Genomic DNA, 288,358 nt, shown 5'->3' with positions numbered 1-288,358 from the left:
TGTCATGGTTCCCATGATCTTCAGCTGTCATTTCAAGTTGTGGAGAGTTCAGGGCTGTCTGGCTTGAGCATCTTCAATGCTGGGTGCTGTGTTTTGTCCTTAGTTGTTTCCAGCAAGTTCTGTGTTTTATCCTTCTTTGAGTCAGTGGCCGTCTCAGATCTCTTCATGGCCTGGATGGTCCCAACACATGATCTTAAGCAAGTGAAGTAGACTTCATTATGCGCAAAAGTAGCATTAACTCCCATGAAGCATCAGTGCTGTGAGTTAGAATAACGTGTGCAGGAGGAGCTGACACACAGTAGGTTCTCAGCTGGAAGGCTACATGCAGCTAAGTTTCATGAGAAGCTGACTTCCTGCTTCACTCATGGGATGCTCTCCCCATCTAAGCAGGGTCATTCGGTGAAGAACCTAACAGTGATGTCCACATGGTACTGAACCCTTCACCTTTGCTGCACAGGCTCTCGGCTCTTACCCTGTACAAAGATCACAGGATGTGGCTGTGTCTGCACGTGCTCAGATGGGTAGACTATCAGCTTCCAGAAAGCCTCCATGAACGCTGACTGTTTCTGAGACCTATCAGCTCGCCAGATCTTCTGAGGTCTCGTTGAAAATGCAAGGTCATGAGACACTGTCTTCCAAGCTTCCTGCTTGCTTCAGGGGACATCAGGGAATGCATCACCGCAGAATCCTAGCTTCTCTGCTCCTTACAAGGCCACATTTTTTATAAACAGGACAAGGTCATTTTACATTGACTTTGCTGAATCTTAACCGAAGTATTTATTCAGCTCCCCTGGGGACGTTCAACCTTCCACTAATCCTTCCTGCTTTGCTGTCCCTTGCTTCTGAGTCATGGCTTTGGATTTGCCCAATCTCACAGTTACTTCTCCAGGTGACTAGTCTTTCTACACATTTTCCTTTTTAAAATACTCTTAAAATTATGTTTTAAATTTATTTTTTGAAAATTTCTTCCATGTATGCAATGTATTGATCTTATCCAGCCTCATCTCCTCAGCCACTGGGACTCACCAACCCATCTCCCTCCTGATTTCATGTCCTCTTTTTTATTAGTTATTATTATTAATAGTTCCTGTAACCAATTTGGGTCAACATGTGGCTTTGGAACCTTTCTCTGGGGGCATGGATAACCTGCCACAGGCCATACCTTCAAAGAAGCGTGACCCTCATTTTTCTCAGCAACTGTCAGTGGCTTCACAGCTAGGACTGGGGCCAAGGCATCCCTTCCTCTGTCCATGCTGGAATTTTGATTGCCTTAATCTTACACTTGTCTTGTACAAATAAACATAGCTGCTGTGGGTTGATTTATCAGCTATTCATCTTTTAAAAGTGCCATTAGTATTAGTATTAGTAGCAGTAGTATGTGTGTGTGCATGATGTGTGTGCATCAGAGAACAATTTTGGGGGGAAGTTGGTTCTCTCTTCTCACCAAGCACTCTGGGGATCAGATTCAGGTCACCAGACTCACTTGGAAAACACTGTCGCCCATGAGCCAACCCACCAGCTTCCTTCTAGACATCTTGAATTCAGGTGAGAGAGGCCCTGTCACCTCAAACACCTAAAGCACACCAAGGACACTTTGTCGAATCTTCAGAGACTAAGGGAAACTGTCACTCACAAAGCAAAGGCCTAAGAGGCAACCGATGGCATTTCTCCTAGGTAGCTATACACAATCCTCTGCGAAGGGTCCACTTGAGCTGCCTTATCCTCAAGCAGCTCCCATGTCACCTGCTGGTCACTAAGCCTGTCACAATCCAGCAGGACCCTGTGGCTCCCACAGGATCAGGGTCCCACGGGACACAGAGACTCATTGGCCCCTCCGTGATGCTCATGAAAGGGCAGGCCTCAGGGATGGTGGGCGAATAGGTAGTTACAGATTTTAGCTGAAAGGCTTGTGTGAAGTTGGCAGAGGAAATGCGAAGAGATGCAAAGGCCCCTTCTTCTCCCTGCAACTCCTCGATTAGGAGGAACCAGCAAACGCTCATTAGTACGAGAGAAAAACCTCCAGACTGGATGTAGGACCACGGATTACACATTTTAAAAACTGCTAAATCTGGACTTCAAATAATAAAAATAATAAGGTGAAGTCTCATTGTGTAGCCCAGATTAACCTCAAATTTGCTGTATAGTCCAGGGTGGCTGCAAACTCATGATTCTTTTGCCCGATCCTCCTATTGCTCTGAGATGATAGGTGTGAGCCAATACACCCAGCTCCTATTCTTTCAGTGAGAATTCTAGCCTTTCTTTAATGTACAGCTGTTCAGGTCTCTCTCCCTCTGCTGTGTCAGACGCTGGTGAACTAGGCAGAAGGCTGGGGAAGGCTGAACTCTAACTGGATGTTCTAGATGCAGCCAGGGCAGATAGGAAAGCAGCACACGGGACGTGTGTCCATCCCCTTCGGGCTGTCATTACTCTTGCTGTTAGTGAGCGGAAGGCAAATGGCATGCACAGACTTGGAGAATGCCGGTAATTACAGCCATCACATGAGCAAGCGGTGAGCAGCCTTTGTTCAGGAAATCAGAAGAGCCCAGTCGCCAGTGAGTGACATTTTTTCCGCAAAATCACAGCCTGCCTACATACAGTGCAAGGTGTACTCTGTCTGAAGGTCCCCAGGTTTTTCTGTTTCTCTTAATCAGTAGAAACAGGTTGTTGGACCCTGTCTCATTTACTAAAGTTGGTGTCTTTTCAGAAGGATAAGCCCACAGGTGTAGTTAAGAATGTATTGTGTGCGGGGGCATTCTGGGAAGGAAAAAAGAAATTTATGGGCTGTCCTGGCTGCCCTAGCCAAAGGAACAAAGGGCTGGAGCTTTCTTAGACCTTACTTTGGACACCGCACTGCCCTGGGAACAATGTGGAGAAGATGCTCCATCAGCTTTCTGCTTTAAACTGGATCCAACAGGGGATGGAGAGAATGTACTTTCTTCAAAGGAGGAAACATGCTTGCGTCGTGGAGGAGCCAGGACCACTGGTGGGGCTTTGGGCTCTGGAACATTGTCTGTCCTGAAAGTCCCTCACCTTTTGCATCCTACCCTTTTCTGTTTCAATGGTGTCAGTGAAACATGGGATTTGGGAGTTGTACACAGGCTGTATGTGGCCCGCAGAGTAGTCTGTTGGTAGAGCACCGAGCAGAAGTCCATTTTCAGAATGAACAAGGATAGCCACTCCTGAAGGGCCAGGTATCAGGCTGTTCCGTCACAGTGAGCCTCCCGATGCAGAAACACTTCCCAGTAGCCCAGGCTTCCCAGAATGGATCTGTGCTGGGCCAAATCACTATGTGAACATTGTGTTATGGTCTCAGAGAGTTTCCAAAATGTCAGGCGTTCCCTCAGGAGCCTGTGGTTTGTGTTCACAGGGAATTCAACCGATGCTAGAGAAGACATTTTTCAAGATGTGGATGTGGGTGCTTTAAGTGTGTATGCATCTGTATCTTTGTCCTCTGTGCATGCCTGGTGCTCACAGGGGTCAGAGAGGGCATTGGATCCTCTGGAACTGGAGTAACAGATGATCACGGGCTGCCGTGTGGGTGCTGGGCCCCAAACCTGAGTCCCCTGGAAAAGCAGCCAGTGCTCTTAACTGCCGACAACAATACTTTATATATTTTTTTTGAAAATGACCTCACTATTTTAATAGTACCATGAATTGTTTAACATAAAACATGCCCCATGATATAGGAGTGGAGGCTTCACTCCAGAGGATCGGATGGAAGAAAATTTTACCGTGATAATCTGTCAGGTGCATATGTTTTGGTATGGTTTCTATGGTGATGTGTGTTCATAGGATGATGTGGAGCAAATGCAAGCTGATGATGTCCTGTCCTTTTTATTTACTAATGAGGAGGAGAGAGGCAGTCATAAGAATGGACATTGTGGTACATCTTTGTGCTCATATTTTTATTTAGTTTCCTGAAACAGTGTTGTGTGGGTAGATGTTAGTAATTGTGATGTGTTTGTTTTCTAAACCTGTTTCTGTGAACGCACTAGGCAAGCTCTCTGCCGCTGGACTACATCCTCATGGATGGATCAAGTCAGGATATCATACTAAATCCAGTGACTGTGGGGTGTACGTGCGTATACGTACATGCATGTTCATGTGTGTTTGTGTACATGTTCATGTGTGTGCTCATACATGTATGTCTATCAAAGGACAGTCTCAGTTACTGCTTTTCAGACACCGTTCGTTGTTTTGAGACACGTCTTTGGTTGGCTAGCACTCACCAGACAGGCTAAGCTAGCAGACCAGTGAGCCCCAGGGATCTGCTTGTCTCCACACGCTGTGCCAGGTTTACATGCACACACCACCACAGCCAGAGGTTTACACACACACACCACCATGACCAGAGGTTTACACACACACCACCACGGCCAGAGGTTTACACACACACCACCACAGCCAGAGGTTTACACACACACACCACCATGGCCAGAGGTTTACACGCACACACCACCACAGCCAGAGGTTTACACACACACACCACCACAGCCAGAGGTTTACACGCACACACCACCACAGCCAGAGGTTTACACACACACACCACCACAGCCAGAGGTTTACACGCACACACCACCACAGCCAGAGGTTTACACACACACACCACCACAGCCAGAGGTTTACACACACACACCACCATGGCCAGAGGTTTACACACACACACCACCATAGCCAGAGGTTTACACACACACACCACCATGGCCAGAGGTTTACACACACACACCACCACAGCCAGAGGTTTACACGCACACACCACCACGGCCAGAGGTTTACACGCACACACCACCACAGCCAGAGGTTTACACACACACACCACCACAGCCAGAGGTTTACACACACACACCACCATAGCTGTAGTAATAGGGGTGGCGGCGGGGCTGCGTCCCCAAACACCCCAGCCGCCTGCCCTGCCCGGCTAGCTTATGCCCCGAAATGATTACACAGACACTGTATTCATTTAAACACTGCTTTGGCCCTTAGCTCTAGCCCTTACTGGCTAATTCTCACATATTAATTTAGCCCATTTCTAATCATCTGTGTAGCGCCCCTAGGTGCGCTTACCGGGAAGATTCTAGCCTAAGTCCATCCTGGGTCGGAGCTTCATAGCGTGCATCTTCCCAAGAGCAGGTAGCATGGCGTCTCTCTTGCGTCTGCTCCGGAGAGGAGAGCTGTCGAGTCTGACCTCACTTCCTCTTCCTCTCGGCATTCTGTTCTGTTTACTCCACCCACCTAAGGGTGGGCCTATCCAATGGGCCTAGCAGTTTCTTTATTGCTTAGCTAATGAAATCAACAGATTGATATATGACACTCCCACATCACTTCCCCTTTTTCTGTTTAAACAAAAAAAGGAAGGCTTTAACCTTAACATAGCAAAATTACATATAACAAAACAGTTATCAAGTAAAAGTTACAATAATCTTTATCATAACTAAGGAAAACTATAACTAACTATTCTTAACTCCATCAAAGACTCCAGAAAGATACAATACTACATATGCAAACAAGAAAAAAGCAACTTTTAAAACTCTAGAAATGACAGAGACATCTCGCTGCCTGGACAGTCACCCAAAGTTCCTCTGTACCGTTGGGGCATCCATCTTCAGCCTTCAGGCCCATGGTATCCAGAGACATTTCCATAAAGCAGGAAAATTCAAAGTCAGTTCAGTCACTATCTGTTGTGTCCTGCAGAATGTCTCGCAGACTCTTTCATGAATCAGGAACCCCGAAAGATCATCTCACCTTTAGGCAAGTTCAGTAGTCCTCTCTCTGCGGGTTCTCCGTGTCCAGTTTATGTAATAGTCCAGGCAAGAACAGTTTCTAGCCCAAATGGCTATTAAACTCCATAAGGAGCCTCTTCGATGCCCATCTTCCTCTTGAAGTAGATTAGTGCTGCCAGGAGCAGAGTGTCTCATTGTCATGAAAAGTCCTAAGTTATTAAAACATTAAATGTCCTATTCTGTAATCTTTGAAAGACATGAAGAATGTCTATCTAAAATATATCTCTATATATCTAGAAAATCTAACTAACATGACTACAAGCTTTACTATTATCAATGCTATCAATAAAGCAAAATCTATACTAATGCAAATTATTCATATCTATATCATATCCCCCTTTAAATGTAAAAGAACATTTATAAACCATATTTGGGAACATGGGCGCAGTTTTTTTTCTCTCCAAACTGCTTCCTGCTGAATGGGGGCGTCGTTAATTAGGTCTTTCATGGTATAACCTGTGTGCTAGTTTCATCTCAGTTGGCAGTTGAGCAAAGCAATTTTCTGAAGATGTTCACAGCAAACCTTCAGGAGGACGTGGTCCATCATACCAAATCAGAATAGAAGAAATGAACAGGGTCTCATCCTCTGTGAAAACAAAATAAGAAACTCCTTTCCAAAGCATCATGTCCTTAGATCCAAATTTCGAAATTGTAATACTTTTATATCCATTCTGGTTCCACTTGGCAGCCCATATAATGAAATGTCTCTCTGTACTTAGCTCCTTCACAGTCAAAAATTTTAAAGAAAACACAATGTACATAATCCAGACTCTCTGTGAATTTTCCATCTTTACGCGGCTTATTTTTATTTATATCTATAACTATCTGTACTCTGTCTCTTTAAAGACTTTACTTTTACTTTTTTCTTTTTAAACCATTAACTTTATTCTCTATATTCTTTTTCTTCTCTCTCCCAAGCCTACGTACATTCATCCAACAGTGTGACTCATTTAGTAGTCTGAATCTGTCCTATTGTGAATCTGCAATCTTTTACTATCCAGGAGCACTTTTGATTTGCGCCTTTAAATCACTAGGCGCTTAAGAATCTAAGCTGTGACATTCCTAGGTTAACTTTTTGCTTTTTGAGCGCATATCTTTGACCTGGAATAACCCTTTAGACCAGGCTGTCTTTGAACTCTCAGAGATCCGCCTGTCTCTGCCTTCCAGGCATTGGGATTAAAGGCGTACACTACTACACCTTGAACTCACAGAGATCTGTTTGTCTCTGCCTTCTAGGCACTGGGATTAAAGGCGTGTGCTACCACACCTTGAAGTCACAGAGGTTTACTTTAAGAATTTTAACTTTTAGTCTGCATATATTTTCAACACACTGTAAACCATTTAAAATTTTTCTTTGTCTTTGACGTTCTCTTTACTGTATCTCTGTTTTTCTGACCACATGAGTCTTTAATGTACCAAGCAATATCAGTAGGACTAAAGGCATGGCTTTGCCGGCTGGATCCTTAGCTTTCCAGCCTCATGGCTGAGGTATTGGCTGTAGCCATGTTTATAGCCACAACTGGCATTTCAAGGTCCCTGCCAGCCAGCAAGCTACAACAGACAACACTCAAGTCCTCTCTCAGTAGCCGGCCCTCCTGCCTCCAACAGTCAGAAGTTTGCCCTGGCAGGATGGCCCAGAAAGCCGGCATTTTTAAATGGCGCAGCTTTTTCCTGCTACGGCTGAAAACCGAAAAGCATGCATTCAGCTTTTCGTGAACACCGTTTAAGTGTTTCGTGGCAGGACCTCTTAATGAGCTGCAGGGATTTGCAGCTGAAGTTGAGTCAGGAAAATTTCAAAATGGAGGACGAACCATTTTGTGCTAGCTCTGGGGCTACCAGGTAGGAGCGGCACTCAGCACTTTAATTCTGAGACTGAGCATGCAGCACAGAAATTCTTTTCATCCAAGTAACATCCAAATCTGACACGCAGAGCACTACGCAGTCTGAAAACACGTCCCTGTATGGCGGCAGGAATCCGCCATGCTCTTCTGCCTGCCTAAGCCTGATTCTGCCTTCTGCCCAGGAGCAGGCGGGGAGCTCTGAGTCATTGTCAAGGTCTCAGAGCACTCTCCTTCCGATCCCAAGCGGGAACACAAACATAAAGCCAGAGTTTGCACTGGCGGCACAGCCCCAGGAAGCCACGCTTTGAAATGAAACAGCGTTTTTTCTGCTGCTGTTGCCGAATCAGGAAATCTCTCTACAGCACGCCACCAACATACAGCAAAAATCTGTGTTAAACTCTCTCTCCATTATTTTTAAGCCTTCTCAAGTTTTTTGTGGACTCAGTTAGCCACACGTCTGGGCGTCATTTGTAGTAATATGGGGCGGCGGGGCTGTGTCCCCGCCACCAGGCCGCCTGGCTCGGCTAGCTTATGCCCCGAAATGATTACACAGACACTGTATTCATTTAAACACTGCTTTGGCCCTTAGCTCTAGCCCTTACTGGCTAATTCTCACATATTAATTTAGCCCATTTCTAATCATCTGTGTAGCGCCCCTAGGTGCGCTTACCGGGAAGATTCTAGCCTAAGTCCATCCTGGGTCGGAGCTTCATAGCGTGCATCTTCCCAAGAGCAGGTAGCATGGCGTCTCTCCTGCGTCTGCTCCGGAGAGGAGAGCTGTCGAGTCTGACCTCACTTCCTCTTCCTCTCGGCATTCTGTTCTGTTTACTCCACCCACCTAAGGGTGGGCCTATCCAATGGGCCTAGCAGTTTCTTTATTGCTTAGCTAATGAAATCAACAGATTGATATATGACACTCCCACATCACATAGCCAGAGGTTTACACACACACACCACCACAGCCAGAGGTTTACACGCACACACCACCACAGCCAGAGGTTTACACGCACACACCACCACAGCCAGAGGTTTACACGCACACACCACCACAGCCAGAGGTTTACACTCACACACCACCACAGCCAGAGGTTTACACGCACACACCACCACAGCCAGAGGTTTACACGCACACACCACCACAGCCAGAGGTTTACACGCACACACCACCACAGCCAGAGGTTTACACGCACACACCACCACAGCCAGAGGTTTACACGCACACACCACCACAGCCAGAGGTTTACACGCACACACCACCACAGCCAGAGGTTTACACGCACACACCACCACAGCCAGAGGTTTACACGCACACACCACCACAGCCAGAGGTTTACACGCACACACCACCACAGCCAGAGGTTTACACGCACACACCACCACAGCCAGAGGTTTACACGCACACACCACCACAGCCAGAGGTTTACACGCACACACCACCACAGCCAGAGGTTTACACGCACACACCACCACAGCCAGAGGTTTACACGCACACACCACCACAGCCAGAGGTTTACACGCACACACCACCACAGCCAGAGGTTTACACGCACACACCACCACAGCCAGAGGTTTACACGCACACACCACCACAGCCAGAGGTTTACACGCACACACCACCACAGCCAGAGGTTTACACGCACACACCACCACAGCCAGAGGTTTACACACACACACCACCATGGCCAGAGGTTTACACGCACACACCACCACAGCCAGAGGTTTACACACACACACCACCATGGCCAGAGGTTTACACGCACACACCACCACAGCCAGAGGTTTACACACACACACCACCATGGCCAGAGGTTTACACACACACACCACCACAGCCAGAGGTTTACACGCACACACCACCACAGCCAGAGGTTTACACACACACTACCACAGCCAGAGGTTTACACGCACACACCACCACAGCCAGAGGTTTACACACACACACCACCACAGCCAGAGGTTTACACGCACACACCACCACAGCCAGAGGTTTACACACACACACCACCACAGCCAGAGGTTTACACACACACACCACCATAGCTGTAGTAATAGGGGTGGCGGCGGGGCTGCGTCCCCAAACACCCCAGCCGCCTGCCCTGCCCGGCTAGCTTATGCCCCGAAATGATTACACAGACACTGTATTCATTTAAACACTGCTTTGGCCCTTAGCTCTAGCCCTTACTGGCTAATTCTCACATATTAATTTAGCCCATTTCTAATCATCTGTGTAGCGCCCCTAGGTGCGCTTACCGGGAAGATTCTAGCCTAAGTCCATCCTGGGTCGGAGCTTCATAGCGTGCATCTTCCCAAGAGCAGGTAGCATGGCGTCTCTCCTGCGTCTGCTCCGGAGAGGAGAGCTGTCGAGTCTGACCTCACTTCCTCTTCCTCTCGGCATTCTGTTCTGTTTACTCCACCCACCTAAGGGTGGGCCTATCCAATGGGCCTAGCAGTTTCTTTATTGCTTAGCTAATGAAATCAACAGATTGATATATGACACTCCCACATCACATAGCCAGAGGTTTACACACACACACCACCACAGCCAGAGGTTTACACGCACACACCACCACAGCCAGAGGTTTACACGCACACACCACCACAGCCAGAGGTTTACACACACACACCACCACAGCCAGAGGTTTACACACACACACCACCACAGCCAGAGGTTTACACGCACACACCACCACAGCCAGAGGTTTACACGCACACACCACCACAGCCAGAGGTTTACACGCACACACCACCACAGCCAGAGGTTTACACACACACACCACCACAGCCAGAGGTTTACACGCACACACCACCACAGCCAGAGGTTTACACGCACACACCACCAAGCCAGAGGTTTACACGCACACACCACCACAGCCAGAGGTTTACACGCACACACCACCACAGCCAGAGGTTTACACGCACACACCACCACAGCCAGAGGTTTACACGCACACACCACCACAGCCAGAGGTTTACACACACACCACCACAGCCAGAGGTTTACACACACACACCACCATAGCCAGAGGTTTACACACACACACCACCACAGCCAGAGGTTTACACACACACACCACCATGGCCAGAGGTTTACACACACACACCACCACAGCCAGAGGTTTACACACACACACCACCATGGCCAGAGGTTTACACACACACACCACCACAGCCAGAGGTTTACACACACACACCACCATAGCCAGAGGTTTACACACACACACCACCACAGCCAGAGGTTTACACACACACCACCACAGCCAGAGGTTTACACACACACACCACCATGGCCAGAGGTTTACACGCACACACCACCATGGCCAGAGGTTTACACACACACACCACCATGGCCAGAGGTTTACACGCACACACCACCATGGCCAGAGGTTTACACACACACACCACCACAGCCAGAGGTTTACACGCACACACCACCACAGCCAGAGGTTTACACGCACACACCACCACAGCCAGAGGTTTACACGCACACACCACCACAGCCAGAGGTTTACACGCACACACCACCACAGCCAGAGGTTTACACGCACACACCACCACAGCCAGAGGTTTACACGCACACACCACCACAGCCAGAGGTTTACACGCACACACCACCACAGCCAGAGGTTTACACGCACACACCACCACAGCCAGAGGTTTACACGCACACACCACCACAGCCAGAGGTTTACACGCACACACCACCACAGCCAGAGGTTTACACGCACACACCACCACAGCCAGAGGTTTACACGCACACACCACCACAGCCAGAGGTTTACACGCACACACCACCACAGCCAGAGGTTTACACGCACACACCACCACAGCCAGAGGTTTACACGCACACACCACCATGGCCAGAGGTTTACACGCACACACCACCACAGCCAGAGGTTTACACACACACACCACCATGGCCAGAGGTTTACACGCACACACCACCACAGCCAGAGGTTTACACACACACACCACCATGGCCAGAGGTTTACACACACACACCACCACAGCCAGAGGTTTACACGCACACACCACCACAGCCAGAGGTTTACACACACACTACCACAGCCAGAGGTTTACACGCACACACCACCACAGCCAGAGGTTTACACACACACACCACCACAGCCAGAGGTTTACACGCACACACCACCACAGCCAGAGGTTTACACACACACACCACCACAGCCAGAGGTTTACACACACACACCACCATAGCTGTAGTAATAGGGGTGGCGGCGGGGCTGCGTCCCCAAACACCCCAGCCGCCTGCCCTGCCCGGCTAGCTTATGCCCCGAAATGATTACACAGACACTGTATTCATTTAAACACTGCTTTGGCCCTTAGCTCTAGCCCTTACTGGCTAATTCTCACATATTAATTTAGCCCATTTCTAATCATCTGTGTAGCGCCCCTAGGTGCGCTTACCGGGAAGATTCTAGCCTAAGTCCATCCTGGGTCGGAGCTTCATAGCGTGCATCTTCCCAAGAGCAGGTAGCATGGCGTCTCTCCTGCGTCTGCTCCGGAGAGGAGAGCTGTCGAGTCTGACCTCACTTCCTCTTCCTCTCGGCATTCTGTTCTGTTTACTCCACCCACCTAAGGGTGGGCCTATCCAATGGGCCTAGCAGTTTCTTTATTGCTTAGCTAATGAAATCAACAGATTGATATATGACACTCCCACATCACATAGCCAGAGGTTTACACACACACACCACCACAGCCAGAGGTTTACACGCACACACCACCACAGCCAGAGGTTTACACGCACACACCACCACAGCCAGAGGTTTACACACACACACCACCACAGCCAGAGGTTTACACACACACACCACCACAGCCAGAGGTTTACACGCACACACCACCACAGCCAGAGGTTTACACGCACACACCACCACAGCCAGAGGTTTACACGCACACACCACCACAGCCAGAGGTTTACACACACACACCACCACAGCCAGAGGTTTACACGCACACACCACCACAGCCAGAGGTTTACACGCACACACCACCAAGCCAGAGGTTTACACGCACACACCACCACAGCCAGAGGTTTACACGCACACACCACCACAGCCAGAGGTTTACACGCACACACCACCACAGCCAGAGGTTTACACGCACACACCACCACAGCCAGAGGTTTACACACACACCACCACAGCCAGAGGTTTACACACACACACCACCATAGCCAGAGGTTTACACACACACACCACCACAGCCAGAGGTTTACACACACACACCACCATGGCCAGAGGTTTACACACACACACCACCACAGCCAGAGGTTTACACACACACACCACCATGGCCAGAGGTTTACACACACACACCACCACAGCCAGAGGTTTACACACACACACCACCATAGCCAGAGGTTTACACACACACACCACCACAGCCAGAGGTTTACACACACACCACCACAGCCAGAGGTTTACACACACACACCACCATGGCCAGAGGTTTACACGCACACACCACCATGGCCAGAGGTTTACACACACACACCACCATGGCCAGAGGTTTACACGCACACACCACCATGGCCAGAGGTTTACACACACACACCACCACAGCCAGAGGTTTACACACACACACCACCATGGCCAGAGGTTTACACGCACACACCACCACAGCCAGAGGTTTACACACACACACCACCACAGCCAGAGGTTTACACGCACACACCACCACGGCCAGAGGTTTACACGCACACACCACCATGGCCAGAGGTTTACACGCACACACCACCATGGCCAGAGGTTTACACGCACACACCACCACAGCCAGAGGTTTACACACACACACCACCACAGCCAGAGGTTTACACGCACACACCACCACAGCCAGAGATTTACACGCACACACCACCACAGCCAGAGGTTTACACACACACACCACCATAGCCAGAGGTTTACACACACACACCACCATGGCCAGAGGTTTACACACACACACCACCATGGCCAGAGGTTTACACGCACACACCACCACAGCCAGAGGTTTACACGCACACACCACCATGGCCAGAGATTTACACGCACACACCACCACAGCCAGAGGTTTACACGCACACACCACCATGGCCAGAGATTTACACGCACACACCACCACAGCCAGAGGTTTACACGCACACACCACCATGGCCAGAGGTTTACACACACACACCACCACAGCCAGAGGTTTACACACACACACACCACCATGGCCAGAGGTTTACACGCACACACCACCACAGCCAGAGGTTTACACGCACACACCACCACAGCCAGAGGTTTACACGCACACACCACCACAGCCAGAGGTTTACACACACACACCACCACAGCCAGAGGTTTACACGCACACACCACCACGGCCAGAGATTTACACGCACACACCACCACAGCCAGAGGTTTACACACACACACCACCATGGCCAGAGGTTTACACGCACACACCACCATGGCCAGAGGTTTACACGCACACACCACCATGGCCAGAGGTTTACACGCACATACCACCACGGCCAGAGATTTACACGCACACACCACCACGGCCAGAGATTTACATGCACACACCACCATGGCCAGAGGTTTTCTTTTAAACATGGACTCTGGTAAACACTTTAGTGATTGAACAATCGCCCAGCCTCAGCGACTGTGTTTGTACCAGGAAGTCGAAGGTCAGGAGACAGACATGTACCACAGCAGGGTAACCAAAGATGGAAGCAGAAACTGGCAGAGATGCTGCTGCAAGCCAAGGGATATAAGAGTGTTGATGGTTGCGGGCTGGAGAGATGGCTCAGTGGTTAAGAGCATTGCCTGCTCTTCCAGAGGTCCTGAGTTCAATTCCCAGCAACCACATGGTGGCTCACAACCATCTGTAATGAGATCTGGTGCCCTCTTCTGGCCTGCAGGCATACACACAGACAGAACATTGTATACATAATAAATAAATAAATATTAAAAAAAAGAGAGTGTTGATGGTCACCATGCCAGCCACGAGAAGACAAAGATTCTGTTCTAGAACCCCAGGAGGGAGCACGGTATCCCTGACACCCTAACCTTCATTCACAGTTAAGAAGAATAAATTTCTGCCGTGTTAAGCCACTTGCTTTGTGATGATCATTTATCACGTCTGATCATTCATTATGTGCCTCACCCAGAGATAAACATATTTCAGTAAAGTTGCTGACATGGTATTTCTTATTTCTTTGTGATTCTTTCAGAGGCATACGCCTTTGCTTCCATATTGAATTTATTTAGTGGTGGCTTGGGAAACTCTCCTTCCCTGGTTCCCTCTTGTGTCTCTGTCAAGTACTGAGTAGTACATAAATAGACCAGTAACCATTGTCAGTAAAGATCTCCGTCAGGAATCCAGCAATTCTTCCTTTGACAAGTTGATCACTCATTCACTTTCACCATTTCTCAGTTACACCAGAAAGCAGGAAGCGCAGTGGAGAGTAGCGAGGCAGTGAGGTTCAGGGGCAAAGGTGGTGGTCACAGTCGCGAGCCACGACCACATCTGGTCATGTTTTGGGAGTGTTACATAGCATGCCTCATTAATGTCTTAAGAGACCACAGGCCAACCTATCAAATAGGATTTTTTTTTAAAGTATATGGATGGTTTCCATCTGTATTTTATTTTGAATAATTTTTAAATTTGATTGCTCAAGTAACCTAACCAGTCATCCCTTAAATCTGTGGTTTTCAAACTGTAGGTCACGACCCTTCAAAGGTCGAAGGACCTTTCCATAGGGGTCACCTGAGACCTTCTGAAAACACAGATATTTGCATTATGATTCAGAACAGTAGCAAAATTACAATTATGAAATAGTAACAAAAATAATTTTATGCTTGGGGGTCACCACAACATGAGGAACTGTATTAAAGGGTCACAGCATTAGGAAGGATGAGAACCACTGCCTTAAATGTTACAATTTTTTATTATTTATTTATTAAAGATTTCTGTCTCTTCCCCGCCACTGCCTCCCATTTCCCTCCCCCTCCCCCAATCAATTCCCCCTCCCTCATCAGCCCAAAGAGCAATCAGGGTTCTCTGCCCTGTGGGAAGTCCAAGGACCACCCACCTCCATCCAGGTCTAGTAAGGTGAGCATCCAAACTGCCTAGGCTCCCACAAAGCCAGTACGTGCAGTAGGATCAAAAACCCATTGCCATTGTTCTTGAGTTCTCAGTAGTCCTCATTGTCCGCTATGTTCAGCGAGTCCGGTTTTATCCCATGCTTTTTCAGACCCAGGCCAGCTGGCCTTGGTGAGTTCCCGATAGAACATCCCCATTGTCTCAGTGTGTGGGTGTACCCCTCGCGGTCCTGAGTTCCTTGCTCGTGCTCTCTCTCCTTCTGCTCCTGATTTGGACCTCGAGATTTCTGTCCAGTGCTCCAATGTGTCAAATAGGATTTTATACAATTCCAATAGACAGAGAAATTGCCCAATCCAGACCATTGCTGGTAGAGATGGGGACAGCATCAATCCCCAGGGCATTGGACTCCAAAGCCTGTGTTCTTGGTGTTGTAACCAATGTTTGCTTCATCTCTCTGCTTTTTTCCTTATCATCTGCAAACTGAATGAGTTGATCTAGAGCAGTGGCTCTCAGCCTTCCTAATGCTGCGACCCTTTAATCCAGTCCCTCATGTTGCGGTTGTTGCTACTTCATAACTGTCCTTTCCCCACTGTTATGAACCGTAGTGTAAATATCTGATATGCAACCCCTGTGAGAAGGTCATTTGACCCCAAATGACCTTCACAGTTTGAGAAAAACGGAAGTAGAGAAACGTTTCTTGAACTACCAACAAAAGTGCTACCAAAAATTTAGAGACGTATTTCTCTCTAGGGAACATGGCTGTCCTTCACACAGTTACCTGAAGCAGGGGGAAGAGTGGAGAGCCTCTGGACAGCCGATTAGCCATGGACATTCTGAAAGTCTGCTGCAAAGGGCCGTAGTGTGTGTCACAGGCTGCACCGTGCATTACGTTCTTTTGCTGTGTTAAATTTCAAGGCCTAACACAACATAAAGATGAAAGAGTTGTTTTGACTTCTGGTCCCAGAGGGATGGAGTCCATCGTGGTGGGAAAGGTATGGCTGGCAGCAGGAACAACAAGGAGCTGGCTCATCACAGCTGTCATCCATACACAGGGAGCGCATGCAGGAGAGAGGGGGAGAGGGGGTGCGGAGAGAGAGGGAGGGAAGGGGAGAGAGCAGGCCAAGGAATGAGTCTAGAGATTCTCAAAGCCTGCCCTAGAGACAAACACACGAGCCCTGGGGGAAGTTTCAAGCCACCACATCAGAAATGAAGAGTTCAGTTTGCCTGGTATTTCCAGCACAGACTCTCTGCTCCGCCGTTGTTTCTAAGCCTTGCTCCTTTCTCCCACACAGTCCTCTCAGCAAGCTCATTGCACAGATCTCCCTTTCAACCCCACCTTCTCTTCTTGGTTTCCTTTCCTGTCTTCCTTTCATCTCTTTTTTGCTTGCAATCTGACATTTAATTATGGAAGCAAATTTAGAGTTTGTAAAACATGGCTATGAAATCACCTGGTGTTTGGGATTTATCCGTTGTTGTGACCTGGCTTACCAAAAGGGAAATAATTAGGGACATCAGAGAAAATGCTAAAAGCAAATACTTTCCATCCGTGTATCGTTCCCGTTACTCATGATGTCTGTACATTAAAACACTCAGGGTAATTGTGAAAGTTGTGTCAGAATGTGTGAGCAAGATATGTGTTACTTTATATATAATGTGATAATTTATCACACAGTGACATTTTAGTTGCTAAGAACATCTTTTCTCCAATATGACATCTTTCCTAGAAAGACTCTGAGGCTGCACGTGATGGCGTTATAACCGTTCTCATACTGACGGTGACTTGATGCTGCATTTTCACACTTCCTAGGCAGTCAAGCCACATGGACTCTCCCACGTTGAAATGTCCTAACCGTGATAATTAGTCTCTGTACAGAGAGACCGATAGGGAACTGAACGGTGCTTTTGCAATACGTTCTTCATGTTGACACAGCGGGCTCAGGTCATCATTTTGACCCTAGGATATGAGTAGAGAAAAATACACTTTCAAGTCAAACAAATAATGCATTATATCGGCTGCCTGAGTTCATCCCAATTAACAGGAACCCTGTGAGATTATTGATTTCTTGTATTGTCTGCATTCACCAACGGAAGCCACGAGAGTGTTGACTGTTCCATGGCAGAACGTGAATATTTAAGATGCTCAAGACTGAAAATGATGGGAAATTCTAATTAGAATTTTTGTTTTACAGGAGCAAATATATCATTCAGAGAAAGCGCCAGGCCTTAACCAGTGCATGGAGTCCCTGGTCACTGGCCATTTCCAATCAGTGGTTAATTTCTCATCAATCCCCTTCAATATTCTGCCTGTTTCAACTGAACTCCCCGCTAAAGTTGCAGAAATATCAAGTAACAAAAAAATCACCCTCAAAATCACCTCCTCTGGAGGGCTCTCTCACTGGCCAAACGCTCAGGGTCCCCTGGTACCCACAGCTGCTCTTCTGTGCCTTTGATAGACAAGTGGAGTAGAAACCCAAGTTGATCCCACCTGTGCTAGGCAGTCCTGTCCTACAGTAAGGCATAGGCCTTCATTTTACAGACAGCTTGGCTTCAATAATGAGCTGCTTTGCCAAACATCACTGGTATGATTCAGGAGCGTTAGGTTTTCCTCTCAAGTCGTGTAAGGTCAGAAGATTGATGAATGTCTTTCATTTCAAAGGGTAAATGCCTTTTTGCCCACATTTGCAAGTGTCTTCAGGAGCACCAGTGTGGCAATCCATAATACACAGGACACCCCAAGACCAATTTCATAACTTTGAAACATGAGTTTTTTGTCATTTGAGGCAACATGGTATTTATAAGTTATTTCAAGATGTCTCCAATTCATTTTACAAACCCTGGAAGCCAGAAAAAAATGAATTTAAAAGAGAAAGTACGAGTTCCTTTTCCAGTGTGAAACAAAGGCCAGATATTGATAGTGCTTCCAACTATGAGGTCAGCACTGTCTCAAATATGCAATGACAAGGACTGGAGGTCTTCCCACTCTGTCCTACCCGGATACCTTACTGGGAAAGCTGTTGCCATTGGCAAACTGAGAGATACGTCAGTCAGTGGAAAGGGATGCTCTTGTGTGAGGGTAATCTAAGGCAGCTGAGGCTATGGGCAAACTGCTAATTACTCAGGCAACACAGAATCTTAGAGATGCAAAGTAGTTAAGGTGAGTCGGAGGCCATCAAAAGCCAGGCTAAAAGTCAGAGCTTCTTGTTTGGTTTTGTGTGAAGAAGTTCCCGACTCCTCCAGCAGGAGGGTAGAAGATAATATTCAAGCCTAGAACTTCACTGGTCTGTTACACCAGTGTAGGAAATTCTGATGCCCTGACACACAGCAGGCAGAGGAAGATGTCCTCAAGATGAGAATAACAAGAAAGGCTCATTGAAGTTTCTGGGCAGGTGGAGAAGGGGAGGTGGGGGAGATCCCACTGATGGATGCAGGCAGGGATACGGTTGGAGGAGAGAATAGCTTCCACCGGTCTGCAGCCCAGTACGTTAGCTGTAGTCGGCAACAAGTGTATGTTTCAAAATAGCAGATATTGTCAATATTCTCATGAAAAGGAAATGACACATATTTGAGGCAGTGCTCATAGCAGGTGCCTAGCCTGATTTTTATGCACTACATGCATAAATTCAAATATTATATTACCCCTTAAAATGAATAGATATTTACTCAATCTCCAAACTTGAGTGTTTATATTTACATTATTTATACTCATTTATATTAGTGGCATCGATTATAAATATGATGCAATCTATTTTAGGGATCATCTCTGAATTCCAGAATAGACTTGCTTGTGTGTGTGTGTGTTTGTGCAAATTCCTTCCCTAGAACTTCAGACTAGTCGCAGATATGAGTTCTGTGTTTTCATTCTCCCGTCTCTAAGGTCCAGCAAGGCCTTTGGTCATCCTTCCTGCCCAACCTAATTAATGCTTGAAAATGACCTGACTGACAGGTGTGATGGCAAACTCCTCCCCAAGCCCCTGGACAATGGTAGCGGGCAAAGCTCCCCTCCTCACAGAGAAACATAAAAATACCCGAGTGTCCTCCAGAGTGACTTGGCCTTGTAACTCCTTTACAGCATACGCCGCATACACCAAGAACCCTGGTTTTCTGTGACAGAAGCAAGCTCCGTGCTGCAGTTCTAACCAATGCTGGCAGAGCTCTCTTAAGACACCGCTGTGTGAGAGCCCTCCATTCCTAGTCAGAGTTAGAAAGGGAGCTTGCTTGTCTACGGCTAGAATTTATAACAGGAAACCATTTTCTCTTTAAGCTGGCAATGCTGCAACGCTCATCTGCTTCCAAGTCGTGAGCCGAGAAGTGAGGAACTGCTAAGCTAAGTCGGCACCTGCCAGGGAGTATGCACACAGACCACTGTGAAGACACGCGTGGAGCGGTGTCAGCTCCACACACGCAGGGCTGCGTCTCCGTTTGTTTGCTCTCAGCGTGTTAGGCTTTACTCCCTAGCTCTTCAGACACAGCTTCCTATTGTCCCAGATCGGGGGCTTTTCACTTGCTCTCCGTACCAGATGGCCGTGCTCAAATCATGTTCAAACTGAATATTTTAGCCCTCAAAAAATAAAACATGAAATGGCGCGTATGGGAGCCAGGCCCACTCCGCTTCTTTCACTATTTTCTGAAACTTATTTTTAGGATGTATCATCAATCTGGACATTTTCACAGATTTTTTTTTATCACTTCAGCCTGTTCTGGACCACTTACCAGTCCAGTTGTGGCCTGGCAATGTTTTAAAAATTCTTTCCTTTCTAACAACAGCGCACTAAAATTTAAGCGTGTGCGCACACCCTTGGGGGCATTCCTGGTGGTGCACACAAAGGTGTTTTAGCTTCTAATTGTCTTGATTCTTCAGTGTCATTACCCTGAGGACAGGGGGCTTACAGCCGAAACCCAACTCTCAGTGCACTGGAGAAACGTTGAGTGGCCCAGCAATGGCAAGGAGCCCTGATCCCCACTCAGAGATGGGAAACTGGGAGGAGATAACACAACAAGAGGAATCATTCGAAGGGATTTACTGTTCATGCTCTGGACGCCTCGGAATCTTCATGACCCCTTCCTCAGCCCAGCACGAGAGCTGCACATATGCACAGTTCCTCCTGGCTCTTGTCTGGGTCCTGGGGATTCACACTCAGGTCCTCACGCTTGCCTGGAAGCACCTGGTCACTGACCGAGCCATCTCTCCAGCCCCACAGACCTGTTTTAGCAGCCCCTTGGCACTTTGAAGCGAACGAAACCGGAGAACCCTGTTTCAGATGTACAGACCTAAGGGCAGCTCCCACTCATGACCCAGCGGATGGGCCCAGCCTTTGCCAGGCAACTGGCACAGTGCTGAATTTTCTCTCAGCAGTTAGATGCTATCTTGATGCTAAAGGTGAGAACCAGAAACTTCTTGATTTAAATTAAAATTTTAATTTAAAGATAAAATAAAATTAAAAATTAAATTAAATTAAAAAGTTTTAATTTAAAAGTTTAATGGAACACCTATGTTGATCCATCAGAGTTCAGTCAGACAAACAGAGAGGCCCCCACGCACTCCCACACACACACACGCGCACACGTAGGTAACATTTAATCTTATATGTCACCTTGTGCACTGTTGCGTGGCCAAGCATCCATCTAGGTCTTGCAGGTAAGGCGTTATTTATATTTGATTCATGCTTAGGCAGGTAAACTCTGAGTGAAGCAAGCTACCATTCTCAACATGGGGGGGCCTTTCCGATCGGTCGTCTGAGGACCTTGAGAGAAAAGCCTGAGGTGTCCTGAGGAGGAAGATGTTGGCCTCACGCAGCTTCCAGAAGTTAGGCTGTAGTGTTCACCGACGTCAGAATTCCCCACTTGCTACCTTCAGACTGATGGCCAGGCCTCTAGCCACTGACTCCTTAAAATACATCTTTCTCTGTGGTGTTTATACAGCACACAAAGACATCACGTGTGTACATGCATAACACACACACACATGTCCTATTTGATGTTTCTCCAGAGAACCCTAGTATACACACGTGTAATCTGTTATTTTGCCAGGCTACCATAGCAAAGCATCCCACACTGGATGGCTGTAGTGGCATTTCATTTGTATTTTAATAAATAAAGCTTGCCTAAAGGTCAGAAAAGCAAAGCAGCCAGCCACTGGCTTTTACCTCGACCTCAGTGCAAAAATGGCGATCCTACCTCCAGGAATCTCTTAGGGAAACTTTATTGATTAAAATACAAATGAAATACTTCTACAGATGATTTAGGCAGACAGATTTGCTTTATCACAGGCCTGGAGACTTGAAGTCTGAGATCAAGGCATCCACCTTCTGACTGTCTCTGTCTTCAGACCCCTTTCTTTTAAGAGCACCTGACATATTAGTACGCACCCCAGCACCTCATCCTTAGCATAAGCTGCCCTTCAAAGGTCCTACCCCCCGAACACAGTCAACTCATTTCCTTTTTGTTATTACAAACCTTAGGACCGAGACATGGGGCCAAGGGGCACAGCACCTCTGCTGGCTCACAGATGCAGGCCAGGCCCAGCAGCTAAAGGCTGGAAGTGTCCCCACCTTGGAACCCTGTCAGCCCAGACATCTTAGATAGCTTTGGAAAGAGCAGGGGGCATGCCAGCTCAAAATGTACGAACTTCCTTCTGCAAGCACGCCTGAAGGTCATGGGATTTGGAGTCAGGAGAAAGAACCCAGGTTCCCAGGAAGGTGTTCATCACGCGCCATCTCTAACTCTGCGCTGGCATCTGTAAAATAAAAACACTGCTGTTGGAGGAGGGCTGGCGGGCTCCCGTGATGTAACACACCGGAGCCCTTTGCTGTTTTTCTCTCGTCTTTAAAACTGAAGACAGCCAAATCAAATCCACCTGGCTTTGCGTAGTTTTCTGCTGATGGCGTGTTGGTGGCAGCCCACAGACACCCGCCATCTTTGGTATGGGTTCCCTTTCCTAAGCTCTTTCTTTCCTCTGTGCTGACCCAGTGACAGAAATAGAAAATCCGTGTGCCACTTTTGGGCAGAGACTGGAAGAGGGAAGCCCCGAATGACGCTTCTCATAAAGTCGAAAGTGGTGCTCAAAGACGGTACCCAAGACTCCTACCACGCCAAAGCAATGGCCGTTTGGATTTTATGGGCTGTCCGGGTTTCACTGCATAGCTCTGTGGGGACAGAAACGCTAGTACCCAGGACTTCCCCTGGAATTATTTATATTGGAGCGAGAATCTGTTTATTTACAGCTGCCTTTGTTACAGTTTCTAAGGTATATATTTCTCTGATATTGGAAGGGAGGAAATTGGATGGGTATGTGTGGAGATGTGTTCTAAACACAATGTATTCATGTACGAAATTATCAAACAGCCACAACAACAATAATAATATTAAGTGCTGGAGAGAAGGTTCAGAGGTTTAGAGCACTTGCTGCTCTTTCAGGGGACCCGAGTTTGTTATTGAGCATCCACACCAGCTAACTTACAACCACCTGAATGTCAGCTCCAAGGACCCAGTGCTCCTTTCTGTCCTCTGTGGGCACCCGTACACATATGGTGTGCATGCCCCCATCCAAATACACACTTACAATCTTATAAAAATATCTAAGAACGTATTTAGTAATGGTTGGCTATCTCAGCAGGTGCCTGGTGTCTTCTCCGTGTTTCTGGCCTTGAGCCCGACAGCAGGTTGCACACTGGACAAGCTGAAGCCAGCAGCTCCTTGACATGGAGTTGCCATTCCAACCATGAGATAGAGGCATGTTTGTTCTCGCAGCCAGAGCTCAGGCACTAGCCGTCGAGGGTGAACTGACTAGTCACCATTTGCCACCTAAGGTTCTGAGCCTCAGTTTCCTCAAGGGCCAAGGAAGAGCAGCAAGTGCTCTTAACCACTGAACCATCTCTCCAGCACCTACTTTTATTATTATTTTTGATAATTTCATACACAAATACATTGTGTTTAGAACACACCCACACCCATACCCATCCAATTCCTCTTCTACCAAAGTAGTCTCTCTATAGACAGAATGGAAATACATACTTTGGAGACTGTAAACAAAGCCAGCTGTAAATAAGTCTGGTACATCCTTATTCCACAGGGCACAGGGCTGCCCGACCCAGTGTTTGCCATGGTGGTGGAAATGCCAGGTTTATCAAGCACCTTCCCTAAGAGACCCCTAATGCTGACCAGACCCACTCTGCTTTACGTTCCGACCTATTTCCCATGATTTGGAGATTCCATCATTTTTTAAAATTCTCTCATTTAGAGCGAACAAAAGGCCTCCCAGTTAAGCTGTGAGCTGCTTCCAGGGCTTTCCTAAGAGGCATACAGGTGGGGTACCTGGTTTTCAGTCTCCTCGTTGCCTCCCGGCTGCCCTTGAGGCTGACGGCAGTCAGGTTGGAAGTTTGTTTATGACCAAACTACCAGAGTCCTCTGCATGTGACCTTGCACCCTCAAGAAGAAGCATGACTCTGAAATCCACCAAATAATTAATGAACACACAGAGTTCAGAGCACAAGGCACAAGACTCCTGGCTTCCCTTGGAGAGTACGTCAAAAGCTTCGTAGGTGTCGGGCAGGGGCCTCTAAATTTTGAGAGAAGTGCTGCCTTTTAGCAGGAAAATGTCCTTGTAGTTCTACTCAATGACTTATATATGAATTAAAATAAATACACAGGGCTGTGTGCTATATTGTCAGAAAACGGAGGTCATAAAATAGATTTAGATGAAGTCTATACCCATAGATACACAGATACACATGCTTATATAATGTTTTGTGATTTTCCTGCATTTGGTTGCTTATGCTATAACTTTAAGTATTGCTTAGGAATTATTCTTTAGAGCAACCATCCCTTTAAACAGAGACCTTCATCCTTGGGGTTCATGGGCTGACGTATGCCACAACTGCACAGGATGGAGTTGACTTCAGGTCTTATTCTAGGATACAAGTGAAGCTCGCTTGTTACCTGAAGGGGCCGGAAGGAGCATGGCCATCCTCCGGGTGCCTGACTTCATTTTCTTCACCTCCGCTTTGTCTTTTTGCTCAGGCTCTTTTCTTCGCTCCCCCACTGCAGGTGACCTTCCCAATGCAAATAACGAGGCTTGATAACTCAGCCAGACTGGGCTCAGGTGTGCTGAGTACACCGAGTCCAGAAGTCAACAGGCAGAGACTCTTGGGTCTACTTCCGTGCTGTGGGGGTGGGGTGGGCAGGGCTGGTCTGTGCCTCTCCCTTCCCCTCCACTTTCCTCTCCCCTCTCCGGGTCCCTTCCGCTCTCCGGTCTCCAGTTCCCTGTACTCCACCCCCTCTCTGCTATTTCTCTCCTCCCTGCTCAGTTATTCTCTTCTTGATAATAACAGTCCCAAACAATACAGCTTTAGGTGGTGTCGCCAACCAGAAACACCCAAGGCTAGCTCAGCAGAGAGTAAAGTGTAATTTTGAATTTAAAATTAGCGATGGGGCCTATTTCAGGAGTCCGTAGCTGTGGGGTGACCAAACGCTCAGGCTGAAGCTGATTTCTTACCATGTCGCAGTCAGAGATGAGTCAGAGATGTGTGCAGCGGCTTAGTGGGTTCAAATAAAAGTGTTCCTGGGCTCATGACTCAAGAGAAAAATGCCATTGTCCCTGAAATAAGCATGTCTGAACACATTTTACACAACCCAAACAATTTCTGCCTAACAATGTGATTTAAATATGATTTAATTTTATTTTAAAATTACTCAGAGAATGTACGTGAGTTTAGTGGCTACTTGGTCAGAAAGAATGAAGTTTGAGAGAGGGCTTTCTTCTCTAGTATTGGAAGAGATGATGTTTACCAGGTAGGCAGCTGGTGCAAGAACTGGAGGGCCTTTGGGTGGGGCCAGGCAATGTGTGAACCTGGGCAAACCTGCCAATCAGTTTTTAGAGACTGCTATGCTTTCCTGTTCTCACGTGACATTTCTCAAAGCTCTTCCAGGGGACAATCACATGCCCGCCTCCTTCCCCAGATCCTTCAGTGGCCACCTCACGCCTTGCTACTCCATGTGGGTGGCTCATGGATGAGCTTAGCAGTGCCGCCCCAGAACTCATCAGAGCAGGCGGTGCTCAGGTCCCAGCCCAGATGCCCTTAGTCAGAATCAGAGACCAAAGTAGACCAGCTTGAGATGCTCTGGGCTGATAGATCAGATCCTAGCTCCTGGCCACAGAGATCTTGCTTGTGACTTGGTTTAATGCCTGCTGTTTTGGGGGGCTTAGGTACAAATGTGACAAATACACACGTCTGTCCTATTTATTCTCTTTGCTTGGGGTCTGGTTCTGCTTCCTGTGTAATGCCTGCTCTTTCCCTAAGGTGGCATGCATGCACCTGCCCACTTACTCTTTTCTCCACTCATGTATGTATGTATATGCATGTATATGTATGTGTGTATATGCATGTATGCATATGTATATGCATGTATGTGTGTGCATGTACACGTACGTATATGTGCATGTATGTATTATATATGTATGTATCATGTATGCATGTATATGTGTGTATTATGTATGTGTGTATGTGTATGTATGTATATGTATGTGTGTATCCATGTGTGTATGTATATGTATGTGTATACATGTATGTATGTATGTATTATGCATGTATATTTGATGGTGCCTAACACGTGTCAAGCGTCATGACTCTCTTAAATAAGTGCCCATTGATACAGGTGGTCACTGCTGCCCTCCTATGTACCAGACATAACTATACCACTGATTTTTAAGGCTCTGTTGATAATGTTATTGATAGTGGCCATAGGAGGCAGGGATCCCGCTGTGGTGGCTCTTCACACCCACCCTATCCCCATCCCCCGCTTTGCACTTGTGCAGATTTCCAGGTCCCCAGGAAATGTCTTGGAGGAATTGTTGCTCTCAGAGGAACTAGTGATTGCGCCAGTGCCCTCATTGGTCATCTCTGAAGTTACTCATGACCCAGTAGAAGGATTATCTCTTCATTGATTGCTGTACCCAACCTCAACCACCATGTGCCCGGATAGAGGGTCTGCTCTCTAATTCATTCAAGGGTCTTACATGGGCCAGTGGTAGTCATGATGTAAGCCCATGCTTACACATACAGTGAACATATTTGGAAGCCCATGTGCCACCAATGACACTCATGGCTGGGTGCACAAAACACGGTCTCCTGTCAAGCCTTCCCCAGATGCAGCTGCGCTACTTTTCATCCGAGCTGTGCGTCTCTTTGTGAGTTTCTGACCAAAGCTGGGTTTCCCGCTGGCTACTCTGCCCCATGGTGAGGGGCACTGTGGATAGTTCCAATAGCAGAGACCGGTTAGTGGATGCCACCCCTGGTGGTGGCAGGAGGTTGTCACAGAGTGGTCATGAAGGGGAGGGCTGGGCAGGAACACGGAAGGAACAGAACACACATGACTAGGAATAAAGTAAGAAATAGGAACGAGTGAAAGAAATTGAGTAACAGGGAGGTCTGGAGAGGCCTATGGGAACGAGGACCATCAAGGCAGTCTGCCCACGTGCAGCCCCAGCCTTGCTCATTAGGAGTTATGCAATCTTCAGAAGTCGCTGCATTTTCCACGCGTCAGTGTTTATTGCAAAGCGGGAATCATAGTAATACCTACTTTACAATGTCCAAACAACCTAGTCATCAGATTCTTAGACCAGTGCCTGACACCTCATAAACGCCATATTGCTTGGCATATAGAAGCTTCTCAGATGTCTAAAAATGAAACCGAAGGCCTCATTCTGCTTTGCGACACTGGGCGTCTTGGTGGTAGCATTGATGGTACGTCTTTAGGCCTTGGAGAAAATCCTTAAAAGCTGGAGCCAAAGAGAAACAGCTGTTTTGCTTTTGAAATGATTTGCGGAGCTCACATGGTTAAACTTAATGACCGGGTGTTCTCAGCTCTGGAGAACGATGTAATTTGTGTCATTACTGCTACAAAGGGTGACTCTCTGGTGAGTGTTCCTCTCGGTTGCTAAAACTCCAGCTTGAACAAAGGCGGTGAATGCAAGCACAAGCCCAGGGATGGAAAGGCTCTAACGAGGGGGTGGGGAAGACAGGTTGGTCTCACCAGGCTTCAGGACAGAGTCAAAACAACATCAACAAGGCCTTTTGCTTAGGCAAGTATTTTAACTTTTTAAGTATTATTTTGTGGGTGGGAGTTTATGGCTCTGGAAAGTAGCCAAGCGGCCAGAGGACAGAAGGGAACCACATCCTGATCTCTTCTGTACTTCCTATGAAACGTCTCTGTCACTCTTCCTCATACCAAGAAAGAGGTAGCTTCCCATTTTACAACAAGACACAGGTTCCAAGAGGTATATCGTAGCGTGACCAAGTTCATCCAGTCAGCACATCCGAGGCTAGAGCTTGTCTGCCTGAACCTAAAACTGTGTCAAAGTCCTGGCTGTTCTCCCACCATGGACCAACATTTTTTAAAAAGTACTTTATTGAGATATAATCATGTAATTCACCCCTTTGCACATGAAATTGAATGATTTTAGTATATTCATCATTGTGGAATCAATACCAAAATCATTTTAGAAGATTTGCATAGCTGTCCTCACTGAGAACTCCTACATCTTTTAGCTCTTATGAATATTTACAGCTTCATATTTTAATTGAAATTTTTTATTTGTCTATATATAGTGTTCTGCTAGCTCTCCCATCCCTCCTTTACCTCCTTCTTCAGGGAACAGACAGTCATGAGGGACAGTTTAGACAACATAGCACTGATATGGATATCCAATAGGCCAGGATGGCTAATGCTAGGCACCTGCGCAGTTCTGATTCAGGACAGAATGGCTGGCCCCTGATGTCGTGACAGCCCAAAAATAAACAATTGATGTAATCTGTTCTATATCTCCTCCTGGAGGAGTGTCAATCTCATGAGGGTTTCATATAACTGACCTTGAGGTCAAAGGAGTGACCTTGAGCCTTTTCAAACAATGCCATCTGTCATAAAAACAAACCTTGTCTTTTAATATTGAAGAACTTCAATTATTATCTTGAAATGATTCTGGGGGCAATGACAAGAAATTGGGTTCATTCACATGAGCTATCTTAAGTCCAAGAAGAAAGACAAATATTCCTAAGCTTTCCCTACGCAGGAAAAAAAAAGGCTGTTGAACAAAGAAGAGAACAGGACTGACGCTGGGTCCTCTCTTGTATTTACAGATCTAGAAACCAGAAAACAGAAATGTCTGCAAATGGTTGAGAAAACGGGAATCATATCATTTAAATGCGAGAACCAAAGAAAGCAACTCTTAAACACACTAGACCCCATCTCGCTGAATGACACACTCTTATAAAAATGGTGATATTCCAAACAAACAAAATTTAAGGGCAGTCTAGACCACAGAATAAGAGAAGAGGAGGAACACATAAAGCAGTAGTAAGCAATGTTCTTGTAAATGTATGATTAAGTCTCAAGGATGGTGTTGATACTATGAAATGCCCTTGGAGGTAATAATTCCCTATCAGAAGAACCAAACCAAGTGTCTCTCAGTGGAACGAGAGCTGGGTTCCCAGGCAGCGAGCATTGGTTTGTAACTACAAATGAGTATCTAGATTAGGAGTCCAGTCATAAGTAAGTCTTTAATCAGTCCAGGCTAGGTCTGGAGATGGTCTGAGTCCCTTTGTGTGTGTGTGTGTCTAAGTGTTTCAAAGTTGATGAAAGGTAGGAATAGGGATCACATCTGCAATCCCAGAGTGCAGGGAGATCAGGAGTTTGAAGCCAACCTCAGCTACATAGTTAGTGTGGGGTAACCTGGGATACATGAGACCATGTCTCAACAAAATAAAACAAAAACAAACAAAACACCCCAAAACAAAAGCAAAACACGAAAAGCCAGTGGGCTTCAAAAATGGAACAAATCTGACAGGAAACCCTTGCTTTGGTTGGGTTGGTGGCCTAGAGTACAGATCAATACAATTATTGATATGAGGAGTATTGAAATTCCTTTGCAAATACACACAGACACACCTATGGGTGGTATTGTGACTTATAAAACCAGAACACTATTAGGTGAGAAACAAATGAAGACAGTGGAGAGACAGGTTGAATAAATTATATCGTTAATTTCTAGAGATATGTTAGATTGTTTTTACAAGCAAATTTTTAAAAAAGCAAATGAAGAAAATAAGTTAGAATGAACAATAAAACAGACTGTAAACATAACAATAATAAATAATAACAACAATAAAACAAAATATACTAATAACAAAGGAAGGGAGGATTCTTTCTTTTATCAAAAACTAGAAACTTGAAATTTCACAAATTCTAGCTATATGTTGTCCAAAAATAAGTTCAACTAATATGAAACAGTCAAAAAGGGTAAAATAATGTAATACAGCAAAATATTTTAAGGAAAATAGAACAAAGAAAGGGAAGATCAGATACAAAAACACAAAACCAAATAAAGAAGAATCTGAGGCCTTGAAGCATGTGAGAAAACAAGAAAAGATAAAATCTACAAAGGGTGATGGTAGAGATACAGTTTCTCTCTCTAAGGTACATGGCAAAGTTACATAAGGCAAGACAAGCAAACTAAAATCCTAGAAGAGGCTCCGGACGTTTTGCCCTAGCTGATTGACACAGCCTAGAGTCACCTGAGAAGAAAATCTCAACTGAGGGAATCCCCAGGTCAGTCTGGCCTGTGGATGGTGCCTGTCTAGGGGGGATTATCTTGAATGTTTACTAATGGTGGAGGGTCTAGCCTAGGGGGGGATTATCTTGACTGTTTACCAATGCTGGAGGGTCTAGCCCACTGTGGGTGGTACTGTCCCTGCGCAGGCAGTCACGGAATGTGTAAGAAAAGATAGCTAAGCCTGGGCTTGTGAGTCAGCAAGTAGCGTTCCTGCCCAGTTCCTGCTTGAACTCTTGCCCTCATGTTCCTTAACGATGGACTCTAAACCAAATAAATCCTCTCCTCCCTTTAGCTGGTTTTTGTCCGAGTGTTTTTTATCACAACTGAAGAAAAAAACTAGAACAATAAATGTATATTTTAAATATCATTGAATTGTAAGTAATAATGTAGATATATCAAATAATTCAGTCTGCAAACCTGTGAAAATGGGTATATAGATATGTCTATATGCTTAAACCAATTCAAATTCTTTTCTACGTATATAAGACAGTCGTGGAAGTAAATCATGCCTTGCCTATTAAAAACCACCAATAAATCCCAAAGGAACACATTCATGGACCAAACTCTCAGATTATAGAACAATACCCTCAAAATCATTCACAGAGCACAAAAATATTAATTACTTATAAATTAAAACCAGATGCTAAAATTCATCACTCTGGGACTAACTCCCAGATGTTTAGAAAAAGTATATACCATGGAAATCCTCTCTAGAGAGGTGAACCATGAAGAGAGGCCTTGTGGGGATGCCCCACAGATAATCCCAATAAAGAGGAGCTGACAACAGGAATCCATAAAGCATGAAAAGTTCTGCTTCTGAGGCATTGATTCCTCAGAGTATGGACCAGGCTAGTGTCTGGCCTGATCCTGCTATCAAAACATGTGACTCACTTGGCACAGCTTGGCTCAGGTCTTCCCCACCACCTTGCAACATTGGAGCAGAACTCTTATGAAACATAAGACTGTTCTAAAAATAGCAAATTGAAAAATTAAAAGGGAGAAAAGAGACTTCATTTTCCACAGCAGAAATCAATAGTCTGTTTATACCCTTTGGAAGGCGTGCTGTATTTGGAAATAATTCGAGATGGCCTTCTGCCTCTGATTCTTTTATGAGAGTACACAGGTTCCTTCCCTCTACAGCTAACTTTGGAACTGGACATGGTAAGAATTCTTCCTTGTTTTGGGTTTGTTTTCCCTCCTGTGATCTCTTGAGGCTCTGATCTTAAGGTATGCACCATCTGCAGGTGTCTTCTCTGACAGGCAATCAGAGCCTCCACTCCTCCCTCCTTCTCCCTCTTCCCTTCCCCCTTCTCCCACCCTCTTCCATTTCCACTCTCTTCCTCTCCCTCCCCCCTCTCTCTCCCCCCCCGCCCCCCCCCCCGCCCCTGTTTCCCCCAGCAGGTGAGCAGCTCTCCTCCACCCTCTCCCTAAGGTGGTTACAGAGATACTTGCCTCATCCAAATTCAAAGTAACAGGGACACGTGTCCATGGACGGAAACTAGAATCTAAACTCTCTGATCTCTGAGTAAAACAGGGCAAGGTGCTCTTGTCCAAGCCACAGTAGAAGAACGGGGTCGATTTCATGTGACATCCTACAGCAAAGGAAGCTGACTTTTCGGGTGACCCAAGTATAAAAACGCAAAGCTTTAATTAAGTCACGGTTGGTACTTAAAATACCACAAAGCCACTGGAAGCTCATTAAAAGTTAATTATGTTTTCACCTGAAAATCCATTGACACCCAATGAGAGAGCTGGACCGTGAGAGAATGCCAGCTCCCACAAAATAAGGATTTAATTTAGGGGACTATCTGTGGAATCCAAGTGAAATTTCTACAAACAGCAAGATAGGAACAAATCCACTGTAAAAAACAAATCAGCCATGTTTTCACTGGAAACAGGATAAGGGAATGGGACAGGTGGGGGAGATGCAAGGAACCAACATGACAGATTTAAGTGCCATGGTCAGAAAGGCGGTCAATATCCCCCCACCCCCAAAGATTCTTGCCTAGCATAGATGCTCAATAAATTCTTTTAAAGGCAAGTAAGACGATGAACTCATTTCTGAGATGCTAGAATTTTCTCCAGCTGCCAAAGGCTGTTAGAGCACGTAGCCAGGGAGATGGCTCAGATGGTACGGTGCCTGTTCCGTAAGCATGGAGACCTGGGTTTAATTGCCAGCACTCACATAAAAATAACACATTGAGCGCAGCAGACATATCTGCAGTCTCAGCTCGGGGGAGATGGTGACGGAGGATCCCTGGGACCCATGGCCAGCTGGTCGAGCCCAGTCAGTGAACTCTGTCTCAGGAAACAAGGTGGTAAGCATGGAGGTAGACATCCATCGCCATCTCAAACCTCCATGTAAGGATGCACACATGCAAAGACACACGTATGCATAAGTAAACGAATGAATAAATAAGCCTAGGAATTAGGAATTTTAAAAAATATGAAATATATGATTCAGGGGAACTTTCTGTTGACATATCACAGTAGGAAAAAGAAAGCTGACATGTTGGTGACATTCGAAACGATGCCTTCACAGTAAGTCTCTGGGGATGGTATTGAGATATTCCTGCTAGTTCTCTTTTGATTAGTATTTGTCTGGTTTATCATTTTCCATCCAGTCCACCTTAATCACTGATCTCTGCCAAAAGCCCATGATTACTCTTTAAAACACACCTCACAGTGCTGTCCTGGAAACCAAGTGCTAAGTCCGTGAACCTTTCTTAATTTATGATTTAGATTCCTGATTTTTCTGCTTATTTTTTGTTTGTTTTGGTTTGTTTTCCACATTCTATACTTCATTTCTTCCCTGTTTACATCTTCTTGTGAAATTATAATAACTCTCCCATTCTCTTTTCCCCTTTTATTTTGGGAGTTAAATACACACTGTCTTCCCAAGAGGGCTGCTATTCATTCTCGTTCCCCAAACTGAGATTCAAGTATTTCTCTCCTCTCATGATCACCACTGATACTGGGAAGTACCTCAGTGGTTCAGAGCATTGGCTGCTCTTTTAGAGGATCTACGTTAGTTCCCAGCACCCACATGGAGACTCACAACCAGCTGTAACCAGTTCTAGGTCCATGACTTCTCTGGCCTCGGTGAGTTCTTGCATACACATAGAATACATACGTTCATTACAACTCACACATATACACAAATATAAATTCAAAACTGATAACAGTATACAGTTATGCATTTGTTAGGATTGCAGGCACATACCACCATGCCCAGCTTCTGTCAATTTTTCAAAAGTTAAAAATGAAACAAAAGCTGCACACCATGACTGTCCCCTGAACATCTTGGTGCAGGGGGCGCTTCCCCCTCTCTTCTGCAAATGCTGCTGCTGCTTTGTGTGATGGCCAAAAGGATAAGGATAAGTTTGTTTCTTTCCTCCGTTTCATAAGTTTCTCTGACTGACCGTGAGGTCTGCCAGCAGCTCCATCAGCATCCTGTTCTGACCTCATGGGAGAGGGATGTGGAAGTCCTCTGGTGATAAGAGCTACTTCCTGCTTAGAATCCGGGCTAGTGCTCATCTATATAAATTATACGTATACATCTTACTCTGAGCGATCTGTGTTGTTTCTTCAACACTGCAGGACCGACACTGTCAAATGCTTTTATGGAAAGGATGGCCTTCTGACACAAGGTCTCCTGGAGTTTGTCCTTGGCCATTTCTGTGATCAACTTCTTATCATTCTATGTCCTCCAATCAAAGAGCATGGCTTGACTTTTCCATAAAGGAAATTCAGGGGGTGTGCATCTCTCTGAAGAGCGTCTTGATTAGTAAACAGTTAGGCCCTTAGTAGTAGAGATGGAGCTTATGGAGAGAACATAAAGGAGGATGAAATCTCTTGAGTGTTTCTTTCTCAACACAGAGAATCTAGATGCAGAAACCGAAATAAACTTGTTTACAAGAGATGACCTATCTTCCTTCCCACATTCCACTCTAGATTAATAGCGTTCGGAAGGAAGTGATACACAGTCTGATTCAACTTCCCCCTGAAGGGGGAAAAAATCACCACATGCTATTGTTCCCCTGGAAGTCACAGCATCAAGAGTAAAGGGGATCAGAGCATGACCGACATGCAGGGGAATTTGTAGATTCAGTCTTCCCCGTTAGGAAGACCTTGCTCCCAATCTATTTTGGCCTGGCAGGAATCCTTTCTAATTAAGCCAGAGATGAGTGCAGATGGCCTGATAGTCACTCTACAGTCAACAATAATTTGCAAAATGACACTTCAATCAGGTTGTGCCTCCCCCCTCACGGATACCAATAACAGCTGAAATGAGACATTACACGCAACTGAAAATCACAGATGCACCTAAGAATTTTTGAGAATGGCTGATTATCTAATATTTTAGTTCATAAACAAGGAAGTGAATAGCAAGAAACAAATATAGGGTCTTCTTATCTGCCTCACTGTCCAGTTAGTTCAATAGATTCTTTAGTTAATATAACTAAATACTCTTACAGAATCGGGATATGTAATTAGAATAAAGGAAGCAAATCAATATATGGAGACTTTCCTTTTAGGACAAAAGAGAGGAAATTATATAACATGGTTTTCAAAGCTCTTTGTGGCTAATGGTGCAGCAACCCCACACATACAATCCAATCTGAGCATTTTGCTTAATCTCACTAACATTTGCCAATAGCCCTCCATGTACAATATATTATGGGATACAATCTATTTGTTCAAGACACATTTATTCATGAACCTACAATAGCCAATGAAGTAGACAAGGTTTGTCTACTCACAGAGCTTATATGTGAATCTGATGACAGAGGCGAACAATAAAAGAGGCCACCAAGATGAAGAAGGCTAAGAATTACAACACATGAAGAGCAAAGTGCTCCAGGGAGTCTTGTAGGCTTTCTGGAGGAAGGGATATTGAGACTAGGACCAAGAGAATAAGAGCCGTGCAGTTAAGTGGAAGTAAGGGGAGAGTGTTTCAGAATTATCACTAAAAGAAGGAAGCGGGAAGGAAGTAAAGCATGCTGGGTTTGATGAATAACATGAATGAATGAACGAATGAATGAATGAATGAATGGACCTTCCTGCATGAAGTGTTTTATGCCCCACTGGCATTTGAAGTGGAACTGAAGTCTTCCAGGAGTCCACGATGGGAGATTTCTGTACAATATAGGTGACCGAGAAGAAGACAAGCCATGTCCTCTTTTTGGGGTTGTAATTTGAGTAGTTTGGACATACACTGAGCACCTTGATGGATGGCAAATACAGATGACCGTATCCATGTTCTGTAGGGGACTCCCATCTGTAGGGTTACCTACTGAAGACTAATCCATGAGCTGTTGTCCCATACGGCGTGTCAAACACAGACATCTTCCTCCTTGAGTTGTCTCACTGCTCCTAGACCTTCAGCAAAGCCTCGTGTAAAGTCGGGGAAACTCACTAGGACAAGGGCACAAGGCTGCCCACGGAAAACTCTCTACTAAGAGAGGTCAGCGATGAAGGCAGGGCAGTTAGGGGAGGAGTCTCTGGGTGAAGGATGAGCTACAGAGATGGAACATTTAGGCTGCAAACCTAACTGACTCTCCCCATTGAATCTTCTGTCACCAGAGTTGGAAAGTGCAAAATAGAGAGAAGAGAAAAATACAAAAAGCCTTTTTAATCAACTTGGTTATAAGTAAATGTGTGTCCAAATTTATCACAAATGCTGTCTGGCTGGCTGGAGACTGTTTCTGTAAGGGCAGAAAACAGTGGAGTGGTTGTCATGGCTAGACTGACTCCCAGAAGAAACAAAGTGTGATATTTTGTTTGTGCTGTAACAAATAAAGCTTGCCTGAGGATCAGAGTGTGGAGCTAAGCCACTAGTTAGTATAGAGTCAGGCAGTGATGGCTCACACTTTAATCCCAGGACTCTGGAGGCAGAAGTGGATGGATCTCTGTAAATTCCACAGAGAAGGCCACCCTGGGCTATACGAGATTGATCCAGTTAAAAACTGAGAACTCAAGAACAATGGCAATGGGTTTTTGATCCTACTACACGTACTGGCTTTGTGGGAGCCTAGGCAGTTTGGATGCTCACCTTACTAGACCTGGATGGAGGTGGGAGGTCCTTGGACTTCCCACAGGGCAGGGAACCCTGATTGCTCTTCGGGCTGATGAGGGAGGGGGACTTGATTGGGGGAGGGGGAAGGAAATGGGAGGCAGTGGCGGGGAGGAGGCAGAAATCTTTAATAAATAAATCAAAAGAAAAGAGAAATAGAGCCAAGAGGTGGTGGCTCACACCTTTAATCCTAGTACTTGGGGGTTACACACCTGTACTGCCAGCACTAGGTAGATGGAGACAGGAAGGGACGTGGCTGGGCGGAGAGAGGAATATAAGGCTGGAGAAGATGGGGACTCATAGGCAAGTCTGAGGACTTGTAGAGACGGGATACCCCATTTGGCCTGACTCAGTAGAGGTAAGAAGCGGCTGCTGGCTACTCTGCTTTCTGGTCTTTCAGCTTTCACCCCCTAATATCTGTCTCTGGGATTTTATCATTAAGACCAAATAGAATTCGTGCAACAAAGAAGTCATTAGACACAGTCAGTAGTGTCTTGGCTGTCCCTTCAGCTGTGTGGCAGGTGATGGCCTCTTAGGATCTGTTCGAATCCCACTAAACCCTACCAGAAAACTGTTTCCACATGCGATCAGTAACATTCTAATTTCTTTTCTAAGAAGACTGTAAAGGGTAATCCTACTGTCGACGTGACTGGGTTTAGAATCACCTAGAAGGTATGCCTTTGTGTGTGCCCTTGGTTCCAGAGAAGAATGGCTGGAGGGGAGAGAGCCACCCCCAGTGTAGATGTCACTGTTACAAGGAGTGGGGTGGAGGAAAGCACCAGAATTCCCAGCTCTGCTTCCTGGCCTGCTGTGATGTGAACTTAGCCCCTCTGCCGTGCTATCTCACCACGATGGGCTGAATTGCACACGTGTGTTCTAGAGCATCTGTGCTGGGCAACTCACAAGCACGTCCCTCCAGAGCCAGGGGATCAACACTCTCTTCTTGTCTTGCAGAGTAGCTGCCCGTAAGTGTGTCCATAAAGATATGCATGTGCGCGCGCACGCACACACACACACACACACACACACACACAAATATAAAGTGAAGAAGAGTGGGGATTGTAAGGTAGACTAGTAAAACTGAAAAAGGGGAGGGTGTGGTGGTTTGAAATAGAAACATCTCCCAGAGACACTTATTTTTTTTTAAATCTTTTTTTTATTGAGAAAATGAGAAAAAAAAACAAGTTTCCACCTCCTCCCAGCCTCCCATTTCCCTCCCCCTCCTCCCACCCTTCTCCCCCTCCTCCCACCCTTCTCCCCCTCCCCCCACTCCTTTCCCCCTCCCTTTCCAGTCCAAAGAGCTGTCAGGGTTCCCTGCCCTGTTTTAAATGTTATTCTCCACTGGTTGGTGTTGTCTCCGAGGGTACAGGACCCTTAGTATGTGGGACTAGGGCCATTCTTTGATGTTTACACCTCCCTCTGCTCTCTGGTCTGCTTCGATGTGAACAACCTCCAAAACATGCACCCACTACCAGCACTGAGCTACCTCAGCCAGGCCCTCCTGTTGTGATGAAAGAAAACCACAAGTCCAAACACCTATTTTCAGACTCAGGAGGGAAGGTGTTAAGAGAGGAGGGGGAAGCCAGAAGGTCAGCTAAGTCTCTTTCTCCTGATTGGGGGACTATGTGAAAATGGCCCCCTCTTTCTTAGCACGACGAAGTCACATGCTACATTTATAGCATCTACCTTTTGTGAATTTCTCTTGAGCATCCTTTGTTTCCAAAACCATAAGCAAAACATCTGCCTACCCCAAATTACTGTTTCTGATTCCGAATGCATCAACTGTGCTTGGCCTTCAAGAGGCCACTGTGTAGGACAACAGTTTTTAGTGGGAACATGTCTGACCTTGAGTGAACCTGTGTGTTCACTTGTTTACACACCTAAACAAAGGAGCCCTGTTAAAGAAAGTCAAGCAGTGAAGGAATGATTAATATTGTGCAAGTCCCTGAGCATTCTGACACACCCAGCCGCACTTCCCAGGAAAGACAGATGGGCATTTTTTCAAACGCTCTCCCTGCTATGCGGACTGGTTCTGTTCTACACAATCCAGGTGTATTTTAGGACACAGATGCGAGTGTTTGCACCCTCTTTTGTAATACAGTTTGGGGTATTATTTTATTGCCACCAATGTAGTGCATTATCAGCAAACAATGTGGAAATTAAACTCCCTTTGTTTTAATGGTTGACACAGTTTTGAGTTTTCCTTTCTTCCTTGATTTTGCGACTGAGAACAAAGCCCAGAGTTGTAGATAATCAAGCTTCACGCAAAGGAAAACAGCACGCTGGTGTGGGTCAGTAATCAGGACCTGGGTGAGCTGATATTCCTCAGAGAGCAAAGGACGAGTCGGGGAGTCTAAGAAAGGAGACCAACAGGAACAAAGGCTCGAAAGCTTGTTGATGTAGCTTGTAACTTGGAGGTTCTTCAATCCCAAGCCTCTGAATGGGCTGTACAGAGGCCACCCTTGGGGCATCACTGACATCCATGGTGTGACCTGCTAGCAAGTTCAGGTCATGGGGAGTTCCCTTAAAGAGTCCCCAGTGTGGGCGGGAGCTCTGCTCCTTCCTGAGCTCTGGAGAAGTGGGGAGGGACAGAGAGCACTCACGGTCTGCCTCCCTGACACCTGAGCTCACCTAGTCTCTGCGGCTAGGCTTGGGTCAGGTGTGGGTAATTCTTGCATGGCAGAAAACGGATATAAGAGAAATTTCATGGAGAGGCTATTAATCTCTGTCAGAGCTCTAAGATGGAGAAGTTCCCAAAGAGAAGAGAGGAGGTTGAAGACGGAAGCACGCCACAAAGTCCTTCTTTCAGTCCGCACAATGATGCTCTCTTTCAGGGACCAAAGCGCTTCTCTTCAGAATTTCGCCTCAGGCTGAGAGCTGCCAGCTCCTCTAGTTGGCCAACTCTTAGGACTTCCTCTGTCCTCTGTTGTTGAAAACAAGTTCATCCCAGCCCAGTGTTACACAAATGGATTCCAGCTGTCTGTGTTCCCAGTTAACTTTTATTTATTTATTTATTTATTTATTTATTTATTTATGTGTTTATTTATGTGTTTATTTATTTGTGTGTGCATGTGTTTGTGTGTGTATGTATGTGTATACTTGTGTGTACATATGTATTTGTGTATGTGTGTGCATGTTTGCATGTGTGTGTAGGTGTGTACGTGTGTGTACCATCACTCACATGTGGAGATCAGAGGACAGCTTGTGGAACCTGGTTATCTCCTCCTACCACGTGAGTTCCAGGGTGAGAGTCAACTGTCAGACTTGGTTGCAAGCCTCCTATTCACTAAACCATATTGCAGGCTAACTCATTTTTATTTCTTTCTGTGATTTAGTTTGGGGCTAGAATTTTTTCTGCAATTGTTATTTAGGGGCGCCTATTAGGAAGTAAATCTGAATTTTGTGAAATTATGAATCATTAGCTAATTTTAACACTTAAAAATAATTTTACATTGTTTAGTGTGATGTGTGTAAATACATTGTTCTCTTAATAAATTAAAACTATATATTTTGAAATTCAAATATTTTGGGGGGAGGCTGCTTGTTCATTCCCGACTGCCCAGACTCTCAAAATAGCCACACAGAAACTGTATTAATTAAATCACTGCTTGGTCTATTAGCTCTAGCTTTCTTATTGGCTAGCTCTTATATCTTTGGTTAACCCATTTCTATTAATCTGTGTATCACCACGAGGCTGTGGCTTACTGGGTAAAATTTTGCCTAGCATCTGGCATCTGTCTCTGGTGGGCCTACATGGCTTATTGCTGACTATGCCTACTCTCTCTCTCTCTCTCTCTCTCTCTCTCTCTCTCTCTCTCTCTATATATATATATATATATATATATATATATATATATATATATATATATATATATGGAGTTAAGCCATTGGCTGAAGGCAGCTTCTTTATTCATTAACCAATAAAAGCAACACATATACAGAAGGACTTGCCATACAAATAATATAATTACATCATTTCCCCTTCCCTTTCCTCTCTCTAAATCTTACCATGGGTCCCCCCTCCACTTGCTCTCTTTCAAATTTATGGATTCTTTTCCTTTAATTTTATATATGTTATATAATGTCTTCTCTTATTCTCTCATACATTACATTCCAACCATAGTTTCCCCCCCCCTCTACTCCTCCCAGTTTCTCTCCCCACCTCTCCTCACCCCAGATCCACTGTTCCTCCATTTCCCTTCAGAAAAGAGCAGGCCTCCCAAGGATATCAACCAAACGTGGCAGAACAAGTTACAACAAGACTAGGCACAGCACACCGCTTCGTATCAAGGCTGGGCATGGTGAGCCAAAAGGAGGAAAAGGGTCCTAAGCGCAGATAAAAGAGTCAGAAACACAAACCACTCCCACTGTTGGGACTTCTATAAGAGCAACAAGCTTCAGAACCACAGCACATATGCTGAGGACCGTGCAGGGTCTGTGATTGTCGGCTGAGTCTCTGTGAGCCACTGTGAGCCCTGCTTAGCTGATTCTGTGGGTTGTGTTCTCCTGGTGTCCTTGACCCCTCTGACTTCTACAGTCCTTCTTCTGAGCTCTGACTGATGATTGGCTGTGGGTCTCTCTATCTGCTCCCATCAGTTGCTAGATGACACCCTCTGATGACAATGACAATTGGGCTAGGCACCAATCTATGAGTGTAGCAAAATATCGATTATCAATTAGAAATCACTTCCTTGATTTTTTTTTTTTTGCCAGTTGTGTCTGGTTCTGTCCTGGGTCCCTAGGCTGTCCAGACTCTGGTTCCTTGCTATCCAGGTAGTGCCTGACATGGGCTCCCTCTTGTGGTGTGGGCCTCAAGTTGGGCCAGGCATTAGTTGGTCACACCCACAAGTCTGTACCACCCTTACTGCAGGGCATCTGCTGGCAGGAAAGTGTATAGATTGAAGATTTTGTCATTGGGTTGATGTCCCAACCCCACTGCTGGGAGCCTTGCCTGGTTATAGAGATGGCTTATATGTGCTCCATATCCCTTATCATGAGGAGACGTCTTATAGATTCCAGGAGTGTTTTTATTCCTGTTGCAGGAACACTGCTAGTGAAGAATGGAGTGGGTAGGCAGAGAGCAAGAGCTGCTGGATATTTGATCCCACGGGTGTCACAATGTCTCTGTTTTACCTCATCTGCCTGAGGCACCTTCTGATTGACTTAATGGAGAGCTGAGTGTCCAATAGCTAGGCAGGAGAGGATAGGTCGGACTCCTGGGGTCTTCAGACTCTGAGAGGCAGGGACTTCACCAGTGAGACACGGAGGAAGTCAACCGTACTGTACTGAAGAGGTACAGAGCCAACCTTGCAGAATGTAGATTAATATAAATGGGTTAATTTAAGTTTTAAGAGCTAGTTGGGAACAAGCATAAGCTAAGGCCAAGTTTCCGTAAGTAATAAGAAGTCTTTGTGCCATTATTTGGGAGCTGGTGGGCCAAAGAAGGAGTGACCACAGAGCTCAGTTATTCACACGGGCTGAGACTGAAGCTAACGCTTTGAAAACATGTCTGTTCCATGCTTGACAGTTGGATAGCAAGATTGAGATCTCTGACCATCTGAGGGTGGCCTTTGAGTTCTATGACCTCCAAGGGGTATTTCTATTACCCAATCACAAGGAAAAACATTTCAGGTAGCTGGTAGAACATTTTCTTCTCAGCAAGCAGGATCTGTGGTTTGACCACACAGCTGTGGTAGTGAGATTTGAAGACAGTTTCTTCCAAGTGTTTGCCTTCCCATGAGAAGTGGAAGGGATTCTAATAAGCTTGACAGAGCTCAGCATTCTTAACTATCCCAGAACTAAATTTTTAACTCATTCTCCTTCTACATGCTCTTACGGTTTCTAGACAAGTGTCTTTAATTGTAATTTTATTATAATTTTATCATAGTGCAGAGTGGTGATTTGATTTTGTTTGCTGCATATATATCTTTCCTCTTTCTTTCCAACTTGACTTGTCGTGCATTTATACCTCCCCATATTTGATGTAGACTATTTGATGTGTCTTTTTGTATGACTTCAAGTGTCCCTCCCCAAAAAAAGGGACAGTTTTTCTAGGTTTGATCTTCCAAAAGCAGCAGTCTTGATGACCTACAATTGAAGACCACAGGGGCTCCTCCCTTTCTTGGTCTACTTCTTCCATCTGGAGGCAATTTAGTTTGTTTTTTGCTACTGACTTCTACTGAGTTTGCTCCACCCGATACTATAACCACTTCTATAGCAATCTTTCTTTTCCCGCTGGACAACAAACTCTCTAATGCAGTCTTCCTCAGACTTCAAAAAGGCTATGGTCTCTAGCATTGTTTGTGGCTATGTATACTTTGGACTGACCAGTTTTAGACATTAGACTGCCCATCCACCAGCAGGGAGTCATGGAAGAAGACAGTCACGTTTAGAACAGTGACAGAAGGTTCTATATATTCACACCACTCACATGAAACTCAGTTTAGATTCAGTCGTACGACACGCTTTGTAGCTTGAGTCCTCCCCACCCCCGAGGCCCATATCGGGGTCCCATGCTGATCTCAAGTGAACAGAGCCAGTCGTGGGAGGAGACACCACCACGTGTAAATCTCTATCCAATTCAGGAAGTTCCGGTCCAGACTGGCCAAGCCAATAGTGGTGGGTCTTTGGCCCCTGATAGAAAAGGGATCTGGATGAGGAACTCTGTCCTGGTTTTCTGTTTTGCAGAAATTCTGTCTCATTTTCAGCTCACCAGAACTTCCCACCACAAGAACTGAAAGCTAAGGACTTCAGCATACAGATGTTTTGCTGGCTGATTCCAATGTGGTAGGATAAATATTAGTTATCTGGTTCTATTTCTTGACTGGTCCAGTTATGTCCCCCAAGTAAATGCTGTAAATGATCCCTGGAGGCCTCAACCTGAAGCATTTTCCTAGGCCTGCCAGCAACTCCTCATTTGTACCTTCGAGTCCCTGCTTCCTCTTGCGAAACATCATGCATCACCGTGACACAGAACCTGATGAATGGTCCCGGCTTTGAGATTTTAGCGGGGCTTGCTCTGCATGGCCAGTCCTTCAGGAGTGCTTAGAACTATTGTCCAGAAAATTACTGAGTTTGATTCCAGGGAAGACTATAAAATACTGGGTCCAACAGGGTTTTCGAGATGTTTCTGATGTGGGAACAGGAGTCTTGAAGGAGAAAATGGCTCAGGCTGACTTAACGCATGAGAAAACTGTCACTAACCAGACCACACAAATGCGAAAGGAAGTGTTCTGCACCACAGTGAGGAGTCAGCGGGATGATGGCTAAAGAGGAAAACATTGGGGGAACAAGCAACAAGGATAGATTTAGGACTGACATTTAACTGCAACGTTTTTCCTGTGGGAAAAACTAAGCAAGTATTTAAAACATTAGGAAGAAACTGCCATGGAGAATGTTAGTCTTCTTCAATGCGGGGGTCTTGGCATAGGTACAAGAAGAGGGCTGCACTTTAACTATTTCCCAAGTCCCATACATCTCAAACCATTTCCTCAGGCAGAGGGGCATATCTAAGCTGTTAACAACGGGGGCAGAGGGGAGGAATAAAGTGATTTTGGTGACAAATAATTTTAAAAACCCGAGGAACAGTTTAGGGTCATTTGTGTGCAAAGCTAAAATAAGTCTGACTGGAAGAAGAAAGAAAACTAAAAGTGTAAAGATTGATTGATTGATTGATTGATTGATTGACTTTTGTTGCCTTTCGCATAGAAAGGGGCAGCAGATCCTTACAAAAACAGCCGGGACCACACACATGTTGGGACAGTCTGACTGTTGTGCAGTGGGACACCGAACTGGAAGACCCCTGAGTGGGAACAAGACAGGAAATTCTGAACTAATTATTGTTGACCTTGGGACTATCCCAGGCCTGGGAAATCCTTGCTCCCATTCTACCCACTAGAGACTTGTTGGCTCTCAGACAAGTGTGAGAGAGATGAGAAAAGGCCAGTCTATTCCAAGGATAAGGCCCTAGGGACCAAATGGTTACCTAGCTGCTGTCGGAGCTGTGAAGCATTCTCCTCAGCCCTGGTGCAGAGGTTCCCCAGCTTTTCCTCAGACACCTCCATCTCCAGTCCTTCACTGGAGTTGTTGGGTTGGAAGGCAGGCCATACAGATGTGTTGTCCTCACTATGCAGATGTTTTGATCTGTGCCCCGTGTTCATAGTGTGTGTAGAGTACTTACCATAAGAAATAACTGACCCCTGAAAATTGTCCCCATCTTCCTCATGTGAACACACATGCACACATACACTCATAATAAATTAAGTTATCATTTCAAAGTTCAGGTAAGAGGAACAAATAGCCTCTACAATAGGATCAGCAACTTTAAACCCTAGCAAAGTTGTGATTTTAGACCATAGCCTTTTCCATATTCCTCCCTCACCTGAGACTCTAACAGCCCAGCACGTCCCCCACTGCAATGGGGGTGTGTGCTCTGACTGTGCTGCATGTAAAAGCAATGTGCTCAGGTAGCTGGTATCAGGAGCCAATAGATGCACAGGATTTCATACCTCATAGACACTTCAGACCCCCTGATGTCAACCTCACATTCTCTGTCACGCCCCCCCTGAATTTTAGATTATTCCCTTATATATAGCTCATCCCATCCCTACACACTGGATGCTTTACCTTTTATTGCCATGGCTGTTGTGACTTTGATTTATTCTCTGGTCCAGGTTAGACTTGAACTTGAGACACTCCCGCTTTAGGCTCCCAAGTGCTGAGACTACAGATGAAGGCCACCAGGCTTGGCTTGCTTACTTTGCATATGTGCATGCATTCACGTATGTGCACACATATGTGTGAAGGTGTGGTGCATGTACCTGTGCACATGTGTGCAGGTGTGGTGCATGTGCCTGTGCACAGGTGTGCAGGTGTGGTGCATGTACCTGTGCACATGTGTGCAGGTGTGGTGCATGTACCTGTGCACAGATGTGGAGGTGTGGTGCATGTACCTGTGCACAGATGTGCAGGTGTGGTGCATGTACCTATGCACAGGTGTGGAGGTGTGGTGCATGCACCTGTGCACAGGTGTGGAGGCCAAAGACCAATGTTGAGAGTCTGTTTCAGTTTCTCTTCACCTAGATTTTCGAGGTAGGGTCTCTCACTGAACCTGGAGCTCACCCATCCAGCTGACGGGCTAGCCAGAAAACACCAGGACTCAATTATTTCCCCGTCCCAACTGCACACTGCAGTTACAGACATGTATCATGGCACTGGGCTTTTTGCATGGATGTTGGAGATCTGAACTTGGATCCTCATGCTTCTATGGAAAGCAGATGAAGTTATCTACGCAATCCTGACTTATTTCTTTCAAATAAACAAACTAACAAACAAAAATGCCCTTCTGCCTCTCTGTCTCCTCTGTCTCTGTCTTTTTTCCCCTCAAGGGGTCCTGTGCACTAGCGTGTGTGCACACATACGCATGTGTGTATACACATTCATGTGTGTGCATACTTGTGCATACACAAACACATCATTGAAGGCATTATTTTTGACTCTTTCATACGTTTGATGTACAATAGGTGCTTAATAAATATTTGCTGAATCAACAAAGGAATGCCCCTTCAGGTGGTGTGTTCTCTCAATGAGACTCTGACCTCCTCTCCCAGCTCTCCCTGCATCTTTGTTCTGTGTAACTGTCAGATGTGTGAGATTGTCCCATGACCCACTAGAAAGGGCTTTATTCCGTGTCCAGATGTTTCCTACATACCTCTTAGGGCAACAGTCAGAGAATAAGGCAGCTCGCTGACTCCTGGCCTTGGGCTGCTTTATTATCTCAATCCTGCAGTTATCATGGACAGAAGGAAGAAGGCCATCCTCCCATGCCATTTATCCTGGTGCCCCATCCGGCCTCGAAGCTCGTTCTCGCCTTCCTAGCTGGAGCAAGCCCTCCATAAGCTTCATGCTATTTATAGTCCAGCTGACTGGTTGCCAGATATTTAGTTTCTCCTTCCAGAGCCTCACTCCCCCATATCCCCTTTGCTTTCTGTTCAGGAAGGCTGGTTTGTGTGGACACTATCAAAGGAATCCCAGCCCCCTTGCTTCCTCTGGGGTCTAGTCAATGAGAATTCCTGGCAGGAAAACTGAAGGGAGGAAGTGGGGATGGGTAATTCCTGTAAGGCTGCTGTGGCCTGGTGGTACCCCTCACTAATGACCCAGCTCTCCCCAGCCTCTACATGCTCTAACACTAGCTACGGGGTTTCCTAGTACAGGTGTGGTGACAGCTCTCTCCTGCCACCGCTTGAGGTTCCCCCTTTGTTTATCCCATAACTTTGTAATTTAGCTACTTTATAAGTAAGCCCTTCCTAGATTCTATTAATTTGCTTGTACCTTCTGTTCCTTTGGGGGACCCTGACCTATGCAATGACTTCAGCTCTTAGCTGTACCATCACCATGACCTCCAATAGAGGGCAGAGAAGTGATAGAGAAATTTCTAGAAACCTCCAATATAGCATCTCTAATTGTCAAGCCACCTGTGTTAGCTTCCTTTGTGTTGCTATGACAAAGTGCCCTGACAGAAGCAACCTTCAGGGAGAACGTGCTTACTTTAGCTTACAGTTCCAGTCCATCATGGTGCGGGTGGTATGGCAGCAGGAGCAGCAGTCGGGAAGCAACGTCAGAACAGGTAGAGCCTGGCTATATACCCTCACAGCCCACTGCCCCTGACACACTTCCTTTCACAAGGGTCTACCTCCCAAAGTTTTCATACCTTTCAAAAAGGTACCAGCAGCTGTGGACCAAATGTCCAGACGCTTGGGCACGTGAAGGATATTTCACCTTCAGACCACCACAGCATGCAAACATTTACTTACCCAGAATGTCATGCTCTCTGATGAGAGAAGTCAAGTATAGTATGTCTTGAAGCTACAGCAGGTGTCTGGAGGGTCTGGCCACAGCAGTCAGATGATAGGGCTGTGGCTATGACTGTGTGCCCAACAGGCCAAATGTCCCCAAATTCATGATGCTGAAAATTCTGCACATCAAGCAACCCTAAAGAGGTGACTTCTCTGGTGGTTAGGAAAAGCTGTGTGCTCTGTTCCCACTTGTGAGAAAAGTAATCTAAGCATTATAGGTCTCTTCCAAAACAGGAAGCTGAATCAAGTCAGTGCGTGTTTGTAAAGTGGTGTCCTTTGTAAAATGTGTGAAGTTCCAAAGCATCTGTTGTGGTGGTTATCATTGGAGGACGCCCTCTGCCATTGCTTGCATCCAATTGGCTTGATTATACCTGAAAGAACCTCCTGCCCTGGCCACACTCTCACAGTCAGTATTGATTGACGCTAGACAGAATCCAGAATCGCCTAGACATTACATCTCTGGATACATCCACGAGAGAGTTTCTAGACTAGACTAATGGAGTCGTGAGACCTACTGGCAGCCTGGATACATCCACGAGAGGGTTTCTAGACTAGACTAATGGAGTAGTGAGACCTACTGGCAGCCTGGATACATCCACGAGAGGGTTTCTAGACTAGACTAATGGAGTAGTGAGACCTACTGGCAGTTTGCACTATTCCATGGGCTGCAGTCCTTGTCTGGATGAAAGATAGACAGTAAGTCAGACGTCAGCCCCCATCTCTCTCTGCTTACTGCTCCATTGCTGTGACGAGACACCATTACCACAGCAACTTATAAATGAAAGCATTTAATTGGAAGCTTGGTTGCAGTTTCAGAGTGAGTACATGACCATTGTGGTGGGGAGTATGGTGGCAGGCACGCAGGCAGGCAGGCACAGCACTGGAGTGCGGAGAGCTTGTTTCTATTTACAGGCAGGAAGCAGAGAGAGAGACAGAGACAGAGACAGAGACTGGACCTGACATGGGCTTTTGAAAAGTCAAAGCCCCACCCCTACCCTCAGTAACACTCCTCCTTCAGCAAGACCACACTTCCTAATCCTTTCCAAACAGTTCTACCAACTGAGGACCAAATATTCAAACAAATGAGCCTATGGGGGATATTCCCATTTAAAACACACATAGATGCTGTATGAAGAGCTGTCCCGAGCTCCTGTCTCCGACCTTCCTCCCTGTGATGATTACACACCCTCAAACTGAAGCAATGAGAAAAGTAACTAAGACAGCCTCCTCCTCTCCTCCTCCTCTTCCTCCCCTTCTTCTCTGCTTTTTTGCTTTGTTTTGTTTTAACAGAAGGACCTAATATAAGGCACAGTAACTAGGTATTCTTTGCAGAGAATTTTGTATAGGGCCATAATTTTCAAATCAGGTTGAGCTCATAGGCGGCAAGTGTAAAGTCTATCCATGAATCGTATGTCCAGCATCATGTGGTCACCACCATGTGGTCATGCATCATGTGGCCAGCATCATGTGGTCAAGCATCATGTGGCCAGCGTCATATGATCACACATTATGTGCCCAGCATCATGTGGCCAGCACCATATGGTCATGCATCATGTGACCAGCATCATGTGTCCAGCATCATGCCGAGTGCAGAGCATGCAGCGGTCCACAAGAAAGACACAGCCTCAGTTTCTGCCAGTTCTCCATGGAGGCCCAGCTTGGGCTGTCAGTCAGTCAGATGTCTGTCCCAGCACATTTAATTTAACACCAAGCCACTTGAGAGAGCTCAGCCGCAAGTGTGAACTCACACTGCTGGACGTTCCCTGATACAGGACAAGAACTGCTGTCAGGCTGTGACATACTCACATTTTCCCCACTCAAGATCTTCGAGTACTTTCTGTTGTTTCCTTTGACAGGAGGGTAAATGTAGTATCTCAGGCCCTTGGTGCATCTAGTCAAGAACATTCTGGTAGGACAAATGGATTTAAAATGAAGATTACTTGAAATAAGAAAACCCTCTTACTAATTTTTCTGCAGTGAGTATGTATTGTTTTGTAGTGAAAATTGTGATTATTTTTTTACATCCAAAGGCTCATTCTTGCAACACTGCTTCCCTTCACTAAAGTCTTCTAAGCACACTGAAGATAGGCACAGCAAGTTAAAGTTACCAGGTTTGGCAATCTAGACAACTAAACAGGTGATCACTGTTTAAACCTGGTAACCTGAGTTCCCTTCCTGAGAAAGCAGAGAACGGACTCCAGAAAGCTGTCCTTTGACCCCCACAAGTGCACCCTCCCACACGGCAAGCACCACCTTTCACGTCATGTTGTGGGGTATCCATGTATGAAGACCACTCACACATGGGTTCAAGCAAACAGCTACCACTACACTGGGTGATCAGGACCTGATTGCAGCCCTGAGTCTTTCTCAGGGTAAGCTTTTAAACATAAAAAACCGCATCTTGGGTTTACACACCTCAGTGAGCAAGAACAGTTAGCCAGAAGCAGAACTACAGAAGGCAAGGTTAGTGCAGTTAGGGACTTTCCTAGCGCTATGGACTTTGGTGGATTATGTCTTTATTCTCATTTTGGCAGGTGGTGTTGCCTTTGTGCTGGATCCCAAGACTGGAATGTTACTTCCATCATGGCATCAGTTGTGTTAAGGTCTGGGGGCCTGTGACAATCCTCACTGGTTCTACCAGTATGAGTCAAATTAGGGATTCCTCTGGAGCAGGGGTTATATTATATTGTCTCCTTGGTAATTTAGTAGAATTTATTCTGTTTTACGTAACTATATGGTCATGAGTAGTTAACCAGGGGACCAGAAGAGCAAAGATTGGTACCCATTGTCAGATTCTCAAATCTCCTTTCTCATTTTTGAAGGTTATTTTTGGACCATGGTGTTGGGAGCAGTAAGACCCCAGATCCCGAATTTCTTGTAATCCCCTGATCTGAGTGCCTACAGCTGCTCTGAGCACGAGACCTTCAGGAGTTCCTGATGGCAGGAGAGTGGTTTCTGGTGGGTTTGGCTGGGGCGTGGCTATCTCTATATAATCTGCCCCAGAACACAATAAAGGGGGCATTCTTGGGGAATTCAAGGATGACCCGTGTCGCTGTCTCTTTGTCTGTGTGTGTTTGTGTATTTTAACCTCCAGCCCCTTGCCCGAAGCTCGAGAACTGGATGCCAGCGCACAGAGCGCCGACCCGGGGGCGCGGTGCACGGCACCATGGCTTTCTCAATTATCCTTGACTGATTGGCAGAAGCAACAAGTTCCTCTCAATGTCAGCACAAACCCTTGTCCCATGAAGAGGAGACCCAGTCATCTTTGATTCTGTGCCGTAGTTGACAGAACAAAGGATAGTCCATGTTGACCCACGTACTCTTTCTCAACGCATCATTCCCCTCCTCCTTTGCTTCCCAGCGGGAGAGACAACTGTTCCTTCTTCCACCAAATGGGCCAATGGTATGTCATGCCCATCTTCCTGGGACCTTGTGGGCCACTCTTCAATTTGGCCACGTTTCCTGAGTCACCTCCATGTTGTAGCAGGTCAATTCCCTGACCACTGACCATCCTCAGACAGTTACGGTGACCCCAGGATATCTGTCCCACAGGCACAGCGATGAAATAAGCAGACAGCAGAGAGGCCTATGGTGGGGGTGATGAGGTGCTTAACAGCACCTTGCAAAAGGGAGAGTCACTGGCCCCTAAGAGATCCTAGTCACCACTTGCTCCTGTCCCCACCCCACATCCGAGATAGAAGATTGACGTGGGGTCATGGAGCACATTTTGGTTGGAGTTTTCGTGAGTCTGTCATCCGTGCTTAGGGCTTTCCGGGGGTGTGGCTGTTGGAGGGAGCCAGTCACGCCCCTCTAGGCTGCCTCTCACCCCTGCTCCCGTTAGTAACCACAATGAGCGCATCAGTTCGCCAAGCTGGTCTCGGTGGAACCCTTTATTTATCTGTACGCACCTTAGGCAGGGTGGGTAGGTATTTCCTTACGCATCTCAAAGACAAGCAACTCAATGCTACCTCAGTGGGAACAGAGGTAATCATGGAGATAAAAACCAGATAGAAATGCCAGAGGCTTGAGGTGAACCACGTAGGAGTTTACTTCCAGGCACGAACCCTTGAAGAACAAACTAACAAGCCTGCTGACATCACAGAAGCTGCTTGGCACACCCACCAAGTGTCCATGCTTCTTGTGTCCTTTGTGCGCTCTCTCTCTCTCTCTCTCTCTCTCTCTCTCTCTCTCTCTCTCTCTCTCTCTCCCTCCCTCCCTCCCTCCCTCTCTCTCTCTCTCTCTTCTCTCTCTCTCTCTCTCTCTCTCTCTCTCTCTCTCTCCTCTCTCTCTCTCTCTCTCTTTCTCTCTCTCTCTCTCTCTCTCTCTCTCTCTCTCTCTCCTCTCTCTCTCTCTCTCTCTCTCTCTCTCTCTCCTCTCTCTCTCTCTCTGGATTTTTCGTTCCTAGTGTGCTGCCTCAGAGTTGTGAAGGGGCTGCTGTAGCTCCAGAACATTCTTCTGTGTCACAGGTAAACATGTGGAGGAAAGGCGCTCCAGACAAGCGTGGCCTGTTTCTGCAGGGGCCATGATCCAGGCAAGCGTGGCCTGTTTCTGCAGGGGCCATGATCCTCATCCAAAGGACTTTAAGCTCCATCCATTTGGCCCCAGTTCTCTAACATGGTGACCCCTTGGTGCAGAGGAAGGTGGAACACAGGGAGTTATGGTCACTGTTGAGTCAGTGAGAAGATCATGTTGTGATCACAGAACTCCACGTGCGGTTTTCTGAGGATTGATTCTAATCGGCACACCTCACTCTTTTGAGTCTATGAAAGAATAATTTTCTTCTATCAAAAATTGAGTTAAGGAGTGAGTTTGAGGCCAGCCTGGTCTACAAGAGCTAGTTCCAGGACAGGAACCAAAAGCTACGGAGAAACCCTGTCTCGAAAAAAAACAAAAAAAAATTGAGTTAAGGAACATCTGTGGACCTTCGCTGTTCCCCCAAATCTAAGCCCTGAATTTCCCATTGGGTTCTGCACGCTCCCCCTGGTCTCTATGAGCAGACATTTGTGCACCCTGGCTCCTGGAATTCCCTCTGCCTGGAATTCTTTCTTCTCGTTTCATCTGCTGATGACTGCTCATCCAAACGGTCTCACTTTAGACCTCCCGTGAAGTCCTTTGGGTTTAGAACACCCCAGGCTTCACTCACTGTGTGTGGAGCTTGTAATGGTGTGGCTGTCAGCTCCTGTCTGTCTTGTGCTATGTCAAAAGTTCTGAAGGTGAGGGTATTACAGAGTCCAGCCCCACATCTGATGACAGAAGCAGCAGCAGGAGAGGTCCAGGATCTTGGCAGAACTGGGGAACGGCCACCAAGGAGAAGACACGCAGTGTAAGAGCTCGTTCCGTGATGTCCTTGCTTATCTTGGAGAATAAGTGGTGGTGTGGCCACTTCAGTCCCACTTCCTGTGTGTGGATGCGTGGGCTGGGGCACATATACATGTATGGGTGTGGAGTTAACGCATATGAAGTTCTTAGACATCAGGAGGAAGGTCTTTTTAACAGCAAAGATGTCGGGTGAGGGGACTCTCCTTTCTTGGGACTCTTAATTCTTCCTGTCTTTTTAGCTTGCCTCAAACTGATAATTCAAGAAAGTGTAGGTATTAGAATATAGATCGAAGACCCTCGCACAACTGGGCAATTAGCTTGGTTTCAGTGAGTTTGTAAAGGTAACAGGAGAGTGTAGGAAAGAAGAGCCCAGGAACCGGTTTACATCCGGATGTCGCCAGTCATTCATTCTGTTTTTGCTGCTTAAGCACCAGTAACATGTTCCATGCTGACTGTAAAAAATTTAGCAGGACCCGTTTCCTGTCTTGTCTTACTAACAGAAGCAATGACGGTCACAATGGAGATAAGGGACGAACCTGTAAGAAGACTCAGGAAAGTGCTGTCCTTCCCCTGGTGGCTTCACTGGGGAAAAAAAATCTTTCTCTCAGGTCTTGGAGGATGTGAAAAAGTTACCATAGAAACAAGAGAATAGTACTTTCAGTCTGCATGTGAGGGGGATGAACGGACACAGGCGGATACATAGAGATAAAAGAAAGTCTGCTGTTGGAGATAGATGAGCAGTGTGAAGGAGCAGAGCAGATTACAGGGGGTGGGAGGTGGGGAGCTGAACACAGACAGGAGCAGAATGAGCGCCTTGCTCCAGCTTGTTCTGTAGAATATGTGTAAATCAGTGGGATTTCAGGCTCTGCCTTGCCCAAGGAGACCCTGGTTTTTAAAATGCATTCATTCATTCATTCTCTGTGTGCATGTGTAGACACCAAGGTGTGCGCTCTATGGTGCATCTGTGGAAATCGGAAGACAGCCTTGGGTCTTTGTCTTTCGTGTTTTGTTTTGGTTTGGTTTTTTGTGTTGTTGTTGTTTATTTTGAGACACTGTTGACAGAGGTTTCTGTCCCACCAGGTCCCACATCCGATTAGTCCCAAAGAAACACACAGAGGTCTACATTAATTATAAACTGGTTAGCCTATTAGCTCAGGCTTCTTATTAACTGTTATAATTTATATTAGCCCATAATTCTTGTCTGTGTTAGCCATGTGGCTTGGTGCCTTTTTCAGTGAGACATCCTCATCTTTCTTTCTCTGTGTCTGGATGATGACCTGGGGCTGCCTGCTGGGATTGCTAGCAGTCCACTGCGTATGTGCCGGTCTGGATCTGCATCCATCCACCTCCCCACTCCTTCCTCAAGACCTGGTCCTGTCCCTCTTCCTCTGCAGCTGGACTCAGCTGTACAGTTTCCCTGGCAAACCTGTGCCCACATCACCTGGCTCAGGGCAGCAGCAGTCTCTCCATCCTGGTTAGGTTTGTTATCTTGTCAGTAAGGGCATGCATACATCCCTTTTGGTTTTGGTGATTTGGTCTCCAAGGCCTCTTGAGAACTCCTTATCTCTTTAACCCTTTGTAGTTAACCTATGCTCATGCACACACATACTCACACATGCAGAGACAGAACTATGTGATGTCTAACGTGTAATCTAAGAATCAATATTGGTAATGAAGATCGGAATGAAGAGAACTGGTGCTCCCCCTGTCCAAATGGGAGCATGCTGCAAATTGCTGCCATTGGAACCCACTTGCTTTGTAAATTTATTATTGTTTAATAAATTCGAACACCGTGGAAGGTTGTAGACTTGTTTGTGATGGCATGCTTACGGCATGAAAAGAGTGCCTAGTGCTAGGAAGTAAATCTTAGAGCCGCGCTGGAGATCATTGGGGCATCTTCCTTGCATTTTACAAAAGCCAGTGGTGAGAAAATAGGGTACAAGGAGCCATAAAGTGTGGGTGGAAGCAAGGCAGATGTGGTGACCCCGACTCTCCGGAAGGGCACTCTGGCTTGGAGTGATGGTAAGAATGTTAGTTAATGATGGTCTTACTGCAGGCATTGTGTTTGGTTGTATTTGAGTCAGCCCCACAGCCCAGCCTGGTCTCACACCCACTAGGCAGCCAAGAGAGGATTTTCTTGAACTTCTGAGCCTCTTGCTTCTATCTCCTGCATGCTGAGATTACAGACAGAAACTCCTATATCTGCTTTGTGAAGTGTTGGGAGTCAGCTGAGCTATACCCCAACCCTGCAGTATTGTTTTATAGTCAGATAAGCTAAGTTGTTGGTGGGCAAGGTGATTTAACCTTATGATTGACAGCTGTCAGTCCCCTCCCTTGTATGTGGTTGCCTGGAGAGGGAGCTGTCAATACAATGCTCCCTCGTTTGACAACTAGCTTACCCATCATATGTCAGCCCACTGCTTTTCTACTTAATAAATGCCTGAGGAAACTATGCTCCCACTTAATGGGGTACTGTGTCAATGGAAGAAACAACTCTCTCCTCAAAGGAAGAAAGGAGATAGTTTATTACAAAGCAAAAGATGAGTGACCAGGGCCTAGAAACACAGGTTCAGTTTGCTCTAAACACTGTATTCTATAAGGTATCAGTTTTATGAACTTTTATAGAAACGGAACAAAGCCATAAATTGACATACTTTTCAAATAAATCAAATAGAAAGGTTCAGCAAATGGGTAAAGAGTCTGCTATAGGCCCTGAACTATCTGAGAACATTCTTGGTTCTTTGATTAGTGGACCTGAGGGGTCTGTTTGAACACTCCAAAGGATTCATCTAATGGCCACCTAAATGTTAGGACATGCACAAAGCAGGAAGCTATGGCTGCTAAGGGCCCTAAAGGTCGCCCAAGATGACTTGGTCCTGCACCTAACATCCCAACTGTTCAACATCGCTGAAGTTCTAATTAGTCAGTCAGCCTTTGCGTTCACAGCTTTTCCCCCAGGAGTTCTTGTTCACAACTGCAGCCCTATACAGCCACAAGGCTTTGGGTATCAAGGATTAACACTATGCAGACAACTGGACTAGGAAGCCCAGCCTGTGGGCACCTGGAGCTCAAGAGCACCCACATGAAGGGAACCATTTCTTATCTATCTGTAATTTCTATATGCACAGAGCAAATTGCCCCCCTGGCCACCTGTTTGTAGAAGAGGTACTGAGAATGTCACAGAGCGGAACAGGGTTGATCTTGTCATTGAAAGCAGTGTCATGAGCATCCTGCAGTAGAATCATAAACGTGTTTTTATCGTCCCGTGATGTCAGAGTTTAGTGAATAAAAGTAAATTTACAGGACGCCATCATGGGTGTTGACATTTGCCAGAACAAGGACTGAAGATTCAGCACAAGAAGCCCAAGAGCCAGGACATCTACCTGTACCTGTAGTTAAGAGGCACCAATCAGGTTCTGAATGTTATTCACGAGTCATGCTCACCAGCCACCTCCATCCCTGTCCCCGATGATCTGAAAGATGAAGCTTCCTGGCCGAGAGGACAAAGGAAGAAGGTCACAGATGATGTGCAGACTCTGGAAGAGCCCAAGCTGAAGTGCACTGCACTGCGCGGCGTCAAGGCTGGGGTAAGATCCAGCTGACCCTGGAGTCTCCCAAGGCATGGCACCGTGCCCCTGTCTGGTTCTCAGAATTTGGCAGGGCCCCAGGAACCGCACGGAGCCATACCAAGCCCTGCATCCGCTCCAAGGCTTGGAAGATGTGGTGTGCCTGAGGACGAAGGGCCAGCTGTGGTTACAGAAACTAACCCTGGATCTTACTGTTATTTTAAAAAAAAGCTTTGAATATTGGGGGGGCGGGGAATAAGGTCACAAGGTGTGGTGGTTTCCCAGACACTCCCACTTTTCTTGACGCCCCCCCCCCCAGGAAGTCCAAACACCGATTCCTTCCAACTTATTTACTGATATTAATTTCACATCACACATAACGTATCTCATAGTGTATGTGTATATATAGGTTACAAATGACCTCAAAGGAAGAGTTAAAGAAACAAGGAGGGCAGGAGGCCCACCTGGGGACCTGTTAGGAACCAGTGTCTGCAGGGGGAGCTAATAAGGCAGTGGGCGGTCTCCGGAGAATGTCTGTGCTGCGGCTGCTACTGTCGGACTTGACTGGAGGGTCAGGAGCTGCAGAGCTGAGTCTGCTGCAGAGGCAAAAGCACAAGACTGATTTTAGATGAAGAAATAAGGTAGATGAATGGATGCAGGTCTAGGGAAGGGATCAGGAGGGTAGGCAGAGTGCCGTTCCAATGAGCAGTAGCAACAGCACGGACCGAACTAAAGCCCTGGGACCCCTGGCGTCCCTATAGTGTTGGTCTCTGGATGCCTGTACCAGGTGGTCAGGCGACAAGCCAGTGGGGTCCTTGGTCATCATGGTGCTAGCTGTCCGTGTTTGAGGGACAGGTAAGGGAGCTACAGCTTTCTTGGGCCTGGTGAGTCTGAGAGTTCTTGGTTGAAGCTTTCAAGGTAAGGTTCTAATAAGCCCGTGTGCAGATTCCCAGTTTACCCAGGAAAGTTACAGAGCGACAGCCTTTCTGCTCCCAGCCGTAAGTCGTTTATCAGTCTATGCTGGGAAGCTAGTGGTAGGCGCATGGGGCCGTTTGCCTGTCTCCATCCTCAAGGCGCGACCGGAAACCCACTGTTTTCTCTGTCTGGCGTAACTTAGGGTAGGTGTGCTCTGCATGTAAGAGATCACAGGGGAGCTCACTGACTTAAGAAGCTTGAGGTAAGTCAAATCTCACTCATCCAGTTCATGAACCTGTCCCCGTGGCGGCCGTCTGTAAGCCAGGTGTCTTTCTGTGACACCATTCTCCTGGGGCCCTCTTAGGTCCTCAGAGTTTAGTCACACAGGAAACCACACCTGTGGTGTCAAAGGTCAAATGTAGCTGGGAGGAAGCAGTCCAGTTTCTCTGCGGTTTACTTAATCATACAGAACGTATTTGAGGCTGAGGTCCTGGGATTGGGACTTAAAACTTGTTCAGCAAAGGGACCTTTGCTTTTGCCCTCATTGGGAGGCTGGAGAATGAGAAACTCAGAGCCACAAGCGCAGAGACTAAGGATGACAGAGCTCCGTTGTGACTGTGACTGGGTACACAGGTAATCAAAAAAAATGAATATCCTCTATGAGACCTGCTAGTCACAGAGCTGGAAACAACCCAGGCCCTAGGTAACAGAAGTAGGAGACTCTGCCTGATCTCCTCCTCCAGATATTTTATGAATGTGGCTATTTGGTCAAGTACTCACCTGGAGATGTAGCTTCTTGATCCAATATGGCAGTTCTGGTGGCATCTGCTTCTGGGTGTTAGCCAGGGTCCCAGCTCCTTGTAGAACTTCTGAAAATGCCTGAGAGGCTGATAGCTGGGCTGTCCTAACTATCTATCTGTGTGACAGTGTGCGGAGGGTTAGGAGAGGAGAGAGGGAGAGAGAGACTGAGTTCATGCCTCGCCCATGCTAGGAAAGCATCAATAATGAGATGCGCCTTGGGCCTCGTACGGTTTGAGTCCCTCATAGGCTCATGGATTGGAACACTCAATCACCAGTTGGGTTATATATAGGTATAGAACCTATGGGAGGAGGTGTGGCCTTGCTGAAGGAAGTATGCCACTGGGGGGGGGGTGTCTTTGAATGTTTACAATCTTGCCATATTTCCAGGTTTCCCAGCTTCCTGTGCATAGACAATATGTGATTTGCAGGTCCTCTGCTCCCCGGCCCTGACACTGTTGGGCTATGCTTTTCCAGCGTTAACAGTATCTAATTCTCAGAAACCATAATATGAATCCTTTTTAAAAGCTAACTTGGGTGTTTTATTACAGCAACAGAAAAATAACTAATCCAAGCCCGAAAGCAATATTTTTAAGTGTTCATTTAGAAGAGAAATACAGACAAAAGAATCTAAATTTTACCAAAAAGCTTGGTTTGGATTTGATATTTTTGTTTGACTTGTTACTATATGTGCTATCAAAATACATTTTAATTACTAGTAGTACATTTTCCCCCAAAAATATTTCTTTGGCAACTGTAAAATTAGATGGAATAGTAGAGAAAGTTGTGAATTAAAGATTTTGGAGATTAATCTTCAAGTCAGTGGGAAATGCAGAGAATTTTTAAAGTAAAAAAAAATAGCAACCCCACTGATAAGAACAAAGAAAATCCAAAATTTAAACACTACCTAAATTCAGACCAGCTTCTGTGCTGAGTAGAACTAGAAAACCTGGGGACCTGTAATTCTTCCTGAGGGTAACAGTGGGGTTCAACCCAGAGAATACCATTTGATTCCCTTGCCTTGGGATGTTTGCTGGGATGGAGGCACTGCCGAGGGTTGGGCCAGTGTGTCTGTAGATTGAAGGCTGCAATCCAGAGTCTGGTAAGATCAGAACCTCAAGGAGCCCTTTACTTTGAGTTATAGCCTAGAGAAAAGAGCAAACCAGAAGCCAATCATGTTCTCTGTGGGCTGGGATCTAGTTTCAGGTCATCCGGCTAATGCAGAAAAGCCGAAGAAACTGTCTAGTAGAAGGTGGGCGCTCGCACATCATCTGCCTGGCTGCACAGTGTCCTCAAATCGTTTACACAAAGACATTTTCAAATGCATTGTCTGGAACCTCATCAAAGGCACGCAGTGACAGGAACGCAACAGAAAACCTGGGATGAAGGTAAACAGAAAGAACAAGCTACAGAAGCAGGTACGCAGGAGTCCTGCCCTGGGAACAATCAGACAGATGGATGAGGAGGCTAAGGGTCTGACTGGAGGGTCAGCAGAGAACTTAAGATCATCAAATAACATTTAAGAGATAGACATTACAAAGGAGCCAAACAGAAGTTTTCAACTGAAATGTACGATGACTGAATAATTCAGCTCACAGGATGAAGGAGAGCTTTAGCTGAAGAACACGGATCTGCGGATTCATGAGATGGCTCAGTGGGTAAGGAGGTTTGCTGCCAAGCTCAACAACACAAGTTCCATTCTGAGACTCACACGGTGAGAGAACTGACTCCTACAAGCTGTCCTCTGACTTCCACAAACAGGCCATGGCACATCTGGGACATCCTGCATTAAATAATTGTGAAGTTTTTAAAATAGGGTTATTAGCCCCACAGTTGCCGAAGAGGGAACACTCCCAACAATCCTGAAACAACCAAAAAGGAAAGAAAGGGAAAAAATAGATAAAAATAGTATTATAATATAATGTGTGTTACTTCCCATTTTTTGAAAAAGGAGAGAAATGTTACTCTAGAATTCTATGTCCAGAGAAAATACAGAATAAATACAAATTTTTTATTGGTTTTATTAAGCTATACATTTTTCTCTGCTCCACTCCATTCCTCTCCCCATCCCCTTCAACCCTCTCCCAAGGTCCCCAATTTACTCAGGCGATCTTGTCCTTTTCTACTTCCCATGTAGATTAGATCCATGTATGTCTCTCTTAGGGTCCTCATTGTTGTCTAGGTTCTCTGGGATTGTGATTTTTAAGCTGGTTTTTCTTTGCTTTATGTCTAAAAGCCACTTATGAGTGAGCACATATGATATTTGTCTTTCTGAGTCTGGGTCACCTCACTCAATATGATGTTTTCTAGCTCCATCCATTTGTCTGCAAATTTCAAGATGCCATTTTTTTTCCTGTGGTGTAGGACTCCATTGTGTAAATATACCACATTTTCCTTATCCATTCTTTGGTCGAGGAGCATTTAGATTGTTTCCAGGTTCTGGCTATGACAAACAATGTTGCTATAAACATAGTTGAGCACATCTTTGTGGCACAGTTGAGTATCCTTTGGGTATATACCCAAAAGTTGTATTGCTGGGTCTTGATGAAGGCTGTTTCCTAATTTCCTGAGAAATCGCCACACTGACATCCAAAGGGGTTGTACCAGTTTTCACCCCCACCAGCAGTGGAAGAGTGTTCTCTTTACCCCACAACCTCTCCAGCATAAGTTGTCATCAATGATTTTGATCTTGGCCATTCTTACAGGTGTAAGATGGAATCTTAGAGTTGTTTTGATTTGCATTTCTTTGATGACTAAGAATGTTGAACATTTCCTTAAGTGTCTTTCAGCCATTTTAGATTCCTCTATTGAGAGTTCTCTGTTTAGGTCTGTACCCATTTTTTATCGGATTATTTGTCCTTTTGATGACCAATTTCTTGAGTTCTTTGTACATTTTAGAGATCAGCCCTCTGTCCGATGTGGGGTTGGTGAAGATCTTTTCCCATTCTGTAGGCTGACGTTTTGTCTTGTTGACCATGTCCTTTGCTTTTTCAGAAGATTCTCAGTTTCAGGAGGTCAAATTTATTAATTGTTTCTCTCAGTGTCTACGATACTGGGGCTATATTTAGGAAGTGGTCTCCTGTGCCAATGTGTTCAAGTGTACTTCCCACTTTCTCTTCTATGAGGTTTAGTGTGTTTGGATTTATGTTGAGGTCTTTGATCCATTTGGACGTGAGTTTTGTGCATGGTGATAGACACGGATCTATTTTCATTCTTCTACATGTTGATATCCAGTTATGCCAGCACCATTTATTAAATATGCTTTCTTTTTTCCATTTGATATTTTTGCTCCTTTGTCAAAAATCAGGTGTTCATGGGTGTGTGGATTAATATCTGGATCTCTGATTTGGTTTCATTGGTCCTCCTGTCTGTTTTTATGCCAATACCAGGCTGTTTTCAGTTCTGTAGCTCTGTAGTAGAGTTTGAAGTCAAAATTCTATGTCTAGTGAAAATATAGAATAAACACATTAAAAAATAGTTTAAAAAAACCCTCTAGAGTTGTTCAACTGTAGTCTAAATAGACTCGCCAAAGAAGAGGAAAACTAGTCTCGGGGTCTTGAAGATCAGACGTTTGGGGAGGATCTCAGGAGTAACAGAAATATGAAGTACCAGAGTGTGTAAATGTGATTAGTAGCAAGTATAATGTTTTGAGGCTCAGGAGGTTAGGGAGGATAAGCGGGAAGGAATTAAATAGCGTCAAAGTCATCTTCAGCTGATACATTGACGAGGAAGTATATGCATCAGCTTCCTGTAGAAACAATACTGAAGAAACCTGGGTGCTTCAGAGATCTCAGTGCCAAACAGCTGTTACTCAAAAGGTGGGCACTGTTTTCAAGCTGAAAGATTTTAAAATTAAATTGGCAAAAAATAACCACCCTTAAATAGCTTTTCTCCCCCCCCCCTCACTCTTTTCTCTCCTCTCCTCTCCTCTTCTCTCCTCTCCTCTTCTCTTCTCTTTTCTCCTCTCCTCTCCTCTCCTCTCCTCTCCCCCCCCCTCCTTTCACAGACGAAAAATAAAAAGTAGCAAGGGAACAACTTGGTAGGTAAAATGTTTAAATTATTAGGAGTCCCATCAGGGAAAAACGAGTCCCAGATTTTTCTTACTGCAAAGGTGAAATAACAAGGAACAAGCTGATTCTCACATCTTAAGCAATCCAAAAATGTGGTAAAGACATGAGATGATTTGTAAACACTTTAAACCAGGCAACAAAGAGCAGTGGTCTGTGAGAGACACCATGATCGCAAATATCTACAACACTCTATCACGCCACAGGGAGAAAGCAGGTGTGGGCAGAGAACTCAGCTCTTCCCTGAGGCAAGGGGCGGATAGGAGAGGGTAAAGGAGCTAGGGTGAAGGTCTGTCAGAACAGACGCCTGGAGAGGAAAGTTGCAGAAGAGATCCAGGAAATCTTCAGAGTCAACTTGGTTGGATCTTTGAGTGTGAGGTCAGCCTGGTTTATGTAGTGAGTTCCAGGCCAGCTGGGACTTCACAGTGAGACTTGGACTCATTAAGATTTGCTGCCCTCGCGAAGGACCTGGGCTCAGGTTCCAGCACTCACACAGAGGGATTCAACAAATACCTGTAACTCTAGTTCCAGGGATCTGACACAATCTCTGGCCTCTGAGGGCATGCAGGCACTTACACACAGACATAAAATAAAAATAAATAAATCTTTTTTAAAAATGTGAGACTGCTCAGTTCAGCCAGAAGGCAGCAGGTATTCGGGAATTCATGTTTTGGTGTCCTGATACGTTTCTCTATTTTTTAAAAGTGATATGTAACATTTCGATGAAAGTGAATTCAACTTGACTTATCTTTGGCAAATAATTCTTGACATACTTGTCTAGCATGTTTCAAAATCTCAGGCCGAAAGTTCTTCATTTTTAATCCCTATGATTGTAACATTTCTGAGACGTCCTGAGACTAGAGCATGTCACAAGCACAGGTTAGCTAATCTGCCTCCACCCAGGGAGGAGGACAAGGAGAGTGGTTCCTCGGATCTCTTTAGCTCCCGGGCTCTTTGCCTCTTAGCTTTCCCTCCGTTCACGGAACCAAGCGTTTCACTATCTGGGCTTACTAGTTTCCAAACCTTTCAACTCCTGTCTGCCCACTCCTGTCTCCACTCCTTGGTGCGGAAGTCAACACAACATTGAATGGAAATAACCCCCACGTGCCAGCAGCCAGTGTGTGAACTGCTTTTCTATGGAGACAGTCCCCGGGGTTCAGGGCTAACAGGTCAGAGATCTCAGTGCCAAACAACACTGCACATTCTATGTTGATTCTCTTTCTCACAATTACTCTTCTTGCAGACTTCTGAATATTTTATGTATATCACTTGTTTTGCTGCTAGTTCTTACCCCAGCTGCTTTTACTCTCCTTGAGTAGCTTAAGGACAATGGATGTGGACATTCACACATTCCCGATTCTCCCAGGCCGTGCAGAGCTCCCATCTTCTGCTGTATGTGTGCATTTTAACAAAGACTCACAAGCCAACATGCTTCTATACTTGATATTTGTTTTTAAATAGAATTTTAAATATCAACTATAATATTCTAAACAAAATAATTTTAAATGTTTGTCTATTAAAAATTCAGAAATAAGTAACTGTTTTATGACACATATGGATATCTATAGGACTTAATTTGCAAATCATCATTCTTTTAAAATACATTTATATTGTGGGTGCGTGAATGTTGGGGAATCTCTGTGTGTGTGTATGTATGTATGTATGTATGTATGTACATGTGTCAAACTGCACATGTGGAGGTCCTAAGATTATTTGTGAGAGTCAGTTCTTTTCTTCCCTCGTGTTACTTCCACAGGTTGAACTCAGGGGTCAGCCTTGTTGGCAGGAGCCTGCATGAGTTGCTCCATCTTGCAGAAACACCACTTATAGCCCTTTATTTGCAAAAGCAGCTATAGTCTAATGTGTTCTCCTGTGGCTACATTGTGTTTTCCTTAATAGACTCTCAATTCAACATCTGAGTCATTATGTGTGATATACCAACTAATGCATTTATTCCTATCTTCTTGAGTTACAGTCCTAGAAATGAGATTACCCCCATTAAAGGCTGGCGACACACCTGAAGCCCCTGATGGGTGCTGTCAATCGCTCTTCAGTCCCTTTCTACGTTTTGCATCTTCAGGACCATTAGGATGCAGCACTCTCAGAAGCGGGTGTCTCCTGGGACTCTGTAACAACCAACATCTTTGGCCTCATAGGTCATAGAGGTCAGCGGGTCTTGATACTGGGTGATATCTGATTCCTTCAGCCATGTTTCTTTTTTGTTCATGGACCTCTAAGAAACAGTAAATGCAAACTTGATAGTGTATCAGAATATTCCTTTAGGGCCTCAGATATTCTCTTACCTAAAGTAATAATTTGATAAAAGCAGACCTTTTAAGTACTTCCAGTGCGAATACAAAACCAGTCAGCAGATACTGAGTCCTAAAATATAGGCATTTTCCTTGAGATACTGACATTATGCTTACAGTGCCTCTGTTATGTTCATTCAAATCGTTCCTATACTCTAAAACAATGAAGCTTCTCAACCGGCGGAATGCGCTGGGAGTCTGAAGCGCACATAACCAGAGGCGGCCTTTAAGCTGGCAGGGAATGAATGGACGCCCTATCAGCACAGCTGAGGCCATAGACAATCGGCAGCGTCTGTCCACGCTCACAGGGCCTCACATACAAGCTGGCCTTCCAGCCCCACAGAACCGCAGCCTCCAGCTTCAGGCACCTTCGGACGACCTGACCTGAAAACAAAGTCTGCCTTAGGCCTTTGTGGGTGGACTCTGAAGACCTCCAGTGGTGCTGGCAGGACCACAAAGGCCTGCCAGTTAATGCGAATTCCCCAGAATCCACCAGGCTTCAAGTTGACCAGCTATCATTAAAATAAAGAAGAGAAAATACTTAGAAGGTATTTATGCTGATTTCAAATCTTCAAGTTATTTTAAAGGCCACAGAAATGATTACCATCCCTTCTTACGGAATGAACCCTTGATTAGTTTGGTTCGAGGGGTTCTGGATGAAGAGCGTTTGGTCTCATATGAGGCAGTGTTCCGCTTTTGTATATAACAAATACATCTCCCAAGTAGAAGCAACCAACAAGTCAGAGTTTCATTAAATAAATTTATTTGTTAAAATAATTTAACTCCAAATACAACTGTTGAGTTTGCATTGAGTTATAACTACAATTCATGTTTCAATTGAAATGTCGGGGCTTACACGACATTGTTACAAAACAATAAACTGTTGTTCAATTTTAAATGGTCAGCTGTATTAGAGTTCAACAATTAACTGTGAACTGTATCTCTGGGAACCCCCAAATAGATAATGGTAAGTCTGTTTTCAAAATCTACTGCAGCCATTCTAGAAACCCTGATCGAGCTTTGACAGATGCACAATGACAAGTTAAACAGAAAGGACCCCCACAGTCTTTAACATCTGATTGGCTGAGGAGACAATTAAAGCTTAACCAGTGCTAAGCGGGACTGGGGACAGGGGCGGGGCTACTGATGGAGAACTGAGAAACTAAACTACCCCAAGAGCATCAGACAAAGAGGCTTCACAGTCACTGGCCACACTCATGCTGGGACGCAAACAGCAGGCGTCCTGGGCCACACAGGAAAGCAAGGATCAGTAGTTTTAGCCCAGAGAGTGGTGGCAGCTGTAGTGACCGGGCCACACCCCAACTCGACAAAGCAAAGGGTGGGCGCATCAGAGAGCCTTTCAGTGGCGAAGGAAAGACCCAGAAGGCTTCCCAGAACGTGCTGGCTCATCTCGTGGAAGCCTAACAGTGGAAAGGCATCGGCTACCATCACAACCACAGCTTAAAAGAACTTGAAAGTTCCACCTTCAAAGAAGTAAACCTAAAAAATAAAAACCTGCCTTTTGATAAACGTAAAAAACAAAGCAAAGCAAACTTGATAATAGCTAAAGAAAAAGTGGGTCTTTGGGTCAAACCATGACATCATTAAGGCATGTTAGAAAAAAACTTTCATTTCTCTAGTTGCTAGTTGAATCCGGGCTTTTAGGAACTAGCAAGCGAAGTCACCCGCTCTGCTCTGCGGCCGCTATCTCATGTGCCCGTAAGTGTCACTTTCCTGTCCTCGGGTGTTTTATTCCCATCTTGGCAACTTCACACACAACAGTCAGATTCACACTGGAGGGAGAGCGAGCAGGTGGCACAGTTTGTGCTGGGGAAGTGAAGTCTGCACTCTAGGAAGGACGGTGCAAACTCTGGGTCCCAGGAACAAACACCTCCACCTCACACCTTGCCAGGCTTCTCACAGGTTACCCTTTGCATGCCTGCACAGGCATGCATGATGGGAAAGTGTGGAATCTGCACAGCTGCTCTCAATATATGGAGTATCATAAACTGCTACTCACGATGGGACTTTAAACATCAGATTCATCTCACAAGTTAGAGGCCTCAGAAGTCAGTGCACTAACATCTGTTTCAGTAAGTAAAACAGACTTGTTGAATCTGATTTCTCAATATGTCTGAGTCGAATCAGCTTTTACATAATAAACTTTGTTCCAAGAAAATTGTTTAGGACTTTTTGTCCTATAATGCAGTGCTTCCTAGCTGGAGAAAACGACACTGAAGACCAAACAGACTCGGACTCTCTAACACCCAGGACCTGGTTTTTACCCACATTATTTATTTATTTATTTATCTCACACATGACAAACACCACTGACCTTTTTTCTCCTATCTTCTAAGCTTAAAGCCAGTTACTAAAACACTCGAGGGGATTTCAATGGCTTATAAGAGACTAATAATTAAAAAATGTTTTCTCATACATTATGTTCTGCAGTATAGATTCTCAGTAGAGGCAATGATCTCTGAATTGTGCCAAATTCTTAGGAATAAACACACATGCACACACAAACACACTCTTCTCTCAGTTACACACGTAAGACTAAGCGGTTACTTGCACAAGACTGTGGAACCAGGGAGATGTGGGCACCAAGTGCGTCCAGGCCCAGCGGCACAGAGTGCTGAAGACCTGGCTGATCTGCAGAGGCGGCTCAAGGCATTGGCCAGCACTTATCTGCGGAGTGAGGTGAGAACTCGGCCACACTTCATCATGAAACTCCTGAACAGATTCTTTTCCTGTGCCATCGCTCATGCAAATGATAAACACTTCACGGCTAGGGAAACCAAACGGTGAGCTGAAGCACCCTTTCAGAACAAAAGACCCAGTCTAGCGGTGTGTGCCACTTCAGTAACCTTCCACGACCCTCCGGGAGGGGGGAGAGGTTTGTGCCCCTTCCTGGCGCTCTATCATAATGTATATCCTACTTTCCAGCCCAGATTACTTCACAGGCCATCCCATCTGTGTTTGTTTTGTGCCTACAATAAAGCTGTTACAGCAACCCGGATTGCCCAAGCAGGTGAGCCAAGGGTCGTATCAACCATAGCCCTTAAAGGCCGCTTTCATGAACACACACAGAATGTCAAATATCTGTCCTGTCCTGTGAGGTGTCTGCAAATGGGAACGTGTGAATGTCACATGGCTTCATTTTCCTTCCACGATGGTACCGGTTAGTTGACTGCAGTGCTCGTTAGTAAGGCGCGGCAACCTCTCCATCTCAGCAGCTTCCTTCCTGCTCAGTAACTGAAGATCGTCCCTGCTCTGTGAAGAGAGGGTGGGTGTACACTTTCAGTTCTCATGAACCCATGAGAGGCAAAGCAGGAGACTCAACAAATTCTGCAGCCGGATTGGCTTTTCATAGGACCTTTTCTGACTTTTACTGTCGAGGATTGATAGGTGAGTGGATTTCATGTCACAAACTAGGAAAACACCTGCAATTAAGCATCAATTTGAAAAACAGAAATTTGTCAGCTGAGTGCGCAGACTCCCTGCCATGCTGTTGGTGGGCCAGCTGTTTCACTGGTGGGATATGCTGGCCAGACAGTCCATCAATTCCTGACTTCAGTACTCTTGTAGGAAAATATTTCTCCTTTACTTTTTTTTAAAGACGACAAAATATTTTAATTGTTAGTGGTCATAGGAATTCTTCTGGTTTTTCTCTCATGATTATTTTTAATTTACACAGCAGTGGCTTCTGTTAACTCAGTGGCAATACCATGGTCACTTCAAATGAAATCACCCTGTAGCTCCACGGGGTGCCTGCAGGCTGCAGATGCATGGGAGGCTGAGGACAATGGTGGAGACTGAGTCACTGGACCCACGAGTACTCAGAGGCGACAACTGACATCCAGCCCGAGAGCTGCGGTGCACTGTGGATTCCCGCCAGCCATCCTACAAACTGCAACGGAGTAGACAAGGCTACTGTTGCCCACAAGCCTAGATGCGTCCTGTCCAGGACAGCCATGGTGGGTGCTATTGGATGTTGCAGGCAGAGCAGCAGGGGTCGTCTTTGTCAGGCTGAGCTGCGTAGTTCATCTGCCTCACGATCTCGGCAAAGAGTTCGTCCACCATTGTTTTACTCTTAGCAGACGTCTCCATGAAGGGGCAACCCCACTCTTCGGCCAAGGCGCGGCCTTCATTGGAGGACACCTCCCTCTCACTCTCCAGGTCCACTTTGTTTCCAACCAGGATGACTGGCACCTTCTCATACCTGGAAGAACACACACGTATGTAGCGGTTAGCAGGCAGGGCAAACACATCTCCTCTCTTCTATAGGGCACTATAAATGATCTCTTTAGCCACATGAAACCTGCACAGCTGGCTCAGCCTCACCGAGAGCATTCTGAAACCACTCCCAGAGGGGATCGTAAATGGGCTTTTCAAACGATGTTTTCAATTAATCAATTATGTATCCTTTAAAGTCAATTATGTATCCTTTCCAGATATACTTGGGGAATTATTCTCAGAATCTTGGACTGACTCCTCTTAATTTAAATGCTATCTGTTCCACGAGACGCTCGCTCAGAACGTCAGCCAGTCATGCAATCATGAGCTTTACTGCGAACATAATTGTATTTTACTGTATTCTATAAGAACGCAAACAAATCATTTCTAAATAGCTCCTGGACAAAAAAATGAAAGCAAAGAGTGTAATAGAATTTATCAAGAAGGAAAGCATTAGAGGCACACCCTGTCTCATATGGCATCAGCCAGCAGAAAAAGTCCATTTTTTTACTGTTTAAGGATTAAAAATTTTAGTTATTAGCTTCATGAGATGTTGCCTCTCTTTTTCTTCTAACCTGAACTCTGAGACCAACAAATGATAAGAAAAGAGTAAAGAACCAGAGGTCCCAAGCCACCGGCACAGCAGGTGCTCCACACGGAACAGGACATGACACCTGTCGGGACGAGAACACCCAGTGCTGCTCACAGCTTATGTCCCAGGTTTCACCCTGTGGTTTGAGAAAGGGCCTCACCATGTAGCAGGCCTGGACTCTATGTAGACCACACTGCCTTTGAACTCATAAGCGATCTGCCTGCCACGGCCTCCCAAGTGCTGAGATTAGAGGCATGTGACACCACTCCCAACCCTTCACTTTAAAAGCTATTTCAAAGCATTTGTTGTTTCTCTGATTTTAGTGAAAATTGGTGAGCGTATATGTTTGGCAAGACTGTATGTAGGTCTTAGCCGATCTGACTAAAGACAGCTAACCTTCCAGAAGAGAAAAGCATGCAAGACCCCACTGAAGCACAGCTCACACAGCGCATTTAGGAAACTGAGTTACAGGAAGTTTCCCCTCCCCGTGATTTCTGTACAGTTTCACTGTTGTCAAAATGCTTCTCCTTACTTCCCTCAGAGCCAAGTATATCCCCAACGGACACTCCTGTTTTCCTTCGGCAAGAGAGCAAACCAATGGCCTAAGTGAGGGTCTGTGCAAGCGCGCGCGCACACACACACACACACACACACACACAATTCTGAGTACCCTGGCTCTAGGAGCACAGGTGACAATGATAATGTAGCTGTAGCACAAAGACCCACTTACCAGTTACACATGCACATACACACACGTATTTTAAACAGTGAGAAACTTATAATGTAAAGTAAACATGATGATATGAAGAAGATATTCAAAGTCGTCAGGGATTCCGTGCCGTCTAAGGAAAAATCAACTTTGTTCACAGAAATTACAAGGGTTCACGTGGCACCTTACAGGTTTGTTCGGATGGCCCCAGTGAGATGGGAGGTAACTCACAGGCATCGTAAATGCATTCAGCAACCACATCAGGCTATGCACAAGGCCAGGGCAACAACACGATTCAGCGAGCAAATGTCAACTGCTTTCCCAGCTCAAAGATCCAGGAAGGCGGCCTAAGGGGTAGAAGCTCTCGGCTCTTCCCTCTCCCTTCGTCTCACTATGCTTGGAAGATGAACTCGTGAGAACTCTGTGGAGGGCAAACACGGCACCTGTGAGAGAAACACCCTACTTCCGGCTGGGGGCGAGGGCTCCATGGTGTGCAGAGTGTGGTAGGAATCTCTGTTACCCCGGATAAGTGAACAGGAGCCCAAAGAAGATGATGGAGGACAGGACCACAGGCTGAGAGCAGGCAAAGAGAAATCAGCGGGCTCAGCATATGCAAGGCGCTGCTGTGCTGCAGGCTGTACTGTGGGCTTCCTTCAGCGTGTGCATCTAGCCATGTGTCTGAAGGTTCGTGTGCTCCACTGTGGGCTTCCTTCAGTGTGCATCTAGCCATGTGTCTGAAGGTTCGTGTGCTCCACTGTGGGCTTCCTTCAGTGTGCATCTATGTGTCTGAAGGTTCGTGTGCTCCACTGTGGGCTTCCTTCAGCGTGTGCATCCATGTGTCTGAAGGCTCATGTGCTCCACTGTGGGCTTTCTTCAGTGTGCATCTAGCCATGTGTCTGAAGGTTCGTGTGCTCCACTGTGGGCTTCCTTCAGTGTGCATCTAGCCATGTGTCTGAAGGTTCGTGTGCTCCACTGTGGGCTTCCTTCAGTGTGCATCCATGTGTCTGAAGGTTCGTGTGCTCCACTGTGGGCTTCCTTCAGTGTGCATCCATGTGTCTGAAGGTTCGTGTGCTCCACTGTGGGCTTCCTTCAGTGTGCATCTATGTGTCTGAAGGTTCGTGTGCTCCACTGTGGGCTTCCTTCAGCGTGTGCATCCATGTGTCTGAAGGCTCATGTGCTCCACTGTGGGCTTCCTTCAGTGTGCATCTATGTGTCTGAAGGTTCGTGTGCTCCACTGTGGGCTTCCTTCAGTGTGTGCATCTATCTGAAGGTTCGTGTGCTCCACTGTGGGCTTCCTTCAGTGTGCATCTATGTGTCTGAAGGTTCGTGTGCTCCACTGCATGAAGGGATACCTCAATAAAAATAATACCTGAACAAAATCCTCACCTAAGCAGGATAGCAGAATAACCTTCAAGACAGATTGAGGGGATACGCATGTGGTGCTTCAATAATATAAAACGCAGTTAGGTTGATTAATTAATTCCTTTGCTGACTCCTGCCAATCATAAATTCACCTTCTGCACTGCTGACTTTGTGTCCTACTGTGTACACCGAGGCCACAGAATGTGTGCCGCTGGGCGTACAAAGGAGCACAGCTCTGAAGGCTTTCTTCACCATCAGCCCACGAACTGCACCCTCAGATCTTCTCAGGAGTGCCAGGACGTTCAAAACCACCCACATTAAAATGGGAGAAGTGGGAGGGGAAACTGTGGCCGGGATGTAAAATAAATGAATAAATTTAATTCTTTAAGAAAGGGAAATGAAACTATGCTTATGTTCAATCTGGCCCTTTGTCATTGGAAATGGAGATTACTCATGCCAGAAACGTGTATCTGTGAGGAGATGTTTGCAAGTGCAGGCCTGAGGCCTCGTCATTTAGAAACTGGGTGGGAAAACGGAGCAAAGGATTGATTCTGCTACAAGCGTCACAGCTGTGATCACAAGGAGAGAGAAGGGACAGCTGTTGGCGGACTCGTTCCTGTAGGTGCCTTTAGGCTCCAAATTAAACCCAACAATTGAAAAATCAGCCAAAAGGAGGACAGACTTCTGAACACAGAGCTTTATCCGAAGGGGGAAGGTCATTCAAACACTAAAGCACCTCACCTCTAGCTGAACGCTGAACCTGGAATCTGGTTAAAACAGGCTGACACCGGATGTGACAAGGCCGAGCCCGCGGCTAGAATGGGAGCTGCCTCTACCGCACCAGAGAGAGCTGAGGCTTTAGGAACTGAGAACAAGGAGTGTCTAACTGGGAGACCACGTATTGTCGTAAAAAGTCTTACACATAGCTCTCTCCTTCCTGCAAGCCACAGAACAGAAGAGCCCCCACCACACCCCAAGAAAGACCTAAAGCCAAGAGCCAGGAGATTGCAGCCGCTGGAAAGACTGATGTGGAAGACTCCCCGAGTTCAAGGTCAGCTTGGGCTATAGGGAGTTCTTGCCTCACAACAAAGCAAACAGAAACCCCACAAAAGCCAAAGCAAAAAATGCTAAATTTCAACCATTTGCATTTCTAGAAAGCAAAGGTTATGACAATAATGGAGTCAGCATTTATTCTCCCCAGTAAGGAATTCCTCAGGAAGGAAACCCCTTCCTTTAGGAGGGGAAGAGGGCGTCAGGCACGGGCACCACCCTTGGTCCGTGGTTACGAGGCTGACTGGTTAGGTCTGTGAGGACAGACATGAAGCAAGGGATGTGGCAGGTGGCCAGTGGGAGACGAACGGATGGAAGTGAAGGAGATGGAGCCGATGATTGCGGCAGAGCGAGGCTCCTCACAGCAGCAAACAGAAATGACAAGTGACGGGTGCGTGACGGAGCTGTGAGTCAACACTCACACAAAAACCATACACAGATAGTTATAAGGAAAACTACTGGATGTGGGAGAGCGCGAGGTAGGGTGGGGGTCTCTAATCATCACCAGCTACTGAACAGGAGGGGCTGTAACAACAGGCCTCGCGGAGCAGTGATTACAGGGGCAGGGCGGGGCGGAGCAGGAGTTACGGGCCGTGAGAAAATCCATCCCATAATTTTCATATGCACAAACCCTTCATTTCTAATATAACTCACACCTGAGCTCCAGTCTGTGACAGCTCTAATCTATTTCTCACCCCGCTACCTTCCCCTCTACACCAATTCCATGGCAGCTAACTTAAAGCCTTGCTTTTACAGGCCACAACCCATAGCAAGTGTCCTATGAAAACATGTGACGGCCCCACGACAGCTGGAGAAAGGCTCACTCCTAGGCTAATAGTCAAGGCTGGTCATTTGGTCATTGGCTGGAACAAACACAGAGGGCACAGAACACAGAAAGGAACTAGAAGGATGTTTGTTTACCTAGATATTCTGTCTGCCTTTCCCCAGCCCTGGCTCTTTGCTCATGAGATAGAAATAGTAACTTACAATGTTAACGACAATGATAGCGACAGCATTACTAACAGCCAGCACCCACAGAAGGCTGGTATGTGCCAGACTCTGCACTCGGCATTCCCATCAATTATCCACTAAAGGAATACGGCTAGTGCAAACTACTAGAGGGCTGCTAGCTAGTCATCTAGGGTCCTCAGACTGTGTTAGCACGCCAGTGCGAAGACTGAAGTGCCGTGGTACAGCTACAAAGAAATGCGCCACACCTGTGCTGAGTGAGCATCGTTTCCTCTTGTTTCTGGCTTACATTCTCTGGTCCAAGTGTCCAAATCTAACTACTAAGACTAAAAGTCATTGATTTCCACGGAAAAGAGAAAAATAAGAGACATTATTTCCCTGATATATGCAAGCTGACAATCCAGCCTCTTCCACAAGCAAGTAGTTTCCCTTATTCTAAGATCTTTCTTCTCACTGCATACTGCGGTCACCAGACAGGAGCCATGGCTGTGATGCAGACAATGTGGGACACACAAGAGCTCTGCCGTGTTAAAGCATTAATACATACGAACCAGCGGTGCTGCATCTGCATCATAGCTGTGCCCACAAAGCCACGGCCAGCAGCCACGTGTGGCCCGCAGCCGTGTCTGACCTGCAGCCACGTGTGGCCCGCAGCCGTGTCTGATCTGCAGCCACGTGGGGCCCGCAGCCGTGTCTGATCAGCAGCCACGTGTGGCCCGCAGCCGTGTCTGATCAGCAGCCACGTGGGGCCAGCAGCCGTGTCTGACCTGCAGCCACGTGTGGCCCGCAGCCGTGTCTGACCTGCAGCCACGTGGGGCCAGCAGCCGTGTCTGACCTGCAGCCACGTGTGGCCCGCAGCCGTGTCTGATCAGCAGCCACGTGTGGCCCGCAGCCGCGTCTGATCTGCAGCCACGTGTGGCCCGCAGCCGTGTCTGATCAGCAGCCACGTGTGGCCCGCAGCCGTGTCTGACCTGCAGCCACGTGTGGCCCGCAGCCGTGTCTGATCAGCAGCCACGTGTGGCCCGCAGCCGCGTCTGATCTGCAGCCACGTGTGGCCCGCAGCCGTGTCCCACTGCTGGGGCTGCTGCTTGATGCTCACAGGTACTCGTGCAGGACAATAAAGGGATGGATTTCGAATGAGGAGTTTCCTCATGACCTTCAGGCTGCTTCAAGTGGCAGACATGTCACTGAGACCATGCTATGACCTTTCTGTGATTGCTTAGACGGATTTATTAAGGGTCCCTGAAGACACAGGGAAGGGGGAATGGTCAAAACACGCATGCAATGACCCAAAGGGACCTTGTTCATAAATTCAACTAACATTTGCTGAGGTTTTTTTTTTCTATATTTCAAGAATATATATATTGCTGGATGTCAAAGCTGGTGCAGAAAAACACCATTACACGGAAGAATCTTTTTTAGTAACATAACTGAGATGGTCTATACCAGCTGTCTTTATAAACAAACACGGCTACATGGAAGGGCGAGCAGAGGCAAAGGTTTACACACTCAGATTTTCCTGCTGACGCTCTAATATGCTATACCCTTTAAAAATACATTAATGAACAGAATTTTTTAAAAGATTTTATTTTCAATTATGTGTCTGTGAGGGGGATGTGTCGTGTGAGTGCAAGGACATGGAGAGACCTGAAGAATGGTTTCGGCTCTCTTGGATCCAGAGTTACAGGCAGTTGTGAGCTGCCTACTAGGGGTGCCAAGAATTGAACTCTGTGCCCCTGTAAAAGCAGTGAGAGCTCTTACCTGCTGGGTCATCTCTCCAGCCTCGAATATGCTATACTCTTAAGATGAGTAAATACGATCTTTAAATTACAGTCCTGCTTGAACAACTGAATGACACCAGGTAAATTCCAGGGGCAGATGGCAGGGGGTCTGGGTCACCTTTCAAGAGTTAAGTTCCATCCATCCATCCATCCATCCATCCATCCAGTCTTTATCTTTAGGAAACATTTTTAAAGATATGACTGTTTTTTAAATATTTAAGAAGAAAAACAAATATTCAAAACCAAAAACAACAAAGCTTGCCTAAGCCACCTCACTAGACTCCACATTGTTGGTTGTGATTTGGGCGGCACTTCAGTTTCTCGTCTGCATCCCGTTAACTGGAGTCAGTCAGAGGTGCTCAGCTGGGGTGGGTGGGACAGTCGCAGTGGTAAGAATGGAGGAAGACAGCCCCTCCGTGTAGCCGCAAGGCCTCCTCAGGGGTTCCCAGCAGAAACAATGGGCTTCCTACACGTCTGAAATGCCAGTTCAGGGGACGAGGAACCCCAGTGAAGTGGCTAGACCTTGCAGAATGGCCCCTAACTGGCTGGGCATCTCCTCAGCACACTTAATGTTCAGCCCACACTCAAAAGGAGGAATAATAAATGCACTTTCTCAATGGAAATTGTATCAACGAATCGTGGTCATCTTTAGGTCACATAATATAATAATAATAATAATAATAAAAAGAATGTGCTTTTGAAACCGACCAAATCTCTAGCTCGTGAGGATTAACCAATGACCAGAAGCAGTAAGGATGCTGGCCAGGTCAGGACTCACAGTCACAGGCAGAAACGCACACACTGAACTCACACAGTTCTGGGAGCAGAGTTTGAGGTCGAATCGGGGCAACCACACGATTCATACCCAGACCAGGGTATCGCTGAGATGGATGGAAAGCCTACGACCCAGGGACGCAAAGACATTCGGTCACCTCTGGAGCAGGAGTGCTCATTCAAAGGGACAGTCAAGGGACTATTGGAAGCCATGGCCTACGAAGGAAAGGATGTGCCGTGAGGGCAATGGGAGAAACCTCCTTCCTCAAGCAGCCATGTTTTCCAACAGTGCCAGATGGTGTGCTTGGGTGGCCTTAACAGGAAGCGCTCTGCCTGTCACAGCCGAGGCAGTGATCTGTCAGACGGGGGGGTAAGCGCCAGCTGGCCGGCGGGCTGCTGAGGGGATGCCTCTAGTGGATGGGTTATAGCACACTGTGCTCAGCCCAGTGTCCGTGCGGAGAAGGACGCTCTACAAATACAGAGCCTGGCTCACTTTCTAGTGAGCTTTCATGCATGGGCGCCATTTGTCAGTTGATGTCCTGACAGTTTTCACATGTGTATGCAGGGATTCTAGCCAGCCTTCAGGTGTGCTTGTACTTAACAACGGGTCCTAACAGGGAGGTCACTGATGGCCAAAGCTGTTTAGACTGCTGGTTCTGAAAGCTAGACAGGAAACAGTGTGAGCAAACATGGGTCACTAGGGAGAGAGGAAAATCATATTTTGGATAGAGGAGATAAAAACATTCTGAACATCCACCCACTGTGCTCTGAATGTTGAGCTTTCCCACAACTTACAGGTTTAAACTTCATCCCCAGTGCGACAGAACTAAGATACAGCGACTTTGACGGGTGATTGGCTACCCCGTGAAAGAGACTGTTAAGCGCCCTTAGAAAGTGGTCGAGGGGGCTCAGTTTTTCTCTTCCAATTTCACGGAGATGCAGCAAGAGGAGGTCTCTGCGAACAGGCCCTCAGCAGACACCGGGTCTTCTGGTATCTTGATTCTGGATTTTCTACCCTCCAGAACTGTGAGCAATGCAATTCTATTATTTACAAATTACCCAGTCTATAGCAGCCCCAAAGGACTAGGGCACTGACCAACGTAAATATATAACTGTTATTATTCCTACAGGCAGCTTTCTGATTTGAATGACTTAGAACGAGTGAAAGATTCCCCATGACAGGTGGCCTAATAAAGCAATGTTTCTGGTGGGAGATATTTTGAAAGTTAAAAATCAAGCTGTTTTAAAGTCTGTATGTCTGTATAAGTTAGAACTGTCAAGTCTATATTCACTGACAGTGCATTCTGGCACATGGACTAAAGATAGCACCCTGCATTTCTTCTGCATAACGCCCAGGGCAATGCTATGCAAATGAGGCGGCTTAAGCCATATTGTTTGATGTTGACAGTTATGATTTTTATACAAAGTCAGATAAAACTTTTTCAGGAATTGGTTTACTAAGAAAAACCTGTCAACACTTCACTGTATATAAGCAGCCACAGAGTGTTAATGTTCCCTTTAAGCACGCAGGGCTTTTGGCATTTATGGAAAGGTCTACTCTCATCTCCAACTTCTCAGGATGAAAAATGTTATTTAAAAATACCAATACTCTATAATGATTACTTTTGTATATCATTTTGTAATTAAAACACATATACTTAAAACCATTACAATTTCTTCTCAGCTAAGAAGTCCTCGTCACCAGGGTTGGCAAGGACTCAGAACTCAAAGCGGCACAGGTCTATGGTACAGGTCTCATTACACGACCCATGAGGCTGGGGTGGAGGAGCAGGAGGAACCGTGCTCGGATCAGCTCCACGTCACTCCTAGCCAGTCCTGAGAAACCACACACTCTTAGAAGGGCCTGGGTTTACTCCCTCTTTAGTGACTTTTCCTGAACCTTTCTTATTGGTACTTTGGGACTGTTGTGTAAACAAACATCCCATGTTCACTATTTCTTCAGTTATTAATCATCCCCATGGCGCAGATGAAGAGATTGAAATGCAAAGAAAGCTGACTGCACAGCCAGTCAGGGCTGAGCTCACCTTCAGCACAGCCACACTCACGGTCTCCACAGATGGAAGGAAGATAAATATGCACAATCAAATTTCATATTTGAGAAGTATACAGACTATTTTGAACATTCATTGAAAACTGGAAGATGAGCATATTCAGAATCTATAATAAAATGACATAGCGATTGACAGGGGAATATACTAATATTTCACTTAGAGAGCCGTAAAGACATCTGGTAAAATAGAAAATATTAATATGCATTGAATAATTAATATGATACAGGATTTCCACTCTGAATTATTAACTTCTGAGGTGACAGAAAGTATGAGGAACAACTCCCTTACATTAAACGTGTTAAGCAAAGGTTTACAATGTGCCTCCTGGGTGGTTTTACAAAGTGATTGGGAGTTCTCCACAACCATGGTTGTCTTCACCCATTCACTGACTCAACAGCACCCGGAGCCAGCACAGCTGTCCCTGAATCCTCCCAACCGTTTCAGCAAATACACGAAGTACCAACTGAATACTCCTTAGCTGAAACACGAGGGACCAGACACACTTCAGATGGCAGATTTTGGAAGGTTTGCATGGCTGCAACCCACATCTAAGCATGAAATTCATTAAGTTTCCAACACATCTTAGACACGAGCTTGCACAGTATGTGCAGTGCGCCTAGGATTTGAGCACAGGCGTCATGAGATCATGACATCAGGCGTGGGGCTCTTCCGCTGAGCCGTCAGTCACATGACGTCGGGGCTCTTCCCCTGGGCCCTCAGTCACATGACATCAGGCGTGGGGCTCTTCCACTGAGCCGTCAGTCACATGACATCAGGCGTGGGGCTCTTCCACTGAGCCGTCAGTCACATGACATCAGGCCTGGGGCTCTTCCGCTGAGCCGTCAGTCACATGACGTCGGGGCTCTTCCCCTGGGCCCTCAGTCACATGACATCAGGCGTGGGGCTCTTCCACTGAGCCGTCAGTCACATGACATCAGGCGTGGGGCTCTTCCACTGAGCCGTCAGTCACATGACGTCAGATGTGGGGCTCTTCCGCTGAGCTGTCAGTCACATGACGTCGGGGCTCTTCCCCTGGGCCCTCAGTCACATGACATCAGGCGTGGGGCTCTTCCACTGAGCCGTCAGTCACATGATGTCAGGTGTAGGGCTCTTCCGCTGAGCTGTCAGGCTTAAGGTTAGGAACACTTTTGGGTTCAGATGAAATTCTAGAGTGAAGATGCTCGCCCTGAACAGCATCCCTCACTCGGCCTCAGGCTGAGACCGGCAGGAGCAAGCTTTCCTTACTGGATGAACGGAATTACACACTACTCAGCACTACCTCTGCCTGAGGTGTGATGCCAGCTCACACCGGGAAGTATTTTGTCTTCACACTCTGAAATAGCACACCATGGTAGGAAGCCAGGAGAACCGGAGAGGAGAACTGGTTCACAGCACCAGGCAGTTCCACTACGTGAAGTGACCTGAGCCGGCATCGCCACACTGTGCGGTGAGAGCACTCTGGTAGGCATTGGGGAGCACTTGGTGAACAGAGCAGAAGAGGACAGACAGAAAGAAGCACCAACAACACGGCTAGGTTAATGGCATGCCGGGCTCCGTCCTTGTGTGTCTGTGCACTGGTCAGGGCAGAAAGTGGCGGTGGGCCTTGTGTAAGCAAGCGTGAAGGCGACCAGTGGACAGCTAAGAGACGGAAGCATACGGTGTTCTCATTACTACGAGAGTTTCAAACACATAAAGTTATATAAGTCATGGCATTTCTCATCAAAATGTCAGTTTGGGGTATGCCTTTAAATCTTACATATACCATAAACAGAAAAAAACAACAAAAACAAAACACCCCCCAAAACACAAACAAAAAATAAAGCCAAATCCCTCAAACTACACCCTACCTACCCCATCCAGTGAGTGTATTTCGACATCACGAACAGGGTTGTATAATTTAAGCCTGCCTATTTAACCAGCTACAATCTATTTTAAACACCAGATTCAGAAACACTCTTCAACATGTGATTAAAAGTACAATTCCAACATTCAGTATTTCGCTGCATTCAATTTCCAGTGCTGACATGTGATAGGGCTTCTCCAGCCATGACCATTACCCATAACCTCACTTTACCTCACATACTTCAAAACATCACATCCAATATCACTATCAACCTTCAATTTAAACAGAAATTTATTAAGAACTGTACTCTGTTATAGGGGCAATGATGCCCACCAGACACCAGAAGCTAAATAATGAAAAGCCCAGGGCCAGGAATGAGCAACTTCTTTTAGCTGTTGGCTAGTGATATGTCATAGGCCGTGGAACATCACAAGGTACTGCCACTGCTCTTGGTTCCTCCAGAATGGAACTGTAGACACCACATGCTTGAGTTACAGACATGGTGAAATAAAGCCTTTGGCTAGTCTTCATGATGCTGCAAGAGCTGTGAACACCGGCAGAGGAGAAAGGTAATCACCAATCATACTCAGCTGTGACCTCTGGGAGCTACAGCAATGACTGGCCACATCCACTGAACTACGGCCACTCCTAGCTGCTAGGAGAGGAAGACAGCTTTCCCTAAGCCAGCGGTTCTCAATCTGTGGGCTGCGACCCTTTAGGGGAAGAATGACCCTTTTACAGGCACCGAATATCAGATATCCACATTACGATTCATAACAGTAGCGATATTGCAGAAAATAGTTTTATAGCTGGGGTCACAACGTGAGGGAGTGCACTGGAGGGCCACATCCTCGAAGGTGAGAACCACGGCTCTAAGTCTGCCATGCTCCAGCTAAGGCACACACCCAGGAACACCTGGGTAGCACAGCTGAGTTTCAACACATTTATTTTCAAAAGACACAAAGCTGGGTGTGTAGGAGAGGGGGTGCACTTGGGAAGGGGAGGTGGAGGAGGAGTGTACATGGGATCAACAGAATTAACTCAAAAAATCAGGCTCTGTTCGGTTTTTACAGGTTTCACACAAGGAGAATAAAGGTGATATTGTTGGATTAGGCAGACTATTCCCAAAGACATTTCCATTTTTTAAAAAGTGAAAAGCTAAAAAAACAAAAACAAAACAAGTTAAGCTGTTTCGTATCCATTTTATACTATTATAAAATTATAGTGACTTTTCCAGGTATTTTTGATTTCTTTAAATTTTACATGCATATTTATGTTTTATTTACATGCTTTTAATATTTGTTTCTGCATACTATAAAATTTCCATTAAAAGGTAGGCATTGTGCCACATACATTTAATCCTAGCACTGGGAGGGAGAGGCAAGTAAATCTCTGTGTGTTCTAGGCCAGCCTGGTCTACAGAGTGAGTTCCAGGACAGCCTGGTCTACAGAGTGAGTTCCAGGCCAGCCTGGTCTACTGAGTGAGTTCCAGGACAGGCTCCAAAGCTACAGAGGAACTCTGTCTTCAAAAAAACAAACAAACAAAAAAAAAAGAATAGAGAACAACAGCTAAAGAGGAAAGTCAAAATTCTACCGCAGCCCCAGAGTAGACTCCCTAGAATCTGAAGATGATGATGACAGGAAAGTGTGCATGAGAGAAGATCCTCGGAGTCTCTTTAGTCAAGTACCATGTGCGTGGTTTTGCATAAATGTGAACTGTACTGCACTTGAGCGTGCCACGTGCAACCGTGCACAGCCACTGACCCATCCAAGGGTTTTCACCACTACTAATGTCAGCAAATAAGACTCCAATGGTGTCAGGTCTTCCTATTGGCTGTGATCTTCCTTAATGTTAATTAAACTTAAAAATCCCAATCCTAGAATAGCCAAGAGAAAACTATTGTATCGTAATAATATTATGTAACATTTACAATGCAGCAAAAGCAAGTTTCTCCCTCAAGAGGAAACACAAACCAACCAACTTGGGAACAGAGAAAGCAACTCATAGACAAAGCCTTCATTATGCAATGAGTTGAGTCCTACAGACTGCTTACTGCACGCTGTCTCCCGCTAACAAAACTCAGGTACCTAAAATCCTGCTAAGGAAATCCACCTTAAGCACCCTTGGAGCACATGGACAACGGCTCAAGGTAAACGAATGGAGAGATGCACAGGCTTGGACACGGCTTGGGCGACGGTTCCACTGAAGTGTGGTGAACACCAAATAAAGATGATGTGTACACCAGTTAGTGTATAAACTCATCTTTCAAAGAGCAAGCTCTCTTAGGATTATTTTTAAAGTAAATTTAGGTTTTTAACTGCTCAAGTCCTTGAAGGTAAGGAATTAGGCACCTAAAACTCTTTTTATTCTGTACTTAGGGTTAACACCCTTCCGTATCGTTGAAGGTTTTAATGCTAATATTCTATTTTGTAACCACAACTGTTACGGTGTTTGTCTCTTAGTTTTGTGTTTAAATGGATCAACATTTCCTATTACTCTCTTTCTCCATATTTAAATTCCTTGTTCTATGTTAGACTGTCAGATTTGTCATCAACTTTTCATGACACAGAGTCATTAATTTTAAAAAGTGACTCACAGCCATTAGGCCCTGTACCTTGCAAGCCTAGCTTTGGATTCAACGCTGGCTTCTGAGAAGGGCCAAACGCCTTGTCCGCAATCTAGAACACCTGGTGGCCATAGCCTAGCACAATGTCTGCGGTCGTCACTGTTGGCTGTGTGACTCTCCAGCTCTACCCGTAAGTGTATGCATTTGTTGCTCATCTCTGTTCCCAGCCACATCTATTCGTTTCTGCTGCACACAGTGGGTTTCAGCTAATCTCAGCCTGAACTAGGCAGAGTTTTTCACATCGTGCAGGATCTGACCCTCAAGGCCTTTTCTAGTTCCCAACTATCAGACACAGGAGTGCTCTAACGAAGACCATATCGGCTGAAACCCCCAGTTACTCCACTCTGATCTCATTCACTCGTGTTCAGATGTGAAAGGTGCTTTTGACCTTTCTCTCTCCCACAACTGGATGGATCCATTCCCGACAACTTACTCCTGTCTTTCTACAGACGCCATGCTGGCTCACGACCTTGATACACCATACAGATCTATATTATACTAGTTAAAACTGCCGTCCTTCAAACAGAACGGCCATTATGCCCATCATCTCACCCCTATTACTACTTCTGCAAATTCTGGTTACTGGTCTTCACCAGAGGCTTAAGGCCACAGTTTGAACCTTCCAGCACTAAGTTTTACCATCTGGAACCTCACCTCCCGCAACACATCCATGGATGTTTAGTTTAGTCGGTGCGGTCTCTTTAACATTCTGAAAGGACTCTATGCATCTCCCGTGCCACTTCTTCCATCCAGAAGACACCCCCCTCCCATTCTTTACAGTTCACCAGACATTTGACATCTTCCTTGCTGGCCTAACTGGAAACACTCTTACAAAATCAACTCGAAACACCAAAATGCCCGGGGAAACTGAGTCCAAACGCTCTTCTTTTTGAAGCTTTCTCTTCCACCGTATTTCTATTGTTCCCGTACGCTGGTTGTTATGCTAGCCACCTGGGCTTAGAGCTCCGTGAGAAGGCTTACAAATCATCCCGGCAGCAAACAATGCTCATGAGTGGTACGAAATATAAAGGGAGGAATAGGCGGCTGCAGGCTGCCTTGGTGGGGTTAGTCTACGTGAGAAAATCGGACAGCAAGCCATTCTGCCTGGTAAGAGGCACGGGGCTTCTCTAAGCTGGGATGAAAGAATGAGTAGAAATGGACTCTGTCGAAAGACAAACAGGTTCTAGGGCTGAAGGAAAACCCAGAGAAAGCGTTCTGAGCAAGTAGGAGTGGACACGCTGGTGGAGCCACGGAGGGACCAGAGCGTGCTTGGACGTACAGGTCAGGCTCAAAGTCTGGGGGCTATAGCCTATGATGGGCATCCCAAGATACTTCTAGTCAGGACCACAACTAGCTCTGGAACACATACAAACAGTAAGAACTCTGGTTTATTAAAATATATGTGCTTACTACTCTTTTTTTTTCTAATCCAAACTCAAGAAACAGGAGGAGGAGCAGGAGGAGGAGGAAGAAGAAAGCACATGACTTACACACGAAGGCAATTTTCAGAGGTTCGCTTGGTTTGAGAAGAAGCCCCGTGGGGTGTATGTGTGTGTGTGCACAATGAGGAGACCGTGGGCTGTAGAGAAGGCTCATTTGGTAAAGCGTCTGCCATCTAAGCATTAGAGCCTGAGCTCAGAACCCAGAACCCTCTTAAACTAGTATTTCAGAAGGCAGAAGGGGGAGGTTCCCTGGCTGTCCAGTTTATCCAGCTGGACATCAAGAAAGAGGGCAGGAGAGAGGGCTCAGAGGAGAACACTTGGGGCTCCAGCAGAAAAACTGAGTTTGGTTCCCAGCACCAACATGGCCGCTTACAACCGTACGTAACTACAGTTCCCTGGAGGCCTAGCGGCCTCTGACCTCCATGGCATACATACGTATTTGTTGGTAAACACTCATACACATAAAATAAAGATAAGGACGTCATTTTAAAAGGTAGATGGCTGTGGTGGTTTTAAAAAGAATGGTCCTACAGGCTCCTGTATCTGAATGCTTAGTCAGCAGGGAGTGGGACTATTTGAAAGGATTACGAGGCGTGGCTTGTTAGGGTGAGAGTGTCACAAGCCCACGCCAGGTGCAGGTGCCTCTGCCTGTGGATGAGGATACAGCTCTCGGCCACTTCTCCGGAGTCATGCCTGCCGCCACACTCCCACTATGATGACAATGGAGAAAGCCTTGGAAACGTTAAGTTTCCAGTTAAATGCTTTCTTCTATACGAGTTGCCGTGGTCATGGTGTCTTCACGGCAAGAGAACGGTGAGTGAGACAATGGCTCCGTGGGCAAAGGAGCTGCTGCTGCACAAGTCGTGGTGACCTCCACACACACATATGTAATAACAAAAACACTCTCGTAACAGGAAATGAGTAGTGACCCCCCCACACACATATGTAATAAAAACACTCTCGTAACAGGAAATGAGTAGTGGCCCCCACACACACATATGTAACAAAAACACTCTCGTAACAGGAAATGAGTAGTGACCTCCACACACACATATGTAATAAAAACACTCTCGTAACAGGAAATGAGTAGTGGCCTCCACACACACATATGTAATAAAAACACTCTCGTAACAGGAAATGAGTAGTGACCCCCACACACACATATGTAATAAAAACACTCTTGTAACAGGAAATGAGTAGTGGCCTCCACACACACATATGTAATAACAAAAGCACTCTCGTAACAGGAAATGAGTAGTGACCCCCACATACACATATGTAATAACAAAAACACTCTCGTAACAGGAAATGAGTAGTGACCCCCACACACACATATGTAATAACAAAAACACTCTCGTAACAGGAAATGAGTAGTGACCCCCACACACACATATGTAATAAAAACACTCTCGTAACAGGAAATGAGTAGTGACCCCCACACACACATATGTAACAAAAACACTCTCGTAACAAGAAATGAGTAGTGGCCTCCACACACACATATGTAATAACAAAAACACTCTCGTAACAGGAAATGAGTAGTGACCCCCCCACACACATATGTAACAAAAACACTCTCGTAACAAGAAATGAGTAGTGGTCTCCACACACACATATGTAATAAAAACACTCTCGTAACAGGAAATGAGTAGTGACCTCCACACACACATATGTAATAAAAACACTCTCGTAACAAGAAATGAGTAGTGGCCTCCACACACACATATGTAATAAAAACACTCTCGTAACAGGAAATGAGTAGTGACCTCCACACACACATATGTAATAACAAAAACACTCTCGTAACAGGAAATGAGTAGTGACCTCCACACACACATATGTAATAAAAACACTCTCGTAACAAGAAATGAGTAGTGACCTCCACACACACATATGTAATAAAAACACTCTCGTAACAGGAAATGAGTAGTGACCTCCACACACACATATGTAATAAAAACACTCTCGTAACAGGAAATGAGTAGTGACCTCCACACACACATATGTAATAAAAACACTCTCGTAACAAGAAATGAGTAGTGGCCTCCACACACACATATGTAATAAAAACACTCTCGTAACAGGAAATGAGTAGTGACCTCCACACACACATATGTAATAAAAACACTCTCGTAACAGGAAATGAGTAGTGGCCTCCACACACACATATGTAATAAAAACACTCTCGTAACAAGAAATGAGTAGTGGCCTCCACACACACATATGTAATAAAAACACAAGAAATGAGTAGTGACCCCCCCACACACATATGTAATAAAAACACTCCCGTAACAAGAAATGAGGCACAGAGCAAATGAATAAGACACGTCAAACCCTGGCTTCTACATGAATGCACAGGCAAGTATGCATGTGTTTACACATACATGACACTGAAAGAGATTTTAATATTTTTAAAAATGAAGCAGTCCAGAAAGTATCAATAAATAAAGAGCCCCACTCCTCTGCTGCCAAGCTCCCTATGAAACTTCAGTTATAGGTTCACCCTCTTGTCTCCCACAGAAGAAAATAGTTAACGAAACCAACTAAATATTTCCTCGTGACTAATCTGCATTGCTCTCAGTCTGTTATTTCAAAGTGTGCTTACAAATACGAGTTATTTCCTCCAAACTGCAATGATAAATCAGGGGTGAAACTAATGGAAGTTAGAGTGGCTAAGAGAATGACAGCAAGAACTCTTAGTAATGTCTGTGTCCTGAGGGTCGAACTGGGCACCTTCACATGTGGTGTCAGGTCACCCTAGGGATGTGGAGACATACATGTCCTGGGCACCTTCACACATGTGGTAGCATGTCACCCTAGTGATGTGGAGACATACATGTCCTGGGCACCTTCACACATGTGGTAGCATGTCACCCTAGTGATGTGGAGACATACATGTCCTGAGCACCTTCACACATGTGGTAGCATGTCATTGTAGTGACTCTGAGAGGTACATGCTATTTTCCATTTCACAGAAAAGGAAACACAGGCCTATAACATCAGCAAGCACTTCCCTAAAGCATATGCATCTAAGACTGTGCAGCCCAATATAGTAGCCTATGGCTAATATGCACTTGAACAGTAATGTGGGACGTCCTTCTGTGTATGTGTTACCTTTATTGATTAATGGATAAAGCTGTTTTGGCCTATGGCAGGGCAGAATCTAGCCAGGCTGAAAGAGATATAGAGAGTAGGCAGAGTCAAAGAGACGCCATGTAGCTGCCGAAGGAGAAAGAGGCTGCCAGAATCTTACCAGTAGCCTCATGGTGATACATAGATTAATAGAAATTGATGAATTTAAGATGTAAGAGTTAGTTAATAAGAAGCCTGAGCTACTAGGCCAAGCAGTGTTGTAATTAACAAAGTTTCTGTGTGATTATTTGGATCTGGAAGGCCGGGAACAAATGAACAGTCTCTGATTACAGAACAGTGGTTAGTCCCGACAGTTTTCTAAGGCAGCACAGTAAAGTAAAATATCTGATTATTTTTAATATGAAATGGCATACTGAAATGACATTAGCTTATATTTAGTTGGTTAAAGAAATGTACTATTAAATTACTACTTCTTTATGCTCATTTTAAACATCAGCTACCACAAATTTTCTACTTGTCCACGTGGTTCACACCTTCTCTCCAACAGTGTGGCCCTAGCACGCACGCTGGAGGTTGGAGAGGCCAGCAGACACCAAGCTGAGAGACAGACCTGTGTAGGAGAGGCCATACGGATTCAAAGAGATCCCAAGAATCCTCTTTATCAATGACTGGTCATGGGTCAGGATCGAATCTCTGCATTTCAGTTATGGCCCTTTAAGTGATGCCCCAAACTGCTATATATAATATGTAAAGCAGATAGATGACACACAGTGAGCAAAAGGACACATGGATTACTGAATGCTTCCTAGAGCTACTGGTTAGTTAAAACTGCCCCCCCACAGAGTAGAAAACCCACTTTTTTGAAAACCATGTTTTACTATCTTGTAAGGCCCCTCCTACCTGCCACTTAAGAATGCCTTATCTACGGAAGTGTAATACAAATAGCCTGCAGTTCACCCTCTCTCTGTTTAGACTTGAGCTGATAAGATGCCACGGGCCCAGAGGTAAATGCTGAACTTAGGGTGAAGTACAGAAGAAAGGACATAGAAGTAGGTGCCCGAGCCAGAGGTGGGCATCTTAGTTTCAGTACTCCATGGGCAGAGGCAGGAGAATCTCTGTAACTTCGAGGACAGACTGGTCTACATGGCGAATTCCAGGATAGCCAAGTCAACATAGAGAGACCCTGTTGCAAAAAAAGAAAAGAAAAAAAAAATAGAACAAGAAGGAAGAAGAAGTAGTCCCAAGAGGTCCTCATGACACGACTCTCTATCCCAGTGGAAAATGCCGCTCAACTCTAGTTCAGTTCCACAATGGTCTTCTTACAACAAAGTTGGGACCAGTGAGTCCGGGTGAGCAGAAGCCTAGCCTACTGTTCTGAGTGTCAACAGACCGACTGCTGCAATCCACAAATCAGCGCATTATTATAACTGATGCCGGTCATCCCACCAGTGTTTTGGGAGGCTCCTGGGTTAAAGTCTCCTGCACAGATGTGTGAGGATGGACTGAGGCGTGAAGGCCGGACAGCTGCAGTACTCAGATCATTATCTGTATCTGTGAACAACTGCAAGAACATGCATGATGTATCCACATGTGTGCACACATCTGTGAACAACTGCAAGAACATGCATGATGTATCCACATGTGTGCACACATGTGTGAACAACTGCAAGAACATGCATGACGTATCCACATGTGTGCACACATATGTGAACAACTGCAAGAACATGCATGTATCCACATGTGTGCACACATATGTGAACAACTGCAAGAACATGCATGATGTATTCACATGTGTGCACACATATGTGAACAACTGCAAGAACATGCATGATGTATTCACATGTGTGTACATATCTGTGAACAACTTCAAGAACATGCATGACGTATCCACATATGTGCACACATGTGAACAACTTCAAGAACACGCATGTATCCACATGTGTGCACACATATGTGAACAACTTCAAGAACATGCATGATGTATTCACATGTGTGCACACATATGTGAACAACCGTAAGAACATGCATGATGTATTCACATGTGTGCACATATCTGTGAACAACTGCAAGAACATGCATGTATCCACATGTGTGCACATATATGTGAACAACTTCAAGAACATGCATGTATCCACATGTGTGCACACATATGTGAACAACTGCAAGAACATGCATGTATCCACATGTGTGCACACATATGCGAACAACTGCAAGAACATGCATGATGTATCCACATGTGTGCACAAACGTGTGAACAACTTCAAGAACATGCATGATGTATCCACATGTGTGCACACATCTGTGAACAACTGCAAGAACATGCATGATGTATCCACGTGTATGCACACATGTGAACAGCTTCAAGAACACACATGTATCCACATGTGTGCACACATATGTGAACAACTGCAAGAACATGCATGACGTATCCACATGTGCGCACATATCTGTGAACAACTGCAAGAACATGCATGATGTATCCACATGTGTGCACACATCTGTGAACAACTGCAAGAACATGCATGATGTATCCACATGTGTGCACACATCTGTGAACAACTTCAAGAACATGCATGATGTATCCACGTGTATGCACACATATGTGTTGAAAACAACTTTCTAAAGAAAAATAAAACTAGAGAAGTTAAGGCTGTAAGAGTTACCAGCTTTGGAAAGAAATCATAACAATGTCCACTGGTCTCTAATCTGGAATTTAACACAAGAAGGTAGACACTTTTAGAATGGCTATGGACATGCACACTCAAGCGGCTAGGAGGGCATGGAGAGGGGCATGTCCTTTGTAATGAATTTGTGAGTGACCTGCTCTGGGCTCTGAAATGAGCACACCCTAAATGATAATGTAATTGTGTCTATTAAACTTTCCACAGTGACATAAGATGAACTACAACCTCAAGGGCCCTGAAAGTATTAGTCTAAAAGGGTCAGAAAAGAAAGTTATCAGCCAAGAAGAACTGGAAAATGTTGCCAAAACTCTGCCATAACAAGTTAGGTTTCCAGTACTTGAAAGTTAAGGGGAAGATAAACAGCATCGGCTTAAGAGAAATAAAACAAAACCAAAACTACTGAAAGCATTCGTCTCACCAGCCACATCCAAAATGCCATTCTTCGAACAGTTTACATCAGGAAACGCCTATTTGCCTCAGTTCCCCCCGCCATCATTAACATTAAATTAGCTGATACATGAGCCATAGCTTACACCAAACTTCTGTTCGGTTTCCAAGAATAGCTTCCTTCCTTGAGCAGGGAAAGCGGGTAGATTTTATGGGGGGGGGGGGGGGGCTGAGTAAATGTAAATGTCAAAAGCGTGCTTCTATATTCCAAACCTGCTGAATATTGTGAGATCTTCAGATTATTCGACAATGTGTCTTTAAAGTGCTGCACTAATTCATTTCTGCCAACCTCTTGGCAACACTTCCTCTTTTCCGCGATGAGAAAGGCCCTCCTAACTCGTATTGACGGTCACAGAATACCAGTGTGCAAGTTTTGGCTGTCAAACCTCCTAAGGGTGGATTTGAGCGCGCGCTCGCTCGCTCTGCACAGGCGCGCCTACACTTAGCTCCCCTTTCCCTCGCGCCCACCTACTCATCCCTCCTCTCCTTGCAAGTTTGAAACTTTGTTTTCTCCCGGGTACGGAACGAGCGCTACCAACATCCTAGAGACAAAGGGGCTGAGCTGGGGTTGAACGGGATGCCCAATTTTAGTTGTGAAACAAAGCCCTCAAAGCTGAGCCCCAGGAGGAGGTGGTGCAGCCCGGGCGGGCCGGGGCCGGGGATCGCCGCAGCCTCCGAGCCCCTGCGCGCCCCGCTCTGCTCACCGCTTCACGCGGATGATCTGGTCCCGCATGGGCTTGATGTCCTGGAAGCTCTGCTGGTTGACCAGGCTGTAGACGAGGATGAAGCCCTGGCCGTTCTTGATGTACAGGTCCCGCATGGACGCGAACTGCTCGGTGCCCGCCGTGTCCAGGATCTCCAGCACCGACGGCGACGAGTCCACCTCGATCTCCTTGCGGTAGAAGTCCTCGATGGTGGGGTCGTATTTCTCGATGAAGGTGCCGGTCACGAACTGCACGGTCAGGGCGGATTTGCCAACCCCGCCCGAGCCCAGCACCACCACTTTGTACTCGCGCATCGTCCCTGCGCGGCCGCCGCCGCCACCGCAGCCCGCGACATAGACCTGCGCCCGCGCGCCGCGCCCCGACCCCGCGGCCCCGCCGCCCTGGCGGACACGCCGACTCACGGCCGCGCCAGCGCCCTGGACACCGGCGGCGGCGGCGGGGCGGCAGCTGAGCGAGCCGAGGCCCTGGGAGCGAACCGGCAGAGCCGGGCGGGGAGACAGCCCCGAGGGCGCCGGCAGCGACGGAGTGGAGCGCGAGCCCGAGCTGGAGCCGCCCGAGCCGCGGGCCCGCAGTGCCGCTCGCCCCGCCCCGCCCCTCGCGCCTCCACGCCCAGCTCCAGCCACCGCCGCTTCCCGGGCGCTGGAGCGCGCGCCCGAGCCGGAGCCGCAGAGCTGACGGGGGCGGGGCCAGCCGGATGGGGCGGGACCTAGGCCAAGCCCCGCCTCTCCCGCTGTCGCCTAGCGACCGGCCGCGCGCTCCGGAGCCGTGAGGCGCTTTACTAAGCAGGTTCCGCAGACGCCTGGCAACACCCAGCCCCGCAGGCCCTCGTGTCGCGCTTGCGCGCTCTTGTTCCCGCCCCCAGGCGGGTGACGTCAGACTCCCACGCTCAGAAGGTGACGGGAGAGGGGCCGTGGGGACACCGTGCTTGAGGACACCACGACGGGCCGGCGGCCGGCAGAGCTTTATCTTTGTGCCGTTAAACGCGGCGACGTGAGAGGCCGCCGCCAGAGGTACAAAAGCAAACCGAAGCCCGGTGTCCGGCCGCGGCGACGCCCGGGCCACGCGCTGACCCGGTCGCCTCCCGATGACGTTGCATGGCCCCACCCATCCTCTCCTCTAGCCACGCCTCCTCAGGGTTTGCCCTAAGCCTAGCTCCTCCCACATCTTAACAGGCAGCCGGGGGCGCCTGGAAAGCCTGGATCGCGGATCCGCCAGTCACGGTCAGGAGACCTCAGGACACCTCGGCAACAGCCTGAGGGACCGTCTCCGTGGAAGCTTGGCTTCGCCGCGGCCAATCAGGCCACGTTCCTGGGCGCTGGGCTCCCACTCCTGACCAATCAAAAGGCGTCTCGTCTCGCTAGCCAATCGGGAGAGAACGCAGTCCTAGACGGAGCCAACGCCCCCTTCCCGGAGTACGGCGGGTCTGGGCGTTTGCGCTTGCGCACGTTCTAGTAGCCAATCGCAAGCTAGCGGAGGAATGACGGAGGCTAGGCCGAGCCAATCAGAACTCTGCCGGTGCGTCGCCCGGCAGTCTGAGGAATAGAGGCCTTGCCGGCTGCAGGGGCGGGGTGAGCAGGGCAGGCGAGTCTGGCAAAGCGGCGGGCTGCGTTGGAGGCGTAGGGGATGGATTGTGTCTTAACGTCGCCTCCGTGGCATTCTGTCTGGAGATGGGCACGAATGTAGCCCAGGAAGCGGGCTGGATCTTGGGCAGAATCGAGAGGACGGGGACTTTTGTCTTGAGGGTGAGAAATTTTCCCGTCCCTCGGGAGGCGTCCAGCGTTAATCATTTGCTGTGGTCCATCATAGGGGCCTCCTGAAAAGATGTGTTTTCTCCCTCGGTTTTCAGTGTGCCTCTGGCCCCCGATTCACCGTCACACCCTCCAGACACAGCCGCGATGTCTGGGAAGTTACACCTTTCCACCTGCAGTAACTGGACTTTGCATTTATCTACATTAAACTATGTCCTTGAAATGACGACCCCTGGCCACGACTACCTCACATTTCTTGAGAATGCTATATTTTCCTGCTTCTGTCAGAGCTCGGTGTACCTTTCCACCGCCCCGATTTCTCACAAGGTCACTGAAGAGTGGCTATGGGTCTGAGTTCCTCTAACAACCAGGCATTTGTTTGCCATCTTTCCCGTCACTTGTCAGAGTACCAATATGTCTTCTAATATAGGAGTCCCCGACTGTGCGTTGTTTCTGAACATTTAAAAAGGTCTCCATATGCTTGAATTTCCTAGCTCGTTTAACTACAATGTCCTCTTAAAACAATTTAGATCAAGTGTTGTGTCAAGTTGAGAATGTAAACTACTGTCACCCCTCCTTCCTCCATATCCATGGTGCTTGGTTCCAGGACACCCCCGAACTCAAAAGCCTGCAGATACTCAAATCCGTTATGTGAAATTTATGTGAAATGCCGCATTTGGATTAGCCTGCACATCCTCCTAGATACCAGTTATTTCTAGATTCCTTGTAATGCCCAATGTATTGTAAATGTTAGGCACGTGGTTATTGTATAGTATTTGGGAGGGGGAAACGAATCAGAAAACAAACCTATCTCGGTACAGAACGCCGTCCTCCAAAGCTTTTGAACCGGCTTGAACGCATGAATACAGTGGGCTGCTGATGTAGTTCAGTCATTATTTCTGCCTGTATAGGTCGGTCATTACTTCTCAGTCGTGTACTATAAAGATTTAAGAAGTTCAATCTTAGCCAGAGAATAAGGTAGTGAAGAAAAATTCTGTCGAAGCATCGCGATGTTATGTGGGAGCTGAAACTGAAGAGAGACTCCTGGTTTTAAGCTAGTCGTGTTCAGAAGTGACTAAAATTGAGGGAGTGTGCCCAGGTGCTTCGTGTCTGATGACTTTGACAGTGATGTGGCTGGATTTTAGAAGCCTAGTTTTCTGTAAGACTGACATGCTTGCTTGTGATTACTTCAGCTCAGTAGCAGCTATGGTCTTCTGAGGAAAGGCGTGTGTTTGGGTGCTAACATTTCCAGGTGTATTGGAGATTAACTAGAGCCAAGAAGCGTCACATTTTCTTTGTGGATGGAACAGCCTGTGTTGGTTGCTTTTCTCACTGCTGTGAGCAATACTTGACCAGAGCAACTCAAGAGGAAGAGGTTCTCACTCATGGCTCACGGGATAGAGTCTCACCATGGTCAGATGGCTTCCTGTGGCCGCAGTGGAAGGTCTGGAAGCGAGAGTGGAGCTCTGGAGCTCACGGCTCTTTCCCTTTTTAATCAGGCCGGTTCCCCAGAAAGTAAGACGGTGGCGAATACAGTCAAGTTGGTCTTCCCTGCCCTGGGTTAATCCTGTGTGGATGAGCCCTTTCGGACATGCCCAGAAGTGTGCCTCTGTCTGCCATAGATGTTCTTTAGTCCAGCCTAGTGGGCAACTGAAAGAAGGTAACTATAGTAACTAAAGTCTGTCCGTCCAGTACCGTGCAATGTGGTGGAGCTCAAAGTCTACACTGGGCCAGTCATCTGGGGCATGGACTTATATTAGGATTTGGGATCCAGGAGATAACCTAAAGCGAGTCTCTTTCCGATTCCTGATTCCCTCCAGAGTTGTGAGGCTGTGAAGTCTGGAGTGGAGGCCTAGTCCCATCACCTAGCGTGGCTGGGAGGAGACCCTTCTCTGGCTGATCTCCCCGGCAGTTTGTTTTGGTTGTGTGTAAAGAATGCAGCCTGTGGTGTGGTTGCAGTTCATTTGTGTTCCGTTCTGATGGGCCTCAATTTTCTTACCTGTTACGGGGTGAATGAGGACACGGTCCTGACTTGTCATGGCGTGTGGAACACTGGTTGAAATGTGGACTGCTATAATAGGAAGGGTGTCAGGGTGGAGTACGGCGGTGCATAGCTCCAATCCCAGTTACTAGGATGTCTGAAAGCAAAAGTTCAAAGACCCAAGGCTTGCCTAGGCCACATGGTAAGTTCAAGGCCAGGATGGGGAACTTAATAAGGGTTTATTCATACACTAATGTAGCATGAATTCTAATTGTTCTTAATAATGAAAACCCAGAGTCAGATATTAGGGAATGACAGCCAAAGGATCAGAGAAGCAGTGCAGCCAATCACTAGAGAGACCTTCAGCCACTACTGAATCCTCAGACCAATCACTAGAGAGACCTTCAGCCACTACTGAATCCTCAGACCAATCACTAGAGAGACCTTCTGCCGCTACTGAATCCTCAGACCAATCACTAGAGAGACCTTCAGCCACTGCTGAATCCTCAGACCAATCACTAGAGAGACCTTCAGCCACTACTGAATCCTCAGACCAATCACTAGAGAGACCTTCAGCCACTACTGAATCCTCAGACCAATCACTAGAGAGACCTTCTGCCACTACTGAATCCTCAGACCAATAGGGGGATCCTGTCCTCAGACTGCATCCTCAGACTACAGTGAGCTCCTGTCTCCTCCCACCTTATATTACTCTCTCTGCCCAGCCATATCACTCCTGTGTCCACCTCTCTAGTCCTGGGATTAAAGGCATGGGATCCAACGTGCTGGGATGACCTTTGTGTGAGCTCTGTTTCTCTTATAGATTGGATCAATTTCACATAGCCCAGGGTGGCCTTGAACTAACAGAGATCTCTCTGCCTCCGTCTCCTGAGTCCTGGGATCAAAGGTGTGTGCCACCACTCTCTGGTCTCTAGTGGCTTAGCTCTACACTCTGATCTTCAGGCAAGCTTTATGTGTTAAAATACAAACAAAATATCACTACACACTAAGATTTGAAAGGGCTGAGAACAGGACTCTGAGGAAGGACATGTGCTTAGCATGCAGAACAGCAGGTCTTAGTTCAACCCCCCGCCCCCAGTACCCTGATCATGATCACACTCTCTTCTATGTCCATGTAAGCTCCATTGCAACAGCAGTTTCAAAAGCTTAAGTCTTCATCTATGTGTTTGTGGAACAGACAAAAGAAAACGTGCTGAGAGGAAATTCTGTTCCACCTCAGAAGGGTAAACCTGCTTGGCAGTGGAGACCTGGGACTGAACGCTGGCACCGCAGGATTCCCTTGGCTTCAGACGTGTGTTGCTGGGAGAAAAAAAGAAAAAAACGAAAACTTAAAATTTCTCTTCTCCCCACTGGATCTGAAGGGAGATAGCTCACCTACATCCAGACACCCTCAACTGTCACACTTGTGTTACCATGGAAACCCGGCTCCTTTATTTCTGTAAAAATGCTGGAAAGGGTGGAATGAAATAGGAGTGCACCACATTTTCTGACTTCGTGAGCCCAGCAGGAAGTGAATATGCACAGAGTTTAATGGGAACAAGTTTGTAGGGGACATCTGTGACTTAACTAGTGCCTCTAGGTCATTAGGTCTTGCCTTTTGTTCCCTGCTATAAAGCCTGGTGTTTCGTGAATCATAACAGGGAGAACCTGAAGAACATGCAAGGACACTGAGCTTCTGGCCATGCTGCTGGAGATGACAGAGGGAACAGGGGAACCTTGTAGCCCTGGGAGGGAACGGGGGAACCCTGTAGCCCTGGGAGGGAATGGGGGAACCTTGTAGCCCTGGGAGGGAATGGGGGAACCCTGTAGGCCTGGGAGGGAATGGGGGAACCCTGTAGGCCTGGGAGGGAACGGGGAACCTTGTAGGCCTGGGAGGGAACAGGGAACCCTGTAGCCCTGGGAGGGAATGGGGGAACCCTGTAGCCCTGGGAAGGAACAGGGAACCCTGTAGGCCTGGGAGGGAACAGGGGAACCTTGTAGGCCTGGAGCTACTCCCACAGTTGAGACAAATCTACAGGCATGACGTGTAGAGAAAGGAGGGGTAAAATAAACATTGTCCTATGAAGTCTTAACATATCGTGGTCCTTTTGAAATGAAACGGCTGGACCGCAGACACGGTATGCCATGAGTCCGTGAAAGAAATCTACTGGGTGAAAGAAGTGTCAAGAAGGCAACTGTGAGGAGATGGTTTCTGAAAGAGAAGGCTTGATGGATACGGGAGAGAAGGAAGAGTCTGGCAAAGCTCAAGAGCTCAAGGTTCTGAGAGACACAGAGCTTCAGTGTCATTCACCAACACAGCAGAGGGGCGGGCAGAGCTGCTGGCCTGTCCAGCGGTCTCCCTCCATTATTGCCAAAGAAGCCGGGTTGGGGGGGGAAGGGAGTCAGGCAGGACTGACTGGCCTTTAACAGCAGAGTGTCTGCCTCCCGTGCTTATCCAGAATAAGATACCTGGCTCTGTTCTCGTCAGTACAGGAAGACCACCAGACTGGGGGTGTCTGGGATCCAGGAACAAGCAAGCAAGCACCTCGTCTGTGACATCACCAAGAGGTGCTTAGGAGGCAGCAAGTGTTGGAAGGAATTCTCATCTTGTACACATTCTCCGTGCAGTGCGACGGTATTATATTAATTAGGCATTTGCTGTATTTTTCTGTGTTCTAGGGATAACAGTTGACCAAAAGATCTGTAGTCTAGCAGGAAAGATAAACATACTATCAATTACATTTGGACTAGCTGTAATTAATCCAAATAAGAGAACATCAGATTAGAAGGGGTGTGTAAGACAATATAAATAAATAATAAAATGTCCTATAACAGATAAAGAATTAAAATTGCAGTAATAGTTTCCAGGGCCTGATAATGTTATGTGTAATTTATACATGTAGTTATGAAGGCCAAGAAAAATGGAGAAGGGGGAGTGGGCTAGCCCATGATTAAAGGAGTGTTAATATAGAGCCCTGTTCTGAAGGAAGTGGCCACAGGACTGCTTGGATGAGTCACGAGGGAGGATGGAAGCAAGGAAAACAAGATGCTCATCAAGGTAAGGGAAACAAAGAAAAAATCTGACACACTAAAGCAGCCTCTCCTTAAACATGCAGATCTATTCCAGATTGTGTGATTGAGGACAGCGTCCTGTGTGTTTGCTTCCTATGCCATGTTCCTTGACTAATCCCAGGATTCCTAATGTAAAAGTGATCAAAACTGTAGGCTGCATAGGCTACATTGTCAGTTCAAGGCCAGCCTGTGAAACTTTGTGAGGGTCTGTTCTTAAGCTAAGATTAAAAAGAGTTAATATGGCTCAGTGGTTGGACATCTGCTCAGCATACAGAGCAAAAGGACTTAGGTTCTGTGTTGGTTTGACTGAAAATGGCCTCCACAGGCCCATAGGGAGGTGGCACTATAAGCTGTGTGGCCTTGCCAGAGGAGGAAGAGTGTCACTGAGGGTGGCCTTTGAGGTTTCAGATTCTCCAGCCAGGCCCAGTGTCTGTCCCTGCTGCCTGTGGATCCAGATGTAGAACTCTCAGCTCCCTCTCCAGCACCATGTCTGCCTCCATGCTCCCTCCATGACAACAACGGATTAAACCTCTGAACTATAAGCCAACCCCAATCAAATGCTTTCTTTTACGAGAGTTGCTGTGGTCATGGTGTCTCTTCACAGCAATAGAAACCCTAAGACAGATTCAATCCCCAGTACCAGAAAAATAAAATCAAATCAGAGATTTAGGTGAGGTATTGGTGTTTGTATGGTGATCGTAATCAGAGATTTAGGTGAGATATTGGTGTCTGTATGGTGATCGTAATCAGAGATTTAGGTGAGATATTGGTGTCTGTATGGTGATCGTAATCAGAGATTTAGGTGAGATATTGGTGTCTGTATGGTGATTGTAATCAGAGATTTAGGTGAGATATTGGTGTCTGTATGGTGATCGTAATCAGAGATTTAGGTGAGATATTGGTGTCTGTATGGTGATCGCAATCCTGTTCCCGTCCGTGTCCACATACGCCCTATTCCAACAGTGATCCCCAAAGATGAAGTCTTCATTCTTGTGTTTATGGGAAAGACACAAGAAAACGTCACAAGAATAAATTCAGTTTTTCCTCAGAAATGCAAACCTGACTGGCAGTGGAGACCTAGCACCTAACACTGGTACCACGGGGCCCCTCAGAAGGGTGTTGCTGAGAGAAAAGAGAAAACGGAAAGGCTTAATTATCTTCTTCTCCCTGCTCCCCGCAGTTGTCAATGTGTTGTGTTGAGAAGTTGCAGGGATGTGCAGGAGTGAGCGTGAATCCCAGCTTCACCTCCAACATCGTGGGATGGGATTGTACGACATGGGTTTTACACAGTTCAATGGACACAGAATGAGGTCCATCTGATAAAGTGTTCACACAGGGACAGGAGAGGACATGGAATGTGGACCACCTGATAAAGTGTTCACACGGGGACAGGAGAGGACACGGAATGTGGACCACCTGATAAAGTGTTCACACGGGGACAGGAGAGGACAAGGAATGTGGTCCACCTGATAAAGTGTTCACTCGGGGACAGGAGAGGACACGGAATGTGGTCCACCTGATAAAGTGTTCACACGGGGACAGGAGAGGACACGGAATGTGGTCCACCTGATAAAGTGTTCACACGGGGACAGGAGAGGACACGGAATGTGGTCTATATGATAAAGTGTTCACACGGGGACAGGAGAGGACAGGGAATGTGGTCCACCTGATAAAGTGTTCACACGGGGACAGGAGAGGACACGGAATGTGGTCTATATGATAAAGTGTTCACACGGGGACAGGAGAGGACACGGAATGTGGTCCACCTGATAAAGTGTTCACACGGGGACAGGAGAGGACACGGAATGTGGTCTATATGATAAAGTGTTCACACGGGGACAGGAGAGGACACGGAATGTGGTCTATATGATAAAGTGTTCACACGGGGACAGGAGAGGACACGGAATGTGGACCACCTGATAAAGTGTTCACACGGGGACAGGAGAGGACACGGAATGTGGACCACCTGATAAAGTGTTCACACGGGGACAGGAGAGGACACGGAATGTGGACCACCTGATAAAGTGTTCACACGGGGACAGGAGAGGACACGGAATGTGGTCTATATGATAAAGTGTTCACACGGGGACAGGAGAGGACACGGAATGTGGACCATCTGATAAAGTGTTCACACGGGGACAGGAGAGGACACGGAATGTGGCTCACTTGATAAAACAGAGTTCAGTCCCTGGAATCCATGTAGAAGTACCGGGTGTGCTGGTATACACGTGTGAAACCAGTGTTGAGAAGTCAGGGACATGTGGTTCCTGCAGCTCATTTTGTAGGGTAAGAGGGACAACTGGAGCAGGAAACCAACCAATCACTGGGCACCCTGACTCTGAACTCAGGATCAGAGAAGGGAACACACCCTGTATTTGAGGCCTAAGCCAGGAAAGAAATATCTTTATCTCTGAACTCAGAGCTAAAGACATGTGCCCTGGCTCTGAAACTAGTGTCAAAAAAACACATTTTGTCCCTAGAATCAGAGCCAGTGAAAGAAATATGCCCTGGTTTTAAGATTAGAGTAAAAAAGCTAAAAAGGACTAGTGAAAGAAACACAGTTTGGCCATGAAGTCAGAGTCATCCATGCCCCTGACCAGCTAAACTGACCAATCCCTGAGCAGGGAAGAACTAACCAATCCCCCTTCTCCCTGGGAAAACTCCGCCCCTAAAAAGCCCTAGAGAAGCCTCTCCAGTGCTTCAGTTAAGAGATGCCATTAATCTCTCCCTGGCAGATGCAGCCACTCTCCTGGATTCCTCCTTCCCAAATAAATCTCTTTCTCAAAAGAGTCTTGGGTGATGACCTTCATTCCCCCAACCTGGCTAGGATGCTCCTTAAGGGGGGCTGAGCAAGGCCAGCACCTGGTGGGGGGGGGCGGCGGCAGGGAGAGCACAGCAGAACTCAGCTGTAGCGGCTCTCCAGGAGAAGAGCAGAATCCCTATATAATCTGCAAGGAGACCGTCCCCCATGCACCCCAGCTTCAGGTAGCTTGGCTTCCCGATAGTCAGGACATCTTTCCTCCAGGGCTGAGCTGTCCCATTGCAGCTCTACCCCTCCAGAGCTGCCCTATCATGGCTCTACCCCTCCAGAGCTGTCCTATTACGGCTCTAAGTAAATCCTGGCTTCCCGATAAGTCAGGATGTCCCTGCAACACTACTGTCACACATTCCCCTACACATTGGCCACATGGCCTACACTACTTGATGAATTCCAGTCCACAGAGTTATTCTGCCTGGGAAAAAACAGTAGAGGGAATGGTGAAATTGTCTGAGAAACAACATTCCTGTTGCCTGTGGTCTCCACATGTGTGTATGCACACATGTGCACATGAACTTGCAGACACATGCACCTACACACAAATGTACATACATACACAAAAATATTCAGAAAGCAAAGAAGAGCGCGAGGCTGCATTTCCAGTGAGGCATTATTCAAAACAGTGATTTATACGTGGGCGTCATAAGAGAATTCTTGGAAGAAGCAGTGAACTCGAGGGCCTTGAATAGAAAGGACTCAAACTTCCACAAAGTAGAAAGTAGAAGAGTAGACCAAATGAAGACAGGCCAGAGACAGCTGCTTGTGATTATTATTCCTGGTAGATGTTCTGACATGCATTATGTAAAAATAAAAAGAATCAGATTGAAAAGAAGCATTTCAATAGGCTAGGAAATATAAAGACAATCTTTCTGCATAAATAATTTTATTTAAAATGTTTCCTTAGAATGCCTTTTGTACCTTGTTATAGGAAAGTCTCAACAGCAAAATGAAACTGAGGAGTAACAAGTTAGAGATAAATATTTTAGGAAAAAAACCTCAGGTAACAGTAGAGAAACTATAATGAGAACTTATACATCACAGGTTCGTTTCCCATTGTGTATTTTCTGGTTAAATGTGGTTGTAATGATTTTCCTACTGTTATTTTCTATACCTATATTAAGAATACTTTAAAACCTAAACTATAGTACACATGTAGACATATCTTTTATTATTGGAGGCACAATTTACTGCTCACATTTAATGACCCTGGGGTGATTTGAAAGAAAATGTCCCCTAGGGGAAGTGGCACTAATGGAGACGTGGTCTCCTTGGAGTAGGTGTGGTTCTGCTGGAGGAACTGACTACTATAAGTTGACCTTTGACCTTCACACGCGCTTCCTGGTAGTCCACCCCATAGTCAAAAATAAATAATATAAAAAAATTAGTATGTTTTTTATTTCAAAAACCCACTGATTGTCACTGCTGCCTGGGCTGAGTCCTCATCTTGGGAGTTACCTAGGAGAAGCTGCTGTCCTGTACAGGGTGGAGCAAGCCAAGCCACGATGCTGCAGACAGCTCCCTGTACTGGGCCTTCTGAAACTCACAAGGTGTAGGAAGAAATAGAAGATGGGACTTTAGATGACCTGGTAACTCTGTGACGGGGGCACAGGACCCAAAACAATGGCCGGAGCTCAAGAGAACACCAAGCTTCAAGCGGAGGGTTCTGTAGTGAAAGGGAGGGGAGAAGGGGTTTCTCTAGAGGCAGCATGGGCGAGTTGACTGTTTTCCTCAGTTAGCTGTCTGTGAAACGGTAGGGTCTGTTATCTCCTTTTGAAACCACAAGGTGTCTGGGGGAAGGTCAGCTATTTATCGCCTGCAGTCCCCAAGTAGCTGACTTCTTGGAACATTGAGCTCCCTTTAGGGCCCAGGTTGTGTGTGTTTAATAGGTAAAGTGGGACTACTAATCAAACATATCCTAAGTCACAAGAAATTAAAATTATTCTTTGGTATGCATTTAGTTTTAGCATTTAGCGAGGATGAAAGTGAATTTGCATACTAGTGAGATTGTTTATTTTTACAGAGAGCTAGCGCTGGCCCATGAAGTCGCAGGATGCAGACCATTTTTGCTGCTTTCGGAGTTACTGATGTTTTGATTTTATAACTGTCACTGTTGAGAATGCCAATTCTAATAAATGCATAGTTACAGAGTGGCGAAAGGATATTGAGGGACATTTATCAAATTCTTGGAAATTCTGTCTAATCCCAAGCCATAATTCTCTAAATTATCTTTTATGTGAGTCTCCAGTGAGCAATTCAAGCAGCAACTTTAAAAATAAGAAAAATTCGAACAGATCCAGTATTTAATAATTTGACGCATACTGAGGGATAATGATAAGGGAATATTAAAAGTCTTTGTTCTCCCTAATTAAACAATTACAGTGCCATGAGACATAAGATGGCATTATTCATTAAAGACTCACACCAACTTCTGCTTCAATAAAATCAGCAAGATTGTTCTGATTGGGTAAAAGTACACCAACAGTAATAAAACGTCATCAAGGCAAAACCGAGTTTTAAAAATTAGTCATCAAGGATAAAAAGCAATAGGCTAATTTATAAACCTCTCAAGCATGTCCTTGATAGTTGTGATCCCATCAACAATTCAGGAGCTCTTCCTTTTCATTGTTGTGGTTAGAAGTCAAGGATGCATGAATTCCAGGGCTTGAAGAGGCACAGGAAGCTGGGGCGCATTTATCCCCTTCTTGGAGTCTCTTCTCTCAGCACAGCCTGGGGCCTGGTAAAGGCCAGGACAGATTAAGGGATGGGGCTTGGCTGCAGGGGCTCAGGCAGGAGGAGCCCGAGGACAACAGCCTGGGGGGTGGGAGTGGGGGACTGGGAGGGTGCTGCCTCTTTATCTGTCCACAGAGGCTGCCTAGTTGGGGCCTTGGCATGATGCTCATGGATTACACAATGATCTGCTTCCGTACAGAAGTTTTTAGAGGCACAGTTGAGCATGCTAAAATGGCATCTCTACCTACTCAGAACATGATGCTTCTGCGTGCCCATATGCCCAGCTTATTTTCAAATGTATTTGGGAAAAAATAGAGAAAAGAGATTCTTGGTACTGAAGCCATGGAGTAAAACACACACAATCATTTTTATCTCTTTGTAGGCCCTTTTGAATTTTTTTTTAAATTTATTTTAGAGGACCCATGTTTGTAACACATGTATTCCTTGGCATAGAAAATGGTGTATCTTTCCAAGTTCATGGGACAGCCTGGTCTATTTGCTTTTAGCAGCCTAACTTGAATGAGGGAGTAGAGAGTCTGCCTGGAGCAAGCCTTTTGGACTCTACTACAAATAAACCTTTAGAGGGCGACAACATGGGAAAAGGTCAGAGATGTTGACTTTTGCAATTAGAGCGGCGGGGGCTTGGCTCATCATGGAGGTGGTATCTCTCTTTGCTCCAGAGAGTTCCCTTCATGAGTGCTTGACACCCCTCATACAGGCCAGCCATATCCTCAGTGTTCACATCAGAGAGCTTCTATGACTTCTGACAAAGACTGAGCGATTCTGCTATAATGTGTTCTCACGACCTCCTATTGCGTTCACATTAGAAACAAATGACTTTCTACTGTTATTTTGCCAGCACTAATTATATATTAAGACCCAACCATTACTCAGAATCTAATTGCATCTAGCTGACGACAATGACTTCTAGAGTTTTCCAATGTTCAAGGTCCTGCCAGATGCCCCGAGGGGAGATAGTTTGTTGTTGCTGTAATAATGGAATACATTCTCACTTTCAGGTTCAATAATCGAGCATAGTACGGCAGCCGGAGGCCACAGCTGCGTCCTGCAAAGTGAGGCCTGGGTTGCCCCGCGTCTCCCAGCTCAGCCTGGCGCGAGCCCTCTAGAAGGGTTGGAGCATTTCCTGCAGCTAGTCTGCAAGTTCAGAAGGATGCCTCTTCCTTGACAGGCAGTCGCTGCTGTTCCTACGCAGCAACCATCTCCCAGCTGTCTTCTAGAGAAACCAAAAACCGAAACAAAGCCGTCTGGTTCCACCTTCCGACTCAGAATGCAGGCGGAATTTCCCTCGCGAGTAAGGGGAATTCCATACTGCCATTCCTAAAACAAAGGGGCTCGGGGACATCCAAACGGGAACTATGTAATACTGGCAAACTTGTCTCCCAAATAGCTTTATATTTCATGAGTTTGGAAATAAAAACCCCAGATCATATAGTTAATCACCCAAATTTGGACAGTTTTGTGGGCAAACCATGATGCCATGCCATTAAATATAAGCCTCTGACAACAGGCCTTGGAGCAGACTCGGGCAAGCTGCAGCGCTATCATAGGTTTTTATCCTAGCTCTGAGCACTGAAAAGCACGCAGAGTCATGGTGTGGTCTTGTGCCTGTTGACTGGGGTCTTCAACCTGTATTCAGACACGACCCTGGACTTAAGACTGGGATCCTGTCACCCTGTGGACAGCTTCAACTCCAGTCCCTACTTTGTCTACTAGGAATGAATTTCTCCTGTTTCTATACCCAGAGATTTTTCTTCTAGCTTCCACTCTTGACTTTAATTTTGTGTGTGTTCATGCGTGCATACATTCAGTTATAGAAACGATTTGAGAGAGTGCAGCTCACAACGCCTGTCTGCGCTCTATGCGCTACCATACAGTTCACGAGCTTCGGGCAAGGGGCTGGAGGTTGAAACACACAAAGACACACAGACAGAGAGACAGAGACACGGATCTCTAGTCACTGGTAAGAAGCCCCTTATTCAATAGCTCCATGGAGGCTTATACACCCAACAGTCAGGTGGGCCAGCAGGTGAAAACCTTACCCTCTGATCCTCAAGGCCAAGGCAACACGTGCTCGTGAAGCAGAGCTGGTAAACAACTCTGACACAGCTTTCAGTAACTCAAATCAGAAGGAAAGTAAAGATCTCCAGCAGGGAAGAGCAGCTGGAGGCCAGGATGGTCCCAACAAGAGAGGCAATTCTCTCACCACGTGGTTCCTGAGGATCGAACAGGCTTGGAAGCAAGCCCCCTTTGAGCCATCTTGCCAGCCCTGACTTTGGTATAGTTATATTTTATATAGCTAACATTTCATGTGTTTGGAATGGGACCAATGACTTTTCTTCATTGGTTTAGTCTCCAGGATTGAGTAAAGATTTATCTTCTGATATCAGGGTCCCACAATGCAAAGCCTCATGCCTTCATGAACAGAACTGACACACGGGAAACTAAAGCTGATATGCAAATCTGGGCACCCAGGGGCTTGTTTGCGAAGACAGAACAACAGCCTTGCTCTAAAATATGTATATCCAGAATTAATCGGAGGCTACGATGATTGTGAGACTTCAAAATCTAAACTCCGGGGGAGGCACTTGGGTTATTGTCTCACCACGTCTGTTAGCTTCCTGTTACCATGCAAAATATCCAAAGCAGCCTGCTGAAAAGGAAGAAAATTCTGCTTTAGCTCATGGCCACTGTTAGCCGGCTGCGCTTCTTTCAGGCTAAGGCAGAGCAGAAGGTGGCAGAGGACTCGCGGCGGGACTGCGGTCCTCTCCTCACAGCAGCCAGGACGCAGAGAGACACGGATAGTCACATCTTTCTCAAGTGTATGCGCCTGTGACCTCACTTCCTTCTCCCAGGCCCCACCTCCTGAAGGTTCTATCCCCCTTCCTGTAGGCTGCAGACTGGAGAACCAGCACTTGTCTTTGGGGTCATTTAAGAGTCAAATCAGAGCTGGGTGGTGGGGGTGGTAGAGCACACACCTTTAATCCCAGCACTAGCAAGACAGGCAGAGGTAGGTGGATCTCTGTGAGCTTGAGGACAGTCTGGTGTACAGGGGGAGGGAGAGAGAGAGAAAGAAGGAGAGGAGAGGAGGGGAGGGAAGGCGAGGTGAGGTAAGGAGAAAGAGTCAGACAGATCGCAATACAATGCTAAGGATATTCACAGAGGCAGGCTGTTATTTTTAGTAGATGTATGGACATCCTAGTGAATCAACTCTACCTTCCAGGAGCACAGAGGATGCCAGGGTGCAGACTGCAGGCTTGCCCCTATGGAGTCAGAGTTCCCACCAGCAAACCTCTGATCCCAAACCCCAAAGCTCCACAGTCTCACATTCTTAACATAGGAGTTAGCACACTAACCATGTCTTCCGGAAGAGCGGTCAGCAGTGGAGAAGCACCTGCCCACAGTTGCTTGCAGGGTTCCCAGTTCTTATTTGCTTACAGGTTCAGTTGGCTGGCTCCCTGAGGCTCAGTGACAGCTCCTAGCAGTCTGCACAGGCTACACTCTGACAGGGACTGATGAGGCCTCAGGGAGTGGGGATGCACACAGACTCTCAAGACTACTTCTCCTTTCTTTCTTTTCTCCTTTTCCTCTTGACATTTAAAAATAGCAGACGACATTGTGGATACATCCATGCTGGAAGGTTACAGAAGTCTCTGTGCACCGGTCTGCCAGCCTTATAGAATACCTGCCTCTGATGTCCTAAAGGAAAAATAGATGCAGATGGGTTCAGATGTCAGGACTTGCACTGAAGGATCAAGGTCTCCTTGTTCTGCCACCTTTAGTAGAACCAAGGAAACAACAAAGAGGCAAACCCAGCTAAGACATCCGTGTGCCTACTCCCTCCTCACATGTCCACGCCCCATTTCATGTGACCACTCCCATTCTCGCCAAAACTGCAGCACTGCCCCGTGAAAAAGCAAGCAAGGAAACAGTCGCATGCATCGGCTGGAAACAAAATATGCAGATTGGGGTACGGTGTGTCTCTATGAAGCAGATAAGAAGAAGGAGATTTTCGTATACACTGGGATATGAGCATTTGTGGGATTCTTTCCCCGAGAGGTAAGCAACACCTGTGTCTTCCCCTAAGGTTCCGATGACAAACCACAGTACTCTCCGAACAAAGTTCACTATGGGAACCGATAAAGCTGTCGGCCTTATTTACAGAGCATGAGTGGGAGGCTGCTTACAGAACTGAGGGGGTACCCCCCAGAGCAGATGCACCAGAAAGTCTTTATCCATCACAATGGCTTCCCCATAGCTGCATAGGTGCTGCCCCCCCAGCCCTTTCCCAGCCTGTATTCTAGCACCTTCCAAGACCCCAAACCACATACAAGTAGAACAGAATTGCATACAGATGGCTGGAAGGAGGGTCTGGGATTCCAGGTGGTGGTCAGACGACCCTCCCTGACATCTCCATCTCTGAGGAAGCATCAGCAGGTCTCTTACAAGCGGCCACAGCAGATGGGATGAAGATGGCAGTTGTTTGGCTTGAAGGACAGCCAATCTACAGCAACCGGCAAACCTTGACCACACTGTCTGAAGTAAAATCAGCCAATCCCAGACGTCGAAGTGCTGCACGAGTCTGCGCAAAAGCCTACTCTAGGAGAGAATGGAAATGAGTGTTTTCTGGGCATAAGATTCTATCGGGAGCAGCGAAGTGATTCTGGGTATGGTGGTGGCGTGAATTGTGAACGTGCTCATGCCAGGGAACTTGCACACCGAGATACAGAAATGTTTTAATGTATGTATTTACCTTGATGACTGAGGAAGACTGGCGAAATGACAGAGACATGCTTTTCCTTATGCACAGCTCAGAACTCTGGTGCTGATCCACGGAACAAACTTAAGACTCTGAAAGCTAGAGAGCAGCGAGTCTAAGACTGATGCAGCGGGGGTTAGCTACCTGTGTTTGCTTTCTCCTTATGTCCTAGGCTGGAGCCTAGAGACATTGGCAGCCTAGAAGCACAAACAATTGTGGGAAAGGACGAAAGGAAAGAAGGGAGAGAGCAAGGGAGGAAGAGAGAAAGGGAGGGGGGAAAAGGAAGGAAGGAACGAAGGAAGAAGTGAGTAATGGAAAGATGACAGGATAAAACATAAAGCAGACAGATCGAGGGAATGAGCAGGCCCAAAGAAAGTGCAAGACACTGAAGGGCAAGCGTTCAAATATGATGGGGAAGAGGGCATCTGGAGCTACAACGGGCAACTCCAAAGGTTTCTAAGCCACAGCCTCACCCCAAACGCTGGAGTTTCAAACCTGCTTGCATGGACTCAGAAGTATCCAGCAACTTCATCTTTGCTTTGTTTAAACGTTCCTCATTCATTCATCCCTAACCTCCACAGACACTTGTCAAATGGAGACTTGGTTCAGGATTTAGTGGTATCATCCAAGGTCATGTGGCTCTAGCCATGCCAGGAAATCTCATGCCACGGTGTCAGGTTGCTGTTGGCAATATTTGACAACGGTTCTAACCCCTCAACAAAAAACTGTGGATTTCTAAAGGTTCAGTAATGATCCCTGATAAAGATGAGTTGACCTTTGAGGCCGGGAAAGCAAATTTAACACATAAGAGAGCCCAAGTGTTAAGTCCCTGCTTCTTCATGCTCAGGGGGGAGCACAAGGGCTGGGTGGAGGCTCTGTCACCCTCCAGCTCGGCTGCTTTAGACTAGAAACATCACAAGTGTGATGATGATGATTGCTATCTAGTGATTAAAAAAATTAAATTAACTACTTACCATTGTCACAACAAAGTCATAATTTTGCAAAGTATTCTAAGAACATTCCAGAAAAACCTAGTTTGCTTTCTCACAGTCTCCCAGGCAGAATTTAACTAACCAAAGCGCTGTGTGCTCCCTGTTGAGTGATCAGTACCCTGTGAGGTACCCTTTCGAGGCTAGAGAATGGCTTATCTTTGCATCTCTGGGGCAGAGGTCAGTGTCCCCTGGCCATGGGGTCCAACCCCTCTCATCCCTCAAGCGAGGCTACAGGTGAAGTTCTTCACAGAGGACACCGAGAAGAAATCACAACTTCGCCCATTTGCTTGTCTTCCCGACAGGATCTCGCTGATATCATGACTGTGTCTAGTCTAAGCTGTGGAAGATTTTAACCCTCTCTGCCTTGAGACTGAAAACCCGGCTGGTGGTGAGTGGTTATGTTACTTTGAGACCTACTAATTTAACTACGTAAGAAGTTTAAATATCAAAACTTACTCTGTATTTTACCTTCAGAGATCCACTCAGGAGAAAATGGAAGAATATGAATCTGTCACTCATATCCTTCGTGACAGTTTTACCCTGGAGGGACTTTAATCTTCTAATCTGAAGATTCACCTTAGAGTCATGTGAGAAAAATATATACATGACTTCTTTAGAGGTCTGGATATTTAGTTTTTGTTGTTTATTTTTAAGTCCCTCAGGTCTGGGAAAATGGCTCAGTTGGTGAAGTGCCGGCCACACGAGCATCAGAACCTGAATTCAATGCCCCAGAACCTGTGGAAATAAATAAGGTACAGTGGCTTACACTGGGAATGCCAACCACATTCCAACTTTAATAAGAGCCTGTTTCAAAACACAAGGTAGAAGGTAACTGAAGCCGGCATCATACACCCATAGGCCTGCACACATGCGCGTACATGTACCTGCGCACAAACACATGCACACGCACGCACACACACATACATCACTACTTAAAGTTAAGGAGAGTCTTCTTAAACAACAGCACACTCTCGGGTGACAATTAGAGATATGTGAAGAGCATATCATAAATCAGTGTTCATGAGGCTTGTCATCTATTCCACAACTTGATTCTTGGATGTGTGCTCTTGATTATTTGCATGAATTATTTATCTCATGTCTGGAAGTTAATATATGTCACAGAGCTGCAGACAACCCGATCCATCTTGAGTCTGTGCTTTGCCATCTAAGGGGTAGTCTGTCTCAGCCATTCGTTTTATTCATTACTCCAGCTCAAGAAGGAGACTGTTGACCCATCTTACATTCTGCTGGAAATATAGCATGATTTGTCCAGAGTGTTGGAGGCAGTGCAGCTGAAGGGAAACCGATTTGAGTGAACTAATAAATCCTGGCAATCCTGTATGTCAAGACGGTGGAGGTGGGTGGGATTACTGTATGACCTCTGCTGAGACAGGGACCAGAGCACCCTGGCCAGTAGGTTAAAACAGAATTCAATAGTTTCAAAGTCACTGTGTGGGTATTAACGTGTGTGTGCTTGTGTGAAGGACATGTGTGCACATGTATGAAGGACATGTGTGTGCATGTGTGAAGGATATGTGCATGTGTGAAGGACATGTGTGTGCATGTGTGAAGGACATGTGTGTACATGTGTGAAGGACATGTGTGTACATGTGTGAAGGACATGTGTGTGCATGTGTGAAGGACATGTGTGTGCATGTGTGAAGGATGTGTACGTGTGAAGGACATGTGTGTGCACGTGTGAAGGACATGTGTGTACATGTGTGAAGGACATGTGTGTGCATGTGTGAAGGACATGTGTGTACATGTGTGAAGGACATGTGTGTGCATGTGTGAAGGACATGTGTGTGCATGTGTGAAGGACATGTGTGTGCATGTGTGAAGGATGTGTGCATGTGTGAAGGACATGTGTGTGCATGTGTGAAGGATGTGTACATTGTGAAGGACATGTGTGTGCATGTGTGAAGGACATGTGTGTGCATGTGTGAAGGATGTGTGCATGTGTGAAGGACATGTGTGTGCATGTGTGAAGGATGTGTACATTGTGAAGGACATGTGTGTGCATGTGTGAAGGACATGTGTGTGCATGTGTGAAGGATGTGTACGTGTGAAGGACATGTGTGTGCATGTGTGAAGGATGTGCATGTGTGAAGGACATGTGTGTGCATGTGTGAAGGATGTGTACGTGTGAAGGACATGTGTGTGCACGTGTGAAGGACATGTGTGTACATGTGTGAAGGACATGTGTGTGCATGTGTGAAGGATGTGTACATTGTGAAGGACATGTGTGTGCATGTGTGAAGGACATGTGTGTGCATGTGTGAAGGACATGTGTGTGCATGTGTGAAGGACATGTGTGTGCATGTGTGAAGGATGTGTGCATGTGTGAAGGATGTGTGCATGTGTGAAGGACATGTGTGTGCATGTGTGAAGGATGTGTGCATGTGTGAAGGACATGTGTGTGCATGTGTGAAGGACATGTGTGTGCATGTGTGAAGGATGTGTGCATGTGTGAAGGATGTGTGCATGTGTGAAGGACATGTGTGTGCATGTGTGAAGGATGTGTGCATGTGTGAAGGACATGTGTGTGCATGTGTGAAGGATGTGTGCATGTGTGAAGGACATGTGTGTGCATGTGTGAAGGACATGTGTGTGCATGTGTGAAGGACATGTGTGTGCATGTGTGAAGGATGTGTGCATGTGTGAAGGACATGTGTGTGCATGTGTGAAGGATGTGTGCATGTGTGAAGGACATGTGTGTGCATGTGTGAAGGACATGTGTGTGCATGTGTGAAGGACATGTGTGTGCATGTGTGAAGGACATGTGTGTGCATGTGTGAAGGACATGTGTGTGCATGTGTGAAGGACATGTGTGTGCATGTGTGAAGGACATGTGTGTGCATGTGTGAAGGATGTGTGCATGTGTGAAGGACATGTGTGTGCATGTGTGAAGGATGTGTGCACTGTGAAGGACATGTGTGTGCTTATGTGACGTACACGTGTGTGCATGTGCATATGAAGGCCAGAAGACAACTTTGGCTGTTATTCCTCAGGACCTATTCCTTTTGGTTTTTATAACAAGGTCTCTCACTAGCCTGGGAGCTACTGTGTAGGCTAGGCTGAGAGACTCCCATCTGTCTCCACCCTCACCCCACCCCCGACTGGGCTAGGATTAGATGCACGAGTCCAGTATTTCTCACGTGGGTTCCGAGGCTTGAATTCAGGTAGTCATGCTTCCAAGGCGAGCGCTTAATCAGCTGAGCTGCCACCCCACAACTACACAATACTGACTTCTACCACAAGATCCTCAGACGAAATGGACTAGAGTGTTCCACTGGCTTAGTCCGTATATCCAGGGACAGGCTGCTCCGGGAAACAGATGGTGAGAATTCTTTCAGGATAGTTTTTGTGCACCTGGCTTTCCTTTGAAAATGCAGAGAGTAAAGTTAAGAGTAAAGTAATATTAGGTACTATAGCCATGTTTCTGGGCTCAAGGAAGAGGCGAGATTGCTAAATAAAAAGTGGATTAAAAAAAATCTCAGGACACAGCTATTTGTATGGTCTTTTGCTCTATGCCATATTAAATGTATATATTACTCATTCTTCATTTGAATGTATGTGTGTATATACACCATGTGTGTGCCTGATGCTAGCAGAACCAGAAGAGAGGGTTGGAGCCTTTGACACCTGAGTAGCAGAGAGTGGCGAGCCATCATGTGGGAGCTGGGAACAGGATGCTGGTCTTTTGGAAGACTAGGAGAGTAGACCATGCTCTGAACCATTGAGCCATCTCTCTACTCCCCTCAAATTCTTAAAACCTAGCACTTTCACTTTCTCGCTTCCCTTACCACTGAGCATGGCCAAGGAGAGGTGCAGGGAGGAAATGTGGACTATGTGGGCTGTGTGTCGTAGCTATTTCTGACCCTTACCCCAATCACTGTAAAGGATCACAGCCGTCTTTCTCCTCTGGCAGTCTTGACCATTCACACAGGAAAGAGGCTGCCCCCCTTGCTGTGTACATCCAAAAGAAAGTCTCTTCTGCTGAATAGTCAAGCTTCTCTCTCTCTCTCTCTCTCTCTCTCTCTCTCTCTCTCTCTCTCTCTCTCTCCACCTGTCCCTTTTACCCTGTTGCAGAATTCTAACATATGGTAACCCGAGAAGCAAATCTGAGGTCACATGGCTAGACCTCCATCACCCGATCCACTGGGCCTGGCAGGGGCACTCATCTCTCTCAGACAGCCGTTATCTTCCATTCTCCATTCCCATTCTTCTCTCTGCTCACTCTTCTCTGTCTGTCTCTGACACAGTGTGTAACAGAGACAGGAGGCCATGCTCAGACAAAGCCATGCAGGCAACACAGCCAAATATCTAGACAAGGTAACTCATGCACTAGAGGCTCATGGGGGCCCCACTCCATCTTGTCTTGGGACTCACTTGGTCAGAGGTTCCAGGGGCTTCTCACCTACTGAGGGATACTCTGTCATCAAATTTACAGCTTTGGAAAGTTATCCAGGATATCCAAGTGTGATTTTTGGAAACCTTGCTAGACACTCCTTTGAAAATGGTGCCGTATGATTTTGTTTCTCCTTTAAATTGTCCATTAGATGGTGACTCTAACTAACTTATTTTATAAAGCTTCCAGGCGTTTGCTTCTTGTGCAGGAGTCTGATGTCACAAAGAGCTAATTGGTTACCTTATCGTTCTACAAGAACACGGTTCAGCCAGTTGTTCAACTGCATTTAACCTTAAGTCAACTTTATATTTAACCTTGTATTGACTTATGGTAATCTTGATGTAAAAAAAATGTCCTCATTAACTTTAACGTTCCCTGCAAGGTTATACCAGCTGGCGCATGCTCTGGGTGTTTGCCATCTGTTAAGTTCTGTCCTGGCCCCGTGGACAGACTTTCTTCTGAGGCGCTCTAACTGCTGCCCATTCCACGCTTCTCCCCTTTTCAACGTGAAGAAGTTACAGAGATTGGTGCCGCCACCCAAGAAACCCTGAAAGCAGTACGGGTGACCTCTTAAAGGGGACTTCCAGGGGTGGGCCTCCCAACTCTTCCTCTGTTTGCCACTCTGCCTCTGCTTTCTAGACTGGAAACCAAAACTGCTCAACTTGACCTTATTTGTATCAGTTAACCCTCTGTCTCACAAGCTCTCAAGACACCTTGGAACCATCTCAGGTCAGTTTCACGGCCTTCAAGACCAGCTCGATCCTTGGTCTACTACAGCACCCCAAGACTAGGTATGACTGTTACTGACACTGTAATTTGAATTCTCCTCCATAAAGGATCCTGTTTCCACACTAACAGATTCTAACTGGCGTGAGATGGGGCCTCAGAGATAGGGAGCAGACAAAAATCCAACTGCAAGCCTTCTCCTATGTATGGGCTTCTGGTTCCCTCCCACTCTGGCTCCTCCCTTGGATCACTTCGTTCTTATTATCCTCATGCTTACGTTTTTACTCTGCCTTTTAAATGTTTACTTACTGAAACCCTATATCTTAGCTAGGCTTTTATCACTGTGAAGAGACACCGTGGCCATGGCAACTCTTATGAAAGAAAACATTTAACTGGGTTGGCTAATAGTTCAGAGGTTTAGTCCATTATCATCATGTCAGGAACCATGGCAGCATGCAGGCAGACGTGGTGATGGAGAAGTTGCTGAGAGTTTTACATCTTGATCAGCAGAAACTGTATCCCACTGGGCCTAGCTTAAGCACGTAAGATCTCAAAGCCCGCCCCCACAGTGACACACTTCCTCCAACAAGGCCACACCTCGTAATAGTGCCATTTGCTGTGAGTCAAGCATTCAGACACGTGAGTCTATTGGGGCCACACCTATTCAAATCACCATACCATGCAGCCCCCAAATGTTCCCAATACGCTCACGCTCTCCACGGCTCTCACCCTACAACAGCTGCATTTGTTCCTCATTCGTCTGCAAAGACCTTTTAGGGACTGCATCAAGGGGCCCTTATCCCCCCACCCAGGCCAGATACCATTCTTTACAAGAGTGCCCTGTTACCTCCTGTTTCCAGCCTCTGATGCTCTGCAGCTCCCTGTGGTGGCTGCTGCCAGCTCAGGTGGGTGCGTCACTCCAGGCAGAGGGACTAGTCACCGCCACCCTGAAGCAACTCTGTGTCCGCTTGTTCACCCTTTCACTCCATCACTCCCTCGGGTGCAGCTCACCCTCTGCTCCCTCCCCAGCCACCTCTCAGCTGCTCACAACCTTCTAACTACTGTTTTTCACTCGTCTTTCTAGGAAGGCAGGGTGGCAATTGTGTGCTGACCAAGTTAAAACTCTTCTCCTGCTAACTGACCAGAGGCACCCATCCTCCTTCAACAGATCCAGAACTCCCCTCCAGCAACAACTCTCCTCAGCATGAAGAAAGAATGCACACCCCCAGCCCCCATTTCACACACCTCTTTTGGGTTTGGGATGATAGCGTCCTGCTAAAAGATGAACTTCCCATCTTCCCTTACCTCCAGGCAAGCTCCAGGAGAGGCTACAGGAAGGAAATGTGGGTAAAGCTATGTGCAGCATGGGCCATGTGCTGCATAGCTGTGCGTCAAAGCCGTCTTTCCTCTAGCAGCAGCCGTGTGTAGGAGAAAGGCTGTCCTTTTGAGAGCACAAATAAACACAGTCCTGAAAGGCTGTCCTTTTGAGAGCACAAATAAACACAGTCCTGTCGGCTGGAAGGTCAAGCCCCGTCTCTCTCTGCCCCATCCCTCCTCAGCGGCCTCGGACATCTAGCACTTCCCACAAGAGTGCTTTTGATAGCCAGAAAACTCACATCCGTTCTTGAAATTATGAGTGTCTGTTTCTCCCAAAGGAAAGTAAGCTCCGTGGGGTCAGGGGTCAGCCTGCTTTCCCGCATCATTTGCCTTCTGTTGTCCGCCCAGTTCAGCAGGGCCTCCGCCAATATTTGCTGAATGTTTAGCCGAGAAGCAAGGACCTTCCTGAACGTGGTGAGGGAAGGGATGGAAACACGACTTTTGTGCCTTTCAGAACCATCCAGGGGTTAGCATTCCTGTGATGGGAAGACAGGTATTACAAGCCAGAGGCTGACTATGCAAATGAGTAGCAACCTCCCTTTGCGTGCCGAACAGTCTACAGCTGGCTTCCACACAGACGCCAGCTTCTGTCTCAGGTGGAAGACGGAAAGCAGAGAGGACTAGCATGGACCTGACTGAAAGTTACCCCTGTTGGGAGCAGTGAGACCCCAGATCCTGAATTTCCTGTAAGCCCCTGATCTGAGTGCCTACAGCTGCTCTGAGCATGAGACCTTCAGGAGTTCCTGATGGCAGGAGAGTGGTTTCTGGTGGGTTTGGCTGGGGCGTGGCTATATCTATATAATCTGCCCCTGAACACAATAAAGGGGCATTCTTGGGGAATTCAAGGATGACCCGTGTCTCTGTCTCTCTGTCTGTGTATTTTAACCTCCAGCCCCTTGCCCGAAGCTCGCGAACTGGGTGCCAGCGCACAGAGTGCAGACACTGGGGCACGGTGCGCAGCAATTCCAATCTTACTTTTTCTGTAGTTCGCAGAACTCCTAAGTGGTATTGTTTTGTTGTTGTTGGGATGGTTTTTCTTTTAACTCCTTAAAATTATTCACTTAGTGTGTGATATAGACTATAAGTACAGCATTCTCAGTCTGCATACTGTTTGTGTGTGTGTTTTCAGGGATGCGCATTTGATTACTGGTTGGCACGCTCTTCCCTGGGGAAGTCCCTGTCTCCCACTCTCAGCGTTTCTTAGCTGGAGTTCCTTGTCCACTGTACTAGACCAGCATAATCCCTAACTGTTCTAGATATCTACCCTCACACCCGCAGTAAGTAGAGCTCTCGACCCTCACAGAGAAAACTCCTCTTTGCCACAGACAAAGGCGATTACAGAAAACAGAGCGGTGGAGCCTAGTCCCAGCCGATGCTTCTACAACACACATTATGTACCTCCACACCTGAGGCTCAGAGCATTGCTGAAGAGAATCCACAGGACTGTGAGAGCAGGGACAGGGAGGTTGCTGGGAGGCAGTGTCTTCTGGACATGTCAGAGGCTAGGCCCAGGAAGGCTCACCAACATGGCTACCTAAATAAGTCCTAAACAAAGATGACACCAGCAGACATGTCAACATGGAAGGGGGGAACTCTGGAGGCCTCAATCCTAGACAGAGAACTATAAGCAAATTCAAAGATCAGGCAGAGTAATAACCCCCTTAATGAGATACTGGACTTTTCCTTCACAGAGTTCCTGCCCCATCGTGGGGTCCCTACAAGCCACCATGAGACTGTTACAAGGTTTGCTGGGTCTGCCCACCTTCCTTACTCAGTACGCTGCAGCTTTTGTTTTTCCTGTTTTGTCTCTTGCCTCCTCCTTTAGTATTCTTTCCCTGATACTTCGAGCTTCCTCCCTCAGTCTCTGAAGCTTCGTCCCTACCACACTGCCACCTTCTCCACAGAGACTAAACGCCTTGCCAATTTAACTCAAAAGTTAAAAACAAATATAAGCATGGCCTCCTTCTCCCCTCGTTTCCCCCTTCTGGGGAGTTGTTGAGGTTTGAAACTTTCTTTCCCATAGGTACATTTTTTAAAACACTGATAAAATTGTTCTCAAGACTCTTTCTTTTTTAAAACTCTCTCTCTCTCTCTCTCTCTCTCTCTCTCTCTCTCTCTCTCTCTCTCTCTCTCTTTCTCTCTCTCTCTCTCTCTCTTCCCTGGTACGATGTGGCACCTAGGCAGGGGTTCCCCCAGACCTCCAGAGACAGGGGTTGGTGGTCAGTCTTCACCAGCAGAGCATCTTCCATGCCATGGTTATTGCTTTAGCTCAATAGCATAGTTTAGCCACTTAGAGATGAGGAAATAGGATTTCCTTTTGTTCTGTGACCCCACCCTTGGGGATTTAGTTCCTCTCTTTCTTTCAGGATGGTATATGGGTTTTCTCTTCAACACCAAAAAACAAATTCAAGATTTCATTCTTTTATTATTATTATTATTTTATTTATTTTTATTTTGCAAGGCTTGGCTTAGTAACAAAACCTGGACATTGTTTTAAGATAAATATCAAATGGAGAAGTAAAAATTGGAATCTTAGAGGGAAAATCTCTTTGTAGATCACTTTCATCCAGTTTTCTTAGATAAATATTTATTGCAGCTTTGGTACAGAGGATGTTGTACTTGGTCTTAGCAAACAAAACACTCACAGAAGCGAAGTTGTAGATAGCAAAGTGAGACAGGCAGATTGGTGTTAAGATAGAAATATGAGGAAAGTTTATGTGGGAGGAGGAAGGAGGCAGAAATCAATTCCAGTGTGGGGATTTTGGAAGATGTTGGGACAGGTTTAGATCTTAAAAAATAAATTTTTAATAATCATAAAGATGTAATATTCTGTTCCACCAGCTAACTTCCAAATAATCACACTGAGACTTATTATTAATTATAAATGTTTGGCTGATATCTTAGGCTTGTTACTTACTAGCTCTTACAACTTAAATTAACCCATATATCTTATCCACCACGTGGCTCGGTACCTTTCTTTAACGTGGCATGTTCATTTTGCTTTTCCCCATGTCTCTTGATGAAACCGCCCTTCTTCATTCCAGTACTCTCTCTGTCTGCATGTCCTGTCTAACCTCTTCCTGCCTAGCTATTGGCCATTTAGCTTTTTATTAAACCAACGAGAGCAGCACACCTTCACACTGTACGACTGACTGTGGGGTTCAGAAGGCAACACAATATCTTCTGCATGTTGAAGGAAACTGAATTGTGTGTTTTCTTCATTATTATTCAAAACAGGCACGTGTGTTCCCACTCTTGTAAGAAATATTACTATCCACAGGCTTTTCCAGCCACGGTTACTAAGGGGGCCATTTCAATGGAGAGAAACAAACTTCGTCCAGAACAAAACCAGGAAGGCATACATTGCATATAGGAAATTGGTTTATGCCTGTGTAAATGGGCACAACTGTGGGAGAAGAATACACTATTCAACACATAGTGCCAGGCAAATCTTTCAGTGCCCTCAGGGGAAAAACAAAATGAAATTGGCCTCCTGCTTCAGTGTGCACATAAAGACAAATTCTCAGTGAAATAATTTGAAAGGTAGAATTACCAGAGATGAAAATACAGGAAGATTTCCTTATGACCTTAGGGTAAGGAAAAACTTATTAAGGCATAAAGAAAAATCCTCATTAATTTGATGGTGTCCAAAGAGAAAAAGGAAGAAATATAGAGATGAAGAGAGGAGAGGAGAAAGTATCAAATAGCCAAAAGGAAAGGAGATTTGTGTACAGGACAAATTTCGGAAGAGAATACCCAGATGGGTAGGAATTTGAGGAACCAGAAACATCAATTTAACAATTAGAATACAGAGCTAAATCATGGCAGGAGAGCAGGCTAGAAGGCAGATAGGCAGTGTCAAGGGTGGAATGATGTCACTAGGAAAGCTGGAGATGACCATGAGGGTTAGCAGCCTTTGTTTCAAAGGCAGAGTTTAATTTCACTGGAGATGGGAATGGGAATGTTTTACTAGCAACTAGCTTTGAGAATAGCAGTGACTTCATTTTCTTCACTTATGCTTGGAAACTGGACACAGGGTTTATGAGATTCCTTTCCTTACTTAGGTGAAATTGTCAAGACCGCACCATGTTCTAGCTAAGAAAAGCAAATATGCCAAGTGTGGCTTTTCCTGGGACACACCTGTGGACAGTAAACTTAGAGAGTAGTGAGGTCTAAGTGTGGGAGCAGAGCTCGCTCCAGGCTGGGCCGCCATGGCCTTCCTTCATCTTCACCTCTACTACAATGTTTTTATGAATTAGTAATCATAATGACAAGGACAACACTCACCAACTATTCCTCCTCGTTTGTAGATGGTGAAACATAGACCTTGAGAGGTTCCCTTGCTTAGGGATGAGAGTTACTAGTGATCAGAGCCAGGCTTGGAGCCCAGAAACTGATTTCCACGCCACTCACCCAACCACACCACCACCCTTGTGTATTTAATGACACAACCTAGGTCGCTGGTGCAAGTGGCTGATACAAGCGGTTCTGTTGCGTGTTTATCAATCTCAGCTGATGCCAATCACTGGCTAAGCTGGGCTTAGCTCCACCTCAGGCCTTTTCTGTTGCACGTCCTCTGCTTTACAAGATATTCCTCACAAGTTTTCTAAGGTAACGGTGCCAATTTAAACTCCCTGCAATTGAATGCTATCAAATTTCTTGTTCAACACGTGGGACGGTCTGATAGATGTGAACTTGTGCACACCAGGCTAGTGTTCCACCACTGAGCAACAGACCCAGCCTGTGCTGGATTGATTGGCTGATATTTTTTGAGACGGATCTCACTGTGGAGCTCAGGCAGCTTTCAAAGGCCTGCTCTTGCTGCCTGTTCTTCCTGAGTGCTGGGGTGGGCGGTGTGAGACACCATGACGGTCTTATTGTGATTTCAGTGTGAACTTTTCTAATTATTAAAGGGAGTGGTGGATTTTGCACATTGTTTTGTCTCCTATGAATGCCTTTGCAGGTCCCTCACCCTCTCTTATATTGGGTTGCCTTTTGTTTTCACGTAGAGCTACAGGCATTCCTTACATATTCAAACACTAAGCTTTTATACTAAGTGTCTCCTTTTGGCTCGTGCTCTTTTAGTGTTTCTGCATGCATGGAAAGTCTCTTTTGCAAATTTTACTTTTATTTATTATTTGCGTGTGCATGTGTGTGTGTGTATGTGTGTGATGTTCAGGTACATGTGTACCATAACACGTATGTGGAGATCAGAGGTCACATCAATTTTTTTCTACTTTCCATGAAAGTCAGGCTTTCAGACAAGTGCCCTTTCCTGCTGAGCCATCTCGCCAGGCCTCTTAAAGTCTCACTTTTAAAAGAGTTAAATTTGTCAATTTTCTCCCTTAAGCCTCCGAGTTTCCTTTTAAGCATCTAAGGTCTCTTGCTCTACCTGGAAGATGTTTTGTACCATTGTCTTAGTCTGCTTTCTATTATTTTGATAAAATGCCATAACCAAAAGCAATGTAGGGAGGAAAGAGTTTATCATACAACTTTTGGGCCATGCTCCATCACTCATGGAAGTCAGTGCAGGAACTCAGAGGAGGAACCTGCAGGCAGGAACTGAAGCAGAGACATGGAGAAACATTGCACTGTAGTTTGCTTAATTTGTTTCCTTATGTATCTCTGGACAACCTACCTAGGGTAGCATCACTCACAACTGGCTAGGCTCTCCCACGTCAGCCTTTAATAAAAGAAATTGCCCAGCAAGCACTATGCCTACAGCCCAATCTTATTTTCTCAATTGAGGTTTCTTCCATTCAGATGACTCTGGCTTGTGTCACGTTGACAAAAAGCACAGTCATGTTCCCTCAAAGGTTTTGTTTTACACTTAAGTTTATTGTTTAAATGTGTGCTTTCCTCTTTAACACTTCCATCTAATTAGAATCGAATCAACGGTTTTCTTGTATGGTGGAGGTATGGATTTGACCTAGATTTTTTTAACGCTGGTCTCTGTGCCCAAGGTCTTCATTGTCTGCCTTCCTCTCTGTCGTGACTCAGGTTTCCTTCTCTAGAGTAGTCTGCCTTCAGCATTCTGCTCTGGTCCGACCGTGCCTACCAGTTCCACGCTGTCTTTGTTGCCCTCGCTGGGTTCTGGCGTAGGACCACCACCCTTAAAGCCTCCTGCTTTCTGTTCCTGGATTGCTGTGGGGTGTTCACGCCCTGCCGTCTTTGGAAGTCGCATGCTGTGTACGGGGGCATCTCTCGGCAGTGACTGCGGTGAGTTGGGCCCCTCTGGCACCTGCTCTCTATTAATTAGCCTTATGAGAAACATTTTTTCTTCATGAAAGCACCGAGATGTGTATAAGACAACAAGGGGACTAGCTCGATGACCTGACTTTGAAATGCACATTTGCATACACATCTGAGTGTCAAACCTCACAGCCTGGAAACTTGCCTGGTCCCTTCCCATTCTCTCTTGTGCTTTTCACTTTTTATATCTCAGTACCAGCCAAGAGTTCCTGTCGGCGTGGAAGCAAAGCAGCCAAGGCTCACAGTTCCCTTGCTCCTGGCAGAACAAAGAACCCTCTGAACACACATCATTCACCCATGGTCTGGTGCGGGACTTCTGTCTAAGTCCTTTTGTGTGGCACTAGCTTGTCAGGAGACTTTTATTATAAACGTGTGCTGTCTTTATCTGATGGTCTAATATTCTAGGGAAGATAACACGGTTTTCTCCATCACACTGATGATGCGTGATCTGTTCCCATGAATACATTTACCTATGACTTCACTGTCTTTGTTTGAGCTGAAAAATCAAACAAATAACAACAGCCTATCTTTGTTTACAATTTTATTATTTTGTTCCCAAAGGAACTTCTAAAATAATTTTAATTTTTTGGCTGTGTGGTGGTGGCTCACGCCTTTCCCAATCCCAGCACTCGGGAGGCAGAGACAGGTGGATCTCTGTGGATTTGAGGCCAGCCTGGTCTATAGAGTGAGTTCCAGGACAGGCTCTAAAGCTACAGAGAAATCCTGTCTCAAAAAAGCCAAAAAATTAATTTTTTGCATTTGTATGCTTACCTGTGTGTGTCTGTGTGTGTGTGTATGTGTGTGTGTTTGCGTGTTCATGTGAACAAGGCTGAATGTGTGTGTTTGTGTGTGTGCACACATGCACATGGAAGCTAACTGTCCCCCCCGGGGTGTCATGGCACTCAGGGGCAATCCATCTTGCTTTGTGAGACAGAATCTCTCACAGGCCTAACACTCACCAATAGGGTTAGGATGGCTCCCTACTTCTGGGATTGCAAGCAGGTATCACCACATCTGACAATCCTTATGAGTTCTGGGAGTTGAGCTCAGATCCCCATGCTCACAGGGCAGGCATTTAACTAAAAGAACTCTCCAGCACTGATGATTTTGACTAAAAAAACATTAAGGTGTTTTTGTTTCTTCCTTTAATCCGTGCCTAAGACGGGCTGCTGAATACTGACCTGGCCTCAGGCTGCCAACTGGTTCTACAGCTTCTCTGCTGGCAACAAGCAGGTCTTCCTGGTGAGTCCAGTTGACTAGGGAAGATGGATACGGCTGGGTCATGCTACCCCATTACCCCTTTGCTTCCTCTTGCTCAGCCCCACAATACACTCAAGGAGGTAGTTCTGATGATATTTTTCTAGTCGTCTCTGCGGCTCTTCTCTGGAGACCCATCCAGTGAATTCACTCCATGGTGCCCTAGAAGTGGCCTTCTGGGTGCTCATTACTTTAAGATACAAATGGAAATGGCCGAGTTGTCTGCTGAGATAGGCCAGTTCCTGATGACTACCCTGCTTCACCTAATTCCATTGCAAGGCAACTTGACACCCATCCCAATTAGCCTTCCCAAGAGCAGGGCTGAGCGCTTGGCCCGCCCCTGGAATGACGTTCACAGAGAAACTCATTGTAAGCAGTAGACACTGAGCATTGGCTTTGTCAAGGGAAGTGATTGCTGCTTATACCCCAAGCACAGTCCTAAGCCTTTTGTGTGTAGTAACGGATTTAATTCTCACAGCCACCCCACGAGACCAAACTTTATCATCAAAGAATGCAGCCAGGAATACCCTCATTTGCCTGAGGTCACACAGGGCTCAGCCAGCTTATCTGCCACATCCATGCTTGGAGCCACTTGTGCTGCCTTGGAAGGTGGCGGCATGAAGTGAGGTCTACACCAACAATCAACAGAGGGTGCCATGCTCACCAACCGTAAAGTGACTGTATTTGTGCCATTGCTAAGACCTTAAGTATGTCGATTGATCTGTGTGAAGGTATTGATCACAGGGAAAACACCTAACATGTGGTTTGCGTTTCGATCACAATGATGACTGTCGGAGGACATGGGATAATCCACACATTGACCACGTGCACATGCATTTTTAATTACTCCTTGATGTCTTAATGGAAGCTGTTATCAATAGTCCATTACCAAAGTTGCTAATTCCCAAGTGTGGTCCATTTAAATTTACAAACAATACATAACAACCTAGAGAAATCTTCTCAGTCAGCTTTAAAACCACTTTGATTGGCTGTGAAAACTGTATTCTGGAGTTAGATAAATTTTGCTTCTACCTTTGATTTGACAAATGTAAACTTGGTATATTTGAATTTGATATAAAGATACTTGACTTGGTTTTTTTCTGCTTTCTTTTCAAAGAAGTATTGATATGGATTGAGGCATGTAAACCACTGTGAATAACATTCCAGACTTTAAAAAAAGTTGGATTTCCCCTCAAGGTATGTAGAAATTTGCCGTCTTTTAAATGGATATTAAAATTTAAATTAGGCTTTTCTTCTCATTAGTCCTCCTTTACTGCTGGAGTGAATTTAACACCATCTTGGTAAGACACTTTCACAGTCAAATTTCTTGGTCCAAAAAAGTTAAATTTTAAATTTAAACATATTTTCCATATCAGTTTAGGATGTCATCAAGAGCTTGGGCAGTGGGGTGTGAAAGTGATTGATCCTCGCTTGGATTCCCTGGGAGGCAGGAGGCCATCATGCAAGAAATTTATTAAAGAACACTCAGGACTGACCCAACCTGTCAGGAAGAGAAGAAAGGAGGCGTGACTGGGCAGGGGTGTACAGCTGACTCACACGGGCCTCTGCTTGTATGGGGAGCTGAGGATAGCTGCACCATTGCTCCAGGCTGGGCAAGGCTGTAGTTTTATATTCTTTCCCGGTGCAGTGGTCCAAGGGCCATGCTGAAAGAGGGAGGGGGACTCTGGACCGGGCCTTTCTCTGTAGTTTATAGCTTTAAAAGAAGCTTGTGAGCAATCTAGGATGCTGGGAGAGAAATGCTTTACCACAATACCCATAACTTCATCTTTTCTGTCTTTAAGTTGTGTTTTGCTGTGAGATAATGCTCCTGTACACCGTAAAGATTTGTCACCCGTATTGGTTTAATAAAACACTGATTGGTCAGTAGCCAGGCAGGAAGTATAGGCGGGACCAGACTAGGAGAATTCTGGGAAGAGGAAAAGCAGAGAGATGTAGTCACCAGCAAGCCACAGAGGAAGCAAGATAAGAATGCCTCACTGAATAAAGGTACTAAGCCATGTGGCTAAACATAGACAAGAATTATTTTAAGTTGTAAGATCTAGTTAATAAGAAGCCAGAGCCGATAGGTTAAATAGTTTATAATTAATGTAAGCCTCTGTGTGTTTCTTTGGGGACTGAATGGCTGTGGGACCAGGCGGGACAGAAACTTAGGTCTATAGTGTTTGGCTTGTAAAAGCTGATGTCTTCTATTTTGTTTTTAGCTTGTTGAGATAAGGTCTCACGTACCACAGTCTGGCTGGCCTTGAACTCTTGATTCTCCTGCCTCCACTGTCCAAGTGCTGAAATTACAGGCCCAAACTACCACCTCCTGGCTCCCTTCAATGTTTGGAGTACCTTTCATTTCTTTGTGTAGAGAACATCTTCCATCAATTCTCTTTATTCATTTGTGTGTGTGTGTATGCATGTGTGTGTATGTGTGTGCGTGCGCGTGTGTGCATGCATGTGTATGTGTGTGCATGCATGTGTATGTGTGTGCATGTGTGTGTGTGTGTGCAGATGCTACTAGTACCACCGTGCATATGTGTGGTCAAAGAACAGCACCATGGAGCTGGTTCTCTCCCCCCTTTCTATGGGCTCCAGAGATTGCACTATGGTCCTCAGGCTTTGTGTAGCAAGTGCTTTACATGGCCTCCCTCAGCCATCCTCACCACCCACGCCTCCATTTGTGTTCCTGTTGTTTCTCGTGTAACAGGAGTTCTTACCGTGCAAAGCTCGGCACCTGTCGCTCCCACAGCTCCATCTCTGGAGCCTTCTCCTCGGTGAAGCCCTCTGTAACAGAGGCAGATGCTGGAGCAGCGTAGCTACAAGTCAAGGATGCCGAGAATTGGCAGCCTCCACTGGAAACTGGACCGCCCAGAAGGATTCTACCCGGAGCCTCATGAGGAACCGTCAGAGGGCCGCTGGCGGGCACAGGGCTGATCTTCGCTTATGTTCCCATCCTAACTGCTAAGAAGTGCTTAGTCTGGGCTTACTGGGTATTTCTTGAGTTGATGTAATAGGAGGCTCCCACAAAAACAATGAGGTTCATTATTGTCATTAAACATTTCCTCTCATTTACACATAGGCTTCTGGCATTAATTGTCACTGAGGAAACAGAAGAGGTTTCTCTGCATTGTCAATAAATGTTTGGACAGAACAAGGAGATAAATGATTATGGTGAGCCCCAAGCACTCATTTGAATACTATTTTAGGGGGAGTAACCGATGGCCAGCACCAATTGCTCTGTGTCAAGGGCTCCTCCATGGGGCTGTCCATAGCCTCTTATTTTAATCTCGTTATGTCTCAGTGAAATAGACTCATCTGTGAGGCTCAGATTATGGATGAGGAAAATCGATGCTTGTTGTTCAGATGTAGATTTGAGAGTTAAATGTGGGCAGAAATTCAGCTCTTAGCCACTAAGCTATTGTGACGTGCAGATGCTAATCTTGCCTTTCTGTAGAACCAAAAGGCAATTTGTCATTAATAATATTAGATTATAGTCCATATAAATATATAAGAGTCCTGGATATGCATTTATTCTGGGCTTTCTTTGGTCCATCTGCATAAACCTGCTCAGTTCCTCCAGACGTCAAGAGCGCTGGGGCTAGGGCTCTCTACACTGTCAGCCTGCTGTGCGTGCGTCTCTCCCTCTGTAAACCCACGTATTTGTGCACGGGGTTTCATCCCTCAGCTTGAGGACTCAGCAGAGGCCAGGGAAGGGGGCCCTGGCAGACACAGCACTTGGCTTGTGTGCTTATGAGAGCTCTCCAAGCAAGAGAGAAAGACTGACCTCATTTCTATTGTTTTAATGAGCATACAGGCAAAAAATAAATAAATAAATAAATAAGTCTTTTGCTTACATAAACCAAAGGCCTGAGAAGGCCCACAGCAAAGTTAGGAGACAAAGGCAAAACAAGAGTAAAATCCAACTTCTCAGCTGCCCTGGACACCATCAGACTTAGCGGAATGCCTTCCATGTGTGACCTTTGGTGACCTTTATCACAAAGTTATTCTCTGTGCCTCTTTCCCGCAGACATTCAAGTCACATCTTCTCAGGGACTCTATCTATGGGTCTGTCTGCTCTGTGATGTCATGAAACATCACTGCTGGGCAAAACCATATGGAACTTGACAAAAGCAAAACAAAACTGAGATACCCTGGAGAGAAGGCACGGCTGCTCCTAATAAAGACTCAAGCTCTGTCCTAAATCTCTAAGAGTACACTGTAGTTTGTAACCACCAAGTATTTCTTGCACTGTATTTCTGTGATAGGGAAGAAAACCTATCTATTTGAAGTAAAAAAAAAAAATAGAGTTTACACTTCAGTTTTAAGCTCCGTGTATACTGTACTCAGAACCATAACGGAAGTCTAGCCTGGAGAAGGCCACGAAGCAAGTTCATTACAACATGCCTGTGGAGTTGGAATGAGCCAAGGCTTGACGTTCCAATCCATACGAGGGTTGCCTAATTTTTATGAGTTTCTGTTTCTCTTCGACAACATGAGTATAAGGAATCCTTGACACCGTGTAAAATGTATGTGAACCAAATCAGTCACGGCTTCTGCCTCATTGCCTGACAACCGCTCCACATGTGGGGGCGCCCGAAATGACCTGATTACAAATTACGTCAACTAGCACCTGTGAAAGTTGCATGCACTGTGCTGGAAGGACACCTCCCGTTGGCGGGCAATCAGCTTTTAAAGGGACTGAAACAGGAGAACTTGAAATGGTGTGCTGCCTGGCCAGGTCTGTGGGATGCGCCAGCCCAAGGAGCTGGGTGGAGCTATGGATCTCCGCACTTGCGGGGGTTGGGATGTAGACATGGGAAGGCACTGCAGGTCTATGTGTTTGCTGCTCAGAGCTAGGAACTCCCAGCATGTGGAATCACTTGCCAATCATCGCAGTTCCTTTCACGGACACAGCATGAACTGTTGAACTGGGGATTGGAGCCCAGACCTCCGCCCTGCCAAGCACCTCCTTCACCTTCTCCACCAAGAGACAGAGGGAAGCCATTATCGATTCATTCGTTGTGACTCATATTTATTCACAACGACTCAGTCATTTTTATGGAGAGGGACGCGTCCAACAGCAATAGCTGCCCAATTTTTCATGCACTTGGCTTCTTGAAATAGGGGAAATTATTCTTTAGGGAGTTAGTATGTTGAATATTTCTAATGCTATAAAAGCATCAGAATGTTGAATATTATTTCAGTTTGCTATGCTGCTCCTAATTCTGTAGTATTGGGAAAAACCAAAACCAAAACCAAATACCCAACAACAACAACAACAACAAAACAAAAAACCCAAACCCACCAAACTTTGGTAAAGGACAAAGAATGAATTTTTGAATCTGAAATATCATTTTAATAGTTCAAATGGAAATATTTTTGACAAAGAATTACATAGGACTCTTGACATCTTATATCTAAATAATTTTATGATAAAGTAGGCTGCTTTCATATCCTCTCAGGTTTGAGATAAAGTTATTTTTAAAGCCTTATTTTTATTACTTATATGTATGGGTGATCTGCCTACATGTATGTGTGTGCACCATATGCATGCAGTGCCTGTGGCCAAAAGAGGGCGTCAGATTCCCTGAAACTGAATCTACACACAGTTGTGACCCTTCATGTGGGTGCTGGGAATTGAACCCTGGTCTTCTGGAAGAGCAGTCAGGGCTCTTAAGTACTGAGCCATCTCTCCAGCCCTTGAGATGCAGTTGTAGGGGTACACTCTTGCTAGCATGTGGTTCGTAGACACAGGAATCACAGATTCCCTTCCAACCCAGGGTCCTGTTCTGTTCTCAGTCTGTGTGGTCAGGCCTCTTTGTTCCCTTCAGCACTACAGCTCACGCTGCACTGAAGTTCCTTCTAGAAGCCTGCAGCACAGGTGATGCTCACTTTCTTTCCTTTTAATGAAACTCATGTTCTTGCACCTGGCCCCGATTTGCTTACCAATGTTCATGTCTCTTCATTGTTAGTCAGAACCACAAACAAAAGGACTGGACGGTGGGATGCTCTGTTGCTAACTTTAAATGATGTTGAATGTATTTCCCAAGTGGCCACTTTGAATTATTTTTCTTGCTCTGAAAAGCCAAAGTCTGGGGCTGGAAAGATAGCATACTGGATACCTGTGCTTGGTGTCAAACCTGATGATGTAAGGTCAAACCCCGGGACCCATATCGTAGGAGAGAATCAACTCTCTCTCCACATGCACAGTGGTATGTACCCTGGCAGAAGGATGTGCAAAAGAAAAGAGCCAAAGCCCAAAGCAAAACACACAAACAAACAAACAAACTATTATCAAGCTTTGTCCCGCTCCCATCTGAAGAGTACTACTTGCTCTTTGATATCATTGAGGGCTAGCTACACAAAAGTAAAAACACTTCTGTCCAACTATTACCTGTCTGAACAAGAAGGAAGACCACAAGATCCTTTTAAATGCTTCTTTTATTTCATTGGTTGTACATTGGGTGAGTGAGAACTGAATGTTACAACCAAACATAGAAGTGATACAAATTAGACTCCTGTTCACGCTGTAAGATAACGAATGAGGGAATTCTTTAAGAAGAGTTACGGAAAGATTTAGTAGAAGTGTGACCAGTGGCATGTGGCTGAAAGACATGTCTGTGAAGTGCGGTTACACCCTGAAAAACCAAGAGTGAAATGGAGTCCCGTACAAGTGGAGTTAGTTTCCTAACTGCTGTAGCTGTTGAACTGACGTCTTCCTGTCTTGGATATTGGTGATTTTGTTTTTGTAATTAAACAAAGCATTTAAGATTTATTCATCATAGTCAGACTTCTGAATATAAACAAACTTTTGGCAAATAATATTTATACAGAAAAATAGTTTTAGATCCTCTCAAATCCCAGAATTATTCTATAAAATTACATTATAAATAAATAAAAAGCAAAATCTGTTGTACATATATTTGTACATCTATGCATTTGCCTTGCCTCCTCCTTATTGTAAATGGCATATTTGACTCTCTGCATATTATAATCACAATTCTGGAAAATGGATATCATAGTAAAAAATACAATCATCTATATTTGCTGGGGAATACAGGTGATGTTTTTGATGCTCCATTATTAAAGGGCTGAAAATAGCTATGTGCTAATAATTTTTAAAATAAAAATCATGAAATGAAAGAAAAAAAAGACAGTTACAACAATTAGTCTACAAAAATATTTCAGTGATTCCCATAATTTACCTTTTAGTAGCGTCTACTAACTTCTCAATGAGTTTAAATGAATAAACAAAGAAAAAAATAAGTATGAGTGTTTTAGGCAAGTTGTAGCGTAACTACATTGTTATAACTGAGAAAATTACAAATATCAGTAATACATAAAGATGAAAACTAGTGAAGTGATACACATTAGATACAATACCTATCCACAAATTAAAACAGACACCATACAAGCACTACGCAAGATTATACTCAGAACGTGATTTCTCTTTTGATACAGTTATCAGATCTATGATGTAAGATAAATAGATAATAATTAGACTTTGACCAACATGAATTAATTAAATGCAGATTTTTTTCCTCAATCAAAAAAAATTGGTATGGTTGATGCCTCTAGTTTTCAGAACAGGCGATGATACCAAAATTTAAAATATTTTACAATCAATCTCAAAAATCAAAATACTTCAATCACTAAAATGTCCACAAAGAAAATGGACGTTTTAAACAATTACACATAATATCCATTTATAACAGCTGTTTCATTTCTTAAACAATAATTTAAAAACTATGTAGGTACTGTGTAGGCTATGTGCAACATATAAAATGTGAAATATGAAATATTTGGTACGATAGTGCTTAAAATAAACTTTAAAACAAACTTTCTGAACAAAATTTAATTGTATCGCTATTACCTTGAAGATCAACCAAGTATTTAAAAAAGTAAACAACATTAAAATATGTTTCATCCATATATAGTATATATATGTATGTGTATATATAATATGTATGTACTTGTATTAAAGTTTTTATACTTTTGAGACATAAAATATGCTTTAAGGTGAGAGAATTAAAAGAACTATGTTTTCCCATGCTGTAGTTAGTTCCAACCCTTCAGCCCACCTTCTGAAATGCAGAAAACAGTAATGGATACTCTAAGTGAGACTACTGGCTTCTTCTGTTTACATAGGAATTTAGATTAAAGTCACAGTCTGGATCCGCAGTGACTAAACCGAGACGTACTTAAACTGGAATATTATACAGACCTCCCCACCTACAGCTTCCCTGTTGGACTAGGTTTTTAGAATAAAGAGCTATTCGGTAACAGGCAACTGGGGGCGGGCGGGTGTGTGTCGGGGGTGGAGTTTGAAAGACCAATCCCTTAGATTCAACTATTGGCGTGAGCCTTTCATTCTTGTCAAGCTGGACGAAGTCTGGCAAAATCTAGGCACTTCTACAAAGTCTCTCTTATAAAACAACTTTAAAAATATACTTGGAAAATAATACCTTCAAGACTTTGTTGGGTGGGGTATGAAGCTCATACCGTGCAAAGTTTTTTTTTTTTCAATCTAAGCAACGTGACTCTAGAATCCCATGATTCAGTGCGGCATCGCCAGGCAAACCGAATCGCACTCTCTGATGTGTCCCCAGCAATTGTGCTTGAACTGCCATTCAAATTTTAGACCTGCAAGGCAGGTTTTCTGTTTTACTTCACTTCTCATCTTTGCCGCCGCGCTTGTCTCCTCAAGAAGTGAATCATACCCTTGGATCCAGTCGGGAAATGAAATGACGGCGCTTGGAGTTAGAATCGAACCTGCCCTTGGAATAAGTACTTAAACTAATGCTAACTGTTTATTGCTAAATTTGAAATATTCTGAGTCGAAATGAGTATATCGGCTGGACTCTCTGCATCGGCTATCGTTACGGAGATGAGACAATATTCCTAGGACAGAAACCAGGCTTAGAACCCTGTAAAAGAAAACCCCATCTTTTATGTCTCTGAACGTCGCAGCTGGTCTCAGGTAGTTAACTATCTTAGCTGGAATATACTAAGCATACCATATTTAATACTCATATATGACATAGCAGAACTAGCCTTAGGGTTGTGGTCTGTCCAGAAGAACTAAATTTAGCATGCAGTTTGTGGCAATTCTATCGAGGAGGAAACAGGATAGTATGTACAGTAACAATGTTTAGCTATTCTCAATGCAGATTCTTGGCATTCCATCCCATTCCTGTTGATTATTTCAGAATTATCTGCGGAAGAAAAAGACAAGTACCATTTAGACTTTCTGCAGGAAAAACGAGTTTAAGTCTTACTCTTTGCTAAAAAAAAAGGCATCTGAAAGTAGAACTATCTTCAATTTCTCATAATCCCGACACAAGCACTAACTCTGCAAAACCCCCACTCCTCATGCTGAGGATTTTCACTCTGAGCAGTTTTCCTGTGCAGCTGTGGGAAGGAACGGTGACTCAAACACACAGTGTTTTCTATGACGCCGCGACAGCATGGATGTGGGCAGGCGTCTGTTCAGAGCGCAATCTTTGAAGTCATTTTGCTTCATATTTCTTCGCTGTATGTTTATATGACTATCAAACTAATACTTTCTCTAGCCTTAAGAAAGCCTAATCAGAGAATTTATTCCTTGAAAGTTGTTTATGAACTTAACTCTAAATATGTAAGACTTAACTAGATATTAGATATAGTCTTATCAAACGTAATCTTGTTTCTAAGATATAACAGCAACCAGTTTCAAAGGTAGGATATGCTTACATGCCACAGTAAAGAGGAAAGCGATAACAACCCAATTAAGCAGTTAAAAATATGCTTAATAAACACAAAAGTATAGATAAAGTTCAAGCAAGGCTTTAATAGTTTACTACTGAATCCAAGCTGTGGTCCTCGGGATCAATCTCAAAGGTTCCGTCCCTGCTTTTGTATTCCTGGAGTCTAAGTCCTGGGCCTGGCACGGTGAACACTCTGCCGTGGAGCTAAATCCCAGTACAATCACATCCCTTACTAACCCCATGCTTCTGTAAAGGTTAGGAAATCACGTCCCTTACTAACCATGCTTCTGTAAAGGTGAGGAAATCACGTCCCTTACTAACCATGCTTCTGTAAAGGTGAGGAAATCACGTCCCTTACTAACCATGCTTCTGTAAAGGTGAGGGGATTTGTCCTATGTGGCTGATGCCATTAAACACCAAGCTTAAATAAACAATTTTTATATAAAAAAATATTTGTTCTTTGTGTAATGTTTTGACTTAACTTCGCATAATTAATGAACAAAAGCTTATTTGCTAAATAGCTAAAAACCTGTAAGAAATAACTGACAAAACCCCTTATGGTGAACATCAGCTAATATTGGTACACACCAGGCTTCAATTCCCAGTAAAGGGGCCATTTCTATAGATGTAATTTATTATCCTATTGTATCAGAATTTACGCACATGGGTGTTTTTTCTTTGAGCACTCCAATGGTTCACATATAATGTTTTAGTATGTCTGAATGATGAACCTGTCCATCTTTTACTTTATTGAGGCACATAAATGTATATAGAACTGACAAACATTTGTGTAAAATGAAAGTTCAAAACTTCAGACGTTGAGGCCGTTCATTTAAGATTTATTTACTTATTTTTACTTACACGGATGCACGTGTGTCTGTGAGTGAGACTGTTACATGCGGGTGGGGGGCCCAGAAGAGGGCTTTGCAGGTTTTGAACTGCCCGACTGGCTGCTGGAACCAAACGTGGGTCCTTTGGAGGAGCAGCACGTGCGGTTATAGCCTCTGACTATCTCTCCAGCCCCCCAAAATTCCTCGGAATTTGAGGCTAATTTGGAAAAGAGAATCCTTGTTTCATATATTGGTAGATGTGAATAGGAGCATCATACAATTTTTATATGTAGATACTATCACAGGATCTCATAGGTGAATCTGTTTATCGTATTATATTTGAATGATACCATTGCAGTTAGGTAATATTTACATTTTCCAAATGAATTATAACTTTTTTTTAAAGATTTAGATAGTTCATTGTTAAATAGGAATTCCTTCTAGTTCATCCCGAGCTTCCTTGCTATCTGTACAACAGGACATTTCCTAAGCCTTCAAATCAAGTCCTTTTTCCTCCCCTATTTTCTCCTACTGTATCACGAGATCCTGAAAGATTTAGGGGAATCTTCTACTTACTTAGACAAACATTTACAAATGCCAGGAAAGTCAGGCACCCTACAGAAAGCCCAGCACAGTGAGAGTGTGTAGATTTGCTTTATAGACACTGACAGTGATGCCTTGAACTCGTGTGTGACAGAAAGAACACGGGGAACTGGACAGGAAATGGGCTTCAAAGCTGTAACTAAAGGTTGCCTAGACTTTCCCAGGGTGCCTTTTCCCTCTGCCCCAAGCCACTCAAAAGCCAAAAGGAAGTTATGGTGTCGAAACGACGTCATGACTGCTCCCTTTAACCTAGACCAGAAAACTGGCGGGGCGGAGCTGCACCTTTGTCTCTCTGGGAAGTGCATGTGCCGGATAAACAGGACAAGACAACTCTGTAGCAGCTGTGCACTTCCAGAGTTCCAAAATTTGACATCAGGGGTCAGGAAAACATTCAGTTTTTTTCTCCTTAGAAGTTCCACTTGAGGGTGGCAACATTTTCCCACGAAAGTATCATTCATTATCAGTTTTCTTTTCTGAGAACTTTAGTGGTTGGGACTGTCTGAATGAAGTACACTTTAGGACAGAGGTCAGCCTGTGGGTCACAACCTCCACAGGGGTCATAAGCAGATACCCTGCCTATCAGGTATTTACATGACAATTCATAACTGTCAACATTGCAGTTATGAAGCAGCAGTGGAATGGTTTTATGGTTGGGGCTCACCACAACATGAGGAGCTGTATTAAAGGGACACAGCAGTAGGAAGGTTGAGAACCACTGCCCTACAGTGATGTGTCCCATGGAAATAGAATATTAAGGTGATGAACAACAGCCAACCAATGCCACTCATTTTTAAATTATCCCTTTGATCACTGTGGGGGTGCTGCAGGAAGTGAGGAGGAGGGAAGTGTGTGATGGACAGGAGGGGAGGGGCCTGAGTGTGGGGGGGGTGCTGCAGGAAGTGAGGGGGAGGGGAGTGTGTGATGGACAGGAGGGGAGGGGCCTGGGTGTTTGGGGGTGCTACAGGAAGTGGGGAGGATGACACTAGGAACTTCTCTTTGGTTTTTTTCCTTCTTTCCTTTATTCAAATTCTATTTTAATTGATGCTAAAGGGATACAACTTAAAGACAGGTGCATTTTCTGTGCTTTTCCGCAGGCTTGCCCCAGAGAATTCCTTCCAGATCACCGGTATTTCCCCCACTACCCTTCTCCACCTCCCTACCTCTGTTTCTCCACCATTCTTCAGGATAGTTTTACACCCAGGTAGATGGAAGGCTTCTTAACATACCAGGCTCATCAGTGTTAGCGGTGACCTGGTACACACACTATCATCCTGATGTGGACAAACCCTAACTTCCAGTGCATCAGGGCTAGAGAGATGGCCTTGTGGTCAAGAGTGCATCCAACTCCTTCGGAGGACCCCAGTTTGTTTCTCTGCACCTATGTCAGGAGGCTTACTACTTGCCTGTACCTCCAGCATCATGGGGTCATCAGCCTCTATGGGAATCTTTATTCACGTGAGCACGCGCGTGCGCGCACACACACACACACACACACACACACACACACACACACACTCTGCACACACATTGAAAGAAAACTTTTAAAACAGCCCATCAAATTTAAGCACAACAGTCTAAATGCCAATGATTTCTTTTCTGCCTTTCGTCCAAGCTGAGGTTGCTACCCACGGTGCCCTTTTCAGGGCACTGTAGCCCACACATTCTAGGAGGAGGTAACTGAAAGCTTTCGTTCGGTCTGCAAGAGTCTATCTGCAAGTCAGATGGAGAGCTAACCTATCCTAAAGGGCCTTCTCTGTTTTGGTGTCTACACTCTAAATTGTCAGCAGGCTCTGAGAACATCTGTCGGCTGTGAGCCTAGAGTGTGCTGCTGTTGCATTCTGCAGCTGTGGCAGTCTGTGCAGCATGAACCGGCCTGCACACACCAGGTATTTGCTCATTCTGCTTCTGGCTTGAGAATTCTCTTCAGGGCACGAAATGGGCGGCCTGTCTCAGACCCATGCCAGGAACTGGGGGCATCTGCGGTTCCAAAGCCTTTTTTGTACCTCTCAACATGCCAGCTGAGAAGAATGCTCAGAAGAACCCGCTGGAGCCCGCGAATCAGAGAAAGGGATACCATTGGGCGAGTCTGGAGGGACCAGGAGGTGCAAGAAACAGGAGACAGTGCATACTGTCTGAAGGAGCTGGTGCTGGCCCTGAGTGGTCACCTACATCCCTCCCTAACCGCCTCCCAATGGATGCAAGAAACGTCTGTCACCCTACCCCAGAGTGCCACTGCTTCAGCTATAACAGAGACAAAGCAAATGTATTGAACAAGTCACGTGCCTATGTATCTCCCTGGTGGACGATTCTCTTAAGTCCTGTTTACTGTAGCAGACTGTGAGTAGAGAGGGAGGCAAGATTCTTAAGTATGATTGTGGTCTGTCATGTATGGTGGTGAAGACTTTGGACTGAAAATATGGTTTTCAAATCCCTTTCCCACGAAAAGGAGAACACACTAAAATGAAGACCACTGATATCCACAAAATCTACAGCTCAGTTTAGAAAAAAATGAACAGACTGGACCTCCAGTCAGGGGTACCTTCACAATCATTTGGGGTTCCTCTGGTTGTATCAATATGTGTGAGGCAAAACATCAGAGGGTTGCAATAGAACCATCTTATTAATAAGAAAAGCAAATCATAGTAATTGAACCATATCCCTTAACTGTTGTACTTAACAGTCTGATGACTCTCCTCAGTATGCAGGTACCCTATTCTGTACCCTGCCATGCGAGCATAGCTCATACGTGATCTGATATTTTTGAAGACAAAGCATGAATGGCTCCTAGAAGCATCAAACGTGTTTTCCCGGCAGACACATGTGCAGCCACTGACCAGTTCTTGCGTCCTTATGACGTGTGTGACATGAACGGCAGCAGAAGTTACAGAGAGGTGGTCAAAATTAGGTTGTGTATAAGGAAATGCTGAGTCTATCAGGTCAGCCAGTGTACAGTCAGATCGGCCAGTGTACAGTCAGTGTACAGTCAGGTCACTCAATTTATAGCCAGAGCAGTCAGTGTACAGTCAGATCGGCCAGTGTACAGTCAGATCAGCCAGTGTACAGTCAGATCAGCCAGTGTACAGCCAATGTACAGTCAGATCGGTCAGTGTACAGTCAGTGTACAGTCAGGTCACTCAATGTACAGCCAGAGCAGTCAGTGTACAGTCAGATCAGTCAGTATACAGTCAGATCAGCCAGTGTACAGTCAGATCAGCCAGTGTACAGTCAGATCAGCCAGTGTACAGCCAGTGTACAGTCAGGTCACTCAATGTACAGCCAGAGCAGTCAGTGTACAGTCAGATCAGTCAGTGTACAGCCAGTGTACAGTCAGATTGGTCAGTGTACAGTCAGATCAGCCAGTGTACAGCCAGTGTACAGTCAGATCGGTCAGTGTAGAGTCAGTGTACAGTCAGGTCACTCAATGTACAGTCAGATCGGCCAGTGTACAGTCAGTGTACAGTCAGGTCACTCAATTTATAGCCAGAGCAGTCAGTGTACAGTCAGATCAGCCAGTGTACAGTCAGGTCAGCCAGTGTACAGTCAAATCGGCCAGTGTACAGTCAGGTCAGCCAGTGTACAGTCAGATCAGCAGTGTACAGTCAGATCAGCCAGTGTACAGTCAGATCAGTCAGTGTACAGTCAGATCAGCCAGTGTACAGTCAGATCAGCCAGTGTACAGCCAGTGTACAGTCAGGTCACTAATTTATAGCCAGAGCAGTCAGTGTACAGTCAGATCAGTCAGTATACAGTCAGATCAGCCAGTGTACAGTCAGATCAGCCAGTGTACAGTCAGATCAGCCAGTGTACAGCCAGTGTACAGTCAGGTCACTCAATTTATAGCCAGAGCAGTCAGTGTACAGTCAGATCAGTCAGTATACAGTCAGATCAGCCAGTGTACAGTCAGATCAGCCAGTGTACAGTCAGATCAGCCAGTGTACAGCCAGTGTACAGTCAGGTCACTCAATGTACAGCCAGAGCAGTCAGTGTACAGTCAGATCAGTCAGTGTACAGCAAGTATACAGTCAGATCAGCCAGTGTACAGTCAGATGGGTCAGTGTACAGTCAGTGTACAGTCAGGTCACTCAATGTACAGTCAGAGCAGTCAGTGTACAGTAAGATCAGTCAGTGTACAGCCAGTGTACAGTCAGGTCAGCCAGTGTACAGCCAGAGCAGTCAGTGTACAGTCAGGTCAGCCAGTGTACAGCCAGAGCAGTCAGTGTACAGTCAGGTCAGCCAGTGTACAGCCAGAGCAGTCAGTGTACAGTCAGATCAGCCAGTGTACAGCCAGAACAGTCAGTGTACAGTCGGATTGGTCAGTGTACAGTCAGTGTACAGTCAGATCAGTCAGTGTACAGCCAGAGCAGTCAGTGGACAGTAAGATCAGTCAGTGTACAGCCAGTGTACAGTCAGGTCAGCCAGTGTACAGTCAGATCAGTCAGTGTACAGCCAGAGCAGTCAGTGTACAGTCAGATCACTCAGTGTACAGCCAGTGTACAGTCAGATCAGCCAGTGTACAGCCAGAGCAGTCAGTGTACAGTCAGTGTATAGTTGGATCAGTCAGTGTACAGTCGGATTGGTCAGTGTACAGTTAGTGTACAGTCAGTGTACAGTCAGGTCAGCCAGTATACAGTCAGATCACTCAGTGTACAGTCAGATCAGTCAGTATACAGTCAGAACAGTTAGTGTTCAGTCAGTTTGCAATCATATCAGTCGGTATACTGACCCACATGACAGAAAACGACTGTGTGTGGCTCAGATCCATCTTTGGTTGGATTCAGCAACAGGCTTCTGGTGTGTGTATGCATCAGACTCAGTTTCATGGAGGAGACACTCAAGACTGCTGCTTCCTGAGTTGAGCAATAGCTGTAGCATCATGAGGACAGGCAGTGGCAGGAAAAAGGACTGGGAGAGAATGTCTACTGGGGAGTTAACCCTGAAACTTCCAGACAGTTAGTGCTCCCAGGGCACGAGGCCAGCAGACACCTGCCACCTAAAAAGAAAATACGACCATTCTGTCCTAGACTCAGGCGCCAGCTATGAAATATTCATTGTCTTGTCTCTTTCTTAATGATGATGGGTTTAGGCTGAGCATCCATCACTTGCAAGAGATCTGACCGGAGTGTGAAATAGTCGAAAGCCCAAGAATTCATGTAGAAAAGAAAACACTGAATTCAAACTCATCAGTGTCGTAAACTCAACACCCGACTCAGTCTGTCTTCATGTGGGGGTGGGGGTGGGGGAGAAAGAAGGCAAGGCATCATGGGGCTTCTCTAGTATTTCAGAGATCACCTATTAATACCTGAGATTACTACTTATGGGTGATCTTTGGCAGCTGAATGTATACTCTCAGAAGGGTGAGTTTTTACATGGCTTCTAGAAACTTTCACATTCTCTACAGAAACCACTCAACGCCAAGGATCAGAAATCTCCAGAGACGGTAGCTCAAATACTAGACTCATTAAGAACAACTTTGCTTAATTGATGTGGGTGACATTTCAGCAAATACGCCCGAGCACCCAAACCACAAAACAATGAAAATGAGCAAGGTGTGTTTCCCTTAAATTTCCCCCATGACCAGCCATCAAATCCTGTCTTTATAGTGCTGACTTTTGGGAGGTAGATAAAATATACCTTATACAATATTTGTGTGGCCTCACTGAACTACAAAGAACCTCAGAGGACCTTGGTCTCACGAACTTCAAGCCGCGGAGGATATTTGCAGGCAGGTACATTAGCAAAGTCGTCAGCAAACTCCTCAGGAGGGATGTGGGATTCATCTTTCTGTCCTTGCTGTCTAGGGTGGGGGCTGGGCACACAGGAGTCACCAGGATCTGGCTGAGTGTCTGGATGAATTCCTAGGCACTGACTGAGAACAGCGGCACAGCACAGAAGACCATCGAGTGAATCGGGCGGCCGGCAACCTTATACCACAGAAGACATCTCTGCAGCCTTTCAGGATATGTGAAATATCTTGAAAAAATAGATTAACTCTCCACCCCTGCCCTACCCCACTGCATTTCGCTTCTTGCCGTACACAGGCGAAAGGAACGGTTCTCCAGGCTGGGGCCAGAATATGAGGGAAATGCGGCTTGCGAACATTCCACCTGAAGGAAATGTCTAAATGAGGTAGCTATTTTAGAAGGGCTTTTCCACAGCCGCAGGGCCCTGCAGATGCACAAGGATGTTTCCTAGTTTCCGAAACAAAACTCACTGTTTACATTAAGGAGACTTGCCTGTCGCCCACCGTCCTGATAATTATTTCTTTGCTTACTTCTTTGTGCTGGGATTGAATCCAGGTCTTGAATATGCTAACTGAGCTCTGATCGTGAGGGATGTCCCAACCTCTCTCCTCCCCTTGTTCTTTTGCTACCCCATTGGCTTGACTCCTGCTCACACTTTCTGTTGCTTAACTCTCTCCCCTTCTTGACTCTACAGCTCCACGACACTTCTATGTGGCAGCCATTGCTGTCGGGCTTCCTGATGCTGCCAGCGAAGGAAAACCAGGGAGTCCTCTGATACAACACAGACATTTGCAGAGTTTTGGACCAGTGCAATTTGGTATTTAATCACAGTAAGACTTTCTGAAGGCAAACACAAAGTTGTTATGACTCTTGGTGAACTTATAATACCAGACTTAAATCATTAATTGAAATCATTAATTAAACCAATAATTTTAATGCTGGCACATGGATACTGTCAAGTAAATGTATTCTTCAGCCTATCTCATGACCATTTATTAATCAATTGTGCCAAAAGTTCGGAGATTATTGGTGGCGCGTGCAAGGGGACTCGAAAAAGTTGTCTTAAAATTGTTTTTGAGACAGGGTCTCATTTAGTCTGAGGTTGGACTCAGACTTGCTGGGCAGTCAAGAATGACTTTGAACTTTGATTATCCTGCCTCTACCCAACTACTCCTGGAACTGTTGGTGTGTGCGCCCTGGATTGTTTTCTGAGATGCTACAAACTGAACCCAGGGCTTTGAGCACGCTAGCAACCGCTACCACTTCCCATATACCCCAGAGTCTGAGAATAAGTCTTACTTGCTATTTTAGGGGGCTGTTGTTTTAGGGGAGGAGAGTGTGCTACCACATTTAACTGACTTTCAAATGCAGATTTTATTTGTACATAAAATGTATAACCTAGGGTCTTGAGAGCAAATGGTCAGACTGACAACTTCACTCCAAGAAAAGTCAACTGAGGTTGGATGGTGTGTCTCTAATACTTGGTAGGTCCTTCAAGGGCACTTTTGTTCCAATTGGTTCTGCTTTGTGCTGCTACAGAATGTTAACACCCTGAAATATAATTTATCTATTCCCAGTGATGCCAATCTTTGGTGACTCATTTTTAGAAAAAAATTTCCATCCTGTTGTTAATAATATACATATATCATATATGTTGTATGTATGTAACTGTCATGTAAAATATTAGTAACTGGGCTCTCTCTATATGAAAAGTGGTAGCATACCCTTATTAAATATTATCAACCAAGGCCCATACTGACAGGTTATCAGGATAATATGTCTAAGTGAAAGTTCCTGACTTGATCAAGCATCTACATCACATATCTAGACCTGGTGTGCACTGCAATGTGACCCTGGATCTCAGCTCTGCAGAGTTTTCGCAGTGAAGCAGTGCTCTAAAGTGCTCGAGGTTGCCCTGGTGTGACCGCGACAGTTAGAAAGTGCATTTCCACACCACACATAATTCGTTACAAACAACTCCCCGCTTTGCCAAATGCCATACAAATGAAATCATCAGCTGGCTTAAAAAAATTGTGTCCACAACTATTACGTGGTTGAAATACACACACACACACACACACACACACACACACACACACACACACACACACAATAATGTAGGGAAGTAAGGGGCTTGCATATGCTTGCAAAGAAATCACTAAATGTACGCGAACCAGACAAAAGCCACCTCCCCTTACAGATGGCTCGTTACTCAGGTGTGCCCTGTGTTCGGAGAATGCGGGTTTTCCTGCCACTGTGAATCCCTTCTAACAGGGAAAGGAACTCTCTTCCTGTGTGTCCTCTATCTGACCTTCAGCGATGGGTGCAGGACCAGCTTATCCATGGTGGTTGGGGGGAGAGGGTGGGGATTAAGTCTGATGGGGGTTTCTCCATGCAACTCTGAGAGCAAGGCCTGTCTCTCCCACTCTGGGTCCAGCTTAACTCTTCCACCTGTGGGTGACTCCTAAGAATCATTTCCACTGTCTTTGCTCTGAGGAGGGAGGGCTGTCCTCAGATCACCTCTTCTGCTAACATTTATATGCTGCTGTAATTGAACAGCATATGAAATTCTAATATATGTCCCCCAAGAATGGCTGGCTTCTGCATACAAATGAGGATGGGAGTAAAAGGAAACTGCAGGTTCTCCCCTGCCTCGTTTCTTTTCTTTCCCTGGTTTTGTCCCCTTGGTGTTATTAACAACATATCGAAGAGTGCTGTGTGTTTATTCATAAAAGAAGAGCTATGAGATTATGTTTGCTCTGCAGCTGTAAAAGACGGGAAAAACTAAAATCAAACCCTAGACTGGAAGGGTCAGGTGAGAGCCGGGAAGAAAAGCAGCAGGCAGGGCAGGCCATAGCACAATGAGAGCAGGGGAAGGGAAGGCTGACATGGAGGAGTTCATAGCCACCCAGGAACTAGTCTCGGATTTTGTTCACGCACATGCGTGTGCTTACGGAGTGAATACACGCGTGTGTGCATGAGTGTGGAGGCTGGCGGTTAATACAGGCAAAGTGTTTGCCTCACTTGCTCATCACCTTGTTTGGGGGTGCGGGGAGACGCCTAGATGGGCTGTGAGCCCAGAATCTCTGGTGCCCCAGTCTGGGGTCATGGATGCTCGGCTGTATGCTCAGCTTTGTTTGCCGGTGTTGCAGATTTGAACTAAAGTCTTCACACTCACATGACAAGCACTGTACTGCGTGAGCCCGCTCTGCACACCCCAGGTGTTCACCACACTACACACCCCAGTACCGAGTACCCACAGAACCCCCCGTACTGACTGCCAAAGCAGACTTGGGCATGGATTATGGCTCCTCCATCTCCAGTGGAAAGACAGACGGGGCTTTTGTTTTAATCACACTCTAGAAGTTGGTTCTCTCTCTCTCTCTCTCTCTCTCTCTCTCTCTCTCTCTCTCTCTCTCTCTGTCCCCCCCCCATCCCTCCCTCCTTCCCTCCCTGAACTAAACTGTAAAGGGCACCCAGAGGGCCTGCTGTGGCTCAGGCTCCTGCAGAAAGCACTTTGGGTATTGAGCTCCCCTAAGGAGTATGTTTGGTCAGAAAGAACACAGAGAACCCCTTTCTAAAGATCCTATCTCAGTTCATAGGACTCTCCCTGCATCTCTAGGTTAACATGGGGACCTAGCCATCAAGGTCACTGCTGTTTCTACAGGAAAATGGAGCTCTAAGGCCCTGGTCAAAGAAAATACACTTTCCAAATACAGACTGCGTATGTTGAAGAAGCCCACATTTCCGTACCGAATCAAAAGCATAAAATGGGCTGGACAGTGGTGGTGCACACCTTTAATCCCAGCACTCGGGAGGCAGAGGCAGGAGGATCTCTGGGAGTTCAAGGCCAGCGTTGTCTACAAGAGTGAGTTCCAGGACAGTTATGGCTGTTACAAAGATAAATCCTCTCTTGAAAAAAAAAAGAAAGAAAGAAAAGAAAACAAGAAAAAAAAACATAAAATGGGGTCACATAAATCCTACAATCTTTAGAATATTTGCAATAATATGTGCAGGGTGAGGCTGTGATTAACTGAGTAGCCCACTCCTGAGTGGTCTCACTGACACAGACCTCTGGGCATGGATGCTGAATCTAAGAAAAAAAATAACATGTAAAAGCTTACTGAGGTCAGATATTATTAAGGCTTTCTTTGTTGTATGAATGGATAATAATCAATGTGTCTATTACTTATAGTTTTGATATTGGGTTTACCTTAAAGGTTTCACAAGCTATGAGTTAACAACTCAAGAATGAAAAATGAATAAAAGACACCAGTGTCCAAGTCAAAACAAACCTGAAGCAGGTGCTTTACTTTTTAAAAACCATCAGTTTATACACAGCTGCAAGGAAATTTCAGAAGATTTGCTCACACACATGGTGCTTTTAAAACCATGTGGTTTTCCTCACAGTAATAAATAAAATTCAAGTCAAGAAGAAAAACAGAAAACCCACAGAAATGTGCTCCTGCTGTGTGTGTGTGTGTGTGTGTGTGTGTGTGTGTGTGTGTGTAACATACAGCCCCGAATCCTGCTCACTGCCTACCACTATCAAGCTTGGAATCTGGGCACAGTCTAGCAACAGTATCTGCTTTCACAATAAGGCAGAAGGTGTAATTCAGCCCATCAGGAATTGGCTTTTAAGGCACCGATGGCAAAAACAGCACCAAACGCTGCATTTAGTGGGATGAAGAAGATGGAGGTGAAGTACTGGATAGGGAAGGGTATTCTCCTGTGTTGGAATCACCTCGGGCACTTCTCAAAGCAGGGAGATGCTGATGCTGTCCAACACGTTTGCCAGCACAATGAAGGCCCTGAAGCCCCATTTTAGTTGTTTGCCTGGGAAATGTGTGTGTGTGTGTGTGTGTGTGTGTGTGTGTGTGTGTGTGTGTGAGAGAGAGAGAGAGAGAGAGAGAGAGAGAGAGAGAGAGAGAGAGAGAGGTTAATCTAGCTGCTCAATTGTATATAAGCCTCAAGTACAGAGAAAAAACCCTAGAAAGTAGATGTGAGGGACAGAGAATCTCAGCTATGCCACCAACTGGTTTGTGAGTTGCCTGAGCCTCAGGCTTTCCCTTTGCTTGCAGTGTGCTAGTACCTCTCAGTGTGGTGGGTACTCAGAGGACTGTACAACCAGCTCTCCCCAACAACCCCTCAGGAAGTCCAGGAAGACCCTGGCGTAAGACAAGAGGAGGGTGTTTTACCAAGGAGAGCAGCCACATTCTACTGCTTTCCTGGCAGACGTCCCCACCAAGAGTTGGGTCCTTCTGAAGTGATCTGAATCCCATAATTACTTTGACTATAATTATTTGCACATTCTTCATTGCCTGTACCATTTATTATGTAAGGCCCACGAGCAAGGGGGCTATCTTCCCATTGGATCAGCCCCGGAACTCCCAGCATCCAGCGTGGAGAAGGAGCAAGAAGACATACTGTCACCAAGTAAATAGCAGGCTTTCTTCTTTTAATAAGGTGTCCCAGGCTAAACCTCACTTCTAATGAACTCAGGCCACTGAGGAAAAACCCACAGCTGCACAGAGTCATCGTCCTTGGGAAAACAGAACCCCTGAAGGGAAGCACGGGGGACAAGGAATTTTATCAGGAGGGAAAGTAAGCTTAGCAACAGCCCAGGTACTCTGACATCTTCCTCGACAATTCTTAATCCCTTCGTTTTTGGAGAAGAGTTCATTTAGATCGTCTGTCTATTTAAGAACGTGGTAAAGTATACATAAGGTAACATCTGTTTAAAACACTTTGAGTGGAGAGTTGTGAGTCCTGCTGTCCCAGTCCAGCTGCAGAACTTCGCCTCTTAATCGAAACTGCACCAACTGGACACCGACTCTGAATTCTCCTTCCTGGACACTTGTATTTTCAGCTCTGGGGACTGAACCAGGGATTTGCACACACATGACAGAAACACTCTCTGCCACCGAGCTACACTCCCAGCCCTTGTATCCTTGAGGCAGGGTCTCAGGCAGCTCATGCTGGCCTTGGCCTTGAGACCCTCTTTCTTGCCTTAGCTGTCTAGGTGCTTTGGTTTCATACAGTGTGTTTCACCCTGTGTCTGTCAAAACCGTAACCAGCTCCCACCCATACCTGCCCTTCCCTTTATCCTTCCCATTTCTGGCTTTACGATGGGCTCCCTGGTTTTGCACAGGACCCGTCACCATCCTCACTTAGGAGTAAGCTGAACTGGCGGCTGCTCATTTTCCACCCGTCTCCTGCAGGCTGCCCACAGCATGGCTTCTTAACAGGGGTGCTCAGTTTGTTTACTGAGGTTGATGTGTCCAGAAGGTTCCGTGGGGACACTGGACTTCTGCTTGACACTTTCCAGCGTTCCCCGCTGGCTTATTACTCTGGGATGGAGAAATAGCCCCTGTTTTCCCATGCACCCTACTTTTTCTAACTGAGTTGAAATCTGAATTGGCAATCTCACCAACCACCGATGTTTGCAGACAAATTCTAATACTGGATTTAGACTTCAGAAAGTTTTCATCTCTGTGAGAGCTCCCCAAATGGTTAAAATGTTTAAACGTAGCAGTTGAATCTTTGTTTCCAATCTTTTGATGGTGCTGGGGACTGAATACATTCCCTCATGTCCTGAGACAGGCAAAGGCTGCCATGCTGAGCGACAGCGCTGCTCTCTCTTGAGCCTGACTGGTACAGCCAGTTCCCACACGGACCACAAACTCCAATCCTTTCAAATGTGCTAGGGAGCACAGGATGTGAAGGCGTGGGAGCCCGAGGCTAAACCTGTCCAGCCACCACACGCATGCTTGAATTGTGGGCCATTTATTCCAGATGATCTGCTCTCATCTGGAAAATGCATAAGGTACTCTGCAGAGCAATAGCGAGTATTAAATAGAACAGTGCACATAAAGAGTCTGATGTGTACTAGAGGTGTTTGATAAGGCTGCTTTCTTTCCCTAAGGCTATTATTTTAGGATTCATAATCCTAAATCAAATTGATTTCAGTTTCTATTTAAATAGTTATTCAAATTATTCTATTGTGCATTTAAATATAGGTCTGAATGGTGCCTCGTATGTTGGAAATATGTTTGGTTTTTGGTGAGACTAACGTTTTTTGGAATAGCAAATGCATTTGCTTCCCTCTCTAAAGCACATATGTTAACTGTCTCTGATGACGAAGCAAGACTGAATTTCTCTGATTTTTTTTTCATTAAAGTTTTGACTGGCAGAATAATCATTCTGCAAACTGAAGCCTTTGATTGCAGGGGTGCAGTCTGCACCAGTGCTGGGTGAGCAGTGCCTGCTGCTGTGGGAAGTTGATATTCTCCAATGGGCAGAATTTCCCATTCCTTAGAGTTAGACACGGGTCAATCCCACAGCCAGGCTTAGTGTATACATGCTGTGGGCAAGCCTGTCAACCTCTTTTCTTCTTGAGCTTCCTCATCTCCGTGATGGGAACTCAAAGCCGGTTCCCTCCTATTGTATTGTGAGCATCCCTTCACTATTTAACAAGTGTCTATGGACAATATTATATGACAACATTAAACTATCTTTTTAATTTTGGGCAGTAGTAAGAGTTGAACCTAGGACCTCAGGCACGTGAGGCAAGTGCTCTTCCACTGAGCTCCAGCTCCAGCCTTGGAAACTATTCTAATTTCCTAGTTGACATAACAAAATGTAAACATCTTCACAAGCTATGATTTATTAATTATTTCTAATCACTGTGATTAGAGACAATGACTATTTACGGGCACTTCTGGGCACCCATCTTGTTTAGCAAATAAACATCTGGAGTTCAACTTCCAAGCTTCACTTCTCACGTAGCTCCTGCACAGGCAGCAGAAGTAGCAGGGACTTTCTAGCTTTTGTTTAGTAAACCAACATACAGTCCCAAGCCAGGAACTCAGAACTCCCTGTCCAAGGCATACTGTGGGCTCTTTTTCACAGTTACACACTGTTTCAGAGTCAAGAGGAGCCTAGCAGAGAATGCGAGCGGCGGGAATCTATTCAAACATTGCCTCCTGTCCTGATCCACACAACTAGAGCAGAAAGACTGTGGAACAGCTATGAAATTACAGCTGGAAAAACACTTGTAGAAAAACAAAGGGTCAAGTTTGACATCTCTGGGTACCTTTGTTTAGTTACAAACCTTGCACGTTCTAATGAGGAAGCAAAGTTTTGGGCTGTTCCAAAGCAACTTGGAGTTAGCAACTTGGCGTGATCCATGCTTTGGTGGAGCAAAAGAGACTTAGATGTGGGTTAGGGGACTGAGTTTCTCAGCCTTGTATAACCCTGAGCAAGTCACTTCAACACTCCTGGTCTTTTCACTATAAAATGGAGATGTTTTATAAAAGTCTGGAGAAGTTGGAAATCTGGCTTTGCCTCTTAACAGTACGACCTTGGACATGTTCCCCAGCACGTCTAATGGTCCCTTCAGCAGCATTTCTGCTTTCAGAGAGAGAGAGTTCGTATCAAAGGCTGTGCATGATGTTTGGTACACAGCAAGTGCTTCAAGCTGGAGGTGGCCTGAGTCACATCTGTGCTGTCTGTGTGCTCTGGAGTCCTTGGGGTCCTTCCACATTACTTAAAGCACATACTCAGGAAGGTGGCTGGCCACACAGAGAAGAGACTGCTCTAGGCAGATCCGAATCCTCAGGTTCTGGGTTTGCTTCCTCTATGAATTTATGTGCGCTGGGCAAGGCACTTTGCTGATTGATTCCAGCTCCTATTACAATTTATAATGTAACTTGTATCACATAAAAATGTTATCCTAGGGCTGGGGATGGAGCTCAGGGGGCAAGTGCTTGCCGCACTAGCACGGGGAGTGGAGCTGGGATCGCCAGCATCCATGCAAAGGCTTTGGTGCAGTGGTGCTGCTATGGCAGGCATGGTTTACAGTCCCCAGTGCTGGGAGGGTGGAAGCAGGAGGATTCCTGGGACTTTCTGACCAGGCAGTCCAGTTAAAAGAGTGAGTTTCAGGTTCACTGACAGATACGACACAAACAAGTGAGATGGGGAGTGGTTGGGGTAGACATCTACTGTTGGCCTCAGGCCCCAACATGCATGTGTTCCTGTACACACGTACACACATGAACATGCATGTGTTCCTGTACACACGTACACACATGAACATGCATGTGTTCCTGTACACACGTACACACATGAACATGCACACACACCACAGTTCGGTAAATCTGCTCGCATGACTTCCTGATTGTCACTAGAATTATTTAATTGTAGCTGGTCTTCATACCTGATGCACCACAACTAGGGGCCACTGAGTGACATCCGACAGTGACCAAATTGATGATGCTGTTTTTAGAAATGCCTCATGGAAAACAGTGACGAGGGTTGGGACTTGCTAACTGAAGATTTTCGACACGGGCTCTGTGTCTCTGAGTATTGTAGAGCAAGGTGAGATGACAAAGACAACAGACTGATTGCTGAAGGCCAGAGAAACAGACCAAGAATCACAGTGTATCACACTGGATGCTGAAGATGGAAGGATTCCAATGGCCAGAACAGCTATAGCTCCTCATAAACCCCTGTCAACAGGAATGCCATGGAGGAGGGCTACGTTGTAGGTAACCTCTCTGGCTGTTGTCACTAATAGCCCATCACTCTCCCCCAGAGTTCATGGTGAACTCACCCTTGGCCTCTGAGCTCCCACAGTCTCTGTGGACACAGCTTCCGGTGTCCTGGACTCCCCTGTTCAGCTCTCTTTTCTATGGGTGGCCATAGCCCTTTCTACCCCATGCTCCCACCCGACAGGACCAGAGCAAGGCTTTTAGCTCACCTTAGAAAAACCATTACCCTGTTTAGATCTATTGCAACTGTAGCATCTCTTTAAAAAACAATGCGTGCCTGAGTGTGTGTATGCACATTCATGCTCACACACAAACACATATACATACACTCGTGAGATCTTCAGGTGTGACTGCCAAGTGCCTTAGCTTGTGAACCATCTTGCTGGCCCTGAGATTGATCCTGAAATTCTCTCTATACTACACATGCTGCTGGGGGCGTGTGTAGGATGTGGGGGAAGTATTGGATTCTTTGGGGGGATGTGTTTAAATGGGGGGTACTGGATCTGTTGGGGATGTGTGTAGGATGTGGGGGAAGTATTGGATTCTTTGGGGGATGTGTTTAAGGGGGGTCACTGAATTTACAATACTCTGGATCTGGCCCACTGGAGGCTTCATATACAGCTTGGTTCTACTAAGTGATGATGAGAACCTTCAGGAGATAAACTTTCACCAGAGAACTGAGTCTTGGAGAGGTTGCCTTATATGGGATATTGTGATCCGTTCTTTTCTGGCCATGAGGTGGGCAGGCCTCTTCTGCCATGCACTTCCTTCATGATGCCGCTGCAGACCCAAAAGCAATGGGCCGACCGACTGCAGACTGAAACCCCAAACTGGGCCAAGAGGGATCTTTCTTTCCATGAAGCTGATTGTCCTAGGTGCTTTGTCACAGTGGCAGAATGTTGACTGACACAGATTTTAGGGTCAGATAGAGGCTTTGCTGCCTAGTAAGGCCATGACCAAACCTATGCTTTCAATTCTCCAGATGCAGACGGGACAAGAGAACCCATGCTACAGGATTAAAGGCAATAACGTACAATGTAATGCACCTCTGGATTCCCTTTTCCTGTTAACCTACCCTTGTCTCCACCACTTATTTCTTTCATGTGTACGTGTGTCCTGTGTTTCTGAATGTGTGTGTGTGTGTGTGTGTGCACGTGGAAGCCAGAGCCCAATATCAGATTATTCAATTGCTTTCCACTTTATGTGTATATGTATTTACAGTGTGTGTGTGTGTATGCATATGTGTGTATATGTGTGTGTATGCATATGTGTGTATATGTGTGTGTGTATATTTACACCTTGGGACCAGATGTTGATATCTGGCATCTTCCTTAACCAATCTCAATCTTATCTTTTTTGAGACAGGGTCTCTCGCTGAATCTGGACTATAAGAGTCTATTAGACTAGCTGGCCAGTGAGCGCCAGGATTCTGCGTCTCAGCTGCAGTTCCAGATATGCGCCACCACACCCAGCTTTTTATTTAGGGTGCTGGGGATTGAAGCCATGCTCTCAATATCTGTGCAGCAAGCAGTTTGCTGCGTGAGCCACCCACTGGCCTTTACCTTCCGCTCTGAGATAGGGGTCTCACTACACCTGGAGCTGGCATATTTGGCTAGCCTGGCTGAGCAGCAAGACCCAGAGATCTCCCTCCTCCACCTTCCCACTGCTGGACGACAGGTGGGAAGCTCTGCATCCATCCATGTTCTCTGGGCTGGGGGGGGGGGCGCACTTAGGTGCCGCCCAAACTTGCACAGCCACGGCATCTTCTGAGCCCCTTGTCTTTACCTTTTATATATCCTCCGAGTTGGTCTGCATCTTACCATCTCCCTGTCTACTCCATATCCCACAGAGCTCTGTCCCTGGCTACTTTAGGGATGAAACCTTACCTTGGAGCTTATTCTCCATGCCGTGATCTTTACATATGGGGTTTCATCTCTAATGACAATGTCTTGATGATTTCACATCTCTTTACGAAGCCACTGACCCCTGAGCCTCTCTAGCATCCTCCCCCACAACTGTAATAGACTCCATAATAATCCGTAGACTCAGACGGAGGCGGTGTCCGGACTCACTGCCTCCTCCAGTTGTCTGCCTCGGAGAGTAGCTGGAGGGGCAAAGGCCAGACCAAAACCCAATTTGCCTGTGACCTATGGAACATCACTTCTGGTAAATACAGCCGCAGTCTCTTGGGGTCCCTCCCAAACACACAGACACACAGAAGACACACACGCAGACACACAGAGACACAGACACACAGACACACACACACACACACACACACACACACACACACACACACACACACACACAGGCTCGTTACTTCCCCAACACTCAGGTAGAGGTTAAAGAAGGCATCCAGGTTTGGGTGCAGAAAGGGATGGATATTTGTTCTGCTTGGAGTAGCTATTACAGAGGAAAACCCACCCACCCCTGAGTCCTCAGACACGGGTTGAGTTCATGCACCACCTCTAGTTTGTCCGTCCTTGCAAACCTCTAGCTGGGAATAACACACACAGGATGGACTGCATACCCGTGCAGCTCCAAGCCAGCAGCCTCAAATTAGACAGGTGGAGCACGGTCTTATTACCCCAGCAAAAGCCAAAGCACTCCGAGGAATGCAACTTTCCATTCAGAAAGAAGCCCCGCCCCAAAGTCCCACTGAAATGCAGAATTTGCAGTAGAACCAGCAGCAGGCAGGAAGGAACCTGTCAGCTCCTCAGCCACAGGGAACTGGAGGGGCCCTACGTCTTCAGGTGCCATACACAAAAGAAGCCTGCCCAGGCTTCTCACCTTGAGGTGTGAATTATTCATGAAAATGGAGTGGTAATGGATCACTGCGCTTATGTAACTTGGCTTTCCTTAGAGAATCTCTGGATTCTTTCACTAATTATGCTCCCTGCCGTCCCTCAGCTACCTCTGAGGTAGAAAGGGCCCATTGTCTCTTGGTTTCTGATTTCTTGTTGTGTGTTCACACACACTCAAACTCACACGCGCACACAGTGTGTATGTGTGAATGCTAGAACATGTGTGTCACGATGCACACATATGCGGATTGGGGACTTTCGGGAATCAGTTCCCTCCTTCCCCTGTGAGCAGCCTTCTGTGGTGGGGCTCCCTGGCTTCTCACAGAAAACAAACAACAGAAGAAGCCTCCCTCTACATTGCTCCTTACACACCCAAGTTCCCCTAAGACTGTCAGTAAACGTCCACCTGTGAAAACACTTTCCCTGCTAGGGAATCCAGACAACTCCATTCTGCACACCGGAAGTTAGACTCAGGCACCAAGCAGTTTGAACTAAGAGTTCAAGCAAAATGTTTGAAGTGGCTTCACCACGTCGGCCGGTTAGGAAAAAGGAGTGTGTGGCACTTTGATGCTCGGCACAGGGGCTGGCCACTCTGCAGTGTATTTCTGGAGAAGGATCTGACAGGGCCTACTCCTCCTATACTGGGCCTTGTAGAACCTTTCTTGTGAAACAAACACAGGCCCTAAAATGGGTCAAGTGATGGAGCGCGGGTACCACTGGTGCCTCCTACAGATGTCCGAATATAGTCCCAACAGATGGCATCGGATAACAGAGACTTCACAAGGCTGAGCTGCGCGCGGAGGGGGGAGGGGCTACATCTCACCGCCGTAGCTCTGGGGTTATGTCTGCAGGTGCGGTGGGGGTAAGTTTGGCCAGCCAGTTCTTCCTCAGAAGCAGCCAGTTAAAACACAGTGTGTGATTCTGGTTACAGGCAGTTATACTGTTCTTCTGATAGGATACTATTGATGCTGATTATCAGGTACAGCAAACCTGTATCTGGCATGTCCAAAAAACCAGAATTTTCCAGCTTATCAGGTATTTCAATAGAAAGATGGGGGTTGGTGAGATGGTTCAGGGGGTGAAGGCACTGGGTGCCAGGCCTGACGACCCAGGTCAATCAATCTCCATAGAAGTGTAGAAGGAGAGAACCATCTCCTGCAAGCTATCTTTCGAGCTCCACATCTATGCACACACATGCGCATGTGGGCACGCATGCATGCATACACAAGAAATGTAACTGAAAAAGATGGTGATATAGGCATCATATATTGTATACATTATCAACCAATTTCCAGTAAACTTTTCTGAAGGCCAAATCTGTGGTGGGCTTAGCCTCTGGCCATGTGCACAAAAGATGTGGTAAAGTCTGAAGGTCATGACCACGATCAAGAATTGGCACATTTTGGAGATATGATTATTAGTTCACACTGTGCCGGAAATGTCATCTGACTTCAGTTTCGAAGGTACTGTATGGGAGCTCAAGAGAGTCCTAATATTTAGGTTTTTCTCCCAGACAGCTTATGAAGTAGAATGAACTGGATTTGTTTGTTCCTTTCTATCCATACAACTACAATGTAGAGTCAGGGACAGTGAGGTCCCTACACATCAGAGTGTGGGTGGGGCTCTGGGTACTTCTGGCTAATCACATATTTGTGGGGGAGGGGAAGGCACACTGGCTGTGTATGACCAACGAGGCCACCAAGTTCTGGTCTGGAAAGAATTCGGAGCAGAAGAAATGACTTCCTGTGGCCACCTTTCAGGCTGTCCCACATCTCTTCCTGCCACCTGCCTTGTCAGGACGGATTTTGTCATGGTGTCAAGGTGTTGAACCTCTCTGTCTTTGCCTTTACGTTACACTCCGTGCCTAATGCACACAGGTGAGGCTGACCGGGCGGCTTGCCAGCTGCCACTGCTCCAGTTTAGATCTGCAGACTCGCCTGTCTCAGACCCATCTGCTCGGTCGTCTGACTTCTGTTCCTGAGACTATTCTGTGTGAGATCCCCAGAGTGGCCAAGAAAGGAGCTGAGTCCTTTAACCTGACATTAAGGCTAATACCCAACAGGAGTCAGACACTTATGCCACGCCCACACACCGGCCAATCAATCACTGGCTCTTCTCCAGCAAAACTGTCCAAGCCTCACCTCCATGTACCTGTGCCTTTATCCCGCTGACCAAGGACAGTGCTGTAAGCCCTGTGCAGACAAAGTTCCTGAGTCAGAGGACACTGAGCTGGGGGCGGGGCCTCAGGGAAGACTCAACATTAGCTCCATTTTAGCTGGGCCTTTAAAGCCTTACTCAAGGGAACTAAATGACCTCTGAATACAAATGAAGAAGCTAAAATGTAAATTATCTCTTCTCTTTTCAAATAACAGAAGCTGATTTTGAAAACATCAAATCCTAAACAAACAAAACAAAGACCGTAGCAGAGTTCTGTAATCATTTAGGTTATAGGAATTTTAACCCACATCCTTCTTTGATTAGACAAAATGTTCTAAGTTGTTTACCTATGCCTGTAATATGTCTGTAAAATGTCTGTAATAAAGTCAAACATTTGACATACTATGTAATATACCAGAGAGCATTTAGAATCATACCTGCTACATAGGAAGTGATTTATATTATGATTATTATTATTAGTCACAGTTTAATATATTGAGATTCAAAGACATTAATTAATCAGAAAATTATTTAATAAATTTACTTGCTATATTTTTGTTTACACATCTATTTCTAGAGCTAAGCAGCCTTTTCTTTAAAAAAAAATTCTGGAATATATTTATATTCTGTCTTTCTCCAGCTACTAGTCTAAGGTTGTGAAACTGTCCCGGGTGTTTGGCTGAGCCTAAGACTGACTGGTGGTGTCTCCTGGGGCTGGCGGAAATTCTGCTGAGGCCATGGTTTACCAACTGGTGGTATGTCGCCTGGGGCTGGCGTAGAGAGCTGAGTGGAGGGGCCGACCGGGAGCTCTGCTGTGCCCTTTCCTCCTTCAAATCTTGTATCTAATTACAAGCCCCTCTGCAGTTTTCAGCGTTTGAAATGACGATCTGAATTAGCAGACACACCGCTGAAACCCAACTGCACTGTGTGCAAACACACGTGGCTCCTGAAGGACGAGCTGGCCAAGTGCTTGTCACTCAGTGAACTTTGCCCTCCCTAGCTCCACCCCCACCTTGAGTTCACCTCCTTCCAGATGTCCAGCTTCGGGTCTGTAAAACATTCACAGATCTCAAAGGTCATCTATCTGTTCATGAGCTTTTATTGACTTTCGTGGGTCACATGGGCCTGATTCGATTGGCATTTAAAGAGTGAACTTTAACAAGATGATAGCCTGTTATTTCACACTTATTAACCACCTCTGAGCTTCCTGCTTTTAGGTGCTGAGAGCTCTTTGGTAGACGCCTGGCTCTTCGAAGTTCATTGAGATAACTAAAGAGTATCATATCTAAAAGCTTACATTTCAGTGATCTGCTTTCCCCCCATATGTAAAGACCTGCAAAGGAGCTGACACCCCATTCTCTTCACCATCAATGTGCCTCCCCAACAACAACCGTCTTACAAATTGCAAATTTGGAAGGAGTCAAGGACTGGGGAAGCCACTCAGATTTCCCTAGTTCCCCTGCTCTGTATTAAGTCCCAATTACACTTGTTAGTTCCTTCATCAATCACACCCTGAAGTGGCACTGAAGCGTCTGGCTGGCCTGCATACTCCTTTCTCCCCTGCACACCTGTGTAAGCTTTACTCTACCTTTACCGTTTTAGCTCTTCCTACAAACAGCCTGAAGAATCTCTAGGCCAGGAACTATCATCTGTCACTCACGGCTGCATGCGTGTGAGGCAGGCTGGGATTTACCCTAAAGCTTTAAAGCATTTCTTTATCTTGCCCCCTTCTCCTTTCTTAGGAAAGACTTCTGAAGATCGGGAGTGTTCGATTTGTCATAAAGTATAGGTGGAATTTTACTAAAACGGGTACTCTTATGGGATTATATCTGAAGCCTGTTTCCTTAGGAAACAGGGATTTTTGCAACATAAGTGGATCAAACTCACATGAATCTGGTTTTAAGAGGCAGGACATAGACCCACAAAGCAGGCAACCAGCTGCCCCATGACAAGTGAGTGAGAGGGGGGCTTTGAACCAACTTACAAGGGTGCAAAGTCTCTCTCCTTTGTCCCATCACTATCTAAAACCATTGGATGAACTAGCCAACCAATCAACCAGCCAACTAACCAGTCATCCAACCAACTAGACAACCAGCCAGTCAGCCATCCAACCAATCAACCAACCATCCAGCTAACCAATTGGCAAGTCAACCAATCAATTAATAAATAGACCAACCAACCAATCGACCAACCAATTAACCAATCATCCATCCAGTCAACCAACCAGTCAACTAACTAACCAACCAATCAGCCAATCAATCAGTCATCCATCCAATCAGCCAGTTAGTCAACCAACCAGCCAGTCAGCCAATCAACCAAACAATCAACTAACCAGATAGTCAACCAACCAGATAGTCAACCAACCAACCAACCAACCAACCAACCAACCAACCAACCAATTGGCCAGCCAACTAACTCCAGCCAGCAAACCAACCATCCAACCAATGAACTAGCCAACTAATCATCCAACCAAGCAACCAGCCATATAGCCATTCAATTATCCATCCATCCATCCATCCATCCATCCATCCATCCATCCATCCATCCATCCAAACAACCAGCCTCCAGCCAGTCAACCAGCCAACCAACCAAATAAACAGAAACCCAGTCTTCCTAGTGCAGGAACTTATTTGCTGCTCTTTGTAGTACTGGTTTGGAAGCCAGGCTAGTGTTTCTTTGTGGCCAGGCTTGCACTGTGAAGAGCAGAGAGGTGGAGACATGTCCTCTTTAACTGTCTCTGGTGGAGTGGATCCCTCCCTTTCTGCTCAGTCTTCTGCTTTACCAGATGACACAGTAGGGTTAACATTTATTCATGTCCTTCAGTGTAGCTCCTCCTCTCCTTTGGAGGAAGTCCAGGGCACTGGGGTCATGTATTCACTGGAGCCAACCTTGCTCTTCCAGTTTTCAGGTTGAAGCTTAGAGACAGCCATCTCTACCTTAGCAAGTCTTCCCCAGAGTTTAACTTACCATTTTTCCTGTTTGCCTGTCCTTCCTCCCAGTACCCCAAACTACTTTTTTTATCCTTTCCACCCTTTCTCAGCACAGTTGAGTTTATTTAAAAGAAAACAAAACACAAAATTAAACAAAAAAACCAAAATTACCCTACGAAGGGAAGGCCTCTGTGTCAGGTGCTTTTCTAGTGAGACAAGAGGATATGCTGCTGTCTCCCACTTGTCCCTCACGGCCAGCAAACATGTGTAAACCAGCTGGGCAGCATCAAGGACACGGCCAGCTTGTGACTGCAGAGTAGGAAATAGTTCACTGGCTCTCCCCTTTGGGAATCGTCCCCATTGGCCTAGTGGCACATGCATTAGCCAACACAGTAAACACTCATATTCAGTTAGACCCCGCCATGGTGAGCCCAGTGGTAGCCACACTGGTCTCCTGGGGTGGCACGGCTCTTACACCAGATCTGAACAGATCTGCCAGTGGGTACTGAGGCAAAACCTGTGACCAAGGTCAGTGTTCATCAGAATTATTCAGACCTCAAAGTAGACGCTTAGAATATGGAAGGAGAATTTTCATTTTTCTTCCACCAGAGAATGAACCGAATCAAAGTGGAGCTGTCTTGGGAGCACCCACTGGTGTGGTTCTACATTTCTTGGGTGGCAACTCACAAACCACTGGACAAGAAATGCTGTACTAAAGGAATTTAAGCCTGTCAGGTTAATTACACAATATTAGGTACGAAAACAAACAGTGCAACACAAAACATAGCTACATCATTATTTGCAGTAAATGTTAACTCTAAATAAGTGCAACCTGTCCACAAATGCTTGCTATAAACTAATTAAAAAAATAAAATTTGATGGATAAACATGAAAAAAAAATTCTCACCGAGAATTTTTTTTTTAAATATCAGCACTCATTTAGAGTTCGGGATTTGTGAAAGAAAGCTTTAAAAGGAGCAAACCTGATTGGCTGTGGCTGTTGCTGCGAAGGGGACACTTGTTGCAGGAGTTGTTGCTGCAGAGACAGTGGCGGACGTAGCGCTGTGCATCATGGGTACTTTCAGGAGGGGAACCATGGGAGCAATGAACAGGAGGGTGTAGCATTATGGTAATAGAAGTGGTATTTGGCATGGTGAATATCAGAGCAGCAAGCCATCATGGGTTAAACCAGCAGATGGCATGCAATCACAATGCAAAGCAAGGAAGCATGGGAGAGAAATAAAAAGGGAAAATAGCTTATTACAAGTACAATTAAAGGAAGTCTTCAAACATAATCAGTGATTCCCAGAAAGGCCAAAGCACACTGATTTGATTGATGTATTCATAAACATTTTGCTTCCAAAGACAGAGTCATTCCCAATTCAGAGTGTATCATGACTGTAACAATGGCTGCTTCTCAAAACATGAGACTGTAATATCCAATGAAATGAGAATATATTTTAACCAAAGCAGACTAATCATAAATTCTATGACACTGAAGGCTCAGAAGACCTAAGAAGATAAGATGAGCTTTGGAATTAATTATGGTTAAAGTAAACTTTTTTTTTCCAATTTGGAATCACACTTATAAACTGGAATTTCAGTGGATTATGTTTATTTTGGTCAATAAACAGTAAGGCAAAAGAAATGGCCTTGGTGCAATTCTAAAGGATTTACTGTGAGGTGACCAGATCCATTTTGCCAATGTTTACTTTCTAGACTCCTACATGAAACAGATTGGATGCCCTGAAGACAGACTTTTGCACCAAGGCCCCGAATGTAAGAGAAGACTCCACTATTAAAGTTTCCCACCTATGGGAATGTGGAGGTAGAATATATATATATCTATATCTCATATATAAGTCAACACTCTAAAAGATAATTGTGCAAGAAAGGTCAGAAACTTGATTTCAAAATACATCCATGTATAGTTTTTTTTTTCCAAAAGTAAATATTTCTGGGAAGCTCTGATAACTCTAACACACAGCAAAGAGGAGATCAAGGCACACCACTATGAAACTTTAAACATTGATGAAATTAGCCTGCCTCTGTTTGCCTCATGCTAAACCAGAAAAACTATAAAGAGAAACAGAACACAAATCATTAAAAAGCGCACTTGTACTTGTGGTTTTATCTCTGCAGTGATTGTTCTGACATAGAGGTCACACATCAACAACTATCGTTTTCTTAATTACACAAGCATAGCTTACACGGTAAGTCTAAAGCCATTAAAGCCTTCAGGTCTACTTCCTAAATCATTTTCTACCATTTCTGAAATCAATGTTAAACAGCGAAGGCATTGTACATCATATAAAAGACAAATAAAAAAAAGGTTGAAACCTACCAATACTGGTAGCGGGTGTCATGCACAAAACTGACCCTGAAGTCATGCAAGGGGGGTGGAGAAAGTGAATAAAGGGAAAGAAACAGGTTAGCGGTTTAGAGTTAACATTCAAAGTGAGACTGAAGCACAACCAGAAATCAGTAGGGTTAGTTCACACTGTTTTAGGACTGTTCACACCGTCAGTATAGACACAGAGATAGCCAACTCACTTTAAGCCAATAAGGTTCCGGGCCCACTCTCCCATTCCTTCCCCCTTTCTGTTCATCTAGGCCAACGTGATTCTAACAGGGATGGCAGGTGATAACACCACAGCACCCTCTGAAGACGTCAACGTCTTGTCCGGACATTATCAAGTCCACCCTCTCAGGCGGAGAGTGGCTATATTTTACAGATGAAAAATCTGAGGCACAGTAACTCCTCCAAGGTCATGTGCAGCGTGGGTCAAGGGCAAGGCGAGAATCGAGTTCCATGCTAAATTCAGGTCAGATTTGGTACTCGTCAGAGTGCACCACGCTCATGGCTTTAAAGTCTGCTTGGCGATGAAATGTGTGGGGTGCCAGTAGCGGTGGTGAGATAGGAACAGTGAATTTAGATTTCCTAGCCTCTAAATCAGAGCGGTGCCAGGTACGGCAGGGGAATCCTAAGCTACTACTTGGATGCTAGTAATGACTTGGAGGCTCCTGAACATAGCTCTGGGGTCTCTCTGGCTAGGATTCGCTGTGACAAAGGTGTGGCACCTACCGGTGGGGTCTAAGTATTATATAGCAAGCATGCAGATCTGGGGCTCCACTAGGACCCAGGTGAGAGATTTGATTACGGTCATGTCAAGGTAACTTCAAAGGGATCAAAGAGGGTAGGACATCTCAGATTGGGCTCTAGGTTAGTGACAGTGTCAGTGTTTCCTTGGGAAGAACTACGTTATCCGTGGATGGTCTTGATGCACACGCATCACTGGAGACTCCAGTCAGATGTGTTGTGAGCACTGAGGGATGATCTGCTACGGGTCCTGCCCCTCAGGATGCAGGCTGAGGCAACAGAAGGATTCCTGGGAGTTCAGGGATGTCCATATGAGTGGTCTATGTAATGAATGTAGGTGTATCTGCTGAAGGTGTCAGAACCACCCACTGAGAGCTTCGGTGTGGACTCTGCAAACTGCTTGTCTTAATTTACTCTGATAAGGACTTCTGGCGTGACCTACGTTTGACCAGGCTGACATTACTCCGTTGGGAAAAGGCTTTTCAAGTGGGCCACCACGGACTTCTGTTACAGAGATGTGCCAGGTCATCCAACCTCACACACGCACCCGCCGCGACACACACAGAGGTACTCACATGCTTCCAAAGCCCTCTGTGCTGATGAGATCTTCTCCCCCAGCCCTATCTTCCTGCTCTTCCCCAGGGTCTAGGCAGTCCCCTACACCCAGCTTCATGGCTTCTGTTTGTCCTCCAGTCCTCTCCAGCTGGTTTATTGCCCAGTTGGAAGAACAGTTACATCTTCACTTACAATTTCAGAGCCACTTTGCACGTCTCTACACCCTGTATGCTAAGTCAATTTTTTCCCTCGAATTCTTAGTCGGGGACACACACACACACACACACACACACACACACACACACCACTCTAAAAGCTTATGCTGAATCCTCTCTGTGCATACTAGAGTTTGTAGAACCTGTCCTGGGTTATTTTTATTTTTCTGTTCTGTGGGTCTTCCAGGTGTCTCTCGACCTATACATTTCAAAGTTACCAGTGGACTTATGGCTTCCACATTCTGTGTCCTGCCTGGTCACAGGTCTCTTCACCCAGCTGTGCTCTTTCTCACACTGTCTCCTCCATATCTGGAAACACCTGGTGGGTATCATCACCCATGGAGCGCTTTGGCCTCAGCTGTTAGGCGATGCCGTTTTCCCTCATGGCATCCCCAGGACCTGTGAGCCAGCCTGAGGCTGTGTCTGCCTCGCTGAGCATCTGTCTTCTTATCAGTCACTTTTGCAGCTCTGAAAGCCTCAAGCATTCGTGCAACTCCATCTGGCTTTCCTGCTCCTTGCCCACTCCCGCTCCCACTCCTCTGCGGAGTTGCCTCAACTCTGGAAGGATTTGCTGGCTTCTGATGCTGAACAATGGAGGCCCTGCTAGCCCAGGCTGTGCCCACCTCCCCACTGTATCCCCTTCCCTGGTACCAGGGTCCATCTGGATGGGCCTTCATTGATTTCAACTGAACATATCATACTTTGAATCTAGTTTTGGGCTTCCCACAGCCGTCCCCCTCCCCGTGGCTAGAGGTCTGTAGCCACTGCGTTCATCTCTCATGGGTCAACACATGTGTCATTTCCCCACTTCCCCCGCCATCTATGCTAGTTTCTATTTTAATTTCTATTTGGTTATCTGAGCTCTTTGCGTTCTTGTTCATAGTATGCTAAATGTTAACAACCTATTTGTATGAATTTTAGCATCTTTCTCTCCCATTCCGCTGTGAACTCAGAAGGGCAGAGATCCTGTCTGAGAAGGTGAACAGGGCATCTCGGGATACCTCTGCGTGGCGTCACTGTTCCAGCCAGCAGTAAGAAGGGCTCTGGGAGAAATATGTTCCTGAACGTTATAAAGAGCCTGGTTTATATCCCACTTGAAAGCCAGCCACGCCAGGTTCCAAAGTTCCTTCTGTAAAATCCCCCCTTTATTCTGCACCCCAGAGTGAATGAACAGTCTTGCACGGTCTTGCTCCAGGGCCTCCTGGGTCACAAAGGGTGTGACCCACACAGGACTTGCACAGCGACATTCTGGCTTGTGTCCTGGATGTGGGAAGTGCTTGACCTTGCTACTTCATGGAGCCCCTTTCTCTACCTGCCAAGAGTGATTTGAACATCGAACTGTGGGGCTTCTGACATGTGGATCTCTTTCCTTATGCCGGATTCTGGACTCACTCAGCTTTGCGAGCCGCGTTCCCACCCTTCACCTCCGTCCTACCCTGTTCTTCCCACAGGTCCTGTGAGTACTTTGAACTATTACCACAGCAAACCATGCTCTCTCTCTTCTCCAAACCTGCTCTGGCCACACCTGCCCAGCATGCTCTTCCTCTAGGGGTAAAATCGTACTTCTTTCTCAAAGTGCTTAGCAAATTTCTCCCGCTCTGGAAAAATCTTCCTTCTCTGCAATGCTTCTCCCACTGCCTGCTGAAAATGAACGCCTTGCCTGTCTCTTTCACCCTCAAGCCCATGCTCAAATCCGGGCTCGCTCATCTTACTGTGGACTTGTGTTTCTACCCAGCTCTTAACCCCTTTGCATTCTCATTGTGGGTCTGCAATCCGGACCATAGCACGTGTTCCAGGAGGGCTTGCTGAATGGAGTAGAATCCATACATTCTAACTTAGGCAGAGAGTTTCCACCGAACATGAATAATCCTTTTACTAGTGTGTGAAAACTTTATGTAACATGTGTAGTTTCTCATGGCCTAGAAGCTTCCACACGCACTTCCAATGTAATGAAGTATTTCAAGGAGGGTCAAGGAAGGACTGTATTGCCTCTGTCGTGACCGGCAGGGCATTTCATCAGGAAGCCGATGCTATGGATAAAGCCTTCTCCAACATTTGCTTCCTCCACTGCACAGACACTGTGAGCCAGAGCTCTCTGGGAACACTCTTAGTTTTGCATGCCATTTTGTAGTGTATACACAGCCTCAGTTTTTCCACCTGCAAAATGCACACAACTGTTTGCCACTTTAGAACTGCGACATCTTGAGGAACAATGGCAATGTCTACAATAACGCTTGCAGCGACTCGGAATAAACTTGCCACAGAGATGCCCACAGCTATTTACTACACTGCTGCTCCTGAGACCAGGTGTGGTTTGCCACTTTCCTACCATAGCAGAGCAAATGTATAACTTCTTATTTAAAATAAACCCTATCAGAAAAAAGAAGAAGCAAAGAAGCAAAGTCCCACCCACTAGAATGTGCAGGCACCAGCCGAGGTAGTAATTATCTCACTATGGCTGTGGGGAAGAAGCCCACACCCTGTGTGACATTTTACATTCAATATTTACAGCCTGGAGGCACAGCTCCTAAAATCCAAATTCTCATTGTCAATGGGAGGATTTTAGTTCCTATCAAAACTTTACTATGGATGGCCTTTCAACACACACACATACACGCAAATGCCCCTGATCCATCTATCTGCAATAATTGCGTATGGATAACATTAACAGAAAGATTCTTTTATAAAGAATGTTTGTTAAAAATAATGGCTAACCATCTGCTAAAAATGGTCGTACAACATCATTACCCGATCAGCAGAGGTTTAAAAACAACCAGGATAAATCTTGGATGATTATCATTGCCACAGAGTTGAAGATATAGTTTGTCAGAAATATATCCTGAAGCAAACAAAGAAACAAAAAAAAATCTCCTGATACAACCGTGGAGATTTCTGCTATGGATTTAATTGCTAGAGAACTTAGGCTAACTTTATTTTAATAAAATTATGTTCTCTTCTATCAGTTCAGACAAGTGTGAATTTATCGGGAGTTCAGATACCACTCCAGTACACAAAACTCACATGATTATCCACTGTGATCTTTACACCACATAGCAAACATGCCATTAACAGTTGCAGTGCACAGAACTAAGTGGGCCACAGTCCATCTAAAGGCCACATCCTTCTAAAGGCCACAGGCTGCCGACACAGCTGAGCTGTTCCTAGGGAAGGCACCAGAGGGCAGCATACACAGCCGCAGCTCCCAGGGACTAAGGCTATGTTTCTCACCTGTGCCTGGGAAATACTTAAAATGAGGAAGCTTTTGGCGGTTTAGCCTCCAGTCGTTACTGGATTGAGTATCCCAGATGCCTCAGAGGGCTGCTGAGGCCTTCGTAAGGCTCAGCTCGGGGTCTACCTGGTGCTCCCGGGAGATGTTGGTGTCTGCGTGACCAGTTCTTCACAAACACACTTGCCTCTCATGTTTTTCCATCCAATACCTTTTTCCTCTCTTAAAATATGTAGTGGCCACAAGGTCTACAACGATATGCTTGTAGTAACATACAGGGCTCTCAGGATGTGCTACCCTACTGGTAATTACGTTATTTTAGGTGGGTTACAATCACAAATGTGGCTAAGCTAGAACAGCATGGAGTGCCATTAATTAATGTTGCAATAGGGTAAAAAAATGAAGGTATTTTAAGACATCACAACTCAGGTACTTTCTGACATAGTGCTTCTTGCATCTATATTTCTGTACAGTTTAGAGGTTACTAATTCATCTAAAATACTAACTCATGTGGGCTACTATTCATCTGTAGTTTTTATACAAAGACTATTATGGAGGCAAGATGCAGCTATTGCCAATGCTAATCCTCACATCCTCTGCAATCTAAGGAGATGATAATCCAGTCACAAAGAGTAGTGACAATGTCTACTTGTTATCCCGGGATGATGGAGTTTCACATGGAAAAACTCAATGGACGTTCTTCCCAACAAGGTTCACGCCACCCGTTTCTAACAGAGACCGGTCGAACGAAGATGACCATGCTTGTGAGGTGTGGGGTGTGCGTGTGTGTGTGTGTGTGTGTGTGTGTGTGTGTGTGCGTGGCTGTGTCTGAATCATGGAACTGGGTAAAATATGGAGCTGGGGGAGGAGAGTCAGAGTGGATACGTGTTACACTGTTTTTCTTCACACGAATTGATTTTTTTCATGCCACAAAAATTGCATGCTAATCTGATTTTGGGGAGAAGTCTACCTAGCCCGTGTGGGAGTCGGTGGGGTGGTGTGATGTTGTGTAAGCTGACCCAGGCACGAGAACACCAGGCCTGGCATCTGGGTCCGCAATGCCACCTTGGAAAGTCACTTCTCATCATTGTGGGGGTGGGGGGGCCTCAGTTTTCTCATTTGTAAAACAGTCAACTGAATGAGGGCTTCACGAAAACCTTTGGCCTCTGAGACCCCGCGGTTAGCAGGCGGTCTCGGTGAGTGGTAGGCTAAGCCAGGGCAGCCCCCCCTCATCACTCATTGGCTCAGAGATGGAAGACAAGCACTCCCGGCACTTGTGAACGTGGTGAAAGTCAAGAAGGATGGAGAGAGAGAGGGAGAATGGATATAATAACATGAGTAGAGGATGACTTTAATTTGAAAAGCCTCAGACATTTTAGTGCTCTGGATAGAAGCGGGAGGAAAACGGTTAGTATTTATTGGAATTTATATTTTTAGGTCATAGAGTGTTAAGGTCAAATTTCAATTACCTAATAAGAAATCTTACATAAACTATTTTACAGGCCTTGGGTAAGCAGAAGAAACACAAAGCTTTAACTGCTTCCTGTGTCTCAGTTAAATCCCACTACACATTTGACTTTAGACTCCTCTGACTGTCTTTAGTAATCAAAGCAAGTCAATAGGTCTAGGTCGTTAGGGCTGTGGTGGGGTCAAGGCTGTCTTTGCGACGTCTAAATGCAAACTAGATTCTACCAAACAGCTTAAAGAAATGAGAAGAAAGCACATGACCGGAAGGACACGGACACAGACGTGACGGTCAGGGCACGTACCTGTGGGAATGAACGCCGCGTGTTGCTGCAGCTGTGCACTGGTCAGAGCCTGCTGGTAGTGCAAGACGCTGGGGTTGAAGACGGTGCCGGCACCGTTGCTCTTTTCCAGAGCTTGTCTCTTTGGTAAAGGATGAAGAGCACCGGGAGGAAAGGCCTGGAAGGGAAGAATTGGACAGGATGTGTCCAACTTAAAGCAAACACGTCTTCCATGTCCACAGAGATCATCAATTGCAACATTCTCTTTTTCTTTCTCTTTCTTTTAAAAAAGACAGCTAAGGAGATGCCTCTGCCATGCACCTTAATTTAAAGAGCGGCAATGTCGAATGAGTGAGAATTTGTTATTGAGAGCGAAAGCATGAATTCTGTAACCCAAAAACAGGAGCATCTCAACTAAGGAAAAGAAAAACTACCAAGCAACAACAATGGAAAAAAATAAAATAAAACGGCTTCAGCTTTTAAAACAGGTTAAACTACTCTAAGGGGGAGAAAGGAGCATTGGCGTTATTATTAATGTCTACTCTTTAGCTGAATGGCAATTTCTTGAATTTAAAGGTTAACAGGAATTACAATGAGCATTTCCCTGAGCTACATAATTTAAGTTTGCTTCACTCTTTTGGAACAGGTATTAAATTTTGTTAGGATACATTTACTTCCCGGATTACGTATGCAAATGAGATGACTAAACACCTTATGGAATCTCCTCCATCTTAAAATTAATAATAATGATTGGGCTGCAACCAGTATTTTACATACAAATCTCAGCTGGTTCTCTGAAAAGCTACATGCAAAGCGAAAGGTGAAAGGTCAAAGTACCAGGTCTACAGTTGCTTCGAGAGGTCGCTTCAGTGCTTTGGCAGTCGACTGAGTCTTTTAATAACAGGCAGCGAGCACATGATGGCAGTGGGCCAATGGGATTCAAGCGAATTAACATACAGGTAAACAGCAAGCAGAGGTGCATCATGGGAACGGCATTGCATTGTGGATAGGTGAGAAGGAAAAAAATATTCTGAATGCAATATACAACGTACAAAACACTAGGCATGCACAACAACAAAAACGTTCTCTAAAGAAATGAATCTTACACCCTAAATTAGTATTGAAGCAAAAATGCATCTACTATACCTTAGTTAAAAGCATATAAGAGAGTAAAATATAGATGTTTGAAATTCAGGAGAGTATATTAAAACAGCAGCTTGCATACACACCATAAGCACTTTTTTGTTTATATTGCTTGGGAAGGGGGGATGCAAAACTCTTAGGGACCACAAGACTGAAGAACATCTGATAAGTTAGTTCCGATACAAAACAATGAAGAAATAAAGTATATCCCACCCTGAAAATCTTTGTTTGGGTACATTTTGATTCAGATCTAACCTAACAAAATGAAGTGGCAAACTGAGACAAAAAAAATTCAGGCAAAAAATAGTCAAACACAAGATTATTTAGGCGAAACAGTTTGGGTTTGGGTCATTATTTTTTGGCTGAATCACGCGGGTGATTGTCTCAGTTCTCCCTTCACTCTGCTAGGATGGGATTAGCATGAGGATTAATGTCCCACACCTAGTGTGATTCGAATTTAAAAGGAACTTTCCAAACTTTCCACATCCACTCTACCCTGGTGCCTGTGACCAACTTATCATCCGTTCTGTTTCTACTTCATTTATTTGAAATTATAATTCATTTCAAACAACTTACCGGGTTAGACTAAGAAAATACCCTTGGGAAAGGCATTTCGTGTCCTTGGGCATTAAAATAATTTCTCTTTAGTTATGCTATCTGTACTTTTAGCTACTATGAGTGATCAAACCAGGTAATGACAAGTGGTACCTTCACTAGAACAAGCAGTTAAAACGGCAGAGTTAAAATGGCCTGTGGAAGGGAGGTGAACCTTTAACTCAGAACCGTACTTTCAGGAAGAGAGTTTCCTTTAAACAACCAAGGTAGCATTGAATCTGGATTGATTTAGATGACAATGAAAAAATTCCTCTTTTCTAGTTAATCATTAAAAGGTAGAAAAACCCTATGGCAGAATTCTGTGAAAATAAAGAAATCCAGGGAGCAGCTTCAGTGCAATTAGGAACAATGAGATATCCCCCTCTATGGCTGGCACAATAGGTAAATCCCCAAGGTCTGTCTGATAGAATTCACAGGCTGGAGTTCTGCGTAGAATGATGGCGTTTGTGACGAAAGCTGAGGTGCTTTGCCCTCAAGATGGGAACAATTAATTTGGCCAAGGCAGGGCTGCTCCTTACTTGATGATTTGGGATCAAACACGCGAGAAGCGATAACTTAGGAACTGTGGAACTCAGGGAAAGAGATGAGAAATACGTGGGGGAAGGAACTGTGGGCAGAGAATGGCCGGCAGTGGATAGAATGTTCTGGAAGGGCAGTTTGGATAAAGGCCATCCAATAACACAACACTGATTTCCTTTTTCAAAATAAAACTGAATGTTGAAAATAAAAACAGTTCAAGCTCTTAGATAGTCCTTTTATTGTTTTGAATTTCTGGCCTTGAATGCACAGCAATTCTCCTGCATCAGCCTCCAGAATGCTGGGGTTAAAAGCATGGGCCACAACACCTAGCAACTCCTGGGTATTATTAAATGTTAAGTACAGTATCATGAAACTTCCCTGACTCCATGTTGGTTAAACTCTTTCATCCCTGTATAGTTTCACATTGTTAACTAACACAGGGAGGGTCTGTATTGTTTGGTTTGTTTTTATTTATCTGTGTGTGCACTTGTACATGTATGTAGGATGAAGCGTGTGGAGGCGGTGCTCCTTCTAGCATGTAGGTCCCAGGGACTGAACTCGGGTCATCAGGCTTGGCGGTAAAGGACTTTACAAACCGGACCTTCTTGTGGGCCCTAAGCACACCTACTGTGGTTTTGGACCTTCAGCTGATTTGGATTTACTAAAGAGGACTTCATGGCTGCTCTCCCAGATCACACTGGGAATGCTCACCAGATGGCTGAGTCCAAAGCCTTCTGCCCTCAACTTTCAGCCTCTGTTTCCCAGCTTCCCAGTCCTTGAAGCTCCCAGTGGGCGGGCCTTGGATGAGCCTGTGTGTCTCTAAAGGCTGGTGTTCAGGGACACACTTCTGACTAACAGAGCATCCTTTAGTGAACTCTCTATGTAGAAAAAGTAATGGCAACTACTTCTTTCTAGAGCGGGCATATGGAAGTTTAATGGCCTTTCTCTCTCTCTCTCTCTCTCTCTCTCTCTCTCTCTCTCTCTCTCTCTCTCTCTCTTCTTCCTTCTTTCTTCCTTTCTTTCTTTCTTTCTTTCTTTCTTTCTTTCTTCCCTCCCTCCCTCCCTCCCTCCCTCCCTCCCTCCCTCCCTCCCTCCCTTCTCAGGTAGTTGAAACCTAACTTTTAGAGGTTAGGGTAACCTAGGAGTTCAGGAAGCTGAGAACTGTGAACTGAGGGCAGAGACATTTCTCTTTCCCCGCTGCATGGCATATTTCCTTTATCAGGTGCAACTATCTTCTAAGATACACTGAGGTCTTTTTTTTTTGATTTTTCAAGACAGGGTTTCTCCGTAGCTTTTTGGTTCCAGTCCTGGAACTAGCTCTTATAGACCAGGCTGGCCTCGAACTCACAGAGATCTGCCTGCCTCTGCCTCCCGAGTGCTGGAATTAAAGGCGTGCGCCACCACCGCCCAGCTTACACTGAGGTTTTGAAGTATGAAGGTTTCACGCGTGCTGGTCCGGGTGAGACTGACCGTTGGCATGTTTCCCTGCACTGAATGATCTGTCAACCTTCAGGCTTAGGTCCGACCTTAGGGATGGTGGAGCCCAGTATGTGTTAGGAGTTCGCTTGGTACCAGGGCAGGAAGGGTTCGTTTAACTATAACTCTACTTCATGCCAGAGACTTGGACTCTATTCTTGCTGGCCTGTCTGCATCACTGAGCCTCTGGCCTGGGGTTTTCTCCAGCTGTTCTGAATGGATGAATACACATGACAAGACTTTATGTGAAGCAGAGATTCCTTTTTCAGAGTCAAGAAACCCACCCCACTTCAGGTAAAGGTGAGAAGAAAAATCATCCAGGCCAGCATGACAGCTGAGGACCAAACCCGGGGCCCAGGAAACCCTGTACGAGCAGTCAGAAGGGCTGCTTTACCGGTTTCGTATACCGAGGTGGAGGGGAAGCATGGTGCTTGGAGCTCTTGTGTGTGTTATCTGACTAACAGCAGCGCGTCCTGTTTCCTTGTACACACTAGTTCTTTCTGTTGTCTCCCACTTTGGCTTATGTGAACAAGGACTACACATGAAGATCAAACACCCTTTGTGTTAAAACTGCTGAAGAGTTACCTCCGGCTAGCTTACTCTCCCATTTGGAAAGTTTTGTTGAGAGTGGTGCTTATGTTTTTAAGAGGTATTATGAAAGAATAAGGTTCAAATGGGATAAATGCTTCTTTTTTTTTTTCGAGAGTCAGAGATTTAAATTCTTTCTTAATGTCTGATTATTTCAGAAAAGGGGGGGGGTGGGAATCCCTGGACAAGAATAAGAAATTACACCATGGAAGTACGCTGTTGTCTGCCAAGGAACTCAGGTGGACGGACTGTTAACGTCTTCTACTGTGCAGCGTCCTGTTCGCCTTTCTAAATAAGAAAATAGAACAGGCTTTCCACGGTGTTCTGGATAACAGTGCCTGTGAGGTTCATCAAACCGTACCCAGGCTGGTTTCAGAGGAGACACCCGTGCAACCAGAAAGACATGACAGGTTCAGTAATCCTCCTGTCACTGTCACGAAGGCACTGGATTTGTTCTGAAATGACATCGCTTTGGGTTGCCTCGGAAGATGCTTCGAGATCCTGTGACTTCTCAGCACGCCAAATTTGGGCACGGTGTAACAATCCAGGAAACTATGGTAACTGGCTCTCACAGCGCCTACTGCAGCAACCTTCACGTGTTCTGGTGAGCGTCCGTGAGAATGTGGAGGAGGGCGCGTGGTAGAGCCAGCTACATACGGCTCAGGCTGTGAGGCTGAGGGATGACCTGTGTGGAGGAGGGCGTGTGGCAGAGCCAGCTATGGCTCAGACTGAGGCTGAGGGATGACCCGTTTGGTGAATGGACATTTCTGCTCATATCCCACCAGCCTGGGTCACTGGCTGCTGACCCAGACTAGGTCCACTCCCCCTTCAAGGACTGAACTCCAGCTTCTAGAAAACAGGCAGACATAACCGGAGGTTGGAGAAAATCAGGGCTAAGCATGGTAGTCACTGTGACTATCATGTTTTTAATCTTCACAGGTGTTTGACTTACAGGGATAAACATTCACATATTGATCTCCAGAGCTTATCATATGTTATACTGAGAGACGGCCACTGTGACCCAGGTAATCAGCTCCTATCACTCTGACCACAGAGATAGCCACAAAGACGACAAAATCACAATGATTTCCCCCCTTAATTAGAGCCTGTGTTGAAAACATTGTTTTCTCTGTCATCAGATGTAAAAATGTGTCCCTAGAGATGTCTCAAGCCATGGGCTGTCTCATGAGGAGAAGTTGGTGTCAGAACGTGGAACTGACATGCTGGGGGTGGGGTGGGCTGAAGACAAGGAGAGACAGAGCTGCTAGCTGGTCACAGCCGTGACATCCCAAGTCCTGCTTTTCTTCCCTTCCCTTGGGCTGTTAATTGATGCAGAAAAGTCACTGGTCAATAAACTTGGTCATTTAAGTCAAGTCATTTGAGCATTGTCTCAATACCAGAGGCCCAGTTGGCCCAGGGAGTGTCTGAATACCTAGCACGGCTTATAAAATGCATGAATGACCTTACTGGTCAAGAATCAACACCCAGAATACTGAATTGAAGCTGCTCTGAAAGTGACCACATAGAGGACTCTCACGAAGTACGTGGAGCAGAGTCCTCTACACTGAGAGACACACAAAGGACACATTTGCTCTAAAAATAATTCAGATGGAATTATCTGCATGTTTTTTTATCTTTCCATCCCTCCTCCCTGTCTCCAAGTTTCAGAGTTCTCGATTTCCCTAAAGCCCTTCCACGGCAGCACTTCTCCCTCATGTGGCCCCACGGGTGCAGGGACTGAGACATCTGTACTGTCTGAACACATGAGAAAGGAAAGAACAAAGGCACCAAGAGGCAGCTGAGAAATCCCCAGGAAGGTAGAGGAATGACACACCTAGAGCTCAGACTATCAAGACCTATATACACAATCACTAAAGCCGGCAAGCCCTGAGCGTCTTTCTGCTGAGCCCCTACCACTTGGGACAGGACTGGACTTCCACAAATGCTCACTTAAGGGAAGCTGAGTGGAGAGGAGGTGTTGGGATGTGGCAGCCCCCCTTTTATCTTGGGTGCTCATCACTGTGGGACTGTATCTGCTAGGCTAGAAAGCATTCTCGAGACAACTTCTTAGAGATTTATTTTTATTGTGTATATAAGGGTGTTTGACCTGCATGTATGTCTGAATGTCTCCTGCCTGGGTGTCTATGAGGACCAGAAGAGGGTGTGGGGTGCACTGGAACAGGAGGTACAGATGATTGTGAACCATGTGGGTGCTTGGGATAGAACCTGAATTCTCTGGAAGAGCAATCAATGCTCTTAACCACTGAGCCGTCTCTCCAGCACCTAGACCATGCTTTGGGTGACGCCTTTCTCTGAAGTCCCACCTACTCTTTCCCAGGGAGGACCGGCCCCTGTGTTTATCCTACCCCCCCCAGCCCATCATGTTTTTCAGTCTGTGAGTGAGAAGCACTACTCCTCCCACTAAGACATGCCAAGCTCCTCGAGGGCACAGCAACCAGCCTCCTTTATTTACTCTACCCAGCAGGTCCTTCATGGCTGGCAGGCTTCTAATGCTGTCCATGAATGATTGCACTGTGCCCACTGCCTTAAAGCAGATTTCTCAGGAATCCACTAGAAATGTCTGCATCCTAGCACTCTGGTTCTCAGCTATGGCTGAACCCAGCAGCTGAGCCACCTGGAAACCTTGGAGGACACGCCCCTGGTCCCTGCCCAGCACACAGCACTCCGAAAAGCTGCTTTAGGGTCAAGATCAATGTCAGATCCTTTCTAACCCATTCACCTGGTTCCTCAATATGGCCAAGATTGGGGCGTGGTCTAGGTACGTGATTCTCCAATATCAACACCATGCAAAACACCTGGGAATTGTTACATGTTATGTGTATGTGTGTCTGTGTTTGAAGATGTGCATTTGTTAGGGCAGTTAGAGCCTCCTGGAGATGGTGCTATAGGCTACTGTGAGTCGCCTGAGGTCAGGGCTGGGAGTTAAACTTTCCTTCCCAAAGACCAGGGCATACTCTTAACCAATTTCTCAGTTCGAACTGGGAATTTATTTTTTAAAAATTAAAGTTCTGATCCTGAGAGTGTAGGTGAGACTTAGGATTCTGGAGTCTTTACAGGCTTTCAGGTGGCCAAAATGATTGCTTTCGGTGGCCAAGGGACACTGAGATCCAGGAGCTGTAACAGCATTGGTTCCCGAGGGGCAGAGAAGGGCTAGCCTGGGATAGGTCTTGCACCAACTCGCTCGCTTCCAGTTTCAGTCTCTCTTTAGTTGCCACTGTGTTTGACATCTCCCTGGGGCCCTTGGCAAGCATTGCCTGGGGTGAGGGCAAAGAGACAACAGGAAGGGTAGCTGGTGTCTGGCTGGGTCACGGGTTCCCTTCTAGAGGGACTTCGGCAGCTGGCCGCATCTGTTTTCCTGTGGGCTCTCTGAGTTTGACTTTTCTTGACCGCCCTCTGATTCATTAAGGCCTTAGGCCCATGATCCCAGTTATAAGGGAACGGGGCGCACAGGTAGATTGAAGAAGGGACAAAGCTCACAGCCGGGGTTCCCTGCACCTTGGGGATTTAGTTATTGTGAAGAAGGGAGGGGACAACAGAACAAAACGAAAAGGGGTGGGGGGATGACAACAGAACTTAGGCAGCGGAGCAGCAGGAATGGCAGCCTCGTCTCCCAGCTGTCCTTCCCACCCGCAAGCACCACCCGCGGCCTGGGAGGCGGTGTGCGGTGCAGGCGCGGGCGGTGCACTTACCATGACTGTGGCCGCGGCCGCGGCTGCCTGGGCGGCCACCGCGGCCTGGTTGGCTTGGTGCTGCGCGGCTTTGATTTTGGCCTGCAAGTGTGCAGGAGGGTGAAAATATTTGCATTTCTCCCTCATGCAACGCCCCTTTATGTAATCCATACAAACGGTTACGGTGTTGTCGTTTGTGTCGATCATGGTGCTGTCTGCCGGGTGTGCAAAGCGGCAGTCTGTCTCTCCCCGGGCACAGTTTCCTCGCTGGAACTCCCTGCATACCTGAGACAAGGGGAAAGAGCAGAGCGCTGCAGAAGAAAGCCTGGGGCCCACCGTGCCCACGGAGGGGGAGGTGGGGGAGAGGACCAGGAGCAGGGAGAGGAGGAGGGAGGGGGAGGAGGGGGAGGAGGAATAGGAAGAGAGAGAGGAGGGGGTTAGTTAGGAAATAGGAGGAGGAGGAAGGGAATTGGGAGAAGGGAGAGGGGAGGGAAGGGAAATGGGAGGCAGGGGAGGAGGGGGAAGAGGTATTGAGGAGGAGGGAAAAAAGGAGGAAGGAGAACGAGGAAACACCCTTTCCACTTCCCCTCATGGTGCTTTTAGGTTCACAGAGGGGAAAACTGTTATGATCTTGAACCAAGTTACCGAAATTTCTAACAAACTAATTTGGGTTTTGCTTTGTCCCTTTTTCTAGGATAAATATTGAAATGAAGAATTTTATCTGAAATCTGCTCTTTACCTAAAACAACAAAGGAAAAATAATTGAACAAAGTCACCACTGTTGCTGAAAAGAATGCCATATTGATTCTCATTACTTACATACATGTCTTTGAATACTTATCACAGTTATAAGAATCATAACACATGAACATATCCACCATCACACAACTCACACATCATGTGTATGCATCTGTCTATCTATACCTATCATCTATCTATCTATCTATCTATCATCTATCTATCTATCTATCATCTATATATATATTATCTATCTATCTATTTCTCTATGATCTATCTATCATTTATCAATTATCTATCTATCTATCTATCTATCTATCATCTATGCATCTATCTAGATAGCTAGCTATCGATTATCTATCAATTATCTATCTATCTATCTATCTATCTTTTATCTATCTATTTACCTATTATCTATCTATCTATCTATCTATCTATCTACTATCATCTATCTATCTATCATCTATCTATCTATCTATCTATCTATCTATCTATCTATCTATCTATCTATCTTTTATCTATCTATTTACCTATTATCTATCTATCATCTATATATCATCTATCTATCTATCTATCTATCTATCTACTATCATCTATTTCTCTATCGTGTACTATCATTCTTTGTTCCATTTTACAATGTTTGTGTGGCCATAGCTCTGCATTCATACACACCGTCTTTTTTCTTCTCATTTATTTTCCCTTCCCTTTCACTCTCCCCTTGCCTCCCTGCCCTCCCTCTCTTCCCTTCTCTCCCATTCAGGGTCTCTTCAGTCAGTCTACCTACCTATGCCTTATAGTGCCTGTGTGCTGGTTACACAACACACATGTGTACAGCTGGGTACCCCTACTTGGATAATCATCTTAGGGTGCTACAGAGTCCTGGCACAGGAGGATGGTTTACTCATGGACCAAGCAAGCGCAGTGTGTAAACAGTTCTGGGAAGATGGCGCATCTGCTTACCTCCCTGAGGATGGGGACAAAGCTCAATGACTCATTTTATTTGGTTTTTACTATCACATCCTGAGCATCTAAGCTCCCTCAGCCCCAGCAAGTAGAGCCCCAAACACCTCCATCCTCAGGGCAGATTCAGGAGCCATAGCATAGCCTAAAGTTTCCAAAATGGTAAAAAAAAAAATAGTATTTATATTCTCTTCCTCTAGAGACACGTATACTCCAGATAGAAGCTGAGTGAAAAGAATGCATTTTTGAAAATATCTAAGTTTGACATCCTGGATTCTAAATTCTAAAACATTTGCCAGGGCCCATAAACATTTCTTGTCCTCAAGATTTATTTGATTAGTATCTAAATGAATGCACACTGGAAGACTATTCTCAATAGGCCTGCATTCTAAGTATATACAGACTGCCTAACAATTCTAATCAATATTGGAATTAATGGAGCCTTTCAGAAATCTATCAGGATCTTTACATAGCCATATGGGATGCTCTGTTGACTATCACTGGGATAGAGAAGCAGGGTTAATAGGCAAATCCTTAGCTCTGATTAAAGAAAAATTTTATTCAACAAAGCCCAGGAGGATTTTCTTGATCCAAATGTAAAAGTGTATGTGTGTATGTTTGTGTATGTAAATACATGCACTCAATCCTGATTTTTATAGAATATTTGAATTTATGTCAAATTAAATATGTTATGTTAAATTAAATATGATATGTAAAAGACAACCTGTCAATAACCACATAAATCCTACTTACCAGCAACACCATTAAGATGCTGTGGCATCTGGAACATGCTGGAGTACCCATGCTTGACTCATACAACTGTTGGGAGCTGATATGCTACTTTCTTGTCCTCTTGTCCTTAAGTGCTCCCATTTCCCTGACTGTCGGCTTCTGACCATTTTCAGAACTTCCTGGAGAGCTCTTGCCGCTGTGCACAGCGGGAGCGTGTGAAGACCAAGGGCCAACTCTACAGCTTATATCCTGATGATGTCCATATTCTATTGGTTGACATATTTCTAGTGTTTTGAGACAGGGTCCCACTCTGTAGCCCACATTGGCCAGGACTTCTCTGTAGCTCAGTCTAGACTTGAACCTGTGGCAGGATTCTCACCCCAGCTCCTTGGTGCTGGGATTACAGACACAGGCCACCATATCTGGTCAATATTTTCTTCTTATGCATAGAACCTATGTTAAATGGCTTTTGCTTATATCAAAGTTATTCTTTTAATTTTACACTAAAGAACTGTGAATACAAGTGTTTACAACTCTGTGTGTGTGTGCATGGATGAAATTATGTCACAAGCGTTCATCCATTCTAACAGACATACATTTCTACCACCAATGCATTTCCGAACACAAGCATAATTGAAGTACCTCCAGTTTATCAGTCCTGAGAAGCTTCTGAGTTGCAGTTGAGCCCGGGACAGTGACGGGTGGACTTCCGGGAACAATGACAGGTGTAGTTGGTAGAATCTCTGTTGGGACTAACCCAACTCCAGGGGTGACAGGCGCTAAGTAAGGAGCAAAGCTAATAGCTGTATTTGTCCCTATGGTGGGACCTACAGGAAAAGTGGGCTGTTAAAGGAAAACAACACAGGAAAAACTTGTTTAGTTCAAAACTTACCAACAAGTGTCAGTTGAGCAAAATTCCACAAATCACTAGTAAACGCTATTTGAGAAAAAAATTTCTCCTGCCTAGATTATCCTTTGTATCAGTTATACAATTCAACTCTTAATTACAAAAGTTCATTAGAACTTTTTATCTTTTTATAACTCCCTCTTCTTTTTATCTTTTGATCCTCAAAAATGAAAACATTATCGATCCTTTCTTACCCGAACCATATCAACATATTGGAGAGCATCAGAGGAACACCCAAATTACCTATCATTCCAAGCTATTGAGAGTTCTAACCCAAAGGCAGTAAGACCTACAACATATAGCCTGGTCATCTCTGCACTTTCCTATAGGTCTCTACAGGGGACATGAATTAAAACACCCCTTGATTATAGCTTGATAGTCAAGTTGGCCAAACTCACACATTTTCACACGTTAACTTCCTAGGGATCTATTTTGCTCAGGCTTACCAGTATGTTCCCATCTTTCATCGCTAGTACTGACATGCCCAACTCATAGGCGCTTTTGTGTGTACCTACTATGTGTTGCTAACCCCTACTATGTGTAGATAGGTGGATACATCCTTTCATTCTGGAAAAGTTGGATGGGAGAGCTTGCAGTTTTCAATTGTGAATATTTTATCACATGACCTCTAAAACCCCAGAGGCACACAGTCAGAGAAGCAATGACAAGCACATGCAGTCTCTGATGAACCGTGCTTCCCATTGCTACAGTCCTCACTAAGAAGAGTCACACTGTGGGCTGGGAAGATGATTATTTCTTAAAGTTCCATCTAACGGACATCTAAATAATAATGCCATCTTTCAGAATATACATTATGCATAGTTAGACCACAAACCTTATTTCACATTTATTTATTATTTAGACAAAGTCTCCACATGCATCCCAGGGTAGATGGTAACTATTACGTAGCTCACGCTGGCTGTGAACTCAGCACTGTCCTGCCTCAGCCTTCTGGGATTATAGGCACGAGCCACCAATTAAGCTATGCATTTTTACCTTTGAAGAACCACTGTTAACCTGGTTTCCAAGGATTTTTCTAAGAATAAACTGCACACTGAACTGGACCTAATGGCTCTTTATTTGTTTGCTTGGTTTTAAGCTACAGATTTTTTTTTTCTTTTTTGAAGTGTTGAGGCTTGAAGCTAAGGTCCCCCATGTGATAGGCAAGTGCTTTTCCACTGAGCTACATCCCAGACTTACAGACAAATGTGTAAACTGTTTGTTTCCACAATAAATTCCCCAATATTTCCAGCCAGGTCGTCACATGACTTTCCAGCCGTGAGCTACGCCGTTGCCGTGGGTCATAATGTTTCTCTGTTTTTACACTGTGGGTAACCTTCTCGTTGTCTGTCTAGAGCCCGGATGAGTTGTTTAGCACATGGGAAAACTAGCAGTCTGTGCTAGTGTATTTTCATTTAGGATGACAGAGCAATGTCTCTTACGAATGACCACATCACCATGTTGGGAGACAGCAAAGTATTGGCAGTTGGTGCAGAGACTTCCAGAGAGGCTGCGAAGTCTTTGGAGAAGCGGCTGAGAGCTACAGGAGGGGATTCTAATGGTCTGGGAGGAACGCTGCCTAGTTCTCCCACGAGGAACTCTTACAGCTTTATGGTTCGGAAATAATGTTTGCTTTGGGAGAAACTGCAACACGAGCTCCGCACACCGAAAGGGGCTGGTGGTTTCGCGTGTTTTCCTCCTTGACTTTCTACAGAATTTTCCGTGGATGGGATGTGTTACCCACTGGAGTGCTATGGCGTTTTGTAACTGTCCTTTTGGTAATTCAGTACTATGGAAAAAAGTAACCTAATAGTATAAGGTCTATATTTTTTTTAGGATTAAAAATATCGACCTTGAGAGACCACACACATCAGTGATTCAATGGACCCATTGTATCTGAACTGCCCTGGGGGGCGTGCGATTCCTAAAGCCACGAATGCTGCTGGAATAGGTCTCGGCAATTAAAAGCCTTACTATATGAAGAGTGTGTGACCAGATTTGGGGACCATTCTCAAAAATGAGGAATGAAAATAGGTATTAAAAGCTATATTCGTACCACATGATTCGACTCGAAGAAGAATGGACAAAGCTAGTATTCGCACAAATGGAAACTCCCATGAGCACCTCTGGTTTGATTTTTCTGGATGAAAATGCTTTATTTTTGCATTTATTTATTTCACAGTGCCTGTGCACGTGTATGCCGTGTGTGTTTAAAGGTGTCCATGAGGTCACAGGAGAGGTTTAGATACCCCTGGAGCTCTAGTAACTGCCTTCATGAGTTGTCTAACATGAGTTTTAGGAAATAAGTGTGGGTCCTTTGGAAAACTGGCAAGCACTCCTAACTGCTGAGCCATCTCTCCAGCCCCTCTTTTTTTTTTTAATTCATGTAGATTTCCAAGTCTCTTCTCCCACAGATGATCATGGTGATATAACTTCACATTGGCCCTTGGATATCTATCTATAAGTGAGAACCTCAAGGTGTATTTTCCAAAACCCTTTTTGATATCAACGAACTTATTCCAACAAAATGTCAAATTGGGCATTCAAAGCTATGCTATTTGTTCACCTGAAATATATTAATGTTCTGAAATCTATTAATTGTGCATTTCAGATGACAGTGGCAACATTTCACTAGGACATAATGCCACTGAAGAGAAAAGCAATTGCAGGATTTAGATGCTGAAAGACCCATGTTCAAATCCAGTCCTTTCCCGCTTATTTCTGCTTCCTGAAGAGGAAATTGGTGTGTCTGAGTTTTAAGCTTTCTCACCTGCAATGGACACGTAAAATCACTGAAAGGCTCATTTGCACAAATGGCCGCTTCTCTTCTATTTCCCACTGTCCAACCTCTATAAATAGCTGCTGTCATACACATTCACATCATCAAGGTCGTTGCCTCCAATTATCTAGTGTTTCTCTAATGTGAGTGTAATCAGCACAGCAATACACTCAACAGATGTGAAACGTGCAATTTAACTGCAGCAAGTATCTGGTCTTCATTTTTTTTTTAAAATAAATGTACGTTGGGAAAACACTCTCTAAGGCGGGAAACTCAAATGTTTAAAAAAGTTCACAGGCCTTATGAAGACAGATCTATTAGACATTAGACAGCATCATTTTAGCACGCAGAGTGCTCTTCGTTGAAGTCGATGAGTGAAAAAGACACGTGAGGTCATTTGCTGAGATGTGCGTTCTGTAGCAGTCGTGGGACACACCATAGCACCCTGCATGTGTGAATGGTTCTAGCATGTTCAAAGCATTGTCACGCATGCTGTTTTCTTTAATCTCCCCAAACTAAGCCATGAGAAGCAAGCACAGCAGAAGGAATTACAGCCTTGCAGGTGAGAGCTGGTCAGAGAGCAGATCCTGAGGGTGAGTCTAAGCAAAGCATCCTGGTCTCCTGCCTCCCAGCGTGGGCTGACGTCCACTCCTGAGCATTCCCCAGATCAGGCCGCTTGGAACCAATATACCATGTCCGCATAACTTTGGAGCATAGACAGCAAGCACTGGCTTGAGCCTTCTGTAGATGAGATGTGTGGGCCTGCTCTGAGCAGCGCTGTCAGTTCCTACTGCCTAGGAAAAGTGTCTCTGAGATCCTGGTTGAAGATGAAATGCCTGAGAGAGGATCCATGCCAGCCACGGATCATGGCGTCTGAGATCGGTTTTCCACAGGCAGCCGAGACAGGAGCAGAGCAGGTACTCCGGAGGACCCCATTCTTGGCACCACACCAGCTCCAGTCTGGATGATAAGCTTGTAGTTTCTGCATGGTGCTGCCGCCAAGAGGTCTAAGACATTTTCCGTTTGGTGCCTGTCAGCGCTCAGTGAGAACACACAGCTAAAGAGGCCCGAGGGAAGATCCACAGAAAGGCTTCGTGAAGAAAATCTCTTCTGCAGGGCTGGTCTTAGTGTTTTCTTCCTCTGCCTTCCCTCCATATTCCTGCTTTTTCTCTTCTTTACCTTCCTAGTACAGTTCTAAAGCAACCAGGGCTGGGTGGAAAGTAGAATTCACAGGACTTTATGGGCCACAGTCAAAATTAAATACTGAAGTCATTAGGCCTAGCGTGAAGAGGTTGAGGCTGGGAGGAGACCAAATGGATTGGTTCTCTCTTCTTTGATCATCAGTTTATTTGCTGTTGAGTTGACTCTTGCTGCCGGGCCATACGACGCTCATTTATCCTGTCAGAGTGCAGAAGGCCGCAAGCCCGAAAACAGCTTTGCTGCGCTATCAGCAAGACACTAGCAGAGCATGGTCCCTCTGGAGACACTGGGGGAGAACATCCGTCATTTGTCTCTTCCATCTGCTGGTGGTTGCTGGCTTTTCTTGGCTTGTGACCATACCAAGGCTCTGCCTCTGTGGACATGTGGTCTTCTGTCTGGACCAACCCCACCTTGTCCATCTCTTCTATTTTCTAAGGACACTTGTGACTACATTTACTCTGAGAGAATCTCACCATCTGTGGGCTATAATTGCAACTGCAAAGGCCCTGTCCTCTCTCTCCATCCATCCATCCATCCATCCATCCATCCATCCATCCATCTATCCATCCATCCATCCATCTACCTATCACCTGTCTATCAGCATCTATACAAAGCAAGAACTGTGAGGGCCATTATTTAGTTAGCTGATTAGGATACAAATTCATCTCTAAAATTCTAAGGAAAATTTGTTGGTAAGTTGTTGAATATTAGATTCAAGCATATTCTGTACTCTAGTACTTCTTGTGATTTTGAAACCGGTATTGCAATATTTAAATGGGCCATTCCTTTTTTTTATGGAATAGTCATCAACTTCTGATTGATATCTTAGGTAGATACAAAAATACACGAAAAAACTCTTAAATAGTTCAAATAATATTTAAGGCATGAATATATTTTTCTTATTAGTATGAACAGGACTGAGTACGAGGGTCGATTCTTATTAATTCTACAAACAGGAAGTGTATAGTTTGAATGACTGAGATACATAACATGCCGCTGTTACATCGACCTGGCTCATATTAAATTTACTGCCATAGACATCAGTTGATATGTATAAGTACATTATTTTAACATTTAGGTAATTTAATAAAACAAATTTTATGTGCACATCAAAAAATGAATCTTAAATTATGCATGGCGGAGTTTTAAACGGAATCACTGAAATGGATGCTGTTTCGATTGAGCTCCGCGTGCCTTAGGTCTGCCCGTCTGGTACAGCTCTGTCGGGTTTTGGGTGATGGCTTAGTCATACCCCTTTCCCCCAGTCAACCATTTCTTGGGCAATCTCCTTCTATCTTCTGCCTGGCTCTTCCTCAGCCCTGTGCTCCCATCTATCCCCAAAGGCTGTGTCTGTTTTTACCTCGAAATCACCTGCATTATCCCCACTCTGGGCAAAGGTGAATCGTGGAACTTCCAGAAAATGGCTAAGGTCTCTCCACTCTTCCTGTCCATCCTCCTCTCCCCAACCCACCTCACGGGAACCCCGCAGAGGAAGTTTTGTTCGCTGGTCACCATCCTTTCTGATTTAGCTGCGCTCATTCACACAGACCTTTATTACAATACGGACTGATTGCTGTGGAGTAATCTTTTGGGAAAATCCACTCACTTTGGCTTCTTTAAAAATCACCTTGCTTTTGACACATAATTCACACTGTAAATGAAACCCACTGGCATCAGATGCACTCCTTTCTCCCCGAGGGCCTTATTTCTAAAGCAATTTCAAGACCTTTAAAGTGGTAGACTCAAACACTGACATGGAGGAGAAAAATATTACACAGTACATATTCATTCACTCAACTCCCTGGGACATGGAATCTGGGGTTCTTGTTGCAGCAGCTACCACACCCCTTGCAGGCTTGGGGGAAACAGAAGACTAAGTGAGGAGGCCATCTCCTGGTGTGTGGCTGCTGGTGACATCCATTCTGATGCAGCTGCTGTCGGCCTCCAGCTGGAGCAAGCTGTGCAGAGCACCCTGGCTAATGGCCTGGTTCAAGTTCAACGTTTCAGCTGCATGATACTGGAGAGCTCATTCGTCTCCAGTCTCCCTTTCCTCTTCCTTAGGTGATGCCCTTAACTGCATAAAATACCCAATACATCGCTAAACTTATTTTAGGCATCACGACCTCTGCGACACATAGCCAGACATCACAAACTCCAATTAGAAATGTGGACCGATTTCCATATGAAGCCGGTCTGAAATGCAGAGTTCACTGATGAGAAAGAGCTGGCGTGGTGCAAATTTCCCAGGTATTGATCAGAAGTCCTTGCCCCCTTTCTATTAAATGAAGAGAAAAACACACAGCTCATTTTTAGCACCCACTGCAATTCAGAGCTCTCCGCTAATCGCCACCAAAGCGACCGAGTAAGGGGAGGTCATTTTCGGTCGTGCGGCACTGCCAGGGCAGTCACCCGCCCATCCTTATAGAAGGTACACTCACCACAGGATGGAGTGGCGTTCCTGGAAACATAAATTGCATCTGCTGGGCAAGCATCGCTGCTGCGGTCTTTTGCTGGATCAAATTGTTCCTCCCATTAATTTCTAGTTGAGTTTTTAAGTGTGTTGGAGGGTGGAGGTACTTGCAGTTCTCTCTCGAACAGCGGCCCTGCAAAATGGACAGCCTGGGGTTAGGACTGCAGTCGGAAGCTAGCCACTCCAGTGCCAGCAAAGTCACAGTCATTACGTCATTACTTTCATTTCTTATCTTCCAAGGCTGTGCGTGTGTGTGTGTGTGTGTGTGTGTGTGTGTGTTACAAAGAACGAGTCAAATATTACATGATTATCAAGGTCCCTCCCATTCCTCTCTCTTCCTTCCCCTCCCCCCTCCTTCCCTTTCTTCCTTCTATCTTTCTTTATGTCAAACCTAGACAACTCATTTCAAATTGATGCCAGCCGAGAGCAAAGAGGAAGGCCTTCACAATCAGAGAGGCACGCTTATCTTGACCCACAAGGTCTTTGTTGCTCCCTGGTCTGCACATGCTTGAGTGACAGAAACATGAAGAGCGGGCTGCTACACACGTGTGACGGACATGAGAGTCAGGGTTTGGGGTGTGAGTTCCAGACTGGCCAAACACAGCAAGCGGTCTGCAGCTGTTGCTGGTGAGGCGATGGGGACAGAACTCCTGGAACTGCTTGCTGAAACCCACCCAGGTGCTAGCTCAGTGCGAGCTGGGACAAACACCTGCGGGCTGGATACATAAACAGAGCTGCCACCCTTTCCCCGCCCTTCCCCAGGAAAGGAGACTCCATTTAGTCCCGCAGCGTGACAGAATCAGGAGTCTTCACGACTGTGTTATCGTTGGAACATGGAAACCGGTAAGATGAGAGGAGAAAAAAAGCAAACAAACCAGCAGGTGACGGGTGTGTATACAATCAGACCTGAAAAGTAATTGCATATGGGACTGCAAAGTTCCAAAGTTTGCAAAACTACCAGTCATAGGAGAATTACGTTGATGTGTGAATTATGCAATTTCCAGAGAAAGAGCAGCAAACTGTGTTAGTCAGTTGGAATATCACCATTCCCTAAAGAATTAGTCTATTTGCAACCAGGCAAAAAAAGAATATGGGTCTGTTTATCAGATAAAAAAAAAAATTAAGGCGAGCCTGGTGGAGCTGGAGGAATGAGTTTGTTTACAGCGACGCTGATGCAGAACATCTGGAGTTCTGTGTTTCCCTAATTCCAGCTGCACTTCTGGCGTCCCTAGCTTCTCCTCTAGTGAGAATTTCCCCTAGAAGCAATGGCGACTGGCAGACCTGAGCTTCAGGCTCAGTCCTGGTGGTCTGTGCCATCTTGAAGCCGTCTCTACTCAACGGTGTCAACGACTACCTCACCGTCTTGGGGATAAGCACGAAAACGATTGATATTTCACAAATCTTCAGAGTAAGCAACATCAGATCCTTAGCTTCAGGTTCTTGTTATGGATTTTCCTACTCTGATTCCTGCGTACAAACAGACATCGTAAGGCCCAGTTCACTGCAAGGGCACCAGGGAAGCTGGAGCACGTCCTGGACTTGACTCTACCCTCCCCCTCCCTCTCTCTGATCTGCTGCACCTCTTCTCCGGACAGCTTTTTGTTTTCATTTCTGAATTCTAGCTTTACTCAAGGCTCCGTGACTCCCGGGGTCCCTCCACTCCTAAGAGCTCACTTCAGGCGTCTTCCACTTCCCAGCTCTCTCTTCTCTCTTGACGATCCCGCCCCTAGCCTCCGGGAGAGCATTCCAATGGGGCCAGCTCCTTCATCTCAGCGTGCAGCCAGTTGGTGAGTCAGCTGCCTTGACGCCTGATGTCCAGGATGAATTCTGTCTGTGAAGGAAGGCTACGGAAACACACGGATGGGACCTGAATCCGCCCCTTCTCCTCATCCTGAGCGCAGGGGCATCCAACACAGGAAAGACACTCTGCACTTGGCACCAGACAACCAAGTGACCGCACACCTGACGCAGTGTGGCTCTGTGTGCACAGGTGTGTAGGTGTGGGGAACGCAGGGGCCGGAAAAGCAGGAATCTAAGTGTGTGTGTGTGGGGGGGGGGGTGAAATCAGCAAAATGCCCACAATGCATCATGATGGTATAATGTTCAGAGATATAATTATCAATTTGATCACTATTCTTCTAATCCCATGCTTTGCTGCTATTGAAACTGACTTCAAATGGTTTTCTTGTTGATGTGGCTATTCCTTCCTACAACCAGAGCCCCTGAGAACTATATTAGCCATTTTTTTTTCTGGTGATAGAACATGGTTTACACCATTAGATCCATCATGTATTGAAGGATTCCTCTTTTCATGAGGATTAATTCAGTTTCCCGCTGTCCCCACTGACACACTCTGAGTAGAGAATGGTATTGATCACCACTGTGCCAGGCAGTTTATAGGTGGTTATCTCACCTCTCCTTACAGCAGCAGCGATGACTGCCTACTTCACCGAACGGTAACCAGGACCCAAAGAATAAGATAACTTCCAGTTCATCTGTTGGCTAGTAAGTGGGGCTGTATTGTGAATCCATGTCTTGCTCAACTCGATTCTATCACTTCACTGAGATATTTATTTGCAACAGTTAGAATCCAGGAGAGATAACAAATCTAGAACTCCTGCATCCTTCACAAAACAATAGGATGCAGAACAAAATTTAAATCTACTGACATGCGCATACATGGGGATTTGGTCTGTGCACTGGAGGATGCTCAGGCACCGTTAGACTCATGTTCTGGCCTCACAGCTCAGCTCTGCCCTTTCCTACCTGTATGACTTGGGTTACTGTTTGATTACTTTCTTCATTTATACAATGACAATAATGACTACATCCTCCTGTAGAGACGTTATGCCATCAAATAAATTAAGACACACAGTTCAGAGAGCTGTCTGGCACACAGGAAGTTCTGAGAATGTTAGCAGTATCGAAGGAAATACTTGCATTTTGTTCAGAGCAAGTGTGAGATCACAGATCTATGACTACTCTTACTAGTTTTTTTATTTTTCCTATGGGATAAACTTTCGTGATAAAGGCTAATTGTGATCCTTCCAGTATCATATTTGAAGTTATTTTCAGTTCTATAATTTTTGCAACTGTTCCTATATAGACAAATATCCCTGAGCCTCTAGCTCAGTCTGGTATCAATACTTTAAGAAATGTTGGTTCCTGGATATCTGAGGCATACCAATTCAAGCACTGTGGGACTCCAGAAGACAGAACTTTAGTAAGAGACCCTATAGGATTCCAAAATCCTAAGGAAAAACTACTGTCCAAACATAATGAGCTATCTGACACAGTGAAGAATCTGTAGAGAAATTCCCGTGAAGGCACACTGTTTCTCAGGACATGCACACAACTTTGCACAAGGAAACTGCTGATTATCAAAGCAGGTTGTCACAAATGACAGAGGAGACAGTGGGAAAAAACGGGCGCATCTCCAGAGGCCGTCATGAAACAAAATTGAGGTGTCAAAGATAGTGTCTCCTAGGGTTAGCCCAAGAAATGAAGACAAGGATGCAGTGGAAACTCCCCCGCAGCGGCTACAATGCGTTTCCTGTTTTTCCTTGGTTTTGATGTTTCTTCTCTTTGGCTTCTTGGTAGAGACCTTTCTCAGGGAATGCGGGAGGCAACGTCCAACCCTGGGAAAGCCAGGCAGACTGGAGTTGGGAGCACAGCACCGGCAGAGGAGAGCTCACAAGAAGGACTGATCTGAGTCTGCAAAGCAAGGCTCACACAAGCTTGTTCACCTTTCACGAGGGAGGCCGCCAGGCGTAGGAGGGGTAGATGGCTGTAAGATTCCAGGCCGGGTCTTTCCACCAACTCACTTGACAGATATTCACGACTGAACACCATGCTTCGTGCTTATCAAGGAGGAGCACAAGACATACTGTCTTCCTTTATGAAGCCTGTGGGCTGGCGGTAACGATGATGTGAACCAAAATCGTAGTTACAAATTACGAGGTGTGTTCTAGAGGGGAACGCTGGGATGAGAGGGTAGGAGAGGACCAGAAATGACAAGAGCTACCTAAACAGAGAACCAAAAAATATGCAGGAGCCCAACATGGGAATGGGTGGTGGCCAAAGCATGTGTGTGTGTGTGTGTGTATGTGTGTGTGTGTGTGTGTCTGTGTATGCGTGCACGTGTGTGTGTGCTTGTGTGTTGTACACATATGCTGAATGTATGCTGTGCATGCTATGTGGTTATATGTGTTGTGTTTGGTATGTTCACGTGTACTGAGCATGTGTGTTGTATGTTGCTGTAAGTGTACATGCTTTGGGAAGGAATGTACCATCTAAGAACTTGCATGCGGTTTCCAGGGCTGGACTCTGGAGTGGGCCAGGGAAGTGAGAGATGAAGCAGGAAGAGGTGGGTAGAGTCCAGATCACAAAAAAGTGAGATCACAGCTGAAGGACGTGGTCTTCATTGCCTTTGAAAGCTTGGAAGCGGGAGATTAACATGTCGGATCTAATCTATATATTAATATCCATTTAAGTGCTGCCTTGATTATTCAGGGTTTACATGGCTAATTGTATTGTTGTCAGTATGACTTGCTTAAAAAATCCTAGTAGAATTCTGATTGATTTTGTTTGGCTGATTCTACCTCCTGAATCTCTATTCCAGGAAGATTTAGACTAGAGATGGTGGTTAAAATGAAGTTTGAATTTCAAGCAGAATTGAATCTATTAAAATAAGCAACCCTGGTAGATTTCAGTACAGAGAACCCATGCTGCTCCGCCATGGGACAAAGCGAGACACTGAATGAATGTAATACGTCTCTGGCAGAACAACAGGCTTGAGCTACCAGCATTATGCAGTCATTAAAATATGTGGCATGGGATTGAAAAATTGCAGCTTTGGCACAGAAAAGATCTCAGAATCAGGTTGGAGTAAGAAAAAAAGCGTAGTAGAAAAATGATTTTTTAATTGCCTTTTTTAAAAAAACAAGTAATTTTTAGATCTTTTCCTAGTATGCTAATTGAGAACATCAACTGGACTATGGAAGCAAGGAGGAAAATATAGTAACTAAGGAGTGAAGGATTGCCCCTGGACAAGAGCTTCTACAGGAGGTAACAGACACTCTATCTCACTGATCCCCCCGCGCTGGTGAACCTACAGTTGGAGCACAGGCCCCTAGCAGAAACAGTGAATTAATGAGGAATAATTTTAATTGTGTGTTCACCTCAGCTACATGATGGCTCATAGATTTGGATATGGTCCCTCGGGGAGGATGGAAACCTTGTGAGGACTCCTCTGAGCTCTGTCCCTCCCAGCTCTGCTTGGCCACTGGACTTTCAACAGGCATGTGTCCCTGGGAACAGGCCACACTGGGGCGGGATCAGGGGGCAGGCCTTGCAGGATGTAACCATCAGGGCAGATGATATGTGGTCTCAAAGTGACACTCTTGCATCCTAGATCCCGCCACTGGCCATGGAAGGTGATTCCCGGGGACACTGAATGTCCTGGACCACTAACGTACACAGACAAAAACCACAGAAGGGCCTCTTAGATCCTGGCATTCCATAAGCTTCCTGAAACCCACAGTCAGGAAGTTTGCTCTTGGCCAGGGGTGACATTCCTGAGTTCCCGATGTGGCCTGGAGAAGTAGTTTAAACTAAGGATTAAGAAACAGACTGGGAACCGGGCTAAGAGGTCTTAAAGTCCAGCTCTGCTCTTATTGCTGCGGGAACTTGGAAAGTGTGACCTACGGCCTCCATCTGTTCCGTCTGCAAACACAGATACTAACAGTTCTTTAAGCGTCATAGCTTCTCAACCAAGACTCAGAGTTGATTGGCATGGAATGTTTAAAAGTGTCTGGCAAGCAGTATGCTCTATGTGAGCTTAACTGTCATAATTATCATCATCGTCATCACCATTAACCCCTTCTTTACTCAATGAGTGAAGCCACTTTACAGCATGTGTAGTTTCTCCGCAGCTGTGGCTCTGTCTGGCCTGGGCACCAAGCTCTTTAACCCTTCGCTACTCCCGTTCTCAGACCCGGTGCCAACTCTGGGTAGTTATCGTTTAAAAGCGCCTTAGATCTCTCTCTCTTTAATATCTGTCTCCTCTGCTGAGACTTGCCAGGGCTGGTCCACAAAGCATGATTCACCCACATCTTAAAGCAGTTGAGCGTTACAGATGGAACAGCCCTGAGTGTGGCTTTCTCTCCAAATGGCCATGGGAACTTTACTCGCACCTTACAGAAGCCTACGTCTTGGTTTTCTCATCTGCGAGATGAGAGCAATTTGATTCCCCAACATCAATGCTTTCTAACAGTTGTTAGAGCCTGGGGGAGAGCAGAAGTTGCTCCAAAAATATACATAAAAGGTTGAGTATGGTTTTTTAACATCCCTGTTCTTGAATCCTCCCAACCTGGTAAAAACAACAACAAAAAAAAAATCCACAAAGCCAACAGTTACAGTAAAAGGCAGCACTGGGGACCTCTGCTGGCCACGTTCTCAGAATGATGAGAAGCCAGCGTAGCCTGGTGTGAGGACATCGGCAGCCAAGGGTTGAGTCCAGATAAATTAGGGCTAGGAGGGTTTATTAAGCGCCAACAGTATACACACCTTAGATGTGAAAACCCCCACCTGACAGACCTCCATCTGATCCTTGTGCTAAAGACAGAGTTCAGCTGGTATTTCCAAAGAGAGTCAACCTCTGGTGGGCCAGGTGTTCACAGACTCAGTTTCCCTGTGGTCAAAATCTGTCAAGATTTGTGAAGTGGGGTGGGGTAGGCTGCGGTTTGATAGGGAACCACATTTTCACAGGTTCACTATTCTTAGGTGCCAGAGACAGGAAACCCAGATGGAATTTAACGTTTGACTACTTCTGGTCCTTCTGTCAGCAAAGGTCCAGGGAACGGAACGGTTATTTACATCAGAACTCAATCCATAACATTACCTATGGGCCCGGAACAGCTCTGCTCAAAGCAAGGGACAGATTAGGCTTTTTAGCCTTCTTTTGAATTTAAATAAATGAATTGAGCCACAGAAGTCCCTTGTATTATTAGCTCCAACCACACAATACAGCATAAAATACAAGCGCACAAGGGTGTTGAGATTAGGAAGGAAACTAAAGGCTTGGAAGAAAATGATAACCAGAACGTCCATCAAAAGGAACAACTTATGTCGCTGGCATTACGCATGGATCAAAAGCATGTCTTTTTTGCCTATTACTTGGTTCAATTTATAATGCATTCGTCTTTTATGGACTTTCTATGTAATGATTTCCTGGTAAATAGCAAAACTGTTACACTTATTAAAGATCTTGGGGTGGGATATTTGCCATTGCCTCCCTTCCGGAACACGCTCCTTCTCCTGTCCCTTCCTGGTGTGTGTGTGTGGGGAGGGGGGCACACAAGAAGCTCGGAGGAAGATTCACAATGGGGGAGAAGCCATACACACCAGGAGGTGGCCGTGAGCAACTCCAGCTGCTGGAGTTGAGGGAGCAGGAGAAAGAGTGGGACTCAGGACACATAGCTGTGTGCACTGTGTCACCTTCTCTTCCAAAAGGGCCATCCGGGTGTCACTAGAGGGCTGGGGGAAGGGATGCTGTCTGTCCCAGGTGCACTCTGCAGGCAGGCTCAGGCTGACTCAGTCAACACCGGGGAACTGACCGCTCCTTTGGGAATTAGTGGGGTTGGCGCACGCCCTTATTTCCGTGACAATTTAAAATAGGTAAAACAAGAAATGGAGAAGAAAGGTCAAGGGGTCAAGCTGCTTGCATTTGGCATCTCAAAGCCGATGTAAGCATAGGTTTTTAAAAATGATTTCTGATTGCCTGGCAGTCTTGTTGTTCCACAGTGTGTCACGTGACAAGGCAAGAATGTTCGCTGTTGTCCTGACGGTTGAGTTTGCTCCTCCTCCTCACTTTCTATGTTAGAGCTGGAAACTTGCACATAAGGAGGAATCGGTGAAACCAAAAACACCCCTTCAGTCTCTAGAGATTTAGGGAAACAAACTTCTGGGCACCAAACGCCTCGTTTGAAAACTTCCACACTTCCATTTTTCTTTTCCACTAAAATGTAAGTGTCTTCTGAGCGGAGATTGGTCAGTGTAGACCTCGATATGCTTGTCAACCTAGCAAGGAGCCTGTCTGGTGGTGTCCATACACGTGTACCGTGCCGGGGTGAAGCAGGAGCCCATGAAATATTCACAGTGTGGCTCTAGGGCTCTTCCTGCATGGGAGGGCTGGCCTCGTTGGCTGCGTCCTTTGCAGAGACCACAGCACCAAGCTCTTACACAGGGTCATGCAGGTGATGTCACCAATGGCTTTCCTTCTGCTTCATAGGCAGGTGCCAACCCTATCACGGTCCACACTCTCTGACATGGAATGGTAACAAGGTTCAGAGTGGAGAACAGCCGGGCACAGTGGCACAGGCTTGTAGCCCCAGTGCTGAGGACATGGAGCCGGGCTGATAGATCATTCTGACCAATAAGAGATGTTATCTCGAAGGACAAGGTAGGCAGGTGACAGCTGATGTTGCCCTCTGGACTCTCCATGTACACGCACACCAACATTCCTGTACACATGAGCACACATGCACACGGGTAGACAGAGAAGGTTTGGAGTGGTGAAGGTCATGGTGGGTTAAATACCGGGTGCCATGTAAACACACTGCCAAGAGCCTGGCCCTTCAGCCAGCTGGACACCGGCATTACAGACTTAAGTCAGATTATCTAGTTGAGAGCACAGGGTCCTGTTAGGGGGTAAGAAGTGGCTACTCAGCTAGGCAGTGGTGGCGCACGCCTTTAATCCCAGCACTTGGGAGGCAGAGGCAGGCGGATCTCTGTGAGTTCGAGGCCAGCCTGGTCTACAAGAGCTAGTTCCAGGACAGGCTACTCAGATGATTTAGCTGGCTGCCACCCTTGTCACCAGTCTTTACCAACTCCAGAGGCTGGTGGGTCTCCAAGGGGGCACTGTCTGCACAGAGGCACCAGCCTGACTCCCGGGGGAGGTCCTGGAACTCAGACACAGACAGACAGCCGGCCTTAAAGGCTGACATTCCCCAAGTATGCACTGGTGTGTCTGTGTCATTTATTAAAACACAGGAATTCCTGTTCTAGACAGAAGCAGCCACTTCCCCAAGCCCGTTGTCAAGGATCGTTGCCACTTGACTGTCTACTCCTCTTTGTCTACGCCTGTGCCACCTCCAATCTACTGACCAGCGCAGGACCTCAGCTGTCAAACAGTTAAACTCAAGCCAGCAGGGGACCTTCCATATAGAGCTTCCTTGCATTCTGATTGGTTGTTGCCCAGTAGGTTTGTACTTAAGGTGAACTGAGATCAGCATGTCTGTGACAAAGCCACAGGGCACAGTTCCTTGTATTAGAAGTGCAACATTTTCAGAAGAGGAGGGAGAGGGTTGGATGTCATAGGGAGAGCGCTAAGGGAAAGGGGGGCTAAAGGGGAAGAGTGTGAAGATGTGGGGGTAAGAAGGGCATTCATGCTGAGTCACAGGAGGAACAGACATTCTTTCCAGGTCGCTGTGGACGATTTGGTGGCTTGGGCAATGACACTTTGTTCAGAAAAGTCAGGCTGAGTAGGTGCAGGGCAGGGCTTGTACCACAGCACAGGGCTGGGGTACTGGCTGGAGAAGCAGCCTAGCAGTTACAGGGAAGATGAGCACGGGGGCTTAACGGTGTCTCCATCCCTTTATCCGTCCTACAGACGGCTCTGGAGCATCTGCTTTATACCAGAAGCTGGAATGGAATTGCACACGGGACACAGTGCTGTGGCCTTGCCCTTGACAAAAATAGCAAAGAGTTATGTAATACGGTGCCGCGGATCGTGTAGCAGGCAGTTTTCAAGCAACTTCTGGAAGATCACTCCGATTTAATCTTCACTACAAGCTCTTAAGAGGCACGGGGAGGTGGAGGTGACAGCGTACCAAGGCCACGCAGCTCATGGGGAGCAGACCTGGGCTTCCATCCAGGCAGACTGGCCTCAGCTCTGTGTTGCCGCCCTCTGCAGAGCCATGTTTAAGAGACTCACGACGGGACGCTCACATCACACCTTACAAAGCCGTCGTCACACACAGTATCTTATGACAGCGCCACAGCACCCCTGTAATCTGTTACCCCGATTTAAGGGTAAAGAAAGGTGAGTTTCAGAAAGAGACTCACAAGAGTCACTTTCCGAGGTCATATGAAAGTCAAACAAAGATGCCTTTTGGTCCAGTCCTTAAAACACGTGTCTTCTCCACTGCCTCCTGGGGACAATGGAAGAAACGCCCTCCCGAGGAGCAGATTTTTGGCTCAGCCTATGAAAGATTAGTTTAAAAAGCAGAGATGATCTGGTTATGAGCTGATTATGAACTCTTGGGTGGTCAGAATATCGGGTGTTCTGTGTTGAATTGTAATTTAGATTAAAAAGCCCTACTGAAGTCCTAGCACTCGTGACCCGTGGAAGTGAAGGGGACTTTACCTGGGGACAGGGTCTGCTCAGATGTGACTGGATGAGCATGAGGTCGCGTGGGACTGGGCTTTAGCTTTTCCTTTTCCATTCTTAAATTGACTTTTTTTTTTTTTTGCAGTAGTACGGATCGTGCTTGCATACGCTAGGCTAGTCCAGTGCTCCACCCCCTCCCAGCCCTTATTTGACTTTTTTTTTAAATGAAAGAAAGAGACAAGATCTCACCACGTTGCCTGTCTGCCTTGGCAGGTACTGGATCTGTGATCCTCCTGCCTCAGTTTCCAGAGCAGCTGGGAGGAGGCCTGTGCCAACAAGCCTTGAGGTCCAGCTACTTGTCAAATGGGCAATTTGTACAGAGAGAACGTGGTGAGAAGGAGACGGCTGCTCTATGCCAATGAAGAGCCGAGGTCACCAGGTTAAGTGAGAGAAGCAGGAAAGCCATCCTTCCTGGAGGCTCTGGAGGGAGCGTGGCTTTGCTGACCCTTGACTGTGGCCTTCTAGAGTGGCGTCAGCATGGATTCCCGTTGCTCTAAGCCATCCCGTGTTCCAGCAGCCCTGAGGATCTAACAACCTCCAAGAAAGGTACATGTTTTACCCCTGGGAAATGAAGGTCACGGCATCACACTGCAGTGCCTGACTCAGTAGACGGACTGATTTCCTCAACCTGGGTAGCCAGATTACCTGGCTTGTTTAGAAATAAATGACCATGACCACTTTGGCAGAGCTTTGGCAATTACATGATTTCCTACCGATGTAACCAGTCAGCCTAAATGCTGCCCAATTTTTATGTGGAAAATCTAATCGGAGAGATTTATTTTAGTAACAGCTGAAGACATTTCACCGAGGATCTCATCAGTAATTCAGGATGGCCTACTGGGCCTCTCAAGATCTGTTTTGCAAGAAAAATGTTGGGATAGTGTTTAAATTCTGATTACTGAAAGTGCTTGATAAAAAATGATCTTTGATATTAAAATTGCATGTGGGGGCAAGAGCATTCCCGTGCGAAGGAAGGGGAGGGGACTAGATACACTTGGACAACATTCTGCAATTGCTTTACACACGTAGCCAGGCATTGTGCGGTCCCTCCCATGAAATGAGACGGCCTTCCAGGGCAGTGTAAAACACAGAGTGGCGCCGGTAGGGAAAGAGAGAAGCGAAGACCATGCTGTCTAACGCAGTGCCTCGTGGTACAGCCACCTAACTCATTAACTTCTCCTTATCCTACCTCAGGTAGGTCCAAGTTCCCGGGACAGCATGATCCAGAAAGGACCCTGAATCTGTCCTTGCTGATGCTGCCTTGGTTCTCCAGTTTTGAAACCCACAGGGCTACTTTCTTCTCAATCTCACATCTTGCCTCATGTCTGCAAGGCTGACGTACTGGATATCAGAGATCTCAGGTCTCAGGATTCCACAGGGCGTCTTTTGGTTTTCCTATCAGGTGTGGTAAACTTGTCTATCACAAAAGTCCTGATCACACTCTGTGTTTTCTTCCCCAAGCCCATCTAGACTATTCTTCCTTGGCTCATCCTCTGCAGGCACCTGGGATAGTTTCTTAGACTCCCTGCTTCTGAGTATTTCTCGGACAGGGACCTGGGCAGTTGTGTTCAGCACCAGCATCTGAACCAGCATCTTTAGTCCAGGTCAGGACTAACTCCTGATGGAATATGAACAAACGCTGAGCAACACACCACTTCCTTTCCCTCTTTGGATGTCTGGAAATTGCCTGTCAAACTGATTTATTTGTAAACTTAACTAATCCATTTTTAAGGAGTATAATATTTTTGAAAAAGAGAATTATATGTACATACATACCCATATATAAGTATAGGATAGTAATACTTGGTAGCTAACTGAATATACACCAGTTTTAATATTGATTATTAAATGATCCTCTTCAGTTGCATGCTAGGTATTATACAAAATGTTCACTTAGTAGTACGAGATGGAGACCCCTCCATCTGACAGCTAGCAGGACACGGGTCCTGCACAAACAATCATATCGTCCTCACGAGTATATGTAGAGCAAGAGACAGAGCCAAGACGTGACCACAGCACAGTGACCCCAGAGACCCTGCTCTTGGTTACCATTTTTTCACATGGTCATATAATTATTAAAAATTACAATGACTGGAATCTTGCAATGCACCAAGCTCAGTGTTAGCATTGTGCAGAAATGATCTTATTAAGGTTGGCGATTAGCCTGTGTGCTGGGGCTTATTTTCATTTTCAGTTACAAGTATGGGAGCCAAGATACGTGGACGCTAACTTGCCCAAGGTCACACACTGTAAGGCGACGGTCCCACATCTGGTCCCATTCAGCCTCCAGCCCCAGCCCCTGCTCTGAATACATATTACTGGCTCTTGCCACATGTCTGGAACCCATGCTAGGCCCAAGGGCAGACAAGGGTGACAAGGGTGATGCTCCCATCCACGAGAGGAACTCTAGACACACAGACCTGCATAGACATGGGGACAGAAAGGAAAGACACCACGGTGATTAGTATATGTGAGTCTAATATTAGCCAGAAGGGCCCACGCAATGCTTCATAAATCAGACATCTTTACAAATTCAATTAAAGTGATGGAGTACATTTTATAAATCTTGTTAGATTTTAATACATCAAACCTTAGTCATCAGAGACCCTGACAGGCTGCTCTGGTTTCTTTTATTTATACTGGAGCTGAAGATACCCTATTAGGGCAAAACTGAGGCCCTGGATTTCAGGGATGTAAATGGAGTCGTCACCTAAGAACTGCAGGCAGGCACACTCTTGCGCTGTGCCCTTTAGACATCAGCCAGCGGACTGTTTCCAAATGCCTGAAACCTAGGAGGAGGGTGTCTCTACGAATGTGGGGCAGCAGCCTCCTCTCCTTTCCTCCGTCCTGAACTGTCTGCTGAAGTCTAGCTCAGCTCATCTTCCCCCAGTTGACTGCCCCCCCCACACTGCTCAGGGTTCCTGAGAAAACAAGTTGTCCCTCTGTGGAGAATTTGCATGTCTGGATGGCCCCTGACCCCTGATGTCTGCTGCTGCTGAGGTTACCATCTGTATCAATGCCTGATTCCATCTGAGATATGGTCTCTATGCTCCTCCCAATCGGAAGCTCACTCAAGCCTCCATGAATAGCCAACAGCACAAAGCATGAGGCCCCTGGGAGAGCAAGTCCTAGTCAGTGTTTGCTAGACAGAAGAGTTTTCAGAGGGCAGATTTCCCAAGGTAAGAGCCCTGCAAACCTGGGAGACGGAACCTATGGGTGAACAGACAGAACTGTTTCAGAGCCATTTCTTCGCACTTGGCAATTCTTATATTGTGTGTGTAGCAGGATCTGTCCTCCTTCAAACCAAAGACACTACTGCCAGCCGTTCTTTCTTAAAACAGATTCAATGTATTCCTTAAAGTAAAACGAACAGCAAGGACAGGGACTCCCAGTTCATCAAGGACATCACCTTCTACTCATCAACACAGAAGGCTTTTAAATAGGAACACAGGTTTTGGTTTAAAAAAAGGCTTCCTATGTTTTACATACATGATTCTGTTTCTTATAACAACAACCTTGTTTCCTGTCTGCTCTTCTCTGTTCTGCATCCTGAGTGACGTAGGACTGGGAAGGAACAGGCCTAAGATGAATACTTTTGTCAGTGGTCCCAGAGCCATGAGTGATTGTAAAGATTCTAATTTAGGTCCCTACAAAGCCATGGCTTCCTCAGGCCCTGCTTCCACTCTCCTCTCTCCTGTCTGCAAGTCCCCAGATACCAGGGTTCTAACTTTGGTGTTCATGTTGCTGACTCTTTCAGTGACGTGAATTGTGACTGCAAGATGATTCCCACTGTAGTGTCCTTGCAGTGAATCTGCTGCCCAGTCCATTCATTCATTCATTCACTTACTCACTCACCTGCTGTATATTTGATTGTGGGCTATGGCTGGCACTGCTCTTGGTATCAGAGAGAAAGCAATAATGAAACAATGTAAAAGTCTTGTCTTCATGAAACTTATATTTTAAAACAGGAAGACAGACTTTGTAACTTGAGATTTCTCTCCCGCCCACCAGTTCCCCGAATAACCACTCTGAGGCTTAATGCTAATTACAAACTGTTTGTCCTATTAGCTCAGGCTTATTATTAACTAGCTCTTACAACTTAAATTAACCTATTTCTATTATTTTATATTTTACCACGAGGTTTGTGGCTTATTACCTCACATCTTGCTCCCTGGTGGCTGCTGGTGTCTCCTTGACTCTGCCTTCTTTCTCCCTCTATCTCTGCTTGGATTTCCCACCTGGCTCTATTCTGCCTGGCTGTTGGCCAAATCACCTTCCTTATTAACCAATGGTAATAAAAACATATTGACAGCATACAGAGAGACATCCCACATCAGACATTAACAGGATCAATTAATAAAATAAACAGTGAGGGATCATGGAGATGTCTCTGTCAGTAAAATTCCTGTTGCATCAGCTTGAGGGACTGCACTCGGATCCTAGCATCCACATCCCAAGCGAGGTGTTGGTGGTGCATGCTTGCAAGCCCGTTGCTGGGCAGTGGAGACAGGAGAACCCAGGCTTGCAGGCTAGTCAGTCTGGCTGAACTGGTAATCTCCAGGCTCAGAGAGAGGTGGAGAATGATTGAGGGGAGCATCTGATGCTCTCCTCCGGTCTCTGCGAGTGCACACAAAGGAATGTTTACCTGAACACACATGCATGTACACACACAATTACAGCAAGTATGACGATGGTAAGTCCTAGGGAGAAAAGACGGGTGAGTGCAGAATGTCTCAACTTCTGCAGTGACCAAGGTGCGAACAGTCCTGTGAGAGGTGCAGGACGCAGGGCCCCGGCGTTTTCAGAATGGCCACCAGGGTGCATCACTGGGCCGCTCGATGTGGTAAGAGCAATATTTATATCTGTGCAGTGAGAAGAATAAGGTGCCCAGAGGGTGGGGCTCACCCGTCATCAGCAGGGTTTGGCTTTCGCTCTTGTGAGATGCAAACAAAAAGAAAAAAAAAATCAATGGAGGGTTAATGCACTGCCCTGAATTACCGCGAGGCTTCCACGCCCTTCACATATTTTTTTTAAAATGTATTAGCAACTTTAATAAATTATGAGGAAGTGCATTATGTCAAACTTGCAATCGCTAAATACTGCTGATCTCATACAGAACTCCATTTAGCACTGCCTTGTGATGGGGGTTGGGCGGGTCAGAACTGGGAGAGTCTGGGGGATTTAAATACAAGACGCCCAGAGGCAGTAGGCTTCCTAGTTCCAGGGCGTCATCCTTCAGGTCCCTCTGGGTCCCTCCTTGGAGGAGCAGGCTTCCCAGCAATCTCGTTTCAGCCTTAAGATACAAGTATCTGGGAAAGGACAAGGTCATTGCTGCAAGCACCACTGGGGGCTGCATGGTGGGGATAAAGCCATCTATCCATGGTGGCAACTTCGGCTTCTCTATGACAGAGCAGAGAAAAGCCCTGGGCACAGCACCACCACCACCTCACAAGACAGTAGTCCTCCAGTGCCCACCGCTCAGTTTCCATCTTCTGCTTTTCTTTCACTCTGGGTTTCGCACCTGGAACTCCCTTGCAGCTGAGGATGACCTCTGGCTTCTGAGCCTCCTGCCTCTACCTCCTGCATGCTACTGTTACGAATGTGTACAACCGCACCCGGCTTTTACGTGGCACTGGGGATGGAATGAAGGGCTTTGTGTGTGCATAGCGAACACCCCACCAACTGAGCGACACCCCCAGCTCTCCTGACGTTCTTTGGTCTTTTCGGTTTGCTGCAAGGTTCCATCATCTGGTTGTCATTTCGGTTTTCCCTGCTCTGTCTTCTGGGCAGAGGCAAGGGGAATGAGCGCCGGGGAACAAAAATGTGCAGACAAGCAAAGCAAGGGCCACTGAACGCTCCCTCAGAGCGATCATGGACAGTTCAGCTTCTGTTTTTTCATTTAAGCTAATGCACGGGATGAACCATTAGCCTGGCAAACACAGGCTACGAGAGCCACTGGACTTGAAGAATCTGGGGGCAGGGGTGGACTAGGAGTGTCTGCTCGTAAGACCAACGCCCTGAGGCTCTGGGCATTTATTTCTTTTTGCCATGTACACCTGTGATTTCTCCAAAGAAATTTCTAGAATTTATTCCTCTCTGGGCTTTTGGTGGTTTCCTTCACTGAGCATGGCTGCTCCATTGGGTAGTGGTGGTTCTCCACCGGGCAATATAGCCACACATGCCAACAAAAGCCACCAGTAGAAAAAGCTTTGTGCAAAGACTCATATGACATTTCCAACGTTATAAATTCTACCGCAACGGACAAAAGACAGGTTCAAATGTAATCATTAATTGCATGCGTAGAGACTTCTAGAATGTTTTTTTTTTCTTAAATTAGAGATGGTGAAAACAGCACACAGGAACTCAGAGGGAAAAAAACTTCAACGCTTACAGAGAAATTTAAAATTTTTAAAAACCCACAAGTGAAACTTAATATCAAAACTGGAATGTTAGCATGAGCTCTCCACTGATATTTGACTTCTAAACTAACTGGCTGTGGTTAGAGCACGGCCAATCATTGACAGCCATGTGAAGAGGTGCAAGTCTGCCATTGCCCATGAATTTCTTGGAGGTGTTTCCTATCTGCTCTGGACCATGATTTGCGGCCATGAAAACAATCCAGAAACCATCAAAAACGCAGTGCAAACAAATGCTAATCATTTGCCTCCAGTCAAAGATGGTAGAGTAGAAAGAAACAGCAGAACTCGTGACCCCAAAACCCATGAAATTAGTCAAAGAACTGAAGGCAGATTTTAAGGGTTTATTGGATTTTATTCGTGTCTCTCTATTCAACAGCTGAAGTGACCCTCCCTCCCTCATTCTATTATGGTATATGACATTTACCTGTTTTCCCAGGCTTAGAAGGACTCTGACCCAGGCATACACACCAAAACTGTTCTTCTATGTGCCATTTCTTTTCAAGCTATGGCCTAGGAGTCTTTTCTAGAATGTTCTTACAGGAGGAGTCTTTTCTAGAATGTTCTTACATGCCAATGAGATTCAAAAATGTTAAAAGTTACACTGCTTCAGCCCAACTCTCAGAGTGGATTCTTGGCCGTAACTGTAATGAAATGGACAGAAGGAATGAGAAGACCTTTCCTCTACTTCAGAGGAGTTTGAAGGAGAGTAGCTCAGAAAGAGGAAGAAGGGGCGGGTGAGCCAAGAGGAAAACCATTGGCACCTGGGAGCTCCCTAAAAGAGACAGATCACAAATGTGGTGGCCCAGAAGCATGCTGAGGACAGGGGATCACTGGCTCCTCCTCATCTCTGGCCCCGTCATGGCATCTCAGCACATGCTTGCTTCAACAGCTTTAGTGACCTCAAAACGAACACCAGGTCTCCAGTGTGACCACCGCTCATCCACATGACTGTGTCTGTAGAAAGACATTTCTAAACACCCAGATCCCAGTGTGACCACCGCTCATCCACACGACTGTGTCTTTGTAGACATTTCTAAACACCCAAAACTATTTCAAGAAACTCATTAACAGCACTTTCCAGATACTACATTTCCAGTTTGCTACTTTGAAATGTTTCTCTTTGTTTTTAATTAAAAACATAATTCCATAAAGCACACTTCAAATGTAGGGTGCACATGAGCTGGTTCAGCTTCATAATTTCACTATAAACATCACAAAAATGGGGAAATATGGGATGTGGAGGAATATGACCTTTAAAGGCAGAGTCCTATCACAGTTACTACCACGACTGAGGACTCTCCCTTGACATGTCATACTTTCATAGAGATAATCTTGGTAAACACACTATCCTACCTCTGACTGGTGTGTGTGTGTGTGTGTGTGTGTGTGTGTGTGTGTGTGTGTGCGTGCGTGTGCAACTGGAAGTGCAGAGCCCAGAGGCTGATAAGAGGCACCTTCCTCTACTGCTCTCCACCATGTCTTTCGAGACAGATGCTTTTGGAACCCAGAACTCACCAACTGGGCAAGACCAGCTGGCTCGTAGGCTAAAAACCCAAGGACCCTGTCTAGGCCTCCCCAGAATTTGGATTATAGTCCATGACATCATGCGCAACTTCTTGAGTGTGGCTGGGAATCTGAAGTTGGGCTGCTGCAGTTGGCACTTTACTGGGCAAGCCATCTTGACCCAAATCCCTCTTCTAACTACTCCTAATGAGCCTCCATAAACCTTGCTTCTCTCTTGGGGAACAGCCTTGTCTACAGTGCCCACTACATGTGCTTGACCAGATGCTCAGCAACTGAGTGACTCTGTCCCCTATTCTGGTTCTTTCTAGTTCTGCACGCTCACAGATGATTCCAAGACAAGCATTTCCACACACACGGTCCTCCCTCTCGGCCCCCCTCTCCTTCTAAAACTCCCCAGTAGAAGCAGAATTACTGGATTAAAGGGTATGGATTTCTGCATGGCTCTTAATGCATTCTGAGCTGGTATGTTCTTAACCGTAACCCCATCTGAGCCCTCAGCCCATCTATGTGCTTCCCTCAAGAGCTAATCACATTACACTGATTTTTTACCAGACAATAAGCACATGTTTTTCTTTTTGTCTTAACTGCCAGGAAGCTCTGTGCTAAAGTTCAAATTCAAAGAATGAGTTCATCTCAGGTGACCTGTACTCTGTTTCTTTCTCCTTTGGGTCAGTTTTCTACTCACTTGTTCCTTTAAAAATAAAAGATGCTGAATTTTAAAAGTTCCTTTAATTCCCTTTTAAGAAGAGGTAGGCTGTGACTCTTGTTCAAAAGGAACAGCTCATATGGGCGCGTATTGATTCTAATGCAGGGCTGACTGCAGCTAATACTGTGTGTTCTTGGATATGCGGCCGAAGATGGTCGCATATAAACACACACATATATGCACATACACATATGCATACATATATACATATACATATGGACACAGATATGCATCTATGCACACCTATACATACACGTATTATGCATATATGTGTATACATGTACGGTCATATATATGATCAGCTGCACTGCTTTATCCACGGACTCTGAGAAAGGTGACACAGTGAAGCTGGGATTATGGACTATTCTGGGTCAGATTACACACTAACGAGAACTCAGACCTAGCGCTGTGCCGCCTAGGCCATGCTTGCTCAAATTTGGATCCATACAAACTTTTGTTTACCACCTTTAACATAAGAGGGCTTTTCCCCTCACTATCAATATTCCCCACTTGTCCCATATTCTTTGGCTTTACTCCCAAGTTCCAAATATAATGGGATTTCCCCCTTGCTCACACCCAGAATAGCTTGCTGTCCACAGCACTTACTCTTTTGGTGGGAGAGAGTCACTTGTTGGTTCCCGGCTGCTTAGCTCCAAAATAATCACACAGAAACTATATTAATTAAATCACTGCTTGACCGATTAGCTCTAGCTCCTTATTGGCTAACTCTTCCATCTTAATTTAACCCATCTTCATTAATCTGTGTATCGCCACGTGGCTGTGGCTTACCAGCTAAAGTTTCAGCCTGTCTGACTCTGGCGGTGGCTCCATGGCTTCTCTCTGACTTTGCCCTTCTTTCTTCCAGCATTCACTTTAGTTTTCTCCACCTACCTAAGTCCTGCCTTGCTATAGGTCGGAAGGCAGTTTCTCTATTCATTAATGGAAATCACAGCACACAGAGGGGACTTCCACATCATTTTTCCTCTGCCGGCCCATCTCCCGCACTTTCTTAGTTCCACAGGGAGGCGCCATCTTCTCCTTCTCATGCTTGCCTTGTTAGTCACTGAGAATCATACACTCACTTCAGAGTTCCCATTCGCTAGAGCGTCTATGATCCTAAAGCCTTGGGTCCTATCTGTGATTCGGTCCTCTCAGCGGTTTCTATTAGCTTTCCCCCAATGAAAACCTGTTCCTGTTAGGAACACGTACACGGTAAAAGAAACACCCTGCCCCGGGGGTCAACAGTAACATTTCAGCGTCACTTCTGATATTTTCGTCATTTCAGCATTCAGGCTAAGCAGGGTGTCTGTTAGCAATATAATAAAAAGCCACGAGGGTTAATGTGCAATCCGAGACTCCTGATGTGTAGGCGTGAGCCGTGTTGAATGTGGGCCGGCATCATTTTTACCAGAATATTCCCTTTGTCTTCACCATTTCCCCTCCCCACCAACAGAAAATTCCAAGAAGCTCATTTCTAAAGAAAAGTAAATATCCAGATGGCCAGAGGGATGGCCTTTCTCTAACCAAGGGGATGGATTTGTTATCTAGCCAAATGTTTGAAATTCTTCCCCCAGCATGCATAATTGAGAGAAATGTGTTAATTACCCTTACATGACAGCTGGTAGGACTTCCTGAACCAACTCTAAGCAGAGGACTGATCTCGAACTCCCAGGGTAAGTCACTGTGCTGTGTTCACAGGAAGATGAGCCTCTCACAACAGGTTCTACACGGTGGGTCAACGTGCAGAGTCCCCGTGGAGTCGGGCCCGCGGGCGCCGTGGCAGCAGGCCAAGGCTCTCCAACAAAAGCACCACTGTCATTCTTCACATGTCATTTTAATGAGCGGGAGCAGGGAAGTCCCGAGGAAATAGCTCTATTGTTACAACAGCTCCGCGCCTCGCTATCAGCCTGAAGCAGGATTCCAAAGCTGAGGGCTTTTCTCCTCAGCCACCCTCAGGGCTCCCAACCATCATCATGGAAACAACGCCTGCTCTCTGAGCGGTGGGCACTGCTTAGGCTCAGCACTGCAGGCATTCTGAACAGGAAGCGAAAACCATGACCCTTGCCCTGCAAGAGTCACCGGCCTGGCACTTGCCAGAAAATAATCCAATTCTCCAAAGTTTCCAGACCCAAGATTTTATGATTTCAAGACAAAGGGAACTATTTTATCTTTATATAAAGAAAAATGTCATGAATATTCTTTTGTTTAAAAAAAGCAATTTATATCCACTGACTAATATAATTTGCTTCACCGCTTCTACATGGAACTCTTCAGTTTTTCTATCGTGAGCGTGTACAAGGGAGCTATTGAATTTGCTCTTTCTTCTCCGATTGCTGACTAAGGAGCTTTTCTTCCACCTGGAGTCACATGAGCACAAGATCACTTAACTTTTCTGAAATCCAATATTCGCTCCCAAAGTAATCGCTCTCTTGTCCATTCATACATTTCTGGGGAAAGTATCTGGTTTTGGTTTAGTCTAGGGAAAATACATTAAATATTTTCCCCTTAAAACGTGTAGAAGAAAAATATACATTTCTTTTAAACAACTGGAATCAATTTAAGTCTCTGGCATACAGAGTGAAAGAGAAATCAGTGGAAGCGGAATGCTGAAAGACAAAATACGTCTTTGCAAAGTCCCTGGACTTATGTCCACCAAGGGAAACAAAAAGAAGGCCTGTGGCATCCTGGTAGGGCGGCAGGGCAAATAATCAGTCGGTCAGTCAGTCAGTCAGTCTGTCTGTCAGCTTGTCTGTCAGTCAGTCAGTCAGTCAGTCAGTCAGTCAGTCAGTCAGTCAGTCAATGTGGTGAGCTGTGGCATCCTGGTAGGGCAGCAGGGCAAATAATCAGTTGGTCAGTGTGTTAGTCAATGTGGTGTGTGTGCGTGTGTGTATGCATGCGTGTGTGTTCTGTGGGTGTGTGCGTGCATGTGTGTGTGTGTTCTGTGGGTTCGCGGGTACGTGTGTGGTGGGGGCAGAGATGGGCATTGCATGTCTTCCTTCATTTTTTTCTATCTTTTTGTTAGAGACAGGGTTTGTCACAGAATCTGGGATTTGCCAGTTTGGCTAGCTTAGCTGGCCTGCACTGGCACTGCATGTAGGCACAGCTATGCCTGGCCATTTTCATGGGGTGCTGGAGACTAAGCTCAGGACCTTGCCTCTGCTTTCGTGGCAAGCACTTTGCCTACTAAGGCATCTTCCCAGCCCCCGGTCTATATGCTCTTATGGGAATATATCATGCCTTGGATACTGAGATTATGCTTCTCACTGTCTTTTTAGGAGGTTATGGTTTAAGTAGGGAGTTCACAGGAACATACGTGGAAATGTTAAGACGTGACCCTGGATAAGAACCAAAGGTCTGAAGGTCATGTGGGAGGACCTCACAAACATCAAGAAATGTAGACAAGGCTGCTACTTCCTAAATTCCTGAGAATCCTGCAGAGAATCCATTCCCAACTAGACAGGATCTTACAGCTACTTGGCAACCAATCTCAGGCTCTCCTGAGTACCAAGAGACCAATGGCCACAGACTGCTTCCTGCTAGTGCGTGCTTTTCCCTTCCTCCTTCCCTTTGCTGGGGCTTGGAATATTTCCATTTTCCCTAGAAATAGTAGTTCCTTTCTTCCCCCCTTGAATGGTGCAAGTTAAGTGAAGACCACCAGGGAGTAAAATTGTCACGCAGGTCCTGGCATTCACACTGGCAGCCCAGAACCAACTTCTCATCTTGCCAACTAATCACTGCAATATACTGCAGCATACACCGTTCCAGTTACAGCGGTGGCAAGAGCGACTCCCTCAGTCCATCCCAGGTGATAATGGCAGGCTTCGGGAATGTGGGGCAGGAGACACGAAAGCCAGGCTTTAAGACAGACAGAAAACCAGAACCCTCGGTGCTGTTAAGTACTGCAGAGACCTCGAGGAAAATGAAGGGTTTCAGAAAAGGACCCCATAAAGAGACAATCAAATCCGTTTTGGTGATCAGATCAAAAGCAATATTGGTAGAGCTGGGAAGCAGTGGGAAATAAGGCTGAGAGATTCTTCCGTCTGAAATACCCTGTTAAATTAGATTCTTCTGGCCAGGGAGGTCGGGGATGGAAAGAAAAATGGAATTTAATACTATATAGAGAAAAAAAATCTCAATTCCGCCACCTTTCCTGTATGCGGGAAGGAAAAGGAAGAGGCACAGGCTAGCCACAGACATGGCTCAGTCGCTGATAACCACGGTTTCCTTTAATCTGTTTGCACACATGGAGTGCAGACACACACGCGTGAAAGACAGCAATTCCTCCATTTGTTGTGTTCTTTTTCTAACCCTGCCCCCCCTTCTTCCTGTCCAGGTTCCATTAGAACTAAGTATTGTCTGAGTCAAATGCACTGAACTTTTCATGTGAAAGCCACCAGAAGAATGTGCAAAATGTGGAGAACTTGGATCTTAAAGTAGCGAGTTAGGCCTTCAAGCAGTGAGTCTACGTTTATACCAACCCGTTACTGGTTGAGCAGCGGGCCAATTCATTTGCTGATCTCTCCTATACCTACGTATATCTTAGATTCCACTCTCACTCCCAAGCATCAGACTATGCTTAGCCAAGGAGGAAATACTCATATTCCAGCAATTTCTTAATTACACAGAAGAGTAGTGGAGAGAGAATTTGAGAATAATAGTAATTCGTGCAAAACCTACACTCTAACTATTAGTATTAAATCCAACAAGAGCATGGAGTCAGAACTACTGATAAATGGAGGCAGGAAGCTGAACAGAATGTTATCTTTCTGACAGCCTTGCGAAGGTCATCGTGATCATTTCCTCGCTTCCAGGAGCGGAAATGGTTATGAAAAGAAGGAAGAATGTGGGTAGAAAGCCCAGGGAACACCGAAGGTTGCCTTTCCCATGAAGCCTTAGGTGGATTATCACATGTAAGTCAGAGAGCAGGCATGAAACTCAAACACAGCCAAACTAAGCAAAGCTGATTTCCTTCCAATAGTTCTTGCCCCAGGAACGGTCCACAGAGCATACTATCCCAATCCTATCCAGTGCTACATTGTATCTGTAGGCATTTCGAGAACATCCTATCCTCTTCGTAAGAATAGGACTGAAGCATGTCCCTTACATGCTTACATGGGGAGATCCGTGGACCAGTGAGGTGGCTTCGAGGGGGAAGGCACTGGGCGAGACATCACAGCCTGAGTTCAATCTAGGGACCCACATGATAAGAAACAACAGGCTCCTACTGGTTACCGTTCGCCCTAGATGGCACACAAACATGTACACACATACACACATACCTGCATGCACACACCTGCACATACACACACATACATACACCTGCACGCACACACCTGCACATACACACACATACATATACCTGCAAGTGCACACCTGCACACACACTAAAACCTTTTTATTTAACTAAATAACTAGAATCCAAAATCAACTATTTAGAAAGTTAGCAGCCGTAGCACACAGGTTGAACATGACTTATCTTGGGACCAGAAATATTTAATATTCTAGAGGTTTTCAGACTCTAGATTACATGGAATTAGAACTCAAGCGCAAACACGGCATTTACTTATATTTCATATGTATCTTATATACACAAGTGGAGGGCAGCTTTATACCCTAGTGGTAATTTTGTGTATGAAACCAACTCGCATGGCGTGCATCCACTGGTCACCTCGAGTGGCACTCAGAAAGTTTAGTTTCTTTTTGAACTTGTTGATTTGGGAGTTGGGGACCAAGGAAACTCAGCCTAGGCTACAGAACCCTCACTTCTTGGAAGGTTATCCCAGTAAACGGGTAACACAGAGTACAGAAACCAAAGGCCATTAGTTAAACGGAAAGTTAGCATAGTAAATGCACTTGCTTACAGTTTGGACTTACATAGAAAGGTATGCTTTAAATATATTTCAACTCAGACAAACAGCCAGCACAGGCAAGAAAGAGACAACTACTTCACTTAGTCCCCTTGACTCAATTCTGGCAAAGTTCAGGTGGATACAATATGTGATAGATCTTTCTCCCCAAACCACTTTCCAGTCAAATTAGCCGGAGAACTTTTGAGAAATGTGAACCCTTGCTCAATCAACGGTCAATACCATCAGCAATTCTAAAATCACAGAACGCTGGATGTGGGCTTAGCCTGTTATTATAACACTCACACAATGGCCTCGACTTCCCTAGCCACTTCCTGAGACAGGGCTTTTCAGGTCAGAACAGTGCTGTTTATTCAATTATGGCATTAAATTATATCCCAGTGACCCGAAGGAGTTGATGCATATCCTAATTTGTACCCTGGGATGTGCCAATTCTGTCTCCACGTAAAATCCTGGTAGAATCGCAATTTAACAAGCTTGACAGGATATCAAAATTGCTATGTGTCTCCAAACCTCATTAAGTGGAAGTCTGTGCTTTCCTATAATGTTCAGTGGGAGTACAAGCTATTATTATTTTTCTATCTGTTTATGTAAGGCAAATGTACAGTAACACTTTATTAGAACACGACAAGCAGCCAGTGGAAGTCATTGTGAAACAGAGCGATCTGTGGCCACGGTGGCAACGCCTGGGAGGTACACCCCTCACTGTCCGTCACGTTTCCAGCACTTACTGAAACGTAATATAGTTCTAGTAAATTTGACAAAATCGGAAACGTCATGGCAGCATCCTAAATGGGCTAGAAGGAGCTAACAGCTGGCCAGCTGCGATGTGCTTGAGTTCTGAGGTTTGTTTCTGTGTCCTCGACCTTGGGAATGTCTGACCTCAGCCCGCCGTCCCCTGTGAATTTCCCCATGACGTCAACTGTCTTCTGGCCTCTACTTATGAGCACACCTGGGCCTGCCCAGCTTTCGGAGCCCTCTACTTGTTGGCATTTTCTTGGGGAGCTGGTATCTGTCTCATAAGGTCTGTCATCAGAATCTTTGAACTCTTCCACAAATACTCAGGAAGTTTCTACTTGAAAAAATTTCTCCCACCTCACCCCTCGCCATCAATTCCTTGTTCTGGGCTCAAGCTCAAAGCCACATTCGAAGCAGTGAGGTTAGCAAGTGCTCCGGATTTGGTGGAATTCAAATCCCTCCTCAGCCACAGGAGCTGTGGTTATTCCGGGTCTCTGGATCTGTCTGCTCAACTGAGGAAGTGATAACCTAAGAACTTTCTCATGGAGTTGCCGTGAGGGCTGATGGCACTGACGAGACCTAGCCTGGTCCTTGGATAAGGTCTTCTTGTCTATGGCTCACTGTCCTCTGAAGCTGGGCCTGTGGCCTTTCCCTGGAGCACCCTCATCCTGTCCCTGATGGCGACAGAGTCTGGGCTGGGGAAGTAGACAAAGAGCACAACTGTGTGTCCGCCTTTTTCTAGCTGTTGTGGGGAGCAGTTAAGCATTTACATACACCATAATGGTACGGAGTTCTATGGGTCAAGTTCTGCTCTGCCAAGAGCAGGGAAAATAAACCACTCAGGCTTCAGTGCCTCCAAAGCGGGTATGGTCTCACAATGTTGGTTACAAAGCTGAAAAGAAATGATCTTCAAGAGCCTGGCATGGTGCGGCCGTATACCAGCACTCCATAAACCACAGCAGAGTGTCTGTCCACCTGGAGCCAGGCAGTGAGAGACGCTCCTCATCACACATGGCGGGCTTTTCTCCTGACATTCTGCTCAGAGGCCCCTGAGGAGGTGCTACCCAACCACGCTCCACAGTCAAATCCCTCAGAGGAAAACATTTCTCCTGGCATTCAGACCCTCCACATTATAGAAAGCTTAGAGTATGTTCCTAGAACTGCGTCCTCTCCTCATTTGACTCAACAAAAGAAATGAGAGGAAAACATAAAGCTGAGACTTGCTTGGGTCAGAAAAACAAATGAGCAGCCAACTCACTAGGCGCTCTTAGCTTCTGGCTTTCCACAGGAGAGGGGCTTCGCAAGGAAGAAGAAGGTTGGGGCACCAGGACGGAATGGTGCTCTGAGTTCAAGGGCATGCGAAGGCAGCCTCTGGAGAAACTGTGAGGAAGCTAAAGGCCGTGGCCATTGAGAAAACAGTGACCTCAGAAAGAACGGAGAAAGAGCACAAGCGGAAGAAATCTGAGAGGTGCAGGGTTTACTGCTTAGAGGCCAGGTAGGTCTGCAAACAGAAGAGCCAGGCTGCTCTTGTTTCTAACTGACCACAGCAACAGGGAGAGACCAGTGCTCACGAGACAGGATGGCTCCAGGACTCTCTGGAAGCATTTGTTACTGCACAGCGAATACAGGCTGATTTCCTTTCGGCTGGCGAAAACCTCCATCAGAACTGATTTGTGAAATCGGGCCAGGGAGCTGGACCGACTTACAGGGTTTCTTTTCCCTGGGGTTAAGGGAGAACACAGTACCAGGTAGAGCCTGGGACAGCACTTCCTGTGGGTAACTCGATCTTCCTGTGCCACAGCACCTCAGACACCGGGTGACCTTATCCTAAAAGGGCCCCGTGACATCCTGCCATGGGCATCTCTTCTTCTGTCCCCTCTACAGGCCACTGCGTCAGTCGGTTGTCCAGTCAGAAAGCTTCAAGGCACAGTGAGGTGAATAGAAACCACACAGCTCTGGAACTATCTGCAACCTTTGATCTGGACCCAAATCCTGTGTCTTACTCACTTATGTAATCCTGATTCATTAATGCCAGCCATTTCATCTAATTGAGATTTTTGAGTCTTATCCATTTTTATGTTATCTGTATGGGTGTTGTGTCTGCATGTACAGCTGGCACCACGTGCATGCAGTACCCATAGAGGCCAGAAGGGGGTGTTCGGTACACTTGGCACTGGAGTTACAGATGGTTGTGAGCTGGCAGGTGGGTGCTGGGAATCTGCAGGAGCAGGCAGGGGCAGGCAGCATTCTAATTTTCTTCATCTGTAAAATGAGGCTCTCAAATCTAGAGATGCATTGAATTAAATATTCCTGATACGTATTACTGTCTGTGTTTGAAGAATCCTTGTCTCATCTCATTGCAGAAGCCTTTGGGTCCTAGTCATCCCCTGCATTCTGAAGCCCCTCTCAGCTTAATAGACTGACCTCTGACTTGCACCTGTCAACTGCCACTGGTATTCATTCATCTGACACGGACGTCTCGCTGAGTCTATTAGATGGGGGTCTCTGAAGGGGAGGCTAGTACCAATGGAAATTCTAGCTTATCACTCCAAGTCCTCATTAAATCTGTCATTGTCAGGAGTGACCAGTATATCTGTGGGAGCTGAGGAATGAATTGGGAAATGCTAGTACGGGTAAGGTTAGCGGCAACCCACCTTTTATTCCCCCCCTTTCCTTCCTCCCTTCCTCCCTCCTTTCTTTTCTTCCTTCCTTTCTCTTCTCTTCTTCTTCTTCCTCCTCTTCCTCTTCTTCTTCTTTTGAAAATGACACAGTTTCTTTGTGTAGCCTTGGCTGTCCTGAAACTAGCTCTGTAGACCAAGCTGGCCTTGAACTCACAAAGATCTGCCTGCTTCTGCCTCCCCAGTGCTGGGATTAAAGGTGTGCGCCACCACCGCCCAGTTCCAATTTTTTTAATGGTTATAATTGGGTGATGTTGAGCAGCCAGGCTTTGGAGCATTTCACCAGGGGTTAACATAGAAGCAAGAGATTCAAACCTTATGCAGCTAAGTGGAAGGGAAAGGCAATGCTAGGAGAGTCGGCTGGAAGGTCAGACGGGCTGCACAGAGCTGCACCACTCTGAATCAGGCTGGAGCACAGGCAGGTGAAGACACGGGACTCAGCCATACTCTCCCCTAATCGCAAGAAGTGATCCAAAGAAAACTGATAAACAAATCCAAGTCCTCTTGTGATACCTTGTCTCATTATTACCTTAGACTAAAATTTCATGTGCCCCTCTGTTTTCTATCTATGGCTATGGGAGAAGGGAGAGCTAGAGACTTACCAAATACATTCTCTTTTCTTCCTTTTGCAATCCAGTTGTGGTTTTATGAGTGGTCACTTTGCTAGAGCCTGGATTTGAAACCCCTAGCTATGAGGGAGCATCCTCTGGTGGCGAGAATGGCAGAGCAGTGACAGATAAAGAATTATGTAAAAGCCATTATATGTTCTGCAACAAGAGAGGAACAGCTTCCTGTTTCTTCATCTAAGTCCTACAATTAAAGGCGTGTAACTGCTAGACCATCCACTACTGACATAGTAGTAGTTATATAAACACAATAGAGCTGTTATAAAAAACATACGTAGTTATAGCTACATGCTTTTTATATTTTAAATACAGACAGATCATAATGCACAAGACAACGCAGCAAACTCTTCATTTTTTCTAAGTAATATGCCTTGGCATTTTTTTCTGACCACAAAAGTATACATATGTTGTAAATTATAGATTGATACACAAATAGATATATAAAATCAGAAAATTTTGAACCGTCATGATGTGGGATTCCCTTCTGTATGCTGTGAATACCATTGGTTAATAAAAAAACTGTCTTGGGCCTGCACAGGGAATAGAGGTCGGTGGGGAAAATTAAACTGAATGCTGGGAGAAAGGAGGCAGAGGCAGAGAGAAGCCATGGAGCCGCCAATGGAGACAGATGTGCTGAAGCTTTGCTGGTAGGCCACGACCTCATAGTGAGGCACAGATTAATGCAGATGGGTTAAATTAAGATGGAAGAGTTAGCCAATAAGAAGCTAGAGCTAATGGGCCAAGCAGTGATTTAAATAATATAGTTTCCGTGTGATTATTTTCGTTCTGGACGGCCTGGATGAACAAGCGGCCTGCTGTTGCTACAGTGTCGTGATATCGACGAGCCATGTTTTGTCTAGTCTCTCTTTGGTCTCCTTCATGGGCCAGCTATGTGACTGTGTCCACTTCTCACTGTTCCGTACCACTGCATGAACATCCACACGCTGCCTCTTTGTAGACACATACATGTATTTCTCTAGAAGTGAGATGGATGAACTGAAGAGAAAGAATGTTGGATGATACAATGTGTTCACAATGTTTTCCTACTAGTGTAAACCAGCTCCTACTTCCATGAAGGCATAAGTCCACAATTCCATAGGAAACTGGAAGAGTCCATTTAACACAGCACAGTAATGGCATTCACGCTTTATTCAGTACACAGGAAAGCAGAGAGAAGACATTTCTAGACAGTGAATCAATATTTTTTTTTAAATAGAAGTAGCTAAAATGTTGTACCTTAAGGGACCCAAGTTTCCAACATGGTGAAATCTGGAATCACTTGAAACATTGGGATGAGAACCTGATTTCAAACCACACCCTCTCATTTCTCAGGATGGGAACTGTAATTCCCATCTTTCCCTAATGCTTTTCCCTCAACCATGCAGGCACACTGCAAGTTCTTTGCGTTAGGTTTCCATCGGAGAGTGCAGGATGACAGGGCATCCACACCAGCTCAGAATGACCTTGGGCATCCAATCTGGAGGATGAGCTCTCTGGTGCCAGTTAGGTTAGCGTTTGCAATGTGGAGAAGAAGCTTCCACAGCAAGGACCTACAACCTGTCCTTCCTCTTTTGCCGCAATCAGGAGGGATATTAGTACTCTTCCCTCCTCCCCGCTGTAACAGAGGCTTGGTGGATCTTCTGAGTACACACTGCTGTCCTGTGAACAGAACCTTGCTGGTTTCTGGACATGAGAGTGGCCTATGAACTTAGAAAGCAGCCCTGTGAAGAAGGAGATGGCCAATTTTTGTTGCACAAATGGGAAGAGAGTATGAGTTGACTTGCTGACAAGTCAGAATCATCCTGGTTTGGTGTGACTTCACATCAAGTACGGAATCTTTTAGGTGAGGTTAGTACTTAAGATATCCTTATGTTTTGATCTCGTGGCTGTCTTCCTTCCAGGTGCCTGCCCTTGAGGAACTTCTATTTTAGGAGCTAGAGATACTCTCTAAGAGATAGATTCATCAATTAACTCAGAAAAGCATTACTGAGTTAAATCCCTGCCATAGTTAGGGTTTCTACTGCTGTGAAGAGTGGCCATGACCACAGCAACTCTTATAATGAAAAATATTTAACTGGGACTTGCTTATAGTTCAGAAGTTCAGTCTATGATCATCATGGCGGGAAGCACACAGGCAGCCATGGTGCTAGAGAAGGAGCTGGGAGTTCTACATTTGGATCTGCAGGTAGCAGGAAGCGAGAGAACTTGCTTGGCTTGAGCATTTGAAACCCCAAAGTCTGCCCCCAGTGACACATTTCCTCAACCAAGGCCACACCTCCTTATCCCTGCCAAGTAGTGCCACTCCCTGATGACCAAGCATTCAAATATGTGAGTCTATGGAGTCCATTCCTAAGCAAACCACACAATCCCCATTTGTGACTACCATCCACAGAGCTGAGGTTTGGTTGTTGCTTTATTTTATTTTGATTTGATTTGAATTGTATGAAGAATCACATGTAATACATCAAAAAGGCTTCACCCAGCCCAGTATCTACTCAGCAAGAGACAGCTATAATTATCACATCTTTCTTTGCCTGTTCTCTCCTTTCCAGAAAGATTTTATTTATCTGCATGGTTACTTATTTGTTTGACTGCTTATTTATGTGATCATTCATTCATTCATTCAATCATTATTGCGACTGTAGCATTACAGCATTTTCTTTGGATGTGGTTTTTAGCACTACAGTTTCTGGGTAAGACACACAGAGAGAGCCACAGTTTCTTGGAAATGGGAGCCAACCGAAGCATGGGGCAGAGGCTCTGCCTCCTCTGTGAACCACCGCACGCCCATTGAGCAGCATCTCATTCTGCACGACTGCCTAATGGGCCAAGGATGGTCCTCACCAACATTACTCTTTAAGTGGATGATGGGACAGGGAGACATGGAAGATGCTGGAGGGAAAAGGTGGCGCGGCTGAGGACACGTGACCTTGTAAGATCTCTGCTTTGCCCTTGAATTCATTTCTCCCCTATTCCGCCAGTGAAGTCCAACGAGACATCTTCCCTGCATCCTCAAGCCAGAGTTCCCTGTCCCCCATCCACGGGCCTCTCTAGCGCACTCTCTCCTCACTGATAACCCTCCTGGTACCCATCACCCTCTCTGACAGTCACTTGATACCCATCTCCATCTCTTGTCACACTGTCTGCAGCTTGCAGCAATCTCGCTGCGGTTCCTTTTATCCGCGGACAGAGCCTGGCATGCATCAGGCCCTCAGTCAATTCCCACTGGATCATGAACACACAGGTAAGAACTCAGAAAGTCAGCAGGGTAAAGGCCCTGAGATAAGGCTCGGGCAGAAAATGAATCGGTGGAAGAAATAAAAAAGCAACCCTGACCTTCAAATAACTCATATTCAACGGAACAGGAGCCCAGAAGCAGACGGAGCCCCAGGATGGGCTTCCTTTTCCCATCAGAGAAAATGAAATTGGACCCTTGTCCGCTGAAATCCATTTATCTGTCTCTTCATCCAGTTTGTGTCCAACCAATTAAGCGAAGCCACTGTTTAAACGGCAGTGAGTTTAGTTCACGTCACAGCTGATCTAGTTAACCTTTCCAGCTCTGTGCCTTCATACAGCATTTCAGACCAACGTTCTAGAGCTCGTCTGTCGGTTCAGCTTTCCTCATTTCCTAGTATGTGGATTGAGATTCCCGAATAGACCAGCTCAACTAAAAATAGCATTTGTTCCTCTTAACAGAACCCTTGGCAGCTAGCTACAAATTTAAATGGTAAAAGAAACCTTTTGATAGCATCATTTCTACCGCCTTATTCAACCATAATTCTATTAATGATGAATCAGAGATGGGCCAAAAATAGATACATGCAACTTTCTATAGCCAGTTAATATATTAAGCATCATGTCACTTTTCCTAATGTGAAAAAAAAAAGTTTCTCTGATTGGAGGTGGGGTGGTTTCATTAAATTCTTTTTATAAAAAGCACCTTGAAAAAACTTCCTGATAGTCAGACACCAATCTTATTCTTTTCCCTCGTGTATATATGATTTAAAGGTTAATAAGTAATTAGGAAGAACTCCCATCCCCAAATTACCAATTAACGTGCCATCATTTTCATTAAAAATGTGATTAATTATATTGTTGCACCAATGTCTTGAACCGGCTAATAAAAAGTTACCTAGAGCAGTTCTAAGTCTTTCAGGGACAAAGAAATGACTCAAAAACCAATCTCTTCCTAAAACCATGATTTGAGAGATCACACAAAGGAACGGAAATGAGAGTCTCCATTATTTAGCGTGCATGGCCTCTGACAGGGTTCCATGGTTTCTCTTACGTACTGAGTCATTATTACTAAGCAAACCTAATAAGATATCTTGGCAGATGTTTCATGTGGAAGTATGGCAAATCATGGTTCTTTGGTTCCTGTAACATGAAACAGCTTGTTTATAAGTGAGATCAAGCTCTTAAATGAGCCAGATATGTTTCATCCGTTTCCTAGGAGACCACGAGTGCAGAGTTCTGACTGAAGCCCATTCTGCATTAAACTCTGTTCTATATCTTAAATGCTGGTATGAGCTACAGGTTAAATACTCACAGGATTTCAAAGTTGAAGAGTTCACGATGCAACTTGAATGACCAGCCCCAAAACTTGTCCACATAGAACCGTCTTTAACAATGTTGCAGGTTCCCTTGCTGCTTTGCTAACATTGCCTTCCTGGACCAAAAGTATTCCTAATGGGCGCATGGTGGCTCAGTTGTAATGGGCGCATGGTGGCTCAGCAGTAAGGGTGCATGGTGGCTCAGCAGTAATGGGAGCATGGGGGCTCAGCAGTAAGGGTGCATGGTGGCTTAGCAGAACGGCTGGCTGATGTTTGATAAACATTAGGACTGTACCAGTCACGGCTCAACGCCATTTTGATATACAGCAATCTCTAATGAGAATCTTTGTCAGGATTGAAACAATGTGGTTTGAGGAACCACACAATCAACTCTCACACAAACCATTTTCTGATGCATGGCGCAGATATTTACTGGTTGCTGGGCAACCAAATATTTCAACACTGACACCAGAGGAAACATGTACTGCCAAGCTGGGATCGGTCGCTTTAGCAATTAGCTCTGCATGGAATTGTCTCCTTGCACCCCCCCCCCTCTGCAGAACGAACTTAAAAAGACACTTGAACCAAAAATCAATCCCAGGCATCTACTTGAGCATTTCCTGAGACCAGGACTCTCAGCCCTGAGGCACGCTCATCCACTTCCTTCCCATATTGAGCAAAGATGTATCTATCTTCCTATAGATCTTTGGTTCCATTCCTCCTGAGATGCCAGCTCTAAGTATCTGGAGCGAGCTCTCATGTTTTCTGATTCTTCCTTTCTCTGGGGTAAGCATATGCGGCACAGCCCATCATACCACACATGTTCTCACAGCGACTGTTCTCCCTTCTTGACAAACGACACCATTGTTCCTTCAGACTGTTCATGGCCGGGACTTGAGGCTGCTGGTTTAGCGTTGCAGCCAGTGATTTCCAGGCAGTAACTGAGGCTGACACGGGAATAAGATGTTAAGGGGTGTGGGCAGGTGCTTGGGCTCTTTGTTGTTGTTACTAACATTGACTTGGAAAATGCTGTATTTGGGCTAACATAGCTATGTGTTTTATCTGAACCTTGGAAAACAAACGGAAGCATCCAGCAGGATATACACAATGGACTTATATGCGATGGAAGCGATTTCAGAGTCTGCGATGAGAACATATCCTTGCTAAATCCGGCCATGCACTGAAATCACCGGGGGAACCATATGTAAACAGAGTCCTTGACTTCATTTCTGGATCTGACCAATAGGCGGCAACAGCATTGGGGGAGGTTACTGACATGGAATCCACGCATGAAGACCGATCTTTTAGCTCAGCTGAAATCTACTCCATCCATTAAGTTATCTTCCAGGTCCGTTTTTTTTTGATGACTGTTGCCGCTAATGTATCTATCTTTTCCCTTGAAGGCCGGCTGCTAATGATGTGTATCCAATAGTCTGACATGCAACAATTAACTGTCAACAAGGTTTCCAGTCTGTGTAAAACCCCAGCAGATCAATGAGCTCCATTGCTTTGGGTGCAGTCCTCTCACCTGATACAATGTGGCCACGACCCACCCTGTAGGTGCTGATAAAAGGGCCCAAACAAGAGGGGCCTCAGACTGTGATGTGGCCTAGCATCACTGTACTGTGAGTGCATGATTAATGACTGTGTGTTGAGTCAAGATCAATTCCAATTTTAAATGTCAAATTCGAAGAAAGGATGTTCACAGGAGATAAAAGTCAATGTAATAAAGTTGGAAATAGAGAAACGGAACAAGATACATGAGGAAAATACGCCCCCCCCCAGGCAGTAGTTGTGTGCTCAAGTCGTGCCATTTCTCACGTATGACATGCAGAAACTAAACCAAAGGTCATGTTCATATTGAAGTCAGGTGGAACCTTAAAAACACCAAAAGACCAGGGAAACACTCAGCACAGGATGGCACAGCGCCGCTCCATGAAGAGCTGGTATTAGAGACGAAAGAAAACGCACATAGAAGAAAATAAACAGTGGTGTTGAAGTACATTTTAACGCTGTAGCTCTCGAGCTGGTGTTAGGATAACAGGATAAAGGATTATGAACATAAAGTACTTGAATTACTTAAGCTTGAGTGAATGACTGACACATTGGTATATACAGCCTGTACCTTCTGAACAGGAAATGCGTTCCTTCTCGGGTGTTGTGTGTCATGAGCAAACATCAATTTTAATCTGCACCAAAACCACTTGAGTGTGCTTCTCAAGTAAAAGATGCAAGCTTCTTATCGTCATGATGAAATGTTAGAAATTAATAGTGAGACTGGAAAGGGAAAATGCCCCAGATGGCTTGCATAGTTTAGAACACCTGTATAAGCAAGACCGAGAAAAAAATATCACAAATTTGAGAATGTTATCTAACCAAAGTCTGTGAGGTATGGCCAAAGCTGCTTTATATAGTAGACATGGTTTAAATAATAAATAATAGAATGCAGTAAATGTTTCAAATAACAAGGGTTGGGCAGGACTATGAGTTCTACTTAGAACGGGGCAGGGGGCAAATAAGGAAAGAAAACAACAAGGATAGAATTAAATTTTAAAATCTTAAGAAGAATAAATATATCTTTTCTAGAATTGATAATTAAAACCAAACACAAATTCTTTACATAATATAATCTCCTTGGGAGGAAAAAGCCACAGATAGTATTTAAAAAGAACATTGACTTAGAAGAGCAAAATTAATTCTTTTGGGTGATAAAAGTTGAAACGTTGAGGAAACAATAATTGTAGGACATTTGTTAACCAGGATGAACTTAATGAAAAGTTCTAGAAAAAATAAAGAAATTCAATTATTTATCAAAAAGTTATCTGAACTGGAAGCACAGCCATCTGAAGATGGGGGAGGACATCAAGTGACTGAGGGGGGAGTTTTGATCCTGGCTATAATCTTCTAAAAATGGGTTTGAAGCTGGGCGGTGGTGTTGCACACCTTTAATCCCAGCACCTGGGAGGCAAAGGCAGGCATAGCTCTGTGTGAGACCAGCCTGGTCTACAAGAGTTAGTTCCAGAACAGGCTCCAAAGCTACAGAGAAACCCTGTCTCGAAACCTCCCCCCACCAAAAAAAAAAAAAAGTTTGAGATCCAATAAGCATAATCTAGGTTTTTATTTATGATTGAAGTTGGAAATTCTGAGAAATAAAAAATCAAGTAGATACCAGCATGGTGACAAACACCATTAATTCCAGGACTCAGGAGGCAGAGGCAGGCGGATCCCTAAGGTCGTGAACAGCCTGGTCTCCAAGCAAGTTCCAGTATAGCCAGGGCTACACAGAGAAACCCTGTCTAAAAAAACAGGAAGGGAGGAAGGAAAGAAAAAAATCCCAACAAGTAGAACTTTCTGTTTAAAGTATTTAAGGAAGCAGCTGTAGGACGGATCAGTGGTTAAGAGCTTTCATTGTTCTCACAGGCAACCTACACTCGGTTCCCAGCACTCACATGGGGCAGTCTGCAACCAGCCGTGACTCCAGTACAGCGCTCTCTTGTGGCCTCTGCAGATACAAGCACACATACACACCCAGAAACAGAATAAACAAACTTTTAAGATGTGCAAAAGGTTCTCAGGAAAGAGTTAATACAATTCCAAATGATCTCACGCTCCGACCAAGGAGGAACTGAAAACAACAGAAGGCTTCATGTACAACAGGCACTTTGAGCCTACGAACAAAAGGAAGATTGTGATGGGCACACAGTGAGATTTAAGTCTACTGAGACATAAATCACATTCTCCAGGGCTCTGCCGCTGATACTCAGCGTCTGGGCGAACGTGGAGACCACTTCTTTAGAGACCACCGAGGACAAAGTGAGCAGGAGGGGCGTAAAATTTTGCAAAAACACAGCAGAGATCATAAAATGAACCCTTGTGTGCACCCCAAACACAGTGTGAGTATACACACATCTGGCTTGCATCTGCCACCACCACCCAGCCAGGGGCACTGCCATGGACTTAAAGATCCAAAGATCCCCATACCAACTTTTTGTCTGCAATGTCTTCTGCAACTTCCCTAGGTGGAGCAGCCTTCCTTCCACAAGGCAAACCAGGGCCCGCTACCCCTGCATTCAAATCCCAGTGCCAAACAGAAAATGTAAAATCCTACCTGGTTTGGCGCCTACTGTTCCGAGGCATTAGTAAATACTTCCATCCTATTTTGGCCACTTCCTTGTTTCTGTACCTGGAAAGACCCTCTTCCCCAGGAATTCTCCTCCTCTCAGGGTCAGAGCTGCCGAAGCAACACCCTGCAGGCAGCACCGGAGCATCTTTTCCGGCACAAAGTTGCCCCTAACATCGCGACACTGCTTCAACTGGAATGCCCTGCTTCTTTCCCATCGTGGCAGCAGGTAGGAAACACTAGTATATTTTTGTGAGGGGAGAAAACCTATATCCCCTTTACTTGCACGTTGCCCCAAATAGAATGACAACCCATGAGGTCAGCAGACTAATTCCCAACGCCTGGCTCAAGGGCACTCACACTGGCCACAGTATCTCAGGAATGAATGGTGCCTTTGAGAAGTTATGGTTATTTTCTTTGTTAAAAAGTAAACCGAGGGACAATAAAAGCTTAGAGAGTTTATTTGAACAAAGACCAATTCAGTGGCTGCGCACTTCGGATTGGTGGCACTTGAGCTCCCTTTTGCTTTCCATGAGGCCCCGAGAAGGGGTAGCTGGTGCTAAGCTTTGCAAATCAAACGAAGTCAAGGTCACGCGAGGCTCGGCTGTCGCGTCTGCTCAGCAGCTCTCAGAGGCCTGTCCATTTCAACCCAGTCTGATCTTGTGCCGCTGCTGTCGTTGTTTCTCCGAAAAACCGTGAACTCCAGGAGAACAAACACAGGGCTTGGCACCAAGCAGGGGCGGAATGTTTGTTTGTAGACCACTTAAGTGAATGCAGGTGTCTCACATTCTCCGGGAAGTGAAGTTTGTTCCTGGCCTCACATTCCGCTTAGAACACGCTGGCTTGACTGGAACTCCTCATTAGGAATGCTGCTACCCGGTGCTTTCCAGATGTTGTGGCTTCGGTGGAGCTGGGCTCCCAGTGGGAATGGAAGCAGGGCTCTGTGAAGCAGAAGCCTCCGACAAAGCCTGTAGACGGCTAATTTTAGATCCCAAGCATCTGGGTCAGAGCCGAGTTTCACGGCACATGTGGAAAGGACCTCTCTAGTGTCATTAATGATTTCTCCTAAGGGTTAGGAGCACTTGAGGTACTCCTTCAGATGAGATTTGAGCCTGAACTGGGTGGATATTTAATAACAACCTACAGACACCGTATTCACCAAGTGAGCTTCCTAGTTTTTAAAATGATGGTAAATGTATCTTACAGTGGGGTGGGGATGCAGGTGCCTGCACACATTGGTGGATGAGAAAGTCTGAGATCAAGCACTAAGTGTCACGTCTCAACCATTGTTTGAGCTTATTCATTAATTTATTTTGAGACAGGACTGAGTCGCCAGTCAGTCTAGTAAACTCCTGCCCATGAATGAATGAATGAATGAATGAACGAACAGAATGGCCCTGTCTCCTCGCCCCTGTGTTAGGATCAAACACGCCTTAACATTGCAGCTGTCTTTCCATGGGTGCTGGGAACTGAACGCAGGTTCTCGTTCTTGCACAGGAAGCCGTGCGCCCACCAGGCCATCTCCCCGGCTCTGGACTATCCATGTGACTTAAGCAGCTAATAACACTCTTCCAGTCAGAAGTCACACGCACCATTCTTGTTTCTAAAAGGCATGTTCTGGGAAGATGATCATATCTTCAGTGAAGTTTTGAAAAGTCAGAAGTTGACGCTCCTGATTTAACTTAGGATTTTCTAGTCCACCATCCTCTGGAGATCATCGTCAGGAAGGCTCAAGGTTCAGTGTGGGTGGACAGTCTCAAGTTGTCAGAAAATGGTCTTGTCTGCCACATCGCCCCAATGCTAGCCGGTCGGGCAGGATGGCAAAGAAACAGACGAACACCTACTCACTCCCCACTCGCTAATCCAAAAGGTCAGCGCTCAAGGGGAGGATCAGTCCTCAGAGAATCGGTGCCGCCCCGGCCACGACACTGCTGAGAACGAGAAACACACACTGCACCGTAATCTCTGAGCAGGAAGGAAGCGAATCAAACCAAGTGGAAAGAATCTGCGGCTTACCCTTGGTAGGGAAGTTCACGTGAAAACTGTGAGCTAGTGGAAGTCCATTGTCTGGCCCCTGCCCTCCACAGCTCCAGGGTTGTGCCCCCTGACGTGGTGTGGAGTTGGCCTTGTCTGACAAACACATTCCACGTTCCAGGGTCTCCACAGCGAAGGGAGGGGCCCAGGGGTGTCTCCATTTTAAAATGGAAGTTTGCTTGTTTGATGGGTCACACTGGCCTTATTGGCTGACAGAAAAATGCCCAAGGAACTTCTAAAGTCCTCTCAGGTAGCACGGAGCTTAGTGAGCATTTTGAAAAATTAACAGAACACTGCAGCATGTATGTCATGAAAGAGAAGGCTTAGGGTGGGGACATTTCATTTTAGCACAGGCTGTACGGAAAGGCAGATCCCGGCCCTTGCGTCTATGGGGCAGTGGTCTTTAATAGGAGCTGGCCATGGACAAAGAACTGTCTGCTCTTTCTTTAGCCCAGCCAGGGCACTAAAGAAAACAAAAACAAGAATAAAGTCATCTAAAGATAATGACTCTATAAAAGAAAAGAGAATTATGGTAATTGGGGAAACAAAAAGAAAACCTCAGACTTTAAAAACAAAACTTCTGAACTGACTCTAACTTCATAGGAAAAGCAGAGGTCAATGTTCTGGTTTCAGAACTGACTGGTGAAGAGTCCTTGTCAAACACCAGCCTCAGTCTGTAATGAGTTGGAGGAACTGTACAGGCCACCATGGTGGTCCAAAAGGTCCCTCCCTGCCCCCCCCACTTCAGTGGGTGCATTACAGAGAATCAAACCTAGAGCATCCCATGTGCTGTGTGGGCATTCTACCACTGAGTCACAAATCCAGTTCAATCCACACATTTTAGTGGCTTTTAACTGACGTTTGTGACAAAACAAGTTTCCATGTGTCCTGCCTGTTGGAACAGCTACAATGGCTGAACATGACCCATAAGTGTCTCGGGATGTCAACCAAACAGTCCTACTGTGCAGACTCCCGGGACTGGTGTTTACCATAAACTACAGGGAAAGCTGGGAAGCAGATAGCCGGAAAGGTGGTCTGAATTTTATCATAACAGTTCTAAGTTTAAGATTTCAGGATATATTTCTTTATGTATTTCTGCATGTATTTATGTATAGCTGCCAGATATGGGATAGAAGAATGAGATCCCTACCTCATGGTTTTACCTCCTAGTGGAGAAAAAAAAGACAAACAGAAAACACCATGTAAGGGTAAGTTCTGAAAAGGCTTTGTGGGTGGGCTATGATATTTAAGTTAATGCCACACTAAAATGAAGAACAATCCCAGGCAAGCAGAAGAGCTGATGAAAAGGTCTTGCAGACCAGGTTCTTGTGACTGGAGAATGCTCAGGGAAGAGTGACCAGTCTACTGGGTCAGACATACAGCACCGTTCAGATCGTGTGGATGGAAGACACAGAACACGGTGTTAGACTCCGTGTTTGGCGGTGCCCAACTCACGGCCAAGGTTAGCTGACTTCAGAGGATAAGCAAGGCAGTCTGCTGAGCAAGGCGGTCCACATCCTCCAACCTGGCCTGTTAAGACTCCAGCACCTAGGATTAGCTCACGGATTGTCACGTGTAACCAGACTGCTGGTTCTTCAAGGCATCTGGATCATAGCACAGCAGCAACAGCTGTCCCTTCCCGGGTGGCAGCTGTCATCTTCAGAGACTGTGTGTTCTGCAACCAACGTCCCCACGTTCTATCAACTGTCCAGTCTCCGTAGCACTGAGAACGGAAACACTGGTGTGTGTCATCTCTCTGGTTTCATTTCAGTTGGCGGTGAATGACCAAGAATGAGTGAATGAGCGAGCCCTTGGTATGTATGGTGAATGGATATCAATACGTCCATTGGATACTAAAATGCCTAGATTCCCAAGTCCTTCTATGAAATGGTGTATATATAGTATGTGCCCATCAAGCACCCACGTCACTTTCTAATACTGACATTCTATACTTGTATATACTCATCCCTGGCATGCCCCAACTATCTCGTGGAATGCAAATGTTAGTTAGGCACACACCTGTGACATTGTGTTGATCAGGGAATGACAAGGTCTAAAAGTCTGCATGGGTTCAGTTCAGAAGCATTTCAAACTTCCCACCCCATGGTTACTTGAATGCCCCTATGGCTAAGGCAGGCTGCGGCAATTAGACTTGAATTAGAAGACTGTTTGTTTGTTTGTTTAATTAATTCTGGGGCAGGGTATGTCACACAGGCTAGCTTCGAACTCATTAAAGCTGTCTTTAACTTTGCAACTATCTTCCTGCCCAAGTCTTCAATTACAGCATTCAGGAGGCAGAGGCAGGAGAATCTCTATGAGTTCTAAGCCAGCCTGGCCTACAAAGTAAGTTCTAGGCCAGACTGGGCTAGTCAGTCAGACCCTGTCTTTAAAAAAATTCAACAACAAAACAAAGAAAAATATTGCATGTAGCTTGCTTTTTCCTAATAATTCTCTCGTGTAATTTTAAAATTTCTAGTATATAAACATGTTTATTCCTGGGGGCTTCCAAATAAAAAATTTTCACTTCAAAGTACTAAACTTACTAAATGTGAATACAGTTAAGATAGTAGGAATTCTAAAATTTACTCCAATGGTGTATTCCACAAGCAGAGTTGAGAGGGAAGAGTGGACAATATCAACTTTGGGGTCATACCTACCTGAAGCCAGGTCCTTTCTCCGCCATTTAGAAGTTGAGTGGTCACAAACAAAATGTTTAAATTTTTGAATCTATGCCTACGCATATCACACTGATTTAACCTATTTGTCTTGCAAGGTCATTAGAAGGTACAAAAGTGGGCTATTGCCAGAGCCATCTGACTGTAATGATCACTACTGAAAAATTTTAAATGTCTGAGATTGCATTTGTAATCCAGATCAAAACTAGGTACATGGTTTACAAAATACCCAAGTTAATTATTGCAAATAATTAGCCTCAATTTAACCAGCCAGCAGCAATTCAAGCACTTGAGCTTCAGGTCAAAGCCAATTATATATTTTGACATAAATTTCTCTTTTCATTCTGAAATGCTTACCCAAAAATTGTAAACCTAAATTGTAGCTTACTGTACCATCAGGTCACTTCTTACGAGTACCCCATTAAATAACGAGACCCCTTTCTCTCATCTGAGCATTTAGAAAGAATCGGAAGTAGGAAAAGGCAGGCGTGACAACAACCCACGCAGCTGGAAAGAGCAAATGGTTCGTCCGTTTATCAGTGGGGCCTTGTTCTTCCACTGTCATGCCTGTCTGGAAGTTCCTGCTTTTAAACGCTGCTGGGTTACCTGCATTAGGGCCACAGTCCATAGTCCACGGCTAAGTATCGTACAGCTTTCAGGTGCCCATTGACGGAGTACACACCCAAAGTGGAACCCACCCCATACAATCATACACAGCAACCCTGTCTGAGAAGTTGGCATGCTTTTGCGATAAACACTTCCTACCATTGGACATCTATTATACACGACACCCTTCTAGGCTCCGGGGCATCACAGCAATCTTAGCAGACGCTGTGGTGACATTTTGTTTGTGATCTAACAAACAGAGCTTGCCTGAGGATCAGAGTGCAGAGCTAAGTCACTAGTCAGCCATAGAGGCCAGGCTGTGGTGCTACACACCTTTACTCCCAGCGCTCGGGAGATAGAGGCAGACAGATCTCTGTGAGTTCAAGGCTACCCTGGGCTACACTAGACTGACCCAGTCTAAAAGAGAAACAGAGTTGGGGGGGGGGGTGGCTCTCACTTTTAATCCCAGTACTTGGGAGTCACAGGCTTTAAATCCTGACACTTAGGGAGGTGGAGACAGGAAGGGATGTAGCTGGGTGCAGAGAGGAATAGAAGGTGGGAGGAGACAGGAGCTCAAGGCATTCCGTCTTAGGACTAGAGACGATACCCCATCCGGTCTGAGGAATTCATAGAGGGAAGAACTACTTTCTGGCTGCTCTGCTTCTTCGATCTTTCAGCTTTCACCCCCTACTCTCTGACTCCAGGCTTTTATTATTAAAACCAATTAGACGCAAGCCCCATCCTAATGCAGCTTTGATTCCCACAGAAGAGAAGAAGTAGGTGGGTGAGATGCCAGTAAACAAGACGGTGTCATGGAGCCCAGAAGGCCTAGGGAGTGAGAGTGCCATCCCAGACCTGGTCAGAAAGTCCCACTACTAACTGCCAGGCTATAGAGAAGCTGCTGAAGGACACGGGAGGACAAACTGCTCACAGAACTGAAGCAAGAAGACCCAAGCAGAGCAAAGGGAGAAACCAACAGCTCAGAAGCAAAGCCTGCTGGGTATGCTGAGAGGAGAGTGAAGACCTAAGTGGCTGGAGCAGCAGACAGCAGTCAGAGAAGCCAGATGGCTGGTGTAGGATGCTGACATCTCACTGGACCAGCCAGTTATCTTCCGGGAAGTGAAAAGTCACTCAACGGCCCTGAACTGGGAGAAGCAACTTCCAACTTGGCTGCTAGTGCATCACACGGTCTTCCCTGGAACTAGCACTTGTGTGCATGTGTCTGTGGGGTGTACGTGTGTGCACGCAAGTGTGCGCATGTGTGCATGCACTTGAGGGATGCAAGTGTGGGTGTGTAACTTGACATTTTAGCTAGGCTGGCTGTCAAGTGAGCCCCAGGGATCTGCCTGTCTCCGTCTTCCTAAAGCTGAGGTTACAGAACCAAGGGCCATACATGGGCTTGGCTTTCACATGGGTGCTGGAGATGTGAGCTTAGCACTGTAGAGACAGCCATTTCCCCAGCCCATTAACTAACTTTTATTTAGAAAGGTAATAGCTAAGGTTCCAAAACTTATCTAAACAGTTTTCTCAAGTACTCCGAGGATATTTTCAACCAAAATTAGCAAAACGAGTTTTAACAGTTGGTTTCCCATTTAAAGGCTGGATTCAACTGTTAAGAAAACTGAAACCCTTAGTCTCAATAAACATTAGAGTTAATTCATGTATTTCTTTCCAGATGTTACCGTTTGCAAAGTAGTCCAGATGAATTCCTGACAGTTACAAGGAAAGGAATCTGAACAGGAAATCCCCAGACATGGCGACCATGAGGGAAAGCATCTCAGGGACTCCAGAGATGGGGTCAGTTTGGTCAAGGTCAAGGCCCTGGCCGGCAGATGGACTCTCTGCCTGTGCAACAGTCTTGTCCAGCTCGGCCTCTGTGGAGTCACCGGAACTTGTGGAACAGTGTTCCACAACGTAAGCTGTCCTGGAAATCGCTGATGTGATGTCAGTTCACAACTGGACTGGAACTTTCAGACACAACCCCAGCTGCCCGCACCCGCTTCTCACCAGCTGCAGACAGGAAACAGCGGGACAATGCATGGACGAACACCACTATCAGAAGCGTACTTGTCTTTCCTAAACAGCTTTTATTAAAGCATTTTTATACGTCCCGCATACCTTCCAAACACCTCGGCAAACTATTTTTCAACACCCACAAATTTGTTTTAGCGTGTACTTATAAAAAGTTTAACCATATGTGCAAATATAACAATATGAAAAAAAAAGATGTGTGGTCTCTTTATTGACACAGCAGCAGAGATTCCTCTCTGTCACAAATACTCCCATAGTGTTCATAAAACATCTTTTAGCAGATGGCATCAAAATCGCGGATCTTATTATTATTATATTTTGATGTTGTGACTGATTTGTAGGACCAAGGAGCTACGGCCTCCCTTTAAGGCCATCACCAAAACCAGCAGCAGTCGTGGGACACTTGCGGAAGGGAGAGAAAAGGGCGGCGCTACTTCCTGACATCCTCAGCCCTGGGTAGGGACACAGATGTGGGGAGTCGGGAGGAACATTGTGAGGTAAGATCAGCATCAACTCTAAACAAGAGAAGGCTGGAGCCAAGGGGATAAAGTAACACATTTCTGTAAAGACGTGGGGCCGAGCCCAGAGACGGTCGCTGAAGGCTGTTACATGCAGCTTCACAGACAGCGCCATCTTGTTTAATAGACAGTTTGGATATTCTTCACCACAAATGCTTTAGGATAGAAGTATTTCAGACTTTTTTTTTCCAGATCTGAAACCTTACTTTTTTCCCCTAATTTTGACTACAACTCATCCCATGAAGTCAGATGTAGAATCACCTACTGGTGGAATTACAGCCGTGATTTAAAAGCCTCATCCTCTTGGCGGTCTGAATAAGGGAAGATCAACCTGTGTTAAATGAAAGAGACACGTGGCTTCGGGGGATTAGCCTCGTCATTTTTTGTGCTACTACTTCCCGCAGCTGTAAGCTGTGTGGCCTGTGGTAGGGACCTAAACAACGCCGCAGAGTGAGCATGCCAGCACCAGCCGTGGTGCCCGCCTCTGCCATTGCCACCGGTATAGGCTCTCTCTGCTGCTGAGGGCCTGAAGTCAGCCAATCATAAAGAAGCCAGGGAGCACAGGGTGGAGGATGAGCAGGTGTTCAGACTGAGGCCCAACTTCCCCCTGTGCCGGGTCGGCTTGGCAGCCTTCACGTTCTTTACAGCTTGTTAATGACATAGATAACATCCCGTGCAAACTAAAGTCCTGGCTGGGACCTCCACCATGGCTGCCCTTTTGTTTTATTTCATTATTTTTTCACCAGAATTCTATGTGCAAGCTCAGGTCTTGACAAGGGCCTTACAAACTGAGCCACTTCCCTGGTTTGAGACATAATTTTTGACATATGATTTAATCACCTCAAACACTTGAGAATGGGGTCGGGCCACTTCCGTGGCTTCTCAGGTAGAATGCCGAGAGCATGAGAAATACATCTGGAGTTTTCCACAGGCAGAAACATTAAGGTGGTATGTCTTAACCATCTCCAGTACGGCAACGCCATTGTACACGTAAGACTACCTGAGCCTATCTGGAACTCAGAGCAGCATAATTTTAGGGCTGCAGGAAGCCTCAAAGAGAGCTAAGCTAAATCATCCCACATCTTCCAAGTAGAATTTGTCATTGGAATCTTCCATTTCTTCAAACCCAAATTCTACCAAACCCATTATGAACCTGGGGTAGGCCAGCCTCCTGGAACGTTCCCTGTCAGCCAGGAGCCAGCTCTCTGGTAAGGCCCCTGTGGAACTGCGCTGTCTTAGTCCTGGGTGGCACACGTCTTTCTTCCTGCACCACAATTATTTGCCGCTGTGCCCTACTTTCCCGCCAGACATGAGCTCATCAAGAGGACATCGGAACCACACCGAGCTCTTTGGTGGCATTCCTGACAGACAGTAGGCCCTCCGAGAACACAGTACTGAGTGTGCACTCAGTAATTTCTGCTAGCCATAAAACATTTTAAGAGAGAGAATGAAAACTCTCTCCAGAAGCACTTTAGGAAGGCTCTGGTTGAGAAGGAAAGCCACAAGAAGAGAGACTGTTTGAGACGTGAGTCACAGTGACGGGCACGTGGAAGGGATAAGCGTGGCTTCTTCACCTTTATGTTACCCAGAGAAGAACAAACGTAACTAGAACATTTACTTCAGTTGGCAATAGCCTAGCTTTCGTGCGAAATTCTTGGGTACCTGAGTGCCATCCCAAACCAGAGACATACAACCATGTATTTTTAATGTCAACAGAGATGGGTAAAAAATTCACGTATGCCTGGTATGAGTAAGTTTGAGCGACAGCACAACACACACCTCCCAGCAGCCATCACAAAGAAAACAACCAATGTGAACGGCAAACTCTACAGAGCGCAATGCCAAGTGTCCCCTCTGCAAGCCCAACTCTCAGCCTGGAGGTGCACGTAAGTAAAATGATTGTCTTACCTTGAGGGAATCAAAGCAGGCAATTACTCTTCCGTTTTCAACCTGGCAACTTTTTGGGGGGTGAGCGAATTTGCATTCTTCGTCGGAGCGTGAGCATGTTCCTCTCTGATACTGTCTGCAGACTTCCAGGGTCAGCCACTTGGTGTCTCTCACTGGGGCAACGTTCAAGGCCATGATGAGAAGGACTTTGGATTCTGTTCCTTTCTGTTAAATGATGAAATCGATCCAAGTGTCAATGACCCCCAAGGTACTACTGTGGAAACTCCCACATGGAAGTCTGAAGGAAAGTAATGAATTCCTTAATGAAGTCCAATCCAGGGAACAGGGAAGAGACAACTTATCAGCACGCGGTCATTCGCTGATCAATAGGCCCCCCTGGAAGACTGCGAGCCACAAGCCAAGCGTGCTCACTGTCATCTCTGGCTCCCAGGGTTCTAGCCTCCTGGCTGTTTTGCTGATACACCTCTCCTTGATAAAGTGACTTCGATGCAATGGCGCTCGTTGGGAAGATATTAGTTCTGATGCTCCCAGCTCTGGGGGATGCTGGAAAACACACCTCTCAGATCTTCGTCTTTGGGCAAGATGGTGTTTTCCTTTCCTTTGTCCTTTTTAAACTCTGAAATGACAGGATTAGACAAGTCAGATGACCTGACCACTCCCATGGTCAGGGTAAAGCACGTCTCACGAAAACCAACCATCCCATCAAGCAAACACAAAAACCCCACAGGAAGTGAACACAAGCGTCTGGAGAGCTGCCGCCAGCAGAAGTGATGCCGCAAAGCACCTTTAAATCATGAACCTGCAAAACCTAAGACATGGACTTGCATCTGAGCTCAGAGGCATCAAACACTTGAACTGTCTACTAAGCTCAGAGCTAGAATTCGTGAAAGTATAGGCTAGACCTCCGAGCTTTCCTGAGTACCATGAGGGAAGGGGAAGGAGAAGGAAGAGGAGGAAGGGGAGGAGGAGGGGACAGAGGCATCCTAGAAGCACAACTGTGCGGCAGGATGATCTAGGCAGCAGTCCAAGAGTCAGGAGTGACTCAAACAGATGAGTGTGGCAGACACAATAATTAGGCCCTCTGAAACAATTCCATCTAATGTGCTTAATCACCACACAGTGTATTAGAATTGTGCTTCCCAATTAATTTCACATTTAGGCCATTGATTTTATTGTTGGGAATGCTATAAACAACTGTATGGATGTGTCTCTCCTACGAAATGGAGATGATATTATTTTGGATAAAGCATGGGTTCCCTATTCCACAAGTTCTTTCGAGTTTATGGAGGTGTGATGTTGGAGTAGGTAAATGGGTCCTCCTGAACTCCCGGAACCGGGCTCTCTGAACTCCGAATGCTACTCACTTTCTGCTGCTTGCTTGGTGCCTGTCTTCCCTGCAGCCTGTTGTTAGGGAAGGGCAATGCTTTGTACCCGCTTCCCAGGTGCCTTGGTTCACGGTCTCGATTAGGATCTCAAGAACTGCTTGTCGACCAATTGAGCTTAGAACAGGTTGAATGCAAGTTAACGTGAATCAAGTTCAGCTAAGTTTTAATCGAGACACAACCTAACAGAATCCTCTTCAGGCTGGCAAGGCGGGTCAGCAGGTAAAGGCATTTGCTGCTAAGCATCGTCTCTGGGACCCATATTGTGCAAGGAAAGAACTGACTTCTAAGAATTCTTGTTTGACTCCCACACACTGTTCACAAACAAAGTTTAAAAATTTGTAATTTTTTTTTAAAAAAAAGTTCTTTTGTATTTAGAATGTAAAGATTAAAAAGTGTACCTACGACAATATCATAAGTTAAAGTGCGGATGTCTAAGGTCAGCAGACTCCAATTGCTCTAATTTCCCAAGGATATGAAATTAATAACATTAAAATCGGACATTAACAAAGTAAACATGAATAAAAGACTATAGTCTGCAAACTGACCATTTGCAGAAACTGTAGGTGACATCAACCACCATATACATCAGATCAGTCTTGTTCTTCCACAAGTCACAGCGAAGGGCGCATCATGAAGATGGGAATAGATCAGTCACGCTGCCCCCTTAAGGGGGTTTCTACCAATGGCATGCCACTCACGCGACATTACCATAAACTTAGAATGGGGCTTGAAAGTTCCCACGGCCAAATGAGGTCTTGGTCACTTTTAACTTCCCAGCACAGCGTTCCAGTGTGATACATTTACACGTGTTTGCACGCCGCTGGTGCAGACAAGCGCACTTCACTGCTTGTCCTGTAGAAGGGCGGCGTGAACACTCAGTGCTCAGGAGTGGGCCTGCTACTGTTTGGTATTGAGTGTACCTCATGTCACTTCAGAAGACACTCTTCTGTGCTAACTAGGAAGTGTTCATTGCACACGGTATACACGTTTCGTAACTGGCAGCCTCAAACATTTGTGTTCAACACCTCAAATATCTGTGTTCAACACATGATTGCATCAACAGGTGGCATCCAGTGACGGACCTTCATCATCTGGGCGTGCAAGCATACCTTTGACGATACGTGTACAGTGTGATCAAGCAATGGTGCACTTAGCGAAATGCATCCCACACTTTGTGACACCGATGGTATCTCTAAACAGCATGCACTATGGAAGTTCGGAGGACAGTAATTGAGTTGTTCACTAATGTTCCCAGAAAAAGTGAGCCCCCTAATTGATGAAAATTAGTCAACTCTGGGCAAACCAAGCCAATCAGACTTTCTTGCAGTCGGGGCTTTTCCTTTCTGGAGAAAGCTGCTATGTCTCTTCGCGGCAGAGACTGCAATGGCGTCCTGTACGGTTACCTGACTTCTCCTGGGAGGGTGGGAACTGCATTTTCCACCCCACAATTCTCTCATTTGTCTGTGAAAGTACTTGCATGGGCGATGTACGTGTGTGCACTGAAGGAAACGGGCAAGGATGAAAGCCGTGACACATAGCTCACTTCAATTAAAATATTTGAGGGAGCCAAGCAGGTTCCCACTTGTCTGCTTGGCAGTGTCTGTTCGCAACATCAAGTAGCTTAGGCGAGGGAGCTTAAGAAGATGAGTTTAATAACCAAATTTACTCGGCATCAGGTTTCCCCAGCTAGCCTGGACCTGGAGCTTCATTATCTCCATGCCACCACCAAACCTGGTGGAGAACAAAGGGTGGGGGAAGCAAGAGCTAAGGAAACGTTTCTGCTGTCAAGCAGAGGGGCTTCTGTGATAAAGGACCTCAGACACTGTTCTAGACACATTTCATCCATGCTCAGGAAACATTGTATAAAGCCCTCAAGCCCTAGGCAGACTACAAAATAACAAAGATGGAGTACATGCGGTTCTCAAAGGCAACAGAGTCCCCCCCCCCCCCCAGGCTTCATAGGTAGGACGGAAATAGGCAAACCCAGGCACTTCTGCACAGATGGCAAGAACAGAGACCCGGTGATCTTTATTCATGGAAGCCACACACGGTGAAGCTCTCAGTTCAGAGAAAGGATTCCCACTTAAGAGTTATGATAAAGCAACCAGAATTTGGGTTTCCAAATTATCATGACAAACTAGCCTCTAAAAATATCTATTCCCATTGACCAATGGAACAGAACATATTTATGGAGTATAACCAATGTTTTGCAACAAGCACAAATTATTAAACAAGTTATCTACCATATGTGTAATTTGAATTACTTTCTTGCTTTTTGGGTAAGAACACATCTACTGCCAGCCATTTTCAAGAACTTGGTACTTTGTTTTTAATCTATCAAACTAAATTTTTAAATCTTTTGATCAACTTTTCCCATTGACCCATTCTATAGTCCCTGGTTAATACAACCCTTCTTTTGGTTCCCTGGGGTTTGTTTTTTGCAGAGGAGGGGTGAAGACTCCACATATAATTTTTTAAGATTCTGTACATAAACATTAAATATAAACTTGTTTAAGAACAGGATTGGCAAGCTTTCGATGACAATGAAATAAAGTTACTTTACGTTAAAGCAAGGGGGTGTGCACCTAACAGGAACACACTGCTGTTGTTAGTCTGTTAATCAATCTGCACATGCATCCGTCCACCCAGCATGCTCTCTTTCCCTAGCCTAGATTATGTCACCAGTCACTAGAGGCACCACCTCCTTACACTGTCACAAGCAGACACAAGCAAGAAGCTGTAGGACCCTGGAAGACACAACAGCCTGAGCTAGGTTTGGCACAGGCCACAATGACACCAGAGGGTTGAGGAGACCAAGGGACCAGGCTGGCCTGAGTCCACACGCAGACCTAACACAGCACTGGATCTGCTAAGCTGCACGTTGCTGGAAGAGCAGATACGCACTGTGCTGTCCAACATGGGAGCCACCTCATTGTGGCTATATGACTATTGAGATATTTCATCCTTTCCAAACTGACCCTCAATTCAGCTACTGGAAAATGCTCAAGTATGACTGGGCCACATTGAGTATAAGCCCCCTTTCTCAATCTGTAAACTTCATGAAATCTGAATACACACTGCACATGTTCAGAAGAAGCTTGACCATGCAAAGCGAGGTGTGCGCTGGTGGTACACTGAGCTCAGAGACGGTAGGAAAAGGAGACACTATTGGGGTGACGTCTCGTTAGTGAACTGGGTGTTCATTGCATGGCAAATGGCTACTTTGACTCCACTGTGTCACCGGTATCCCTGATCTTATGTCCCTGGGAAGTCAACTTCTCTGAAAGCCACTTTCTTCTGTGTCCCCAGCAGTGATTTGGGGAGCAACACACTCTCTTGTAGATGATAAATGACTGAACAGATAACAGGGTCCTAGCAGTCCTCAAGCCTCGTCCTTTATTTTTAAGCAAATGTTGTTACTTCTTACCTTACACAAACAGTAAATACTGATAACACTATAAAATCCGACTCACCCCACTGTCCCCCACCACAGTGAAAACTCTTATGGAATTTGCTTTGTGTATAGACTACATTTGCGCTGTTATTTTGGAATCCGTTGAATTCAGCTAAGCACCAGGTCTGTAGAAAACGCGTTCTATAAATGTTTGTTGAATGAACTCCTTCTCCTCCTCCAATGAACATCTGCATTTTAATGCACAACAAATTCAAGGGCACAGGAATAAGGTTCTGACAGGGTCACCTGGCTATGACCTACAGGGATATTCCAGCAGGTGCCTGACTTATTCTGCTGTTGTCAAGCAGACTGGGGTGGGTAGCTGCCCCAGTGATGAAAAACCCAGCCTCAACCCCTGCTGTCCTCAGCCCAGTGACTTCCCAAGTGCAGGGAGTGCCTGAGCCAGCAGCACTGTACCCCTGATGCAGATTCCTGGGTCCTCCAGAGATCCTACATTGGAAGCCAGCAATCTGCTTGACCAGGCCTCTGGAGTGACCAGTGTTGCAAGCTTGAGAGCCACCCTGACCAGTATCCCTTGCTGCCTTATTCGGGAGGGCAAAGGAACAAAGATGGCTGCTTCAGGTCACCAGCAGGGTGTCTGTGTGTTCACAGAATCCCACAGAAGCAGCTCAGGAGGAGGAGGATTCCCTGGTGGCTATGTATCTGACCAATCAAAATAAAGCGAAGCTAGATGAGCAGAGATACCCAGGAGACCAGTTCCAGGGGAGTGTTCTGGGAGAAGGGTTCAGACCGACATGCTCAGCTCAGGGGCTTTCAAACTACAGGCCTTTGAGGGAGGGTGGGCTCCCTTTGTAAAGGACTTTCGTCTGGTGCCCCTTGGTGGTGCGGTGTTCGGAGAGAAAGGACTATTTTGTGAGGCGCGTGCGCACTTCTTTTAATCCCGATACCCAGGCTTGCTATCTTTAAAGGAAAGACTAGCTCAAAGTTCAAAGCCAAACAGCTTTCTATAGTACTTCTTGAAATTCGGAAGGCCTTTCCATTCAACTCTACACACCAATGTCAACTATTTTTAGGGTCCTTTCCTCACTTTCCTCACACGGCACTTCCATTTTTCAGAGTTTATTTCAAGCTATTCTATGTGTTAGCGTCTCAGAGAGCTGTGACTCTGGACCTTATAAAAGAATTTGCTGCTGAGGTTCTTTGACAATCACTGAATTATGCAGCCCCGTAAGCTCAGAATGCCTGGCTCTTCGCTATGGGAGAGGAGGAGGTGGCTGGCTTCCCCGGGGTTCCACACCCTCTCTGACAAGCCCAGGCTGAGGACCCCCCAGGTGTCCCTGCACAGCAGCCATCACTTTGTGGGTAATTTGCACATTTCTGAAGGGAAAAACATCAATCATGTCCAATCTTGAGGCTGCGACTGATCAAAATTTAAGACAGCCCGAAGGGAAACTGCTGTGTGCGAAGGCACAGCCTTCCTGCGCTCTCCTGGTCACCTGGGCTGCCTGAGCTGGCTGCCAGGCAAGGCGTCCTGCTGCAGTGATTAAAGGATCCTGCAAAACAAACCGGTTCTGAGTCAGACAGTGGAGGACTCATTAGCCAAGGAGTCACTCACGGACGAGGACGCCTTTAATTTTATTTTGCATACATCTAATTACAGTGAGGAGCTCTTGTCTCTTTGACTTCCTAGTTCTCATTTTACAATCTTTGGGTTTCCCATTCTTAACACTTAAATTCTTAAAATACGGATTTTGTTTTTGAGCCTAGAGCTCACACTGACCTTCCTGCCTCAGGCTCCTCCAGGCAGCTGGGGATTACAGGTGATATCACTCTGGGCTTTCCACAAGTTGTGGTGGAGGCAGTAAGCAGGGGTGGGTGGTCTTTAAGACACACTTACTCTTTAGCCTGGGCTAGCCTGGTACATGCTAAATAGCCCAAACTGGCCTTGAACTCTGGCAATTCCCCTGCCTCAGTCCACTAGGACTGGAATTACAGGCTATGCCATGGCACATGACTTATATACATAAATAAAATAATTTTTCCTTCCTGGGCGTAGCTTGTTATCTGAGCATCCCTGCCCCCACCCCCCGACTGTTTAAAACAGCTCAGGGTGAGCACCCTCCACTGATTGACCAATGAATCAGCCACATCCCCAGCCTCTCCGGTGCAGACACAGTGACTGGGGACCAGTCTGAAGGGGCCACCAGCTGAAGCACCAGGGTTGAGGAGTGGGGTGCAATAGCGTCCAGTCATCACTGCCTTGAGGAAGAGATGTCAAACCAGCTCAATGGACCAAGAGGCAGGCTGTAGTGACAGAGACAGACCAAGGAAAGAAAGCACCCAGCCATCTCTTCACAGAAATAAGGACAGCCATCATGGTTATCACCAAAAATATTTGTTCTTCCAAACTCCTACTAATTGCTTTATTAAAAATTATCTATAAAATGGTGCCCTGAAAGTTAAGTGGTGAAAACAGACTTTGCGAGCCCGGCTTCTAGTCTTTCCTCCCAGGTAACTGTGCGACAGACCAATCCCTGTGAGCTGGCTGATCAAGGGGATGATAACGCATAATCCATAAATATCTGTGGTAATACAACATAATTAGTAGTATAATGCAGGGACTCTCTCTATGGTAGCTGGTCTATTTCATCTAGATTCTGCAGAGATAACTGCATTAAGTGTCAGTTTTAAATTTCCAAGCTGTCTTAGTATCACTGACGTCTTTAAGAACAAGGCAGCTTTATAAACTGAGGCAAGGCTGTGCTTTAACTTGTTAGGAATGCCACCAGAAAGTACTGGGAGTTTTTGGAAAACCGTGTTATTGGGCGTAATTGTGTCCATAACTAGATGCTGCACAGACAGACACACAGTGATAGGTGGAGAGGGTCTGTGTCACTACGAGCCTCGGGAGTCGATTGTGTGTGTGCGCGTGCACGCGCGTGTGTGCGTGTCTGAAGAACAATAATACATGTGTGTGTGGACATTTACCTGATGGGGGATATGACCCCTGGAACCTCTTCTCTAATGTGAGCTCCAGAAACCTTTGACAAATCTTCCTTGAGCCAGCTCCCAGCCCTCGTCCTGAGTGGGGACGGAGTTCTGACTGTCATTGGTTCTATTTCGCATGCTACTCAGTTCATTGGAACACGCTTCCTGATATATTGCTGAAGGAAATGAGTCGGAGACCCCAAGGTCACCAATAGGTCAGCATCATCCACGACAAAGGCAATATAGGAGAAGATTCTCAGCTAATTTTTTTCTTCCCCTTGTGTGCCGTTTCTTAAAGTGTAAGTGTAAAAGTCATCAAATCCAGGGTTCGTGTTAATATGTGAACATTGCCAATCCACTTTCATGGCCAATTCCAGGACTGCACACAGACAGAAATCCTGTCTTTAATTAGAAAAGAGAAAAATTCTAAATATACTTTTAAACCCACAGCCAGATAGAATACATTCAGCACATAGCTGTATTCAAACTGTGGTTGTTTTCCCATTGTGCTTCCTGTCCAAGTGTAATTCAGTTAGGAGACGCCGGTATTGGAAGAAAAGCAACTGTATTAGATAACATTCAAGTGTGACATGGGATTTGTCTCCTGGGTGGCCAGGAACCCATGGTAGAATCCAGACAGGGTCATGGTGGAACCCCAAATTCCTCTGTTTGAATGCCCACTCCTTCCCTGGCACAGTCTGCCATGGACAATTCTCCCTAGCTGACTTTTGATCCTTCCTCCCTCCCTCCCTCCCTCCCTCCCTCCCTCCCTCCCTCCCTCCCTCCCTCCCTCCCTCTCTTCTTCCCTCCCTCCTCCCTTCTTCCCTCCCTCCCTCTCTCCCTCCCTCCCTGTTGACACCAGTCTAATGGCCACTTCATCTGCCTACTGTCATGGTTTGAGTCTGCCGTAACCCTCTTGTTCTGAATTTTTCTCCTTATCTGGTGGTGCTTTTTTGAGAGACTGTGGGACCTCTTGATTGGCTCCCCAGGCTGCTGTGATGCGAACAGACTGCCCACATACTATTGGCACCCTTAAATGAGATTTACTATGCTTTCACCACCAAGATGCACTGAAACGCTTCTGAAACCACTTGCCAAAATAATCACCTTCTTCCTTAAGCTGCTGGTGTCTGGTATTGTAGGTACAGTGGGGAAAAGGGAATTAACACATTTATGGATCCTAGGACTCGCCATTGACCTACTTTTAATATGAGCAAAGAAAAGGGATCCCTCACACGGCCAATGGACATACATTTAAAACAGTCAATGTATTGCCACGCCTGTTGGCAATTGCGCTATCAAGGGCACATATGTACTAGAGGATGGTAGGGTACTGATGTCTGCACAGAGACGGCATGTGTGTGCTGGACACAGAAACAGGTTGGCTCTAGCATGACCGTGTCATGGCTTTTCAAAGCTGCCCTGATGTTAGATGGGACCTTGGGCAGTTCTGAGTCTGGAACCCCAGGGTTGCTCACAGTAGCAGAAGGCAGTTCTTCACAGAGTCATGTCCATCACAAGTCATCAAAATCTGTTGGCTCATGTCCACTAAGTTCCAGAGATATGCCCCAAGTTTCCACAGTGCGCTTTGAGTGGGGGCTGTCCTCATCCAGAACAGGGTCATGGGGTCTTGCGATGCCCAAGTATCCTTGAACTGGTATGGTGCACTGGAGGAGTGAGCAGAGAGGACCTCAAATAGTGCCAGAAAAAAAAGACAAGACTTAGGTTGCGGGAACTCCATAGAGAAGCAAATCTCCAAACATTTCCCTGGAAAAGTTTGCAAGGGGTAGGGATCTGGCCAAACGCTAGAGCAATGGTTTAAGAGGAAAGGAAAAACCCAGGTAAAACTCCACAGTAATTACAGGCGGCAAAGAAAAGCCACAAAGAAAGGCTGTTAGAAACTCATTAGCAAGCAGCAACCTTTTGGGATCTAAGAGAAAAGAAAGAGATGAGGCAAAGAGAACTTCGAAGTGTGTGCTCTGTGTGGGGAGAAGGACTTGATGCTGTGCCCTAGGAGAAGTTTCAATCAGGAAGTCGTGGCCATTCAGAAATGGGATCTAGAAGTCATGGTCATAGATGTGAGCATGAAGTGGAATCCAAGTTCCTCAGGCCCTGGGATGGCTAAGACATGCACACTCACTGAGTGAGAGCAAGGGCACACTCACCAAGTCAGAACAAGGGCACACTCACTGAGTGAGAGCAAGGGCACACTCACTGAGTGATAGCAAAGGCACACTCACTGAGTGATAGCAAAGGCACACTCACCGAGTGAGAGCAAGGGCACACTCACCGAGTGAGAGCAAGGGCACACTCACTGAGCGAGAGCAAGGGCACACTCACTGAGTGAGAGCAAGGGCACACTCACTGAGCGAGAGCAAGGGCACACTCACTGAGCGAGAGCAAGGGCACACTCACCAAGTCAGAGCAAGGGCACACTCACCAAGTCAGAGCAAGGGCACACTCACCAAGTCAGAGCAAGGGCACACTCAACAAGTCAGAGCAAGGGCACACTCACCGAGTCAGAGCAAGGGCACACTCACCGAGTGAGAGCAAGGGCACACTCACCAAGTCAGAGCAAGGGCACACTCACTGAGTGAGAGCAAGGGCACACTCACTGAGTGAGAGCAAGGGCACACTCACCAAGTCAGAGCAAAGGCACACTCACTGAGCGAGAGCAAGGGCACACTCACCAAGTCAGAGCAAGGGCACACTCACCAAGTCAGAGCAAGGGCACACTCACCAAGTCAGAGCAAGGGCACACTCACCGAGTGAGAGCAAGGGCACACTCACTGAGTGAGAGCAAGGGCACACTCACTGAGTGAGAGCAAGGGCAAGGCAGACTTGTGTCTCTAGGAGACTAAAGGACCACTTAAACAGGATAAGGCACAGTCTGCTTTGCTTCTTAGAGGTAGCAGAGGTAAGAAGCACCAGGCAAATGACAGAAAAGGAAAAAAAAAAACAAGAGACAGAAAACTCCTCTGAATCATCCAGCATGAAGGGAGGAGGCAGAATGCTAAGGAGAGGCTGGATGTCTACACTGCAAGGACACCAGGGGATGTGTGTGGACAGCTGTTAACAGCAAGGTGCTCCTGATTCTCTGGGTGGCAGAGGAAGACACAACCCTGGGGTACTTGGTGGCAGAGGGATACAGGGACCCAGCAGAGGGAATGTCCCATGCTTTCTGCACTGTTGGATGAGATTTGGGCAGCCCAGAGAAACAGAAGGATGAAGAGAACACACAGAGGAGGGCGGCCTCCCCAACTCACCTTCCCAGGCTCTTTTGGTGGAAGGAAGGAAATAGGAAAAAGCTTGGGGAGCTGGTGGGTGGAGGGGGAGCAGGTGGGTGGAGGGGGAGCAGGTGGGTGGAGGGGGAACAGGTGAGCTACCTATGACCTGAAGAGGGAGGAGCAAAGAAGTCACTGGTTCCTGAGATGACAGGATAAGCTGCTCAATCCTCCCTCATGGGTGGAAAGAGAGCAGCTTGGAGCCACACAGCTGGAAAATCAACTCTAGGTGCGAGCTGTCTCACAGCCCTGCCATTTCAGCCAGGTAAATTGTCCACCTGCCACACAGGCGGGGTGGGGGCAGAGGGGGACTGGGTCCTCAGATGCTGCCTAACATGAGAATACGGGCTTTCGGCGGTAATGTAACGTGAGAGGAAAGCAGAGGCAGAGATAGCAGCTGCGTCAGAAAATGGAGCTTTTGCGGAAAGGCAGGACCTGCTCCTGAATGGAGGACTGTAGTCTTGTCACCTTCTTTACCACAGCATAAGGAAGGCACACATTTCTAAGGCTAAGGGCTTTACTACATACAGTGTACAGTAATAAAAAAGTCCAGAGGTCTGGGGAGATTAGTGTGCAGGACGCAGCAGCCGAGGCAAGCGGCAAGGCTGTTCTCCCCGGAGTAGAAACTGTGCAGACATCATAGGAACCCATAAACATTTCCATGTGTGCATACGTGTGGCTGTGGACATGCTGAGCCGCAGCCGTGAGTGAAGCCAGAACTGGGTGTGGCTGATATGGTTCGACACACCGCTATCAGACACGTTCAGAAAACAGAAGGGTCGGTTGGCTTCCCTTCCACGCACTAAGGTGCAGTAAGAGATACAGGCAAGTGTCACCAAGAGAAAGGCAAGATGGAGGAAGTGCAGTATGCAGCCGACTCAGAGGTTACCGGGGTAACAGCTCTCACCCTGGGGTAAGCATATTTAAAGGTGAGATAAGACCAGGTAGAGCGTTTAAAACAAATATTTACCCAGCATCATTTGCGATAAGATTTTTTCAGGTGGAAGGTAATAAGGATGAGATCTATCACAGAGTAGTTCATGTCTGGTGGCCTGTGCTAACTGGAAGAGAAAGAAGCATGTGGAAGCCAGAAGGGCTGGAACAGAAGCAGAACCCACCAGGCCTCCGCGTAAGCACATCTCTATCCAGTTTCATGGAGTTAAACTCCCGGTCAATTTCTATGGCTTTAGACAGTGGTTTCTTCCAGACATCTATTCTCTCTGCTCCTCTCTCTCTCTCTTTTGTCCTTCTCTTCCTTTCCCAGGAACCCTGCATATGATACACAGATGGGCAACGTGGATGCCATCTTCTTAGAAGACTCAGTATCTGGGCACTCTCCATCACTCAAACACCTTTACTTCTCTCCTGGGCTTCTTAGTGCTATTATCTCCCAAGCCATCTCCCAACACTACTTCCCAACCCACCTCGACAAACAAACCAGCACAAAGGAATCTAGTCAGAAATGGAGGCAGATCGGCTCACCTCTCTGTGTCCCTGGACGTCACAGTCAAGAGCCTTACAATGGTCTGCAAGGACAGTCATGGTTGGTCCCACGGCTTCTCTGAACACCATCTACAATGACCTTTGTGATTGGTCCTACAGTTTCTCTGATAATCTCTCTCCCTGCTTCCTTCCTTCCAGCCATTCTGGCCTTTGTCTCAGTCCTAGGGTAACCAGACACATCCTGCCTCCAAGCCTCAGCCCCGCGGGTCCTTCTGCTGGGAATACTCTTGCAGACAGCCATGCCTTGGAGGTCACCCTACAGGGAAGGCTTTTCTGATGTAATATTGCATCAGTCTCCCCTGCTCACGCCGGCTCACCTGTTGGTGTTCAGTGTGCACAGTTATTTCACAGCTGGGGTGGAGCGGCTGTGGGAACGGGACAGGGTCTGTGTGCATCCCCTGACATCTAGCAACACATCTGACTCTGGGACACAGGGAACACCGGACACATCCCTGCTGAATGGGGGCTGAGCAGATGAATGGGCGAACACACAGCTGGACAGACTCCAGAGCTCACGGTCTGCGCCCGACCTTACGGCGGGCGCGCTTTGCTCCGTCTTCATGATAGGACCTGAAATAGTCCGCAGCGCTGTTGTTCTTGCTATTATTTCTGCTCCCCAGGAATCCAGTTTCTGAGCTTTAAGAAGAAGGGGTCTTGGCAGTTTCTAAAGCCACTTCTGTCCTTCAAGTTCTGTGGCTGTTCGGTGACTGGCAAGGCTGATTTAAGGAGAAATGTATTTTTAGGGACTCTTGTGAAAAATCTTATCAACTCGGCTGTGTTTGGCCTAGATTTGTGAGCCGGCCCTTTGAGCCATGGGATCTAATGGGAGCATATGTCATGGGAAGGGGGATATTTGCAGAGCGCAGACGTGAGAGGGTGGCACGGTAAAGGGGGTGAGGAGGGGAGTGGAGGTAGCTGATGCTGTTCCTCTTACACTCAGCAGCTAAGGAGGGTTAGGAAGGAAGAAGGCTAAGAGGACTGGGCAGTCTGTCCCTCAACGGCACGAGGGACGTGGGTCCGGGGAACCGGCACCTCACTGGTGGAATTATCCCTCCTCCTGTTTCCTCCCTCTCACCAACACAGGATACAGACCATTTCTGCTTGCTAAGCCCTGAACGGCGGCCATTTCAGTCTTCCTTGTGCAGTGGAGGGAGCTGTTGAGGGTGCGGATCTGGGGAGGGCTTCGGAATGTCAAGGGCAGTGGTGCTGGTGCTTTGGGCTGTCTGGGGAATGGCTGTTGAGTCTGAGAGGCCATGGACAGTCCACAGGCCCACTCCCTTCTTTGGCTTGGCTTTTTCTAGCAAGCGCAGAGTAACACACACCCCTGGGGATCAACAGGTCTCTGGGGAAGGCCTCAGAGTGTCCTCCTCCAAGACGGGCCAGACATGTGCTTTCTAAGGGGGACACATTATGCCAAGAGCCTTCCAGCCCTTGGTCTCTCTCCACATCAGACCAACCCCAGTACTTGTTTAGGACACTGCAATTCTGGTGCAGAACCACATATGGGGAAGGAAAGTTCCACTGGTTTCTGCGACCTTGGAAAGACAGAAAACTACTATCTTATTTGAACCCTGTAGGTCACTGCATGGACAGACCTGAGCCCAGGGATGATGAAACTCCATTGACCTGGGGCAGAGTAAGTCTTTTCCCACGCCCATCTGACTTACGAGCAGAACCCAGGAGTTCAGGGGCAACAGGAAGACAAGGATTGACAATTGCTTTAAAAAGACCTAGTTTTACAGTGATTTCACGCAACTCTAGAAGGGTCATGAAAAGTCAATTTCCAGCCATACTTCGGTTAATTGCCATTGACATGGAGTGACTCACACCACAAGAATGAAGTGGGCTACAGAGATGGTTTGAGCCAACAGTTGGTCTTATCTTCAAGGAAAATAAGTAGATAAATACTGAAACCAACAACCAGTATTTACTGTATTTCAAGCCTAAACTCTGAGGAATAAAATGACCCAGGCAATTATGTATAATCTACAACACATAAGCCTAGGCACACATGGGCACTGCAAGATGACATCAGTGTTCACTGCAGTGGCCACCTCTCCTTTCCTTGGGTACAGCTCCTTTTGTTGCTTTCCTCAGAGCCCAGTCACCACGCAACTCGGCTTCCCTGCTGCTACCACTTGTCATTATTTCTAAGCAACTTCACCCAGTGCTGTGTCACCATGGCAACCATGGGCCAACAGTTTGCAGAGTTCTACTGAGAAGCAGGGAGCAAGGAAGAGACTACAGGCTGCTCTGGCCCTGGTCAGGAGTCACATCTATATAGTACCAAACAGGCTTCTTCCCATTTTATGGAAGGGGAAATTGAGAAAACAGGTCAAGTCATGGGTTCAAGCCCCACATTAGGTGCCACATGAGAACACTCTACAATGAAACTATGCCCATGGGTATACCCTACAACGAAGCTGTGCCCATGAGTACACCCTATGATGAAGCTGTGCCCATGAGTACACCCTATGATGAAGCTGTGCTCATGAGTACACCCTATGATGAAGCTGTGCTCATGAGTACACCCTATGATGAAGCTGTGCCCATCATTAACATTTATTTCCACTGTGACAACACCTAGGTCTAAGCCCCTAGGACATGCCTGTGAACCAAGAACTCTATAAACCCCAGTATTCTCAGCACAGCCATCTTGGCTCTTTGTCTAACACACAATTAGTACCCAATTGTAAACACTTTTGCTTTCCCAGGCCTACCGGCTCATGGACTCCACTTAGTTATTCCCTCTACCCATGGCACTGCGTTTCTTTTCAAAAGCATCTCCATTTCCCTTTAAGTTTTTTTTTTAAGAGACACACTGCTGAGCTGGAAAATTAATAACCCGGCATAACCTGTGATACCACCCTCAAGACAAACTCTCAAGTTACTTGTTCATTATTTTCTGAAATGATTTTATCATCTGTGTTCCCATGTGCATACTTCAATTGCTCTTCTAAGCCTGCTTGCTCCTCAAACTGGTCTGACCTCTTTCTCAAGAGAACCAATGGCTTAGAATGAAAGCAAACCTGACAGAGGGAGGGAGAGAGGGAGAAAGATGAGGGAAGGAGGGCAGGAGGGAGGGAGGGGAGAGACAGAAGGGAAAGAGACAGATAGACAGAGAAAGAGAGAGAGAGAAGGGAAGGAAGGGCAAGAAAAAATAGGGAAAGAGAGACACAGAGAGGGGATGGAGGGAGAGAGGGAGAGAGGAAGAGAGAATAAGGATCTGAACACCACTTTTCTCCGGTATGCAGATTATTCCATAGCTACTTAGTTAAGTACTTTGGGTACGTATCTGGCCTATTCCCAAACCAAGATGGTTTCAAGTCTATCTCTTTTGGTCATTAGCACATGTGCAAAAGGTGCCTTGACCCTTGGTTTTCAGAGTGTGACTCGGCAATCTATCTTTAATTAGCAATGCCACGTGAAGTGACTGTAGGATTACCACAGAACTCCCAGCGCACGTGAACACGAATGCCGTGTCGCGTACTGAAACGTGTCTTCTTGGCGTTGATTGGAATAACTCACACGTTAACAAAAGGAAGCCTCTGATGGGAAAGACGCTGCTTCATTAAACTCACAGTGCTAAGAGTCCAGAGGTCCAGGCATGACCCTGGACAAGACATCCACCACTGTTCTTCACTAGCTGTCTCTGCTCTGAGACTTGACTATTGCACTGGTCCGTGAAAGAGTCTGGAAGACCAGCACAAGAGACTGTAGCGTCTGGAGCCCCGGTAGGAAGGCTGCACCACGGTGGATGGAAATTTCGGTTATGTCACGCATGGGCTCTGCAGCAGCTGGCCGAGATGGAAGTCTCTGCCCGTTTCCACTTTTCCAGTAAGAATGACTCATGGGTTGCAAATGCGCAGTCAGGCTACCAGCTCATCTCTCCGCCACTCGCTGTAACTAGTGCCTCGTCGCTCCCGGCCAGCAAGCATTCCAAACTTTCGCCAACTATGGTTCCAACATTTTTTAATCAATCAGATATAAATATCCATGACCCCAAGCTGGCCCACTGTAAGGGTTCACTGTTCTCTGTTATACGGCTTAGTTTCCCCCGACTCTCCTTCCACACTTGGTCACGCGGGGGGTGTGTGTGTGAGTCTGTGTGGAGGGTGGATGCTCCACAGAACACTCACTCACTCGGATGTTCTTTTCCTCCACCCCAAACACAGCTCATTAGGTCCAAGGCAGGTTCCAGAGAGAAAAGGCAGCCGGCATTTCTTTCTCCGGAGTGCGGACAGTAATGGCGCTACTCTGCATACACATGACTCCCGTCTGGGAAAACAGCCCTGTTGCCTGTTTGTCAGAAAACGGACAGAGCCGGGAGTTCGAAGTTTTAACTTCCGCACATCACAAACTAGCTGGGAGATCTGCAGCAGGTCACAGTTACCTTGTCAGCCTTAGTTTACCCACGCACAAGTGACGAGTGTGGACAAAGCAGCGGTTGTGAGGTGCGGACATAAACAGCGACAGAGCCGCATGTAAACATTGCCTCTTTCAGGGGCTTCATGCAGTTGTCGGGAGCCAAGGAGGAAGTCAAATGATTGGAATGGTGAGTAATCCGAAATGTATCTTCGGTATTTAGCTCCGACAGTGATGGAGCAGAGAGTAAGATGTAGGAGTCTTTGTCAATATAAAACGCTCCTTAACCCTTGCAGCCCTGAAGGGGGCAGTGCCTCTGCTCTGCTGGTGCAGCAAGAGGAGACACTTGAGAAATACTGATCAGCATGCTATCTATCTGCCTTGGACATGCTAGCAACTGTGCTCTTGCCTCACAGAGGGTGGATCTCCAGGGAGATGCCTGTGACCCGTGGGGATTTGCTCTGTTAACCCTGAAGCAGAAGCCTGGGTTCATTATGGCTAATAATTCCGTCTGACTCTCTAACCCATCTCAGAGGAGGTGGTATCGCTGCTTCGGGACTGAGGGCCTGCAATAGGCATGAGAACGATCTGATGTCAGTGCCACCAGCAAGGCTGGGAAACCCATGCACTAATTTATTTAATGAAAAATAAGGAAATCAGCTGTGCGTGCAACTGCAAACCAACGTGCCATGGCTTTCGATTGTAATTGCACATCTCAGTAAGAGGCATGATTGCTTCCAAAATATCCATCGGACATCTAATTTCCTTCGGAACTTAGACTCTGAGCACAATATAGTAAATTAAAGGGAGATTGAGAACTGTAGAGTATCATTATAATCCTCCAATCTTATGATTCAAAAATAAAGCACGGGGCACGGGGAGAGAAAAATGTCAAAAGGGAAGTTCAAACCAAATGTTTAGATCTCGTGAGTTTTCTGGAGGTGTGTTTCAAAGGTACGGCAAATAGCATCGACTCTGTTTCACTGAAACTTTTACAAGCAAAACCTTTTGGGCCTAACTTCAGAAGGCTTTTAAGTGCCTTCCCTTCTGACGATTACCACCAAACCCCTCATTCTGCATCTGAAACTTACGGTAGTTCATGTCTCAAAGTTTCCACATACGTGGAAATTGTTCTCAAAGAAAAATCAAAATCATAATTATCATCAGATCTGGAAACGGTTTGTGCTACCTCGCCTCTCCATTGCTGTGATAAACACCATAACCATAAGCAATACGCGAAGGGAAGGGTTGATTTGATTTACATGTTCTAATCCATCATTGAGGGGAACCACGGTGGACTCAAGGCAGGGACCTGGGGACAGGAACTGAAACAGAAGCCATGAAGGAATGCTGCGTACTGGCTTGCTCCTCCTGGCTTGCACAGTTTGCTTTCTTATACAGCCCAGGCCCAACTGCCTAGGGATGGTGCCGCCCACAGAGGGCTGGGCCCTCCCATGCCAGCCAGCAATCAAAAAATGTCTCACAGACAAGCCCACAGGCCGATTTGCAGAAAATCAATTCCTTAATTGAGACTCCCACTTCGCAGGTATGTAGATGTCTGTGTTAAGTTGATATAAACTAACCAGCATGTGGCTCAATTTTACGGAAGTTTTATCTAAATATCTAAATGTTTCTTAGCAGCATTAACAGTTAAAATTGGGCATGTCTAGAAAAACATTAACTGACATATTAACTAATACATTTTCTAGAGTGCAAGTTTCCAAAAAAAAAAATCTTGTGATCATTTCCATGTATTAATGCGTATGCTAATGCCATCTCTAAAGAGGATATTTTTGTGTCCCTCTTCTATAAAGTCAAAGGCTTTCCTTCAGTAAGAAACTTCAGCCACCCGAAACTTGCTAGAATTCTTTCCATCTGTCTGCACAACACCAGACTTTCTTCAAATGCGCAACTCTGGAGCCTAGGGAGCTGGACCCCCAGTCAGAAATAAACGGCGTCTCTGAATGAAGCCTGCTTTAATTACTCTGTCACAGGTGCCCCTAACCTGTTAGTAGTAATCGGAATATAACAAGAGCTTAATGAGTATGTTTGTTTCTGCTTCATAGCATTTGTTGAACTATGAGAACTTTGGGACAAAAATTATGCAAGCAGAACTACGTGTCTTAACAAGGATGAACCAAGGACTTGTTGGATGGATGGATGGATGGATGGATGGATGGATGGATGGATGGATGGACGGAGAGACACATGAAAAAATGAATCAAAGCAAGGAAGGGATATTCATCTTTTTTTTGTTTTTGTGGTTGTTGTTTGTTTGTTTTTTCAAGCAGTGGTTCTCTGTAGTTTTGGAACCTGTCCTGGGACTCACTCTGTTGCCTAGGCTGGCCTCGAACTCAGAGATCCACCTGTCCTCTGCTTCCCAAGTAATGGGTCTTAAATATACCACCTGAAACTTTGTTTTTAACATAAAAAATCTAACAAATATACAGTGCTTAAGTAGATTTTAGTTAGCAAGATTAAAAAAAGATCCGCTGCTGGTTGCTATAACTCATTAATAGTCTCTCGAGGACACTTGCAGCCACAGTGGGTTGTAAAATCCAAGCTGCTCACAAATTTCCAAAAGTCTAGAGATAGAGCATTAATATATAATAGAAACATGCACTGATATGTGACACAGTTATTGGACAAGGGGAAACATGTGATTATCTTCAAATGATGTGACAATAGCCCCAGAAAATCCAAGAGAGTGGAATTTAATCCTCACACAGAAAGGTGGGCTCAGTCAGATCACAAGAAAGGAGATGACTGAGTAAAGCTGACCGGCACCAATAGTTTTCCACCAGTCAACAGGCAGAATACGTAAATAATAAAAATCTTTCATTTATAGTAGCTTCATAAATCAGCTGGGAGTGATGCTAACTGAAAAACACACGGGACAGGCACAGCCCTGAGTAAAGCCGACGTCAGGATGTGAGTGGGAATTGAATGAAGTCGACACAGGTCAACTAGCGCGCTTTCTCTCTCACCCTTCTTTTTCTTTTCAGATTTTTTTCTTGCGCCTGTGAGGATCAAATCCAAGGCTACAGGGTTTGCTGCTGTTGCTCTTTTCACACCCCTGGGCTAGAGACTGAACCCAGGGGCTCACCTGTACCAGGCAAGTTCCTTTCCACGACCCATTTCTCCAGCTTCACCTTTTATTATGTAAAATGGCGGAACGGCTCAGCAGGAAGGGAGCATTTGCTTCTCTTGCTGAGGACCTGACTTTGGTTCCCAGCGTCTGAATTGGACAGCTCAGAACTCCAGCTCCAGGGTATCCAGTGCCCTCTCCTGGCCTTTGCTGGTACGCAAACACAGGTGGCACATACACAGACACACAAATATACACAAATATACTAAAAATTAATCTAAATTTCAATTAAAACTTTAGTCCCTACTAACCCAAGTTGTAGAGTCAGCACAATTTATTAATGTCTCAGAGATTGTTTCTAGTGTTAGGGAAGACTTGTGTAAGTGTAGGGGGAATGTAAACATTTATTTTGGTATTTCTCTGAAAGAAGAAACAGAGAGCTGAACGGAGATTGCCAAAAAAAGAAATCACAGTCCGTGAGATAAGTCTTGGAACACGAGGATGCTATTTAAAACAATGAAAGCCACCATTTGTTGCTGCTGAAGGGGCAGACATATACATCAGCGGAATCAACAGGAAATGCCTTTACAACATTCTTTTTTCTGTCTGTGCATGTGTGTACCTGTACCACGTGCATGTGGGGGTCAGAGCACAGCGTCTGGGAGTTCAGCCTCGCTTCACTGCAGACCCAGGACTTGAACTCAGGCCATCAGGCTTGTATGTAAGCCCTTTTATCCACTAAGCCCTCTTACTCCACCCTCAACCAGGAATTTCTCGAACAAAATCTTAGTATACACAAGAACTTAGAATGCAGGATAACAGAAATTATGTGTGGAGAAACAATGCCCAACTCAGAAAGTATTACCTGGAAAATTGGAAAACACAAAGAATAAGTTAGTTAAGTAAACTTATACTGCTCCCCATTAAGGGTCACCATCTGATTAGATTAAAAAATACAATCCAAAAAGGGGGAAACAGGACTCTCTTGCTGAAAACAGGCACACGTGTCCCTCTGAGAATTAAAATTGTTGCAAGCAAATAAGAATGATATAAAAGTCAACGTCAAGCCTCTGATGACAGCAGAAGTCAGCTTGAGCCCCGAGTAGCCCAACTTGACCCACAGTCTGCAGTACAAAGACAACTTTAAGTCTGTTAGGAACCAAGGACAGTTCCAGTCTTAACTGAAGTCTCCATGTGTCACTGGTCACAAAGGAAGCGAATAACTAAGCTTTCTTTAGTAGCAAGGCAAACCGAGAGCTGGCAGCCCCAGGGTGCCCCTCCAAGTGGAGGTGGTGACAGGAAGGAGGCTCGGCTGAGCTGCATGCTGGCACGGGTGAAGTGAAGGACCTGGTCGGGAGACATTATTCCAACTGTATGAAGCTCTGAGGCCATGCTGCGGCCACGCCGTTCTGAAGCTGCTGCCTCGCTGAACTGAATCACATCACACCAAGGGCGCTGCTTTACACCAGAGAGGGAAATCTTACTCATAGGCTGTAAGATGCTGTGTTCTGGCTTGAACAAAGCAGGGGCAGGCTTGGGCAAGTCTCTTCTCATTCAACATGAATGAATGAACCAAACAAAAGAAACAGCGAGATACGCCAGGAAGATCTGAAAGGACTGAACGAGGCATTCCACAAACCAAGAGGGGGATCAAGACGGCTGGACAAGGTCTGATGTTGGGAAAGCAAACTTTAAGAGATTGTTGTGTAGCTGCATATTTCCCAGTATTCAACGAAGATCAAGGAAGCTGAAGTTAGGGGAGATAAGAAGAAAGCAAGAGACTGAGCAAGTATGGCCGCCATTGACATACGGTTAGATAGGGAGGCCACTGACAGAATTCAAGTCTGAATTTGGTAGAAAGCACTATCAATATCCAAGTAGAACCCATCAGATCTGGAAATACATGGATTTATGGAATACCGAGAAAAAAAAAGGAAGAGATTAAGGTAACCCAAGGAAGAAGATGAAGACTTCATCTAAGAATGCTTAAATGTTCATGGAGAGAAAACAATGAAATAAAAGAACAAATTAAATGTAAGCAGTGAATCAAGGGAGCGCTCAGAATGGACACACTAAGAGGTGTGAAAGTCTTGGCCACACCCACGGGTCTGGACTCTCCCAGCCATCATGAGGGCAGTGGGAGATGCGTGAAATGACTGAAGCCCTGTGCCCCAGAGCGAGCCACAGATGAGCTGAGTGGGCTCCAGTTCCTCTCTTAGAACACAAAACAGTAGAAGCCATTAGCAAACTGGGGGTGCTGAGGAGAAATATAACAGCCATTACAAAATATTCAATCACATCATAGTTCCCATATGCAAATAAAATACTCCAAGAGATGCAAAGGATTGAAAAGTATAGCAGCTCCTCAAATACACTCTGAGAGAAAAAAATCAGAAGTTAGAAAAATCAGAAATTAAAAAAATTAGAATTTAAGTGCTTGGATTATAATTACAACATAATGTACAAAAATAAGCAATCAGAACCAATCGAATATTAGGTAACAAGAAAAGTTAAAGCAAATATAATCTCAACATATGGAATTATAAGAACAGTATTATTAAGTCTTTAAAAGTGGGTTTTCTAGCAATGTAGCATAGCAGATCCAAATACTTGGCCATATGATTTTAAATATATTTTCTTTGAGGAAAAAGAGGTTTGACCCTCTGAAGGTAAACTGAAAACATAAACAACCGAAGGTAAGAAAAGAATGATAAAAACTCCCCATTGACCTTGACTCTTACACACACGTTGCCTCTGCACGTACAAGTGAAGAGCAGCTTATGTGTTACTAGGATGTCGGAACCATTTCTGGAGCACGGATGCACCTGAAGGTGGGAAAACAGAGAAAGCGCACGGCATCACTCAGCCTGGATGCCGTTCTATTGAGAGCCACGTTCGCTGAGACATCACGGGAGGCGTATGAAATCTCAGTCTGTTGTCCAAACTGTGTGTCCGAAATTATGTGTTATTGAAGAACAAGTCGTGAGGTAAAATACAGCTTCGTATTTAAACAACTCGACGGTAATTTGGATAATTCCCATTCACAGCCAGTGGGCTGTGGTGGTGGGGCTGGCCAATGTTTAAGAGATCAAATTATATTTAAAAAAGCCATAGAAGAGGAATGACAATGGCTTGCAAATTGGAGCTCCCTAATAATAGCCAAATTTGCATAACACTTTTCATAGGCTTGGCATAAAATGTTAAATTATAACTGCTTATTATTGTTTCTAATAATAAAACATAACTAATGTAAAATTAACCACCCTAAGTGGCAGTCAGAGGGTTATAGCAAGGGTTCTGCCCTGCAAACGTGTGACTGCCTTGGAGCTCATGTGATTTCAGAGGGAAAAGAGGGACTGATTCTAGGAAGAGTCTTATGTCGATTGCATTATCTTAGAGCAATGATTAACACACAGTGTCTGGTCTGGTCACGATTTGTGCAGAGATACTGAGCTACACCCATGATTCAGGGATGGGTGGCCAAGATGTGGGGCGAACACCAAATCTGTGGCATTAAGGGGTGATGCTTCGGCCTATTTGGAGATTCAACCAAGTACAAGAGCCTCAACCTCAACTACAAAGTACTATGAAGAATAAATTGTTATGAGAAAATAAATGATCGCATGCTAGATTGAGGAGTAATAGACACCAGGAGTCGCTGTCAGGAGGTATTATTTCCCACGGAACATAAAACATGTTAGACCAGAACAAGGCTGTGCCACAGCAAAGACAGAAGGTCACAGCATGTGTGGAAGGTTTGCACCTCCGAGAAAGTTCTTTTTCTAATTGGACACAACGTCAATTATAGGAAGATCAACTGACTAGCCGATAGATCACATATTACCTGTCTATAAAGGGATTTAAAATAAAAGTAATGCTAGCTGGTCAGTGTTGACACACGCCTTTAATCTCAGCACTCGGGAGGCAGTGGCAGGCGGATCTCTGTGAGTTTGAGGCCAGCCTGGTCTAATGAATGAGTTTCAGCACAAGCTCCAAAGCAACACAGAGAAACCCTGTCTCGAAAAAACAAACAAACAAAAAGATAAAATAAATAATAAACCAAAATGTGATTTAAAATGTGGAGTAAGTGACATGGTTGATTCACCTTTCTTTCCTTTTTTCTTCCCTTCCTCCCTCCATCCCTCCCTCCCTCCTTCCTCTCTTCTTTCCTTTTCTTTTTTAAAGCTGTTTTAATGCACGAACTAAACAAACCATCTATGCTCCTAAGTTGTCTTAAAGCCGGCAGTCCCATTGCCCTAACCATGACCCTTTATGTTGTAACACAGGTACTAATGACCCTGACTCAGTAGTCAGGTCGGCAGGACAAGGGAGTGAGGCCCCCATCTCTGAGAGTTCAAGGTAGCCATGTCCACGGCTGACCTGACAGCATAGCAGGGACATGACAACCCCGAGTTGTCAAAAGCGAAGGGGAAAAACATCCTTCAGGATTCTAATATTTTGAACATGAAGCCAGAATCCAGGTGCTTACTCCTCTAAGTCTTAAAAAGAAAAAAACAAAAAAATCAAGTGCACTATGCTGTCATTTTTAATGAATCGTCTTTTCAAAGAAACACGCTGGGCTGGCCATCTTAGAGCTCTCTTTATGGCTTTATAATTTTTAATATAATTATTACCATGGATATTATCAGCTGATGTTTACGACGCGTTTTACCCAGTGAATAAAGAAGCTTTTAGCACACGCGTCTCCTTCAATCCCACGGGCAGACGGCAGGCACTCAACAAGGGCTGTGACAGTCACACAACATCCCCATGCTAGCCTCGTTCTTGGGGCTCATCGACTTTCTCCCCGAGATTACCAGCATTCATGGGTCTCACCGTGACCCTACAAGTGATTCAGATTTATGATCCACCCACCCCCACGCTATTTTTGGAACATCACTAAGTGTATTAAAACAATCTCCCAGCTCTGTGCTAAAAAGTGATTGTTAGCAGCTCATAAAGCCAAGGACTGCGTCCTTCGGCAGGAAGGAAAATGCCATTTGGGAGGCTTGGCCTCACGGGCACTTCTGGACAGTAGGCCTTTCTCTGCACAGGGTCAAAGATTCAAATTCAGCAAAAGAAAATAATAAAAAGGAGGGAGGGAGGGAGGGAGAGAGGGAGGGACGGAAGGAGGGAGGGAGGAAAGAAGGAGAAGCAGCAGCAACAGCCGCAGCTAACATGCTAACACTGATGGAGGGTTCTCACACTGCTGAATTCTCCAGCTCTTGTTACTGGATGCATAAAATGTCACTGCAATAGTTGGGACAGATGACATGCAAATCTAAAACTATAACAGAATTGGTTCCGATTTCAGCTCCATGCTAGATGAATAGTCAAGACGTTCAAAACCTGGTTTATGTATACTGGGACAACAATATCCATCTTTTGGACAGCTGATAGCATTATATTTAAAAAGTAATTTTGAACGGAAAGCCAAAGTGCCTAGACCATAGCAGACAATTCAAGGGTATTCCCACTCTTTTCCTGTCTTTAACGGTTTCTATCATTTATCTGCAAAATGGAAGAAGGTGGTGGTAATCTGTGCACCTGGACTGATCTCCAAATTTATTTTCGTGGAGTGCTTCCACACTTTACTTAATAAACTAAAATAATAATTACACTTGAAATTATTGTAAAGTAGCATGAACCACACACACGTATCAATTTATTAAGGGGTGCTGGGAAGAGCAGACTCGTGGAGTTGGGGATGGAGGGAGCTGGGAATGCCGCCTGGCTCCTGACTCAGTCTTTAAAACCCAAGACAGAGAGAGAGAGAGAGAGAGAGAGAGAGAGAGAGAGAGAGAGAGAGAGAGAGAGAGAGACCCTCTCTCCCTTTTAAGGAGACCAGAAGTCTTGCCCTAAGGCCATTACACCAAAGCTATTGGTGGAATGAATTCTCACAATGGTAAATAGCAATAAAAACAGTAAATAGAAAAGGGCCCATTCAGAGTAACCACCCTCTCCCATATAAACACACACACACACACTCTCACACACACACTCAAAAGAGTTATAAAATAATTTTGTTCCTTAAAGGTAGTGAAAATAAAAATATTGTCTATGTAGTGAAATAAATTCAACTCAAACATCCTTCCTTCTTCGGAGCAGAGGTAAATTAAGACACTGGAATGGCTACCCCTCCAGTAGAAGAGTCATTGTTTGTTGGGTCTTCAAGACACCCAGAAATGGTGCCAACGGTAACACTGATGATGACTCTGGAGAATGAAGGGGTGAGCCTCCTCCAAGGGTAGCAACCGAAGGCATCTGACCCTCCCTTCCCCGCTGACGGCAGGCAACACTAGCTAATCCCAGCTTCTTCACCCTCTTAACTTATGCTTGGCACCTCAGAACGTTTCACATGAGATTTTCCAGGCAGACGGCCACCAGTAACCCGGCAGATTTCCCATGAGAGTTGAAACCGCCCCCAGACCAGGCCAAAGTTGACCTCTGAACTAGTTATGAAATTAAGGGGTATAAGGGGCTTGCTCAATGAACAAATGAACAGTCTTAACCTAATTCTGATGCAACTATTTACCCTACTTATGAGCCCAAACTTTTCAGACACTTCATTACCATTCATTTAGATATAAATATCTTAATTCCACTAATAAATCATTCTTATCTTTTCATTAATAAGAGCTTCTTAAGGGTCATTATTAGGTAACGTATCCCTGGCCCTCTCAAATATGTCATCCTAATTAATAAAACCGTACATCTCTATGAATAATGTATAGTTCAGGGTCTTCAGTAATTAGATTGAAATGAAGTTTTATCGTACTTCACTTTTATTCCACATAGTAGGAGACGTATATAGTTCTCCGCCATGCCTGTACGGTGCAGCTCACCCAGATAAGCCTCTCCTTTTACAGGCAGTGTGAAGATGTACCCAGAACTGATGTCTTCAAAACAAGCACTGTGAAACAAATGTCTGATTCTTCGGCCAGTGTGCGCCAGCCTCAAAACAAACAAGCCATTATATGAAAGGCAAAGCACTGAGATTACAAAGCCAGTGGCGAAGCAGGCACCTTACCCGCTGGTCAGCACTGTAGAACAAAGTCACAGGAATTCCACAAATCCATGAAAAACTCCAGGTTCCCTAGCTCCCAATCAGCCTCCGCGGCCGAGAGGAGTCACCCGGGACCTATTCTCCCTCCAGGTGCCATGTTTCCCTCGGGTTTTCTGACTTTGATCTCTCAGCTACATTTTTAAGCTCTGGCCTATTTCTCTCTCATGCCCTTCAATTTTTTGCTTTTAAAACTACAGCCTGCATTTTGCTCAGAACAACTACAAAAGTCACGATGTTTGAAACGCAAGGAAACACAAACTCCTCCCAAACAATTCAAGAGTCGGCTTCCACTTTTTTGTTATTTTTGATGTCCAGTACTATGTGAATAAACTCACGCTGGAATTTTCCAGGCGATCCTGTGACCTCACCCTGCAAATTAGACTCAACCACCAGGCGTTTTGAAACCACCATTATTCAGTGTCATGTGAGAAGCCTTTGTTTTTATCCCCCGCAGGCATTTCTAGCTTGAGGGGAGAGTAAAATTCGGTCCAGGAGAAAGGACAGACAGACGTGGCTACTTTGCATGTTTCTGCCCTGCTATGGAAGACAGCCAGTGCTGGACAGGCAAGAACCCAGGCACACGTTTCCCTGGATTCTTTTCCCCACAGGCCTGCTGAACAAGAAGTGCGCCAGAAGGTAACGTGGCCACGCCCCAGCCCTGTCCACACTGCAGAAAGCAGTCTTGTTTCCCTGCAACCGTATGCTATCTGCTGGCAAATTTGATTCTTAATTTGTATGGTTTTCCCCTGAAAGAAGGAAGCAAGCAGGCAGGAAGACAGCAAAGCTAACAGCTTAAGGCTCAATCGCCCTTTAATTTTAGTTTATAGATGAGACTTGATAAGTCCCAGAAGCAAGTAATTAGCAGGCATTTGTTAATTGGAACGACTGTGCTTTTGTGATGCCCCTTCCCCCCTTCTTTGCTTGCTGTCCTTCAGAGCTTCCAAATCTCCTCAGAAAAGGCCAGTCCTTTGATCCACTGCCCAGAAGAGCCAGGACCACCCACTCTGAGCACTGTCCCCTCTAACCTTGCCCTGTCTCCTTGAGGTTGACCACGCTGTTCTGTGTTCTCATCAACTGACCTTGAGGCCAAGCCAGGGCATCTCGGGAGCCCAGCACCCTGAATAGTATCTGGCTCTCGCTGGCTGCTCCCCTCAGGATTATCAACCGAGAACCATCAAATGGCATTTTATAATAAGGACCAAGACTGTTTTAACCCTCCAGGGCAAACTGAAAGTCACCAACTCCAATGTAAACTGCAGTAGAACTTGGGTGCCTTCAAGAAATAGTGTCTTTGAATCGATTTTTCACTCCTACACACAGTGTCTGCAGATGCCACAGGCCACGGTGGCAAACGGTCCCTTGGAGGACAGGAGAGGAAACTGGACTGGGTCAGTAACACTGGGCTTCAGCCAAGCTCAGGGTGGAGGTGCAGCCAGCAGGCAAGATGGCGGGCTCTGCACAGAAGGCGCTCAGGCTCCTCCGCCTCCCTCCTCTGCTTTCATTTTCCCTCTCTCAGGAACCTCTTTCAGAGGATGATGTCAGTGGAAAATGACTCCACCATGCACGCCCGTTATAGTAGCATCCCTGCAGATCCCAGCTTAACTGTACTGAAACTGTCAATCAAGCAACATAAAGGAGAAAAAAATAATAAGTCCTTCTCAATCCAAGCTCTTTGAGGACTATTAGGTGTCTCCAAGCCCTACCCTGGGGGCTCCAGAGACCTAGGTAATTCACTTATTATGTGACTGGAACATACAATCCTCTCCCTCTGCTATACCCCTACATCTTCCAGGACCGAAAATGGCTGGTCTCTGTGGTTCAGAACGAGCGCCAGGCACCACACAGTGCTCCACAAAATCAAATGCTCATGATGAGAACTGTATTTCTATAGATAATAGCAGGTAACGGGAGTGCCGGTGTCGTTATTGTACACGTAAGAGACCTGAAAGGGAAGCCGCCCTGAGCTAATCCTAGGCCTCTTCTCTGATGGTTTGACCCTCGGCAGAGAACCAGGGCCCTTGCGGAGAGGTGGCCCCGTATGACACCTCCGTGGAAGTGGCTGGTGGATGCTGAGGAAATGAATAAAGTCTACAAAGAGAGCAGGATGCTGAAGCCAAGTGCTGTTTTACATTATATGCATACAGCCTCGAATACAACCAAAGAAAAACCCAAGATCCAGTCTATAACAGAAGTTTCCAGAAGTCTAGGAATGTGGGTGGAGTTGCTAAAAACCCCACTTATTTCCTTGCAGCCTAGCCCAGGCTGAGGGAGACACCATCTCTGGTCTTTCCGTGGCAGCTCCGGAAGGGAGCGGAAGTGTGCTGAAACAGGCGATTTCCTCTCCACGGAACTTCATGTGCACACACAATGGGAACTCATTTCCTCCTATTGGTTTTTGTTCAGGCGGTTTCCTCTGATAGGGATGTGTTCTACTCACTCATGGCTATCTGTTCCAGGTTACTACTCAACGTAAGGCAAGGCCTATCCAATTGCAATCATATCCAGCTCGCCCACTCGGGTGGCCTCTCCCTCTTTCCTATGTTATGTAAAGCATCATGTGTTAAGGGTCAACACAAATGGAGTTAATGTCAAGTTTCTTCTTTGTCTTTGTGCACACACATATGAATGTGTGCATGTGTGTATGTATGTGTGTATGTGCATGCATGTATGTATGTGTATATGTATGTGTGTATGTGCGTGTGTGTATGTGCATGTGTGTATGTGCATGCATGTATGTATGTGTATATGTATGTGTGTATGTGCGTGTGTGTATGTATGTGTGTATGTGCATGTGTGTATGTATGTGTGTATGTGCGTGTGTGTATGTATGTGTGTATGTGCGTGTGTATGCGCATGTGTGTATGTGCATGTGTGTATGTATGTGTGTATGTGCGTGTGTGTATGTATGTGTGTATGTGCATGTGTGTATGTATGTATGTGCGTGTGTATGTATGTGTGTATGTGCATGTGTGTATGTATGTATGTGCGTGTGTATGTATGTGCGTGTGTATGTATGTGTGTATGTGCGTGTGTGTATGTATGTGTGTATGTGCGTGTGTATGTATGTGTGTATGTGCGTGTGTATGTATGTGTGTATGTATGTGTGTATGTGCGTGTGTATGTATGTGTGTATGTGCGTGTGTGTATGTATGTGTGTATGTGCGTGTGTGTATGTATGTGTGTATGTGCGTGTGTGTATGTGCATGTGTGTATGTATGTGTTTATGTGCGTGTGTGTATGTATGTGTGTGTGCATGTGTGTGCTCATGCCTTTGGAGGGTGCCATCTTGATTGGCCGCCAGTCCGTTTGTTTTGCTTCCTTTATAGCAACAGGGTATGAAACAAACAGATTTCAATCCATATTCCCAAAGGGAGGGACTGAACTTTTTGAAAATGATTCAGGATGCATATGAAGATTTTTCAATCTTTAAATTTGTAGATTGGGAAATTTTTGAAAATTTCCCCTAAGTAAAAGCTGAACCTTAGACGTTTGGTTCCCAGGATATTGTATGTTTCCATTTTTACTCCCTTCTCTGTTTCTGAGTTTCCTTTTCACTATTCTGCTCGGTCTCTCCCTGGATTCCAGACCATGCTCCATTCCTTTGTTTGTGCATCACCCTAACCGTATGACCCAGAACTCCAGCAAACACTTGACTTGTGAAAGTCTCTGCTGTTGGCGGGTTCTCGGCGGGGCTGGGAGAGAGGCTGTGACACGGGCTCCTCACACAGGCCAACTGGGTCACCGCATCCAGGAAGGAAGAGAGGCTGTGACACGGGCTCCTCACACAGGCAACTGGGTCACCGCATCCAGGAAGGAAGCAGCCTTGCTTATTCTCTCTCCAGGCAACAAAGCCCCTGCCCTTCCTTGGGGACCAACCAGAGGGCCAGAATGGACCAACAGCTGTCACATGAGCCTTTCTTCACTCCAGAGACAATCCATCACTCACTCACTCATTTCCAAAGAACTCAGGAGTTGGAACCTAACATGGTCCAGTCACCACCCGCTTGAACAACCCGAAAGCAGGCAGAGTGGAGACAATTAGTTTTATCTGTGCCAAAACAGCTCAAGGCACGGCCTGCTGTGGAGCTGGCTCACGTGCTTCATTTTCACACAGGCTGATAGGACTTCCCAAATGGAGGCCCTTCTGTCTTCAAAAGCAACTGTGTTTCAACTCTATTAGAAGCAGGATGAGCCCTTTAGGCTGAGATGACATGTACCAGGGTCTCACCATCTCTACCAAATGTAAACATTCCCCAAAGCCTAGATAAAATTCTTCTGCGGGTAAGGCCTTCTGCATTTTGCTGAAAAACAATGCGGTCTTTGTGAGGGCTAACAAGAACTGATGAATTTGCAGAAATCCTAGGTTGAAGTCGCTGATCTTTCTAGAACCCTTAGAGGGCTGCGGTCATGCACTCACCCCAGAAAATACATGTGAACTATCACGCACTTAGTTGATTGTTTAATCTGTGTACCCCCTTTATATAGGTGTTTCCATTCAATCCTGTTCCTCAGAGAAGCAGACAACAGACACCATCTGAAGGATGAGGAAGCGTAAGTTCAAATAGCGTTGCCTGAAATCGTGCATCTGGTCTACAGTGAGACCAGGGTTTACAGGGTTTGAGTGGCCCATAAGGCTGTGCCTGGAGGGCTGTGAATAATTTCCATTTAAATCACTGGATTCTTCTAATAAATGTAGATTCCTGGGCCCCACCCCAGATATCCCAAGTCAGAATCTTGGGGAACAGGCCAAGCTTCCAAAGAGTTTAGGCAGTCAACAAAACCAGTTTTTGGAGCAGTGTGATGAGTTTTTGAATGGGGATAGCAAGAAAGCAGGTTTTCCTTTTTTTGGAGTTCCAGCTGGGTAAAGTCGTGGAGCACAGATACACGGTCCTGTCACACCGTTTCAAGTCTCATCCTGCCGGCCTTGACCTTGGAGGCCTGTCTTTTACTTGGTTTTTAACTGGCCAGGCTCTCACGGGTGAAGAAACAGGCCAATTCCTTTTGTGAGATGCATTGTTCGTCTTCCTCAGAGGAACACAAGCAGAAGTGTCACTTCTGTGGCAATTAAGCAACTAGAACTCACTTTGTAAAAACTGAGGTCACTCTAGACAACGCCTAGTTCAGCATTTTAGTCCTCGTCTCTCTCTGACCGTTTCCTCCACCTGCCAACATTCTTCTGTGACGTTTGAATAAATAGAGAAAATAATACAGATCCCTGGTTGAAGATCCAGGGGCTCAGCTGGCCTGTCTTCAGTGTTCCGAAGCTCTGCTGCACACAATTGCGTGCACTCCAGGGTGAAATGTATTCAGTTTACATTGCAATGGAAAGTCCCGCCTCTGTTTGCGTGAGTGGTGAAGCATGAGTCTGACTCACAGCTAATCCTCATCTAAAGAAGTGTCTGTCTCAATAATAAAACACTCCATTCATTCCACGTATTCAGAGAACATTTATTGAGTGCGTACTAATGACCAGACACCGGCTTTTGCACACAACACAATACATGAGGATTCCTACAAAAGATAGTGTAGTCAACATGAATGATAGTCTACCATGATAGATTACAATAAGGGAGCAGAGCTAGGCTCTAGAGTCGTCCTTTGCTAAAGCTCAGGGAGCAAGCAAAAATCCAGGAAAAATAACAAAAGAACGACAACTGTCCAGCTGCACTGCACTTTTGACAGCGGCAGTGTTGTTGCATTGTAGCTAAGCCTGTAAGTGGTACACAGGTCATCTTTAATTAGTAATGGGAGCCAGTGCAGTCTGCTGGCCTCTCCCCAATACACTCACTCTAATGAGCGTCATTCATTTCCGACAAAGCCCTGGAAGCTTCCTGGGGAAGCATTTAGACCTCAGTTTACCACCTGCCGCAAGATTTATCTGATTCTTTTTACCTGTCCTACCATGGAAGACTCAAACCCATTCCTATAACTGTGGCTTCAGGCAATCCATCCCCAGAAGGTGCCTCTGGCTCAAAGGTGTACCCAGCAGCCCAGCACACCTTCCTACAAGCCCCACCCACCAATCTTAACCCTGTTTCTCCTGGCCTGATATGGTGGTTGGAAAGAAAATGGCCCCCAAGGGGAGTGGCACTATTAGGAGGTGTGGCCTTGTTGGAGGAAGTGTGTCACTGTAGGGGCGGGCTTGGATGTCTCTTTTGCTCCAGCTTCCTTCAACTGTAAAGTGATCTCCCATTCCCTGCAAGCTAAGATATAGCCAGCACCAAGTCCGCCTGCACACAGCCATGCTCCCCATCCTTCTGAGGCTGTCAGTGAGCCACCACGATGAATATTTTCTTTATAAGAGCTGCCGTGGTCATGGTGTTTCTTCACAGCAATAAAACCCTAACTAAGATATCTGCCCACTGCATCTCTTTTGATAGCCATGACATCACACACTTGACAACAGTCTTACATTCCACACTTGCGGTTCCTTGGAGCTCATGGTCCCACTCAATATCCTCCCTAAAGTGTTCCCGAAGGTCAGGCATGTCTTCCTAATGCCCACATGCCAGGGTTACACGCCCAGTTCCTATCTTTCTTAAACTTCCAGATCCGGCATTGTTTCTCACTCTTACTTGGTTACGTAAAACCTTAACGTAGGACAAAGTGGATAACGTAATCGGCTACACAGACCCAACAGCACATACAGAGGTCGTGCTGCCCACACACTGTGCCAATCTGCCCTCTTTGAAACGCCATCCACCTTGGGTGTGCACCTATGCAGAATACCTAGGGTGCCCCTTCAACAGGTATCCTCCAGAGCTGTGCCACCGACTCTTGTCTAGGTTACTTGTGTCCTCAGCAAAGTCCTGCTTTAATCTCAAATATCCACCTTCTGAGGATAAATACCAAACTAACCACACCCTGCACCCCACAATTCCCAGGACAGCTAGGACTCCAGCCTGCCACAAGCTCTTGTCATCCGTGTCACCCGGTATTTTCAGAGTCCCTGCTGGTATCTCTAGGTCCTCTCCGACCTCCATGATTCCTAGCAAAGCTCTTACTGCGTTGCTCTGTAACAGCCCATGACCTCCTGCTTTATGCTCTCTGACACTATTGCAGCTCCTGGAGCCTCGGGGACATCTAAAGGTAAGAGGACAGTTGGTGTCCGCCATCGATTTCCACCACGATTGAGATGGTCTCTTTGTCATTCATGGCCCTGCTTGCCCGACTGGCTCTCTTGTCCCCACCTCCCGTCATGCCACAGGAGGACAGGGGTTACAGACCTGTGTATGCCGCACCTACTTTAAGTCCTTCCTGAAATTGAACTCAAGCTGGTTGAACAGTGAGTATTTCACCCACTGAACCATTTCCTTGACCTCATCATCCTGATTTCTGCAAAGGAACTAAACAGCGTTGCAAGTGACTTGGTCACTGCCATGCTTCCTACAGGAGCCAGGACTTGAGTCTGTGTTGAGGGTCTGCGAACTAGAGAGTCTGCTGCCCTAAACCACTTTATTTATTTATTGTGTGTGTGTGTGTGTGTGCATATATGTTTATGTGTATATACGTTGCTGTGTGTGAAGAATCACACGAGTATGAACACTGGAGGCCAAACTCAGGCACTGCACATTGTTTTATGGACACAGGGTCTCTCATTGACCTGGAACTCACCAAGTAGGCCACAATGTCTAGAAGACAGGGATGTCTCTGCTTCTCCAGCGCTGGGATTACAAACATGTCATTGTGCAGAACTGTGTTTTACATATGTTCTGAGACTCCTCGAAGGAATTAGAATTCCTACTGACTCTTACTAAGCCACTTGCCGGTCCTAGCTTTTTACTTTTAGATCTCTCTCCACTAAATGAAGCAAGAGGAACTGAGGGCCACACTGTAAAGGGTAAACCGCGATGATCTGAGGTACTCTACTCTTTCTTATTTCTCCTAATCTTAGAATCCAGGTAGAAAATCCTGGAAGCTAAACTTTCATGTGTTTGAATAAACAAACATGGAAGAAGGGAGATACTTTATAGAAAATGAAAGGGGCAATGATAATAACTATTATTACTGCTGTCCTTATCATTATTAAAGATGTATTTCTTTCTCAACTTGAAATATTAACGTCCTCAGGGCCTGGGGTCACATGTCCAGCTGAGTGACATGGCCTTTTGCAGTTCTGGTCTCTCATGAGATCACTGATACTGTCAGAGCCGTAAAGACCCAGAGTATAAGAAGAGACATGGCTGGGGCAGCAGAGGAGGTCAGAAGGGGAGTAGACGCAGCCATGTGCCTTCTGCAGGAGCCCTCTCAGTGTAGTGTGTTATCACAGCCAGCAAACAGAAACCAGCTACCATCTTTAATCTTTTTATTAAAGACAGAGTGGCCTCAAATTCTATGTGTCCAACCCAGTCAATTTTCACATGACAAAGCAAACATTATCTATGAAGCATGCACCCAAATTAAGAAATCAGATATGGACAGGGTCCCGGAAAGCACCTCAGGGCTCTCCTGGTCCTAGGTATTCCCCAGGGGTGACCTATTCCTTTGGTCCCACTGGCTGGCTACATTTTCGGTAAAGCTGGAGTCACTGCAGAGGAGAGAGTTCTTCCAGGAGCCTGTTCTGGCAGCAATTGCCATTTCAAAGCAGGAGGGGGGATGTGTGTGAGGGAGTAATTTTGTGTGTAGGAGAAAAGTGCTTCTAATTTTCAGTCCTGAGAATGTGAGGGAAGAAGGAGAACGTGAGGGAGGTAAAGGACTCAGCCAAAGCCTTCCCGGCTCCTCTTCCAGCACAGGTTACACCCTCATGACCTGCACGTGTGTGTGCATAGGTGAACAGGAATTAGCCAACGGTTGCATGTTCCCCAGGAGACTGCTATTGTATGGAACATATGGTTTTTTATCTCCTGCTTTGAACCAGTGAGGAAGGTGGGATGTTACAGACCCAAGTCCAAGGTTTTCTGAGTTCTGCAAGACTGTAATAGGAAGCTCACTGGTGGTCTTCACGTCCACAACTCTGACAACCAGGGAAGCAAGAACCAAACGGGTTCACAGGCTGTGATGCGCTAAGTCTCTCAGAATAGCTGCACTCCACTCTCCTGACCAAGTGTGCAGGCCACACTGCCATTTTTTTCTAATTCATCCAAATAGGAGGTGCAGTTGAGAACAGTAAACAAGTCTGTGGCCACAGAACCACTGACTGGGGAGTTTCAATACCTCCTGGAAAGGAGAGAAACAGCCAGGCTTCTACAGCGTCCTGAATGGTGACATTTTCCAACTCTGCACACAGAGCTCTCCCGGGCCAATATTTCTACAACCACCAGCCCCTCAATTACTTTTCCTCATAATGATTTAATCGGGTCTGGGTTATATAACATACATTCTAGCCTGAGGTGGGGATTGGTGCTATTTAGTGGTCAGTGAGAAAATTAGCAGTTTTCATTGAAAAGGTAAAATTTCAGTATGGCAGAGTGTGGGCAGGGTTCAGTTGGCAGTTGGGGGAAGGGGGAAGGGGGAAGGGGAGGAGACAGAGGCCGAGGAGGGGGAGCAAGAGCAGCAGAGAGGGAAAGGCAGGGGAGGAAAAAGAGGGCCCCAGTGTGTGGTAAAAGAGCAGCTTAGTGATCTTTAGGTTAAACATCAACCTGAGGGTTTTCCTGGCAGGAATCTGCCTCAAAGCAGGCCGCAGAGGCCTGCAGCATGCCCTGGTTTTCTGGACATTAACACCTGGTCCCGAGCAGGGAGCCAGCTGGGCGCTTTCCTCCCTCCTTCACCCTGGGTCCTCTGAGCAGGCCCAAGGTAGCTGAAGGAGAGAACCAGAAACCCATCATGTCCTTGTTCCTCCTGCTTCAGGGACGGAGGGAAGGTGGGCACCGCCCGCTGCTGACTGGAGCTAAGATTAATTAGTTCCGTTGGTGACCTTGACGCCTATCGATGGGACAGTGGGTCTTTGGGTGTCTGAGGAAGAGGGCCGACCCTCAGGACTGGGCTCTACTGCAGACACAATGGCCGTGAGGGTGGAGCAGAGGGAGAAGTGGAAGCTGCAAAGTGGGGGTGACCTAAAATCTGCACGCCATTTTTGAAAAGCAGCTTGGTGGGTATCTTTCTTGCTGCGTGTGTACCGTCTACGTCTTTGCCTGCTGGTTCCATCTACCAGTTTTAGACCAATGTCCAGCATGCTAGCAGATGTTTCCAGAGGCAACAGCAGCCTGTTATTGTGGTAGACGATGAGAATTTAAAGTACTGTGGAACGCCCATCTGCTTTTCTCGTGTGTTTGGACCTGCTCAAAACCCTTTCCCTCTCTGCTGGTTCACTATTCCACAGGGATCAACCGTGGGCTAAAACTGCCAGAACAGCGTGGTGTGTGTCCCGGGCTGCATAAATGGAAGTATTATATCCTGAATAAGGGCGGTGCCGTAACGACCCTAGCCGAAGCTTACAGCCTCTAGTATGCAAAGGACTGGCCCTCTGTGGAGACCTGTGGCCTGCTTATGAAGAATACCGAGTGTTGAGTCAGGGTGAGCATTGACCGTGATGGGAGCCAGACTTCCATTTCAGCACAGGGAAGAATTTTCTAAGCAAACATTGTGGTTTATGTGCATCCGAGGTTGCGCTGGTCTACACTGGCTGGAGTCATTAGAAACTGGGGTTGTGCTGGTCTACACTGGCTGGGATTGCGCTGGTCTACACTGGCTGGAGTTGTTAGAAACTGGGGTCCTGCTGGTCTATACTGGCTGGGATTGCGCTGGTCTACACTGGCTGGAGTCGTTAGAAACTGGGGTTGTGCTGGTCTACACTGGCTGGGATTGCGCTGGTCTACACTGGCTGGAGTTGTTAGAAACTGGGGTCCTGCTGGTCTATACTGGCTGCAGTCCTTAGAATCTGCTTGTTAGAGTTCTGGGAGCGACTGGATATAGATATGACCTGCACCAGATCCTCACTTTCCCACTGGAAGCTTCCTTCTGATTTTCACCCAATGGCAGGGAAAGTGCAGCCCCATTCTACGGTGCCTACCCAAGCCATCTCCCATTCTGGTGCCTGAGTGCCCAGAGCAGGCTGGCAGCAGTTGCAGCACCACCCGTGGGAAGTAAGGAGTTAAAAAAGACCAAAGCTGTCCGATGGTCCCAGCTGCCCCAGAGGCAGCAGGTCCCTTTGATCCTGCCTCTTAATTGCAGCTTAGCTGCACCAGGGAACTTTAAAGAAAAGAAACAGGGAGACTTGAGAGATAGGGCTTGTTTGGTTTCCTGAGGGGATGGTCTTTGTGGTGGCTGCCAGGAAGCTGGTACTCCAGAGCTCCTGATGGGTTTCCTAAACAGGAATGCAGTCTCCCATCCGAGCATGGAGCTGAAGAGATACCTAGGAAGACTGAACCTATGGAGGCCACTTGGTAGGGATGCTAGGAGCAGACTTGAGCAGGAGACTGAGCAGGGAAAGGGAGCCATAACTTAGCATAGCAACAGGCGGAGCAGACCACAGACATCCCACATCCCAGAGCAGCTATGCAGGAGCAGTGAGCATCCTTAGAGAAGGAAGGAACTTCCGGCAGGAAACACACCACACAAGGAGGGAAATGGTGTTCCTCGCCAGGTGGCAAAGGCAGATGATCCTAGCTGTTAGGAAGGCTGGGGCAGAAAGATGACAAACTCGAGACCAGATTGGACATTTTAGCAAGACACTGCCTCGAGACTAAAAGAGAAAGAACAGGATGGAGCCCAAAGGGTTTGCCGAATGTGAGAAAGACCCTGGGTTCTATCCCATGAGCACAAGACATGTTTCTAGGAATTCTCCCAATTAGCAATGTCAAAACAGCACAAAACTCCTCAGATTTGAATAGCAATCTCTCTCTCTCTCTCTCTCTCTCTCTCTCTCTCTCTCTCTCTCTCTCTCTCTCTCTCTTTCTCTCTCTCTCTCTCACACACACACACATACACACACACACACACACACACACACACACACAAACACATGCACCACAGAAAAGTAACAAAAGGCCAGCTAATTCTCAACTAATAATGAAGATAATTCCCTGGCCCTGACCTGGTACTACACCAAGTTTCTTTGTGAAAAATGTCCCCTGGCTGAAGAATGACTTCCTGCCTGGAGAATATACCAGCAAAGGCTTTTGTCTGTTCTGTTTGGCTCCACGGGGAGTAGGTGTGCCTTGGCCCTTTCCTAAGCAAGCCCCCATTTTGCAATCCCAAAGGAGGCATTCTTGCCTGAGGCGCTGAAGGCTGCCAAGGTGTGTCTCACCTTTGTTCTGCCCCTGATTAGCTTGTGAGTTTGGCAGATAACTCTCTCCCCGTGCCTCCCTTCCTTCGGAAAACATTTTAATGGAAGGAGCGGGCAGACGCAGCTCTCAACCGAAGCTGGCTATATAGTAGGCACTCAATAAGCTCGATACACATTTGCTCTGTTTCATTCTTAAAAGGTTATTGGTCAATTAAAACGCACGCCCCACCCCCATCCGTCTGTGTGTGGACCAAACAGGCCATCCGGCTGGAAAGACTTTCCCTAAATCGGTATAGCTTCGTTCCTGGCTCCAGGAGAGGGAGAGCCTTGCTGGAGACTGAGAACCAGGATGCACCCAGAGGAGGGTGGATTGACAGGAACATGAGGTATGAACATAACAAGATATAAGATCTCTACTCAGGCCTGGACTTTTCCCTGTGTGCTCTAAGGATGTCTTCATTTATGACCTGGAGCGTAAATGCGGCATATAACTCGCCACGCTGAAGGCGCACAGCCGGTCCTATATACTCACCACACCCTTTGGAGAGCATGGGGAGAGAAAAAGTGCTACATCTCAAGGGACTTGAAGACTGGCAGTTCCCCAAACTCATTTACTGGGCGTTTAAGGTCTGATAAGGTGGACACATTTTGGCCTTTAAATCCACCCACCACCTAGAAAAAAAAACGTGGGGGTTATTCATGGCTGATTTCTAAAACATGTTTCTTGGGGAAGAAGAAATTAAGATCTCTGAAGCAGATACATAGACTCGGAGGCCTTGCCGAGGGCGGTGATCAAATGTCTTGTACAAGCTGTGAGTCTGTGTCCACCGTGACCACGGACATCTTAGGCATGGGAGATGTCCACATCTTACATAGTCAAGGATGCTTGCTGTGCTGTCATCCCTGCCTTCATCTTTTCAGCCCTAGTTGGGGAGTGATCCGAACTCCAAGCGAGACTCGGCGTCTTGCAGAAGCTGCCTGGGCTAATGGGTGCTGGCCTCTACCCTACATGGGCTCTTCAGGCGAGCTATCCCAGACCCATCAACCACTGGCACGTAGATTTCCGCAGGCTGCCGTAGTGCTGCAGATGCTCCCGGGGAGTGGGATGAACGGTACCATCGTCTCCATCCTCTGGGAGCTTGTTAGAAAGGCAGAGGATGAGCCCCACCCCACCCCCACCCACCAGACCTACTGAATCGGAATCTGTGTTCTTAATAAGATCCCCAGGTGACCGTCGGGCACAGGAAAGCTGTTCTGTTCAGTCCTTGGAGGTATCTGGCAAAAGGGTACCAACCACGCCAAACACTTTCTCATCCTGAGAATTTGTTTCTATGCAGTCCTTACAGCTAGGTTCAAGAGAGACCTGCCAGACCCAGAAAAACAAGACACCCAGTGTCTAGTGACACCACACTTCGGAATCACCATCCTAAATAGTGATATCCTAAAAATACGTATTTTAAAACGCAGACACAAAAGTCTTGATAATTTTGTTTTTAAATGTTCTACCTCTAAAAATCTATACATCTGAAAGATGAAGCCATGAAAGAAACATGTTCTCTTATCCACGCACTGTTCTGTGGCTTTAAACATGACTGAGAACAAATGTTTGCCTCCAAGAGGATCACTGCCAGAGACTCTTGCTCAAGAGGGTAAAATACATGTAGGAGGCTGCAATCATTAATTTTGATTGTCAACTGGTTGGAATCTAGAATTACCATGGCAACAAACCTCTGGGCATGTCTGTGAAGGAGTTTTGAGATTGGGTGAAGTGAGATGAGAAGATCCACCCTCCCAAGGACTGGAGGGGATCCTCCGATTTTCTTTTCCATTCCTGAGTGTGGATAGAACCCAGCCAGCTCCCTCAGGCCCTGCTGCTGCCCTGATGGACCATACCCTCAAACTGTGAGCCAAAATAAACTTTCCTTCCGACAGGTGCTTCCATTCCGTATTTTGCCCAGCAACAAAAAAAGTAAACAAATGAGTCCCATGGATTCATGGAGATTAGGATGTGGTCAGCAAGGGTTTTGCTTACTTATTTTTTTATTATTATTTTGATTTTTTGTGTGTATTTAGTTTCCCAATTCTTTGTTAGCTCCTAGTTTCTTCTGGGCCACCTACTACTTTTTCAAGGCTCACCATTGGTCCACTGCCTGCTTCTCTTTATGTCCCTCTTTCCGCATGGGAGTGAAGTATCCATGACATCAACTTTAGTTTCAAGACAGTTGTCTCGGGCTTAGAAATTGGTAGCCTGGGGCCTGGGCAGTGCTCCATCCTCTCCCCTCTTTGTCTTTATCTATACGACAGCTCCACAGATACATCCCATAGATGCCATTGTTGGCGACAAGTACCACGTGGAGAGCTCACCGCTCACCATCTCTCTCCACCCCACTCCACTGGCTGGCCTCTATCTCTCTCCATCCACCTTGCAGTATGGCACGATCAGTATCTCTTTAGGGCAGAAGCTGTAATGTATCTCTGGCTCTTCTGAGCTCGGGCCAGCCTCTCTTATTGTCCTGTTATGATGTCTTTCGTTTCCTCTCCTTCACTTTTACCCACCTCCTTCCTACATTATGCCTGGAATACTGTAAAATTTTTGTTCAGAGGCATCACTCATGACAATGGTCTAACCTCTAGCCCTATTTTCAAATCCCAATAGAATCTTTAGGTAGTATCATATGCGTATCGTAGGCTAAAAACATTCAACTCTGCTGTGTGGCTTTTCAGCCCGACCCTACTGATTCCAACTGCCCCGTGCAGCTGGATTGCTCACCACCCCAAAACACAGACTCCTTATTCTACAAAGTCAATCTGCTCATGGTCTCTGACCCTCACCACTGTTCCTCCTCCCTGAGTTTTTGGGCCCTGAACTCCCCCTGCTTTTTTGATGACACACTCCTATTATAAAATATGTCTTTAGGTCAGAAACAACCATCATAATAGTAGCTCCTCAATAACAATGCCAATATGACCTATACATCACCAACTACACATGAAAACTGACAGTTTAAAGTAATACACTAAATAATATATAAGCTGTACTCGCCCCTCACTAATAAAGAATCTTATCCTTGGCCTGGGGTATAGACTTTCCACATTAGAAAGGCTGATGTAGACAAAAATGCTGGCATTTAGAGCCAAGGAAGGGATCCTTCCTCCATGAAGCCCTGTCTACCTTCCGACCCAGACACAGCTCTTCTTTTCCAAATTCTCAGGACGTTAAAACAGTAAGCGCTAAATCACCTTATCATGTGCACTTCCCCGGTACTTTTAGTTTGATTAATTGAAGCTTCCACTTAGGATGCCAGAAATTTATAGATTTTTTAAAAAGATAATTCAATCTCTTAATTAAAAACATTACTGTCCTCTCCAAATTGTTAGGGTTGGGCTCTGCTCGACTGTGTAACATACGTTATATGAAAGCTTCAAGTTAGAGCACAATGTGATTCACTTGGCTCATTCTTAGGCATAAATTTCCATTGGTGGAAGGACTAACTTTTCCACTTTGGGGCTACTAAAACTTGTAGTATATTATTCACCCCCACTCAAACCCAGTTTTCATTTCACTTGTTAAACAGGAAGTGGGAGCTGTACTCACTGGAGGAAATAGTAAACATGAAATCTGAAGTAGCATACACCCATAAGATGTCGCCGTAACTACTACACACAGAAATCACCAGAGTGGAGACTAAGTACATCTGAAATTCCTAAAACAACTTCTCGTTCGACCTCAAGACTTCAGCTCTAAGTTACTTACTTCCATCTGTCTGTTACGTATTCAGCTGAAAGTCTACAGCTCTGGTTACCCATAGGACTTGGGAGTCTCCGAGGCCTTAGTTTAAGTCATAGGCAGACCAGGCATTGCCATGTGTGGCTGTCACCCAGTCTTCGGAGTTCTTTCTTCTGCCAGCAAACTGGGAGCACTGGTGATCAGGTGGGGCCCTGGCAATCTTCTGACGCTCCCATTGCAGAAGACATGTGTAAGGCATCTTGCTTGTACCGAATGTCCTCATCTTTCTACCACTTTAAGAGACGGGGTGAGAAGATCTCAGAGGTACAGAAGGCTGGAAGGTTGCTGTCATGGTGGACTTTGGTTAGTCCTTGGCCTGCAGGACATTTACAACTATTCGTGGATCATGCGTTCCAGAAGCATCTCACTGCTGTGGGACTGGGTATGGGTCAGCCTTGGCTGTATCTTAAAGCTACCTCTCCAGGACCTTACCTTTATGCTGTCTAGGTTTAATACGGCTTTAAGAAAGTACCAGGTGGGGACATGAATCTAATGTCCTCCCATCTAGTACTGGGGACATTTAAGAGTTCTCTTTTTTTTTAAATTGATTTTTATTGAGCTCTACATTTTTCTCTGCTCCCCTCCCTGCCTCTCCCCTTAAAAATTCTTCTTGTGCTTACAAAACCCGAGTCAATCAACCTCAGGGAGTGGGAGAGAGTATGAAAGAGTACACACACACACACACACGTACACACACACACACACGCAAGCACTCACTCACACACACACACACGCAAGCACTCACACACACACACACACACACGCCCGTACACATGCAAGCTCACACGCACACGCACGCACACACACACACATGCACACACACGCAAGCACTCACACACACGCACGTACACATGCAAGCTCTCACGCACACACGCACACGCACGCACGCGCACACACACACACACTGAGGCTGGCCTAGAACTCCCTATGTAACAATGCACGTCTCTGAACATCCGATCCTCCTGCCTATAGCTCTTGAGTGCTAGGATTACATATAGACCCCACTCTGCCTGATTTTCTGTGGGACTAGGTGAGACCTGACCCCAGGCTTCAAGGATGCCAGGCGAGCACTCTACCAACCCAGACAAATCGAAGTGTTTAAATCTAGTAATAACTCATCTCTTGGAGTTCCACCCAGACAGCCTTAACCTAGGCTCCTACTTTAACCCGCCCCCCATTTGGGCTATTAATAGAGATAACTAATGCCAGCCAGAGCCCTTGTCAAGTGCAAGGAGCCCCACATCTGCTGTTCTTCAGAGCTGTGGTTTGCTCTTATCTTGTTCGTCAGGGTCTTCTTCTCCAGCATTGTGCATGGCAGATAGCTCAGGAAAGAAGCTCACGATGTCACAGGGCATCTCCCAGTGTCTTTTCTCTTTCCACTAAGGTGACTTCCACCCAACAGCCAGCTTGCCACGGATGCCCTTAACCTGGGCCCAGCTCCTTCATCACTGGAGACACTGGGCTGATTTAGGGGAGGGAAAAACGTTCAAAAGAGAGGCTGAATTTTAAACCTTTTCTCTCAGTTCTATGCTAACTACATCCTCACACAGTTTGTCTTTGTCCAAAGAAAGGATATTCAGGGGCAAAATCCCCCAAACCACCACCATCAAAACAACTTAAAGAGGGGGAAATCAACTAAAGCAAAACAAAACCCCTGCATTTATGAAAGAATGTGGGGACGTATAATCCCCCGGGGCAGCATCAGGTTTCCTCATAATTGCATCATGGGCTGTCGGGGGCAGGCAGCAGCTCAGAAGTGGGAGAGGGTCTAAGATTTCCTTTTGTTCTGGCTGGCATTTAAGGCTTTATCAGCCAAGTGCCCGTGGTCCCTTGCCACTGCAGGCTGAAGCTCTGGTTGCCGAGACTCCGAGAGCTCTCAACAGCCATGTATTTTGGATATGCCAAGCACCCTGACACCACGGCCCGTCTCTCGTCTCTCTTTAGGTTAGCCATATATCACTGACGGTCAGAAATACAGCAGGGGTGAAGGAGAAGCAGATGATATCTAAAACTTAATGACCTTCCTAAAACCTGTGTTGCTCCGCCTCTAAACATCGTTTCTAGAGTAAAATCAGTATCTGACGATTAACAATGCTAACTTAGTATTAGCCAACAATGATGTTTCAAAGCCTTTGAAATGTGGGTTTTATGACAGGCGTGTTTGTACTGAGACACTAGTGCAGGCACTAGGTAACCTGTGTTCTAACCAAACGCAAGAGCTGCCCGAAGAGTGTTCAACAAACGCTTGTTGACGGACAGATGGAATAGCTGACCCACAAGGCCTCAGACAATGCATTCTTTCTCAAAACACTGAAGTACACTGTTGGGTCCAAGACGTTCTGTCATATTGAGGGGGAGAGTAAGAGAAGGCCAGCTGAAAACCGTCCACCAGCCTGGGGCCTGGGCTCAGCCAAGAACGCAGGGCCTTACCAAACATACCTGTTTTCACTCAGCGCCTAGTGGAGGCGGGGCCTAGCGATGACGAAGCCCTTGGAGGCCCAGGCCTGAAGCAATCACCTTTGGCTCCCCACTGAGACTAAGGCTGCAAGGGACACTTTACACACATTTTCAAGAAGGAAAACAAAAACTGGTCTGACTGAAATGCTGGAAGAAGTGACAACATCAACAACAGTATACTGTCACTGACTGACAGAGCCCAGATAAAAACTTCTACTTCAACCAAGTTCCCAGCTCCACAAAGCAGGGGGCCCATGTACCTGGCTGTCTGAGGGGCTCTTCCAGAAAGGAAGCTTGGGTTCCAGAACCTTGATTTGCTTTCGGAAGCCTCCTCCCTGCCTCCTCCCTGCTCTCCTTACCTAGGGCCTCAGACTGGGCCTCTGCGACTGGAAAAACTGTCCTGTTCTCTGTGGGGTCATGACCTTGGGGTTCTTTTGTGCTCACTTGATTGACTTTTGACCTGCAGATCTGTCCTGAGGGAGGCTCCTGCCTGTTGCCCTCTCACCCACACTCTCACCCCCACCCCACCCCTGCCCACCTACTTCCTCTTTTCCCCCCATGCGCATGGGCGCTCTCTCTCTGTCTGACAAGCCAGTAGTAGCTCTCAAGGACCCAATGGCCTCTCAGGGATAGCTCTCTGAGGAGGTGCTGGAGGTATCCAACTATGTTTTCCACAACCACTGCAGTCCCTGTGCCTCCTCTTCACTGACTAGAGCTCTTCACCCCCTGCATTGTGTCCCCTACCTACTTCTGCACTGCTACCATCTTGTTATCCTGGAAAACGTAAACACGTCAGCCTATACCTCTCTTCCCACATTTTTTTCCGTGCTGGTAAGAGAATGCAAGAGGAAAGGGAGAGAACACACATCTCAGGCTGACCCAACGCCTTCTACAGGAGGAATCCGCTGAAGCTCAGTGTCTAAACCCTCTCCTGCCGACTCCTGGTTGAAATCCTGAGCGTCTGCTCTTGGATTTCTATGGCGCTCCCTGAGCGCGGGACTGGCTGGGAGCCATGTGATATTGATTTGTTTTCACCATGGCAACAGCAAATTAAAACAACGAGCAAAACCGAAGGCCGGCTCTTGGGCAGGGAGGCTGCACGCCCAGTCTTTCACAAGCATCTTTTTCCCCCTTCTACCCAGTTCTCTCCACTTAGTCAAAGTAAAAATAGCACCGACCCCTTCGGGCACGACGGCGGCACTCTGATGCTGTCTGTGGGAAGAGGCCGGCTGGCCCAGCCTCTTCTAAAGCGTCAGACCCGACCCATGGAGAAAAGTCCAACAACCGTGCTTGGAAATTTTGTTTGTTGGCTTAGCATACACATCTTTGGAAAATGTGTACCAACTTGACAGAGACCGGAGGGTTTTGTATTTGTGGCCTCACATGTCGACACCCCCAAGACATTGCCAACCAGGTCTCCGTACAGAGGACTCTTCCCTTTGTACTTCACCCAGCTCCCAGCACCAAGAGACAAACAACTTTTGTTACTGTCGTTTGTACAAGACCACTTTCCTAGGATTCTAGCATAAGACAAAGTGTGATAAGCATTACACGTTCTAGGACAGGAGAGAAACTGAGGTAGGCTTTTGCTCAAGGCCACAGAAGGTGGAGGGAAGGGAGGACAGGACGGCTGGTAGCGGCGACTCCTGGGAACTGCAGTGTCCTCTAACCCAAATTCTTTCTTTTAAAGGCACCTCACGAAACGCTAGCCTTTCCCCTGATCTGTGTAACCAAGCTGTCACCAGTGTGCCACCTGTGACACTGGATTAACAGCACACACCGTTATACTTCATTTCCTTTGAGCCATCTGCCCTAGAACATGGTGTTTTCCTGTGGACGCCGCTGTCAACCACCAGCCAGGCAACCTTGAACTTGGTGGCATAACCCGGGCCTTAGATGGTGGCTCCAGGGGAGCTGGGATGCCCCCACTTCCCAAAAGTCCACACAGTAGCCTTAGATGATGGCTCCAGGGGAGCTGGGGATGCCCCCACTTCCCAAAAGTCCACACAGTAGCCTTAGATGATGGCTCCAGGGGAGCTGGGAATGCCCCCACTTCCCAAAAGTCCACACAGGTAGCCTTACAGAGCCGCACCATTTGAGAAAGTGAAATTCATTCTCCCCAAGGCTTTTCACTAGCCAAGCCAGAAGCCTGCAAAAACCCTGCGCAGACAGGCGGGTCGGAGAAGCCACCCTCTTTGGCCCCAGAAGGGGGATGGATGGGCTGTGGGTTTAAATGGGAAGACATAACTCAAGTCCTGCCAACCGGGAGTGCGAATGTTCCTGGCCTGGACATAGAGAAATATTCCTCTCCACGAGCCGAATAAAAGAACACACAGCAGAAATAGTTGGGGGATGACGTCAGGAGTTCTGGGCCAGTGTCCTGCACTTCTCCTTGAAAGTAAAGGCAGTGGGTCTAGAAGAATCTACGTGGCATGGCCCTTCTTCCAGCGAACACTGCTGTCCCTCAGAATGGAGAGGAACAAACTTCCCCTTACAGAGATTGTAAAAATGTCTCGTGCTTAATTTTTTTGTTCCTCATTGTCACCTAAATATACATATGCCCTCAGAGATATTCTCCTACTTAATCTTTGTCTTTTAAGGGGGAAGTACGACTTAGAAGAACGTTGGAACATTCCCGGGGGTGGTGGTTAGGCGAGTTTTTTTTTTTTCCTCCTCCGCTTCGGTGCTTGCTAACTATTCTAAAAATGTTACACATTTATTGTAAACACATGCTTCCACGGCCTAACAAAAAAGCATGGTTTCCTCATGCCTGGCAGAAATTTCAAATGGAAAAGGGCAGAAAGAATTCTTTAACACAGCGAGCTCCTTCCCTTCTCCTGGGCCAAGTGTGTTAAAAATAAATCTGCTTCAACCTTTCTCCCGGCTGCCGCTGCTTCTCGGCAAGAAAGTTGATCTGGCTGGGCGTAGTGAGAGCCCAGCTTTAAAAGCTAGCCTGCTCTCATTAAATTATTCTGCTGGCTGTGTGTTCTCATTAAAAATGCATACAGATCAGATAATTGCAGTAAGCATTATTAACCCAGCTTTACTTTTGAATATAATGGTCCCACTTTTAAGCTGGAAACAAAGACGGAGGCTGCCAGGAAAAGCAATGTAAACATTGAACTACAGTGTCTAAGACTAGCCAGGAAGCTACCTCTGGCTTGGTGGTTAAAATGTGCTTTTGAAACTCAATTAAAGCCGTTGCCCTGTAGCACCAGGGTGGCCCCCAATTTATAAGAAACAGACATATTTCTGTTTCAAATGTTCAACCGATTATTATTTACCACGATTTTTTTTAAAAAAAATCTTAATTTTAAGAGTGTTTTCAAAGAACAGGATCCATGTAAACTTTATTCTGCAGCTCACTAGAGCAGTAAAAACATTCTCTAAGAAAACAATGGTCTGGATCTCTCATATAATTTTAAAAAAATAATATAAAAATGGGTCTGTTCTTTAAATAAATAAATAAAACCCTCGGTTTTCTGCCTCACCCCGAACGGGGCGGCGTAGATTCCAGCTTTGCCATCTCTTCTTCTCAAATCCAAATGTTACGTAAAACTCCAGGGTTTCCTGCGAGTATTCCGTTCGAATTAGTGGAATCCGGTCTCCCTGGCTTCCCTAAGCACACACATGGAATGCAGCATACTGCAGCAAACTCTAAACATTAAAAGGGGGGGGGTGTCCTCCTACCTTGTTTAGCTCTGCTTGTCCTCCCCATGTACAGTAACCCCAAGAGCATCTGGCAGGACCGAGTGGCCGCGACTTCTCCACCGCATCATGAGGAAGGGAGGTCCATGCAAAGAGTTCTCCGTCCGTCCCTGTTTATTGTACTCTGCGAGCCGCCGGCTGTGGCTGGAAAATTTTACCTTCAGATGATGAAGCAAAGACAGTCTAAACTCTGTTGCTGTGAGCTGCAGCCCTTCCTTCCCACAGGCCCCGCCCAGGAGCGGCCAGCCAATCCCTGGCCAGATCGTCAGTCCTCCTCGCCTGAAACTGGTCCTCATAGGATGACTGACACAGCAACACAGCGCTGGCAGGGTCTGAAAACAGTGCGTCCATACTGATGGAAGAGGGATCTCCCTCTCCGAAGAAAGCAGTCACAGCACCGAGACCAAGTGGTACATAATTGGCGGAGCCCGCAGAGGGGTAGCTCAGACAAACACGCTTCGAGACAGCCAGCCCGGAGCTGGGAGTTGCATCGTAAACACTCCGGGAAACACGAAAACTCCTAAGATGGCCAAGAAATACAGTTGTACCCCAAACTGAAGTCCTCCTTATGCCATTTGACAAAGCGTACGGATATAGATGTAGATATAAAGGAAAGAATTCAATGTCTGTCAAGGAAAGTAATACCTTACGAAACATATGCATGCATTTTCCGTGACTATAACCATGTCTGAGTAGGCACTCAGGACCGCATCGTGCTTGCAGCCCCAGCACACAGCTCTTCTGGAGAGCAGCTGTCATTGCAGTGGTTACTTACTGGAACCCATACATCTTCCAGCTAAGTGCCCAGAGCATCAGGGACTTCAGTTGGGGAATGCTGAATGACAAAACGGATATCTGTCTATACGTTCAGCTTTGAGGCTGCTGGCTGGCACCCACGGAGGATCATGTGTGCTGTAGCCTTCTTAGATGACATTTAATAAAAACTCATGCGTCGGCCCACGGTGTCACTAACGCAGCGACAATTGCAGGAAGGTGGAGCTGGACTCAGAGCCATCCTCTGGTCTTAGGCTACTGAAGACGACCCGGAAGATGCTAAGATTCCCCCAAGAAAAAGCAAGAAAAGAGAACAGAAAGGGTTATTCCCCATCCCCCACCAGCACACAGCATTTCTGAAGGCTTCGAAAACAAAAACAAAAACATATGGCATTTAGAAAACACAATAAGCACATATTTCCTTTCCACAAAACACAACATTTGAGGTCTTAAAAAGTTAAGTATGACGGTCTTGTGACTAACTCCAGGCAAGAACAAAGACCCTATTCATCTGAAGGACTGAGCCTAACTATATTTTTATAAGCAACGATTTAATGTATCTGGAATAGAGGAACAAGGTGGAATGCAATGATTTTTATTTTTTTAATTTTTGCCCTTGCATCTTTTAAAACACAGCATGTCTTGTGATTTGTGGACTAATTTTCTTCAATAGGCTATCGTGTGTTAGTCCTCTTTATTTTAATACCTAGTCTCATTTCTAGTCAATAACATCATTTGCAGGCTTTGGTTGAGTCTGTTGAAAATTTAAATTAGCTCCATTCAAACAGGTGGAGAACCTTTTAGCATCAACATACCGATGTCGCACACACACTTGCGTGATCTCAAACATACAACTAACCTTTCCCCATCTTCTCTTGCTTTTGGCAGCCTCATAATCTTATTCCTTAAGCTTTAGCCCCCATCAACCCCTATTCTCAGCCCAAGAAATTAAGTCTGGTAGAATTTTCCTCCAAGCTAGGCCAGAGCTCTGACCTATTCCTTGTATGATACAAAAGCTAACTGATGGCCTCTGGGATTTGGGCTCCTCAGCTCTGGTCTTCTTTGTTGCCAGACAGGTTTTTCTGAAGTCATGTAAAGTCATGTTCCTTTTACACTCAAACCTGTCCCTCCATAAAATCCAAATTATAGACTTTCAAGGTCCTGCGAAATGTGGCCCCTGCCTTCACAGTCAACTTTACCCCTCATGTCTGCCTTCTGAAAGGAGCCTCCCTCCTCTCTACCCCATGTTTATTTCTTTCTTACCAAGTGCGGGGACCTCAGCTCACCTGTCATTCCTTTGTCAGACCGTCCTCATCCACACTAGCTGCTCTGATGTTCAAAAGGCCTTCTGTACCGTTCATTGTACCAGGCTATTTTAAGCCCTTAACAATGTAGCCTTGTGCAGCTAGCTTGCCTGAGTTGCTCTTGCCGTTTTAGAAGGCAAGGTTTGTGTCCTACATTAATTAAGGGAGTGTACCTAAAACATCTGCTCACTGGTGGGCAGAGGCTCACTAGATGACGGCTGTCCCCACGGTCATTTCTGTGTCGGTCAAGAGGCCACACGCAAGCATGCTGATTATTTGTATCACAATGACATCATACGTACTCATTCGTACAAGCCAAAAACATGGCACTTTGTCCTGGCTTTCCTCTGCAACCACAATGTGAAATACATTGTCAACGTCTGCCAAGTGTAATGCCTGAATATTTAGAACATTTTCCTTTGTTCCTTCTCTGTCAGTGTCCCCCTTGCCCAGGTGACTGACATGCTTTGTGTTAACTCTTGAAATAATAGTTGCTCCCCATGTATTGCTTTCTCTTCCTTTTTTTCTATCTCTCCCTCTTTTTTTTTCCTTCTCACACCTCTTGTCTGGTCTCCTCTTTTCTCTTTTCTCTCTCTCTCTCTCTCCCACACTCTCTCTCCTGTATCTATGATGTCCTACACACCTAAGGCTTATAGTGTGCGTTACTTCTCCACTACCAAGCTACAGTCCAGTCCTTGTCTTTTTTAAAAATTTGAGAAATGACTTCACTAAGTTGCCCAGACTATGGGTGACGCACTCTGGCCCTCTCTCCTCAGCCTCCAAAGCAGCTGGGGTCCAGACCCGAGTTCTCGACCCTGGCTGTGAACAGATTCTTGACCCCTTCAAGCCTTTCAGGTCGCTTCATCCAGATTAGTAACATTTTAAAAGAAATCTTGTTTTTCATACTTCTTCGCTTAAAATGTTATCAGGGACTGATTGTTCATGTCCCCTACCAAAGCTTCAGATACTGACGAGCTAACCTCGGAGGGATGATATTTAGAGATGAAGCACCTGGGTAATCAGGTTCGGTGAGGTCATGGGGATGGGATCTACTCAAGGAAATTCCTGTCTTTATAAGGAGAGACACCAGGAGGAGGTGTCTTTCCTTCTAACTTGGGAAGTCACAGTGAGATGTCCTGCGGCACAGGAGGAGAATCCTCACCAATGCAGAGCATGCCTGAGCTCTGCCCTCAGAGCTCCAGGACTCAGTAGGGAGAAAACGGATGTCTGTGTATAACTGGAATGCATGGGATTTCATTACGACAGCAGTCCTAAGTCAGGCTCCCCAGAGCCCGTGCAAAGCCAGGGTGGCTCTGTGCGTGTTCAAACCTAGAACTAGGTGGTATGTGAGGACAGGAAAAGCTTGGGGGCCAGCTAGCCAGTGGCCCGGTGTGCACAACAGCAAACAGCAAGAGACACAGTCTCAAAAAGATGGGAGGACACTGACACTCAGAGTTGTCTTCACATGTCCACATGCAAGCTACAGCATTCACACATGTGCACCCACACGCTTCCCACAAATTCACACACCCATGTGCACACTATACACACATGCATGCATGCACAGACATGCACACACTACATACACAGACACCATACATACAAACATGCATACATCACACACACATGCACAACATGCACATACCACATACACAGACACCACACAATATACATACACCACACATACAAACAAACATTCACACACCACATACACACACATCACATGCACACACACCACACACACATACATACACACATCCACAAACATACACTCCACATATATATACATATACCACACATACAAATATGCATACACCACATACACAGACACCACATAATACACATACACCACATATACATACCACACACATACATACACAAACATGCACACACAACACACACAGACACCACATACATACACATACACCACACATACAAACATGCATATACCACATACACACACACCACATACATACACATACACCACATACACACACCCTATACAAAAATGCACACACACCATACACATAATATAAACATATATACTCTGTGTATTTGCAGGTATAATCTTTGAATGGCTCTTAGGTGAAGATGTAATTTCTCCACCTGTCTTCAAGGACCCCGTGGAGCCTTTGCCTCCCTAGCCTACCCAGATGCCATCTTTGCAGGCCCACAGGCTGGCCCACCTGTTGCTCTCTCTCACAGCCCTGTGAACTCGAGAGCCGTGCGTCTCAGATCCCACAGTGCACGCGAATCCCTCAGGGATCTTGTTAAAATGCAGATCCAGTCTCAGGAGTTCCTGGGTGGATTCTGCTTTTCCTAACAAGCTCCCAGGTGAGCACGCCTGTCCATGACGACTGTTCAAACACCGAGGTTTTACAGATGGCGTCCGCCCAGCTGCTCCTGCTATGGATTGTGGTTACACATTAATTCTGTTAGTTATTATTTTGTGTTTAGCTCCCGTCAGCTTGTGAGCATCAGAAGTCAGCAAGTTCTCTCATGCATCTGATTGCCATGTGCCTGGCACACGAGCTGATCAATGACAACGTGCATTAAAGGGGCAAACTGATGGAGCCAACACACCATACAAACAAGCTGGGTTTCCTGTCTCTGTTCCCTTCTTAACCCTTCCACTGCCTCTTTTTCCTTCTTCCCTCCTTTTTATTACTCCATCCAAGTTTCTTGAAAGTGTGTAAAGAGATACAGGGCAGTGGTGACACACACCTTTAACCCCAGCAGGCGGATCTCTGTGAGTTCAAGGCCAGCCTGGTCTACAGAGTGAGTTTCAGGATAGGTGCCAAAACTACACAGAGGAATTCTGTCTCAAAAAAAAAATGTGTAAGAGACTGAATTAATATTGGAAAAAACTTAATCTTTACTGATGTTATTTATATGTTAAGAAAAAAAGAGAATGGGTAAAATAAAAACAGATATAGTATAAAACATAGCCAGATGATGTCAGGGCATAGTGGCTAGTGCTTGCCTGTCATCTTGGCACTCTGAAGGCAGGTGCAAGGCCAGCCCGGGCTACACAGCAAGAGTCTATCACAAAACAGAGAAAACAGAGCTAAGGCTGTAGTTCAGCAGGAGAGAGCAAGCCTCACACACAAGTCCCCTGACCGCCCCTAAAGAAGAAAAGACTGTGTCCAAGTAAGGACATCAGCAGCTCTCCACAGCGACGGGGATTAGATCGGCATCTCCATGTCCAACACGAGAATAGTTGAGAAACCAAACATAGACTACTCTGAGGTGGTTGTTGGACAGAGGGACACCTATCTGTGACCTCTTGACCTCTGGGCCCAATTCCTCACTAGACTGTCCCAGAGAGCCCTCACCTTCACCTTGTCTCTCACAATGATTTTGTTAATGTTTTCGCTGAGTTACTCTTACTGAAAGACATTCCTCTTACTCACTTCTCTCCCTGAGGGAAGGGTGGTAGTTTGAAGGAGACATGTGTTTGAACAGCTTGGTTTCCCAGCTGATAGCGCTGGCTCGGGGGATCCAATGGAAGAGAAGAAGGAGAAAATATACGAGCAAGGGAGGTCAAGATCATGATGGAGGAATCTACAGAGACAGCTGAACCCAGCTCGTGGGAACTCACGAACTCTAGACCACAGCGGTGGAGTCTGCACAAGACCGAACTAGGTGGTTTAGCCCACATGTGGGAGACAGGGGTGAAGCTCGAACTATCTGTGAGGCCCCTGGAAGTAGGACCAGGATCTGTATCCCTGGTGCATGAGCTGGCCTATTGAAGCTCATTCCCTATGATGGGATGTCATGCTCAGCCTTAATGCAGGGGGAAGAGACTTGGTCCTGCCCCAACTTAATGTGCCGGACTTTGTTGAGACCCCTGGGAACCCTTACCTGTTGGGAGAAGTGGATGGAGAGGTGGGGGGGGGCACAGGTCAGGGGAGGAGAAATGGGGAAAGAACTGTGAATAGAATATAAAATGAAATTTAAAAATAAATTAAAATAGAAAGAAAAAAAGAAAGTGTGTTCAATCATCTCCCTGCTCCTGCTGCCCTGCATCCTGACCATGATGGCCTTTATCCCTCTGGAACCACAAGCTAAAGTCAACCCCGCTCCTCTCTAAGTCTCTCTTGGTCCTGTTTTGCCAGAAAAGTGACTAATACAAGAAGTGAACACGCTGGAGGTGCCACAGAGGTGGCAGATCCAATTCATAACGTATGTGTGTATAGACAGATAAATAGTGTAGTTCTCCTGAGTATCCGTGTACTTTATATAATACTACGCCATAAATTAAATATGGTATATATACATGGTACCAGACCTATCTTGGGTACTTATTACAAATGACATGTATATGCATATGCAGATATATGTAGTATATATACCTGTATGTGTGCATATATATCGCGGGTGTGTGGAGTGTGCTTTATAAAGTTTGGATATAAGAAGGAAAACAGAGGCGATACCTAATTTAAGAGGCCCATTACATGGAGAATGATCTCCTTTGGCGGGAGAAACAAAGCCAGCAGCACTCTTTCAAGCAGGGAAAACAATGATTTTTGATGATGTTGTGGTGAATTCCAGAACATCCTGAACAGTTTTGTGTCAACCTGACACTGCCCAGAGTCATCTGAGAAGAGGGAGTCTCAATTGAAAAAAAAAAATGCCTCCACAAGATGGGCTTGCAGGCAAGGCTTGTGGCAAATGTTCTTGATTTGCAATTGATGTGGGAAAGCCCAGCCCACTGTGGGCGGTGCCATTTCCGGGAAGGTGATGCTGGCGCGTAAGAGAAAGCGGTCTAAGCAAGTCAGTAAGTGGCTTTCCTCCTAGACATCCGCTTCAGCTCTTCCCTCCAGGTTGCGGCCTTCACTTTCGTCAGTGATGAACTGAGGTGAGTTGTGTAAGCCATATAAACCCTTTCCTCCTCAAGTTGCGCTTGGACATGGTGTTTTATGACAGCAACAGAAACCCTAACTAACACATAGAAAAATTAAGATTTCCCGTGAGTGAAAAGTGGCAGGGCCTAGAACGTACGGAGTGTTTGATATACTGGAAGGGAAGCCAGGGAGACCGTGATTGTTGCTCACAGTCAGGGTAAGACACGGAGGCTCACGGCAAATGTAACTATTCTGTGGCTGTTCAACTCGAGGCTCCTTCTTCCTTCACTATCATAATTATTTTTTATTTTGCTTTGTTTGTATTAACCAGGCTGGAAGCCCATTAAGTGGAAGAGAACAGGCATTAATAACTTGTACCCTTTATAATGTGTAGTATGAACATTTCATAAAATAATTTTTAGTTTATCAATTTTTCTTTTTTAATTTTAATTTCTTTTTATTTTATGTACATTGGTGTTTTGCCTGTATGTATGTCTGTGTGAGGGTGTCGGGCCCCCTAGAACTGGAACTGCAGACAGTTATGAGCTGTCACAGTAGGGAGGATGTCGGGGCGAGGGAGTGCTAAGAATTGAACCCGGGTCCTCTGGAAGAACATTCAGTGCTCTTAACTGTTGAGCCATCTTGCCAACCCTGGCCAAGTTTTCTTTAAAATGCTGAAGAAAGTTCATGTTCTGTAGAAAGCTGTGTTTTTCTTTTTTAATGTGTGGAGTTTTGAAAGCACCACAGGGAATAGAAAATTGATTTTCTGATTGTCAGAAAAACTTATCAAATTTTTCATAAGAAATGTTAACTAAATCTTAAATTTCTGCTAATAGGCTTAGGGGCAGAAGAGTCTGGAGAAAATTAGGAATAGCATTTTCGGGGGGTTTGAGGAAAATAAAATTAATTAATTTGCACAGGATGTGCCAAGGAACCAATGCGTGAGGAATCCCCACATAGACGGTGGCAGAGCCTGGTGGTCAGG

At 46.0% G+C, this 288,358-nt stretch overlaps 2 protein-coding genes and 1 pseudogene across 7 annotated transcripts; 1 reads left to right on the top strand and 2 right to left on the bottom strand.

The window, feature by feature from the left end:
• Positions 1-52,675: 52,675 nt before the first annotated feature.
• Positions 52,676-56,325, top strand: LOC142835924 (large ribosomal subunit protein eL18-like; annotated as a pseudogene).
• An 8,635-nt stretch (positions 56,326-64,960) lies between these two features.
• On the bottom strand, positions 64,961-91,273 carry Rap2a (RAP2A, member of RAS oncogene family). The gene is made up of 2 exons (XM_075949268.1): positions 90,600-91,273; positions 64,961-68,436 (listed from the first exon to the last, which is right to left on the bottom strand). Exons 1-2 carry the CDS (start codon positions 90,911-90,913, stop codon positions 68,199-68,201), a joined length of 552 nt encoding a protein of 183 aa, XP_075805383.1. The 5' UTR covers positions 90,914-91,273; the 3' UTR covers positions 64,961-68,198.
• A 37,917-nt stretch (positions 91,274-129,190) lies between these two features.
• Mbnl2 (muscleblind like splicing regulator 2) lies at positions 129,191-280,692 on the bottom strand. 6 transcript variants are annotated; one of them, XM_075949412.1, is made up of 10 exons: positions 280,431-280,678; positions 231,240-231,855; positions 183,755-183,919; positions 177,073-177,273; positions 174,022-174,285; positions 166,808-166,861; positions 165,995-166,148; positions 159,474-159,509; positions 158,113-158,207; positions 129,191-131,982 (listed from the first exon to the last, which is right to left on the bottom strand). In XM_075949412.1, the coding sequence occupies exons 2-10, from the start codon at positions 231,411-231,413 to the stop codon at positions 131,968-131,970; spliced, it is 1,158 nt and encodes a 385-aa protein (XP_075805527.1). In that variant the 5' UTR covers positions 231,414-231,855; positions 280,431-280,678; the 3' UTR covers positions 129,191-131,967. The 6 variants fall into 6 exon arrangements, with proteins under 6 accessions (XP_075805527.1, XP_075805531.1, XP_075805530.1 ...); XM_075949416.1 differs by lacking the exon at positions 166,808-166,861 and having other exon boundaries at positions 280,431-280,692; XM_075949415.1 differs by lacking the exon at positions 159,474-159,509.
• Between the last annotated feature and the right edge of the window lie 7,666 nt (positions 280,693-288,358).

The sequence above is a fragment of the Microtus pennsylvanicus genome, chromosome 15 (genome assembly GCF_037038515.1).
Source record: "Microtus pennsylvanicus isolate mMicPen1 chromosome 15, mMicPen1.hap1, whole genome shotgun sequence".
Classification (NCBI taxonomy): domain Eukaryota; kingdom Metazoa; phylum Chordata; class Mammalia; order Rodentia; family Cricetidae; genus Microtus; species Microtus pennsylvanicus.
The sequence above is the reverse complement of the archived record's forward strand: the minus strand, read 5'-3'. Positions and strand labels throughout refer to the sequence as shown.

Excerpts from the sequence above, each read along its gene's own strand:
- Rap2a (XM_075949268.1), bottom strand. The coding sequence starts at position 90,913 with ATGCGCGAGTACAAAGTGGTGGTGCTGGGCTCGGGCGGGGTTGGCAAA. Across the intron at positions 68,437-90,599 it reads CAGATCATCCGCGTGAAGCG|GTATGAGAAGGTGCCAGTCA; the intron begins GTGAGCAGAGCG and ends GTGTTCTTCCAG.
- Mbnl2 (XM_075949412.1), bottom strand. The coding sequence starts at position 231,413 with ATGGCCTTGAACGTTGCCCCAGTGAGAGACACCAAGTGGCTGACCCTG. Across the intron at positions 166,862-174,021 it reads CGGCCGCGGCCACAGTCATG|ACTCAGTCGACTGCCAAAGC; the intron begins GTAAGTGCACCG and ends TGTTATTAAAAG. Across the intron at positions 158,208-159,473 it reads GACACCCGCTACCAGTATTG|TACCCATGATGCACAGCGCT; the intron begins GTAGGTTTCAAC and ends CCCTCCTGAAAG.